The sequence below is a fragment of the Prinia subflava genome, chromosome 14, assembly GCF_021018805.1.
Source record: "Prinia subflava isolate CZ2003 ecotype Zambia chromosome 14, Cam_Psub_1.2, whole genome shotgun sequence".
In the NCBI taxonomy this organism is placed as follows: domain Eukaryota; kingdom Metazoa; phylum Chordata; class Aves; order Passeriformes; family Cisticolidae; genus Prinia; species Prinia subflava.
In genome coordinates, this window is record NC_086260.1 from 15,153,027 (window position 1) to 15,418,517 (window position 265,491).

Genomic DNA, 265,491 nt, shown 5'->3' on the forward strand with positions numbered 1-265,491 from the left:
CACTAAGAGTCAAATTAACTTATTCAGCTGTTAGTGTTTTGATCAAAATGTTAACAAAACCCTGCTAAGAGATCTATTCAGGAGGGCCCTGTAGCTCCCTAGCAGAGTAAAGCCAGAATTCCAGCTTGGTTAGAAACTAGAGTTTTGTGAGACAATTTATATTACCAGTGTTGCCTCAGATGGTGTTTGTGACCCTTAAACATCTCCCTTAACTCCCCCAGTCCCCATAGGTTTTGATTAAAGCTATTCTCACAGTACAATACTTTTTGTATATGAAAAATGCACTCAGAATTACAATACAGTAATTTGGAACAGAGCTAAAAAAGATTCTCAGGTGACAAAGAAGGGGGAAATAGGGAAAACTCACCTTCCCTGAATGGACAGACCTTGTTACTGCAGATCAGGAACCTGCTTCCTAGAACAGCCACTATAATTATGACATCACTTTAACTTTGTTTTATTCCTCTGCATGAGTGACATTACAGTGGAAAGTCTAACATAATGTGCTCATTAACTTTTCCATTCTTTGAAGCAGTAAACTGGCAAACTCAAGTAGAAGTACTTGAAATAAGCTCCATTTGTCTCATTTTTCCTGGGTTATCTGCTCAGCAAAAGAGACAACTTGTTTCCCATGCATGAAGCAATAATTCCATACCAAATACCAACCTGAAATGTTCTTTTCTGTACCTATTTCACCCTCAAGTGGCTCACTCAGTCACAAGAGGCTTTTAGGCAGACAGTGGAGCTGCAGCCATGACTAAGTGACAATAATTAGACCAGACACCTTAAAACCTTGATATTGTTTTTCCCTGGTACCCAAGCTGACACCCCACTGAGATGCTGCCACATTTGCCTCCCTTTATGATACTGCAAAAGGCACAGCTCATCAGAAACAACAACGTTAATGAGATTTCTGTTGGGATTGCAATACCTTTTTCTATTGGGACCATTTGGACACTACTATTTGCCTAATTATTGCTCTCCTAATTAATTCTGCTGGCAGTTGCAGATCTTCAGTTACATAAATACTCTCCTGTGTTTGTTCAATTAAGTGGAAAGATTCCTGTAACCTAATATGTTAACATTAGGATAAAAACAGCTGCATAACCTCCACCCAATACAGAAAATCCTGGAGCACTCTGAAGGAAAAGCCTCTCAAAGCTCCTTAGACCTTTTATTTTTTCCCCTGTAGTTTCTGGTAATTTTCAAAAGTATATTCTAATTTTTTTTTCTGTCCTTCAGAGCTGGTAAAAGTTATTAGACTACCAGTGAGTAAAAAGCAGTGTTTATTTAGAGAGCTACAGGGCAAAGAGCTTTACTACAACTTTACTACACCAAATGAGACCTCTTCAATCTTTAAAGGTTTAAGGAATCAGAGTTGAGTACTCTGCTACATTATCCAGCTCCCACACACAGAGCTGGGAATGACAACAAAAGTTCTGGTGTATTTTGTCTTCCTGGCCTCCATTCCAGTGGGGACAGAGAGAACTCATTTACCCAATTCTTTGGAGGAGCCACTGTCACCCTTGTCTCAGCAAATGAGGCCAAAATCTTCTAATAGGAGACACAGAGAAAAATTGATTTTTCCCAGCAGGAAAAATAATTGAATTGTGCAAAAGGACAAACTCTCTTCAAGTGCCCTCATGGCCCATGGCAGTGTTCCCTGACTGTTCCAGTTCCTGTGCTGACAGCCTCTTGCCATCCCAAGTTTTCCTACCCACCCCTCCCACCTCCAACTTCAAGGTGCTTCAAACTTGCACCTTTTTAAACAATTAGAAGAAATGGAGAAGAACATCTCCAGTAATTCCACGTCGGTGTTTTCTGTGCTGTCAGATGTGTGCACCACAGCCTGTTTGTCAATCACAACCAATGATTGACATTGGAAATTGCCTCTCAGGGCATGAATGCCACGCCAGCAGGCAAACTACAGGCAGAATGAGCTTTTAGGAGAAGACAATCTCAAATTTAGGGATGTATTTAGGACAACCAGAGTGACACAGAGGACAGCTGGAGGCTGTAATTCAGTTATACCATGGATTTGGCATCTAAATGTTCCTATGAAGAAAGACTGCCATTTCAGCAAGGTTAAAGTAGAACAAGTGTTCTAACTCGAGTGGATTTTGACAGTTCTCATGATTACTGCACTTCTAAAACAAACACCTCAGGGCACATGGACAGGCTGCTCCCTTATCACAGACTTATTTAAGTTTCCAGTTGGAAGCCATCAGCTTGCAAAGAGCTCGTTTAGGGGGATTTTAATGAGGTGCTGACATAGAACCCAGTTTTAATACTCAAATGGAGTAACAGCTGATAAGCACCAGCCTCCAAGGCTACATGACACATTAGTTTTTCAGACTATAAACAGGATTATTAAGGGTTACAAAACGGAATTAGACTTTTCATTCTCTGGGACTATAAAATTATTTCACCGTGGATTAGTTCTAGATTTTTCAAACATTATCAATGTTATCAGTTCTATTCAATGCAAGAGCTTCCAGCTGTGTCAGTTAAGAGAGCAATTAATAAAAAATCACGCCAATTAACCAAAGAGCCTCACAAGATAAAGATGACACTAACTTCTTTCCAAAGGACACATCCCAGTTAATACAAAACTCCTGTTTAACTGTTCAGCGATGAAGTGCTTCTTAGGACTGGGCATTCCTGCTTATTTGGAGTTGTACAAAGAGAACTATTCCACAGTAGGTTTGGCATGGATTTGCCATTAATAAATAATATATGTTAAATATTGAACAGGGATACAGCAGGTTATACTCACAACCAAAAAAGAAAGCCTTGGATTTTTATCTCAATAGTTATAAAGCAGGAGAAAACTTTGATAGGAGAAGGATCAGGATCCTTACAACCAGACAGCAGTGAAAACAGATGGTTCAGAGTGTCCTTTGGCCTGTCCTCATCACAAGGATACAATCTTGGTTCCTAAATCCAGTGTAGACACTCCTTTCCCCTACCTAATCTAATCCCTAGTATTCAGGACACCAAGAGAACTTCTCTGCAGAGTTCCTTTACCTTTTAACTCCTGCAACCACATTTTTCCTTTCAGTTCCTCGTGTTTGGAACACAGCAGTTTTCCAGTGCAGTGCAGAGCACAGGCCTGTTGCCCTACAAGCCAACAAGCCTCTCTCCCAGAACATGAACCCTCTCTTGAACCTCTCCCCTTCACCCACATCAGCACAAGATCCTGCAAACACATTTCAGCAGGAATGACAAAACTCAAACTCAGCTGGAAATGTTCAATTAGAAGGCTTGTGGCAAATACCTGTACACTGTATTAAAATATGCACCTTCCTTGCCAGCCTTACCTATCTGCCTGAGGTAGTCTGACTGGTGTACATCTAAATAAAATGAGCTCAACTTGGATTTGATCTCAACTGTTACTTAACTTTTAAGTAACACAGAATCATAGAAGGGTGAGGAACCTTAAAGCCCATCCAGTGCCACCCCTTGCCATGGGCAGGGACACCTTCCACTATCCCAGGCTGCTCCAAGCTCCCAGGGATGGAATGTTCCCACTCCCAGCTTCCCTGGGCAACCTGTGCCAGGGTCTCACCACTCTCACCAGGAAGAATTTTTTTCTAAGATCTAATCTAAAACTCCTCTCTCTCAGTTTGAAGCCATCTCCCCCTGTCCTGTAACTCCAGGCTCTCCTAAAAAGTCTCTCTGCATCTTTCTTGTGGCCTCTCTTCAGGTACTGGAAGGCCTCAGCTCAGTCACCCTGAAGCTTCTCCAGGGTGAAGTACAGTGATTTTGTTTTAAGAGTGGAAGGGTTGAGGGAGGTGGATGTGAGCAGACATTGGTATGTTTTTTCTAATTATATCAGCAGATTTTTTTTTTCTAAAAGCGTATCTTTATTTTTAGAAAATGTTGTCTCCCCAGTACATGCACTGGACATGCAGTCAGTGAATAAATAAGTACCTGGACTTGCTTCATTCACTGCTGAGGCAGAAGAGGCAAGGATCTTCCCTTGTGCTGTAAAATCTCAACCTGAAAACTGCAATTCAGGTACAGTTCTCCTTCCTTAAAGGGAAAAGAAGAAAAATCATTCATGTGATGGTGACCAGGAAGGAGCAGCAGATGGTGACCAGCAATTTGTCTGGGCTAAAACCAGTAGAAGATATTCAGATACATCCTGAATTGCAGCTCCTGCTGTCCCAATCATCAAAATGAAAACGTGCATGTTCCCAGAAGTGCAGTTCTTCTCCAAGCCCAAAATATGTCCTGTCCTACCTCATCTCCTCCAAAGAACAGAGGACAATCAGTGGTTAAAACAAGCATGGGTAAGAATGTGTAGCACTGCTATAAAACAAGCTTTAGCATGGTCTGGTGATAAATTTGCTGGAAAATAAGAGGTAGGAATAGCCCTTGTCCTAAAAGGACTGTAAGGGGTAGATCCAAATCTAAATTAGGAAACAACATTAAGCACGTGAACTTGGCACCTACCTCTCACCCAGGTCCTGCCCCCTCCACCTCAGAGGCAACAGGAGAGCCCCATCTCATCACTCAAACACTCACACAAGTTAGCTCACATCACCAATTTAAATCACAAAGCTGCTCTGGCTCACTTGGCCCGGGGCAGGACACTCACATCATCCCTCTGGACGCCCTGCAACAGGGAGAGGACAGGGGGAAACAAACATCCAATTCCAGCTTTAGGTATCAAATTAACATTTCCATAGCAACCACTGACTTCATCAGCCCGATCTTCAGGGTTGATTTTGTATTTATTAAAGAAAAGAAGCATAAAATGTTAATTTGAGCCTGTTACAAAAGGGAAATAGCCTGTTTCAAGAAACTGCTGGGCTATAAATTAAGAACTATAGCAGATTAACGTGTTTGGTTTTGTGCATTTCTCTGGGGCTATAGATTACTTCATTTCTGTGGGTAAGAAATGAAGATTGAATTTTGTGATCTGTTCAAATACCTCTGCACCTGAAAACTTTCAACAGCTGAATTTTAACTAAAACCTGTAAGAATAATTAAAAAGTAACAATGGATTATCTTTTTAAAAACCCAAACCTGATCAAGTTTGCAAGCATACATTATCCCTCGTTTTTCAAGGTTTGTTATAATTATCCATCAGGAATGTGCTCCATTGAGTTTAAAAATATTGGGAGTTGGACTAGACGACTTCCAGAGGTCCCTTCCAACCATTTTCTCTACAGCTAAAGAAGAGAATTGGTTTCTATTTTGTCCAGCTATTTGCTAATTAAGATACATACTAATGACAACATGTCAACCAAACTTGCATTGTCACATACTTCAATGATCCCCATTAAAACAGGTATCTTACACATTAAATTTTAAAACTCTTCAAGATCATAGAATGTACTAGCAACCCAAGTATTACCAAACTTTACATTCCCAGGACTACAGGAGGTGAGATGAGAGCAAAGCAAACTCTACAGATCAGATTCCATGCCCAGACAATCTCATGAAGGCAGGGAATCCAACTATCACAGCATCAAGTCTTCAGCTGAGTGCTGCCGTTTATATGCAGGTAAAGGAACAAGTCAGAAAGGGCAATGCAAAAAAAGATACAAATGAATTAATTAGCTGATAATTTAGCTGAAACGAGACATCAACAGCAACTGTTAGGTGTTTAGTTTTGCTGTCTTCCCTTTCACACAAAGCAACTTTCAACAACTGATGTATTTTCCTGTATGAAACCTGACTTCAGACAGGATTTCAGGGCAATGATGACTGCTGTGTTCAGAGAGCCAGATCTAGAAAAACGGGTATTCCACAGAATTCCTGAAAGCCTCTGGAGTAAGTGGTTGATGAGCACATCCCTGAAGGCTTTCTGGGACATTTTAAAGCTTTCACATGCTGCAGGAGAGAACCTGGACTGTGAAATGCTCTCGGACAGTATTTGCTATCGCTGTAGAGGGATTACCCTCTGTAAATATTCTCTGTGTGTTCTGAGTGTCAGTGCCTCTTTCGTGGCAGCAGTCGTAAGGCTCAGTGGATCAACATCTATTCCATTTGTGCAATAAGCAGCTGGGATAACCCTTTGTGATTCTGATTGCTTCTCCAACAAGAAGGCTGGCAACCTGCTCATACAGAAGATCTGCTCATTTTCGGTATTTGCACATTTTTGGGGCACTGTTACTTGTGGCTTGTCACCCTGGTCTGGGATGGAAGGATGGGTCCTGTTTATAAAATAAGCTCTTACCAAAACTTAAATGAGGGAGCCCTAGTATGAAATAGTTACAGTACTTGGATAAATGAACAAAATTACAAAACTGACACTATCTTCTCAGAGGCCAGGGCTGGCACCTTTGCTCTTTGTACAGGACAATTTTCACTTTCTAACCTGACAATAATTAAAAAAAAAAAAAAAAAAAGTAGAGGAATAAGATAGAAATCAGGGACTTCAGATTGCAGAGGATGGGTCAGATAATCCTGCTAATTATTTTCTGGAATTAAGCAATATGAAATGCTATTGAGATTAACAGGTCTCTTTTTTCCCTTAACAGCAGAGATTAGGAAATAGTTTAAAAAAAATAAAAAGAGAAACCAAGAAGGGCAGCTGAGCACAAAAGTCCACTGACAGCCTGCAGGAGACTGACACCTCAGTTTTATTTGTGTTCTTAAAATCGCCTCCTGCTGCCAAGGCTACGGAGTTGATGTGCTCTATTTACAGCAGGAGAAGCCAGAGCCCAGGACGATTGCAGCCCTGCCAGGCCTGGAGGGGAAGGCACTGCTTTGTTAGGGGGCATTCCCATGCCCAAATCCTCAGGAAAAGAAGAAAATCACCAATGGCAACAAGGCTGAATAAACACAAAGTACATTTCGGTGGCCAGCTGAAGCGCCCAGAGGAGGCAGGCATGAACCACCCTCACACTCATCCTCAGGAAAGTTTTGTGTCCACGTTTGACAGTTCTTCTCTTGAATGTTGTTTGCTTTGTTAGAAGCTTAAAATAACAGTGCCCAGTGTTGTTATTAAACCCCAAAATAGCACTCTAACAATTGCTTGATTTATTTCCCACTGTCATGTCCCAAGACTTTTATCTTAGGTCAGAACAAAAGAACTCCAGCCTCCTGCCCATGTTAGACAGAGAGAGATTTTGAAAGGCTATAAGGACAACCATTATCTACTGGGAGGTTATTTATGAAGAAGAACAGGAAGTTCAGGGGAGATGGGAAGAAGTCAAATTGCTTTCCAAGAATAAGAAGAAAAGCTTTTTAAAACCAGTATACTTTGCCATTTTATCTTTGCTTGTCTCCCAAGACAAAAGATTTTGCGTTGTGACTATCACAATTGGGTTTGTATCTAGAAAATTAAATGTAATTGTTTTCCAAAATGATAAAGCTGCAAAATCTAACAAACAAACACACACACACATACACACACAAAAAAAATAAAGTATTTGTCAATTCAACTGCAAGATGGATAAAATGGTACCTGCCAGTGTCAGTTGGCTGGTTCTGCCAGGGTGCAAAGGCTCCCAAACCAGCAGGGCATGCTTGAAAGATTCCTGGGGCAGATTCATCACAGTGGAAACGTTTAGCAGGACATGAGCAAATACAGAGATCATCATTTCAGAAATCAGATAAAGGAAACAATTCCTTCAAAGCGCTCTGCTAGGATTTCAGTTCATTACCTACCAGATGAAAAAAATAAAACAGACCTTTAAAATAGACTATCAAACTGTTATAGATGAGCAATGCAAGAGTTGCTCTCACAATTAAGGGATGAATATTATGTGTATGTTAAGATGTGAAAAATGAGGTTCACTTTCTTAGAAAAGTTTTAAAGCTTAATAAAAATAAACAGACAATTAGGAAACAGAAAAGCAAAATGGTATTAACGGGCAGGTGCCTGGTGTACAGACAGAGAGCACACCTTAACTCAGAAAAGCACTCCTTTAAATATACCCGTTTGTTACATATTCAAAAATACCCTTATGCATTATTCAAACATTCCTCTTGAGTTTAGATATTCTCTTGGTTTTGCCCCCCTCCCCAACATGTTCCATTTCACCAAATTAACATTTTGTTACTCTTTGTAGATGAAGTTCTTGGTGGTGCCTCTTGGTCATCTCATGTCCCAATTTCAATAAATTCCTTCTTGGAGCTTTGGTTCACTGCTGTCTTTATCTGGATAATTCAGGAATGTGGGAGGACCCTCTTTATCCTCCAGTTTGGCCAGTTTAGATGTTACAAAAACAATCTTTACTTTTAACACTAGGCTACAAACCCTCCCCCCAAAAAAAGATATACATTCATCACATCACCATTTCTAAATCTGGTTAATAATAAAAGAAACTAGATTAATACAGTAAAACCTTCTCACATTATACATATAGCATTTGCCTTAACATTCACAAAAAGCCAACTTTATAATATGGATTTATAACACGAGAAGCTTTGTAAATGCATGGTTGTGTCACTGTGATATGTCCTCACACCTCAGCAGGTCAGGCTGCTGAGCAGCACACAGGGTTCTGTGTTTAGGAACCTGTCTTGAAAGAGACACCACGTGTGTCTCACCTGGAACTCAGCTGCCAGTGCTGGATTGGGGCTCTGTCACCAAAGCAGACACTGCCTGCCACCACACTGTCAAACAAACTTGAGAGCTGGGCTGGAGATGGAAGGAGGGGTGAACAATTAACAATTTGCCTAGCAAATGAGAATTGAATTTAAACTTTTTTTTGCCTTTTCTTCTGTTCCAAAACACAGAGTAATAGAGAGGAGATTCAGAGATCTTTTTCTTCTATCACATTATTATCCAGTGCCTCCAGCTGTTTGAGATACCTGGAAGGCAGGCCCAGAGTTCAGGTCCCCAGCTTTTGTGACTTGCATTCATTCCTCGACCTCTGCCCATTCCTTAGGGTGCCAGGGTCCTGGCAGTATCCTCACTCCAAGCCCAGCATCCTCACTGACGCCAGCATTAGCCGCTCCTGATTGTGCAGCCACAGCTCGGTACCAGTTGATGCAGCTCTCCAACTCTCCAGTCTCCCTCTGCTCCAGCCTCATTAATCAAAATGGATGTTGGCAAATTGCAGTAAATGCCAATGGAATTTCTTCAGTGCCACCTAAGTCTTCTTAGTGTACATGGAAATTCGGATGTTTCATTCAGCTGCGCTGCGCAACTGACACTGCAACACAGTTTTTCAGAAAGGAAAACAAAATACAGAACCTTTCCTGGCACATACAGGTCACAACTAAATGACTGAGCAGATAATGTTTGCTTTAACCAAGTCCTACTGCACAAACCAGAGTGAAAGATTCAGGACATAACCTTATGTGGGGGAGGGAGGGAAGAGCATATGAAAAATAAAAGCAGAGGAAGTGCCACAAATGCTTCCACTGCACCGAGCATCTCTGCCATTGGCCGGGGGAGCTGCTGCTCCACGAACTCTGCCTGCTCTGCTCCACGGAGTGAGCCCTGCACCCTGTACAACAGGCTGAAGCACAGCAGGGCAACCTATCCCCAGTTATTATCCCTGGTGGCCATCCCCTCTCAAGCTAAGAACAGTAATAAGTTTGTCCAAGATCCTAAAACTCCCTGAAACGGAGCTGTGCGTGGGTGGAAAATTGTAGTCCTCAAGCGTTTCATGCTAAGCCTAGCAAACTTGTGTTCCCTAACTTCTGGTTTCCAAAGCAACAGAACACGGTTCAAATCCCTGCTGCAGTTTTGTCCGATAAAAATCCCTTTCAAGTGCGTCATCATTGTAAGAAGGAAAGCAGGGAAGGTGAGGCAATTTCAAAAGGTACTAAACTGAAGGCAGAAAGTAAATTAAACCTCCTCCTCAAAGAAAACAAGCCTTGGCTTTACAACTAAATTACCTTTATGGGGGTTATTTTAGATTTTTAAATAAGAAAAAAAAGTTTTCCCTTTGTGTGAGACCTGTGTATTAAAATCAGCACAGACAAAACTCTACCTGAATGTCTAAAAGTCTCACTGTCCCAGGAGTAACACTTTGAATTGGAAATCAAAGGTGTGCTCTAGCTGGGGGAAAAGTGCTGCAAAAATACCTGCTGCTTTAAGATATGAAATGGAAAAGCTAACATCCTACCTACCTCTTCAGCTCCTACCGTAATACAAAGCAATGTTGAATTTGGAACAAACCCCAGAAACGTAATAAAATTAACAACTTTAATGTCCTGACAACTGATATGCTGGAGCAAGCCCTGAAGGGCCCATGGGATTCAGTAATACACTTTGATCATAAAAAGGGGTATTAAAGTGAATAATCCTGAATAGTGGGCCAAGCTACTGAGAAAATTCCCCATATATATATATAATTAAAAAGACTGAGTTAATAAAGATGTTGCATTAATTCAGGTCCATCAATAAAACAACTCTAACAGCTTCAGGTGTCATCTTCAAAACCAGCATTAATGTGGAAGTGTTCAGCAGAAAGTCAGACTTAAACAGCCAGCCAGCAGTAAAACTTCATTTCTGTGTGGTGAATAGGAAATTTCTTCTGCAATTACAAAAAGTAACTGGCCAAGAAATCACAAGTCTTTCATCACAGGAGTCACACATGGAAATTACAAGATAAACTTCTTTGGGGAATGGCAACAATACATGAGAGGTAGATAATAATTCCATGTACAAAGAGATTACCAATAAAACTGAACTCTGTAGTTCTGGTTTGAAGAGTATTCTCACTCCTCAGTCACATAACACAGTTTTATTCCAATGCAAAGGCACAGTGAAATGACTGCAGAAGCCAGGCTAGGGCCAGATTTGACTGCTTCCAAGTTTTAGAAGCCTCTTGGGAAGCCCAGACACTTGTTCAGTTTGTGAACCCACTCCAAACTCAGTGTTTCTATTTGGGTACTGTTGTACTCAGTCCAGCTGGATTAAAGCTAACTAGAGAGATGCCTTCTGAGCATAGCAAAGCCATAGCCTCAGGCTCCCTGGACCTGTAGGGAGCATGTCCTCACTCCCGAGCTGAACAGGCTATTTTTGGATTCCACAAAATGGATGTCAGCAGACCTGCTGAAATCAAACGCTGGTTAAAAACAGCACCTTGCTCCTTCACGAGCAGAGATGGCTGGTGATGGCTGCCACAGATCTCCCTAAAATGCAGTCCTGCCCTAGCCAGTTTTGCAAAGGTTCTTCATGCATCAAGCTCTCTGGGGAAGGGCAGAGTGTGCACATGGCAGAGTGACATTAGTTGAGGAAGGAGAAGAAAACAGTATTACATAACAGAGTGCTGGCTTTTGAGTCTGGAAACAACTGGTCTCTAGTTTGGCATTCTTCTGTTGTCACTGTCTTTCACACCCTCCCGTTTACAAGCCTCTTCTGGAAGCACATGGTGGCAGCGTGACACAGCACAGTGCCAGTGCAATGCTCCCTGCAGTGCCAGTGTGGCACACAGCACCAGTGTGACACACTAAACACTGCCAGTGTGACAGAGCTGGGACACAGGACAGGGCGGCGGGTCTCTGTATGCAGCTGCCACGCGCCAGCTGAGGTGTAAAAACCACAGCTGTCGGTGTAAACGAGTCAGGTTTTTATCCTGTGTGCCCGCAGACCTTGGATCCGCACAGCTGGCTGAAAGGCAGCGCATTGCTTTACCCGCAAAATGGTGTGGGCGCGGTGCAGGCGTGTAGGACTGGGACAGCTTGGGCATGAGAAGTCAAAGCTCGATAAGCACACCTCTGTCATAAAAAATGCCAGGAAAGGGCAGAGCGCGAGAGGGGGACGATGTTAAGGACTGTGTTTGCTATAGCCGCCCTGGCTCCTCCCATCCAGCCCGGGCTGCGGAACACAAAGCGCCATGCGCGGGAGCCGGGGCAACCCTGAGGAAACCGGGCATGGCGTGTGCCCGGGGCTGCGACACCTCAGGGAAACCGCCATGGAGCGGGGCTGGGGCTGTGACACCTCAGGGAAACCCGCCATGGAGTGTGCCCGGGGCTGTGACACCTCAGGGAAACCGCCATGGAGGGGAACTGGGGCTGCGACACCTCAGGGAAACCCGCCATGGAGGAGAACTGGGGCTGCGACACCTCAGGGAAACCCGCCATGGAGCGGGGCTGGGGCTGCGACACCTCAGGGAAACCCGCCATGGAGGGGAACTGGGGCTGTGACACCTCAGGGAAACCCGCCATGGAGCGGGGCTGGGGCTGCGACACCTCAGGGAAACCCACCATGGAGGTGAACTGGGGCTGCGACACCTCAGGGAAACCCGCCATGGAGGGGAACTGGGGCTGCGACACCTCAGGGAAACCCACCATGGAGGTGAACTGGGGCTGCGACACCTCAGGGAAACCCACCATGGAGGGGAACTGGGGCTGCGACACCTCAGGGAGACCCGCCATGGAGCGGGGCTGGGGCTGCGACACCTCAGGGAAACCCGCCATGGAGGGGAACTGGGGCTGTGACACCTCAGGAAACCCGCCATGGAGGGGAACTGGGGCTGCGACACCTCAGGGAGACCCGCCATGGAGCGGGGCTGGGGCTGCGACACCTCAGGGAAACCCGCCATGGAGGGGAACTGGGGCTGCGACACCTCAGGGAAACCCGCCATGGCAGCCTCCAGAAGCTTTGATGTACTTGTTTTCTTGGATTAATGCCCATCAGAGATCAGTTTAACATCTTTGCAAACAAGCATGACACACAAGGGTATTTAAAAATTGAGTCTGATCTAATTGTCAAAGATAAAGCCTGTTCCCTCTAAACTTACATCTTCATGGTTGCCAAACAATATGTGAAAACAATACAGAACTTTTCTTACATCTGACTTCAAACATCCGTAATGCAAAATTCATTCTGAAGACAGAAAAAAAGAAAACAATGCAAATAGGATATAGACAATCTTCACAAGGCACAGAGAAGAAAACAAAAACTAGAGAACCTTAGAAAAAATAGTTTTTCTTTATTTTCTCAGTATTTGCTATTTGAACGTATGTTGTCTTACTTTTCTTCTCAAAACAAGTCACTTTACAGCTTTATTGTCTCAGTGGTATATTTCCCCAATCGCTGACTTGCCATTTAAGCTCTGGTTTACCAGAAATACACAAGAAGGGATTCTCCAGGGAAGAGAGTTGCACAAGCCTCTGGATTCCTGACCATTCACCTCTGCCAATACTCACAGAATCTCCTAACACACCTGAGCTTTTCCTGTCTTTTGAGAGAAGGACTTGGATGAAGTCTAGGAAACAGGGCGGGGGAGACCGAAACCTTCCCTTCATACACTTTTCTGGAAGGCCTGCAGGGATCCTACCTTTTTTCAAAACAGAGGTGGTCATGATGCCCTAGGTGCCCCCTCTATTCCAGCAGGACTTCTGTCCACTTCCTCACTTGTCTGTCCCTCCAGTTCCAGGGCCTCAAACCTGCTCTGTAAGGTACTAAACCCCGAAGTCAACTGCAAGTTTTCAGAATAAGGTAGTTTTAGCTTGGCTCTAACTAGGTTTTTCTTGGTCAGGCTTACCATATATTTTGAGAAGGAGAGAAGGGGTAGATAGCACTCAAGAATCCAGCAGAGTCTCACCAGCTTTTTCATCTGGGTTCTTGAAAAACAATGTCCAGCGCTTGCTTGCACTGCACTGTCTTTTTTTGTATTGTGGTGACTGGGACCATCCCGTGGTCAGCCCCAGGATAATTTTGGTGCCAAAGTCCTGTTGCCTGCAAACATCCCACTCATTTTTACACAGCTGGAGCTGATTTCAGCATATTTGCTGAGTGGATTTCATTACTGCTTTCCTTATCATGGCAGTTCTATCAGATGTCTTTATGGCCCCTAAATTCTGCATCCTTTTGCCCACTATCAGTGGGCATCCTTCTTCCCAAGCTTTGTCAGCCTCCCTCTGGGGCTGAGATCAGTGAAACGTGCCCAGCCCTGAGTTTTCAAAAGACAATTCTAGCAACAAGTACTTTTCTAACACCCGGACATCACTTCGAGCTTGCAGGCTGTTATGTGTGTCACATGTTAAACGTCTCTTCTTGTTGATCAGGCTCGAGAGTGTGTAAAGCTGAAGCATTAAAGGAATCCTTTCTTCAGGAAATATGACTCGTCTCACAGTTTGCAAGGGGCCCGCGCACTCCTGAGGGCCAGGCCGTTTCTGGCGCCATTGCAGGGCTTGGGGCGCTCCCTTGTGGGCGAGAGCCGCCATGACAGCGCGGGGGCTGCAGGGCGGGAAGGCGAGGGCGGACGTGAGGGGCGGGGGGGCCCTGCCCAGAGCCGAGCTCCCGCTCCCTCAGCGCATTCCCGCCGCGCTCTCGACCCGGGCAGCAGCTCCTCGGGCTCTGGGAGAAGCGTGCGGCCGCTGCTGGGTCCCGCAGATCCAGCTACTGGACGAGGTTGCAATGCCAGAGCTGCTTTGCGCCGTGGCACGCCCAGGGAAGAGCCGGCTTGGCAGTGCCGACACCTGGGGGAGACCCTGCCATGGCACTGCCAGGGGCCCCCGGCAGAGCCAGGCTGCCAGTGCCCACTGCTGAGGGAAACCTTCCCGAGGCACCACCGGGTCGCTACTGCCCCGGGGCCACCAGCAGGAGCGATGTATGGGAGCTCCAGACAGACCAATAGTGCTTGGTCGTCTCCAATAGATGGAAACAGAGGCACCACGAGATAGCAAAACACTACAAACGCTTGATTTCTATGATAAACGCCAATCACTCGCTTTTTGAAATTTATGAAAATTTAATAAAGAATAAAAAAATTGGTTACAAAAAAATTAATACAAGTTCAAAAAAAGTTTTCAGAGACAGGACAAATAATGAGACACTAAGAGCAAAGAAAAAAAAGGCAGTCCGGACTGTCGTCCCCCCTCCCTCCCAGAAAAAGGCTAGGAAAGAGAAGGGCACTCTTAGGGAGGAATGTCCCCTTTTTGAAGACCAAAATTTCAAAATTATGCAATCTTTATCTTAAGACAGACCCGTTTGCCCAGAGTCCCCCTTCTAATCCTTGGCGTCCAGGAGTTGGGCTTGACCAGGTGGCTCCTGTGGATTCAGGGAGATACGCATCTTTTCTTCTGAAAATTCTAAGCGGGGGTTCTCTTCTTCTTGTTGTAACTGTTATCTCTGTTGAGAAACACCTCCGGGTCTCTCCCTTTTTTTTTTTCTTTTTTTTTTTCTTTTCTTGAGCTAAAGAAAATATCTTACACACAATTCTTTCATTACTAAAACTTAATGTTAAAAACTACATTTACTATATTATTCAAATGTTAATACAGCATATCTTTTCTACCTAGCATATTGCATATAGTAAATATCTGCGTAGAGCCACACACACACAACAAGCCTTTTTCACAATTTCAAACATCAGAGGGAAACCATGAAATTGAAAGGAAAATGAAGGTGTGACAAAAGATACAGAGCATAAAAAGGAAGACTGAAAAGACACTGAATTTTAATCTTTGCGTTAATCTCAACTATAAGAGGAGGAAGCATGATGGTGAAAACACCTATTAAATGTTTGAAAATTAAAAACGGCCACCTTCGTAGAACTGCAAGTATGTTAAACTCTTAATAAGCAGTCAGGTATTCCTTTGTCTAGTACTACCAATTTAAATATGGCATTTGATACAGTTGTCCCTCAAATATGCTATGTAAAGGGAGCTGAGTGCTTAAGATTCCAGGGAAGCCATGAGTTAGTAAAAGTCTGCCATTCTGTAGTACTTCTGTAGTTATTTTGTAGTTAGTAAAAGAAGTCATCATTCTCTGATTGATGCGGATCCCTGGTCCACTCATGCAGGTTTACTGGAAATGGGATATTTAGTAATAGGCTATTGCAGAATACATGCTTTCTCCTAGTAAACTAGTACAAACTCTGCTTCTCTCTTGATTGCTGGGGCCATGTTCCCCTGCCAGGCCTGCCAGCAACAAGTGCCTCGCACTCCCTGCTGCCTTTTGCAAGGGGCGGGTATGTGCCGCCCCTCACAGCTTTTACAGCCCCGTCAGCCAGAGCTGCCAGGCAGTAACCACAGAAGGGGAGGAGAGGACAGGAGAACCAGAAAAGGGTTCAAAACCATACTGGAACAACAAAAGACCATGTCAAAAGAACTGCAAACTCCAACAGAACTTCTCCCCACCACACTCAACAACTCTTCCTCGTGTGCATGAGTCAATCACCACATCTCAATATCGTTGCAGTCTTCCCTTTCTCTTTTCCCACATCTTCATTTTCTTTTCCTTTCAATCCTATGGATTCCCTCTGGTGTTTTAAATCAGGTGTTTGCAGTATTTTGCTGCCTTGTGGTGCCACTGCCTTGATCTATTGAAGATGGCCAAGCAGTGCTGGTTTCTTGGCACATCCCACCTGTGGCTCCTGCTGGTGGCCCCGGGGCAGGAGCAGCTCCATCTGCTGCTGCAGGGCTGGGGGCACTGCTCTGGCCTGGCCTAGGCCTGGGGAGCCCTTGACCTTCTTCCTGCTTGCCCTTAGAGCCTGCAGTCGTGAGCCAGAGTCCAGTGGCCCCAGCCTGACCAGGCAGTCGGGCCTGCAGCCTTCCCGTGGCTGTGCAGAATGCAAGGCCATCCGCCCCAGCCCTGGCAGCCCAGTGCCATCGGGTTTCTTTCCCCAGTCTCGGCTGCCAGACACCAGCAGCCGCAGCAGTGTCCGACGTGCAGCATCGTAGCGGTCTCCCAATCTTCCTTGCCAGACAGCAGCAGCTCCAGCCCGCTGACAAGCACCACGTGTGACAAGAAGCAGGAGGCCTCTGATGCCAGGGAGCCAGGTGAGGCCAAAGCAGCCCTCCCACAGCCTGGCCCAGGGGCTGACAGGGGGGCCAAGTGTGGGGCCCAGAGCAGAGGCAGGAGGTGCTCAGCCATGCCAGGGCTGGGAGCCACTTTCCTCCCCACGTGGGGCCCAGCTGAGCCCAGAGCCCTGGAGTGGCACTGCCTGAACAGCTCCTTTCTGCCTACAAGGCCACCCTCGTTGGCTGCCCTGGGGCCTGGCACTGGACCCTGCACTTGCTGCAGGAATCCTTGCCCTGGTTCTGCGCTGACCAGAGGCTCAGACCCATCTCAGAGCCTCAGTTCCCAAGGGGGCTGTCTCAGGTGGGTGGGGGGGGACCGAGGCCATGGCTGCCCCAATTGTGAGTGCACGATGCTGATGTCAGCATGGCCATTGTGACACGTGTGACCAGGGTCACAAACTGGAAGGTTGGGCTCAGGCCGTGTGTCAGTGCGTCCTGACAACGGGAGGAGAAGGCAGAGCAGGACTGTGGCTGCCCAGAGACCAGAGAGACCCCACACCTCAGGGCTCTGGGCCTGTGCTGCAGGCTCACTGCCTCTCCCTGCCCACACTCAGCGCAGGAACAGCCAGAGGAGACAGCAGTGTTCCTTGACGCGACGACAGGAGGAGAAGGCGGACAGGAGCAGGGTTCACGCAGGGCTCACCAGGGAGTAGTGCCCTCGTGGCTCTGGGCCTGTTCTGCAAATTCCCCTCGTTCTTCTTTCTGCCACACAGAGAGACAACCAGCAGCTGCAGCAGACTGCAGCGTTCCTGCACAGGAACTCAGGCTGACAGCTGCCATGTGTGACAGGAAGGAGGAGGCCCCTGATGCCAGGGAGCCAGGTGAGGCCAAAGCAGCCCTCCCACCCCCTGGGGCCCAGAGCAGAGGCAGGAGATGCTCAGCCATGCCAGGACTGGGAGCCTCCTTCCTCCCCAAGGGGACCCAGCTGGGCCAGAGCCCAACTCTTGGGACACCCGTGCCTGCAATGGGCCCTGCTCTCCAAGGCTGCAGGCCTGGCCATCAGGCAGGCAGGCAGGCAGGGACAGAGCAGCCCTTGGGGCCGATGCTGCAGGCCAAGAGCCCTGCAGAGGTGCTCATGCCCGGTGCCATTGGCTCTGTCCCCTGCAGCATGCATGCTGTGTCACCGCACGGAGGCCGACCCGGACATCTGCGGCAACAAAGTGGAGAAGTTTGGGCTCTGTGCCCACACGTTCTGCCTGGTGAGTGGCACTGGGCACTCCCTGCAGCATTGCAGTGGGCAGTCCCTGCCACTCTCACCTTAGCAGCTCCTCCCCTTCTCTGCAGTTTTTTGCCACTCTGCTTTTTTCGCGAGGCAACAATCGTGTAGGACTTCTGGGCTTTCTGCCTCAAGATATCCAACTTGCAGTCAGGCGGGCAGCACAGAAGGTGAGAGCCTGACAAGAGCAGGGAGATTTGTGCCAGGCGAGGTTTGGCAGTGCTTAGCCCAGACCCCAGGAAAGAAAGGCCGGCCATGCAGCCGCCTGTGGGACAAAGTCTGGCTCCCAGCAGCTCCACAGAGGCTCTGGCACAGGAGCCTCCTCCACCAGGCGCCTCTGTGGGCTCAGACCCAGCAGTGGCCACATCCTGCGCCCTGCCCGGAGCTGTGGGGCTGCCTGGGGGGGCCCCGAGGCCGCTGCTGATGGAGCTGCTTGGCTCTTGGCAGCGCTGCTGTGTCTGCGGCCAGAGCGGGGCCACCATCATGTGCTGCGAGGAAAACTGTGACAGATGGTTCCACCTGCCCTGTGCCAAGGAGGGTGGCTGTGTCACTCAGTACCTCACCCCATACAGGTACCTCCTTTCCACTTCTGGCTACCCCTCTGGAACATTCCAGCATTTCTTACTTTGCCCATCCCTTTGGCCCCAGCTCCTACTGCTCTGAGCACCGTCCAGAGCAGGATGTGCAGCAGACTCCAGAGCCAGACACCAAATGCCCCATCTGCCTGGAGCCTGTGGAGGATAGAAATACCTTCACCACCATGGTGTGCCCAGCGTGCAAAAGGGCCTGGTTCCACAGGGACTGCATCCAGGTAGGAGCCATCCCCTCTGCCCCGGGGCTCAGCAGGTGCTCAGCAGCACCAGGGCCTCGCTCACACTGCTTCTGTTTGCCCTGCAGGGACAGGCCATGCGCGCTGGTGCTTTATTCTTCCAGTGCCCCCTGTGCAGAGATGGTGAGGCATTCGCTGTTGAAATGTTCCTCATTGGGATCCGCATCCCCTTCAGGTTGGTGTCCTTCTGCCTGGCTCACGAGACTGGAGGGTGCAAGTGCTGCGCTGTACCAGGCCCTGCCCTGCACTCCTGACCCTGCCCTGTCCCCTGAGTCTGGGCTTCAGCTTCACACACAAAATAGAAAAGCACTGGAGGAAGAGCAGGGACATCGTGGACCTCCATGAGGGCAGGGCAGCAGACACTCATCAGCATCTCCTTCCTCCATCAGACTGCCAACATGGGAGGACAACGATGCCTTCGCCGACCTAGAAGAGAGGCACAGCTGGTGCAATGCCAGGAAATGCCTTTACCCAGGAGGCAGGGAGCAAGCAGAGGAAGAGGGGTAAGTCAGGAAGCTGCACCTGGGACTCTGTGAGGAACCTGTGTATCCATAAAGGCTCAAAGGAGAAGGAGCCAGAAGAGCTTGGCCAGACAAGCCTGTGCTGGGACACTTGATCTTCAGAGCCATGAACCCATTTGCTTCTCCAGGCCCTGGGAACTGCTCCTGTGTTCCTCCTGTGCTGCTGAAGGCACCCACAGGCGCTGCTCTGGCCTGAGGAACCGCATACACCACTGGGAGTGTGACAGCTGTGCTGGTCACGGCATGGGTATGAGGCAAAGCAGCCAGCTGTCCCTGGGCTGGGGTCAGTGCCCAGCCATTCTTGAAGGGCTGGGGACACTGCTCTGGCCCAGCCTGCCTTGGGCCTGGGGATCCCTTGACATTCCTGCTTGCCCTTACAGTCTCCAGGGTTGTTCCAGAGCTCAATGGCCGTAGCCTGACCAGAGAGCTGGGACTGGAGCCTTCTCATGGCTCTGCACAGTCGCAGGGCAGCAGCCCCAGCTCTGGCAGCCCGGGGCCATCAGGTCTGACTCACCAAATTTTGTCTCCAGAGACCAGAAACCGTCGCAGACACCAACGTGCAGCATTACAGCAGTTGCTGCCATCTTCCTCTCCGGACCCTAGCAGCCTCAGCATGCAGAGTCAAGCAACATCACAGTCATCATTCAGCACATCCCCACACCCTGAGCACAGGGTCCATTCCAGATGTGCTGGGCCCGGCCGCAGGCGAAACCGCTCTCGCCAGCAAGGGAGGACCCCAAATCGACGCGTCAGGTCATGTCCCCGTGACAGGAGAAGCAGGACAGGACCAAGGGCTGAGAGGCCCAGGCGAAGGGGGACAACATCGCGGGCATCCCCCGGACGCAGCCACTCCCGCCAGCAAGGTCAGGCCCTAAGTGCACCTGCCCAGACAAGGAGTCACCATGACAGGAGAAGCAGAACGCGACCAAGGGCTGAGAGGCCCAGGCAAAGGGGGTCATTGTCACAGGCATCCCCCAGACGCAGCCGCTCCCGCCAGCAAGGGCAGCCCCAGAGTCCACCTGGCTGGTCCAGGAGCCGCTCTGACAGGAGCAGGAGGACAACACCAAGGGCTGACAGGCCCAGGCGCAGGGAGACACCCTCAGGGACGTCCCCCAGACGCAGCCGCTCCCCCCACCAGCGTCGGGCCTCGAGCCCATCTGCCCGGTCCAGGCGTCGCCAGGACAGGAGCAGGAGGACAGCAAGTGCTGAGGGGCCCAGGCACAGGGGGACACCGCTGGGGACGTCCCGCAGGGACAGCCGCTCCCGCCAGCCACGTCGGGCCTCAAAGCGGCCCCTGAGCAGCAGGACCTAGAGCTATCTTGGCTTTCTAGTCTGTTTGCTGCCAGAAGTGAAGGTGAGAAAGGTCAATGCAGGCACCTGGAGATCTGCAGGTCTCTGAGAAACCCAGATTAGCTCTTGATGGTAATATTGGCAGGAAAGGAATTGGTGCTAAATACCGTGATTTCTGTTACCATGTATTAAGTGAAAAAGTTAATTAAGGATGTAGCTAATTAAAAAGGACACTCATTCCTGCCTTTAGACTCCAACCTCAGAGGTTTCCCCACTGCTCACCCTTGAAAGTGAACCACTCCTTAGCTTGGATACGTTTAGGGAGACACAAAGAGCCAGGGTGACTCCTAGGGAAGCTGTCCTTGAAAAGGACGTGTGCTGTGTTGCTATCCTCAAACAATCTCATTTCAGTAAAGCCAAAAGGAAGAAGAAAGAAGAGACTGAGACACTGCCTCGAGTGTCTGAAGAAGTCTATTATGATATTGCTGCTGATTTCAAGGACTTGCTTGGACCTTCAAACAACAAACCAGGAAAAAACCCCAGGAAATACCCTGGGACAAAGAGGATGTGCAGGACTCGGCCCCAGATGGTCCATCTGGGACCTTTGCCTGAGAATGACACAGCTCAGGAGTCGAGTTTTTAAGTTTTTAAGTTTGAGCTGCTTTTAGCTTTTCTTTCTTTGGAGACACAGCGGAGCTGTGTGTGTTAATTGGTTCTTTGTTTTGTGCAGAATGCCCAAAGTTATTTTGTAGATCAATAGAACTCAGTGAAGAAAAATAGGGTTAGGAAGACAGATGTAGATTATTGCTTAAGGTGAGTATGTAAAGGTCTGTTCCCTGGTAACTGTGGCTGAAAGCTGAGCATGGGGAGGGAAGTCAGCTATGAATGTGGAAGCAAAATTAATTCAGGACCTCGAGAATTTTGTAACTACCAGGGAACAAAAGCTTTTTTGTATATAGTGTGTATAACTTCATGTTGCAATGTCCAGTCAGGGGACCAACCACATCTCTGTATTTTACAGGTGCAACGACTTAACTTTATGTATAGAAAGTGTTTAGCAGAAACTGTGAATTAGAAATAGCTCCTGATAGTGGATTCAGAAACTTCTATGAATACGTTTGATTTTCATTATTTTCCGGAATGCTGAAGGAAGCATAAGGATGTCAAATGGAAAGGGAAAGCAAACCAATAAACCTTTTACTTATTAGAAGTGTGTGATGTTTGTTCCTTGAAGAAGTGACCAAACAATATTACTTTCAAACTACTTTCAAAGACCTAACAGGAAAAAATATTGGCAAACCCTGTTAGGCAGTGTTTCCAAGCTGGGGCTGATGGTCTCGGGTTCTGGGGAGGCACGGGAAGGCTCCAATCCTGACTGTCTGGCCAGGCTGGGGCCATTGAGCTCTGGCTCATCCCTGGAGGCAGTAAGGGCAAGCAGGAATGCCAGGGGACCCCAGGCCAGAGCAGTGCCCCCGGCCCTCCAGGACTGGATGGGCTCCGCCAAAACCAACCTGGACACGGCCCTCAGCCTGGGGGCACCCGGCTGCTTTCCCTGACAGCCCTGCCCAGAGCAGCAGAGCCGTCACACTCCCGGCTGGTTCTGATGGGTGTCAGGCCTGAGCAGCACCCGTGGGTGCCCTGGGCAGGGCAGGAGCAGCATAGGAGCAGTTGCCAGGGCCTGGGGAGGCACAGGAGTGTCAGCCTCCGTGAGGTGACACAGCATGCATGCTGCAGGGGACAGAGCCAATGGCACCGGGCATGAGCACCTCTGCAGGGCTCTTGGCCTGCAGCATCGGCCCCAAGGGCTGCTCTGTCCCTGCCTGCCTGCTGCCCTGTTGGAAGGCTGGAGTGATGTTGGCTTTCCTGCACTGCTCACGCCTCTCTCCCAGGGCATCACCTTCCCTGACCTCCTGCCCTGTGCCAGCGGGAGGAGCAGATTTCCCTTGGTCACAAACTGGAAGGTTGGGCTCAGGCCGTGTGTCAGTGTGACCTGACAACGGGAGGAGAAGGCAGAGCAGGGCTGCGGCTGCCCAGGGCCCAGAGAGGCCCCACACCTCTGTGCCCCGGCCTGTGCTGCAGGCTCACTGCCTCTCCCTGCCCACAATCAGCGCAGGAACAGCCAGAGCACACAGCAGTGCTGCTCAATGCCACAGGGACAGGAGCAGGGCTCACACAGGGCTCACCAGGGAGCAGGGCCCTCGTGTCCCTGGGCCTGTTCTGCAAACTCCCCACACTCTGTCCCGCACAGAGAGGACCCGCACCTGGAGGAGACTGCAGCGTTCCTGCACAGGGACTCACCACTGGCAGCTGCCGTGTCTGACAGTGTTAGAAACAACTCAGAGCCTGGACAATGAATAAATACAATTGAATTCCAAGCCATTAAAAGTACAAAGCAAGGGGCACTCTCTCTGCTCACCAGAGGCTCAGGCTCACAAAATGGCGTCTCTGGCTTTTATATGCGTGAGTGCCTCGGCCTCATTAATATTCATGAGCAGCCCTTCTGTGTCTTTTCAGCACCTCCCACACTCTGTGGCTTCATCCTTCTCTGTAATCCTGACTCCTCCCGTGCCTTTCATTGCCGGAGCTCTGCTTCTCTCTTGATTGCTGGGGCCATGTTCCCCTGCCAGGCCTGCCAGCAACAAGTGCCTCGCACTCCCTGCTGCCTTTTGCAAGGGGGGGGTATGTGCGGCTCCTCACAGCTTTTACAGCCCCGTCAGCCAGAGCTGCCAGGCAGTAACCACAGAAGGGGAGGAGAGGACAGAAGAGAGAACAGAAAAGGGTTCAAAACCATACTGGAACAACAAAAGACCATGTCAAAAGAACTGCAAACTCCAACAGAACTTCTCCCCACCACACTCAACAACTCTTCCTCGTGTGCATGAGTCAATCACCACATCTCAATATCGTTGCAGTCTTCCCTTTCTCTTTTTCCACATCTTCATTTTCTTTTCCTTTCAATCCTATGGATTCCCTCTGGTGTTTTAAATCAGGTGTTTGCAGTATTTTGCTGCCTTGTGGTGCCAGTGCCTTGATCTATTGAAGATGGCCAAGCAGTGCTGGTTTCTTGGCACATCCCACCTGTGGCTCCTGCTGGTGGCCCCGGGGCAGGAGCAGCTCCATCTGCTGCTGCAGGGCTGGGGGCACTGCTCTGGCGTGGCCTAGGCCTGGGGAGCCCTTGACCTTCTTCCTGCTTGCCCTTAGAGCCTGCAGTCGTGAGCCAGAGTCCAGTGGCCCCAGCCTGACCAGGCAGTCGGGCCTGCAGCCTTCCTGTGGCTGTGCAGAATGCAAGGCCATCCGCCCCAGCCCTGGCAGCCCAGTGCCATCGGGTTTCTTTCCCCAGTCTCGGCTGACAGACACCAGCAGCCGCAGCAGTGTCCAACGTGCAGCATCGTAGCGGTCTCCCAATCTTCCTTGCCAGACAGCAGCAGCTCCAGCCCGCTGACAAGCACCACGTGTGACAAGAAGCAAGGAGGACTCTGATGCCAGGGAGCCAGGTGAGGCCAAAGCAGCCCTCCCACAGCCTGGCCCAGGGGCTGACAGGGGGGCCAAGTGTGGGGCCCAGAGCAGAGGCAGGAGGTTCCCAGCCATGCCAGGCCTGGGAGCCTCTTTCCTCCCCACGTGGCGCCCAGCTGGGCCAGAGCCCTGGAGTGGCACTGCCTGAACAGCTCCTTTCTGCCTACAAGGCCACCCTCGTTGGCTGCCCTGGGGCCTGGCACTGGACCCTGCACTTGCTGCAGGAATCCTTGCCCTGGTTCTGCGCTGACCAGAGGCTCAGACCCATCTCAGAGCCTCAGTTCCCAAGGGAGCTGTCTCAGGTGGGTGGGGGGGGACCGAGGCCATGGCTGCCCCAATTGTGAGTGCACGATGCTGATGTCAGCATGGCCATTGTGACACGTGTGACCAAGGTCACAAACTGGAAGGTTGGGCTCAGGCCGTGTGTCAGTGCGTCCTGACAACGGGAGGAGAAGGCAGAGCAGGACTGTGGCTGCCCAGAGACCAGAGAGACCCCACACCTCAGGGCTCTGGGCCTGTGCTGCAGGCTCACTGCCTCTCCCTGCCCACACTCAGCGCAGGAACAGCCAGAGAAGACAGCAGTGTTCCTTGACGCGACGACAGGAGGAGAAGGCGGACAGGAGCAGGGTTCACCCAGGGCTCACCAGGGAGTAGTGCCCTCGTGGCTCTGGGCCTGTTCTGCAAATTCCCCTCGTTCTTTTTTCTGCCACACAGAGAGACAACCAGCAGCTGCAGCAGACTGCAGCGTTCCTGCACAGGAACTCAGGCTGACAGCTGCCATGTGTGACAGGAAGGAGGAGGCCCCTGATGCCAGGGAGCCAGGTGAGGCCAAAGCAGCCCTCCCACCCCCTGGGGCCCAGAGCAGAGGCAGGAGGTGCTCAGCCATGCCAGGACTGGGAGCCTCCTTCCTCCCCAAGGGGACCCAGCTGGGCCAGAGCCCAACTCTTGGGACACCCGTGCCTGCAGTGGGCCCTGCTCTCCAAGGCTGCAGGCCTGGCCATCAGGCAGGCAGGCAGGCAGGGACAGAGCAGCCCTTGGGGCCGATGCTGCAGGCCAAGAGCCCTGCAGAGGTGCTCATGCCCGGTGCCATTGGCTCTGTCCCCTGCAGCATGCATGCTGTGTCACCGCACGGAGGCCGACCCGGACATCTGCGGCAACAAAGTGGAGAAGTTTGGGCTCTGTGCCCACACGTTCTGCCTGGTGAGTGGCACTGGGCACTCCCTGCAGCATTGCAGTGGGCAGTCCCTGCCACTCTCACCTTAGCAGCTCCTCCCCTTCTCTGCAGTTTTTTGCCACTCTGCTTTTTTCGCGAGGCAACAATCGTGTAGGACTCCTGGGCTTTCTGCCTCAAGATATCCAACTTGCAGTCAGGCGGGCAGCACAGAAGGTGAGAGCCTGACAAGAGCAGGGAGATTTGTGCCAGGCGAGGTTTGGCAGTGCTTAGCCCAGACCCCAGGAAAGAAAGGCCGGCCATGCAGCCGCCTGTGGGACAAAGTCTGGCTCCCAGCAGCTCCACAGAGGCTCTGGCACAGGAGCCTCCTCCACCAGGCGCCTCTGTGGGCTCAGACCCAGCAGTGGCCACATCCTGCGCCCTGCCCGGAGCTGTGGGGCTGCCTGGGGGGGCCCCGAGGCCGCTGCTGATGGAGCTGCTTGGCTCTCGGCAGCACTGCTGTGTCTGCGGCCAGAGCGGGGCCACCATCATGTGCTGCGAGGAAAACTGTGACAGATGGTTCCACCTGCCCTGTGCCAAGGAAGGCGGCTGTGTCACTCAATATATTTCAAATTATAGGTATGTCCTTCCCACTGCCCATCACCCCTAGGGAAGGACCCAGCATTTGTGACCTTGCCCATCCCTTTGGCCCCAGCTCCTACTGCTCTGAGCACCGTCCAGAGCAGGACGTGCAGGAGACTCCAGAGCCAGACACCAAATGCCCCATCTGCCTGGAGCCTGTGGAGGATAGAAATACCTTCACCACCATGGTGTGCCCAGCGTGCAAAAGGGCCTGGTTCCACAGGGACTGCATCCAGGTAGGAGCCATCCCCTCTGCCCCGGGGCTCAGCAGGTGCTCAGCAGCACCAGGGCCTCGCTCACACTGCTTCTGTTTGCCCTGCAGGGACAGGCCATGCGCTCTGGTCTTTTATGCCTCCATTGCCCCCTCTGCAGAGACCTTCAAGAATTTCTTGTACATATGTTCATCATGGGGATCCGCGTCCCCTTCAGGTTGGTGTCCTTCTGCCTGGCTCACGAGACTGGAGGGTGCAAGTGCTGTGCTGTACCAGGCCCTGCCCTGCAGTCCTGACCCTGCCCTGTCCCCTGAGTCTGGGCTTCAGCTTCACACACAAAATGGAAAAGCACTGGAGGAAGAGCAGGGACATCCTGGATCTCCATGAGGGCAGGGCAGCAGACACTCATCAGCATCTCCTTCCTCCATCAGACTGCCAACATGGGAGGACAACGATGCCTTCGCCGACCTAGAAGAGAGGCACAGCTGGTGCAATGCCAGGAAATGCCTTTACCCAGGAGGCAGGGAGCAAGCAGAGGAAGAGGGGTAAGTCAGGAAGCTGCACCTGGGACTCTGTGGGGAACCTGTGTATCCATAAGGGCTCAAAGGAGAAGGAGCCGGAAGAGCTTGGCCAGACAAGCCTGTGCTGGGACACTTGATCTTCAGAGCCATGAACCCATTTGCTTCTCCAGGCCCTGGGAACTGCTCCTATGTTCCTCCTGTGCTGCTGAAGGCACCCACAGGCGCTGCTCTGGCCTGACAGCAAAGAGAACTAGTTGGGAGTGTGACAGCTGTGCTGGTCTTGGCACAGGTATGAGGCCAAGCACCTGGGGGGCTCTGGGCAAGGATCAGTGCCTCTGGTCTGGGGGCACTGCCTGTGGGCTTGGCAGTTCCCACACTGCCTTGACAGAACCTGTCCACTCCCTGAGGGCTGGGGGCACTTTTCTGGCCTGGCCCAGGGGGCCTTGACCTTCCTTCTTCCCCTTAACAGCCCCCAGGGATGTGCCAGAGATCAATGGCTGCAGCCTGGCTGGACAGTCACGACTGGGGCCTTCTCACAGTTCTCCAGAATCAGAGGACGGCAGTTCCAGCTCCTCCAGCCCGGGGCCATCAGGTCTGGCTCCCCAAACTTTGCCTCTAGAGACCCACAGCCGCAGCAGACGCCGACGTGCAGCATCACAGCAGTTGCTGCCATATTCCTCTCGGAAGAGCAGAAGCCGCAGCGCACACAGGGAGGCAACACCAGGGTCAGAAAACCGTAGATCCTCAGACCCTGAGCACAGGGTCCGTTCCAGATGTGCTGGGCCTGACTGCAGGCGAAACCGCTCTCGCCAGCAAGGTCGGGCCCGGTCCCAGTCCCTAAGTGCACCTGCCCAGACAAGGAGTCACCAAGACAGGAGAAGCAGAACACGACCAAGGGCTGAGAGGCCCAGGCAAAGGGGGTCATTGTCACAGGCATCCCCCAGACGCAGCCGCTCCCGCCAGCAAGGGCAGCCCCAGAGTCCATCTGGCCGGTCCAGGAGCCGCTCTGACAGGAGCAGGAGGACAACACCAAGGGCTGACAGGCCCAGGCGCAGGGAGACACCCTCAGGGACGTCCCCCAGACGCAGCCGCTCCCCCCACCAGCGTCGGGCCTCGAGCCCATCTGCCCGGTCCAGGCGTCGCCAGGACAGGAGCAGGAGGACAGCAAGTGCTGAGGGGCCCAGGCACAGGGGGACACCGCTGGGGACGTCCCGCAGGGACAGCCGCTCCCGCCAGCCACGTCGGGCCTCAAAGCGGCCCCTGAGCAGCAGGACCTAGAGCTATCTTGGCTTTCTAGTCTGTTTGCTGCCAGAAGTGAAGGTGAGAAAGGTCAATGCAGGCACCTGGAGATCTGCAGGTCTCTGAGAAACCCAGATTAGCTCTTGATGGTAATATTGGCAGGAAAGGAATTGGTGCTAAATACCGTGATTTCTGTTACCATGTATTAAGTGAAAAAGTCACTTAAGGATGTGGCCAATTAATTAGGACTCTTGTTCCTGCCTTTAGACTCCAACCTCAGAGGTTTCCCCACTGCTCACCCTTGAAAGTGAACCACTCCTTAGCTTGGATACGTTTAGGGAGACACAAAGAGCCAGGGTGGCTCCTAGGGAAGCTGTCCTTGAAAAGGACGTGTGCTGTGTTGCTATCCTCAAACAATCTCATTTCAGTAAAGCCAAAAGGAAGAAGAAAGAAGAGACTGAGACACTGCCTCGAGTGTCTGAAGAAGTCTATTATGATATTGCTGCTGATTTCAAGGACTTGCTTGGACCTTCAAACAACAAACCAGGAAAAAACCCCAGGAAATACCCTGGGACAAAGAGGATGTGCAGGACTCGGCCCCAGATGTCCATCTGGGACCTTTGCCTGAGAATGACACAGCTCAGGAGTCGAGTTTTTAAGTTTTTAAGTTTGAGCTGCTTTTAGCTTTTCTTTCTTTGGAGACACAGCGGAGCTGTGTGTGTTAATTGGTTCTTTGTTTTGTGCAGAATGCCCAAAGTTATTTTGTAGATCAATAGAACTCAGTGAAGAAAAATAGGGTTAGGAAGACAGATGTAGATTATTGCTTAAGGTGAGTATGTAAAGGTCTGTTCCCTGGTAACTGTGGCTGAAAGCTGAGCATGGGGAGGGAAGTCAGCTATGAATGTGGAAGCAAAATTAATTCAGGACCTCGAGAATTTTGTAACTACCAGGGAACAAAAGCTTTTTTGTATATAGTGTGTATAACTTCATGTTGCAATGTCCAGTCAGGGGACCAACCACATCTCTGTATTTTACAGGTGCAACGACTTAACTTTATGTATAGAAAGTGTTTAGCAGAAACTGTGAATTAGAAATAGCTCCTGATAGTGGATTCAGAAACTTCTATGAATACGTTTGATTTTCATTATTTTCCGGAATGCTGAAGGAAGCATAAGGATGTCAAATGGAAAGGGAAAGCAAACCAATAAACCTTTTACTTATTAGAAGTGTGTGATGTTTGTTCCTTGAAGAAGTGACCAAACAATATTACTTTCAAACTACTTTCAAAGACCTAACAGGAAAAAATACTGGCAAACCCTGTTAGGCAGTGTTTCCAAGCTGGGGCTGATGGTCTCAGGTTCTGGGGAGGCACGGGAAGGCTCCAATCCTGACTGTCTGGCCAGGCTGGGGCCATTGAGCTCTGGCTCATCCCTGGAGGCAGTAAGGGCAAGCAGGAATGCCAGGGGACCCCAGGCCAGAGCAGTGCCCCCGGCCCTCCAGGACTGGATGGGCTCCGCCAAAACCAACCTGGACACGGCCCTCAGCCTGGGGGCACCCGGCTGCTTTCCCTGACAGCCCTGCCCAGAGCAGCAGAGCCGTCACACTCCCGGCTGGTTCTGATGGGTGTCAGGCCTGAGCAGCACCCGTGGGTGCCCTGGGCAGGGCAGGAGCAGCACAAAGGCAGTTGCCAGGGCCTGGGGAGGCACAGGAGTGTCAGCCTCCGTGAGGTGACACAGCATGCATGCTGCAGGGGACAGAGCCAATGGCACCGGGCATGAGCCCCTCTGCAGGGCTCTTGGCCTGCAGCATCGGCCCCAAGGGCTGCTCTGTCCCTGCCTGCCTGCTGCCCTGTTGGAAGGCTGGAGTGATGTTGGCTTTCCTGCACTGCTCACGCCTCTCTCCCAAGGCATCACCTTCCCTGACCTCCTGCCCTGTGCCAGCGGGAGGAGCAGATTTCCCTTGGTCACAAACTGGAAGGTTGGGCTCAGGCCGTGTGTCAGTGTGACCTGACAACGGGAGGAGAAGGCAGAGCAGGGCTGCGGCTGCCCAGGGCCCAGAGAGGCCCCACACCTCTGTGCCCCGGGCCTGTGCTGCAGGCTCACTGCCTCTCCCTGCCCACAATCAGCGCAGGAACAGCCAGAGCACACAGCAGTGCTGCTCAATGCCACAGGGACAGGAGCAGGGCTCACCCAGGGCTCACCAGGGAGCAGGGCCCTCGTGTCCCTGGGCCTGTTCTGCAAACTCCCCACACTCTGTCCCGCACAGAGAGGACCCGCACCTGGAGGAGACTGCAGCGTTCCTGCACAGGGACTCACCACTGGCAGCTGCCGTGTCTGACAGTGTTAGAAACAACTCAGAGCCTGGACAATGAATAAATACAATTGAATTCCAAGCCATTAAAAGTACAAAGCAAGGGGCACTCTCTCTGCTCACCAGAGGCTCAGGCTCACAAAATGGCGTCTCTGGCTTTTATATGCGTGAGTGCATTGGCCTCATTGATATTCATGAGCAGCCCTTCTGTGTCTTTTCAGCACCTCCCACACTCTGTGGCTTCATCCTTCTCTGTAATCCTGACTCCTCCCGTGCCTTTCATTGCCGGAGCTCTGCTTCTCTCTTGATTGCTGGGGCCATGTTCCCCTGCCAGGCCTGCCAGCAACAAGTGCCTCGCACTCCCTGCTGCCTTTTGCAAGGGGCGGGTATGTGCGGCTCCTCACAGCTTTTACAGCCCCGTCAGCCAGAGCTGCCAGGCAGTAACCACAGAAGGGGAGGAGAGGACAGAAGAGAGAACAGAAAAGGGTTCAAAACCATACTGGAACAACAAAAGACCATGTCAAAAGAACTGCAAACTCCAACAGAACTTCTCCCCACCACACTCAACAACTCTTCCTCGTGTGCATGAGTCAATCACCACATCTCAATATCGTTGCAGTCTTCCCTTTCTCTTTTCCCACATCTTCATTTTCTTTTCCTTTCAATCCTATGGCTTCCCTCTGGTGTTTTAAATCAGGTGTTTGCAGTATTTTGCTGCCTTGTGGTGCCAGTGCCTTGATCTATTGAAGATGGCCAAGCAGTGCTGGTTTCTTGGCACATCCCACCTGTGGCTCCTGCTGGTGGCCCCGGGGCAGGAGCAGCTCCATCTGCTGCTGCAGGGCTGGGGGCACTGCTCTGGCGTGGCCTAGGCCTGGGGAGCCCTTGACCTTCTTCCTGCTTGCCCTTAGAGCCTGCAGTCGTGAGCCAGAGTCCAGTGGCCCCAGCCTGACCAGGCAGTCGGGCCTGCAGCCTTCCTGTGGCTGTGCAGAATGCAAGGCCATCCGCCCCAGCCCTGGCAGCCCAGTGCCATCGGGTTTCTTTCCCCAGTCTCGGCTGCCAGACACCAGCAGCCGCAGCAGTGTCCAACGTGCAGCATCGTAGCGGTCTCCCAATCTTCCTTGCCAGACAGCAGCAGCTCCAGCCCGCTGACAAGCACCACGTGTGACAAGAAGCAAGGAGGACTCTGATGCCAGGGAGCCAGGTGAGGCCAAAGCAGCCCTCCCACAGCCTGGCCCAGGGGCTGACAGGGGGGCCAAGTGTGGGGCCCAGAGCAGAGGCAGGAGGTTCCCAGCCATGCCAGGCCTGGGAGCCTCTTTCCTCCCCACGTGGCGCCCAGCTGGGCCAGAGCCCTGGAGTGGCACTGCCTGAACAGCTCCTTTCTGCCTACAAGGCCACCCTCGTTGGCTGCCCTGGGGCCTGGCACTGGACCCTGCACTTGCTGCAGGAATCCTTGCCCTGGTTCTGCGCTGACCAGAGGCTCAGACCCATCTCAGAGCCTCAGTTCCCAAGGGGGCTGTCTCAGGGGGGTGGGGGGGGACCGAGGCCATGGCTGCCCCAATTGTGAGTGCACGATGCTGATGTCAGCATGGCCATTGTGACACGTGTGACCAAGGTCACAAACTGGAAGGTTGGGCTCAGGCCGTGTGTCAGTGCGTCCTGACAACAGGAGGAGAAGGCAGAGCAGGACTGTGGCTGCCCAGAGACCAGGGAGACCCCACACCTCAGGGCTCTGGGCCTGTGCTGCAGGCTCACTGCCTCTCCCTGCCCACACTCAGCGCAGGAACAGCCAGAGGAGACAGCAGTGTTCCTTGACGCGACGACAGGAGGAGAAGGCGGACAGGAGCAGGGTTCACCCAGGGCTCACCAGGGAGTAGTGCCCTCGTGGCTCTGGGCCTGTTCTGCAAATTCCCCTCGTTCTTTTTTCTGCCACACAGAGAGACAACCAGCAGCTGCAGCAGACTGCAGCGTTCCTGCACAGGAACTCAGGCTGACAGCTGCCATGTGTGACAGGAAGGAGGAGGCCCCTGATGCCAGGGAGCCAGGTGAGGCCAAAGCAGCCCTCCCACCCCCTGGGGCCCAGAGCAGAGGCAGGAGGTGCTCAGCCATGCCAGGACTGGGAGCCTCCTTCCTCCCCAAGGGGACCCAGCTGGGCCAGAGCCCAACTCTTGGGACACCCGTGCCTGCAGTGGGCCCTGCTCTCCAAGGCTGCAGGCCTGGCCATCAGGCAGGCAGGCAGGCAGGGACAGAGCAGCCCTTGGGGCCGATGCTGCAGGCCAAGAGCCCTGCAGAGGTGCTCATGCCCGGTGCCATTGGCTCTGTCCCCTGCAGCATGCATGCTGTGTCACCGCACGGAGGCCGACCCGGACATCTGCGGCAACAAAGTGGAGAAGTTTGGGCTCTGTGCCCACACGTTCTGCCTGGTGAGTGGCACTGGGCACTCCCTGCAGCATTGCAGTGGGCAGTCCCTGCCACTCTCACCTTAGCAGCTCCTCCCCTTCTCTGCAGTTTTTTGCCACTCTGCTTTTTTCGCGAGGCAACAATCGTGTAGGACTCCTGGGCTTTCTGCCTCAAGATATCCAACTTGCAGTCAGGCGGGCAGCACAGAAGGTGAGAGCCTGACAAGAGCAGGGAGATTTGTGCCAGGCGAGGTTTGGCAGTGCTTAGCCCAGACCCCAGGAAAGAAAGGCCGGCCATGCAGCCGCCTGTGGGACAAAGTCTGGCTCCCAGCAGCTCCACAGAGGCTCTGGCACAGGAGCCTCCTCCACCAGGCGCCTCTGTGGGCTCAGACCCAGCAGTGGCCACATCCTGCGCCCTGCCCGGAGCTGTGGGGCTGCCTGGGGGGGCCCCGAGGCCGCTGCTGATGGAGCTGCTTGGCTCTCGGCAGCGCTGCTGTGTCTGCGGCCAGAGCGGGGCCACCATCATGTGCTGCGAGGAAAACTGTGACAGATGGTTCCACCTGCCCTGTGCCAAGGAAGGCGGCTGTGTCACTCAATATATTTCAAATTATAGGTATGTCCTTCCCACTGCCCATCACCCCTAGGGAAGGACCCAGCATTTGTGACCTTGCCCATCCCTTTGGCCCCAGCTCCTACTGCTCTGAGCACCGTCCAGAGCAGGACGTGCAGGAGACTCCAGAGCCAGACACCAAATGCCCCATCTGCCTGGAGCCTGTGGAGGATAGAAATACCTTCACCACCATGGTGTGCCCAGCGTGCAAAAGGGCCTGGTTCCACAGGGACTGCATCCAGGTAGGAGCCATCCCCTCTGCCCCGGGGCTCAGCAGGTGCTCAGCAGCACCAGGGCCTCGCTCACACTGCTTCTGTTTGCCCTGCAGGGACAGGCCATGCGCTCTGGTCTTTTATGCCTCCATTGCCCCCTCTGCAGAGACCTTCAAGAATTTCTTGTACATATGTTCATCATGGGGATCCGCGTCCCCTTCAGGTTGGTGTCCTTCTGCCTGGCTCACGAGACTGGAGGGTGCAAGTGCTGTGCTGTACCAGGCCCTGCCCTGCAGTCCTGACCCTGCCCTGTCCCCTGAGTCTGGGCTTCAGCTTCACACACAAAATGGAAAAGCACTGGAGGAAGAGCAGGGACATCCTGGATCTCCATGAGGGCAGGGCAGCAGACACTCATCAGCATCTCCTTCCTCCATCAGACTGCCAACATGGGAGGACAACGATGCCTTCGCCGACCTAGAAGAGAGGCACAGCTGGTGCAATGCCAGGAAATGCCTTTACCCAGGAGGCAGGGAGCAAGCAGAGGAAGAGGGGTAAGTCAGGAAGCTGCACCTGGGACTCTGTGGGGAACCTGTGTATCCATAAGGGCTCAAAGGAGAAGGAGCCGGAAGAGCTTGGCCAGACAAGCCTGTGCTGGGACACTTGATCTTCAGAGCCATGAACCCATTTGCTTCTCCAGGCCCTGGGAACTGCTCCTATGTTCCTCCTGTGCTGCTGAAGGCACCCACAGGCGCTGCTCTGGCCTGACAGCAAAGAGAACTAGTTGGGAGTGTGACAGCTGTGCTGGTCTTGGCACAGGTATGAGGCCAAGCACCTGGGGGGCTCTGGGCAAGGATCAGTGCCTCTGGTCTGGGGGCACTGCCTGTGGGCTTGGCAGTTCCCACACTGCCTTGACAGAACCTGTCCACTCCCTGAGGGCTGGGGGCACTTTTCTGGCCTGGCCCAGGGGGCCTTGACCTTCCTTCTTCCCCTTAACAGCCCCCAGGGATGTGCCAGAGATCAATGGCTGCAGCCTGGCTGGACAGTCACGACTGGGGCCTTCTCACAGTTCTCCAGAATCAGAGGACGGCAGTTCCAGCTCCTCCAGCCCGGGGCCATCAGGTCTGGCTCCCCAAACTTTGCCTCTAGAGACCCACAGCCGCAGCAGACGCCGACGTGCAGCATCACAGCAGTTGCTGCCATATTCCTCTCGGAAGAGCAGAAGCCGCAGCGCACACAGGGAGGCAACACCAGGGTCAGAAAACCGTAGATCCTCAGACCCTGAGCACAGGGTCCGTTCCAGATGTGCTGGGCCTGACTGCAGGCGAAACCGCTCTCGCCAGCAAGGTCGGGCCCGGTCCCAGTCCCTAAGTGCACCTGCCCAGACAAGGAGTCACCAAGACAGGAGAAGCAGAACGCGACCAAGGGCTGAGAGGCCCAGGCAAAGGGGGTCATTGTCACAGGCATCCCCCAGACGCAGCCGCTCCCGCCAGCAAGGGCAGCCCCAGAGTCCATCTGGCCGGTCCAGGAGCCGCTCTGACAGGAGCAGGAGGACAACACCAAGGGCTGACAGGCCCAGGCGCAGGGGGACACCCTCAGGGACGTCCCCCAGACGCAGCCGCTCCCCCCACCAGCGTCGGGCCTCGAGCCCATCTGCCCGGTCCAGGCGTCGCCAGGACAGGAGCAGGAGGACAGCAAGTGCTGAGGGGCCCAGGCGCAGGGGGACACCGCTGGGGACGTCCCGCAGGGGCAGCCGCTCCCGCCAGCCACGTCGGGCCTCAAAGCGGCCCCTGAGCAGCAGGACCTAGAGCCATCTTGGCTTTCTAGTCTGTTTGCTGCCAGAAGTGAAGGTGAGAAAGGTCAGTGCAGGCACCTGGAGATCTGCAGGTCTGTCAGAAACCCAGATTAGCTCTTGATGGTAATATTGGCAGGAAAGGAATTGGTGCTAAATACCATGATTTCTGTTACCATGTATTAAGTGAAAAAGTCACTTAAGGATGTGGCCAATTAATTAGGACTCTTGTTCCTGCCTTTAGACTCCAACCTCAGAGGTTTCCCCACTGCTCACCCTTGAAAGTGAACCACTCCTTAGCTTGGATACGTTTAGGGAGACACAAAGAGCCAGGGTGGCTCCTAGGGAAGCTGTCCTTGAAAAGGACGTGTGCTGTGTTGCTATCCTCAAACAATCTCATTTCAGTAAAGCCAAAAGGAAGAAGAAAGAAGAGACTGAGACACTGCCTCGAGTGTCTGAAGAAGTCTATTATGATATTGCTGCTGATTTCAAGGACTTGCTTGGACCTTCAAACAACAAACCAGGAAAAAACCCCAGGAAATACCCTGGGACAAAGAGGATGTGCAGGACTTGGCCCCAGATGTCCATCTGGGACCTTTGCCTGAGAATGACATAGCTCAGGAGTCGAGTTTTTAAGTTTTTAAGTTTGAGCTGCTTTTAGCTTTTTTTTCTTCGGAGACACAGCGGAGCTGTGTGTGTTAATTGGTTCTTTGTTTTGTGCAGAATGCCCAAAGTTATTTTGTAGATCAATAGAACTCAGTGAAGAAAAATAGGGTTAGGAAGACAGATGTAGATTATTGCTTAAGGTGAGTATGTAAAGGTCTGTTCCCTGGTAACTGTGGCTGAAAGCTGAGCATGGGGAGGGAAGTCAGCTATGAATGTGGAAGCAAAATTAATTCAGGACCTCGAGAATTTTGTAACTACCAGGGAACAAAAGCTTTTTTGTATATAGTGTGTATAACTTCATGTTGCAATGTCCAGTCAGGGGACCAACCACATCTCTGTATTTTACAGGTGCAACGACTTAACTTTATGTATAGAAAGTGTTTAGCAGAAACTGTGAATTAGAAATAGCTCCTGATAGTGGATTCAGAAACTTCTATGAATACGTTTGATTTTCATTATTTTCCGGAATGCTGAAGGAAGCATAAGGATGTCAAATGGAAAGGGAAAGCAAACCAATAAACCTTTTACTTATTAGAAGTGTGTGATGTTTGTTCCTTGAAGAAGTGACCAAACAATATTACTTTCAAACTACTTTCAAAGACCTAACAGGAAAAAATATTGGCAAACCCTGTTAGGCAGTGTTTCCAAGCTGGGGCTGATGGTCTCGGGTTCTGGGGAGGCACGGGAAGGCTCCAATCCTGACTGTCTGGCCAGGCTGGGGCCATTGAGCTCTGGCTCATCCCTGGAGGCAGTAAGGGCAAGCAGGAATGCCAGGGGACCCCAGGCCAGAGCAGTGCCCCCGGCCCTCCAGGACTGGATGGGCTCCGCCAAAACCAACCTGGACACTGCCCTCAGCCTGGGGGCACCCGGCTGCTTTCCCTGACAGCCCTGCCCAGAGCAGCAGAGCCGTCACACTCCCGGCTGGTTCTGATGGGTGTCAGGCCTGAGCAGCACCCGTGGGTGCCCTGGGCAGGGCAGGAGCAGCATAGGAGCAGTTGCCAGGGCCTGGGGAGGCACAGGAGTGTCAGCCTCCGTGAGGTGACACAGCATGCATGCTGCAGGGGACAGAGCCAATGGCACCGGGCATGAGCACCTCTGCAGGGCTCTTGGCCTGCAGCATCGGCCCCAAGGGCTGCTCTGTCCCTGCCTGCCTGCTGCCCTGTTGGAAGGCTGGAGTGATGTTGGCTTTCCTGCACTGCTCACGCCTCTCTCCCAAGGCATCACCTTCCCTGACCTCCTGCCCTGTGCCAGCGGGAGGAGCAGATTTCCCTTGGTCACAAACTGGAAGGTTGGGCTCAGGCCGTGTGTCAGTGTGACCTGACAACGGGAGGAGAAGGCAGAGCAGGGCTGCGGCTGCCCAGGGCCCAGAGAGGCCCCACACCTCTGTGCCCTGGCCTGTGCTGCAGGCTCACTGCCTCTCCCTGCCCACAATCAGCGCAGGAACAGCCAGAGCACACAGCAGTGCTGCTCAATGCCACAGGGACAGGAGCAGGGCTCACCCAGGGCTCACCAGGGAGCAGGGCCCGCGTGTCCCTGGGCCTGTTCTGCAAACTCCCCACACTCTCTCCCACACAGAGAGGACCCGCACCTGGAGGAGACTGCAGCGTTCCTGCACAGGGACTCACCACTGGCAGCTGCCGTGTCTGACAGTGTTAGAAACAACTCAGAGCCTGGACAATGAATAAATACAATTGAATTCCAAGCCATTAAAAGTACAAAGCAAGGGGCACTCTCTCTGCTCACCAGAGGCTCAGGCTCACAAAATGGCGTCTCTGGCTTTTATATGCGTGAGTGCCTTGGCCTCATTGATATTCATGAGCAGCCCTTCTGTGTCTTTTCAGCACCTCCCACACTCTGTGGCTTCATCCTTCTCTGTAATCCTGACTCCTCCCGTGCCTTTCATTGCCGGAGCTCTGCTTCTCTCTTGATTGCTGGGGCCATGTTCCCCTGCCAGGCCTGCCAGCAACAAGTGCCTCGCACTCCCTGCTGCCTTTTGCAAGGGGCGGGTATGTGCGGCTCCTCACAGCTTTTACAGCCCCGTCAGCCAGAGCTGCCAGGCAGTAACCACAGAAGGGGAGGAGAGAACAGGAGAACCAGAAAAGGGTTCAAAACCATACTGGAACAACAAAAGACCATGTCAAAAGAACTGCAAAGTCCAACAGAACTTCTCCCCACCACACTCAACAACTCTTCCTCGTGTGCATGAGTCAATCAACACACCTTGATATTGTTGCAGTCTTCCCTTTCTCTTTTCCCACATCTTCATTTTCTTTTCCTTTCAATCCTATGGCTTCCCTCTGGTGTTTTAAATCAGGTGTTTGCAGTATTTTGCTGCCTTGTGGTGCCAGTGCCTTGATCTATTGAAGATGGCCAAGCAGTGCTGGTTTCTTGGCACATCCCACCTGTGGCTCCTGCTGGTGGCCCCGGGGCAGGAGCAGCTCCATCTGCTGCTGCAGGGCTGGGGGCACTGCTCTGGCCTGGCCTAGGCCTGGGGAGCCCTTGACCTTCTTCCTGCTTGCCCTTAGAGCCTGCAGTCGTGAGCCAGAGTTCAGTGGCCCCAGCCTGACCAGGCAGTCGGGCCTGCAGCCTTCCCGTGGCTGTGCAGAATGCAAGGCCATCCGCCCCAGCCCTGGCAGCCCAGTGCCATCGGGTTTCTTTCCCCAGTCTCGGCTGCCAGACACCAGCAGCCGCAGCAGTGTCCGACGTGCAGCATCGTAGCGGTCTCCCAATCTTCCTTGCCAGACAGCAGCAGCTCCAGCCCGCTGACAAGCACCACGTGTGACAAGAAGCAGGAGGCCTCTGATGCCAGGGAGCCAGGTGAGGCCAAAGCAGCCCTCCCACAGCCTGGCCCAGGGGCTGACAGGGGGGCCAAGTGTGGGGCCCAGAGCAGAGGCAGGAGGTGCTCAGCCATGCCAGGGCTGGGAGCCACTTTCCTCCCCACGTGGGGCCCAGCTGAGCCCAGAGCCCTGGAGTGGCACTGCCTGAACAGCTCCTTTCTGCCTACAAGGCCACCCTCGTTGGCTGCCCTGGGGCCTGGCGCTGGACCCTGCACTTGCTGCAGGAATCCTTGCCCTGGTTCTGCGCTGACCAGAGGCTCAGACCCATCTCAGAGCCTCAGTTCCCAAGGGGGCTGTCTCAGGTGGGTGGGGGGGGACCGAGGCCATGGCTGCCCCAATTGTGAGTGCACGATGCTGATGTCAGCATGGCCATTGTGACACGTGTGACCAGGGTCACAAACTGGAAGGTTGGGCTCAGGCCGTGTGTCAGTGCGTCCTGACAACGGGAGGAGAAGGCAGAGCAGGACTGTGGCTGCCCAGAGACCAGAGAGACCCCACACCTCAGGGCTCTGGGCCTGTGCTGCAGGCTCACTGCCTCTCCCTGCCCACACTCAGCGCAGGAACAGCCAGAGGAGACAGCAGTGTTCCTTGACGCGACGACAGGAGGAGAAGGCGGACAGGAGCAGGGTTCACGCAGGGCTCACCAGGGAGTAGTGCCCTCGTGGCTCTGGGCCTGTTCTGCAAATTCCCCTCGTTCTTCTTTCTGCCACACAGAGAGACAACCAGCAGCTGCAGCAGACTGCAGCGTTCCTGCACAGGAACTCAGGCTGACAGCTGCCATGTGTGACAGGAAGGAGGAGGCCCCTGATGCCAGGGAGCCAGGTGAGGCCAAAGCAGCCCTCCCACCCCCTGGGGCCCAGAGCAGAGGCAGGAGATGCTCAGCCATGCCAGGACTGGGAGCCTCCTTCCTCCCCAAGGGGACCCAGCTGGGCCAGAGCCCAACTCTTGGGACACCCGTGCCTGCAATGGGCCCTGCTCTCCAAGGCTGCAGGCCTGGCCATCAGGCAGGCAGGCAGGCAGGGACAGAGCAGCCCTTGGGGCCGATGCTGCAGGCCAAGAGCCCTGCAGAGGTGCTCATGCCCGGTGCCATTGGCTCTGTCCCCTGCAGCATGCATGCTGTGTCACCGCACGGAGGCCGACCCGGACATCTGCGGCAACAAAGTGGAGAAGTTTGGGCTCTGTGCCCACACGTTCTGCCTGGTGAGTGGCACTGGGCACTCCCTGCAGCATTGCAGTGGGCAGTCCCTGCCACTCTCACCTTAGCAGCTCCTCCCCTTCTCTGCAGTTTTTTGCCACTCTGCTTTTTTCGCGAGGCAACAATCGTGTAGGACTTCTGGGCTTTCTGCCTCAAGATATCCAACTTGCAGTCAGGCGGGCAGCACAGAAGGTGAGAGCCTGACAAGAGCAGGGAGATTTGTGCCAGGCGAGGTTTGGCAGTGCTTAGCCCAGACCCCAGGAACGAAAGGCCGGCCATGCAGCCGCCTGTGGGACAAAGTCTGGCTCCCAGCAGCTCCACAGAGGCTCTGGCACAGGAGCCTCCTCCACCAGGCGCCTCTGTGGGCTCAGACCCAGCAGTGGCCACATCCTGCGCCCTGCCCGGAGCTGTGGGGCTGCCTGGGGGGGCCCCGAGGCCGCTGCTGATGGAGCTGCTTGGCTCTCGGCAGCGCTGCTGTGTCTGCGGCCAGAGCGGGGCCACCATCATGTGCTGCGAGGAAAACTGTGACAGATGGTTCCACCTGCCCTGTGCCAAGGAGGGTGGCTGTGTCACTCAGTACCTCACCCCATACAGGTACCTCCTTTCCACTTCTGGCTACCCCTCTGGAACATTCCAGCATTTCTTACTTTGCCCATCCCTTTGGCCCCAGCTCCTACTGCTCTGAGCACCGTCCAGAGCAGGATGTGCAGCAGACTCCAGAGCCAGACACCAAATGCCCCATCTGCCTGGAGCCTGTGGAGGATAGAAATACCTTCACCACCATGGTGTGCCCAGCGTGCAAAAGGGCCTGGTTCCACAGGGACTGCATCCAGGTAGGAGCCATCCCCTCTGCCCCGGGGCTCAGCAGGTGCTCAGCAGCACCAGGGCCTCGCTCACACTGCTTCTGTTTGCCCTGCAGGGACAGGCCATGCGCGCTGGTGCTTTATTCTTCCAGTGCCCCCTGTGCAGAGATGGTGAGGCATTCGCTGTTGAAATGTTCCTCATTGGGATCCGCATCCCCTTCAGGTTGGTGTCCTTCTGCCTGGCTCACGAGACTGGAGGGTGCAAGTGCTGCGCTGTACCAGGCCCTGCCCTGCACTCCTGACCCTGCCCTGTCCCCTGAGTCTGGGCTTCAGCTTCACACACAAAATAGAAAAGCACTGGAGGAAGAGCAGGGACATCGTGGACCTCCATGAGGGCAGGGCAGCAGACACTCATCAGCATCTCCTTCCTCCATCAGACTGCCAACATGGGAGGACAACGATGCCTTCGCCGACCTAGAAGAGAGGCACAGCTGGTGCAATGCCAGGAAATGCCTTTACCCAGGAGGCAGGGAGCAAGCAGAGGAAGAGGGGTAAGTCAGGAAGCTGCACCTGGGACTCTGTGAGGAACCTGTGTATCCATAAAGGCTCAAAGGAGAAGGAGCCAGAAGAGCTTGGCCAGACAAGCCTGTGCTGGGACACTTGATCTTCAGAGCCATGAACCCATTTGCTTCTCCAGGCCCTGGGAACTGCTCCTGTGTTCCTCCTGTGCTGCTGAAGGCACCCACAGGCGCTGCTCTGGCCTGAGGAACCGCATACACCACTGGGAGTGTGACAGCTGTGCTGGTCATGGCATGGGTATGAGGCAGAGCAGCCAGCTGTCCCTGGGCTGGGGTCAGTGCCCAGCCATTCTTGAAGGGCTGGGGACACTGCTCTGGCCCAGCCTGCCTTGGGCCTGGGGATCCCTTGACATTCCTGCTTGCCCTTACAGTCTCCAGGGTTGTTCCAGAGCTCAATGGCCGTAGCCTGACCAGAGAGCTGGGACTGGAGCCTTCTCATGGCTCTGCACAGTCGCAGGGCAGCAGCCCCAGCTCTGGCAGCCCGGGGCCATCAGGTCTGACTCACCAAATTTTGTCTCCAGAGACCAGAAACCGTCGCAGACACCAACGTGCAGCATTACAGCAGTTGCTGCCATCTTCCTCTCCGGACCCTAGCAGCCTCAGCATGCAGAGTCAAGCAACATCACAGTCATCATTCAGCACATCCCCACACCCTGAGCACAGGGTCCATTCCAGATGTGCTGGGCCCGGCCGCAGGCGAAACCGCTCTCGCCAGCAAGGGAGGACCCCAAATCGACGCGTCAGGTCATGTCCCCGTGACAGGAGAAGCAGGACAGGACCAAGGGCTGAGAGGCCCAGGCGAAGGGGGACAACATCGCGGGCATCCCCCGGACGCAGCCACTCCCGCCAGCAAGGTCAGGCCCTAAGTGCACCTGCCCAGACAAGGAGTCACCATGACAGGAGAAGCAGAACGCGACCAAGGGCTGAGAGGCCCAGGCAAAGGGGGTCATTGTCACAGGCATCCCCCAGACGCAGCCGCTCCCGCCAGCAAGGGCAGCCCCAGAGTCCATCTGGCCGGTCCAGGAGCCGCTCTGACAGGAGCAGGAGGACAACACCAAGGGCTGACAGGCCCAGGCGCAGGGGGACACCCTCAGGGACGTCCCCCAGACGCAGCCGCTCCCCCCACCAGCGTCGGGCCTCGAGCCCATCTGCCCGGTCCAGGCGTCGCCAGGACAGGAGCAGGAGGACAGCAAGTGCTGAGGGGCCCAGGCACAGGGGGACACCGCTGGGGACGTCCCGCAGGGACAGCCGCTCCCGCCAGCCACGTCGGGCCTCAAAGCGGCCCCTGAGCAGCAGGACCTAGAGCTATCTTGGCTTTCTAGTCTGTTTGCTGCCAGAAGTGAAGGTGAGAAAGGTCAATGCAGGCACCTGGAGATCTGCAGGTCTCTGAGAAACCCAGATTAGCTCTTGATGGTAATATTGGCAGGAAAGGAATTGGTGCTAAATACCGTGATTTCTGTTACCATGTATTAAGTGAAAAAGTTAATTAAGGATGTAGCTAATTAAAAAGGACACTCATTCCTGCCTTTAGACTCCAACCTCAGAGGTTTCCCCACTGCTCACCCTTGAAAGTGAACCACTCCTTAGCTTGGATACGTTTAGGGAGACACAAAGAGCCAGGGTGACTCCTAGGGAAGCTGTCCTTGAAAAGGACGTGTGCTGTGTTGCTATCCTCAAACAATCTCATTTCAGTAAAGCCAAAAGGAAGAAGAAAGAAGAGACTGAGACACTGCCTCGAGTGTCTGAAGAAGTCTATTATGATATTGCTGCTGATTTCAAGGACTTGCTTGGACCTTCAAACAACAAACCAGGAAAAAACCCCAGGAAATACCCTGGGACAAAGAGGATGTGCAGGACTCGGCCCCAGATGGTCCATCTGGGACCTTTGCCTGAGAATGACACAGCTCAGGAGTCGAGTTTTTAAGTTTTTAAGTTTGAGCTGCTTTTAGCTTTTCTTTCTTTGGAGACACAGCGGAGCTGTGTGTGTTAATTGGTTCTTTGTTTTGTGCAGAATGCCCAAAGTTATTTTGTAGATCAATAGAACTCAGTGAAGAAAAATAGGGTTAGGAAGACAGATGTAGATTATTGCTTAAGGTGAGTATGTAAAGGTCTGTTCCCTGGTAACTGTGGCTGAAAGCTGAGCATGGGGAGGGAAGTCAGCTATGAATGTGGAAGCAAAATTAATTCAGGACCTCGAGAATTTTGTAACTACCAGGGAACAAAAGCTTTTTTGTATATAGTGTGTATAACTTCATGTTGCAATGTCCAGTCAGGGGACCAACCACATCTCTGTATTTTACAGGTGCAACGACTTAACTTTATGTATAGAAAGTGTTTAGCAGAAACTGTGAATTAGAAATAGCTCCTGATAGTGGATTCAGAAACTTCTATGAATACGTTTGATTTTCATTATTTTCCGGAATGCTGAAGGAAGCATAAGGATGTCAAATGGAAAGGGAAAGCAAACCAATAAACCTTTTACTTATTAGAAGTGTGTGATGTTTGTTCCTTGAAGAAGTGACCAAACAATATTACTTTCAAACTACTTTCAAAGACCTAACAGGAAAAAATACTGGCAAACCCTGTTAGGCAGTGTTTCCAAGCTGGGGCTGATGGTCTCAGGTTCTGGGGAGGCACGGGAAGGCTCCAATCCTGACTGTCTGGCCAGGCTGGGGCCATTGAGCTCTGGCTCATCCCTGGAGGCAGTAAGGGCAAGCAGGAATGCCAGGGGACCCCAGGCCAGAGCAGTGCCCCCGGCCCTCCAGGACTGGATGGGCTCCGCCAAAACCAACCTGGACACGGCCCTCAGCCTGGGGGCACCCGGCTGCTTTCCCTGACAGCCCTGCCCAGAGCAGCAGAGCCGTCACACTCCCGGCTGGTTCTGATGGGTGTCAGGCCTGAGCAGCACCCGTGGGTGCCCTGGGCAGGGCAGGAGCAGCATAGGAGCAGTTGCCAGGGCCTGGGGAGGCACAGGAGTGTCAGCCTCCGTGAGGTGACACAGCATGCATGCTGCAGGGGACAGAGCCAATGGCACCGGGCATGAGCACCTCTGCAGGGCTCTTGGCCTGCAGCATCGACCCCAAGGGCTGCTCTGTCCCTGCCTGCCTGCTGCCCTGTTGGAAGGCTGGAGTGATGTTGGCTTTCCTGCACTGCTCACGCCTCTCTCCCAGGGCATCACCTTCCCTGACCTCCTGCCCTGTGCCAGCGGGAGGAGCAGATTTCCCTTGGTCACAAACTGGAAGGTTGGGCTCAGGCCGTGTGTCAGTGTGACCTGACAACGGGAGGAGAAGCCAGAGCAGGGCTGCGGCTGCCCAGGGCCCAGAGAGGCCCCACACCTCTGTGCCCCGGCCTGTGCTGCAGGCTCACTGCCTCTCCCTGCCCACAATCAGCGCAGGAACAGCCAGAGCACACAGCAGTGCTGCTCAATGCCACAGGGACAGGAGCAGGGCTCACACAGGGCTCACCAGGGAGCAGGGCCCTCGTGTCCCTGGGCCTGTTCTGCAAACTCCCCACACTCTGTCCCGCACAGAGAGGACCCGCACCTGGAGGAGACTGCAGCGTTCCTGCACAGGGACTCACCACTGGCAGCTGCCGTGTCTGACAGTGTTAGAAACAACTCAGAGCCTGGACAATGAATAAATACAATTGAATTCCAAGCCATTAAAAGTACAAAGCAAGGGGCACTCTCTCTGCTCACCAGAGGCTCAGGCTCACAAAATGGCGTCTCTGGCTTTTATATGCGTGAGTGCCTCGGCCTCATTAATATTCATGAGCAGCCCTTCTGTGTCTTTTCAGCACCTCCCACACTCTGTGGCTTCATCCTTCTCTGTAATCCTGACTCCTCCCGTGCCTTTCATTGCCGGAGCTCTGCTTCTCTCTTGATTGCTGGGGCCATGTTCCCCTGCCAGGCCTGCCAGCAACAAGTGCCTCGCACTCCCTGCTGCCTTTTGCAAGGGGGGGGTATGTGCGGCTCCTCACAGCTTTTACAGCCCCGTCAGCCAGAGCTGCCAGGCAGTAACCACAGAAGGGGAGGAGAGGACAGAAGAGAGAACAGAAAAGGGTTCAAAACCATACTGGAACAACAAAAGACCATGTCAAAAGAACTGCAAACTCCAACAGAACTTCTCCCCACCACACTCAACAACTCTTCCTCGTGTGCATGAGTCAATCACCACATCTCAATATCGTTGCAGTCTTCCCTTTCTCTTTTTCCACATCTTCATTTTCTTTTCCTTTCAATCCTATGGATTCCCTCTGGTGTTTTAAATCAGGTGTTTGCAGTATTTTGCTGCCTTGTGGTGCCAGTGCCTTGATCTATTGAAGATGGCCAAGCAGTGCTGGTTTCTTGGCACATCCCACCTGTGGCTCCTGCTGGTGGCCCCGGGGCAGGAGCAGCTCCATCTGCTGCTGCAGGGCTGGGGGCACTGCTCTGGCGTGGCCTAGGCCTGGGGAGCCCTTGACCTTCTTCCTGCTTGCCCTTAGAGCCTGCAGTCGTGAGCCAGAGTCCAGTGGCCCCAGCCTGACCAGGCAGTCGGGCCTGCAGCCTTCCTGTGGCTGTGCAGAATGCAAGGCCATCCGCCCCAGCCCTGGCAGCCCAGTGCCATCGGGTTTCTTTCCCCAGTCTCGGCTGACAGACACCAGCAGCCGCAGCAGTGTCCAACGTGCAGCATCGTAGCGGTCTCCCAATCTTCCTTGCCAGACAGCAGCAGCTCCAGCCCGCTGACAAGCACCACGTGTGACAAGAAGCAAGGAGGACTCTGATGCCAGGGAGCCAGGTGAGGCCAAAGCAGCCCTCCCACAGCCTGGCCCAGGGGCTGACAGGGGGGCCAAGTGTGGGGCCCAGAGCAGAGGCAGGAGGTTCCCAGCCATGCCAGGCCTGGGAGCCTCTTTCCTCCCCACGTGGCGCCCAGCTGGGCCAGAGCCCTGGAGTGGCACTGCCTGAACAGCTCCTTTCTGCCTACAAGGCCACCCTCGTTGGCTGCCCTGGGGCCTGGCACTGGACCCTGCACTTGCTGCAGGAATCCTTGCCCTGGTTCTGCGCTGACCAGAGGCTCAGACCCATCTCAGAGCCTCAGTTCCCAAGGGAGCTGTCTCAGGTGGGTGGGGGGGGACCGAGGCCATGGCTGCCCCAATTGTGAGTGCACGATGCTGATGTCAGCATGGCCATTGTGACACGTGTGACCAAGGTCACAAACTGGAAGGTTGGGCTCAGGCCGTGTGTCAGTGCGTCCTGACAACGGGAGGAGAAGGCAGAGCAGGACTGTGGCTGCCCAGAGACCAGAGAGACCCCACACCTCAGGGCTCTGGGCCTGTGCTGCAGGCTCACTGCCTCTCCCTGCCCACACTCAGCGCAGGAACAGCCAGAGAAGACAGCAGTGTTCCTTGACGCGACGACAGGAGGAGAAGGCGGACAGGAGCAGGGTTCACCCAGGGCTCACCAGGGAGTAGTGCCCTCGTGGCTCTGGGCCTGTTCTGCAAATTCCCCTCGTTCTTTTTTCTGCCACACAGAGAGACAACCAGCAGCTGCAGCAGACTGCAGCGTTCCTGCACAGGAACTCAGGCTGACAGCTGCCATGTGTGACAGGAAGGAGGAGGCCCCTGATGCCAGGGAGCCAGGTGAGGCCAAAGCAGCCCTCCCACCCCCTGGGGCCCAGAGCAGAGGCAGGAGGTGCTCAGCCATGCCAGGACTGGGAGCCTCCTTCCTCCCCAAGGGGACCCAGCTGGGCCAGAGCCCAACTCTTGGGACACCCGTGCCTGCAGTGGGCCCTGCTCTCCAAGGCTGCAGGCCTGGCCATCAGGCAGGCAGGCAGGCAGGGACAGAGCAGCCCTTGGGGCCGATGCTGCAGGCCAAGAGCCCTGCAGAGGTGCTCATGCCCGGTGCCATTGGCTCTGTCCCCTGCAGCATGCATGCTGTGTCACCGCACGGAGGCCGACCCGGACATCTGCGGCAACAAAGTGGAGAAGTTTGGGCTCTGTGCCCACACGTTCTGCCTGGTGAGTGGCACTGGGCACTCCCTGCAGCATTGCAGTGGGCAGTCCCTGCCACTCTCACCTTAGCAGCTCCTCCCCTTCTCTGCAGTTTTTTGCCACTCTGCTTTTTTCGCGAGGCAACAATCGTGTAGGACTCCTGGGCTTTCTGCCTCAAGATATCCAACTTGCAGTCAGGCGGGCAGCACAGAAGGTGAGAGCCTGACAAGAGCAGGGAGATTTGTGCCAGGCGAGGTTTGGCAGTGCTTAGCCCAGACCCCAGGAAAGAAAGGCCGGCCATGCAGCCGCCTGTGGGACAAAGTCTGGCTCCCAGCAGCTCCACAGAGGCTCTGGCACAGGAGCCTCCTCCACCAGGCGCCTCTGTGGGCTCAGACCCAGCAGTGGCCACATCCTGCGCCCTGCCCGGAGCTGTGGGGCTGCCTGGGGGGGCCCCGAGGCCGCTGCTGATGGAGCTGCTTGGCTCTCGGCAGCACTGCTGTGTCTGCGGCCAGAGCGGGGCCACCATCATGTGCTGCGAGGAAAACTGTGACAGATGGTTCCACCTGCCCTGTGCCAAGGAAGGCGGCTGTGTCACTCAATATATTTCAAATTATAGGTATGTCCTTCCCACTGCCCATCACCCCTAGGGAAGGACCCAGCATTTGTGACCTTGCCCATCCCTTTGGCCCCAGCTCCTACTGCTCTGAGCACCGTCCAGAGCAGGACGTGCAGGAGACTCCAGAGCCAGACACCAAATGCCCCATCTGCCTGGAGCCTGTGGAGGATAGAAATACCTTCACCACCATGGTGTGCCCAGCGTGCAAAAGGGCCTGGTTCCACAGGGACTGCATCCAGGTAGGAGCCATCCCCTCTGCCCCGGGGCTCAGCAGGTGCTCAGCAGCACCAGGGCCTCGCTCACACTGCTTCTGTTTGCCCTGCAGGGACAGGCCATGCGCTCTGGTCTTTTATGCCTCCATTGCCCCCTCTGCAGAGACCTTCAAGAATTTCTTGTACATATGTTCATCATGGGGATCCGCGTCCCCTTCAGGTTGGTGTCCTTCTGCCTGGCTCACGAGACTGGAGGGTGCAAGTGCTGTGCTGTACCAGGCCCTGCCCTGCAGTCCTGACCCTGCCCTGTCCCCTGAGTCTGGGCTTCAGCTTCACACACAAAATGGAAAAGCACTGGAGGAAGAGCAGGGACATCCTGGATCTCCATGAGGGCAGGGCAGCAGACACTCATCAGCATCTCCTTCCTCCATCAGACTGCCAACATGGGAGGACAACGATGCCTTCGCCGACCTAGAAGAGAGGCACAGCTGGTGCAATGCCAGGAAATGCCTTTACCCAGGAGGCAGGGAGCAAGCAGAGGAAGAGGGGTAAGTCAGGAAGCTGCACCTGGGACTCTGTGGGGAACCTGTGTATCCATAAGGGCTCAAAGGAGAAGGAGCCGGAAGAGCTTGGCCAGACAAGCCTGTGCTGGGACACTTGATCTTCAGAGCCATGAACCCATTTGCTTCTCCAGGCCCTGGGAACTGCTCCTATGTTCCTCCTGTGCTGCTGAAGGCACCCACAGGCGCTGCTCTGGCCTGACAGCAAAGAGAACTAGTTGGGAGTGTGACAGCTGTGCTGGTCTTGGCACAGGTATGAGGCCAAGCACCTGGGGGGCTCTGGGCAAGGATCAGTGCCTCTGGTCTGGGGGCACTGCCTGTGGGCTTGGCAGTTCCCACACTGCCTTGACAGAACCTGTCCACTCCCTGAGGGCTGGGGGCACTTTTCTGGCCTGGCCCAGGGGGCCTTGACCTTCCTTCTTCCCCTTAACAGCCCCCAGGGATGTGCCAGAGATCAATGGCTGCAGCCTGGCTGGACAGTCACGACTGGGGCCTTCTCACAGTTCTCCAGAATCAGAGGACGGCAGTTCCAGCTCCTCCAGCCCGGGGCCATCAGGTCTGGCTCCCCAAACTTTGCCTCTAGAGACCCACAGCCGCAGCAGACGCCGACGTGCAGCATCACAGCAGTTGCTGCCATATTCCTCTCGGAAGAGCAGAAGCCGCAGCGCACACAGGGAGGCAACACCAGGGTCAGAAAACCGTAGATCCTCAGACCCTGAGCACAGGGTCCGTTCCAGATGTGCTGGGCCTGACTGCAGGCGAAACCGCTCTCGCCAGCAAGGTCGGGCCCGGTCCCAGTCCCTAAGTGCACCTGCCCAGACAAGGAGTCACCAAGACAGGAGAAGCAGAACGCGACCAAGGGCTGAGAGGCCCAGGCAAAGGGGGTCATTGTCACAGGCATCCCCCAGACGCAGCCGCTCCCGCCAGCAAGGGCAGCCCCAGAGTCCATCTGGCCGGTCCAGGAGCCGCTCTGACAGGAGCAGGAGGACAACACCAAGGGCTGACAGGCCCAGGCGCAGGGGGACACCCTCAGGGACGTCCCCCAGACGCAGCCGCTCCCCCCACCAGCGTCGGGCCTCGAGCCCATCTGCCCGGTCCAGGCGTCGCCAGGACAGGAGCAGGAGGACAGCAAGTGCTGAGGGGCCCAGGCGCAGGGGGACACCGCTGGGGACGTCCCGCAGGGGCAGCCGCTCCCGCCAGCCACGTCGGGCCTCAAAGCGGCCCCTGAGCAGCAGGACCTAGAGCCATCTTGGCTTTCTAGTCTGTTTGCTGCCAGAAGTGAAGGTGAGAAAGGTCAATGCAGGCACCTGGAGATCTGCAGGTCTCTGAGAAACCCAGATTAGCTCTTGATGGTAATATTGGCAGGAAAGGAATTGGTGCTAAATACCGTGATTTCTGTTACCATGTATTAAGTGAAAAAGTTAATTAAGGATGTAGCTAATTAAAAAGGACACTCATTCCTGCCTTTAGACTCCAACCTCAGAGGTTTCCCCACTGCTCACCCTTGAAAGTGAACCACTCCTTAGCTTGGATACGTTTAGGGAGACACAAAGAGCCAGGGTGACTCCTAGGGAAGCTGTCCTTGAAAAGGACGTGTGCTGTGTTGCTATCCTCAAACAATCTCATTTCAGTAAAGCCAAAAGGAAGAAGAAAGAAGAGACTGAGACACTGCCTCGAGTGTCTGAAGAAGTCTATTATGATATTGCTGCTGATTTCAAGGACTTGCTTGGACCTTCAAACAACAAACCAGGAAAAAACCCCAGGAAATACCCTGGGACAAAGAGGATGTGCAGGACTCGGCCCCAGATGGTCCATCTGGGACCTTTGCCTGAGAATGACACAGCTCAGGAGTCGAGTTTTTAAGTTTTTAAGTTTGAGCTGCTTTTAGCTTTTCTTTCTTTGGAGACACAGCGGAGCTGTGTGTGTTAATTGGTTCTTTGTTTTGTGCAGAATGCCCAAAGTTATTTTGTAGATCAATAGAACTCAGTGAAGAAAAATAGGGTTAGGAAGACAGATGTAGATTATTGCTTAAGGTGAGTATGTAAAGGTCTGTTCCCTGGTAACTGTGGCTGAAAGCTGAGCATGGGGAGGGAAGTCAGCTATGAATGTGGAAGCAAAATTAATTCAGGACCTCGAGAATTTTGTAACTACCAGGGAACAAAAGCTTTTTTGTATATAGTGTGTATAACTTCATGTTGCAATGTCCAGTCAGGGGACCAACCACATCTCTGTATTTTACAGGTGCAACGACTTAACTTTATGTATAGAAAGTGTTTAGCAGAAACTGTGAATTAGAAATAGCTCCTGATAGTGGATTCAGAAACTTCTATGAATACGTTTGATTTTCATTATTTTCCGGAATGCTGAAGGAAGCATAAGGATGTCAAATGGAAAGGGAAAGCAAACCAATAAACCTTTTACTTATTAGAAGTGTGTGATGTTTGTTCCTTGAAGAAGTGACCAAACAATATTACTTTCAAACTACTTTCAAAGACCTAACAGGAAAAAATACTGGCAAACCCTGTTAGGCAGTGTTTCCAAGCTGGGGCTGATGGTCTCAGGTTCTGGGGAGGCACGGGAAGGCTCCAATCCTGACTGTCTGGCCAGGCTGGGGCCATTGAGCTCTGGCTCATCCCTGGAGGCAGTAAGGGCAAGCAGGAATGCCAGGGGACCCCAGGCCAGAGCAGTGCCCCCGGCCCTCCAGGACTGGATGGGCTCCGCCAAAACCAACCTGGACACGGCCCTCAGCCTGGGGGCACCCGGCTGCTTTCCCTGACAGCCCTGCCCAGAGCAGCAGAGCCGTCACACTCCCGGCTGGTTCTGATGGGTGTCAGGCCTGAGCAGCACCCGTGGGTGCCCTGGGCAGGGCAGGAGCAGCACAAAGGCAGTTGCCAGGGCCTGGGGAGGCACAGGAGTGTCAGCCTCCGTGAGGTGACACAGCATGCATGCTGCAGGGGACAGAGCCAATGGCACCGGGCATGAGCCCCTCTGCAGGGCTCTTGGCCTGCAGCATCGGCCCCAAGGGCTGCTCTGTCCCTGCCTGCCTGCTGCCCTGTTGGAAGGCTGGAGTGATGTTGGCTTTCCTGCACTGCTCACGCCTCTCTCCCAAGGCATCACCTTCCCTGACCTCCTGCCCTGTGCCAGCGGGAGGAGCAGATTTCCCTTGGTCACAAACTGGAAGGTTGGGCTCAGGCCGTGTGTCAGTGTGACCTGACAACGGGAGGAGAAGGCAGAGCAGGGCTGCGGCTGCCCAGGGCCCAGAGAGGCCCCACACCTCTGTGCCCCGGCCTGTGCTGCAGGCTCACTGCCTCTCCCTGCCCACAATCAGCGCAGGAACAGCCAGAGCACACAGCAGTGCTGCTCAATGCCACAGGGACAGGAGCAGGGCTCACACAGGGCTCACCAGGGAGCAGGGCCCTCGTGTCCCTGGGCCTGTTCTGCAAACTCCCCACACTCTGTCCCGCACAGAGAGGACCCGCACCTGGAGGAGACTGCAGCGTTCCTGCACAGGGACTCACCACTGGCAGCTGCCGTGTCTGACAGTGTTAGAAACAACTCAGAGCCTGGACAATGAATAAATACAATTGAATTCCAAGCCATTAAAAGTACAAAGCAAGGGGCACTCTCTCTGCTCACCAGAGGCTCAGGCTCACAAAATGGCGTCTCTGGCTTTTATATGCGTGAGTGCATTGGCCTCATTGATATTCATGAGCAGCCCTTCTGTGTCTTTTCAGCACCTCCCACACTCTGTGGCTTCATCCTTCTCTGTAATCCTGACTCCTCCCGTGCCTTTCATTGCCGGAGCTCTGCTTCTCTCTTGATTGCTGGGGCCATGTTCCCCTGCCAGGCCTGCCAGCAACAAGTGCCTCGCACTCCCTGCTGCCTTTTGCAAGGGGCGGGTATGTGCGGCTCCTCACAGCTTTTACAGCCCCGTCAGCCAGAGCTGCCAGGCAGTAACCACAGAAGGGGAGGAGAGGACAGAAGAGAGAACAGAAAAGGGTTCAAAACCATACTGGAACAACAAAAGACCATGTCAAAAGAACTGCAAACTCCAACAGAACTTCTCCCCACCACACTCAACAACTCTTCCTCGTGTGCATGAGTCAATCACCACATCTCAATATCGTTGCAGTCTTCCCTTTCTCTTTTTCCACATCTTCATTTTCTTTTCCTTTCAATCCTATGGCTTCCCTCTGGTGTTTTAAATCAGGTGTTTGCAGTATTTTGCTGCCTTGTGGTGCCAGTGCCTTGATCTATTGAAGATGGCCAAGCAGTGCTGGTTTCTTGGCACATCCCACCTGTGGCTCCTGCTGGTGGCCCCGGGGCAGGAGCAGCTCCATCTGCTGCTGCAGGGCTGGGGGCACTGCTCTGGCGTGGCCTAGGCCTGGGGAGCCCTTGACCTTCTTCCTGCTTGCCCTTAGAGCCTGCAGTCGTGAGCCAGAGTCCAGTGGCCCCAGCCTGACCAGGCAGTCGGGCCTGCAGCCTTCCTGTGGCTGTGCAGAATGCAAGGCCATCCGCCCCAGCCCTGGCAGCCCAGTGCCATCGGGTTTCTTTCCCCAGTCTCGGCTGCCAGACACCAGCAGCCGCAGCAGTGTCCAACGTGCAGCATCGGAGCGGTCTCCCAATCTTCCTTGCCAGACAGCAGCAGCTCCAGCCCGCTGACAAGCACCACGTGTGACAAGAAGCAAGGAGGACTCTGATGCCAGGGAGCCAGGTGAGGCCAAAGCAGCCCTCCCACAGCCTGGCCCAGGGGCTGACAGGGGGGCCAAGTGTGGGGCCCAGAGCAGAGGCAGGAGGTTCCCAGCCATGCCAGGCCTGGGAGCCTCTTTCCTCCCCACGTGGCGCCCAGCTGGGCCAGAGCCCTGGAGTGGCACTGCCTGAACAGCTCCTTTCTGCCTACAAGGCCACCCTCGTTGGCTGCCCTGGGGCCTGGCACTGGACCCTGCACTTGCTGCAGGAATCCTTGCCCTGGTTCTGCGCTGACCAGAGGCTCAGACCCATCTCAGAGCCTCAGTTCCCAAGGGGGCTGTCTCAGGGGGGTGGGGGGGGACCGAGGCCATGGCTGCCCCAATTGTGAGTGCACGATGCTGATGTCAGCATGGCCATTGTGACACGTGTGACCAAGGTCACAAACTGGAAGGTTGGGCTCAGGCCGTGTGTCAGTGCGTCCTGACAACAGGAGGAGAAGGCAGAGCAGGACTGTGGCTGCCCAGAGACCAGGGAGACCCCACACCTCAGGGCTCTGGGCCTGTGCTGCAGGCTCACTGCCTCTCCCTGCCCACACTCAGCGCAGGAACAGCCAGAGGAGACAGCAGTGTTCCTTGACGCGACGACAGGAGGAGAAGGCGGACAGGAGCAGGGTTCACCCAGGGCTCACCAGGGAGTAGTGCCCTCGTGGCTCTGGGCCTGTTCTGCAAATTCCCCTCGTTCTTTTTTCTGCCACACAGAGAGACAACCAGCAGCTGCAGCAGACTGCAGCGTTCCTGCACAGGAACTCAGGCTGACAGCTGCCATGTGTGACAGGAAGGAGGAGGCCCCTGATGCCAGGGAGCCAGGTGAGGCCAAAGCAGCCCTCCCACCCCCTGGGGCCCAGAGCAGAGGCAGGAGGTGCTCAGCCATGCCAGGACTGGGAGCCTCCTTCCTCCCCAAGGGGACCCAGCTGGGCCAGAGCCCAACTCTTGGGACACCCGTGCCTGCAGTGGGCCCTGCTCTCCAAGGCTGCAGGCCTGGCCATCAGGCAGGCAGGCAGGCAGGGACAGAGCAGCCCTTGGGGCCGATGCTGCAGGCCAAGAGCCCTGCAGAGGTGCTCATGCCCGGTGCCATTGGCTCTGTCCCCTGCAGCATGCATGCTGTGTCACCGCACGGAGGCCGACCCGGACATCTGCGGCAACAAAGTGGAGAAGTTTGGGCTCTGTGCCCACACGTTCTGCCTGGTGAGTGGCACTGGGCACTCCCTGCAGCATTGCAGTGGGCAGTCCCTGCCACTCTCACCTTAGCAGCTCCTCCCCTTCTCTGCAGTTTTTTGCCACTCTGCTTTTTTCGCGAGGCAACAATCGTGTAGGACTCCTGGGCTTTCTGCCTCAAGATATCCAACTTGCAGTCAGGCGGGCAGCACAGAAGGTGAGAGCCTGACAAGAGCAGGGAGATTTGTGCCAGGCGAGGTTTGGCAGTGCTTAGCCCAGACCCCAGGAAAGAAAGGCCGGCCATGCAGCCGCCTGTGGGACAAAGTCTGGCTCCCAGCAGCTCCACAGAGGCTCTGGCACAGGAGCCTCCTCCACCAGGCGCCTCTGTGGGCTCAGACCCAGCAGTGGCCACATCCTGCGCCCTGCCCGGAGCTGTGGGGCTGCCTGGGGGGGCCCCGAGGCCGCTGCTGATGGAGCTGCTTGGCTCTCGGCAGCGCTGCTGTGTCTGCGGCCAGAGCGGGGCCACCATCATGTGCTGCGAGGAAAACTGTGACAGATGGTTCCACCTGCCCTGTGCCAAGGAAGGCGGCTGTGTCACTCAATATATTTCAAATTATAGGTATGTCCTTCCCACTGCCCATCACCCCTAGGGAAGGACCCAGCATTTGTGACCTTGCCCATCCCTTTGGCCCCAGCTCCTACTGCTCTGAGCACCGTCCAGAGCAGGACGTGCAGGAGACTCCAGAGCCAGACACCAAATGCCCCATCTGCCTGGAGCCTGTGGAGGATAGAAATACCTTCACCACCATGGTGTGCCCAGCGTGCAAAAGGGCCTGGTTCCACAGGGACTGCATCCAGGTAGGAGCCATCCCCTCTGCCCCGGGGCTCAGCAGGTGCTCAGCAGCACCAGGGCCTCGCTCACACTGCTTCTGTTTGCCCTGCAGGGACAGGCCATGCGCTCTGGTCTTTTATGCCTCCATTGCCCCCTCTGCAGAGACCTTCAAGAATTTCTTGTACATATGTTCATCATGGGGATCCGCGTCCCCTTCAGGTTGGTGTCCTTCTGCCTGGCTCACGAGACTGGAGGGTGCAAGTGCTGTGCTGTACCAGGCCCTGCCCTGCAGTCCTGACCCTGCCCTGTCCCCTGAGTCTGGGCTTCAGCTTCACACACAAAATGGAAAAGCACTGGAGGAAGAGCAGGGACATCCTGGATCTCCATGAGGGCAGGGCAGCAGACACTCATCAGCATCTCCTTCCTCCATCAGACTGCCAACATGGGAGGACAACGATGCCTTCGCCGACCTAGAAGAGAGGCACAGCTGGTGCAATGCCAGGAAATGCCTTTACCCAGGAGGCAGGGAGCAAGCAGAGGAAGAGGGGTAAGTCAGGAAGCTGCACCTGGGACTCTGTGGGGAACCTGTGTATCCATAAGGGCTCAAAGGAGAAGGAGCCGGAAGAGCTTGGCCAGACAAGCCTGTGCTGGGACACTTGATCTTCAGAGCCATGAACCCATTTGCTTCTCCAGGCCCTGGGAACTGCTCCTATGTTCCTCCTGTGCTGCTGAAGGCACCCACAGGCGCTGCTCTGGCCTGACAGCAAAGAGAACTAGTTGGGAGTGTGACAGCTGTGCTGGTCTTGGCACAGGTATGAGGCCAAGCACCTGGGGGGCTCTGGGCAAGGATCAGTGCCTCTGGTCTGGGGGCACTGCCTGTGGGCTTGGCAGTTCCCACACTGCCTTGACAGAACCTGTCCACTCCCTGAGGGCTGGGGGCACTTTTCTGGCCTGGCCCAGGGGGCCTTGACCTTCCTTCTTCCCCTTAACAGCCCCCAGGGATGTGCCAGAGATCAATGGCTGCAGCCTGGCTGGACAGTCACGACTGGGGCCTTCTCACAGTTCTCCAGAATCAGAGGACGGCAGTTCCAGCTCCTCCAGCCCGGGGCCATCAGGTCTGGCTCCCCAAACTTTGCCTCTAGAGACCCACAGCCGCAGCAGACGCCGACGTGCAGCATCACAGCAGTTGCTGCCATATTCCTCTCGGAAGAGCAGAAGCCGCAGCGCACACAGGGAGGCAACACCAGGGTCAGAAAACCGTAGATCCTCAGACCCTGAGCACAGGGTCCGTTCCAGATGTGCTGGGCCTGACTGCAGGCGAAACCGCTCTCGCCAGCAAGGTCGGGCCCGGTCCCAGTCCCTAAGTGCACCTGCCCAGACAAGGAGTCACCAAGACAGGAGAAGCAGAACGCGACCAAGGGCTGAGAGGCCCAGGCAAAGGGGGTCATTGTCACAGGCATCCCCCAGACGCAGCCGCTCCCGCCAGCAAGGGCAGCCCCAGAGTCCATCTGGCCGGTCCAGGAGCCGCTCTGACAGGAGCAGGAGGACAACACCAAGGGCTGACAGGCCCAGGCGCAGGGGGACACCCTCAGGGACGTCCCCCAGACGCAGCCGCTCCCCCCACCAGCGTCGGGCCTCGAGCCCATCTGCCCGGTCCAGGCGTCGCCAGGACAGGAGCAGGAGGACAGCAAGTGCTGAGGGGCCCAGGCGCAGGGGGACACCGCTGGGGACGTCCCGCAGGGGCAGCCGCTCCCGCCAGCCACGTCGGGCCTCAAAGCGGCCCCTGAGCAGCAGGACCTAGAGCCATCTTGGCTTTCTAGTCTGTTTGCTGCCAGAAGTGAAGGTGAGAAAGGTCAGTGCAGGCACCTGGAGATCTGCAGGTCTGTCAGAAACCCAGATTAGCTCTTGATGGTAATATTGGCAGGAAAGGAATTGGTGCTAAATACCATGATTTCTGTTACCATGTATTAAGTGAAAAAGTCACTTAAGGATGTAGCTAATTAAAAAGGACACTCATTCTTGCATTTAGACTCCAACCTCAGAGGTTTCCCCACTGCTCACCCTTGAAAGTGAACCACTCCTTAGCTTGGATACGTTTAGGGAGACACAAAGAGCCAGGGTGGCTCCTAGGGAAGCTGTCCTTGAAAAGGACGTGTGCTGTGTTGCTATCCTCAAACAATCTCATTTCAGTAAAGCCAAAAGGAAGAAGAAAGAAGAGACTGAGACACTGCCTCGAGTGTCTGAAGAAGTCTATTATGATATTGCTGCTGATTTCAAGGACTTGCTTGGACCTTCAAACAACAAACCAGGAAAAAACCCCAGGAAATACCCTGGGACAAAGAGGATGTGCAGGACTTGGCCCCAGATGTCCATCTGGGACCTTTGCCTGAGAATGACATAGCTCAGGAGTCGAGTTTTTAAGTTTTTAAGTTTGAGCTGCTTTTAGCTTTTTTTTCTTCGGAGACACAGCGGAGCTGTGTGTGTTAATTGGTTCTTTGTTTTGTGCAGAATGCTCCAAGTTATTTTGTAGATCAATAGAACTCAGTGAAGAAAAATAGGGTTAGGAAGACAGATGTAGATTATTGCTTAAGGTGAGTATGTAAAGGTCTGTTCCCTGGTAACTGTGGCTGAAAGCTGAGCATGGGGAGGGAAGTCAGCTATGAATGTGGAAGCAAAATTAATTCAGGACCTCGAGAATTTTGTAACTACCAGGGAACAAAAGCTTTTTTGTATATAGTGTGTATAACTTCATGTTGCAATGTCCAGTCAGGGGACCAACCACATCTCTGTATTTTACAGGTGCAACGACTTAACTTTATGTATAGAAAGTGTTTAGCAGAAACTGTGAATTAGAAATAGCTCCTGATAGTGGATTCAGAAACTTCTATGAATACGTTTGATTTTCATTATTTTCCGGAATGCTGAAGGAAGCATAAGGATGTCAAATGGAAAGGGAAAGCAAACCAATAAACCTTTTACTTATTAGAAGTGTGTGATGTTTGTTCCTTGAAGAAGTGACCAAACAATATTACTTTCAAACTACTTTCAAAGACCTAACAGGAAAAAATATTGGCAAACGCTGTTAGGCAGTGTTTCCAAGCTGGGGCTGATGGTCTCGGGTTCTGGGGAGGCACGGGAAGGCTCCAATCCTGACTGTCTGGCCAGGCTGGGGCCATTGAGCTCTGGCTCATCCCTGGAGGCAGTAAGGGCAAGCAGGAATGCCAGGGGACCCCAGGCCAGAGCAGTGCCCCCGGCCCTCCAGGACTGGATGGGCTCCGCCAAAACCAACCTGGACACGGCCCTCAGCCTGGGGGCACCCGGCTGCTTTCCCTGACAGCCCTGCCCAGAGCAGCAGAGCCGTCACACTCCCGGCTGGTTCTGGTTGGTGTCAGGCCTGAGCAGCGCCCCTGGGTGCCCTGGGCAGGGCAGGAGCAGCATAGGAGCAGTTGCCAGGGCCTGGGGAGGCACAGGAGTGTCAGCCTCCGTGAGGTGACACAGCATGCATGCTGCAGGGGACAGAGCCAATGGCACCGGGCATGAGCCCCTCTGCAGGGCTCTTGGCCTGCAGCATCGGCCCCAAGGGCTGCTCTGTCCCTGCCTGCCTGCTGCCCTGTTGGAAGGCTGGAGTGATGTTGGCTTTCCTGCACTGCTCACGCCTCTCTCCCAAGGCATCACCTTCCCTGACCTCCTGCCCTGTGCCAGCGGGAGGAGCAGATTTCCCTTGGTCACAAACTGGAAGGTTGGGCTCAGGCCGTGTGTCAGTGTGACCTGACAACGGGAGGAGAAGGCAGAGCAGGGCTGCGGCTGCCCAGGGCCCAGAGAGGCCCCACACCTCTGTGCCCTGGCCTGTGCTGCAGGCTCACTGCCTCTCCCTGCCCACAATCAGCGCAGGAACAGCCAGAGCACACAGCAGTGCTGCTCAATGCCACAGGGACAGGAGCAGGGCTCACCCAGGGCTCACCAGGGAGCAGGGCCCGCGTGTCCCTGGGCCTGTTCTGCAAACTCCCCACACTCTCTCCCACACAGAGAGGACCCGCACCTGGAGGAGACTGCAGCGTTCCTGCACAGGGACTCACCACTGGCAGCTGCCGTGTCTGACAGTGTTAGAAACAACTCAGAGCCTGGACAATGAATAAATACAATTGAATTCCAAGCCATTAAAAGTACAAAGCAAGGGGCACTCTCTCTGCTCACCAGAGGCTCAGGCTCACAAAATGGCGTCTCTGGCTTTTATATGCGTGAGTGCCTTGGCCTCATTGATATTCATGAGCAGCCCTTCTGTGTCTTTTCAGCACCTCCCACACTCTGTGGCTTCATCCTTCTCTGTAATCCTGACTCCTCCCGTGCCTTTCATTGCCGGAGCTCTGCTTCTCTCTTGATTGCTGGGGCCATGTTCCCCTGCCAGGCCTGCCAGCAACAAGTGCCTCGCACTCCCTGCTGCCTTTTGCAAGGGGCGGGTATGTGCGGCTCCTCACAGCTTTTACAGCCCCGTCAGCCAGAGCTGCCAGGCAGTAACCACAGAAGGGGAGGAGAGGACAGAAGAGAGAACAGAAAAGGGTTCAAAACCATACTGGAACAACAAAAGACCATGTCAAAAGAACTGCAAAGTCCAACAGAACTTCTCCCCACCACACTCAACAACTCTTCCTCGTGTGCATGAGTCAATCAACACACCTTGATATTGTTGCAGTCTTCCCTTTCTCTTTTCCCACATCTTCATTTTCTTTTCCTTTCAATCCTATGGCTTCCCTCTGGTGTTTTAAATCAGGTGTTTGCAGTATTTTGCTGCCTTGTGGTGCCAGTGCCTTGATCTATTGAAGATGGCCAAGCAGTGCTGGTTTCTTGGCACATCCCACCTGTGGCTCCTGCTGGTGGCCCCGGGGCAGGAGCAGCTCCATCTGCTGCTGCAGGGCTGGGGGCACTGCTCTGGCGTGGCCTAGGCCTGGGGAGCCCTTGACCTTCTTCCTGCTTGCCCTTAGAGCCTGCAGTCGTGAGCCAGAGTCCAGTGGCCCCAGCCTGACCAGGCAGTCGGGCCTGCAGCCTTCCTGTGGCTGTGCAGAATGCAAGGCCATCCGCCCCAGCCCTGGCAGCCCAGTGCCATCGGGTTTCTTTCCCCAGTCTCGGCTGCCAGACACCAGCAGCCGCAGCAGTGTCCAACGTGCAGCATCGGAGCGGTCTCCCAATCTTCCTTGCCAGACAGCAGCAGCTCCAGCCCGCTGACAAGCACCACGTGTGACAAGAAGCAAGGAGGCCTCTGATGCCAGGGAGCCAGGTGAGGCCAAAGCAGCCCTCCCACAGCCTGGCCCAGGGGCTGACAGGGGGGCCAAGTGTGGGGCCCAGAGCAGAGGCAGGAGGTGCCCAGCCATGCCAGAGCTGGGAGCCTCCTTCCTCCCCACGTGGGGCCCAGCTGGGCCAGAGCCCTGGAGTGGCACTGCCTGAACAGCTCCTTTCTGCCTACAAGGCCACCCTCGTTGGCTGCCCTGGGGCCTGGCACTGGACCCTGCACTTGCTGCAGGAATCCTTGCCCTGGCTCTGCGCTGACCAGAGGCTCAGACCCATCTCAGAGCCTCAGTTCCCAAGGGGGCTGTCTCAGGTGGGTGGGGGGGGACCGAGGCCATGGCTGCCCCAATTGTGAGTGCACGATGCTGATGTCAGCATGGCCATTGTGACACGTGTGACCAAGGTCACAAACTGGAAGGTTGGGCTCAGGCCGTGTGTCAGTGCGTCCTGACAACGGGAGGAGAAGGCAGAGCAGGACTGTGGCTGCCCAGAGACCAGAGAGACCCCACACCTCAGGGCTCTGGGCCTGTGCTGCAGGCTCACTGCCTCTCCCTGCCCACAGTCAGCGCAGGAACAGCCAGAGGAGACAGCAGTGTTCCTTGACGCGACGACAGGAGGAGAAGGCGGACAGGAGCAGGGTTCACCCAGGGCTCACCAGGGAGTAGTGCCCTCGTGGCTCTGGGCCTGTTCTGCAAATTCCCCTCGTTCTTCTTTCTGCCACACAGAGAGAGCACCAGCAGCTGCAGCAGACTGCAGCGTTCCTGCACAGGAACTCAGGCTGACAGCTGCCATGTGTGACAGGAAGGAGGAGGCCCCTGATGCCAGGGAGCCAGGTTAGGCCAAAGCAGCCCTCCCACCCCCTGGGGCCCAGAGCAGAGGCAGGAGGTGCTCAGCCATGCCAGGGCTGGGAGCCTCCTTCCTCCCCAAGGGGACCCAGCTGGGCCAGAGCCCAACTCTTGGGACACCCGTGCCTGCAGTGGGCCCTGCTCTCCAAGGCTGCAGGCCTGGCCATCAGGCAGGCAGGCAGGCAGGGACAGAGCAGCCCTTGGGGCCGATGCTGCAGGCCAAGAGCCCTGCAGAGGTGCTCATGCCCGGTGCCATTGGCTCTGTCCCCTGCAGCATGCATGCTGTGTCACCGCACGGAGGCCGACCCGGACATCTGCGGCAACAAAGTGGAGAAGTTTGGGCTCTGTGCCCACACGTTCTGCCTGGTGAGTGGCACTGGGCACTCCCTGCAGCATTGCAGTGGGCAGTCCCTGCCACTCTCACCTTAGCAGCTCCTCCCCTTCTCTGCAGTTTTTTGCCACTCTGCTTTTTTCGCGAGGCAACAATCGTGTAGGACTCCTGGGCTTTCTGCCTCAAGATATCCTACTTGCAGTCAGGCGGGCAGCACAGAAGGTGAGAGCCTGACAAGAGCAGGGAGATTTGTGCCAGGCGAGGTTTGGCAGTGCTTAGCCCAGACCCCACCAAAGAAAGGCCGGCCATGCAGCCGCCTGTGGGACAAAGTCTGGCTCCCAGCAGCTCCACAGAGGCTCTGGCACAGGAGCCTCCTCCACCAGGCGCCTCTGTGGGCTCAGACCCAGCAGTGGCCACATCCTGCGCCCTGCCCGGAGCTGTGGGGCTGCCTGGGGGGGCCCCGAGGCCGCTGCTGATGGAGCTGCTTGGCTCTCGGCAGCGCTGCTGTGTCTGCGGCCAGAGCGGGGCCACCATCATGTGCTGCGAGGAAAACTGTGACAGATGGTTCCACCTGCCCTGTGCCAAGGAAGGCGGCTGTGTCACTCAATATATTTCAAATTATAGGTATGTCCTTCCCACTGCCCATCACCCCTGGGGAAGGACCCAGCATTTGTGACCTTGCCCATCCCTTTGGCCCCAGCTCCTACTGCTCTGAGCACCGTCCAGAGCAGGACGTGCAGGAGACTCCAGAGCCAGACACCAAATGCCCCATCTGCCTGGAGCCTGTGGAGGATAGAAAGACCTTCACCACCATGGTGTGCCCAGCGTGCAAAAGGGCCTGGTTCCACAGGGACTGCATCCAGGTAGGAGCCATCCCCTCTGCCCCGGGGCTCAGCAGGTGCTCAGCAGCACCAGGGCCTCGCTCACACTGCTTCTGTTTGCCCTGCAGGGACAGGCCATGCGCTCTGGTCTTTTATGCCTCCATTGCCCCCTCTGCAGAGACCTACAAGAATTTCTTGTACATATGTTCATCATGGGGATCCGCGTCCCCTTCAGGTTGGTGTCCTTCTGCCTGGCTCACGAGACTGGAGGGTGCAAGTGCTGTGCTGTACCAGGCCCTGCCCTGCAGTCCTGACCCTGCCCTGTCCCCTGAGTCTGGGCTTCAGCTTCACACACAAAATGGAAAAGCACTGGAGGAAGAGCAGGGACATCGTGGATCTCCATGAGGGCAGGGCAGCAGACACTCATCAGCATCTCCTTCCTCCATCAGACTGCCAACATGGGAGGACAACGATGCCTTTGCCGACCTAGAAGAGAGGCACAGCTGGTGCAATGCCAGGAAATGCCTTTACCCAGGAGGCAGGGAGCAAGCAGAGGAAGAGGGGTAAGTCAGGAAGCTGCACCTGGGACTCTGTGGGGAACCTGTGTATCCATAAGGGCTCAAAGGAGAAGGAGCCGGAAGAGCTTGGCCAGACAAGCCTGTGCTGGGACACTTGATCTTCAGAGCCATGAACCCATTTGCTTCTCCAGGCCCTGGGAACTGCTCCTATGTTCCTCCTGTGCTGCTGAAGGCACCCACAGGCGCTGCTCTGGCCTGACAGCAAAGAGAACTAGTTGGGAGTGTGACAGCTGTGCTGGTCTTGGCACAGGTATGAGGCCAAGCACCTGGGGGGCTCTGGGCAAGGATCAGTGCCTCTGGTCTGGGGGCACTGCCTGTGGGCTTGGCAGTTCCCACACTGCCTTGACAGAACCTGTCCACTCCCTGAGGGCTGGGGGCACTTTTCTGGCCTGGCCCAGGGGGCCTTGACCTTCCTTCTTCCCCTTAACAGCCCCCAGGGATGTGCCAGAGATCAATGGCTGCAGCCTGGCTGGACAGTCACGACTGGGGCCTTCTCACAGTTCTCCAGAATCAGAGGACGGCAGTTCCAGCTCCTCCAGCCCGGGGCCATCAGGTCTGGCTCCCCAAACTTTGCCTCTAGAGACCCACAGCCGCAGCAGACGCCGACGTGCAGCATCACAGCAGTTGCTGCCATATTCCTCTCGGAAGAGCAGAAGCCGCAGCGCACACAGGGAGGCAACACCAGGGTCAGAAAACCGTAGATCCTCAGACCCTGAGCACAGGGTCCGTTCCAGATGTGCTGGGCCTGACTGCAGGCGAAACCGCTCTCGCCAGCAAGGTCGGGCCCGGTCCCAGTCCCTAAGTGCACCTGCCCAGACAAGGAGTCACCAAGACAGGAGAAGCAGAACGCGACCAAGGGCTGAGAGGCCCAGGCAAAGGGGGTCATTGTCACAGGCATCCCCCAGACGCAGCCGCTCCCGCCAGCAAGGGCAGCCCCAGAGTCCATCTGGCCGGTCCAGGAGCCGCTCTGACAGGAGCAGGAGGACAACACCAAGGGCTGACAGGCCCAGGCGCAGGGAGACACCCTCAGGGACGTCCCCCAGACGCAGCCGCTCCCCCCACCAGCGTCGGGCCTCGAGCCCATCTGCCCGGTCCAGGCGTCGCCAGGACAGGAGCAGGAGGACAGCAAGTGCTGAGGGGCCCAGGCACAGGGGGACACCGCTGGGGACGTCCCGCAGGGGCAGCCGCTCCCGCCAGCCACGTCGGGCCTCAAAGCGGCCCCTGAGCAGCAGGACCTAGAGCCATCTTGGCTTTCTAGTCTGTTTGCTGCCAGAAGTGAAGGTGAGAAAGGTCAGTGCAGGCACCTGGAGATCTGCAGGTCTGTCAGAAACCCAGATTAGCTCTTGATGGTAATATTGGCAGGAAAGGAATTGGTGCTAAATACCATGATTTCTGTTACCATGTATTAAGTGAAAAAGTCACTTAAGGATGTGGCCAATTAATTAGGACTCTTGTTCCTGCCTTTAGACTCCAACCTCAGAGGTTTCCCCACTGCTCACCCTTGAAAGTGAACCACTCCTTAGCTTGGATACGTTTAGGGAGACACAAAGAGCCAGGGTGGCTCCTAGGGAAGCTGTCCTTGAAAAGGACGTGTGCTGTGTTGCTATCCTCAAACAATCTCATTTCAGTAAAGCCAAAAGGAAGAAGAAAGAAGAGACTGAGACACTGCCTCGAGTGTCTGAAGAAGTCTATTATGATATTGCTGCTGATTTCAAGGACTTGCTTGGACCTTCAAACAACAAACCAGGAAAAAACCCCAGGAAATACCCTGGGACAAAGAGGATGTGCAGGACTTGGCCCCAGATGTCCATCTGGGACCTTTGCCTGAGAATGACATAGCTCAGGAGTCGAGTTTTTAAGTTTTTAAGTTTGAGCTGCTTTTAGCTTTTTTTTCTTCAGAGACACAGCGGAGCTGTGTGTGTTAATTGGTTCTTTGTTTTGTGCAGAATGCTCCAAGTTATTTTGTAGATCAATAGAACTCAGTGAAGAAAAATAGGGTTAGGAAGACAGATGTAGATTATTGCTTAAGGTGAGTATGTAAAGGTCTGTTCCCTGGTAACTGTGGCTGAAAGCTGAGCATGGGGAGGGAAGTCAGCTATGAATGTGGAAGCAAAATTAATTCAGGACCTCGAGAATTTTGTAACTACCAGGGAACAAAAGCTTTTTTGTATATAGTGTGTATAACTTCATGTTGCAATGTCCAGTCAGGGGACCAACCACATCTCTGTATTTTACAGGTGCAACGACTTAACTTTATGTATAGAAAGTGTTTAGCAGAAACTGTGAATTAGAAATAGCTCCTGATAGTGGATTCAGAAACTTCTATGAATACGTTTGATTTTCATTATTTTCCGGAATGCTGAAGGAAGCATAAGGATGTCAAATGGAAAGGGAAAGCAAACCAATAAACCTTTTACTTATTAGAAGTGTGTGATGTTTGTTCCTTGAAGAAGTTACCAAACGATATTACTTTCAAACTACTTTCAAAGACCTAACAGGAAAAAATATTGGCAAACCCTGTTAGGCAGTGTTTCCAAGCTGGGGCTGATGGTCTCAGGTTCTGGGGAGGCACGGGAAGGCTCCAATCCTGACTGTCTGGCCAGGCTGGGGCCATTGAGCTCTGGCTCATCCCTGGAGGCAGTAAGGGCAAGCAGGAATGCCAGGGGACCCCAGGCCAGAGCAATGCCCCCGGCCCTCCAGGACTGGATGGGCTCCGCCAAAACCAACCTGGACACGGCCCTCAGCCTGGGGGCACCCGGCTGCTTTCCCTGACAGCCCTGCCCAGAGCAGCAGAGCCGTCACACTCCCGGCTGGTTCTGGTTGGTGTCAGGCCTGAGCAGCACCCGTGGGTGCCCTGGGCAGGGCAGGAGCAGCATAGGAGCAGTTGCCAGGGCCTGGGGAGGCACAGGAGTGTCAGCCTCCGTGAGGTGACACAGCATGCATGCTGCAGGGGACAGAGCCAATGGCACCGGGCATGAGCACCTCTGCAGGGCTCTTGGCCTGCAGCATCGACCCCAAGGGCTGCTCTGTCCCTGCCTGCCTGCCTGCCTGATGGCCAGGCCTGCAGCCTTGGAGAGCAGGGCCCATTGCAGGCACGGGTGTCCCAAGAGTTGGGCTCTGGCCCAGCTGGGTCCCCTTGGGGAGGAAGGAGGCTCCCAGCCCTGGCATGGCTGAGCACCTCCTGCCTCTGCTCTGGGCCCCAGGCTTGGCCCCCCTGTCAGCCCCTGGGCCAGGCTGTGGGAGGGCTGCTTTGGCCTCACCTGGCTCCCTGGCATCAGAGGCCTCCTTGCTTCTTGTCACACGTGGTGCTTGTCAGCGGGCTGGAGCTGCTGCTGTCTGGCAAGGAAGATTGGGAGACCGCTACGATGCTGCACGTTGGACACTGCTGCGGCTGCTGGTGTCTGGCAGCCGAGACTGGGGAAAGAAACCCGATGGCACTGGGCTGCCAGGGCTGGGGCGGATGGCCTTGCATTCTGCACAGCCACAGGAAGGCTGCAGGCCCGACTGCCTGGTCAGGCTGGGGCCACTGGACTCTGGCTCACGACTGCAGGCTCTAAGGGCAAGCAGGAAGAAGGTCAAGGGCTCCCCAGGCCTAGGCCAGGCCAGAGCAGTGCCCCCAGCCCTGCAGCAGCAGATGGAGCTGCTCCTGCCCCGGGGCCACCAGCAGGAGCCACAGGTGGGATGTGCCAAGAAACCAGCACTGCTTGGCCATCTTCAATAGATCAAGGCACTGGCACCACAAGGCAGCAAAATACTGCAAACACCTGATTTAAAACACCAGAGGGAAGCCATAGGATTGAAAGGAAAAGAAAATGAAGATGTGGAAAAAGAGAAAGGGAAGACTGCAACGATATTGAGATGTGGTGATTGACTCATGCACATGAGGAAGAGTTGTTGAGTGTGGCGGGGAGAAGTTCTGTTGGAGTTTGCAGTTCTTTTGACATGGTCTTTTGTTGTTCCAGTATGGTTTTGAACCCTTTTCTGTTCTCTCTTCTGTCCTCTCCTCCCTTTCTGTGGTTACTGCCTGGCAGCTCTGGCTGACGGGGCTGTAAAAGCTGTGAGGAGCCGCACATACCCGCCCCTTGCAAAAGGCAGCAGGGAGTGCGAGGCACTTGTTGCTGACAGGCCTGGCAGGGGAACATGGCCCCAGCAATCAAGAGAGAAGCAGAGCTCCGGCAATGAAAGGCACGGGAGGAGTCAGGATTACAGAGAAGGATGAAGCCACAGAGTGTGGGAGGTGCTGAAAAGACACAGAAGGGCTGCTCATGAATATCAATGAGGCCGAGGCACTCACGCATATAAAAGCCAGAGACGCCATTTTGTGAGCCTGAGCCTCTGGTGAGCAGAGAGAGTGCCCCTTGCTTTGTACTTTTAATGGCTTGGAATTCAATTGTATTTATTCATTGTCCAGGCTCTGAGTTGTTTCTAACACTGTCAGACACGGCAGCTGCCAGTGGTGAGTCCCTGTGCAGGAACGCTGCAGTCTCCTCCAGGTGCGGGTCCTCTCTGTGCGGGACAGAGTGTGGGGAGTTTGCAGAACAGGCCCAGGGACACGCGGGCCCTGCTCCCTGGTGAGCCCTGTGTGAGCCCTGCTCCTGTCCCTGTGGCATTGAGCAGCACTGCTGTGTGCTCTGGCTGTTCCTGCGCTGATTGTGGGCAGGGAGAGGCAGTGAGCCTGCAGCACAGGCCAGGGCACAGAGGTGTGGGGCCTCTCTGGGCCCTGGGCAGCCGCAGCCCTGCTCTGCCTTCTCCTCCCGTTGTCAGGTCACACTGACACACGGCCTGAGCCCAACCTTCCAGTTTGTGACCAAGGGAAATCTGCTCCTCCCGCTGGCACAGGGCAGGAGGTCAGGGAAGGTGATGCCTTGGGAGAGAGGCGTGAGCAGTGCAGGAAAGCCAACATCACTCCAGCCTTCCAACAGGGCAGCAGGCAGGCAGGGACAGAGCAGCCCTTGGGGTCGATGCTGCAGGCCAAGAGCCCTGCAGAGGGGCTCATGCCCGGTGCCATTGGCTCTGTCCCCTGCAGCATGCATGCTGTGTCACCTCACGGAGGCTGACACTCCTGTGCCTCCCCAGGCCCTGGCAACTGCTCCTATGCTGCTCCTGCCCTGCCCAGGGCACCCACGGGTGCTGCTCAGGCCTGACACCCATCAGAACCAGCCGGGAGTGTGACGGCTCTGCTGCTCTGGGCAGGGCTGTCAGGGAAAGCAGCCGGGTGCCCCCAGGCTGAGGGCCGTGTCCAGGTTGGTTTTGGCGGAGCCCATCCAGTCCTGGAGGGCCGGGGGCACTGCTCTGGCCTGGGGTCCCCTGGCATTCCTGCTTGCCCTTACTGCCTCCAGGGATGAGCCAGAGCTCAATGGCCCCAGCCTGGCCAGACAGTCAGGATTGGAGCCTTCCCGTGCCTCCCCAGAACCCGAGACCATCAGCCCCAGCTTGGAAACACTGCCTAACAGGGTTTGCCAGTATTTTTTCCTGTTAGGTCTTTGAAAGTAGTTTGAAAGTAATATTGTTTGGTCACTTCTTCAAGGAACAAACATCACACGCTTCTAATAAGTAAAAGGTTTATTGGTTTGCTTTCCCTTTCCATTTGACATCCTTATGCTTCCTTTAGCATTCCGGAAAATAATGAAAATCAAACGTATTCATAGAAGTTTCTGAATCCACTATCAGGAGCTATTTCTAATTCACAGTTTCTGCTAAACACTTTCTATACATAAAGTTAAGTCGTTGTACCTGTAAAATACAGAGATGTGGTTGGTTCCCTGACTGGACTTTGCAACATGAAGTTATACACACTATATACAAAAAAGCTTTTGTTCCCTGGTAGTTACAAAATTCTCGAGGTCCTGAATTAATTTTGCTTCCACATTCATAGCTGACTTCCCTCCCCATGCTCAGCTTTCAGCCACAGTTACCAGGGAACAGACCTTTACATACTCACCTTAAGCAATAATCTACATCTGTCTTCCTAACCCTATTTTTCTTCACTGAGTTCTATTGATCTACAAAATAACTTTGGGCATTCTGCACAAAACAAAGAACCAATTAACACACACAGCTCCGCTGTGTCTCCAAGGAAAGAAAAGCTAAAAGCAGCTTAAACTTAAAAACTTAAAAACTCGACTCCTGAGCTATGTCATTCTCAGGCAAAGGTCCCAGATGGACATCTGGGGCCAAGTCCTGCACATCCTCTTTGTCCCAGGGTATTTCCTGGGGTTTTTTCCTGGTTTGTTGTTTGAAGGTCCAAGCAAGTCCTTGAAATCAGCAGCAATATCATAATAGACTTCTTCAGACACTCGAGGCAGTGTCTCAGTCTCTTCTTTCTTCTTCCTTTTGGCTTTACTGAAATGAGATTGTTTGAGGATAGCAACACAGCACACGTCCTTTTCAAGGACAGCTTCCCTAGGAGCCACCCTGGCTCTTTGTGTCTCCCTAAACGTATCCAAGCTAAGGAGTGGTTCACTTTCAAGGGTGAGCAGTGGGGAAACCTCTGAGGTTGGAGTCTAAATGCAAGAATGAGTGTCCTTTTTAATTAGCTACATCCTTAATTAACTTTTTCACTTAATACATGGTAACAGAAATCATGGTATTTAGCACCAATTCCTTTCCTGCCAATATTACCATCAAGAGCTAATCTGGGTTTCTGACAGACCTGCAGATCTCCAGGTGCCTGCATTGACCTTTCTCACCTTCACTTCTGGCAGCAAACAGACTAGAAAGCCAAGATGGCTCTAGGTCCTGCTGCTCAGGGGCCGCTTTGAGGCCCGACGTGGCTGGCGGGAGCGGCTGCCCCTGCGGGACGTCCCCAGCGGTGTCCCCCTGCGCCTGGGCCCCTCAGCACTTGCTGTCCTCCTGCTCCTGTCCTGGCGACGCCTGGACCGGGCAGATGGGCTCGAGGCCCGACGCTGGTGGGGGGAGCGGCTGCGTCTGGGGGACGTCCCTGAGGGTGTCTCCCTGCGCCTGGGCCTGTCAGCCCTTGGTGTTGTCCTCCTGCTCCTGTCAGAGCGGCTCCTGGACCGGCCAGATGGACTCTGGGGCTGCCCTTGCTGGCGGGAGCGGCTGCGTCTGGGGGATGCCTGTGACAATGACCCCCTTTGCCTGGGCCTCTCAGCCCTTGGTCGCGTTCTGCTTCTCCTGTCTTGGTGACTCCTTGTCTGGGCAGGTGCACTTAGGGCCTGACCTTGCTGGCGGGAGTGGCTGCGTCCGGGGGATGCCCGCGATGTTGTCCCCCTTCGCCTGGGCCTCTCAGCCCTTGGTCCTGTCCTGCTTCTCCTGTCACGGGGACATGACCTGACGCGTCGATTTGGGGTCCTCCCTTGCTGGCGAGAGCGGTTTCGCCTGCGGCCGGGCCCAGCACATCTGGAATGGACCCTGTGCTCAGGGTGTGGGGATGTGCTGAATGATGACTGTGATGTTGCTTGACTCTGCATGCTGAGGCTGCTAGGGTCCGGAGAGGAAGATGGCAGCAACTGCTGTAATGCTGCACGTTGGTGTCTGCGACGGTTTCTGGTCTCTGGAGACAAAATTTGGTGAGTCAGACCTGATGGCCCCGGGCTGCCAGAGCTGGGGCTGCTGCCCTGCGACTGTGCAGAGCCATGAGAAGGCTCCAGTCCCAACTCTCTGGTCAGGCTACGGCCATTGAGCTCTGGAACAACCCTGGAGACTGTAAGGGCAAGCAGGAATGTCAAGGGATCCCCAGGCCCAAGGCAGGCTGGGCCAGAGCAGTGTCCCCAGCCCTTCAGGAATGGCTGGGCACTGACCCCAGCCCAGGGACAGCTGGCTGCTTTGCCTCATACCCATGCCATGACCAGCACAGCTGTCACACTCCCAGTGGTGTATGCGGTTCCTCAGGCCAGAGCAGCGCCTGTGGGTGCCTTCAGCAGCACAGGAGGAACACAGGAGCAGTTCCCAGGGCCTGGAGAAGCAAATGGGTTCATGGCTCTGAAGATCAAGTGTCCCAGCACAGGCTTGTCTGGCCAAGCTCTTCCGGCTCCTTCTCCTTTGAGCCCTTATGGATACACAGGTTCCCCACAGAGTCCCAGGTGCAGCTTCCTGACTTACCCCTCTTCCTCTGCTTGCTCCCTGCCTCCTGGGTAAAGGCATTTCCTGGCATTGCACCAGCTGTGCCTCTCTTCTAGGTCGGCAAAGGCATCGTTGTCCTCCCATGTTGGCAGTCTGATGGAGGAAGGAGATGCTGATGAGTGTCTGCTGCCCTGCCCTCATGGAGGTCCACGATGTCCCTGCTCTTCCTCCAGTGCTTTTCCATTTTGTGTGTGAAGCTGAAGCCCAGACTCAGGGGACAGGGCAGGGTCAGGACTGCAGGGCAGGGCCTGGTACAGCACAGCACTTGCACCCTCCAGTCTCGTGAGCCAGGCAGAAGGACACCAACCTGAAGGGGATGCGGATCCCCATGAGGAACATTTCAACAGCGAATGCCTCACCATCTCTGCACAGGGGGCACTGGAAGAATAAAGCACCAGCGCGCATGGCCTGTCCCTGCAGGGCAAACAGAAGCAGTGTGAGCGAGGCCCTGGTGCTGCTGAGCACCTGCTGAGCCCCGGGGCAGAGGGGATGGCTCCTACCTGGATGCAGTCCCTGTGGAACCAGGCCCTTTTGCACGCTGGGCACACCATGGTGGTGAAGGTCTTTCTATCCTCCACAGGCTCCAGGCAGATGGGGCATTTGGTGTCTGGCTCTGGAGTCTCCTGCACGTCCTGCTCTGGACGGTGCTCAGAGCAGTAGGAGCTGGGGCCAAAGGGATGGGCAAAGTAAGAAATGCTGGAATGTTCCAGAGGGGTAGCCAGAAGTGGAAAGGAGGTACCTGTATGGGGTGAGGTACTGAGTGACACAGCCACCCTCCTTGGCACAGGGCAGGTGGAACCATCTGTCACAGTTTTCCTCGCAGCACATGATGGTGGCCCCGCTCTGGCCGCAGACACAGCAGCGCTGCCGAGAGCCAAGCAGCTCCATCAGCAGCGGCCTCGGGGCCCCCCCAGGCAGCCCCACAGCTCCGGGCAGGGCGCAGGATGTGGCCACTGCTGGGTCTGAGCCCACAGAGGCGCCTGGTGGAGGAGGCTCCTGTGCCAGAGCCTCTGTGGAGCTGCTGGGAGCCAGACTTTGTCCCACAGGCGGCTGCATGGCCGGCCTTTCTTTGGTGGGGTCTGGGCTAAGCACTGCCAAACCTCGCCTGGCACAAATCTCCCTGCTCTTGTCAGGCTCTCACCTTCTGTGCTGCCCGCCTGACTGCAAGTTGGATATCTTGAGGCAGAAAGCCCAGGAGTCCAACTTGATCACTATCTTGCCGAAAAAGCAGAGTGGCAAAAAACTGCAGAGAAGGGGAGGAGCTGCTAAGGTGAGAGTGGCAGGGACTGCCCACTGCAATGCTGCAGGGAGTGCCCAGTGCCACTCACCAGGCAGAACGTGTGGGCACAGAGCCCAAACTTCTCCAGTTTGTCACCGCAGATGTCCGGGTCGGCCTCCGTGCGGTGACACAGCATGCATGCTGCAGGGGACAGAGCCAATGGCACCGGGCATGAGCACCTCTGCAGGGCTCTTGGCCTGCAGCATCGACCCCAAGGGCTGCTCTGTCCCTGCCTGCCTGCCTGCCTGATGGCCAGGCCTGCAGCCTTGGAGAGCAGGGCCCACTGCAGGCACGGGTGTCCCAAGAGTTGGGCTCTGGCCCAGCTGGGTCCCCTTGGGGAGGAAGGAGGCTCCCAGCCCTGGCATGGCTGAGCACCTCCTGCCTCTGCTCTGGGCCCCAGGGGGTGGGAGGGCTGCTTTGGCCTCACCTGGCTCCCTGGCATCAGGGGCCTCCTCCTTCCTGTCACACATGGCAGCTGTCAGCCTGAGTTCCTGTGCAGGAACGCTGCAGTCTGCTGCAGCTGCTGGTGCTCTCTCTGTGTGGCAGAAAGAAGAACAAGGGGAATTTGCAGAACAGGCCCAGAGCCACGAGGGCACTACTCCCTGGTGAGCCCTGCGTGAACCCTGCTCCTGTCCGCCTTCTCCTCCTGTCGTCGCGTCAAGGAACACTGCTGTCTCCTCTGGCTGTTCCTGCGCTGAGTGTGGGCAGGGAGAGGCAGTGAGCCTGCAGCACAGGCCCAGAGCCCTGAGGTGTGGGGTCTCTCTGGTCTCTGGGCAGCCACAGTCCTGCTCTGCCTTCTCCTCCCGTTGTCAGGACGCACTGACACACGGCCTGAGCCCAACCTTCCAGTTTGTGACCTTGGTCACACGTGTCACAATGGCCATGCTGACATCAGCATCGTGCACTCACAATTGGGGCAGCCATGGCCTCGGTCCCCCCCCACCCCCCTGAGACAGCCCCCTTGGGAACTGAGGCTCTGAGATGGGTCTGAGCCTCTGGTCAGCGCAGAACCAGGGCAAGGATTCCTGCAGCAAGTGCAGGGTCCAGTGCCAGGCCCCAGGGCAGCCAACGAGGGTGGCCTTGTAGGCAGAAAGGAGCTGTTCAGGCAGTGCCATGCCAGGGCTCTGGCCCCTGCCAGGGGAAGTCTCTGCTCCTGCCCCTGGCAGTCGGTTGCCCAGAGAGCTTGTGCAGGGTCTCCTGCACTGGAGAGATTGTAAACCTGCTCTAGGTGAACCAACGTTTTCCTCAAGACCTCTCTAGAGAAAACTAAGATGAACCTCATTTGACACCAGTGCTGATCACCACTGGGAAGAGGAGATAAAGCTGGAGACCACCACAGCTTTCTCCCAGCCTCCATTATCCTGCGATCCTATGAAGCAACAACTTCAACATTTCATATTAAATGGAGAAATGAGTATTAAGGTCCTGAGAAATCTCATCTTTCACACTGACTCAGTGGCAACCTGGAGAATTCAATGGGAGTTTCCTGTGGGCATCTGACTGGAGAGCTTGCAACAGTCCTGGACTCAGATGCAGGAAGATTTTCTCCCCACATTAAAGGAACTTTGCCAGTTTGGTCCATGCTTTCCTACTAGCAAATGCACTGAAAAAATCAAGAACAGAAGCACAAACAGTTCTTGTAGACTTTTCTCCTTCATGTCTTTGCAAACATGCTCCTGGAAAATCAATGATTTCTAGAACAGTCATGGGGATGCCTGGGAAATGAGACAAGGGCTGGCAGGCAGGGAGACCCTGCACCTGCGCGATGCTGGGGCAGCAAGAGTTCATCCTTCTCCTATCTCCATGGGAGAGCCACCTTGGGTGGAAGGCAATGCCTTCACTCAACTCAGAGGGAGGCACAGCTGGTGCAGTGCCAGGGAATGCCTTTACCCAGGAGGCAGGGAGGAGGCAGAGGAAAAGGGCTGAGTTGGGCAGCTGCACCCAGGGCTCTGCACAGAACCTGTGTTTCGACAAGGGCTCAAAGCAGGAGGAGCCAGAAGAGCTTGGCCAGACAATCCTGAGCTAGGGACACTTTGTCCTCAGCACCAGGAACGTGACTGCCTCTCCAGGCCCTGGGCACTGCTCTGGTGCTGCTCTGTCAGGTTACACACTGACACAGAGCTACCTCTCAACCCTGTTCAGCACAGGACAGCAGGACACAGTAAAATGTTGTCTTCAGTACGTGATCTAATTATTAAAAGTCCTGCAAAGAAGCAACTCACATTCAAAGCATGCACACAAAAAAACCCCAAACCCTGATACAAACCTTGAACTGACACAACAAACATTCCTATTCAGAAACACAGGCTAACACTTTGGGCCAGTTTTTTTTTCCCATTACATCTTGACAGGATTTCAGAAGTAACTGTTTGGCAACTTACTCAAAGAACAAACAGGAAAGGCTTCTGATCTCTGAAAGATTTATTGGTTTGCTTTCACTTTCTTTTTGGCATCCTTAATCTTCACCTGTCATTCCAAAAAAAGGTGAAAATCCCACAAAATACTAGGCAACATTTCTGAATTCACAGTTAGTCTCAAAGACTTTCTTTACATGCAGTTAAGGAAGTGGTCCTGTAACATACAGAGATGGAGTGGTTTCCCTGACTGGACATCACCACATCACCTTATACACTCCACTATAGCAGAAGACTTTTGGTGCCTGGTGATTACAAAGCTTCAAGCTCTTCTAGAGGCTTTCCCCTGTTCATGAGGTCCCTCTCTGCTCAACTCTCGAGCCTGTCCACGTCTCCTGAAGGGCAGCCCAGCCTCGTGGTGCATCAGCCCCTGCTCCTGGTTCTGTCCCATCAGCAAATGTGTTGGGGGAGCGCTCCGTCCCTTCAGCCAGGTCACTGGGGAATGAGGCAAACAAGGGCGGCCCCAGCACGGCCTTCTGAGCTCACAGCCCTCTGAGTCTGGGGCTCCACTGTCCACTTCTGTACCCCATTCTCCCTGAGCTGCCTCAGGAGTGTGTGATGGGAGGCAGGGACAAAGGCTGGCTGAAGTCCCGGCTGCCAACAGCCACTGCTCTCCCCTCACAAACGCAGCCAGTCCCTGCAGCAGAGGTGGCTGTCAGATTGCTCAAGCATGGGTTTCCCTTCCTGTTGTTCCACAGGCTTAGAGAGGCCATCCAGGAGGGGCAGTTGTGTCACCTTTGTGGGGATGAAGGCGAGGCTGATGGGCCTGCGGTGTCCTGGCTCCTTCTTGCTGCCCTGTTGGAAGGCTGGAGTGATGTTGGCTTTCCTGCACTGCTCACGCCTCTCTCCCAGGGCATCGCCTTCCCTGACCTCCTGCCCTGTGCCAGCGGGAGGAGCAGATTTCCCTTGGTCACAAACTGGAAGGTTGGGCTCAGGCCGTGTGTCAGTGTGACCTGACAACGGGAGGAGAAGGCAGAGCAGGGCTGCGGCTGCCCAGGGCCCAGAGAGGCCCCACACCTCTGTGCCCCGGGCCTGTGCTGCAGGCTCACTGCCTCTCCCTGCCCACAATCAGCGCAGGAACAGCCAGAGCACACAGCAGTGCTGCTCAGTGCCACAGGGACAGGAGCAGGGCTCACCCAGGGCTCACCAGGGAGCAGGGCCCTCGTGTCCCTGGGCCTGTTCTGCAAACTCCCCACACTCTGTCCCACACAGAGAGGACCCGCACCTGGAGGAGACTGCAGCGTTCCTGCACAGGGACTCACCACTGGCAGCTGCTGTGTCTGACAGTGTTAGAAACAACTCAGAGCCTGGACAATGAATAAATACAATTGAATTCCAAGCCATTAAAAGTACAAAGCAAGGGGCACTCTCTCTGCTCACCAGAGGCTCAGGCTCACAAAATGGCGTGTCTGGCTTTTATATGCGTGAGTGCCTCGGCCTCATTGATATTCATGAGCAGCCCTTCTGTGTCTTTTCAGCACCTCCCACACTCTGTGGCTTCACCCCCTTATGTAAGACACGGGAAAAGCTTCTGATCAGTAAAAGAAAATTTATTGCTTTGCTCTCACTTTTCTTTTGGCATCCTTGTGCTTCTTCCGGCATTCCTGAAAATAGTGAAAATCCAACAAAGTATGAGGAGATGTTTCTGAATTTACTGTTTCTTTCAAACACTTTCTTTACATACAGTTAAGTAGCTGCCCCTCTAACATAACAGAGATTTTTAATGGTTTCCTGACTGGACATCACAATGTGAAGTCATACACACCATTATATTAAAAAACTTCTGTTCCCAGGTAGTTAACAAAGTTTCAGGCTCTTCCCAAGGTCCTGAATGAATTTTGCTTGCACATTCACAGCTTCCTTCCCTCCCCATGCTCAGCTTTCAGTCACAGTTACCTGACGTTACATACTCACCTCAAGCAATAATCTACGTCTTTCCTCCCAACTCTCTTTTTCTTCACTGAGTTCTGCTGATCTACAAAATAACTTTGGGCCCTCTGCACAAAACAAAGAACCAGTTAATAGGGTGAAACACTTCTGATTTTGCTGCTGCTTCTAACAATCATGAACAACACAGCAATAAGGTCAGAAGCTCTATTATTCACATCCTTCCTATTCTCTTGCCCCCTCACCACATGTTGGCTCCAACAGAAATGTTCTGTACTGTAGGCTGGTGTACTAAGAAAAATGAAAGGCAGCAGCAGTTTCCTGAACGTGCTGAAATCCAAACTGCAGTGAAATAGCAGCTGTTTCATTAAAATCAAAATCCCACATCTTCCCCCAGAATTGATGCTGGCTAAGGACTGAGATCTCCGTTCTGTAAATCAGATAGGCTGGAAGACTGCAGTACATTAAGATTATATATATGCCTGAAAGGATCCAAAATTCTAGGTGACCTGTCAAGTGACTATTTTTTGTAAGCTCTGAGAGCCCAGATACCTATTAGGCAATTATCTGAAAGAAAACCCAGAAAGCTGCTCAGCCTTTATTGCACCTGGACTTTCACATGGGATTCTACCACAACTTAGACCACAAGGATGGCAAATTTTGACTGCAAAACATTCATAACCAGACAGCATTTTTTCCCTCTTTACTAAATTCCTGTAAGGGTTTAAAAGAAAAGGAAAAAACCAACCAAACAAACAAAAAACCACAAAAAAAGCCCCCAAACAAACAAAAAACACCACAAAAGGGGGTGGAAAAGTTCTGTTGTACCTCTTAGGCGTTCATCATCTTTGGAGAAGAAGAAGAATCTGGCAGTTTCTGTGCGTGGTAAGGAAAGAAACCTAGAGAAGTACAAAGGGATTTTAGCATCCTAAAAGGTACTGCCAACTTGCATGAACACGAGTTAAAGCTGTAGTGCTTCAGAGAAATGGTATATATTGAAGAGTTTAATTCCACAGTAACCAAATAGAGCCTTCTGTCAAAACCCCCACTTTTTAAAAGAAAACTGACTGGGTCTTTGGCTTTTGGCCAAACTCAGTTTGGGGTTGGTCAAACCAAAACCACCCAGTAGTTTCTTGTGCTCAACTCATCTCTTTCCATATTCAACTTCACATCAAATGGGCTGCCGGCAGTTTTGACTCTGCAGCAGAAGGGTTTTCCAAGATGACTTTCATTGCTCAGAGTGTGCAATGTCAGTTCCCATTTCCTGAGTGCTCCTATTAATACTCCCACAGCATCCAACTACAATAACCAAATAGAAAACAAACAGAAAGGGAACTTGCATTTCTTGGTCATTGTCCATTTCTGATGTCTCAGGCTCATCTTCACCCTCAGAACTGCTGTCTTGGAAACGTGGATCCTCTTGCCACGTGACTTTCACTGGTTTTATTGTTCCAAGTACATAAGGCTCTGCAATAACAGCACCAGAAAAGAAAAAAAGCCAAAACCAGATTATTCCTCTAGTTGACAAAAAAAATTCCACCTTTGAAGTGAAATACTGACACTAGAGAACACAGATTTAAGAAGGACAGAATATTGTCCTCCCAGATTTTCTGAGCTAAATCTCTGCTCGAGTATTTTCCCCTTTGTTCTAGGGATCTCTTACCCATTCAGCTGTTACCTTCTTTGGTGCCCAACTCCTCTGTGTCTCCAAAGAAGGAAAACTTAAAAACAGTCGACTCCTGAGCTGTGTCATTCTCAGGCAAAGGTCCCTGATGGTCATCTGGGGCCGAGTCCTGCACATCCTCTTTGTCCCAGGGTATTTCCTCAGTCTTTTCTGGTTTGTTCTTTGAAGATCCAAACAAGTCCTTGAAATCAGCAGCAATATCATAATAGACTTCTTCAGACACTCGAGGCAGTGTCTCAGTCTCTTCTTTCTTCTTCTTTTTGGCTTTACTGAAATGAGATTGTTTGAGGATAGCAAGGATAGCAAAAATCTATTTGTCTTTTCTATTTGTCCTTGTCTTTTCCAGGACAGCTTCCCTAGGAGCCACCTGGCTCTTTGTGTCTCCCTAAACGTATCCAAGCTAAGGAGTGGTTCACTTTCAAGGGTGAGCAGTGGGGAAACCTCTGAGGTTGGAGTCTAAAGGCAGGAACAGGAGTCCTAATTGATTGGCCCCATCCTGAGGAACTTTTCAGTTAATACATGGTATCACAGAAATCATGGTATTTAGCACAGATTTCTTAGGCTTTTACCACAGACCTGCTAATCTCAAGGTCCCTGCATTGATGTTGCTCACCTAAAGTGAGGTCACAAAATGCCATGCAGAAAACAGATGGACTAGCAAGGAAAGATGACACTACATACTGATTTTAGTGGTCACAATTCATATATAAATATATTATATCTTGATTTTAGCAACCACAGAGAGAACTAAATTCAGATCAGAGCAATCTGCATCGTTTCAAACTTAAGTCTGTTGCTATAACCCTCCTTCCGTGGGAATAAACACCACAATTAGTTACCAAGCTGTAACACTACCTCTCCTTCTCTGTAGCACTTGGTTTCCTTTCAAAAACTGCATGGTCCTCTCTTGTTGGATCGTAACGGAGGGCATTCATATCTCTATAAAAATAGAAAGGAAAAGAAGCACCATTGTACTTTCTAAATACAAACTGAAAGCTACCTAAAGCTTTTATAGTCAGACCAAAATTCACATTGGTTTCTTTACCAAAAAAGCTCCACATTAATCCAAAATATAACTGGCAGTTAGAAAGCAGCCTCTAGTAAGTGTCTGAGTGAAGAAATATGTAAGCAGATGTGGATTTAATCACATTGTGATGTTTCAGATGAAACATGGCCCTCACTTGTGTGTTATGCAGTGAGTTTGCACCTGATAATCTTTTGTGGAGCTACATAAATACAGCCATCCATAAAAACAGGGATATATTTCTTCTAGTACCAAACACGGCATAAATTCAAATAGTCCAGAGGAGCAAAAACCCCAAAACAACACACAAGAACCCTCTGTGCCCATTTTCCAAAATTCAAAGATTTCAGGGTCTTTCAGCTTTCTCCCTAAAAAGCCTTAGCCTTCCTAAACCTTCTTTACTGGTAGTGGATGATTCATACTTGAATTTCTTCCCACTCGAGGCTGTTTTATTTGGCTTGAGCTGCTCCAGGTTGATATTCAGGACGCTTCCCAGTATTTGCAGGTTTTTCTTTTTCTCTGCTGCAAGCTCCTCTTCTTCATCTGCCTTCGGGCTTTTTGTCTCTGCTAAGAGAAAAATAAATACATTTATTTTTCTTTTGTGTTTGCTCTGCTAAGCCTGTAATGTGGGATGCATAACATTTACTACAGTACTAGAAGAGCTCACATCTATGAACACATCCTTCCTTTACCTTGAAGCTACTTCAAGGTTTTCTGCCTTGCACTGTAGAAAACCTTTCATTAGAAATGTCACAGGCATCTATTGAACGGCAAAATCAGAGCATTTATTTAACCCATCCCCTGCCTGCAGCACACAACTGTGCAACCAGATGCTCTACAAGATCCCAGTAAAGCAGGACGGGCTGTAGAAAGGCTCCATGGCTTCCAGGAGCCAGGAAATGATCAGCTTTACCTTCTTCCTCACTGTCACTCTCCAGGAATCGAGCATCCATGCGGAACCTCTCGTCCGTGCCAAAGCGGGACTGCAGCTGCAGGAGCTGAACAAATGAAACACATGCTGTTAAGCACTGGAGAAGAAAAGCATCATTCAGTAACTTTTTTCTTACTGTAACAATGGAAACATACTCCTCACCTTTAGCTTTTGATGCCTTTTCCAGTAATTTCTTTGTATACAAAAATGGCAATGTCAGAGAAACTCCTCCCACTCCCCACCTCACATTATGTCCTTCCTTTAAGGGAATTCTGTTTTAAGTTCATAAAAATCATATTCAGCAAGAATGAAAAGATACAGGTTATGTTTTTCTAAAGTGGTGTTATGGAGACCTAGAGAAAAAATTAATTACAGTGATGGCTTCACTCACTTTTTCACCAGCTTTGCCTTCAAACTGGGGCTTAATTTTGAATCGCTCCTCGTCCGTGTCCTCTTGCTCATCCTCACTGCTATCAAACAGTCTGCCCGAAGGTTTGGGAGCTGCCTTATCCTTAGGTACACAAACAGAAAAGAAGAGAAATGCAGCTGTTCACAGAAGTTTGAGAATGTAAATCAGTACCAACTTTGTTCATGTGCTCTCCAGTTTAGCTGAAAGGCAGATTCCTTGCACAACCAGCTCCCTTCCTGATCAATGTGCTTCAAATCTTTCCTTGTCCACACACCTTCTACAATTCTGCTTTACAGTTAGGACTGTTCAGTTTTACACAGGCAAAATACCCATGCAAAAGGAAACTCGGCTGTTACAAGTTCAGTACAAAAATTCAACTTTCTGATTACATCACACTGATTTTTTCCCAGTAACACTTACTTCTCCATGCTCATTTCCCAGACTTGCATCTTTTTTCAACATCTCATCCACTGCAGCTTCATCTTCCACATCAGAATCGAATATGATGTGTTTGTGCTTTCCTGCTGGCTGCCTGTCCTAGGGAAGAGTCAAACACATCAAATACCTGCTGCACTCAGACATGCCTATCTGAAAGACATTTCCATGACAAAAAAGAGGAATCTGCTATTCCTCTTGCAACTCTACAGGTATTCCAGAGAGGAGGTATGCAGCTTTTTGTATACTCTCAAAAGAAAACTGGCAATGTCATCAGAAATTCCAAATGACGATTTTAAAACATCTCACTCCACATGTATCAATTACCCTCTACCTTGTACTATGGACTATTCAGGTAGAAATTGTAATTACCAGATTTGAAAGAGCTCCTTGAATGAGTTTCTTCTGTAATTCCCTCTCTCTGTGCCTCTCTTCCAGAGCTGCCAGCCTCCTCTGGTTGTCCTGGAGCTGTCTCTCTATTGTACTGGGCTCCTTTGAGGCAGCACCACGAAGACAAAGCTCCTTATCTTCCACAAGGCTTGTGTTCTCATTCTCACCTTTATTACCTTCACATTCTGGAGTTTTTTTGCTTGTATTCCTCTTTAATGTTTTGGAAGGCAGTTTTGGGCTCTTTGGTTGCTGTTTAATGTGTTCCTGGGCTCCTGCAGCGTCACTGTCACTGTCACTGCTCCCACCACCCTGGTCAGTACTGGCAGCAGCTCTGTGCTCTGAATTTCGGTCTCGTAGAGAGTTCACTCCTTTGTTCTTCCCTTGCAGATGAGGCTTGGAACCAGGCTGAAGTCTCTGACCTGCTGAGGAGGCAGCAGCTGACAATTCCTTGTGCTGTTCACCAGACACCTCCTGTCTCTTTTTGCTGCTGGCTTCAGGTGAGCACAAGGAATGGTTCTTTCGCTGATTTTTAGATGACTCCTCCCCACCATAAGATGTACAGTCCTCAAGTCCCAAACTTTCTACAGGCTTCTTCTTTAACCCAGTGCTGTCCTTACTTAACTCTTTTACACAAAGGGACCCCATTCCTCTGAAGGGCTGATATTTCAAATGTGAATTATTTTGACTCTTGGAGCTTTCCTCAACAGCATCCTCCTCCCCTGCTAAAATATCAGCCAGCACATCTTCAGGACAGATGGGGCTTTTTTTAACTGCAGGGTGAGATTTACTGAGTTTTAGTTTATTTACAGACTTATCCTTGGACTGATGAGGACTGTGTTCACTGCCTGACCCCTCTGCAGATGCCTCAGTGCTTTCTGTAGCCAGTGCTTTCAGGTCATCCAAGGTGAGGTGTAAGCAGTAACAGTTCTGCATCATGGACTCGTAATCAGAGCTGATTTCAGACTCCCCCTTCTCAGACTCTGAGCAAGAGCTGTCACCATCACGTGTCTCTGCTGTACTCTGCAAGGCAGCAATTCTGGATTTTTTAACTTTCCCTTTTCTTTCAATATTTTCTTTTAAACTGCATGTTTTCAGTGAGGAGCCATTTACCGAACCTTTTTTTTTTTTAGCTAGTATTTCTTTATTTTTCACCTTCCCCTGTTTAGAGTCTTCTGGAGTTTTACTTTCAGCAATAATTTCATCTGTATCTGCTGAATCATAACCATTATCACACTCCACAGTCTCTTTCTCTTTGTTACTTCCTTTGCTAGCTTTCTTCACGGCATCCAAATTGTTTAAAGACCAGTGGCTATTGTATTTTAATTCAAAATTATCCCCAACAATTTCCAAGTGCTCACTTTCAGTCTCAGCATTTTCAGCTTTCAGTCTTTCTGTCTCTTTCTTCACCATTGCTCTGATCTCCTCTTCAGAATCAATGTCACTATCAGAAACAGTGACATTGTTTTTGGCTGTAACTCCACCAGTACTGCTCTGATTTGATAATAAACCTCTCCCTGGTATTTTCCCATCCATTCTCCTGGCTGCAGGCACTTCCAGCTGCTCCCCAGGTTTGTGTTTTGATCTCTGGCCTGGCTGTGGTGAGTCTGTGTGTTCTGGACGTGCAGAGGACAGAGCTGCTCCCCGCAGGGCGTCGCTGCCCAGCCGCCTCCGCTTCTCCGGGGGTTCCAAATCCAGCGCAGGGAATTCCCGTCGGCGCTCCCTGCTCTCCTCTCCCCCCTCCAGCCTCCAGGTGAGCTGGGACACGGGAGCAGCCTGGGCCTCGTCTGCCTCCAGCCTCCTCAGGTTGTGGCAGTACTTGGAGGGGTCGTATTTCACCACGTTAGTCTGAGTTAAGGATCTGAAAGAGCCCAGCACTTTCAGGAGACTCAGGGCTTTATGAACAGACTGAATCCTTTCTCCTGTCATGACCATAAGCCTTTAAAGCAACTGAGTGCATTATAAAACAACTTATTCCACTCACACACACTCACTGCAGGATTTACTTGGGGATTCAGTTACATTAAGCCTGACAGAGGAGGAAAATTAGGTCTGTCAAGCAACTGTTTTTCCATATGACAAACGAAGGAAGGGAATTGTGTTCAGGGCCAAACAAAAAGGATATTTTATTTTTTTGCTGATTCCTAAGGTGCAGGATAGGCAAGACTCTGCCAAATTTTCCAACGACCCATTTCTAAAAGAAAAGAAAAATAATCAGTGTTAAAAAAACCCCCAGAGAGTGGAAGTAACTCTGGAATAAAACAAATGTTTATTCTTGAATAACAAAAATACTAATAAAGAACCACATGTGACTAATTCTTTGTTTTATTCTCTCTAGTGAGCCCTACCATGCAACTTGGCCAGCCTCCTTCTCAAAAACAAAACAAAACCAAGCAAAACCCTATATTTCAACAATCTACAAATGAAGAGTGATAATAAAGAACTGAATTTCTTTACAAGTGCTGTTTTTAATACAGGGTTTCTAATTTATTAAGAGTGGTGCCTACAAAGACAGGACCACTATTATTTTGCTCTTTTTCCCTTTCTCACAAAAAAAAAAAGAAAAATCCCTACAAACCATTGTGTGCTTAGCAAACACTTTTGAAATCTTTGTACTAAATATAAATTTTGTTGCCTAAATTTACATGTTGAGTTTATTCTTACTTTTGTAAGCATTTGCAGATCCTGATCCTGTCCTGAAGCCCAACCCAGGCACCAGAAGTTAAGTGGTGCACAGGAATCAGTCACACATTCCCTTTGCAAGCCTTTAAGGGTGACACAAGCACATTCCCAATATAAATGAGGAACAAAGCATTTCCTCATTTCTCATGGCAAGAGTGGACAGCATGATCAAGATTATTTGATTATTATTGCAAAGAATGACAGGAGCCTTCTCCATGCCTGCACATGAGGTATTTCCTCAGAGTTCTTTTCACAGCTAGGACTGTCACTCTTAATAATGAAATTTCTTTACATAAAGCATAAATTTGGCATGAATTTAGATGCAATGAGCTTGCTTTTTGCTGTTTTATTTCTCTTACACATCTGCCCCACCATACCTTATGATGTGGCACCTCTGTACCTGGTACTGCTCTCATGTGGAAGTCCACAACTCCTGTCTTTTTCAGCGATTCCAGCAGACACATTTGGTCATTTCTGGGTGGTTTTTCCTTCTGCAGCTTTGCTTCCTCCCTCTCTGTGGCCAGCCTGGAGCAGAAATAACATCCCACATGGAAAAATGTGTGCCAGGTCCAGAGCTGGAGCTGGCAGTGATCCCCTCCCCAGAACAGCAACCACTCACTGCTCAGGTAATTAAAACCCATCACCCTTGAGGGATTAATGATGCAGACCTGTTACAGCATCAAACAAAACCAACAGCCCACAGAGTGTATAAAAAAAGGTTGTTTTAGCAACAACATAAATTTAAAAAGATTGGTTTCTACCTGTGCAAAAAGCTTTCTTTGGCCAACTCAATTTGCAGTGTGCCCCCTTTCCATTTTGTTTTGTTTAAAATTGACATGCCTGCAAAACAGAGATGGGAAATGAGTATTTTTTACATTAGAAAAAAGCACATCCTTGACTAGGCCTCCTTCTGTGACAGCCTGAGGTTCCCTCAGCATGACCTGACTGCTCACTTGGGTTAGGGTTGTATCTGACAGGGCCAATATCCAAATCTCAAACCAGAAGCTTTACATCCAAAACTGAAGTTTTCATTTCAAAAGTGCCTCATGGCAGCATTCCCCAGGGCACATTGCAAAAGCAGCTTTCCATCAGCTCCTCCCCTGGGTTTCAGCTCACATCACTCAATTCCAGCCTTCTCTAGACCTGATGAAAGCATTTGAAGCACATTTCCTGTTCATAAACGGCTCAGAACAAACAAACAGGGTACCCAGAGCAGCTGTGGCTGCCCCATCCCTGGAGGTGTCCCAGGGCAGGCTGGACAGGGCTTGGAGCAACCTGGGATGGGGGAAGGAGTCCCTGCCACGCCAGGGGCTGCAGCGAGACAATCATTAAATTCCCTTCCAAGCCAGGCCATTCTGTGAGCCTCTGAAAGTCACAAATCACCTGCTTCAGGCACAAGGAATCTTTTCAACCTGCTCACAGCAAATTCTGAGAACTTCAGCAGAGCAGCTTCCATAAAACTGCAGCTTAAAGAAAATAAAATGCACTTGGCAAGAGAATGGAAGAGGCTCTGCTGTGATCACAGCTGGATGTGACAGCACGGGGTGAGTTACCAGCAATGTAACTTGGCTCAAAAACAAAAATTTAAAAAAAAAAATACTTACACTTTTTCAGATCTGCATCAGAAATGTTAACACTGATGTAAGCAAAAGTTTTCATAGGATTCCCTGATGAATGAGAAAAATTAAGTTAATTTCTGTGTAGTTTTATAATTTCCTTTAGAGAACTGAAGTGTCTCTAAAGCAAAAATTCCATTTCACGCTCCAAAAAGAACAGCAAGTAACTCTTAAAAGATGAAAGAAAACTGTTACCCTGATCATCTTTTCTGGTAATAATTTCTGCCTCCAAAACACGCCCAAACTTGCCAAATCTTTCTTCCAGCTCAGCCTTGGACACGGTGTGGCCAAGCCCTCCAACATACAAACGTTTGACAACTTGTTCCTTGTCCATGCTGCCAAGTCAGGGTATCACATCCAGAACACGCACTCCGCTCCTCTGCAGGGAGACAGAACAGTTCACGGAAATTAAAGGGATTAGAACAACGAAACGGGCAAATCAGCGCACTAAAAAGCCACGAAGAACCTTACGAGCAGAGCACTCTTTTGATCTGCAGCAGGTAACACGCTCTGTTCCAGCGCAGTGACTGCAAACCCCGCGCTGCTGCAGGAAACCTGGCTTCAGGCGCTGGGGTTTTTTAAAACCCTGAGCCATGTAAATGTATGAGCGAGAATAAGAGCAAATAGCTCTGTACAATATAACCCAAGGGTTCTCTACGGAGGGAACGCGAGCCGCCCACAGCCCAACCCTCCCCTCCCGGGAGATACCGAGGGAGCCCCGGCCTGAGGGAGCCCCCGGCCTGAGGGAGCCCCCCGGCCTGACGAAACCCCCGGCCTGAGGGAGCCCTCCGGCCTGAGGGAGCCCCCCGGCCTGAGGGAGCCCCCCGGCCTGAGGGAGCCCCCCGGCCTGACGAAACCCCCGGCCTGAGGGAATCCCCGGCCCGAGGGAGCCCCCGGCCTGAGGGAGTCCCCCGGCCTGAGGGAGCCCCCCGGCCTGACGAAACCCCCGGCCTGACGAAACCCCCGGCCTGACGAAACCCCCGGCCTGACGAAACCCCCGGCCTGAGGGAATCCCCGGCCCGAGGGAGCCCCCGGCCCGAGGGAGTCCCGGCCTGAGGGAGCCCCCCGGCCCCGCCACCCCGGAGGCGTCCCCGGCCCGGCCTCACCGCCGCCATGTGCGAGCCTCGCAGTGCCACCGCCTTACCTTCCCCCTCACAACTCTTCCCAGCCGTCACTGGGGATAAACAGCGTTCCGCTTCCTTGTGCTGCTGGAGTCTGATCGGCTGCTCGCTTCTGCCGGGTTCCTGTTTCCGGCCGGACAAGTGTGGTGGGAACACGGGGGCTGGGTCCTGTGGCAGCGGACGCTTTGAACTTCACCAACCGGGAAGAGAAGCAGGGGTGTTTTGTGGAAGACGTGAGTAAGAAATTAACGTCAACAAGGGAACAGCCGACAAAGCAAGGCTTTTCCCTGTCATTTATAACAAGAAATTCGGGCGGCTCTGTTGTTCGGCAGGGAGGGGCGGCCGGCGCCCCCCGCTCGGGTAGCAGCAGTGGTAGCGCCCAGGCTCGTGGGTTGGCGCGCGGTTCGAATAGCGCGGGGCGCGCGCTGGCCCTGAGCGCTCCCTTCCTCTCAGCGCCGGCTCCGACCGGCTCCACTCCCCTTCCCCTCAGCACCGGCTCCGACCAGCTCTATTCCCCTTCCCCTCAGCGCCGGCTCCGACCGGCTCCACTCCCCTTCCCCTCAGCGCCGGCTCCGACCGGCTCCACTCCCCTTCCCCTCAGCGCCGGCTCCGACCGGCTCCACTCCCCTTCCCCTCAGCGCCGGCTCCGACCGGCTCTATTCTCCTTCCCCTCAGCACCGGCTCCGACCAGCTCTACTCCCCTTCCCCTCAGCGCCGGCCCCGCCGCTCCGTGCGCTCCCCTCAGCGCCGGCCCCGCCGCTCCGTGCGCTCCCCTCAGCGCCGGCCCCGCCGCTCCGTGCGCTCCCCTCAGCACCAGCCCCCTCCGCTCCTCCCTCACGGCCAGGTGTCGGTGGCTGCCGGCCTTTCCAGGGCTCCCGCCTGCGCTGCTCGGCACCCAGCCGCCCCGGGGCAGCTCTGTCCCCTGCGAGTCCCCTGTCGGCCCCGGCTCCTCGGACGATCTCAGCATCGCCCTGCCAGGTCTGAAGGTCCGCAGGGAAGCAGCGGGCACGGAACGCACCGGTTCGGTTCTCACAAACGCTCCAAAGCCATTCCCGGCTCCTCCTGTGGCAGCATAAAGTCAAATACTCGGGAGTGTAAACAGGCAGGTACGTAGAAATGTGAAATATGTGCCGTTAATGCACAAATACTTATAAATATATACATGTACGATATATAAGGGGAGAAATGTTTGTAAAAGTTTTGTTTTAATTGATTAAAGAGTAGGGGTGTTTTTTCCTAGATATAAAATCTTTGAAATCATAATTAGTGTTTGAGTCTTTTGCAGCCTAATGAAGTCCTTGAGTTTAAATAGCTCTAAGTAGTTTGTCATATTACAGCTGTTAAAAGAGGACCTGGGGTAACGTTCTGGCTGTTGTAATGTTTCTCTTTTTCACACCGTACTCTTTATTATGACCATGACTTTCTTCACTGTATCCAGTTCAAAAAAATCTGGTGATGACTGGGTAATTATTTAATTGTATATACTTCCTTTATTCAGTAAGCAACTTTTTAATGCAAAGCATGCTTTCAATGTTGTTTTCTTATGTGTGTTATAAAGGCACTGTTTTCTATGAAATAAATGAATAAAATCCTTTTACAGGATGATATTAGTGTGGAACTTGCACATAGACTAGGGGTGGTTTAAAAACACACAAAACTAAATGTTGGGGTTTTTCCTGGTCAAAAATATCAGCACATTAGTTTTGAGCTGCATAATATCTTCTACAGACTCCTGGATGTGTTGTAGCTAGGCTGAATGTCAGATTGTTATTTTTCCTGAAAACTGAGGTTGACTTTTTAAATTATTGGTGGAACATCTTTGCAATTTGTGTCTCTTTACCGCTCTTTACTCTAAAGGCAGATTGTGTCAGGAGCAGCTGAGCCCCTTCAGCCCAGGTGATCCATTGGCCAGAGCTGGATTCCCTTTTTGTATTAGATTGCTGTTGGTTTTCACCTGTGGAGCAGCTTCTTGTTCTCTTACAGCAAATGTAAAACAGCTCGATGCACCCCTGGATCAAATCATGACTAATTAAAAAGGTTCTTAAAGCCTTTGACTCTATTGGAGCCCTGATTTAACTTCTGTCTCTGGAGGCTGGGCAGTGCTCTGTATCTTAAAACAATTGCCTGATGTTATATTTGTGTTTTTAAATAATTGGTTCCTTGTTTGTTCCTGAGAAAAATCCTTATTTTGTTTTGTGCAGTAGCAGTGATTCTGAGAAATGGATGAGAGCACTTTTCAAGAGTATGAAGATGAAATCCAGGCCCTGGAAGAAGAAATCAGGCTGTTGACAGAACAGTATGAAGAGATCAGACAAGAATCCACCTTCTTGTCTGATGAGGAGATTCTGCAATCCATGTATGCCTTTCTTCATTTGTTAGATTGTTAGAATTTCTTTGTCAAAATTGTTTGGGAATAAGCTTTTGCTTCTGTGTTAGGACTTTCCTCATGTTAATAAATGTGAACTCTGTGGATAAAATAAGTCACTTAAGTGAGTAAAGGCATCTTAGCTTCCTTTTCTTGCATGTTTTTGCACATTTCTCAAAATGGACACTGCACCTCCAGACTTGGAATAAAAGCTGTGTCTACCTGGAAGTGAAAGAATGAGTTTATGTAAGTTAGAATAGTTTATTGTTTTCAGCAATGTGATCCCACAGAAACTTGACTCCTTGGAAAGTGATTTGGGTCTGAAAGCCATCAGATCCCATTGCCAGTGCAATTTTATTTAAATTTTATTTAATGGTAGTGCTGTACTGCCATGTTATGTCTGGGAATTTTGCCCTTTTGATTTTATTTTTTTTCTTCATTCTAGAAAATCACTCCAAAGAGAAACTCAGGGAGAAACCAAGGGACATGAATCTCTGTCAGACCTGGTAGCTGAGCTTGAAAGTCTAGAAAAAGATCTCTCATTTTTAGCAGAATTTACTGGGTTTCATTTCACAAGTCATTCCAAGAAAACAGTGGAAAAAAGTAAGAAGTTTTGTGCCTTTTGCTGAGCATACTGGTTGCAGTTCATCTAATTCACTGTTAGCGGAAAGACAATTACTTTGAAATACAATAAGATTTATTTCATTCACAAAATAGTTTCTGAGTAAATATTGTCCTTTCCTTAATGGGAAAGTGACAGACTGGCGTTGTCATTTGCATAGGGGGGAAGTGGAGAAGTTGTTGGAGTTTTTTAACATGTTAAACTTCTTTACATGAGGAATGGTAACAGTGGGGACTTTAAATATGACTAAGGGAAAAAATGCAGTAGTCAATGAAGAGAATTGTAACTGATTATTTTGTTAATTTGATTTTGTAACAGCTCAAGACAGGACGGTGCAGAGGTACAGATTGTCAGGGAGGTGTCATTCCCTCTCTTTTCAACTGGAATTCCAGCTCCTTGAAATGCCGGTAAGGGTCGGTGTATGTTTAAAAAAACAAACAACTTCCAAACAAAACTTCAAATGGACAAATGTCAGGGCTTCCTTTTCCAGCTGAACCTTCAACTGTTTAATCTAAGCTTCAGTGGGTTCTTTTGGCTCTTACATCTGGACCCAACTTTGGAATTCTATGTGCACCCAAGCAAGATAGTTCTGAAGGTCAGGCTTAGTATTCACCCACAAAATGATTACCATGGAATTATTTAGGTTGGAAAAGACCTGCAAGATCCAGTGCAGCTGTTAACCCAGTACTGCCAAGGCTCTATCACCTGTCATCTCTGCAGGATGCCCTTGCAGACTGAGGTAAAGCCCTGGGAGCACCTGGTGTCCTTCAGCTCTGCAGGTGCCTCATCCTGAGCCAGCACAGCTCTCATTCTGTAGTCACAGACTTTACTCTGGAAATGGGAAGATGCCCAATGTTACCTCTCTGGAAGAAACTGAGGAAAAGCTAAAACACTGCAGACTTCAGCAGCTCTCTTTGTTGGTCTGGATTTTCTTTTCCTTTGGTTGTATTTGTGTGTGCTTGGTTAATGTGAGTAGTCTTTGCAGCACTGGCACGAGTTATACACCAATGACTGCAGATTTTCTGGGAGGGAGCTCTTCTGTAAGACTGTTCTTAGCACAGAGTTTAAGATGTTAACAGAGGAAAAAGTTTCTGTCCTAATTTGCAATAGTTGTACTTTGTAATGGTATTTCTAACATCAGGAAAACTTGATTTTTCAGCTCAGCTTTTAAGTTGTTGGGGTTGTTTTGTTTTCATTTAATGAGATGGAACTGAGAGTGAACAGTAAAGATGTCCTTCCTATTCTTTAGAAAAGCCGTATTACAAATTTGGGAATCCAATATTTCGGTAGCTACACATGGATTTTATCCTTTGAAACTGCAAGAGTTCAGTTCAATGAGCAACCTCTGAAGTCCATTTGTGACTTGAAACTTGCGGTCTTCATGATGCCTCTTTACATTTGCTTGTAATAAACTGCACTTAGAATGTTTCTCTCTGCTGCATCTGCAGCGTGATGCCATTTTCTGGTGTCAGTGGGGCTCCGGGGAGTTACAGACTGTTGAATTTACTGCCGATGGTGTTTATTGGTGCTTGCAGCCACTTCACCACTGAGCGGCAGCACTGGGCTGCCTAATGCCAGAACTTTGGGCTACTCTGAATGCTGATGATAGGGAATACCAGGTGTGTGTGTACTTTAAAACCCTCACTTCGGCTGTAAAAGCGTCACTTTGAGTTAATTTTTGCGTGGATTTTTTTATTTGCTGGAAGTACATCGTATCCAAAATACCTGTGCTGAAATTAGCATGGACAAAGTGCAATTATAACCAGTTTCACCTGTCTTGGGGAGTAAAAAAACAACACCTTGACACCTGTCAAGGTGGCAGCTGTTTCTGGGAAGTGCCCAGCAGGTAACAGGTCTGTTGGAGTGCAGCAGAAGATCAGGAATAGTTTTTCCCACTGTTAACTGTAGCTATTTATTCTAATAGTGAAGTCACAATAGGGTTAACTCAGCTCCATGGTATTAGGAGAGGACATGAGCTTGAAAATCAGCCAAAACAAGTCTAAGCCTTTTGGGAAAGCAATCATTTAAAAGAAGTTTCTTTCTTGCCCGGAGCTTTCCTTTTAGATATTTTTATTTGGCCCCACCATGGCATTTTGGCAGGTTAGTTAACCCCCACTGGCACAGCAGTCCCTTCAGAAGAGGTGACATGTTAGCTTGTGGCTGCTGACAGCTTCTCCACAACTCCATCCCCCTATTGAACCTTGTGCTCTGAACATGAAATGATTTTTCCTGATGTTATTGAGCCCATCCACGAATCTCTGTAGTGCCTTGCTTTGCTTTTCCCATCTTTAGTGATGGCAGTGGAGGCACTGCTGATTCGTGTGTGCAGTCCTCTCCTGATATTCCCATCTGCTTGTAGTGACTTGGTATAAGAAGTTTAAATGAGGCATTTCCTATGCTCTTCAAACCATGATTTTAAGCTTTTTCATTCACTTTTATCTAATCCATTACTTTGGTGTGTTCAAGAATGCCTAGGAAAGAGAACTTCTTTTGTGGCTTCATTTCTACTCTGACCAACTTTTCTCGTTCTTTAATAGCTTATTAGTTAATTTAGAATAATTTTATTATCTTGCACATATTTCTGAGTAACAGTGATTGTTAAAAAGGAAAATACTTTGAGACAAAACTGTAGGGTTTAAAATTAAAAAAAACAGCCCCAAACTAACAGATAAAATCTTATCTGTGAATTTTCTGGTAGATGTGGCAGCTAAAGGCTGTGTTGGGAAATTAGAAGATTCTTAAAGAAGTGGGATTGATGTGAAAGGAAGTAATGAACCTTCCTTTAGACATATATATATTCTTTATGCTTACAAACTCAGGTATTATTCCAAAAGCCTTGTGAATAACAGTGCTCTTGAAATGAAAGGAACTGTTCACACACACAAACTGTAATTTAAAAAATGCTACTTTTAAGGATTACAGTACTTAGCAGCATTTTTATCTACTTTTTTTCTATTTTTCTATGCAAATAAGCACATTTTTCTCCTCACCAGAGAAGTTTCTAAAATACTTTGTTGTCACTTCTCCAATCTAGAACAATGAGAAAGTGTCTGCTGTTGTTAGTGATCTCAGCATTGTCATGGACTCCCTAGAAGATTCAAATGTGAGCAAGTTTGTGTCAAGGTAAGATGGGATTTTTTTGCTCAAGGCAGGTTATTGTGTGGGATATGAGATACTAAATGCAGTGCTGGGTTTTCATGTGAATTGCTGGCAGCAGTGTCTTTGTGTGATGTGTCCTTGGCCAACCCAAACACTTCCCATCCCTATTGTATCCTGGAGAGAAGATAAAAGGCATCTGATTTTTAACATCTGGAGGGACCATCACAAATACAACTTTACAGAGCCAGGTTTTGGATTATAGAGAGTTTGAGCTGTTTGAAGATTAAGGTAACATAGTAATCTCAGCTGTTGCATTTTAATTAACATAATTGTTCCTCAGATGTGTTTGTGTGGGTAATGCCTGCAGGGCACACCCACAACCTCTCTCCAGTATTTGCCTGTTTCTGATTCTCAGCTCTCAATTCCATTTCCCATGTTGGCATCAGGATTTATTTCACTGATATCTTAAAAATATATAATTTAAAAACATGGAATAGTGTATTTGTACAGTGGCTTAAGAAAATTAACATACTAAAACTTAAATGTATGAATGCTGGTTTTTATTATTTTCTGGAGTATGCCAACTTCTTGTGGTAACATGATGAGTAAGTGATTAAATTATTTATTTGCAGTATTGCACAGAATTCTGCTAGCAAACTGTTCTGAGAACAAATCTTTATCATTGAGTAGTTGATTTAATTATTTCTTAATTTTTTTTTTCTTTTGTTTTCTATTATTTTTTGGTCTTGGGGAGGGAGAGGAAGGGCCGACAGATGGGTGGACAGAGATGTCTATTGAGTTACCTCAGGCTTCAGTACTCTCTGCTGAAAACTGATTTTTTTATTTAAAGGCTTTGAGATTTCCATATAAATTTACTGAAGCTTGTGGTGTAACTGGAAAGAACAGTTGACTGCTCTCAAGAAGTGGGATTTAGAAGAGGAAATTGCCCTGTTTTATTCATGAGTATTTTATGACAGCAGAAGTGTTTTGGAACTTAATAGTCACACTGGAAAGCAATGTGTTGAAGTAGTGGCAGACTTTATTTCATCCTGGCTGGAGCACTGCTGTCTTGTCCCTGCCTCTTCTCCTTTTTCACCTTGTGCCAGTACTCATAAACAAACACAAGTTTTCATCAATGACAGAAGATGCAACAAAGCAAGCAGCTCTTTCTCCTGAGCCTCCCTTTGCACGTGCCTCCTGTTGGCCTTGTGTCTCTAGATACCCCTGCAGCCACGTGGCCAACAGGATCAGTGGGGTCAGTGGGTTGAAAATGACTTTTTTTTTGACAACCCAACCTTGTTCCCCCACACCACCTTCAAATTTCATTTTTCCTGTGTGCTTGTGTGTGCTGCCAGTGCGAGGCCGTGGGCCTGTGCCTGGGCTGGGGCTGGCAGTGCCTGCCTGAGAGCAGCCCCTGCTCCATTGCCTCAGCCTGTGCTCTCCCTCCAGGGCCTGGCTTCTCAATCCCCTTGTTGGGCTGCTCCTCATCTTTCCAAGCTGTAATCTCCTCATGTTCAGGTTCAGACTTTTCCCGTTGTTCTTTAGTCTGCTCCTGGAATTCCTACCCCTTCCTGCCTTTTCCCTCCATTCCTGACTAGCTGGATCTGGTCTCCTGTTTGTTCATTTTTCAGTCTCCCTACCAGTTTATCTTCTTTTGCTTCCTTGGCCCACTCTTGCCAAATCCATTGTCTGGTTCTGTTCTGTTTTGTCTCCTGGCTGGGATTTTTTTCCTCCTCAGTTTTCTAATTTTTTTTTGGCTTTGTTTTTTTCATAATATTTGTCAGAAAATGATCTTTAAGAGCAGCAGAGTTAAAAACTTGGCATTCAGTTCCTGCTTTGGAAGAAAATAGGAGAATGCTAGAACACTTGAGCAATATCTTTTTGAGTGAAGCAAAATTAAGCAGCCTGCAGGTACTGCTGCAAGATACAAATGGTACAGCTGCATATAAGAACTGTACATTTTTTAAAAGTGGCTATATGTTTATATAATTTCTTAATTTTTTTGTGACAATAATAGATGTATGAAAGTGTAATCACAATATTCAGTTATCTTTTTTTTTGGATTTCACTTGTGTCCCCTTTGTACCAGTTATCATTTATGTTACATTTGACTTCTGTTGAGAACCACATCATCTAAAAACTCTTGTCAGTCCTTTTTCCTTTTTTTGTCTTGACACCTCATTAATTGTTGGGGGAGTTAACCCTTGCACAGGTTACTTAGGCAAATACAGATTTTTTTAAGCAGTATGAAAGTTGTTCTTACTTTTTACTGATTACTTAGAACCTATAAACCAGAGTGCATTGTATTAAATGCTGCATGGGCAAGGTCTCTTGCAAATGAAGAGAAGCAGAAATTCTACCCCCAGCTTTGAGTCATGTTTTAGTTTTCTTTGCTAATGTAGAAAGTCTTGCATTCTGTAGCGAGTTAAAATAGATTTTCTCCCTTAAAATAGACAAAGGAACACGTTAAAGGAGGCTTAGGTACTCTTACAACAATTTAATTTCTTTTCTATTTCTGTGTTTTGATATTTTGTGCAAGTGAAAGGGTGTTTGGATGAAGAGCCCATGATTTTAGCCTGACAGAGTTATTCTCTGCCTGAATATCATTTCAGCTGGTTTTGGATGACTTTTCTGTGACATGGATGTTGGCATTGGAGACAGGTGTTTTCTGCTCCAAGTGGATTTTTGTAACGTTAAATTCTTTCAAAATAAAGAAGAGACTTGAATTTTACCATCCACTCTCTTACTGCCTTTTATGCCATATTCTCTTGGTATTTTGGCATTTGGTGTGGTTGACTTCAGCAGGAGGAATTAGACTAATTTGGGCTAATTAGGAATTACTGTTTATGGGTAGATTGGATGCTGTGAGAGCTCACTGACCTGGTGCTCTTATTCCAAAGGAGTCTCCTGCTCCTTTGCCAATATGGATTTACATACAGCTGTTCTTGCCAACAGATTCCCTCTTTCTAAACACTGAGTTCAGTTTTGTATCTTGAATTTACACAGTGCTATGTGGGGAAAGTACATCCTCAGATGTATTGGTTGACTAACTGCTACATCTGAAACTGGTTTGTTGAACTTCTACTCAAAACCTTTTCCTTCTTTTGATGATCTAGCCTTAAAATTTTTCATCTGCTCCATCACCTTAAAATGATTTTGAGGCAAAAAAAGAAGAAATTAACTAAAAACAATGCTGAAACAAGGTCATAGTGTTTGTGATAGTATTTTAGATAGCATAAACATGGTTATTTATAAAAATTGCCAAGTTTTATTGCCAAGAATTTCAAGTGTGTAGTTCTGTAACAGTGCAGTTTGTGTGGAATCTGTTCTCCAGACATGGAGAGGTGGGCAGTTGTCACCAAGGGTCCACAGCTCCTGTAGAATGTGTAGACTTTGACATGTACAATTCAGAATTGAGGTTAAAAACAGCTCCCAGACCAAATGAGCTGTTGTAAATCAGTGTGTCCGTGTCCTTCCAGGGACTCACTTTTCCCAGTGCTGCCAGCATTTTTTTCATCTTGGCCCAATTTTGTTGGCAGCTGTGACTGCTGTGGTAACTTCCTTTCATGATGCTGTTCTTTCCAGGCTAGGATAAAACTTGTTTGGCTTTTCTTTCACATTTTCAATATCTGAATGACCTTAATGTATTTTTTTCCCAGTTTCTTTGTGTAACATGTTAAGGTTTGCTGTTCCTGTATATGAAATAGAGCTGGATTGGAGGCACAGCTCTCCCTGGGAAGGCTGAACTGACTTGGTAATCCCCTGCTGCAGCCATTCTGCCTCAAGTCTCTGCTCTCAGCTGTTCTGAAAATCCAAAATGAATAGCTAATCTCAAACAGAAAGAATGTTTAAAGTAAAATTTACATTAGAATTTAAATACTCCAACTTCCTGAAATATTCCCAAATATCGGTCAGGTGTCTTCCTCAGTCAGGGTTTTGTAAACTTGTAAAATCCTGTATTAGTAACCATAATAAATATTTGTACTTCCAAAACAGTGCTTGCCAGGTGTGTTTCAATGATGATTAACACTCTGTGGCTTCATATCAACAATGACACGAATCCTTTCACCCTTATGGTTAAATAATCACATTACTTCAGGTAGTCTGACTTGTGGTTTTGTGGAGTTTTGTACCCTTTGCATTCTGGCTGCATTTGTGTAGTGAAAACAGCACACCCTTGATGAGCCTTTATTTCCTCCTTTCCCCAACAACCCTGAATGTGTTGGCTGCCTGACAGTTTGCACCTTCTATTGTCTCTTTTCCTTTCTCCATCCTGATCCTTACTAGAAATTTGAAATAGAAATGTTTGTATCTACCTTTCCCTCCCACTCTCCCCCCAGCATAAGAAGGAACATCATGGACCTGTTGGAGCAGGTCTAGAGGAGAGTGAGGAAGATCTTCTGAAGGCTGGAGCCCCTCTGCTCTGGAGACAAAATCACATCAAGATTTAACAAATCTACCAAAATTTTTGGTTTAGATGCCCTGTGTGATCAGGCTGATTTCCTACTGAAGCTGCAAGGGTAATCTTGAAAAGCTGAGTGCCATGTGGGCAGTGGCAGCAAACGTGTCATGTAGATTTAGTTGGTTAGGACAAAGATTTTGGGAATGTTTCAAGTTAGTGATGCAGTTTGGGAACTCTTACCATTCTGCAGGTTCAGGTTTTACTGTGCAACATCTTAGAATTTATTTAGAAAGCTAGTTGAACGAGAATAAAATCAAACCGAGATTTTGCAGGTGACTACTTTGTTCCCACATTTTACACATAAGATTAACACTCAAAACAGTGGTTTAGGAATGTGTTCTTCAACCTCTTTTTCAATCATTACACTGCAGCTTTTTTTTCAGCTTTGTCATTCTTATTTTGGGTGAGTTCTACTTGATATTCAAACAATACTAATCTTTTTTTTAAAGTGGGCATTTTAGGCTATGGAATTGATACATCTGATTAGGGCTGGGTTAAACAATATATTTTTGTTTTATAGCACTGAAGAACATGGAGATCTTCTAACATTTTTCAGAAGCATTTCAACCTATGCTGAGTGGTTTGAACATCGCAAACGCACCTTCCTGCATTTCAAGGTAGTGTCCATCAAGCCTTTGTTTATTTGTACAACATTTATTGCTTTAAGATGTTTATTGAGACAGAGCATTGAAGCTGGAACCGGCTGTCTTTAGCAGAATATGGGATCTTAATTTTGTATGTGGTGGTGAAGAGAATATGAGCTAAAAATTGGTGCTGTGTTCAAGGGGCCATTGAGCAGCAATTGTTCTGTTCCTCATGGGTGGAGGAAAAGAAGACTGCCCTTCTGTGAAGGAGTAAGACAGTTTGCTTTGGTATTATATTTTATTTTGATTAAAAAAAAAAAAAGGAGAAATTAAAAGAAAATAATACTTGTAGTCTTTGGCATGTAAATGTTGGTTTTGAAGGATTAGATCTGTTTCTCTTGAAGATATGTCAGCATGTGTTTGGGCAACAGCACTTGCAGTTCTTTGCTTGTATGGGAAATAAACTGTTCCTCCCTCCTAACTGGAACAGAGTATTTGAGCTTAGTTTTAAATTATCAGTGTTGGCTTGCTTGTTTTGGCTTTGTGCTGGTTTTAAGATAAACAACTAATCCTTGGAGTAAAAATACTACAGTCTTAGGGACACAAAATGTCTTACATGATCCTTTATGTATAGCTGCTTAATTGTTTGTGGTTTCTTGGCTGAGTTTTATGTGCCTCAAGAATTTACTGTCATTAAACTCAACACAATCGTTACTTTTCAGCTGTAGTATCAAGTGGGAACTGCATCATTTCCTATTTTTTCAGTCTTTTAGGCCTTTGAGTTCTGTGACAGATTAATCAATTTCTATTATCCAATCAACTAGAATAGAAAAGAGAGTTCTATTTTCTGATAATACAGAAAAAGTCCTCAGCTGAGCAATAAACTGGGCATTTCCTAATCCTGCTGTCTTTTGTGTAAGGGCTTTTCTTTAATCCCTCCATAGAAAAGGTAGAGCACCAAGAGCTTTAGGGCTTTGGGGTTGTCTTTTCCAGCTTCACTTGATGCTTTCTGATTGTGGTTTCTGGGACAGTGATTTGTAAATACTCCTCATTTAAAAACATAATAAAAGAAAAAATAGAAGAGAGATAGGTTAGGAGACAATTTTCACATTGTTGTGTTATAAGCCATTTTTAAAAGTATTTATTAAGATGTTGAGTATAAACAATGAAACTATCCATTAATTGCTGAAAGATGTGTGAAGACAATTCACTGAAGACATTACAAGTTTGTCAGTATTACAAATGTTCTTTCTCAAGGTAATTTTATTTCCATGGTCAAAGACAAGGATGAAGGCAAACCAATTTGGGAGAATCCTTACCTGACTGTGTGCTTGTGAAGAGTATTTTAGCTTTCTTATTTTGGTTAGCATTGCTAATCATTTCATTTCAAAACAGAAGAGTTTCTCAGGTAAGAGAATTGATAAAAGAGTTCAAAGATCAAATCTGACAATTCAAATAGATTGCTAAGGAGAATGTGGATTTGTAATTTAATGGTTTTAGTAATTTGTGGGAAAGCAATTAGACATATGTTGTTAATATATGCATAAAACCAACTCAAGAGTCTATCCTGTTAATATTCACACTTAGACAATATCAAAAATGAGTCTCTAATCTTTGTATTTTTTTCCCTACCTGTTCTCTAGACTCCCCTGTCTTGGAGAGAAAACTGTTGTGGGGGGAGTCTTGGGTTTATAGCTTTTCTGTTAATCTGTTTATTTTAAAAAGAAAATTGCCAATGCTTTTATGTAGAAATGAAGTAGTTTCTGATCCTTTTCTCAGAGTGTGATGTAAAAACACCAAAGGTAGTTTATTTTTTCTTTCCTGTTTTGGTACTTGAGAAGAAAGGGATAAGGTAGAAATGGATGAGTACTTCGAGTAATATTGAACATTTTGAGGTGAATGACAATTCAAGATCAATTCAAAATAGGTTTTGAAGGAGCAAATGATGTGTTCCTCAAGTATTCTGTCTGGCAGGTCTTGCTATTGTCACAATAAATACGTCTGTAAAATGGATTTACATCTGCAAAAAACCTTAGTCTGCGGTGAGGCTGAACAATGAAACGGGCAAGAAGAGCAGGTTGTTGAAGCTGATAGTGATAAACAAGAACAAAAATTCAAGTTTTATTGGAAATACAGAACAGAAATGAGTTACAGGAAAAAACAGAACCGTTTACATTCAGCTTGATATTAGTACTGGTCACACAAATAGGAGGTGTAAACGCTCCCTGCTGAAGCCTCTCTCACTTGATGGTTTTGATTAACTTGCTGTGAATGGGGAAAGTGAAGTAAAACACATCAGAGAACTTAGTGCCTGCATGAGGCATTCAGAAGGTACCACGTGTCTGCTTTGGTTTGCTCATTAATTAGTATTAATTAGCATTACTGATGATAATTAGTACATTTCAAAAATATACACAACATTTTAATGTAAAATTTATTGGGTGGTAGTGGGTAGGTCTTAGAATGTTTACATGTGTGTATATATTACAAAAATATGCATTTATTTGTGTATACACATTTTTGGTGGTATATACTCATCCTGTTAATACTGGGAAGAGTTTTAGTAGCAATGATTTGTGATGAGAAGATCAGAGGCTGCTGCTTATGTAACATTATTACATTTACAACTGTGTTTTTTCCATCTTAGGTGTTTATCACAAGAGACATGAGAGAATTGATGGGTTTAATTTTTTCCAGATACAAATTTGGCTTGACATTAGAATGTATTTTTACATTCATTGGAGTTGTTTTTTACATTTTGCCGAAAACCTGGGAACATCAAAGTTTTATGATTTATGTGGAAAAATGAAAACCAAATGTTGCTGCCAGACTTGGTTTTGTTCTCAATTAAGATAATGGAATTTCCTTTTTGTTACACCAAATAACTTAAAATGGAAAATATTGGGAGTTGCTGTATTTGTTGGATAATGGGTTCAGTGCAAAAATATGTGTTCAGAATTAAGTGGGCATTAATTCCCCAAGGCACAAGCACTAACAAATCAAGGCTTAGCTAAATAAGATAAATAAAACTAATACAAAATATCTTGTAAAATTAGTATTCTAGATGTAGTGATACATCATCATGCATTTGATGCTTAACTATTTCTACGAATTAGGAATCTACACTAGCTTCAAAATTAGTACAAAGTTGATGTGGTAATAGTAACTAGCACACCTTTGGCATTCATTTGTCTGGAGGCTTTACATCTGTAACAGTGTTTGAGGGGAGAAACTGGAGTGGACAGTTGTGGAATTACACATTGTGCCCTTGATCAGTGATGGCCAGTTTAGATTAACTGGGTACCAAGGCCTGTACATGTTGATTTGTGGTCTTAATACACTGCACAGGTTCAAGCAATGCTTGAAGTCACCTCTGATTTCAGATCAGTGATGGAATCAACTTTTCTTTCTAATTTAAAAATCTGCTTTGATTTTTCCCTGATGATCAGATTGTTGTGGAAGGGTATTTCTCTTTCTTTGCTCTGACATCTACATTAAATCATAGTTATTTACAAGTAAACACATGAATTCAGCTCTGCTCTTGGCTATATTGTCACATCTCCTGCCAGGAGAAGCTGTGGAACCAGGGCTTGGTCTACATCATTAGTTAATAACTCAGACACTTGAGTCCATTCTGCTGTACACAGACTGTTGTTTTAAAATGGGAAGCTGGTGTTGCAAAAACAGCTCTTGTGAGAACAGCTCAGCAAAACATATATATTTCATTTAAAAGTACATTGTGTAAAAATAAAACACATGTTATTTTTGAAGCAAAATAGTAGAAGGAAATCTAAAACATCTTTGCAGAGTTCCAGTTGCTGTGTTGCTTGGCGTACTAAACCTAAATAGGAGTTATTCTCATCTACCACAAATCAAATTTTTAAGGAAACATTAATGAATTTAAGCTTTGAGAAGTTCTGTTTCTGAACATAACTCTTTCATATGCATCTTCATCCAATACATCTTTGAAGGTCAACTGAAAAGATTTCACTGCAGATTAAAAGAGCGGGATTGGAATTCAAAAGTATTTTTCCTTTTTAGCTTGGTCAAAGAAAATCTTGGATTTATCTGAAAGTAGAATGTGGTGATTGTTCTGAGTGCTGGTAAAGAATGAGAACAAGCAGCTCTGTGTGATTTTACCTAAAGAGTATGTAGTGAAATAAAAGCTGAGTTGGTGGGTGTGCATATGTGTATATTTTTACGCTTTCATTAACAGAAAAGATTCTGGCAGCACGAGGGATACTGTAACTACTGAAGTGTGACAAGTTTGAAATGGTGATTTCAGAGCAGAACCGTGCAAGGTAGCACAAGGCGCTGGGTCTGCAGGGAGAAGAGCATTAGTAAGGGAGAGGCTATGGACTTGTAAACAGAGGAGAAGTGATCCTCGTTGCCATGCCTGGTCTGGCACGTGCAGGACAGGAGCAGGGCTAGTAGTAGGTGCCCACGGGCAGCATCCTCAGGCAGGAGAAGGCGTTGGCGTGCTTGCCCAGCACGATGGGGTTGCCCTCCATGCGGATCTCGTCCATGCGCGTGCGGATGTAGCGCGTGTTGTTGGACTTGCAGAACGTGTCGTCCGTGATGCTGGTGATGTTGTTGTACTGCAAACCAGAACATTTTTATGAGTAAATACACGCATTATTGATAAACGATCACAGCTTCTTTTTGCCACTTCCTATCCCTGCTGTGCAGAAGCCAGTAATAAATGCTTGCATGGGAATTGGCAGCTTCTGAACTTGTGGATGGTTGTGGCCATTCACATTGGTATGGTAAATTGTTTTATTCAGAGGTGCAGTGGGAAGCTGTAGTGGGAACTGTTTTAAAATAGAACAAGTTGGATTTGAAGTGTGCAGTTGCTGAGGTGTTTCCTTAGAGAACGTTAAGGAAATCCTTTGGGAATACCTGAAGGTGGAGAATGCGCAGACTCTCCGGTAAGTTCAGGGGAACAGATTCCAGTGCGTTGTGTCCTAAGTAGAGGTAGGCCAAATTTGTGAGCTTCTGTCAAACAGAAAGAGAGGTTACTGGTATTAATTGAGGCTAAGTAACTTCTCCCTGTTAAAGACATTAGTAATTTTTCCTGCTCACGTAGCCTGTAAACAGATGTAACAAAAGCCATTCTTTAGCTGTGAATGTTGAATTCTATTATACCAAGAAATTCATAGAACAGACCTTCTATGTTTGGGAAATTTCAGCGTCAGCATGTTCGTTATAAAAGATGAAAACACTATAAAGTACTATATATATATATATATAGTTTTTTAGTATTTCTGTAGTCCTCAGACTGTACTTGAGCCATCAATTTTTGAATATTTTTTTCTTTACATGTTAGAGAGAAAGCAAGCAAGTGAGAGATTTTACAGAAAATTCTACCTGGAGGACATGAGAGAGTGAGTGTACAAATGACAGATATTCCTTAAGACTGCCTCAAAAGCAAAGCAAAAGCTGGAGAGTTTGTTTAAAAGGTTACATAAAAATAGTTTGGTGGCAGCCTGAATAGTCTGGTTACTAGTTTTGTTTACTTTGGTTACTTAAATTATTGGGTTTTTCCTTACCTTGAAAGCATTTGCTTTGATACCTCTGCTTTTGATTCTGTTTTGGTTTGCATTAAATGTTGTTAGTTTGGGAGGTAGAACAGGAAGTTTTACAAGTCGATTTTCAGCAAGAGAAAGTTCTTCCAACAGCAGAAGCTTTGAAAAGGCTCCATCTTCTATTTCTTCGATCCTATTTCCACTAAAATCAATTCTTCTCAAGGTAGCTTTACACAAAAGAAATGAAAATTTAAGTATTGACTTTACAATTACATGCCATGTGAAATGTGTATGCGATATATGCTGAATGTTATATGTTGGCTGCAGCATCTAAATTGTGATCTACAAATGCAAATACTATTAAAATATGGATAAAATTGACATCTATATTTTTTCCTGGTCTTCAATTGAAAAAATAAAAAAGGGAGATATTCTAGAGCCTTCTTTTTGTCTTAAAGATACCATGATTTCAGCTGTTCACGGAATTGTCATGCCCAGTAGTGAGATAGCTGGCAGAGCTGTCCCTGGAGCATTTGAAGGAAAGATAATGCCTGGTCATTTAAGAGTGCCTGGGATGCAGAGCTGAATTTTATTTTTACCAACCTGCTCTTTGCCTGATTGTTTGGGAGTACTAAGACGTTTACAGGGCCCAGAATGCGTTTCCATTTTGCCTTTCCATTTCATGCTCCAAAGCAGAGATGGGAACGGGGGAGTCACTTACTGATGTCGGCGAAGTCGGAGGCCGCGATCCTCTTGATCTTGTTGAAGCGCGCGTAGAGGTACGCGGTCTCCTTGGGCAGCGGCGGCACGGCCTCGATGTCGATCTCCTCGCAGTACACCGAGCCGCTCAGGCACACGCACAGCAGGCACGTGGGCAGGTCTGCCAGCCAGGGGTGCACACAGTTACAGCTCACTCAGCCCAGCCTGCCTTACTCAAAACGCTTTTCTCTACTGGCTTTGAGATTTCCCATTGTTAGGTTTTTAAAAAATTCTGTTTGCATCAAGTTCAGATACGATTTAATGTTCTCAACTATCACCGTGGAGGCTCAACCAGGAAAAACAGACTGGGGACACAGATCTGGGTGCAACAACAGCAGCAGGGTAGAAGCCTGCCCTTAGTTTATTTTTCCATTATATATCTGTGGCAAGGTGACCATGGATTGGAGAAGGGTATCGCCACCTCTCCATCACATTGGCCCAGGAGGCTGTCATTTAACCTCCCCTTCTCTTAGAGAAAGTATTCATAACATTGCCAATATTTACAAAACATAGTCCTGTGTTTACAATTCACCAGCGTGAGAAACTGCACATTTCTCCTTTAATATGAATGCTCAGCAAACCAGGAAAATTCATGGCAACACTCAACTATTTTCGTTTTTTTTGTTCTTGTGCGTAACTTCCCTGTGTGTAACCTCTGTTCTTACCTGAGCATGTGCAATGCCATTAATCAGCCTGAATTCAGTTTAAATCTGAATTCAGCATGGTGAATGTAACACCTGCAAGTTTGTGACCATGTTAAATATCACATTTGGAATCAAACCCACAAGGAGATTGGCATTTGGTGCTGTGAGTGCATTGGGAGCATTTCTGGTAGGTCACGCGATATCCTGTGTTATTCCTAGCTACTACTTTGTCTAAACCTCCTGATAAAATCTCCAGCAATTATGTTTATATATTATATATGGTTTAGATTGGAAGGAACATGAAAGGTCAGCTCATTCCAAACCCTGCCACAGACCAACGCCTTCCACTAGACCAGGTTGCTCAGAATCCTGGTGGACTATTTCTATCAGTTTTATACCAAGATTTTTACAGGGGTTGTTTTAAGCAGAGGGAGAAACTTTTCGTAATGTAGTTTGAGACATTTGTGGCTCGTCCTGTTCCTCATGGACAAGTAAAGTATTGGTAACTTCTGCTTTGCTCTAATCTTTTGTGCAGCAATTTTTAAGTACATATAATGAATGTGGCTTTGAATCCAGTTTTGTCACCACTGCTGTGTCTTGTGCTGTGTTTTCTGTATTTTGAGAGTTTTGGTTGGCTCCCACCCTGGAGTGAGTGCAGTGCAGACAGCAGGGGTCATTCCATGGGGTAGTTGTCACTACACAGCAAAACAGGACCTTCTACAACCAGTGAGGAGTTACAAAAGCAGCTGGTCCATACTGGGAAGCCAACCCAGTACAGGTAACAGCAATTCTTTTTCTTACAGCAGCACTGCAGGGAATAAAATGAAGGTTTAGAGGTTTAGCTTTGTGAATGTCATCATTTTTAGGCTGCAGAGTTCCACGCCGTTTGGTATGTTTTTATTTAGTGGCTTGTTTTCATATGTTTGTGTATGAAATGGAAAATGTCAATGTTGTCACTGTTAAAAAGGCAATAGGTTTTATTCTCATCTGTCTAGAAGCTCTGATGTTCTTGGAGACTTGCTCAGGTTTTGATGGGGGCTTGTTGACAGGTGCTGTTGGGCAATCATTAACCTGGAATGAGCACTTTGGTGGAGATTGACAGTCCACTGGTCTTGCTGAATCATCAGTTATTTTTGGAAGCTTAGATCACAAACACACAAAATAAGTGTCTCTTTTTCTCCCTGTTCTGTTTGGCAGAGAAACTTTATCCTTTCATGGGTAGAGAGCATTTGAGCTTGTTAGGAGAAATCTGGACAATGTCCCCAGAGCCTGTAGGAAGCTTTGGCAAGTGAAGAATGTTCCTGAGTATGTTAAACATTGACCTCCATGATCATCAGATGTAAACTTTGAGAAAAGCCAATTGTTCAAATAAGTCTGTTGAAGTAATTTAAGCACGTCGTATTTCATCATCGCTTGTTTAAACTGTGGGACTGACTGGGGGGTTATTTTGTTTTTCTTTGCTTTCTTGTCTAACTTACTTGACTTGGGCACATCTCAATGGCAAATATGACTGGGCAAGTCTGTGGAGATGCTTACAAGCTGTGCTTTGTGTATTCAGAGTTTACTTGAGGATCTTTTAAATTTTTCAGCCTGATCCATAAGAAGTTAGAAGGTTTTCCAGAGCGGATATGAAATATATTCAAAAATGAAAATATTAATTCTGTGAATTTAAAGCCTTTGTCATCCTCTGCACATTAGATTTGTATATTAAAATATATTCTTTTGGATATCTTAAGACATCACAATATTCATATCAGTTAACTTACTTGTGTCCTTTGTTGGTGGGACATCGAGTTGGCTGTCATCGCTTTGCAGCATTAGGGAGGTGTCAAGAGAAACGTTTGCTCCATCCTTTGTGCAAGAACAATTGTTATTTTAGAACACAAACTGCAGACAAAAAGCCACAGAGCATTACAAGGATCTGAAATGTCATCTTTTAAAGTGAGCTTCCTACAAAATACCTCCTTATAGCACTTCATTTTTAAAATGTTCTTAAAGGTTGGATGACAAGTGTGATGTATTGTTAATTTTACACATGAGCTATTCACTTTGAAAGGCAAGAAGGGAAGGTGCTGCCAGTGCTCTTTAGAAAACTCAAGTTCTTCAGGAGAGGACAGTAGACACAAAATAGAAATAGAAAATATAGTCTGTGTGCTGGGAAGGAATATGTAAGTGGTGGGTATTTACAAACAGTAGAGTTTTGAAGATTTCACATATAATGCAAAATGCAATAGGAGTCTTGTGAGTATAAGTTGTATTTTGTTGTTGTTTTACCCAAATAAGCTCAGCAAAATGACTGAGATGTCCTTGCATTTAAAGCTATTCAGAATTCCTCCTGGAGATAGAAATTGGATCTTTTCAGCTGCAGGACAACTTAGTTTATCAACACATTCCTTACAGGTACTGGCTGAAATTGAGTCATTTGTTTCCATGATCTGCATGTAAGTAAGTCTGTTTTAAGGTGTGGGCTGCTAACAGAAAGGGCCTCTTGTGATGCAGGGAACAGTGGTCAGGTTTCATTGGATACTGAAGGAATTTTAGAGAATTACCTATTATTACTGTATTTACAGTATAGATACAGTAATACAGACTTCTTCTGTGATTGGCATACATTAAAGTTAAGGGGATATCAATTCGACTGTGGTAGTTGTTTTTGGCTTGCATCATTCATTTGGGTTTGAGGTTGGTTTTCTTTTGTGGGGAATATTTGTAGGACAGAACAAGCCAATATGTTTTTTGGTGTGCCTGGCTATTGGAAACACATGCAGGAAAGAACATTGTGAGATGTGGAAGATGTTTTGCTTTAAACATGCTTAAGGACCAGGCCCTGGCAGGAGCAAAGTGCTCTGTTGGAGCTGTTTGCACAGTGGGAATGCTGACAAATGAACCCCTTTTAGTTTTCTTCATCCCCTCACTCTCCCTCCCTTCAGGCACACAGGTAGTTCATGTGCAAGTGCAGTGTGCAGGTGAGAGCTTTCAAGCTCCTTCTGATACTGTGTTTTATTTGGTATTTAGTTGCTTGCATATACTTTACTGTGGGAATTTTTTTGTTCTGCAAAACAAACCACTCAGGCTTGACATAAAGCCTGAGAAACAAATATCTTGGCCAGCCTCTGTCATTTTGACCCCTTTTTAGCCTATGAATCATCAGTCCCTTGGCTCTTCCCTGCATCTGCCTCTCCAGGCTCTGGTTTGGGCTAGCTTGGTTTATCCCAGTGAAGTTTTAGGTTCTCAGTTTGGAAGTTTTAGGCCCTCAGCAGGGTTCTGACAGCAGTTTGGCTGTGCAGGGTGGAGGGAAGCTCAGGGTGTCAGCTCACCAGCTGCACTCCAGCAAACTGCACATCTGACAGAAGCTTTCTGCAGGAGTTAGCTCACAAAGACAGGTTTATGAGGCACATGAAGAGAGGACCTCGAGGTATCTGTGCCAGGAGAGGCTTCTGAGTGCATGGACTGCTCATGGAACAAGTGGGCTAACATGGCTGCAGCTGGTTTGGCTCCTGAGGGACATTTAATAACATTAAAAAAGCACAGCTTGTCTGTCCCAGGTGAAGATTTCTAGCAGAGTCTCCTACGTGAGCCATCAAAGTAGTCTCTGATGGGACTCCTCAGCAGAATGCAATGTATTCCTAATCTCTGCCAGTAGGAAATGTCACAAAAATTTAAATTGGTAATGTGCAGAATACCATTAAATTCCTAGAATTAAAAAGTATTTGCTGATCAGCCATAAAAAATCCTAACTATGGAGTATCAGTGCAGACAATTGTTTGGATTATAACCACAAGTTCATTACTTGCATATGTCAGGAATGCACTGAAGGAATATTGGCCTACTCACATACTTAAATTCCACCTGCCTCTTGCACTTTACTGGAAATAATGACACATCAACACTTTACATCCAAATACTCCAACCATCTTCAAATTTCGACAAAATAATTTATTCATCTTATAACACAAAGGTTTGGTAGTTTATAGTCAATGAAATGAGTTAGTCCACATGTGAGACACATCTAATTGAGTGGTTCTGTTCTCTAGTGGAAATCAAGATTTTGTGGTTTAAATTTCTCAGATTTTATTCAAGACTGGTGTGGCTATGATTTCAAATAATCTTAGTAATAAATTTCTTCTGATGTTTTTAGTAGAAGTCTTTTTTCTAACTGTGAGTTCACACATACAGTAAGGAGTTAAATTTGTATGCAAGATAGATTTCTGACTGGGCATGCCTGAGGAAACGTTTGGCATGCATTTCAGTTCCAGTTAACACTTGGACTGTCTGGGAAGTAAAATTGGTGCAATAAATGAACAGAAGATCTGTTTGTGCACCCCATGATTTAAACTGGGAACACTGACACTTGTGTCAATGCAGTTGTTGCACATAAGGAGCTCATTTATTATTTTGTAATGAAAACATGTCAATGGAGAACTGAGCTGATGGAAATAATGACTGACTACATTCTTAGAATTATCCTAAGCACAACTGTTGGCCTTCAGAAGTCCTGCAGCTTAAAGCACTGCCAGGAGCACTTTGATTTGTGTGTGGCACATCTGTTGGCACCATTTCCACGTAGGTAAACTCCTTGTTCCTTTACTGAAGCAGCAGCAATCTTCTGTAAGCAATTTATTAATAAGTGTCCTCTGATGCTGTGCCTAGCTGGTTAAAGTTATCAGGTTTAGTATCTTTTAAAAACTTACTTCTGAGTGGATATTTAAGAGTCATTTATATAGTCCCTTTTTCATGGGTTTATGAAAACATGTTATTTCATCACCGTGGCAGATGTCACATTTTAAAATACCTTAGACATTTTTTTGCTGTAAATACTAGCTTATTGTTCTAGTCAACTGTGGAAAGCTGTAATTTAAGTAGAATTGGGAAATATTAAAAAGGTATATGAAAGTGATTTTTTTTTTGTATTTGGACTGCAATTTTTTACTTACTGTCTTTTGCTGTTTTATTTTTCTTGCTTATCAGACTAAGTTATTGTAACGAGTGCAATTAATATGAATGAAAACCTCCTTAAGTTTTTCATACTGGGCTGTTACCGCTTGGTTTGGATCTTTGGTATTTTCCTTGGAAACTCCTCTTGGGACAATTGCTGCTGGTTTTTCTCCCTGGTCAGTGTTGTACCTCCTCTGTTGGTGTCTGCTGAGGTCTGAATGGGGCTGTGAGGTTTGTAACTGTCCCTGGGGGCTGAGCTTGTGGCACTTCCCTCAATTCTCCCCTGGCTTTGTGTGGTCTGCTTTAGTATTGAAATCCAGTGGCAGGAATGTGGAGCACCCAACAAAAATACTCTGTTTGGAGATGCTGGTGAGTGCAGTGGGATGTAGGGGATAATCTCTTTATTAAGAGTCTCAAAGTGTTAATGTGTGACTCCTCCAGCTCTGGACATTCTATAGAAGTTCAGGACTGCTGAACTGTTGAGCTGTAAAACCCAAACCACCCAGCCCTGAAACACTGAGGCAAGAAACTTGATCGTCTGGCAAGTCAAAAGAGGAAATGCAGTTTATACTGGCAGGTTATGTTCAGTAAAAAGGGGGATCCAATTATTACTTTGATAGTAAAAAAAAATAAAATCACTTTCCTTGTTTTTAAGCAGACTCACTGAGTTAATACAACATAGCTAGTTAATATATCCTGTTTGTGAAACTTATGATTGCAAGCACATAAGAACAGCAGAGCTAAAATGATGCTTTAACCTTGTTTGTGCAAGCCTGCCTTGTCTGGCTTACTCAGACTGTAGCAAGGGTAGTATTTTTGTGGTTTGAGTTTGAGTGGCTTTCCCTGTGTCTGAACCCATTGTATGTTTCCCTGTTATTTTAGGATTTTTCCATAAAACTCACATGCATGCACATAACACCTTTTTCACATAATGCTTATTTTAGTTAAAAAATATTAAAAGGAAAAAAAATAAAATACCTTTCTTATGTCCTTGGATTGCATTTCATGATCTTGTGTCAGGCTTCCCATGGAAACATCTGTATCATACTCATAAAACTGGAGTGATTCTTGCTGTAGAGGTGGTGCTGGATTTACCAAAGGTACAAACACAAACAGAAAAAAAGCAGCCTGCAAAGTCTCCATTCCTGCCCAGAACAATGTGTGCAGCTTTCAGTGAGCTGGTGAAGATCTGCTCGTGCCTGGACTCTGGAGAACACTTTCTTTGGGGCTGGAAATGAAAATGCAATCCGTCAAAACAATATTTAAAGCCTAGAGGACTTGTTGGCAGTAGTTTCTAACACATAAGGAATATGGAACAACTTTTAACTCTTGATATCCTTTAATTAGACTAACTTTATTAAACCTGTTCTTAACATGTGGAGAAACTGGGAATAATAAACTTTTTCCAGCTAATAAGGACAATATTCTCTTAATTGCATTTGCTTGTTTGCCAGTTTGTTGTTTTTGTTAAAAGCAAGACGATTTTGTTAATATTAAATATCTGGCACGTATGTAGATGAACTACTTAAAATATGTGAGGTTCAAATGCATTTTCCTTTATTGTCAAAATGAGGATTTTCAAACCTAAATGCTCTATAACAATAGCCTCTCATCTTTCACTTTACATTTGAGACTAAATAAGAGAAGATAACTTAATACCCTCAGAATATTATACAGGTTGGGCACTTTTCAGGCAGGAAGGGGGAAGGGGCTGCAAACATGATCTTTGAGACATTACAAATAAGCATGCAATATTTTAAAAAATAAATCTTTGCACAGCATTTTTCTCTTCTTTACTGTAGTTTTATTTAAGCTCTAAGTTAATCTGCTTTTAGGAAAAAATCTACCTACCTTTTTAACAGATTCCAAGCTCTTCAGTGAAGAAACCAGATCTCCTTATCTATAGTTACTCTGTTGTCAATGTATTTTAGGTTCAAGTTATGCATTACATCCAGATTGTTGAAATGAATACTCTCTCAAAGTTTGACAGTCTGAGGAGTGCTTTCCATGGGGTAAAAACGCTTTGCCAGCATTCTCTCCCAGGGTGAGAGGTAATATCCTGGAGCAGGGGGTTGTACTTTGCAAAACACTTGCAAATGCTAAGCCTGTGTAGCTCATCCTACTTCTGGTGTTCCTTGTTGAAATGGCAGCTTTCTGCTTTGTGGGGATTTGCTCTTTTTATTTTCTAAGGCTTTTTCTGTAAATCCAATATTAATTGTGCAGACTGGAGGTCTCGAATAAGGCATGTGTTATCCATTTTGTGAAATGTTTCAGCCTGGAGACAAAGCAGCTGCTTTCTGAGACAGAGGTAGAGCCAAAACACACGTCCGTTGTATTAGTCACATTTTGTGAATAGTAAAATGTTTTATTACAGGTTTTGTATGTTTAGAGAAGTTTCACCTACCTGGGAAATGGAAACTTTTCAGTCTAAAGAGTTCTGGAAAAATATTGTTTGGAATATTGTTTGTGTTGAGATTTTTAGACAATCGATGTCTAAATGCCTCATTAATGAACTTATTAGACAGTGTATTGGAAAATGGGTTTCACAAATAATATTTGCTTTGAATAAAGTTCTGTTTCAGGTCTATAGATAACTCAGTGGACGCTGTCCAGGTGTAGAATTTCCATCTGACTTATGAGCAGCCGTTTTCTGGATTTGGGATGCATTTCTTCCTCCCCCATCCTTTTCCTCATTATGAAATTTTGGCAGTCAGCACAAATGGGAGACAGATGACCAACTTTGAAAGTTTATAGAGTAGCTTTCTCAAGTCTTTAAAAAGTATGTAGCAATAAAATCTAGTGGGAATATATCCAGATTTACATTTCTCTTTTATTGTCATACCTTTTTTCTCCTTTTCTTTTTTTTGTTTCCTAGAGTAATACTTGTGATAAACTGTGGAACTTTTGGTTAAGTTTTCCTTTAAATTCTGCCTTGTTTAGCAGCCAAATGTCTGTAGGAAATCTGCAGAGTGACTACAGCCAGTTGCTGTCTAAAATCCTTTTGGGTTTACAATACTACCAGTTTCTGAACTCATTTGGATTTTATAAAAATGTTTATAGCTTAGTTCATATGCAGATTTAACAATGTGATAGTTTGGACTTGAAGCTTGCTCTGGGATAATGCTGGGATGGTAAAATGGAGATGTGAAGGGAAGAGAGTCAGCAATAATAGAAATTGGGCCCTGAATCCCCTTGGATGCTCTGCTGAAACAATGAGGCCCCCAGGAGTTTGGAAGTGGTGGAATTGCAGTGTCAGAACCATCTCAGCCTCCCTCGTGCCCTGGTGCATGTGTGGGAAGCAGTGACACAGCTCTGCTTCGTGCTCACCCTTTCCTGCTGCCACCCTCTGCCAAACAGCCACGGTCGGATTTCCTCTGTCTCTGGGGCATCCAAATGTTCCCAGCGCTTGAATGTAATCAAAGGATGAAAAAAAGGGAAAAAAACTACTAAGTACTGAAGCTGAAAGCAAGATATAAAAAATACCTAAATGTATTTGTTATAGTCTTAGGATAATGTATTTTGTAAGTACTGAAATCCTAGATTTCACAGCTACATAGAATGTCTTAGGAATAGCTTCATATTTTCCTTACATATGACAGCTTTAAAAAATGAGGGAAAACTACTAGGTAAATGAGACCTTGAAAATGTAGGAAGTCTTCAAGGAAACACTTGTTTGTTTTGATCTGCAAGAGAAGAAGAGGCTCTGAGTTTTTAGACAACATCAGGTACTGCTTCTGCACAAAACATGAGAAGTCTGTTCACCAGGGTTACAAGATTTCAGCTGTGTGCTTATCACAAAAAGGTTGTTGTGTGTGTAGTCACTGCAACAGAGACCCCTCTCGAAGGTCATGAATACTTCCTTACAAATACATTCAAAAAGGGAGATGTTAAGTAGTTTATTTGGCATGATGTCATCAAGGAGTGGCTTACAGCACCAAATAAAGTAGAAACTTTGTCCCATAGTTTGTCTGCATTGTCATGAAAGAAAAAAATATATGAGCAAGTAATGTCAGATAAAACCAGTTTTTGTCTGAACACGTCCCAGATGCTCAGGTCAGCACAAGGATGGGGATGGTATGAATGGCTGCCAGCATGGAAGGGGAGTATTGCTTCCTTCAACTGCTTTATTCCTGCTCAGAGTGACTAAAATAACCACAGCATCTAAGTCATGTGAGATGAAATATGTGGTTCATATGCACTGGCAGTAGGGGAGCTCACAGGAAATACCCTGGCAAGCAGGGAGTGCTTTCTAGGCACTGTTAGTGCTTGGAAATTGGATGTATAAGTGTCTGTTGCTTGCACTCTCCTTACAAGGACTGATGTACTTGGAAAGGGATTTCTTTTCTGGAAACCTAAACCTGCTGTGCTGTTAACTCGTTGAGCTCCAGTTTTTGAAGAGGGCCTTGATAATGTGTGGTGTGTTTTTTGATTTCCCTATGATACCTCATTTGCACTGACTGATTTCCCCACAAAATACTTTCAGCTGCTCTGTTAGGCATTTAAAAAGGTTATTTTTCCTAATTTCGTTGACATGGAACAGTGGCTTAAATTTGAACAGTAGTCATTTCCGTGTAATTTTGTAAGGATATGAAGTGTAGCTGAAAGTGTAAATGAACCACAAGATTTCTTTTCTTGTAGAGGACAGAACCCAAGCCAGATTAATCACCTTGGATTCTGGTCTCTGGATTCTGCTGTCAGAAAAACCTAGCCTTAGGTGAAAAGGGTTGCACACAGAGTAGGTGTAAAATGTTGCCCAGGGTTGTCTTCTGTCATGTTAAAAAATGAAGAATAAAGAGCTTTTAGGAGAGAACATGTGAGAAGCTGGATGGGTATGGATGGCAGAGGTAGGAAAACATAAGAGAGCAAGACAGAAATGAGGGTAACTATCCAAACTATTCATGTTGCTGACTAAATCTTCAGCATCTGGGAAAGAATCTGGTATTTAGTTTATGTCTCAATACAGATGGGGGTAGACTTTCCTCTGTGCAAGCCAGGCTGGAAATGACTTCTCCAAGATGCCTGTAGGAATTACATCGGGGCAGGGGCTGGCACTGCCTGTGTAAAGACTTGTGCTTATACAACAGGAGCCTGAACACTGGAAAAAGAAAAACGGGGAGGAAAAACCACAGGGCCTTACGTCTGTGGTGCAGGGGTTAATGAGGCTATGAGGGAGCACCAGGGAGAGTCCTGTAAAGCTGCTATCAAGATATTCCTTGTGAAATAAACCAAAGCTGAGATTGTTTTTAATCATTCAGGTTTGTTCTATATTTAGAGAAAGTGTATGTTGCAGCTGCTTAAAGACCTTGGCTTTCATCTCGTATCATAGTCTCTAAAGGATGATATTTTGTCGTTTCTGAGTTTTACTGTTTATAAGTACTATGGATTATTTATTGCTCAGCTGACCCTTGCTTCTGGTGGGTGCTGGGAATCACTTACACAGAATACTCCATGTCAGTGCCTTCTCTTGGCCAGGCATCTGTGTGGGACAGAATGAGATGAGGACAAATTAGGAAAGCTTTTAAAGATTCCTGGGCATTTACAGACCTGGGCACAATGCTGGGTTTTCTCTTGTGTGTGGTATTTCTGGTTCATTTGGAAGGTAACGTGTTGGGGGTTCCTTGGCATAACTCTAGTGTGGAATGTGATTTAAACACCTCACAGTGTTGACCAGCTGTTCTGGACTGGAGTCATTACAATGGCAAAGGTTTTATAGAGGAAAAGACAGTTCTTGTACCAGCCTGATAACATGGACATAATAATCTGCAAGCAGTGAGAGATTTACTGTTAAAGAGGGCAAAAGCATTAAGTGATCTTAGAGTTGAACTCTGTGGTTTTATTTTTATTTTCTCCTTTTGTAACCTAAAAGAAGTAACTTCTGGGAATGGTTTTCTACACAAGTTCTATTTTCTAAAAAACAGGCCTTTTCTGCTTGATGTTTGTGAGCAATTAATTCTACTTTCTAAAACTACTTTTATCTCTTTGCTGCTGCATAAATATGTGATGTGAAACTTCTCAGATTCCTTCACTCCCTTCTGCTTTTTGTTGAGGTCCTGACAGAGGTTGTAAAAGTAGTTCTAGGGTAGTTTAATGGCAGTAAGGATGGTGAGGTTGCATTTATTCATTTAAATGTATCCCAGAGGGAGGAGGGAGCAATCTCCTGGTTTCTTCCCTGGTTTGAGAACTGAAGGTGGTGCTATAGAAAAGTCATTGTGTGAAGCAAAGTCAATTCCAACTCAGCATCCTTGAGGGATGGAGGAGGGTTCAGAGGTGGTATTGAATGGAAAATAAATGTCACCATGTCCTAGAGAGAAGATGTAGAACATTCTTCAAGATTCAGAATCACTAAAGAAGTACCCGAAATGAAATAGTTATGCATAAACAGCTCCAGATTTGTTTTAAAAGTTGCAACTATTTCCAAGGCTCAGTGCATTAAATTAATTTAGGTCATTGTTAGGGCCACCAGCTGCAAAATGGAGACAGCTGAAAAATGACCTGGTGATTGTATGAACATTCTTCCATGTGTTTCTGGTTTATAATCAGAATTTTTTAAGGCTGAAGATACTGCCTTTATTTCTTGCATTTCGGGAAAAGAAAAACCCCATTTATCAGTTAATGTGTTTTAAATTCATAAAGCACATTGCAAAAATCATGCACAATATTAAACAGAACTCAAACTAAGGTTAACAAATACAAATGATAACCAGAGTGAGAGTTCTATTTACCCAGACCCCTCTGTCAAACACATGTTCTCTTGAACTTTGCTATGTGACATCAGTTACATCCTGAAACAAAAGCCAACCTACTGCAATATATTACAATTTCTTAGAATTCCTTCCAGAATTGGCATTAATTCCTTATGACAATCCCATCATTTGTTGAGCTGTTACTCTGTCCACAGGGACATTTGAGTCAGGGCTCCAAGATTCATTGGCCTTATCCATATTTTATTTCAGTGTTCCAGGCATCTGTTCCTTGTGCTGTTCACAGCATCTGCTTTACTCTGTGTCCATGGCTCATCTTCACATTTATCTCTTTTCCTTGTGTTGTACTTTTAGAACAGGGAAAGGTTGATTTCTTTTTTCTCTGTAGATGATGAATTAATACAAAGAGTTACAAGATTTTGCCTTTATTTATTTTCCTTTAAAATTAATAAGGTTATTAGAAATATAAATTTGGGGCAAAACAGTTCAAAACATTAAAAATATTTGTGGAATTCCATAAGTTGCAACAGTGTTTACGCAAATTGGCTTGTAGCTGATTAGTTCATACTCTTGCAGCAGTACTGGAAAAAGATTGTGGAATCTCTTCAATGTGTATTTTTTTGGTTAAAAATAATAGTATGCTCCCCTTTCCTGCTTTTCAGGTAGGAAAAAGCCAATGCTTATAGCTCACAACGATCAGGTTGGGCAACAAAGAAGGAAATGGATTTGTCTTGTAAAAGTGGAATGTGCATATGTTAAACTAAGTCAGAAAACATGAACTGTAAAACATCTGTTTTCTATAAAGGAGCTTCTGTCCTCATGCACATAACTTTTATAATCAGAGTACCAAAGCAAAGTGTAGAAAATATTTATCAGGAAAAAGCAAAATATATTCCCACTTTTTTGGGCTAAAGGAAGACATATAGACAGTTGGATTAAACTACTGTTATTTCTCTTTCTTTTGGTTTTTTAGTAACTTCTTGTGGCTGGCACTTTACCTGCATTGCTCATGGAGATGCAGAGTTAAAACCCAGATCAGGCATTGTTTCTGTATTTTCTGACTGTGCTGTAAACAAACTTATTAAGCTATTTGATTGTTAGGTTTTGCTGTTACTGATGAAATAAATAGCATGTTTAGTTCTTTGTTTATGAACCTATCTCCTCCTTTAAAAACACTGTATAATCTGAAAGTAAGTACCAGAGCAAACATGAAGCAGGTATGTTTTACACTGTACCAAGGCAGTGAGGAGCAGCAGCAGCACGGTTCAGGATAGTGAGAACACGAAAGTGGGTGTGGAGTTAATAATAATAATAAAGGTTTGTGTGCAATATCCTGTGTCCAGCAATGCCCATAAACAAATGCCTTGGGAAGAATATACAGACATGAGAATATATTCTCTATACCTAGAATATAGAGACTGAGAATAGGACCTTATGATCCTTGCCTCTATCCTTTCTGCCAGTGTTCTTCCATTCTCCAGCTGTTTTCAGCACTTTTGTACCCTCTGTGTTCTGTTTTGCCACCTTTGATGGGTCTCTTCCCTGGAACACAATTGCTGTTCCTGGCTTTTCTGCACACCGTGTCTAAGCTTGCTGCTGCCTCCTCTGTGTCCTCAGGTACCTGGGACACGTGAGCATCATCTGATGGCTCCTTCCCTTGTGCTGGAGCAGTGATCCCCAGCCCCTTGCTGTCAGTGCAGCTCATCATTTCGTGGGTATCTTCTGTATCCCCCCTCAGCCATTCCTCTGCTGAGCCCTCCTGCATCCTGTGTTGTTGGTATAGCTGATTTATTAAAATATGAATATCGATCTAATATCAATATCCAACTGTGATGGACAAAAGACTCTCTAACAGTTCAAGTTAGAAAGTGGGATAGCTTCCTAATGCGCACTGCCAAGATCACAGGTAATTACAAAGCCTTTTATTTACAAAAATGTTGAATACACAAAATACAAATGCATATTCATACCCCTGTCACTTCCTCTTCTCCGCTTTGTATGCTAATTGACACAAAGGCTATTAAGCATGCGGAGTTTGTTCCCTGAAATGGGTCAGGGGTCCTTTTGTGAGGAGTGGTCACCAAAAGGAGGAAGTAAAACGAGTCTTCCTCGTTCTAAACTTCCAACCTTTTCACTGCAGATGTGATTAATGGCTAGTAGAACTACCTGTTTCCTGTTTTCCAGGACTATTTCAGTGGGTTTCTGGAAACAGGAGGTCTTGTGTTGTATTGATTAGTTTCTCTGTTTGACAAGCAATGAGTTATTAAATCCGGGGTAGCTTATCTTAAATCTGGTTTCTTCTAACCATCCTCTAACTTTTAACTGATTTCAGCAAAGCTTATCTATTCATTTCAGCTAAATCAGGAACATCTATTGTTAACTGCAACCTTGGCTTTTCTCAAAGTTTCAAAATTAGTGTCTCATAGCTGCCATTTCTTACCTTTGCTGACCTTGCTCTGATCCTTTTCCAATCATGCCCTCTGTAATTACACCAGCTACCTGAGGCTTTGGAAATCAATACTGCATTTAATGTCTGCGTGAGCCACAGATTTATGGCAGTGTCTTGGTGTCTCTTGTTTTCCATTTGTCTCTAGTTACTCTCTACATTTGATTTTCCTTTTTATGACTCCTGGGTGCTGAGGCAGTGTTTTCACTGCACACACCTATGGCTACTGCAGCACTCCTGAGCCTTGCTGCTGAGTGATGGTGGTGAGGTCATCCCTCATGAGTTTTAATGTGGGACTGAGATCATCATTTCCAGGGACATCACTTCTCATTTAGCACTGATGAGCTCCATTGGCTCTTTTAGCATCCTGAGGGCTTTTGCAGCCATTCCTTAGCAACACTGAGCAGTCATTGTTGGCGTCCTTCTTCTCAGCCTGGTTTGTCTATCTCTTGCTAACATTTTAAATGGAATAAATTCCAGCACAGGCCCTTTGCAAAGTTCCACCAGCGGGATCCCCTCCATAATAAGAACACTTATTCTTAGGCTGTTTCTCATATTTTGATTTTTTTGGTTGTGATGTTGCCTTTTAATCTGTGGCAACTTAATTTCCTTAAAAACCTTCAGGATTTTTTGTAGGCTGTTTGGACCAGGATTTCCCTTTTCCACAACTTTCATGATTCCCTCAGAGAACTCCAAGGTATTGGCAAGGCAAAAACATCATGACAGGCAGTCCCCTGTATTACCAGAGCAAATTGCACTCAGATAGATTATCCATTAATCCAGTACTTTATTGTCAATTCTCATTTCTCTAAGGCTAACAAGTCTTGAGTTCCCTGTCCACTGTAAAAGCCCTTCTGGAATAAGTGTCCTATATCCTACAGATGATATTATAATATTAATTGAAAAAAAGTGAGATACAATAGTTCTGCTTGTAATACAAATTTCATGTTCCATCTGCATGAGTCAAGTGTAATAAGACAGCTCTGAAGTTTGCAATAATTTCCAGTTTGACTTTGAGAAATTCATATAACACCAATATTTTGACTTCTACTTTAAAACTAAAGCTAAGCTTTGTTTCATAAATGTCTTTAAAAAGCAGAAAGTTTTTGATAAAAGATGTAATATTCATACTATAGCTGGATAGTGTTCTTTTATTTTTAAAGCTGAGCAAGCCTTTCAAAAGAGCCTCTTATTTTAGTTTTGCATTTTGTGCACCATTCACTTAAAATCTGAAATAGCTGAAAGGTTCCCGAAGGTTAATATACTACATGTATATATTAATAAAGCAATGAAGTTCTAGATATATCTAAATTCTTGCATATAAATGATACTGAGTACTTAAATGAAGGGATGAATACATGCATGTGTTTCTTATTCAGAAGCCCAGAGGTGTTTGAGGGTGATAAATGTTAATAATTTTTTTTTAAAAAAGAGCAGACAAATTCTGTAGCATTGTGAATTTGTGGGGTGACCATAAAATAATTTGCTATGAATACTGGATCTGTTCAGAATGCAGGTAAGAAAAAGGGGAAGGAGAGAGGAACAGATTTCTTGAGTTAGTTGGCTGAAGATCCACAAGTTAATAATAATAGAATAAATTTTGTACCCACAAATTCTTATAACCATTCTTAAAGACTCTATATATTCTTATAGTTTATATTCATAGCTTTACAATAAATCTCTTTCTCTTAAAAAGAAGTCATTAAGTATTTTAATTTTCTTGATATTTCATTTGATACATAAGAAACCATAAATATGAAGATGGGATTAAAAAAAATAATTGGAATTTTAAGAGAAGAAATGAAACCTGCTTAACTTCTCAAATGCTAATAGAAATCTGATTATGTTGTACTTTTAAGTGTAGGACAACTAAAAAGACTACATAAAATTATGCAAAGCTGGTATTGATGTATTGAACTATCAGTTGCAGACATTTCATTTTGCTGTTGAAAACATGGCTTTTTTTCCCTCACAGCTAGTAAATCTCTATCAGGGAAAAAAATGCTGAAAAATAAAGAAATTATTTTTAAAAGGCAGTAAAGTGCTCTACAGTGCTATCTTTCCTTGTAGTTATCTGGATCTGTTTCTAGGCATAAGATATGACAAAAATTTGCATAGCTCAAAGTTTTCTTCAGTTTACTTAAAGCAACATTGATTCTATTTTGAAGCAGAATACAGCTAATGGGTATTAGCTGTGCAGAGGGATAGCCTGAATTAATAGTTAAAAAAAACCTGCCATGCTTTTCTTTGTTCCTGTTCTACTTGATGAATAATTCTAAATGCAAAGATGACATTTCTATGTGTCTTCTAAAATAGCATGGGCTGGAGCACAGGGAAAGTATAAATGCTGATGGTTCAGCTGTGTTAATGCACATGCTTTTCCCTAGAACCCAGCAGCTTGGAGAAAGATTCTTTATTGCCTGTGTTAGTGATAAGCTAAAATCTCCTTTGAAAGATTGTGGTAGTTAAAGAACAGCCAAAGAAGTGAATATTATAATACAGCTTGTCAGGACAGTTGAAACATAAAATGGGGAAGGTTTGAAGCTCCATATTTGTGATGTCCTCATCCAATTAGAAATTGGAGGAAATATCTGTATTTCTGGGAGATGTGGAGGAACTTTGTTGGAAGTATTTTTTAATCTCAGTCTCTTGTCCTTTACTCTGGTGGATTTTTGGCCTTCATCCCTTGTTCCTATTGAGTTATGACACTGATTTGTATTTCAGTCATTTTGCAATTGGATCACTTTAGAACAGAGAAGCTTTTCAGGTCAGTTTTCTTTCACTTCAGCTCTCACCCAAAGGTGAGCCCATCATTAACCCGGGTTATGTGTCAGACCTTTATCTAATGCTCTTTGATCCTCGTATTGTTCTTGACTACACCAATAATAGGACATTTACCTACTTTAAATTCCTATCTCCACTTTATAGATGCATCTTGACTATCCCAAACCTCCCACTTGTTCTAAGATAGCTGTGAATAACCCAGACTAATGAAATATTTCTGTATGTACTTCTTAACCATGATTACTTCAGTGATAGTAAGGATGAAAATAGCTGTCCTCAGCTTCATGATCTTCTTCAGTTTCTTGATTGAGCGTTTCCTGATTGTCTTCTGCCTCCTGGAGCTCCTCTGCTGTTAGGAACCGCCGGAACACCGGCGTTCTGAGCTGGGAGGGCCTGCTGCCACTGACATTCTGCTCTCCATAATAAATGGTTCTGATGAGGGGGAAGCAGAAGAAGGCGTAGCTGCTGATGGGGCTCGTCAGCTTGTTCTGGTCCACCCGGATGTAGGTTAACTGCTTGATGTGCAGTGGGTCCAGAGCTGGACACATCACAGTAACATTGATGTCTGCAAGAGAGTGGAAAATATTAATGAAAGTGCAGGACGTGGTTATGTTTTAGATGTATTGCAAAAGTGAAACTCACGTTTTGAAATTTAAAATGGAAAATGTTTTTATGATGTACAGTAATATAACCTTTCTCTATGTTTTAAATCAGTTTTGTAAATGACAATGGTACCATTTTGAGGGCTTGCAAAATATAAGGTTAGTAAGGAATTTGTAATTACTGTTCGATGTGAATGAGATGTTTTCATAATTCCTTTTTTCTGTATGTTTTTATCAGTTGCCAAATCAGAAACAATTTTCAAAAATATTTTAGCTGTTACGTGAAAAACTGGTATTAACTTTTACAAAGAGCTGTGAACTAGGGGAAGGCTTCAAAAATTAAATCCTCTCTAGTTTCAAATTGGTCTCAAATGACTGAGGATGTATTTATATTGCATCCTAAAGAATATAGATTATATTCTCCCCACACTCCCCCCATGACCAATATCAAAACCCACTAAGCTTATTGTTTTTTACAAAGTTTAACCATCAACCTACTTTCAATTTCATTGTCTTCAATGTACAAATGCTGCAAACTTCTTGGAATATAGAACACTTGTTTTAGTTTGTTATGTCCAAGATGAAGTTCTAGAAGATTGGGTAGATTAAAGGTGTCGTGTGGAATGTTCTGCAGGTTATTGTGGGACATTCTTAGGGCAATGATTTGGGGAAGTCTGTTGAAATAGTTTTCTGGAATATGAGAAATGGAGTTATTTTCAAGAGAAAGATGCTGAAGTGATGGTGGTAGGTCAGGAGGCATTGTCTGTAATTTGTTGTTGCCTAAGTTGAGCTGCATTAAATTGTTCATGTTTGAAAAGGGTTTTTCTTTGAATACCGAGTCATCAAGTAAGTTATTGCAAAGGTCAAGCATGGTCATGTTGGGCAATCCTTCCAATGCATTTCCAGGTAAGCGGGAAATTTTATTGAAACCAAGGAGGAGTCTCTCTAGAGAGCTGGGCAGAGGGGATGGAAATTCTTCTAATTCATTGTGTTGCAAATGAAGTTGAACTAGGTTTGAAAGTTTGGCAAAAACACCGTGGTCAATCATATGGAATTTAATATTGTTGTAGCTGAGGTTGATTTCCCTGACGAAGGTAGCATTAGTGAATGGTCCTGCAGGCACGGCTTCGATGTTGTTGTTCTGCAAATAAAGTTGTTGGACATGACTGGGGATGTTTGGAATTGTCTTGAGTTTCCGGTGGTCACAGTACATGGACAAGGGAAAAGCTGGTGGACAGAAGCATTCTTTGGCACACTCCACTGGAAAAGGAAAACGAGGAGCTTCAACTTGCGTGTTTGGGTTAAAATAATATGGGAGTTGTTCTGGCTCCCCACCATATTCATCCTCAAAATCGTAGTCTTCATACTGACAAGAGACCAAAGCAGCCCACAGGAGGATCAATTGGTAGCTCAGAATCCCCATATTGGAATTTAAATGTTGTGACCTGTTGATGAGAAGAAACATTAGGTTTGAGATGGTTATAAAGTAAACAGCACAGAAGTTTTAAAGCAGCAATATATAATGAAGTAAGTAGAATAATGCTTTTTTTTGGCAACACTGTCTGACATTACTAGGAAACCTAAATTTTGATCTGTACCTGCCATGTAAAAAACATAAATTTACTGTCCTTGAAGTAAACAGAGGTTTTCTGGTCTGGCTTCAGACAAGGAACAGCTTTCCACCTGTGCTGTGCCTGGTACTGAAGGGTACCAAAACAGGATTGCTTCTCTAAAGAGAACATTGAAGTAGATTACGTGGAAATATCGTATATTATGTAAAATAAAAATTTATGTGGCTTTGCAAATGGTATGTTCTGTGGCATTTTGTGTTGTTTTTCAATTTTCCACAAAACATTACTGACTTAGTACTGTGTTAATGATGACATAATGTGATTTTTCTGTTCCTATCATTTATCTAAAGCCAGTGCAATTCAACCATCGTGCACTGCACATGGTGTAAAATCTTTAGTGGTAAGTTTTCTTCATAGTCTTCTTCTGCTTCTGTAATGATATGTTCTTTATAGATGTGAATTAATTTACCTTCCAAATACCCTTCTGAGGTGAAATCCTGATCCTGTGAAAGGCAAATAATTTTTCAGCTCTAATTTCTGATGCTCAAAGCCAGTCTAACATTTTTGAGTATTTTATGCAGTCAAAGGAGCTTTTTTGTTTGGCAGAATGAGAGTTGTGAATCATGTCAAGCTGTTCAATTTAAGCAGCAATGAGTCAAAATGTTACATTGCAGGTCAAACCACAGAAGTCATGGAAAAACTTAAGAGACTTTGCTCAGTATAGTACAAGAATCATGAAGCAGAGAGAGAAAAGCAGTTATTCTCTTTTTTTCTCATATATGTTTCATACCCAAGGGACTCTTTGTCAATATTTGTTTACTGACCCTCAGTAACAAAAGAGATGACACAAGTGGTTATTTCTGATGATTCCTAGTGGTGGTTACCTAATGTGTGATGTATTCTATGAACTGAACAGGGAAGAGAGAATTCTAAGGAGAGAAGCAGTAACAAACTCTTGGAATTTGGTGCCTCCTTGTCCTCGTGCTGTGTGACAGAGCCTGAGTGTGGCAGTGGCTGGGTGTCACCGTGGGGCATTGCCCAACCTGCAGATCTGACTTCACATTTGAATGTAGCCAAGTTTCCTAACTGATGGAGACCTTAAAACCAGGTTGGACTGGAGTCAGGAACCCACTCCAGGTGGGTCCTTAGCAAAGCCAGGGATTCCATATCCCTGCAGCATTGTGAGATGTCTGAGCTAATTAAGCAATTAGCAGAGACACAGAGCAGCCTTGCACTGCAGCGCTGCATAAATGCAGAGAAGCAATTCTGTGCTTCAGGAGGAATTCACAGGGTTTCGCATTTCAGGCAGTGTTTATCAGGATATATTCCAATCAGTCCTGTTGGTGTCTATCTAAAATCTGTTTCTGACTCCTCGACTGCCTTCTGGTTTTGTGTCTGTCCCCCTTGCCTATTTCGTGGTCTTTGTTTCTTTTGATTCCTCCTTCTTCAGCTGCAGTCCAGAACTTGAGCTTCACCTTCTCTCAGCACTTCTACTCCTTGTCACAAAACTTCCAATTAATAATTTTTGTCCTCGGTGCCACAATTATCCTTAAAAACCGTGAGGGACAAGTCAGGAAAGTCTTCTCACCTTAAGGCCTTTATGGGATTGATCTACTTGCCATGTGGACAATGTGAAGAGATTCTCATCATGTCTGATGAAATGATGAATAAGAAGTAATATATACCCAAGTCTCCCACAGATTTATGGAGAGAGGGGAGCTGGTTTTGGGGAGACATTCTGATACTTTGGCTGTAGCTGAGTATCTTACTATGGAATTGTAACTGTCCTGCCAGCCTTGCAGGTTGTGTCTCAAAACACTGACACCTCTCCATGAAATAGTTCTGAGAATTTAACTAGCTTTAAAACACTCACGTCAGGTGAAACTTGGTAACGGGAAATGCAGCTCAGATGCACACAATATGAGAAAACACATAATTACAAAGTTGAGAAACAATAGAAAGTCTTAAAAGCTTGATTCTGTACCATCTTAATGAAGTCAGAGCTCAGTAACTGTATTTGTAAGCAGTTTACTGAAAGCTAAATATTATATAACATACGTGAATCACTCTTCACTGAAAAATAACACAATCAGTTCATTTTATTCCTCTTTACCAAGAAAACTTACTCTTTGGAAGTCTGAGAAGTTCCTCGTAGAGGGCAGCAAGTTCTTGTGCTGGTGAAATCATCTGAGACTCAGCCTAGCCCAGCTGGAGGAACAAAAGATCTGCCTAAGCCATATTTTGTGGTAAGGAGCCTTGTGGGAAGGCAACACAAAATAACAGCCTTGGCCCCTCTTCTGATTTGCCAGTAAAATGAAAAAAACTGCTTTGTGCCACATCATCACTTGCTGTAGATGCTGTGTCATAAGGCTGTGAAGCAATTTCTCCTTTTGTTCAAATCACTTCAGTATAATTGGCAGGATTCTTTCAGTTACCAACTCCCATTAAAAAAAAAAAAAAAAGAATAAGGCTTCACAAATGATTACAGAGGTTATTAGTTCATAGTGCGGGTCCAGCTGCAGTGATTCAGTTCTGCAAAGGGTTTGTCCTCTGAGGATGAAGTTAAGAAAGAGTAAAAAATTAACCTTACCAAAATCAAGGGGAAGCATGTGCTCTAAATAAGCTCCTGTAACCATCTTCCTGATTTTTCCCCCCACAATGTCCGTGTCCTGTCTCCTTCCTGCTAAGGATTTGTTCTGTACAGTGCTCTCGGTGTGGAGGGGTTAAAGTTCAGCATTCACAGTAACTTTCCAACATCTTTGTTTGCTGAGTTGTATAGAGAGAGCATAAATCTTGTGAGAAGGGTAAGTATGACATGAAACATAAACCATTTTACTGAAGAAGAATCTTTATCTTGGATTTTTAGGGGAATTGAAGAAAGAAGGTATAGTTATCTCCTTTAATGCTTAATATCTGTGATACACACAAAAAATGGAGAAAATGGACAATTTTTTTTGTGAAGTGGTTTAAGTGTATGATTTATCCAAAGCAGTTAATTGTGCTTTTGTCTTGGTAAAAGAATTGCTTTATTTCAAATTGTGTTAACAAGGAAGAATTTGGTTCTTGAAAATTCTTCTTAAAAAGCGTCTTAGAAGTATCACAGTCTTTTAAAAAATGCAGTAGTAAATTTACTTTTTTTTCCTTTGAGCTTCATAGAGCTGATGATTTGCTCAACCTTTTCAAGTTTCTTCTCTAATATTGAGGATAAGAATATGTTTAAGAAGATAAATCATACATAATTCTAACATTTGCAGTACAAAGAAAAGCGCCAGAAGTCATGACCAAGGTGATACTGTAGGAGTTGGCAATACTGGAAATAAACTGAAGCAGTCATGTATTTATGTAGGGAATGCAGAATACAAGGGAGAGGTTGAAAGAGAGAAATTACAACTCCATAATCCTCCATAAACAGTTGAATAGCTACATTGTACCACTAAATCAAACCCAGTAATTATTTTTTAAAAATAATTAATAGAATACATACACAGTGAGAGATGAAAAAAGCCCCACCAAGTTTGTAAAGACCACTTAGTAAAATGTAACTGGCTGCTACAGAGTTTGGGTATTTTTTAAGCACAAGACAAAGAACATGGCACATATTTTTGGAAGCTTTGTTCTAGTAACAATTGTAAGTAAAACATACATAAAACTATTTTATCTAAAGATAAAAATTAGAATTCCAATTTCATACCAGATATTTCTCTATTGTTTTCAACTATTGATTGTGTCCCAAAGTCTCATAAGCTCTTGGGAGATCTAAAATCTCACAGTGAATTTAAAAATCCATGGTGGCAGGACAGAAAAGTCTGTCCTTTGAAAAATAGTGGTAAATCTCTTGATTTGAAGCCTATTGAGCTGCAGAGGCTGAGGCAGCTCTAGCCATGGAACATGTTAACACTCGGTTCCTGTTTTGTTGCAAGAGCTGTTTGGGAGACAGACAAGTTTATACTTTGTGATCTTGGTCAAATTGTGTGGTTTGATCTTCATTTTCATTTGTGGTGCTGCAGGAATTTCCTTACAAGGCAGATAATGAGGGGATTAAATTTAGCATCCTTCATGTAAGGCTTCTTATTTCAAAGGCTGTGAAAATTTATTGAATTTTCAGCATGTTTTGTTCTTCAGTTTTAAGAATGCTTTGGCAGGGTTTATTTTTAATGTTGTTTTGTGGGTTTTTTTGTCATTTTATTTATGCAGTTGTGATATACAAAGTGGGATGTATGTCAAGCTAGAAGTCTGAGTTCACTTCAAGCAGATTTATTTTCTTTAGCCAAACTTGATTGGACCCTTTTCATCAATTAAAATCTTTGGAATTTCACCATCTCTATTAACTGCATTCAACTTATGAGAATTGTCAGCTTTTTCAGGTTTTTTTTCCTGAGCTGAAGGCACAAGAAAAGCTTCTCTATTCTTTTATGAATTTAGGGGGGTTTAGCTAGTTGAGTATGGGCTACTGAACACATTTTAAAGTTTCCAAATTTTGGTCAAAATATTCATGGGATAAGGTAGAAAAGATCACCAGTGGCCTTGAGGTGAATGGGACTGCCTCTGATAATAAGAAGGTATAAATTACTTTAAATTACTTGGTCTTTTCCTTGTATTCAGTCTTACTGTAAAAGATTCTTGGGTTTCTTTGTGTTTGGTGGGTTTTTCTTGGTGAGTTCTTTTTTCCTTTCCTTCCAAAATTTCTAGTTGTCCATATGAAGTATAAAGAAAAAAAAAAAGTGCATTTTTTTAATAGAGGCTTCAGGGAACTCAAATGAAGCCAAGCTGGGGAAGTTAGACCTGAGGATTGTGTTGGAAGTGTGATCTTCATAGAATTGCACAGGTCCTGGGTGAAGGTCTGGCTCTGCTATCAGATGTCTGAAAAAAGGCCTCAAGCTCAAAATTTCAAAACCCTCAGTTGACAGCTTTGAAGGAGTTCTGTTCTAGATAAGAGTTGATGTTTGTTCCTGTGAGTGAGGGCACAGTAGAAAAGGGAGTGCACAGTCCAACATAACAAGGAACTGTGGAAGTTGTAATTTGGTTCCTCGTGGAGCCTGTGGGTAGGAAACAGCTGTAGGCAGAGTCATCGAGGCTGAGCTGCTCTGCCAAGTTCAATTATAGGCACAGAAGCTCTTGGCATCCCAATTTTCAGGCCTTAGCAGCCAGCCCAGCTGCCAGCAGCCACCTGCAGCCTCTGTGAACTCCATGTGTGAGCTGCAAAGTGCTTCTTACCTGTGCTGGCCTTTGGCAGGGCTGATTGAATACTGGGACTGTAGTGGCTGCTGGATTCATTCATCCTGTCTTTCTGCAATGTAGAGCTCAGGGAACCGAGATGCTCAAGGTCTGCTTCCTGCAGAGCCTCCAGCCCCAGCCCTCACAGATTTTAGTGGTGTTCTGCTCTTCCTGGAGTGGAAAGTCATTCCAGGAGCGTGTCCCTGTGGGAACGTGTGTTTTTAAAGATTATGGAAAAGGGGCCATCAAATCGTATCAACAGAGATGAGACAAGGCCTAATCTGTTTAAACAAGCAAAGCAGGACAGAGCTGTGCCCTGTGTGGGGCTTTCTGCTGCCTCTGCCCTGAACCTTGCTGTGTGGTCCCTATTTATTTCCCATTTAGTAGGTGGTATTTTGAGATCAAAACTCTGGCAATCCACATCTTGTGCAGCCTGTTTTCAGTGTTTTGCTTTGTTTTGCTAAGAGCTCCTGGGAAGACCATGTTGAGCAACTGAAAACAGTTGAGTTTATTGACCTTGTGGCATGGGAATTAATATAACCTCGTAGGAAATTGAGTAACTTCTACTAATGAACAGGAATACACAGAATTTTCAGTGCTGAGTTCACTAGAAACATTTATGCATCTAGCAGCAATACCTTAGGAAGATCTGATCTCATTAAATCATTGGTTACACTTCTGCATGAACAGGTGCAAGGAACAATTGGCCCTGCAAGGGAAAAGTGTCAAGTTTCCTGGCAAGTTCAAATTTAAAATATGTGAGGGGTTTTGTATGACAATATCAATTTATGGTAGTGGATAATTGACTTCAAAGGACTGACAGAAGAGGAGGGATGTAACATTTTTCTGAATATAATGCTGTGTTAGAAATCTCAGAAGGATTTAATACTTGGTTGGGAGAGGTTACATTTTGTTAAAATAGATGGATTTTACTTTCTAAATACTCCTCATCATGTGGTGTTTCTACTAACACAGTAACAAGTAGTCATAAACAATTTACACTGGAATAATAAAACAAGTCGAAAACTGATGTAAGCAATATTATCTGTAGCAAATAGTGTCTGGTTACACTAAAATGCCCTGAATTGCATGAAATTATAAATCTCTGCTGAGGAGGGTCACTGTTGTCAGCTGGCACTTGTGGTTTTAGTCATTTAATAGCTTGTTTAACAAATATGCTTTGCGTTATACTCTGTTTTTATACAGCCTGCTTTGGTTGTTCCAAGCTAGATGACTTTGGGCTGTGTTTTCCTCCCATGTGGAGTTCTGGGAAGAGTTGTCTGGTTTTGCAACCACTGTTTACTGGTGCAGGTATATTCATTTCCTTGAGGCAGCATTAGCAGTTGGACCTCAGACTTTAACAGAGTCTTTAGTTTGGCTGATTTGTGTCTTATATAAATGATCACAGTATATGACAGGTGTCTTGCACTCACTAATAAATACTGTAAATAAAAGTGTTTTGGAAGGGAGGAGAGTGAGGAAGGTAATGGAGCTGTGTCTATTCCAAAGCAGGCACTTCTCATTCATTTTGAGCAGAACTACTGACTTTAGTGCCCTAAACTGGTAGATCTCTAAAAGACATTACATGAATTCTACCCTAATAATTTAAATTAATACCTTATTCATTAGCTTGTTTCATTCATTTATAGCTAAGGACTTCCTGCAATTTTGGTTAAAGAATTAGAAAATGTGCTTGCAGCTTCAGATTGTTCTCAGGTTTGTATCCAATCTGAAAATCATGTTTATAAGCTTTTTTAGGCACTTCCAGGTAAGGATAAAGAGTAGTTGTCTAAGTTGTTTGCCAAAGCATTCCTGAGTGGTCATGAATAGGAAAATGTTTCGCATTAGCAGAAACTTCCCCTTGTACGTGATGGAAAGTGCTTCCTATTTACTCTTTTGAATGTGTTTAAGAATGATGGTCTTTGATTTTACAATGACTGCAGAATGTGTTTCTTTTCTTAAATACCTATTGCTCTATAAATATTCAAACACGTAAAACTGTCCAGCCTGGTGGCGCAGAGGATTTTGCCAGGCAGCCTCTCAGCTCTCTCTTACAGTCTGGAAACTGAACATAATCCTTAAAATTATTCTTAATTTTTATTATCCCTTCTTTCTTAAAGAGAATAAATCCTCTCCTTTTAGCACAAACGTTGTAATGCTGGCACCGCATTGCCTTTGTGGCCTGCAGTGCAGTTCTTTTGCAGCCAGAATCTGTGACTTGGAAGCTTTCACAGAAACACTAGGTGTTACACACCATTCTGTACCCTGGCATATTGTCCTATAAAGAAAGATAGAATCCCTCTACTCTTTATTTCCTTCAGTTACTCTATTTTTGTCTCCATTTTGCTTGGCCTTTTTTTAATATTAATGCTCCTTTGGAAGTGATGCTTGTGCCTGACATATAAAATAAATGTGTTTTTTCATTTATGGGAGTTAATCAAATCAAAAGGGTTTCTCTGTGGTTTGAATAATTTGTGTGAATAATTTGAATAACAGCTCCTGGCAGATCCTGGGGGGGTTTTATTTTGATCCAGTCCCTCTGGCTGGAAATTGTTTTTTATGTTACCTGTTGTGGGAGCCTTAAAAGGCGTCACTGTGGGGACTTGAGCAAGGCTCACACTTAAAGCAGCACTCAGAGAACACAGAACGGGGAAAGCCCATCCAGTGCCACCCCCTGCTAGGGCAGGGACACCTTCCACTATCCCAGGCTGCTTCAACCCTAGTCCAGCCTGGCAGCCACAGCTTCTCTTTCCGTGTCATTAAGGAGGAAAAGTTGATCTGGGCATTAAAGACTTTCCATGGTAATCTGGCAGGAGTGTCCTTGTTCTGTCTTGCTTCTGACACCTTCTCTTGCCTTGTCCTATTGCCTTGTGAAGAGTGGAGTAAATGCCTAAAGCTGTTTGTAGCCAAAATATAAGCATCCATAACGTTTCTGTTTTTTAAAAAAAAAATCAATTATTAAAATAATAACTGGATCTTATGAAGGAGATGGCATGAAATTGGTGCTGTGAGTGATTAAACTTGAACAGAACTGAGCTGGTAGTAGTAGCTGCCTTTAAAAATGTCAGTTTTAATACAAGACAGCTGTCCAGATCTCCCTTCACATCTTTGCCAAACTCAGCTTACTGCTGAAACTTCTAAATAAATCTGTGTGTTGTGAAAACAGCCCCAGAACAGGGGCTGGGGTCGTGGTTTGGAACTGCTAATGACTGAACTAGGTCTGGGTTTAGCCACGGTGAAGTGTTTGAGTGGAAAGGTGATTTTAGAAGGACAGAACAGTGACTTTATGAAGCAGTTCCCCCTCTGACAGATGTGTTTTCCATGCTCACATTTTCTCCTCGGGTTCCTGTGCATTCTGATTTTGGGAGGGAACTGTTCAAGTGGGAAGCATACATTACCCTCTCTGTCCTAAGCAGTATGAATCCATAAAACACAGTGTTGCTAAGGCAAAGCATTCCTAAAACAGGAGTAATAAAATATTGCCTTACACGTGTGTGCTCCAATGGAACGCGCTCAAGGAAAACAGCACCAAGAGTTTTGTAGTTGGTTTATGGTAAGAAACATTTTATATTTTTAAAATACTCACTTTGCTTGTGGCTTTATCGTAAATAACAATACAGGGATTTTATAAGGGGTAACTACTTTTTTTCCTCCATCTATTAGAGGGAAGCATTAGGAAGGATATTGAAGATTTGGGTTAGATCAGACTTAGTTTCTACTTTTCTGAAATAAAAGATGATGGATTTGTAAATGCTAATTGTTAACTGTGGTCCTGACAGGAAAAACAAGGGATCTCTTGGCATGCTGGTTAAGAAAGGGCTTTTGGGGTCTGGCTATGATAATGGTGGTGAGGTTTGAAGTGTTTTCTTCAGTGTATGGCATCATACAGATTTTATCTTCGTATCAAACATCTCAAACTTACAGGCCACTGTACAGGAGCATAGTTTGTCAGGGAGATCAGTAATTACCCAGGTTAGGTAGGTGTTTGCATGGAAAATAGCTTCTAAAAGTACCCTGATTCTTTAATCTCAAAGTCCATCCTGTTACACGATGGTTCTGCTGATTTGTATTAAAGGACAGCGTTATGCAGCCAGGGAATGTGGGGGTAAAATATTTACTTTTGTACTGGCATTTAGTTTTGCTGTATTTCTGAAAGCTGTCTGGCTTTCTTCTGCTATGTGAGTCATTTTTTTAAATGGAGTTAAATCAAAAGTATTTTTCCGTGTAAAATCTAGTATCTGAGGAAATATAAGATATCAGTAATATTTACAAGAGGGTAACATCTAAATGGAAATTGACTGTATTAGCTTAAAATATACATGAAAAATATGCACTCCAGAAAGTCAAGTAAGCTTTCCTGAAGTTATTAATTTTTAGTATTAGTCACTAATTTTTTCTTAAGCAAGTAATAGTTAAGCTGCATCACAGTATTGCTGCTGGAGAAATGAGGATAGACAGTTGCTGTTATTATTGTTGCAGAATACTCGATTATTCTGTCACCTTCTGAACCTGAGCATCTTCTCACAAGGTTGATACAAAAGTGATTTCTTCATGTTAAAAATTAGGCCTTTTTACTGATTTGTGGCTCCCTCATTCCCTATTCCTTGTTTCACCCTGGAGAGTGGAAAGAAGATAAAAGAAGATAGAGCTCGATAGAAGGATAATAATGGTGTCTGGGTGTTCTTGGTGGCCTAAATAAGATAGAAATTTTTGGCAAATAGTATCTTTTAGAATGGCAGGCCATTTTTCTTTTCCACAAATGAGTTAAGGTGTTCTGTGAAGAGTGTTTGTGAAAGAAAAATATTTTCATTGGTCTTTATGTCTAAACAGCTTTTGGAAATAACACTGTCTGAAGAATTAAGAGGCAAGTTCATCCTTGTGTCTGTGACTTGCTCCCTCTCTGTCCCTCTGGAAGTTTTCCATCCTCTGGCAGCCTGTCAGCTCGAGATTTTTTCCATTCTTAACAGAGACTGTAACTCTGTAATTGTTCCTGCAAATGTAATTGTGAAGAGAAACTTCATTTCAGTGTTGCTGCCTGACTCTGATAGGAACCTTTGTGCAGGTGATGGGCACCACAGGTGGAATGAGCTGGGGGTGTGAATCCCTTCTCCTGGGCTCTCTGTGTGTGGTCACTCTGGTGCATCCAGGCTGGTTCAATTCCCTGCTGCTGCACAGGGAGCTTGGGGCAGGGCTGGGCTGCCTGTGGGAATGTGAGATTCTAATCCAAACGAGTGCCCAGCGCTGCTGTGCCAGAAACCTCATCGCTGTCACATCTCCCCTGGGCAGGGATTGAGACAGGAAAACCTGGCTCTGTGGGGTTCCCACTGCAGCCCCGTGGTTAAATCCAGAGCCTGGCTGGTCACTTGGGTAGGAATGTTCATATTTTATACAAAAAACTGCAGCAGGGCTGTCTGTTGGCAGCATGTTCCATGGAGCCAATCTTCTACTGCCTTACATTGGCTTTGAGAAACATCCCAACTTGCTTCAAAATATTGATTAATTTTGGAAGTCTCTTAAATATGGTGTAAGTCTTTGTTTTTGTTTATTTCATATATAACCATGTCTTCCATCTCATGTGATTCATTGAGCATGGAGGGTAATTCTTGCATTTATCTCAGCAGATAATTTAGGCTGTGGTATGTGATACGTGGCATTTGGAATTCGAGTCAGATTCTCATTTACTCCAGAACTTTTCCATATGTTTCCTATTAGCAGCTTTGTTCTCAAATCTCTAGTCTCCCCAGAAAGGAGGGAAAAAATCCCAATGCAAGCCCAAGAAGCAATGTTAAATTCTAAACACAAAGGATGAAAAAAAATACCCTTCAGAACACCATTTCATTATTTTTAGTTTAGTACTGCTTTTATTATCAGGCTGCTGTTAAATTCTGATCAAAATGAAATGAAAATATTCATGTTTATTTTCTGGTGTGGTGTACCATAGTTCTCCTGGATAAATAGTGCGATATTTTAACTGCCAATTGAATGAATATGGAATGAGTATCTTCAAGAGTTAACAGCAATTGCTTTTTAGGACATGGGTAAATGCTTTTTGAAATTGCATTAGATTATTCTAAAATTGCTTAACAGTGAACTCATATCAGATTTTCTATGCACAACCTGGTTTAGGTAGCTGAGAGATTTTGCTGCTTTAGCAAACAGACTTGAAGGGTTAAAAATTTGCACATCTTAGTTTATATTTTTCAGCTGCTCTGGTCTGAGTCATTTCACTCACTTTTGGGAAATGCAGGTGCAGGAATTCCTAATGGGATACACACGAAACATTTTGGAAATTTCCATTATGTTTAAAATAGCCTAACTTTCCCTCCTTGATTTTTTAAAAGAAAAGAACCTTTTATCTTTCTCACTTATTTCACTCGGTATCTTTTAATCCTTATTATCAATTACAACCAATTTTGACACAGGCTAGAGAGAAATATTTGGGTACTCGTTATTAACAGCAGCTGGGCAGAGGGAAGTGCTCCAGAGAGGTCCTTCAAGGGAAGGGACAGTTCCAAATCCTGCTGAGGAGCAGCTGCGAGGCAGGAGAGGACCGAGCTGTGGGTGACCCCTTTGGTGGCACAGAGGTGTTGAGGTGTGAGGTGGAGTCTCAGGGTTGTAGTTTTCCTGAGATTCTCCTTGGGGTTGCTGTTCCCCAAGGTGCTCAGGGTTCCCCCAAGGTTGCTGTTCCCTGGGAGTTTCCTCTGGGTTGCTGTTCCCAGAGGTGATCAGGTTTTCAGTCTTCTCTTTGCCCTGGGTGTTTCACACCGAAGCCAGAGACAACAAGCGGAGTCCAGCAGTTCGTGTTATCAAGGCTGTTTATTCTTAATTATCTCTCAGTTCTTGTCCAGCTTTGCAAGGCGTCCCCAGCAAAGCAGGACACGCGGGGGACTGGACGGGTCAGAGAGCCCCACACCTTATGTGCAGTACCCCTGACCCAACCACTGTCCGAGACGTATTTTTTATTTACAAAATTTTACCAATGCCTACTACCTATACTAACATGTCAGTTCTACTCTAAGCCAATCTCTAAAACCCAACTCAGCACAAGATGGGGGAAGAGAGCAAGAACAAGGAGCACAGAGGCCACTCCCCAATTCCTCCATCTTGCCTCTTCAGCCCCATATACTAAGAATTCTAATTTCTATATTTATATTCTATAATAAACTATCCACTACTAATTCTAAATTCTTAGGATTTGTGATTCTTCCTGCATGTGAGTGTTCACTCCCATGGACAGGGATCAGAGGCAGTGTCCTCCTGGGACCTGTGTGGGTCTAACTGACCCCCCTGTACAGACCCCAGACCCCCCTGTACAGTCTCCAAACCCTCCAGGGCGGCCAGAGGAATATCCTGGACTCCAACAGTGGAGAGCACCTGAGCCTTGCACGACTCAAATCCGTAGGAATCCAGGCTTCTGGAGCTTCTTAGCTCTGGAAATAACGCAGTGACAGCAGCACTGGGAATGAAGAGTTTTCCTTATCCCTTCAAAGCAGCCCGGGATACTCTGAGCCATCCTTCCCCAAGGACACTTTGCTGGCTCACGTTCACTTTGTCCACCAGGACTCACAGATCCTTTCCTGCCAAGCTGCTCTCCAGATCAGCCACCAGGGCATGGGGTTATCCCTCACCAGGTACAACACTTTGGGCTTCCCTCAGCTGAACTGCACAGGCTCCTGCTGGCCATTTCTCCAGCAGCTTAACCCCAGAGAGAGCCATCAGCCACCAGAACTTGGGAGGGTGAGCTGCCCTGTGATCCAGATGGGAACAGAGCTGACCCTGGGGTGCACAGGCAGCTCCTGACTCCTCCAGGAGTTCACTGCGTGGCCTCCCCTCGCGGCCTTCCAGCCCCTGTTCAGTCCAGCTCACTGTCTGCTCATCCAGCCCAAACTTCACTGTGCTTTTAGCAATTTGCAACTCTTTGTTCTTAAGATCAGGCAGTGAGATCCAAATAGCTGTGCTCTTTCTCTGTCCATCTATCCTCCTCTGCTTCCAGACACTTCCAGCCAGTTTGTCTGATTCACTGAATTCCTGCAGGTTTCATCCTGGACAGAGCAGGAAGGCAATATTAATACTGAAAAACCAAATAAACTAAGCACTTCTTCACCTTGTTTAACTCAGTCTAGCAGCAGGAGAAAGCACCTGGATCATATGAAAGAAAAAAAGTTTTATTGAAGGTATGTTTTGGTTTACATTGTGTATATTTGTCACAGCTGATGGTGGAAGTTAAAATAATGATTTAGTAGAGTCTTATATTCTTTAAACTTTTTGTATCTTATTAAGTTTGCTGCTCTTTGTCTACTAATGCTGCAGTATTCTTTGTATTGCTGTATTTGAATTAAGCAGGTTGATATTGGGAAAAGAGGTGGGGAGAAGACTTGGAAAAATGAGACTATTTCACCCCTTGGTAATTTCATGGTGGTGAGCAGGACACAGAACACAGGGTTCAGCAGCACTCAAGCAGTACTTTAGTACTCAAACAGGCCCCTCTGCTTCATCATCTTTGTGACGTTTACTGGGCTCTTCCTGTGCTCTCAGAGTCTTTGCCATTTATCTTTAGAATTTTTCCTTTTATTTGTAGCAACACGCTGCCACCCTCTGGTGAAATTTGTTACTTGTTGTGTAGGGACCTGGCAGATTTTCAGAAAAGAGAAGCCCTTCTGAAGTTTGAGACTCTTAGATGGAATAAATATTATTTTTTTTATTAGACAAACGAAGAAACTTGTACAAGGAATAATTAATGAGAAGCCCCTTCAGTGGGTTTATATCAAGCTTCTCTTTCTCCCTTTTCCTTTTTCTGTGACATTTGTAAAGAATGTAAAGGTGGAGTTGATTTCCAGACAGATTTTCTTCTCATCTGCCGATACTGAAATGCCTTGTTCTGTGAAAAGATCACTGAACATCAGTGTGTTATCATCAGTTAATTACTATTCTGTTAATTGCAATACTGTCCATCTTCAGAAACAATTGCTGAAACTGCATAAGGTGCATTTTATATCATAAAGTTTGTGTGCTGCTGACATATCCACCTGGGTCTGTGTTAAAGCATGCTAAAGGTGAAAGGTGTGGAAATTATTAATTATTGTTGCCACAAATGCCAGCTGAAGAATATAATCTGAAAATAGTGGAGGGTCACTGAGCATGTTTTTTCTCTTAAGTGACACATATCCTATCAGTTTGAGGTGATCTAGGAAATTACTGCTTTTCTCTAAAAATAAAACCTACAGGAAATGGTGAGAATGAACCATTTGATACTTCCCTGCTATAATGCAAAATTGTCAGTGTAGTTTAAGTCACAGATGAAGTTTTTTAAACTTCTGAGCTGGATGAATTTGCCCAGAGGATGGGGCAAACCTAAGCAGTTGATAAAATTGTTTGGAGATTATTCATTAAGAGTGAGGGTAGAGGGAGTTTCTTCTGTGAGTGTTCTATGCATCCATGGGTGCTGACTGGAGAAAGTTTTTCAGACTGGGTGCATTGCCAGAGGAAAGAGTGAGAAGGCAAGAGAGTTTTCAGTGCTCTAAAGGACAAGATCATGACTCTATGGTCTTCTACCTCTTAGGACTTTAATATATTTTTACAAAGCTTTCCCATTATAGTAGGACTTCAATATCAGACTTAAAATTTGGTGGAACTCTTACACAAGCACCTGTTTTCATAGATTTAGAGAGCACAGGATGTGGTTCCCATTGTCCACTGCATTAACCCCAATTAGATAAGGAATTATTTGCATTCTTTGTGGTGTTTCCTTTTAAACCTTACTGTGAATTAGTTAGAATAATGTACTACACAACACTGTGAGTTTGTTCTTTCAGTCAAGCTACAGAATTGGAATCAGCTTTTCTGCTGGTGCTGACATGGGTGAATGATCTAACTGGTATAGCAGGATTGTTTATGGATGCATATAAACCACTGATTCAGAGAAATGCCATGATTTTTGTTATCTCTTGTATTTACTAACATTGCGTGGGGTTATGAGTTGTTTATGGTACTGTAAGGCAGGGGAGTCTGTCCTGGAGGGAATGTTGGTATTTCCTAGGAAATGCACTCCTTGGAAACATCTTCAGAAGGCAGGAATAGAAAGATGCTTGGTCATCAACAGATTGCAAGTTTGTGTTCTGTTTAGTCTTTCGTTTTTATTCTGCTTTGAAGTGTGTTATGGAACTTCTATTTGTAAACATTGTTCTTCAGTCAGTAAAAGCCTCCCCTGGTCTGCTCTGCCTCCTCTCTTCACATGTTTATGTCTCAGCAGCAGAGGGGTGCTAAATATTAATATTAAATTAATATTAAAATAAATATTAATGTAAAAATATTAACTACTAGGAGACCAAGCAGATGAGAAGAGCTCAGCTGTTGGACTTGATCCTTATGGTGTAGTGCACTTAGGAAGGCTGAGAGATTGGGAACTGATTGAGTTCTTTGTGGTATTTCCTTCTACGAGTCTGTCATTTCCCAAAGGCTTGGATTTTAACTCTGTGCAAAGCACCAGTGACAAATGGCCTGGAAGCTCTGGAGACTTGAAAAAGGAGCACTAGAGGAGGTGTCTAGAGAAGAGTCACAAAGGTGCTTGGTTATAATGTCGGAACATTTTGACAAGAGCTGCCCTGTAAGAAAATACACACATGCAGGTATTCTGTATGTTTATTTAATTTATTTTGAATCCCAATAGCAAATATACCCTAAATAGATATCTAAAATATCCATTTGATACAGTACTGTCAGTGTTGAGAGTTCTGTGTGCTGCCCTGCACAGGGAGGGCAGGGCAGGCGAGTTCCAGCTGCTTTTCCGGAATTGGAAGGAGCGATCCTTAACCCGTGTGATGTCAAATATAAAGAGGAAAAGAATAAAGTGAAAAACACGATTACAGTTGTTATAGATAAAAGAAAAACGTTTGTGCTGGCCTAAAGGGAGTTTAATAGTCATTCCTATTAAGCTTGAAGCATATGATAAATCTTGAATCCTACTTTTAATGTTCAGACTGCATCCAATTTTGTCAATGGCAAAACACTGAAGGACATTTTCCTCTTCAAGTTGCAAGGAAAAATTACCAACACCTTTTAAAGACTTTTTGTCTGTTCTTGATAAGAAACTTGCCTTTATCTCATTTAAAAGATTGTAAGAATATATTCTAACTTAGAGACAACTATGTGACAATATTGTAGCTTTTTAATTGCATTTCTGCTCATTATCAAAAATGGCACAAGAGATTTCCCTTGAAGTCTGGTAATTTTTGGTTTTGCAACTTTTCTTACAACACTTTCTGGGAGAGAAGCTAGGTCTCTTTTTCCTAACTGTGGGAAAAGTCACTTCCCACATGATTTTTAGGATTTGTTTGAAAGAAAGAGCATGTCCAAACAATGTGATTTAAGGAAGGCATTTAACATCTGTAATAGGAAACATCAAATACAGTTTCCAGTTCCACTTCTAAGAGTCCTTCTGTAAGATATAAAGACTTTTGTTTAAATTATTCAAATGTAGGTTGAACATTGTCAAATAATACAATGGATCCTACTTAACATACTGTTTCTAATTAATTACCTCTGAAAGTAGCAAATACTTTGTAAACGGTTAAATAGCGTAAAATCAGCATATTTCTGCAAATTTCAAGTATTGTAAAACTGATTTGGACAAGTTGCTTTTTGAAACAACCAGCTTGGGTGTCACTTGAGGAAATTCCCAAGTTGAACACTGTTCCTGGCTAAAATGCAGCGGAAGGTGGAAGGCTGCACCTCCCAGTACTTGACAGGGTTGTTGAAGAGGCTGATGCCGCTGTACAGCGCTTTCTTCTTCCGCCGTCCTGTCGGGCAGAAATCGTTCACTCCCAGCTTGGCGATGTGGTTGGAGTGAAGGAAGACAACCTGCAGCAACAGGAGCAGAAAAATACAGGACAGGAATGAAAATGGGAAAAATATTCCTTAGGTGGCACGTAGGTGACTGAGGTTTGCTACAACATCGCTTCCATGCAGACCTTAAGAGGAACAGGAGCTGAAAATTTGTGTTAAATCTTTAACAAAAGTCTGCCTCCTGCTGCAGTCTCTCCCACAAAGGAAAGTCATGTGGCATTTTGTCAGTGTGCTTTTAGAATTGGACTCTATTCTTAGGGAACTTGGTTCTAAACTGCAATTTTATATTCTCTTGTAGTAAGAATTATAATGATGCAATATTATGTTCTCATTTTTTGGAAACATTTTTTTGAGTGTAGCATTGTGTTGTCCTTTTTTTCCTTTCCTAGGAAGTGCTCCTGCAGTTTCATTTTATTTCTTTAATGAACCTTTATGATTTCAGGCTCTCCTATTAGGAGAGTCATGGCAATATATATGTGTCAGTTAATTATGCTTTTTGATTGTGCCCTAATCAGTGTGACAGAGGAAAGCCAAACAGCTCAGAACCCTCAAGAGCTGTCTGATAAATTCAGTGTATGACCTGCAGGTATCTCAGTTCGGGTAGTCCAGGGGGAACCTTCTTCAGCTTGTTTCTTTCCAGGTGGATTTCACGTATGCTTGGGATGTTGGCAAAACTTCCATTTTCCACTTCTTTGATTTTATTGTTGCCAAGGCCTAGCCTAGAAATAGTACAAGGAACATTTAATTAAAGACTAATTGAGATTTACAACAGCATTGAAGAGCTTTTTGGTTGTTTTTTTTTTTAAGATTGAAATACACAGCAGTAAACACAGGGGGAGAGAAGAACTGGGGAAGATGATGAAATCTTACCTTTGATAAGAAAAAAATCACCATTTATCTAACATAATTTAAACTTCACCTAAGGAAGATTGGCTCACAGCTGTTATCAGTTATCTGATGCAAGCACTTGTTCAGTTTTGCATACAGCTTTTGTAATTATAGTAGAAAGTGTTTAAATTATAAACATCGAGCTGCTTGTGAAATACATTGTATTTTACAAAGCAGTACAGCTGCAAAGTGTAGTCACTGTAATAAGTTCTAATAAATAGCCAAATGGCAAGTCTTGTCTAGAAAAGTGTTTTTAATGTATAGCTTATTTTTTAAATGTAAAAGTTTTTTACAAAGCAGGACTACCTTCTTTCCTGTTTCCAGATTTTCCTTGTATTTTTTTGCTATAAGGCTTTAGCCTGCCTTACTCAGCAAATAATTCAGAAGCTGGAGCCATAGGCTATTTGGAATTGCTCTTTGTGCCCATCCTGCCATTCCCTTTTTCTCCCTTCTTTCATGACTAATTCAGTGCTGCTCAGCCGTGTTTTCAGAGTTCCTAACTGAGCTTTACAGAGAGAACTTCCCTCTCTCCTATTTCAGTGATCCATTCCTCAGAAACACACGGTTTTCTTTAAACCTCATTGCATTTGAAAGCACTTACCAAATTGTTTACCAGCTGCTGTATTTTTGAGAATAAATTAGTAAGACTTAGAAGAACTTAGGATGGTTATATTTTGTTCTTATCCTACTTTTCTGTTGCAGACTGTTGGCAAAACATGTAATACCAAGACTAATGTGTGGTTGGGTTTTAAAGTTTAGTCTTATTTAGAGCAATTCTTACTAAAACACCTAGAATTTTTATTCTCTTTTCTCCCATTAACAAGAGAAGTAGCAAATAAGATTTCTTGCTGGGTATGACATTTCAACAAATAAAGGGATTCAGCCTGGGAATTTTACCTTTGGAGGTCTTTGTATCGGTTAAAATCCTCAAGTTCAATTCCTGTGATCTTATTGTCATCTAAGTGAAGCTCCAGAAGACTGGAGGGCAAACCTGATGGAAAAAAATGCACAGTGTGAAAAAACCAAATCGACTTATTTTTGTTGGAACATTCATTGTGTTCCAAAAGGATTCTTTCCCTTGTGTTTAGAATTGGGTGAAGAATCTTGGGGAGGTTGTCTGCATCAAAGAAATTGGTGTTACATATAAGCAGGTTAATGAAAAAAAACCACCAATATAATTTGGTTTAAAATAACTTAAAAAAAGCTAAGCTGTGGAAGGCCATATGCTAATTAAGATGTATAAGAGTTCCAAACTTTGGTTGTTTTTCTGGCTTCCTTTATAACAACTCTCATGGTTACTTTGTCACAGATGTTAATCCTGTGTTTTGTGCATTTATCTTAAGAGTCTGTAGTCAAAGCCTGTGGAACCAGGGAGGGGTTTTTGAAAATCTGTCACTTTTTCCCACATGATGTAGCAGTTGTGCTGTCCCAGCCCCTAGGATGTGACTGCGAGGAAAGCTTTTGGACTACTCAAAGAACAACTGTGGTATTTGATAGCTCCTTCCCATGCCAGAACATTTTCTCTTGCTTTTCCAAAACTCCCAAATCCAGAGTGCTGGTGAATGGACCAGGAGGTGGCGAACCCACAGCATCCTCTTAGTGAGGGCGAGGGAAGCTCATCCCAGCCTGGCTTTGTTGCTGCTGCTGGGCTCAGTTTTTTCCCAGTTTTTGTGTGGATGGCACCGGCACGGAGCGATTCCGCTGCCGCGGATCCGGAGGGATGCGCTGCTTCCCCGCCTGTCTCTACTCCCCTTGGAGCAAGTTTGGTTTGTTTATTTGGTCCAGTTTGATTCCAGCTGGCATTTCTGGGTGCCTGAGTGACAATATCCAGAGGGAAGGCCACCGCCTGTCCACTGCACATTTTTAGTATCTTTTACGAGCTACGGTTTTTTAAACCTTTGTGCCATTTGCAGAGAGAAACATCTACAAAGTCAGTTTGCATTTGTGGCGAACGAGTTCACAATGAAATCTGGTTTATTTATGTGTCTGACACCACATTTTGGACCTCGTGCTGTGGGACCTTATAGGAGGTTTCTCTATAACAAAGACAAAATTAGAATCATTTCATGTTGGAGGTTTTTTGTGCTGAGTGACTGGAGCTGATACTGGATTGTTTTGGGGTTTGTGTTAGGAAGTGTTACCATAGGCAGACAGAGGCTTTCTGATCTTCAAGTTATCTGAACAATTAGGGTGAGTTTTGATTTATTTTGATTATTGTTTGGGGTTTTTTTTGTGTTTTTTCCTTCTGTATATCTGTATGTACACATATACATACATATATATGCATACAGGAAAAGATTAATAAGAAACAAGTTTTTATCTGAATGATCACAAATAAATACAGGGGCCAATATTTAGTTTCCCTGTGAGTTAAAGCATAGAACACAGTGTTTTGCTTTGTTTTCTTTCCTTTTTCTATTGGCTGGTAGTTCTGAGTGGTTGAAAATCATGAGAATTTGGTTCAATACCACACTGACCTGCAGAAAAAGCAGGTGGAGGGTTGTACTGAACTCCTTTATGCTGCATTTGTGTGTGTGGAGGTCAGTGATTTGTCAAATTAGTGTTTTAATTTATGTTTATCTCCAAATTCCAAAGTTGGGGATTTTTTATATGAAAAAATTATTTGATTTTGTAGTGTGTTCTGGTGAATGTAATTAAATATTAAAATTAAATTTTACTTAGCAAAACTACATTGAACATAGTATTTGATGTACAGTATGACTTGAAATATTAAAAATTAAATTTAGAAATTTTGGAGTTAAATTTTAAATCCGTAAGGGAAGTGGGATTTCTGCATCCCTTATGATCCTGATCAAATATTGGGGAGTTTATCCTTTCTCTGTGAGGATATTTGGGAAGCTGATGTGTGAAAGATGGGAAGTGACATCAAATTTTGAATTTCTTTGGGTTGTTCCTCTTGGGACAAGTGTGTGACAGGGAGCCCGTGTGCACTAATTGTGATTTTGTATTTGTGCATGAACTCTTCTGGGATGGGGAACTGGATCCTGAGTTCAAAAAGAAAAGGGAGGAGGTGGTTTGGTAGTAATGAGAATACAAAACTATTTATGAATTTAGTAATCCTTCAGATGTTAAAGCATTTTATTAAGGGGTATCCTGGTATAAGTAAATTAGAAAAGGGCAGGCATACCTACCTTTGGGAATTGAAGTTAACTTTGCCTCTGCAATTCGTATGTGGTAGATATTTACCCCTTCGAAAGCCCCTGGCTCTATTCCATCATTGTTCAGAGGATTGGCACTCATTTCTGCCCAAGGGGGGAAAAGAAAAGCATTTATGGCATAGGAAGTTTGTGTAGACTAAGTTATAAAGAGCTGACTTAAATTTATTTATGATTTCTGATATTCTAAGCACTCATTAATGTTTAAATTTTTTTGTTCTGAGGGGTGTCACAGCTCACAGTGAATCAAGGCAGTGTTATTTGACTTGTGGGATTATCCAAAACTTGACCTTTGTACCAACTTCACATAGAAACTGAATTTTGGAAAGTATTCCCACAGCATGGATACCTCTTTAAGAGGAAACTGTGCCTTGGGAAATGTTTGACTGGAAATTATTTATAATATGCTCCATTTTTGGTAAAGACATTTTCTGTTCTACTTAATTAGACTTACCTAAAACATGTAGAGACTTCATTCCTTTAAATACATCCTTGGGGATTTTCTTAACCTTATTGGCATGAATCCTGAGCTCTGCCAGTGTTCTGGGAAGATTTGTTGGGATCTCTGTCAGTTGGTTGTGGGACAAATAGAGGCGTCGTAGCCTCTTTGTGGATTGAAAGGCTTTGGGATGGATCTTGTATATTTTATTGTTGTTCAAAGCCAGTGCCTGTGAGAGATGGAAAGAGCAATAGAAATCTTGCTTTATCCAGGACTGTCATGACTCTGAATTCGAAGTTATGGATTTGATATGCAATTCAGCAATTAAGTATTTAAAGTATTTTGTTTTTCCATCCTACCCAAACCTTAGCACTTTGTAGATGCTTTGGGCATTTCAGTTGATTGTGAAAAACAAAGAACAACCTGAAAGCTGCAGCAATAATCAGAAGGTAGAGCTGGCATGGTGCCAATGGATGATGAGAATTGGTAAAACAATATGTTTGTATTCAGATATTTTGTGGGATTATATACTTGGTTGCTATTGTTCCTTAATGCAGACAAATTCTCAAAACTCAGAATCTTATCTTTCATTTCAACATAATGTTGCAAAATAAAAGTGAAGTTTTTAATGTGAGTTTCTTACATGTTAGTATCTGTATAGGACACATGAATTTATATTTTATTTGTCATTTCGAGTTCCTTTGAATTTCAGTCTTCTGTACAGTACACGAGTCTTTTTCCTCATTGTTATGAGTCATCAGAGAACTTGTAATGAGTTACTACAGACAACAAAATACAAAATACAATCTGAAATGATTTTGCATATCAAATCACATCTCTGTGTTTCCATACTTAAACTATTCATTTCTGTTCCTTTTTATTTCTTGGAGTCACCTCCTCTCAGGAATTATGTGGGGGGGGGGAAGAAAAAGTAAATCAAACAAGAATTATTTTTTTCCCAGAAAAAAATTAAGTTTGCTCAAGGAAATAAACAGGAAATGCTCCTTCCTAATCCAAGTTGCCATCTGTGCCTTTGCTGAGCAGACTCCAGGGCTGAGCCAAGTTGTACAAAGTAAACTTTGCTCTCAGTGAAAATGTTCAGCCTTGCCACAAATGAACAGAGGAGAAAAAGCAAAGCAGCTCCGTGTCCTCAGCTGTCACATAATTCAGTGGTGACTCTGGTCTATGATGTGGTGATTGCTGATGGATTCCAGTGGCTTTCCCAGTCGTTAGGAGATAAGAGACTCTTAGATCTTTTACACAGAATATAAATCACAGTTTATGCCTTTACCCTTTGCTTGCTGCTCTGCACCCGGACACAAGACCAGAGAATAGGAGATGTTCCATTGCCAACTCTGAATTTATATAGTTCCTGGTTTTTCTGCCCTGTCTAAGGCCATAGTAATTAACAACCTCATTCATAAACTCTTATATCTGGTAAATTTTCAGGTTTTGCTCAGAAGCCAAATATGACTGAAAGGATTTGTTTTATAGAATCACAGAATCGTTTTGGGTTGGCAGGGACCTTAAAACCCATCCAGTGCCAACCACTGCCAGGGCAGGGGCACCTTCCACTGTCCCAGGCTGCTCCCAGCCCTGTCCAGCCTGGCCTTGGGCACTGCCAGGATCCAGGGGCAGCCACAGCTGCTCTGGGCACCTGTGCCAGGGCCTGCCCACCCTCACAGGGAGGAGTTTATTCCTAATGTGCCAGGAATGGTCCTTATGTTAGTTTGTGTGTCTCATGTCTTTCTAATGGAGCATAGCATGTAATTAATTTGCTATAAATTATGGAACAGATTTGGGGTTTAGAGTGAAAATTTTTAAATGGTCAGCATTTGTTAGTGGAACCAGATCTAGATGCTGGATCTAGGGTGACATCCAATAGAAACAAATATTCTAAAGCAGATTTAATCTACTTCCCAGTCCTCTGAGATTCTCATTTCCTTTCATCATAGAAAGGGATTATTGTGTACTATAAACATCTAGATTTATCAGTTGCCAGTGATATTTGTTTCAAAGCCCATCTCTACATGCATAACTGAGCATGGTAACAAATGAGGAGTAAAGCCCCTGACTTTTCCAGTAATTCAGCATTTCTCTGTTCAGGTCAGTTGGATTTGTAGCCTTGGTTTCAGTGCTGTATGGGTTAGCTGTGTGTTCTGTTCTTTTGAAAATACCCTCAGAAAGTATCACTGCAGTTCTCCTGTGAGATTAAATTCTTTCTGCTGTTTTCCAGCTCAGCAGATAAAAAGGATCACTTGCCTTGCAGACTTTAAAATGTAGGGAATGTTTCTGTGCATGCTAAGAACTGAAAAGTCTTGAGAATCTTTTTGGTTAGATGTATATGTTATGTTTTCTGGATGTTGTAGAAAGTAGTTCTTACTGCTCAAAGGTATTTGCTTCTTACTATGTGGGAGCACTCAAATATGCAGCCATTAGATTATTTTTATCTATTATTGGAGAAGCAAATACCATTTGTATTTTTAAAGTATCTAAACATTTCAGATTGCTATCTAAGATTTCAACCTTGGGAAATAGCAAGCTTACATAGAGTGATGTGAGTCCTTGCAGATCGTTTTCCTTGACCTCTTTGATTTTGTTGTTTTGAAGGTCAATCATACGAGTATCTGGCGGGATATTGCGAGGAATTGATGTCAAACCTACATATGTGACATAAAGAGAAACATTATGTGCTGTATGTAAGTCCAGAGAAATCAACTGCCAAACATCAAAGCACAATGAGATTGTTGATGAATATGGTGGGGAAGAAAATATGAGCAGCCATAAAGCAAAGGGTAGAAGGGAATTTTTGATAGTGGGGAAAACTAATGATGTAAGAATGTACCACAAACGTGCATAGTTTCAGGAGGAATTGCTTCTGCCCTGACCATGAAAGCTAAATCAGGACTCTGCCTCTGTGAAATAATCCTCAGAGCAGAGGTTGTCCTATAGAGCAACTCTTTAGTCCCTGGAGAAAGGATCCCTCAGGAATCCGGGGCGGTGATTCCCTGCTGAGGAACAGGGCTGTGGATTCAGGGCTCTCTGCTCAGAGCTCCTTTGTACCTCTGCTCTGCCCCATCCATGGAACTGGGGCAGCTGCTGGGGTTCATTCAGGTCATGGTGGGGCTCAGAATCCTGTTCTTGGTGTGGGCAAAGGAGGCCAGCACTTGAGTGCTAGTACAGGAAATCATTAACATAAATCAGTCCCAGAAATCATTAACATCAATCAGTCCCAGTAGCAGTAATCCCCCAACCCAGTTTGCTCTTCAGTTACAAACCCACTGCAGCTCAGGCCATCTGAGATCCTGAAACAGCAGAAAAGACTCAACAGGGACAGTAACTTACTTTTGAGTGGAAGTGCTGATGCATGAAATGCTAAATGCTGTCCAATTTATTAACAGTTATTTATTAATTGACAGATTGCAGTTATCTAAAGATGAAGTCTATTAATGTGGGATTTTTCTATGTGTAAGCCCAAGTAAAGCAGTTTGAAATCTGCAGACCAATACATTAACCACAGTTTGCTGCTGTCAGCAAAAGTTTTTGATTCTTTAATGATAACAACAGATTTTCAAAACCCCAGCAGTTAATGTATGGACAATGTTTCTAAGACATGAGGAGTCCAGGATGAAGTTTAGGAAGGTGGCAGGGCAGTGATGAGAACAAATGTCATTGTCACTGTGCTAGTGCTGGGAGCACAGTCCTTGGATTGCCTTGAATAATAGGAAAACTTCAGTGAGCACTTATTCAAATTGGCACAATTAATTATGAATTCACTTTTAGGGACTGGGATGTACCTGCAGCACTGACAGGAGCACATTTGCCTTTGGCTAAACTGTTACCAGGGGTGCTCACTTTGAGCTGAAGGAATAGTTTACATCCCATTTACGTGCCACATTCATCCTTTAAAAGACAAATCCCCCAGAGGAGAATCCAATGGAGAACAGACACACAAACATTCATTCTTACCTAGGTCAGAGCAATGGACAACTCTCATGTAGCACTGGCAGCCAAAGGGGCACGTTGGGAACAGATCAAAGGGAATGAATGGTAGAATGGGTTCTGTGGTTGGAAATAGAGAATTGTCATCATCGTCGTCGTCATCGTCTTCCATATCTTGGAGCATTGTATTCTTTAGTGTAAAATATGAAGGACCAGTGAGAGATTTGGCAGAGCACAAAGCCAAGAAGAGGAGGAGTGTGTATTCTTTCATATCTTCTTAATCAGAAGAACCAATCTTGGAAAGTGAACAAATGAACAAAAAAATAAACACCAGAATCCATAAACAGGGAAAAAAGTAGTCTGTTGTGAATATTGAGGCTTAAATTAGTATAGGAAGGATGAAGAATATAAAAATAATCTTTTAAATATAAATTAATACTACAAAATTACACATAATATTAACTTAAATTCATTCGGCATTAATGTAATATCAAAGTATTTTAGTTTCATTTATAAATAATATCATCATTTGCTTCAAGCTTTGAAGTGGAATTTTGTAGTAAACTTGACCAGAGCTTGGAATATGATTTATTTTTTGTTCTCAATGAAAAAAATATTTTTAGTGGGATATATTGGGATGTGTGCATTGCTTATAAAATTGGGAAGTATTTGATTAGCAGTGCATAAAATGCACTCAGCGGGGTACTTGCTAAACACTTGGTATTCCACTCCCTAAACGTTTGAATTAAACTCTTCCTAGTCTAATCTGAAGTTTTCAGTCCTGACAACAGCTTTTCCCACATTCTAGTCATTTATGATTGCCATTGATAGAAATTCACCTCTGCATGCAAACACATCTCACAGAATTGTAGAATCCCAGAACACTTTGGGTTGGAAGGCACCTTAAAAATCATCTGATTCCACCCCTGCCATGGCAGGGACACCTCCCACTGTCCCAGGCTGCTCCAAGCCCTGTCCAGCCTGGCCTTGGGCACTGCCAGGGATCCAGGGGCAGCCACAGCTGCTCTGGGCACCCTGTGCCAGGGCCTGCCCACCCTCACCAGGAGGAATTTCTTCCCAATATCCAATCTAAACCTATTCCCTGCCAGTGTGAAGCCATTCCCCCTTGTCCTGTCATTCCAGGCTTGTGAAAGTCCCTCTGTCTTTCTTCCTGGCTTCTTCAGGCATGGGAAGGCCACAATTCGGTCACCCCAAAACTTCTCTTTTCCAGGCTGAACAAACCCAATTCTCTCTTGACTTTTGTTTGAGGAGGGCTCTTTTCTCTGAGGAGGACTTGCATGTTAGAAATCCATGTCAGTGGAAATCAGTGACTTAAATTACATCCAGAAAAAAAACCCTGAAATCTGGTAGTTCTGTGTGTGAATTTTTCAATAAACATAGGTTGGGGCTTTTCTGTTTGGTGGGGTTTTTTTCCCTTGCTCCTACAAAACTAGGTGCAGAGGAGAATGGAGATAATAAGAATTGCCACAGGACGCAACAAACTCTGAGAAAATGTTGTAGATTCAGCTCAACATTGTTTCCCTCCAAAGCCCAATTCCAGAAGTCACCAAAAATGTGTTCCGCAAACCAAGAGGGGCTGCAGGAAATTTTGTTGTGCATGTCCTGTTTATAAACGTGTTTCTATTTAGATTATCATAGGCCTCTTTAAGGAAATACTAAATGTGTCTCAATTTTTGTTTGATCACCTGATTAAATGCTTGCTGATCTGTTTGGAGATGAAAAATGCCTTTATGTAGGCATGTTGTCATTGGTGCTCCACTGCAGGAAAAGGAGTGCTCTGGTTTGTACTGGGGTTTGACTTGGCTTATTAAAAATGAGGCTTTGTTTGTACCACTTCTTTCTGTGCAAAGTCATTTTGGTGTTTCTTGGAGGGGGTTCATAACAGCATTAAATGCAAATACCCTGCATACCTTGCTGCTCCTGTGTCTGTTTAAGTTTAAAAAGAAGAAAGCTAACAGTGTTCAGACAACATAAAAAGAATGCAGTGACTTCTTTCCCCCAAATATATGCCTGAAATCAGAATCACAAAGTACTTTATGTCTTGTAGGTAAACAACATATAGCTGAATTTCATTTCCCATAATATTTCAGTTGCACACCCATTCGGGTAGGGCATGTATTTTTACTGATGTAACAGTGTCTTGAAAGAATCTTCACATGTATTTTTCCCATGTATTTTCCTTTGTGCTCAAAATAATATTCTCTTGCAATGCTTCTAGAAAGAATTTTGTGGTTTTTGCAATCCCTTACAATGTCTGTCCTCGAAAGACTCTTTGAATATAAACAGTGCTGGGAAGAAGGTGTGGAACCTCTGTTTGGTTTTTTGGAGATAATTGTTGTCATCTCTGGCTCTGCACCTTTGGAATATTAGGCCTTTGCTGTCTTCTATTTCAGCTTCAGGAAAAGACCAAAATCCCCACTGTTTCAGTCACACCATCAATTAGGAGATGAGGAGTTGGAAGCCTTTCAGACTTCAAGTTCTCCTTCTTCTTGGACAAGTGGTTCAATGTCTGGGCTGTCACACATGGGCTCTCTGTTCTTCCCTGGCAGTTCAGGCTCCAAGTGATAAAATGCCCTGCTGTTTATCCAGTGGTGAGACACTATTTCCATATGTAGGATAAAGTGTGGTGATGTTTTGGGACATAGGCTTTCCAAGTCCCTGCTGACTTCCATTTGTGAGAGGCACTGGCTGTGTAGTTTCACTGGATCTAAAAGATAAACTTGCATGTATGTTCCTAGAATGTTCTTTTGGATGTAGTGCTAGGAAGTTCTCTTATGAAACAACTTAAAAATCTGTTCCCACACTTGCATCTGTAGCAAATGGATTGCATATTTCCTTTCACACAGCCAAAAATTAGGATTTCAAAGGATTAAGAATTGAGGCTGTGATTGGAGTAGTGGCCAATTTGAATTCTTGAAGAACATGTGTTGCTCACAAAGTTCTAGAAAAGTGGTGTTGAAATGTGTCACTGATGACATATGTTGGTTCTCTGAGTTGAATCTCTTGAAAACTAGTCCCTTTATGTAAGGAAATCTGAGTGGTGATTTTTTTATTTTAAAGCAAAAAGTCCTTGCTTCATCTTCCCATTTTGCCCTTAGGAAATCATTATTAGCTTTGTAGTTAGGAATGATCATCAGGCTTGACTCAAGGTTTACAAAAAATGCCAATGAATGGATCCTAAAGAACTGAGTTTTATGAAGGTGTGGGGATGGTTCTTTCCTGCCTTAGGTTTTGAATTTCCCAGTAAATAGATACTGATATGACTGTAAAAGTGCTCTGACTCTGCAGCTCTTCTCAAAGAACTTACACAAACTTTCTGCATGCCTAAACTTCAAGAATAAGAGAATTAAAAGAAAGCCTAAAATCTGTGATCCTAGTCATCTTTTTGAAAATACTTCTATGAGGATTTTATGAAATGCTGTTTCAGAAGGTGTAGGCACAGCTGTGCCAATGGTCCCCTGCTCCACCTGAGCCTGGCTGTGCTCAGGGGCTCCCTGCCAGATCTCTGGCACCAGCTCTGCCTCTCAGGCTGTTCACTGAGCTGATTGAACTCACTACACCAGCACAAAATTCATGTGAACAACAAAAACCCATCACATTCTTCTCAAGTGAAGAAACTGAGTCAGCTTGAAGTACCAGAACCAGCACAAAAGAACGGGTAGAACAGCCTCGTGTACAGGGCTGGAACATTAAATGGAAAGAGAAGGAAGGAGGAGCCGTGGGGGAGCCATTCCTGACATATTCCAGCTGTTAGACAGGCTGAAGTGCTCTGTTAAACAATCCCCTGAGCAGCTGGCTGTCACTTGGACAAAGCCTGGCTTTGTCCATTCTTGTTTTAACAGAGCAGAACATTGAGAATGAGCCGGACAAAGCTCCATTCAAGCTCCATTGGACCTCCTGTATGTCAATCCTTATCCTTCAGCACAAAAAGCTTCTGAGCAGCACCTTCTCCCTGGAACACCAGCCACCCCAAGGTGAGGTGACAATGTGGAGAGTGCACTTCACGTGGAGAGATCTCTGAGGTGCTTTCCTGAGGTGTGTAACTGTCCAAAAATCACTGCACTGGGACACATTTATCCTCACTAATGTGGTCATCCATACCCAAACTCATATTGCTGAACAGCACATGGAACACAGGCTCTTCTTATGCTATTAGTTATAAATTATTGAATACACTGATGTCACAGTATAATTTGATTAAAACCCCTAAGATTTCATGTGCAAAATTCCTGTATTTCTGTGATGTGAAAATTCTAAACATGAGTTACGGGAAGAAAATCCCTTTCAGTGAGAACAGAAGTTGTGTTGTTAGCGTGGGATTAGTGCATAAAGAGACCCAACAATAAATAATTCTGAATTGCTTGGCAGCTGCAAACCAGTCCAGCATCATGGACTTTGATGCCTTATCAGTTATGATGCTAAAGGACTTAATACATAAAGGTTTTAAATCTTTAAAAGACTGTAAATTATATTTAGAAATCTCTTCTGTTACCAGTGGACAGAGACAAATTTCCCACGGCATTTTTTCTGAAAAGGAAATGTTTAAATGACCCGGTGGTGGTCTTTGCAGAGGCAGAGAAAAGTCCCTGTGTTCATTAATACAAATCATTGCTCTGTGCACAGATTTTGTCCAAAGAAAGGCAAGACCATAACTGTTTTGAAATCCATATTTAAAAATAGTTCTGCTTCTATTAGTCATTGTCCCATTCCATAAATAAAAGCAGTTTAACTCTTTATCTACTCCATTGATTTACTTAAATTGCTGAAGAAAGACAGGAGGAAGGTTTTTTGTTAGTGAGATTACTGTGGAGATGTCTGTTGGCAGAAAAAGTCCAATGTTGAGGCTGAGCAGTTCTAATTAAGAGGAATGTTTTCAAAATAAGCTGTGTTTACAGAGTATTTACTTTTCATGGAGAGCTGCTTGACTCTTGTTACTGAATGATCTATGAGCATTTTTAGGCTGTAGCTCATCCACAGTTCATTCTTTCCTGGGTTGTTTTTAATTACTTTGCTGAGATGTACTTAAAAAACCCCACCAACCTGAACACCAAATTACAGAAAATGAACGCTGAGTTGTTGCTGTAAGAGCTGCTGGTATTGTAGAGTAGATTTTCATAGATGGTTATAACTGAGAAAAAGTGTTATGGTCAGTTGTAACATTTTTCTGACAAGTCTTTGAAAGTTAAATAATTCACTATAGCTCAATTTGTTTTTCAGCTCACATGTAGTAAACACAGAAGCATTTCAGCTGCAAGTAAATTTTCAAATGCTCTATTTAAAAAGTGGCATTTCTGATTATTAATTATCTGATATGATTAATCTGCACATAGTGACTGACAACCTTAACTCTTTGCTGCTGTTTATATAAAATAGATATTCAAACTGGACATACCTTGCAGGTTTGGAGGTTCTTCCAGAAGCACTGGGATAATCCACCTAAGGTCCTTATGTCCAGTTATTTCATGTTACAAAAAAAAAAAAAAAAATTAGGAAAAAGGAAGTTAGAGTGAGTTCTGTGAAATGAAAAGCACATATAAAGAAAAAGTCCACTTCCAAGCTCCTTGATCCTCCTGGCACCGGGGGTGATACCAGAGTAAAGTGCTGCTTCAGATTAGCCCATCTTAGTACTGAAGGATGATATTAAGGCGACTTGTTACCACTCAGATGTTTTTCATCACTGCCTGTATTAGAGCCAAAACTTCTGGCTTAACTCTAGACGTCTAGTGGAAGACTTTATAAAACCTGTAGTTTAATAATAGTTGACATCAGGCCATTGGAAGTACAGTGAGGTCCATTTCAGGTCATTCCTGCTGTGGAATTCCACTTATTTATGATTTCACTAGCCATTATTTTTTAAAAAGTGTGACTTGAATAAAAATTTAAAACTTCAGCCAGTGGCAGAGAATAAACCAGTAGCCTGCAGTGACCTGCAGGCTGCCAAACCTTTCTAAAGTTAGAAAATTAGGACTTTATTGTGTAGCTGTGTATAAATTTTAGCTCTGCTTTCAGGAAGCAGCAATCTGACTGGGGACTGTGGTTCAAGAATGTAAACTGTAGATCAGATTTTTAATCAGTATAGCTAATTTCTGTCTCTTGTGTGTGGGAAATAAAGCATATCTATTAATGAAAACAGAGACAATATTTGCAGTATTCTGTGATTGAAGCTGTGGGTTTAAAACCAAGTCTTTGAGAATGTGCCCTGTTACAGAGTTTGTACTGACGAGCACATCACAATATTTAGAGACTGGGTTATTATTTGTTTACCTTTCATGGGCCTCTGTTTATGTAAACTTCAAAAATGTTTAATTAATAGAGTTTACCTAAAGCAAGTTTCATAGTCAGGGAAGCAGTTTGTGTCTTTAAATTTACAGTACATTGTCCCCAGTTCCATGCATATCTGACTTCATCTGTTTCTTTAATTAGCTCCTTTCTATGTCAAAAGTCTGGTCTTGCTTTGCAAAAAAAAAAAAAAAAAAGCCTGGAAATTTTACTTGGGATTTTTTATTATTATTATACATGTAGTGTACTGTTTGCAAAATGCCTGAACAAGTTGCATAATAGTTATTTTGTCTGCAGTTACTTTCTTAAGGAAAAAAAAAAGATTCTGTGCCAAAAATTAAAACTTTAGTGCTGTGATATCAACGAAGACAAGACTTGTGTTACCTGCAGCATCGCTTTTGATGTGTTCCAGTTCCAGCAGCACTGATGGATGGTGATAAAGAGCCTCCCTATCACTTTTCCCAAGGAATAAAATTACAGTTTCAAAAGCAATCCCATTCCCACAGAAAAATCTGAAGGATGATCTTAAGCTTTTTTGAAATCTCAAATTGCATATATCGGCATTCCCTTGCCTGCTTGTAGAAACCAAAGCTTCCTAAGCAAACACTCCCCTGTGTTTTGAATAGCTTGGTTTGGATAGGTTTACTTGAGGAAATTAGTATTAAATTGCTGTTACAAAAAACCCTCCAACATTTTCTTGGCTGTTTAATAGAAGAGAGCAGGGCCTGAGGGTTGTGATATAAATGTGCTGGTTTCTGTTTTCACTTCGTTCAGTAGCAAAGTGTTGAATCAGCAGTTTCAGCTCACCCTGCTTTTGCAGCAAACTGTTCTTGAGGTTTACTAACATCTCAATTTTGGATGAATGCTCAGGGGTTTTATTGTTATTTTCTCTTTTTAGTGGGTTCTGGTGGTAGGAACACATTTCTACGTGTATAAAGTTTGTCATGGCCAATTACATAATGAAGACAACACATTAGGTGGTAGTATCTGGAAAAATACAACATTCTTACCTTAAAGTGGATTATCAATCGATTTGTCCAGTATAGAATATCAGTGGGGCAGAAAGAAATACCACTCACAAGCTGTTCTTGTAATGCAACTGCATAATATCTCAAGACAGATCCAGTATTTTGAGATTAATATAATTGCAATCTAGGGTAAAATGCCCAGAAATCACCTTTTCTCAGGTCTCTTGAATTCTCAGTTCTGAACTTCAGGTGTTACTCTTGACAGCAGGACATAAAACTCAACCAGTGGTTCTCCATCCTCTCTATGAGCCTGTTCTTTTAAACATTTGCAGCACATTTTCCATGTCTCAAGTTTTTAATGCATGAATTTGGGGCTTAATGAAGAGAGATAATCTCAAATAGTCTGATGGTATTTAATTTGCAAGCAAATGTTGGTATATTTGCCATAGAAAGATAATGTGTTTAAATAACTAATAGATTTTATAAGGTCAGACTGTTTGCTCAGAACTTTTCAGTGATTTCTCTTTCCACCAATGAGACAATTGGTTGAAAATTGGAATTCTGTCTTGCCTTAAAATACTTATGTAATGTTTGTGAGTAATGGAGATTGATTTTTGAGCAAAGGGTAGTATATCCAACACATATGTGGTTCTGAATACTGTCTCACTGTGGTGAAATCTGCAGATGAGAAAGGATTTGGATGGTGTTCTATATTTGGAATTATCAGTGATAAAAAATCAAAGGTAGCAGTTTTATTTTCTTGAAAATGACTGTATTTTATATTACTTGATATGTCTGAGAGAACAAACATACGCTGCCATATGTGGCTGATGCTTCCATTGCAATCTCTGTTTTAAGCCAGCCTTGTATACATTTGTTATTCTGAAGCAAACTGAGTACTTTCTCATTTTCTAGCACTGTTTATAAATGTGGTTTACATAATGTGATGAATCTAACATCAACTGCACAAAGCTGCCTTGGAGCCTGCCCATCACATTTTAATAACATGACATATTCCTTTCGTGCTCACAACCGGTCCATGTGCAGTGTGGTCACATATTTTGGTTTTAGCTAAATTTTGGCTCCTCTCAGGCTGGACTACACCATTTAACCAGCTGAGTATACAAAATCTGCCCTACAGCTTCTTCTAGTTCCGTTTGATTCTTCAGTATCTATATATAAATATATTAATTTTTTTTATTATTATCAAGCATAAATCATCTTTTGCTTGTTAATAGTTTTTAGCATGTTTTTGGCAGCTGACTTTAAAATTGCATCAAAATACAGTTTCCTTTGCAGTCCAAGTCCTCAGTCCCTGATGTTTGTTAGCAACACAGCAATATTGCAGGGCGGGTCAGAAGTTGCAATATTGAGAGCTTGTGTACAAAAAGAGCCATAAAGTCAAGTGTACGTGTCCAGACACCCATGGGATTGTCAGGCTCATCGTGGATTTCATGGATGCAAGGATGGGGTGACCTGGAATGACTGGAGAGGCAGAACATCACCTGAGGGGTTTTTCATCCTTGCAGACAGTTTCTGTTGCCTCTGGAGCATCACTTCACTTTGTTCTGTCTGAGGTTACAGATTAATACAATTTCCTCACTGTGGGAGTGACAATTTCAGAGGCTTCCACCTGGCTTATTCCCACCTTGGTGCTCCTCTCCTTGGTCCTGTGGAAAGGTTTGTGCACCACACTGAGTCAGGAAACTGCTTTTCCTGATCATTGAAGGTCTTAAAGTTACTTTTGGTGTCTGTACATACCAATTGTCAGTCATGCTGCCCTCAGGTTTGGATAATGTGACATGGCATTTTTATGGAATATGGGTATTTATCTGCCTTAGAGACATTGTAAACACCAAACATTCTTTCATGGAAAATCAAACAGTAGTTAAAATCAAAAACTCTGCTACCACTGCCAAACTACTGAATCACTCCAACAATAAGTTCTAAAGGAAAATTTTCTGTTCCAGAATACAAGCTGGAACAATATTTCCTAATAGAGTATCAAGCATTTACTCTGCCAAAGTTCAACAATGCCTTAAAAAAAACCCCAACTCTTCATCACCTGCAAATACTGAATTTCCCCCATTTTCCCTTTTGTTTTACCAAAGGGGATGAATAATATGCACTGTAAATGAGTTCATGTTCTTAGACAGCCTTTGGGTAGATTCCTATTGTTCAGAACATGAAGGCAACACTTAAAACTGGTGATTGTCATCAAGTTCCAGTGAGTTGTTAGTTTTAAGAAAAAAGAAATGTGGCCATCTAGTTCAGAAAAAATATTTAAAGCATGTTAGGGTGAAAAGATAGTAAGTACTATTTAATCTGGAATTCATTTTCCCTAACTTTACTTATCAACAAAAGTAATTTATATTAATTAAAAAATCCAAAGGCCCAAAAGAAGATGACTTCAACTCAGTTTGTGACTGAGTGTTAGAAGTGGAAGCAGTGAATATCACATTCCTGAGACAGTAATTAACTACAATTGCTCTTCTTTGTCTAATGAGGAACCTGGGTCTGTAAATGTTTGCATGTACTTTGAGCACATCTGGTTTGTAGATGGAAAAAGTAACAAGGTCTCTAGGAAGATCTCCAAACTCAATTTGTTTGCAAGTTTTGAAACACAAATTTTCACTTTGGAATAGCAGGAATGAAAACATTTCTTTCGTTGCTAATCATTAGTATCATTACTAATAATTAGGGTATACTCTGATTCAAGAAATGATTTCCCTGTCATATTAATTAACTCAGCCTGTGTTCAGATGTGTGTTTTTATCCGTGGGAATTTTCTGGGAGGGCCTCATTTGTTTCTCATCAACACAAAAGCAGTAAATCTGTCATGCAGGGTTGGGTCTTGTTCTAAGAACTCCCAAGAAATTCGGAGCCTTCTAAAAAAGTCTGGTTTACTTTTAGCTAATGACTGCTGCTACAGTTTTAGTATTACTTTCTCATAATTATGTTACTTTTAAATTGTAGGTACTATGTAATCTGTATTAGGTTCCAGTGAGCATTTTTAAAAAGGCAATTCAATTTGCTTTAATCACTTCTATACCATAAAATATTTTGTTGGTTTTTAGCATTGCTTTTTCCCCCTTTCAGCTGTAGGGGAAAATCACAAGTCCTAACACTTTTAATTAATGAAAAATTAAAAACATAGGAAGATAAAGACTTAAATTAAGCCAGAAGACCATGGGGAAACTAGCAGAGAAGGGTTGTCAGCCAGATGTCCTAATAGATTATTTCCAAAGGTCTTTGTTTGCAAATGCAAGACTGTGTTAGTTAAGAAGGTCGGTGCCATGGATGGGTTTGCACTGCTTTTTGTCAGAGACAGAAATCCACAGGATGACAGAAGCTCCTTTTACCACTCAGTGGAAATATTTATGTAAATTGAAAGAAAACATCTGTCATAATTGCATATTAACTTGTGGTATGGAAAGGGAGATCTTTTTTGTAGAACAATTTGTAAAGCAGAGGGTATTATTTTCTTCTTGTATTCTAGAAAGGATGATTTCCATTTGGTTTTACCACAGCAGAACAAAGGAGCCTTGACTTCAGAAAGTAACTTACAAATGAATAACTTTTATTTTGTTTAACAAGCAAATTATATCTTAATTTCATAGAATCATAGAATGGTTTGGGCTGTAAAGGATCTTAAAGATCATCCAGTCCCAACCCCCTGCCACAGGCATTTCTCAGCATTTAATTCATATTGTAACTATATTTTTTGCTTCATGGGTATTAGAATTTCTATATTTTCCATGGATAAGATGTATATCTCCTCACATAAAACCAGAGGCTGTTCTTTGCTCAGGTTGGAAAGAAATTAAATTCAGCTAAAATGGGAATTAATCACTGTTTCTGTCATTTAAGGTTTTACCAGAGGCTCTCAAAATAGCCTTCAAAATAAATACAGAATACAGGCAATGCAGATTAACTTCAACCCATATGTTGTCAAGAAAGAGAGAAATTATTTTGATACTTCCAATGGTAAAACTAGACCAACACTAAAGAAATCAGTGGGTGGCACATTCAAAACAGAAGGAAACACTCCATGAAACATTTATAGTTCAGCTATGGAAATGTGCAGGAAAGTGAAGTGGATTTTAATGTTTCATATAGATCCAGAAGTGGTCAGTTTAATTGAAAGAGGAAAAGTCTTGCTTCCTGAGTTCTCTGCAATGAGAGCCAAAGTGAGCTGGAAAAAAAAAGGGAGAAGGAGTTTTCCCTGGAAGACTTGTAGAGAATAACCTGAGTAAATCCAGAACCATCCTGCATCAGAGGGAAGCCATAGATGGATGTTTATAGAGAACTGTCAGTGCAAAGGGGTTGAGAACCACAAAATGTTCCAGGGGCTGTCATTCCCTGTCAGTTTTTAAGGAGCAGAATTTGTGAGGCCAGAGGATGTAAGGTAATGGCATAGCCAGCTTTCAGGGGTTTGGAGAAAATGCTGTGAAAAAAATAAGTACATTTTAATCCTTTTTCCTAATTTTAATCCTTTAAAAACACCATTACATAACTCACTTAGAAGATTCTTGTCTTTGTTGATAGTGTTGTTGAAGATCTAGTATTTCCACAGCTGTGTTCAGTATTAGTCCTTTGAGAAAAAGATGTGTCTTGTGGAAAAAATAAGTCAGCTTTTATGCATGACTATCATATGAAGAATTCTCACAGAGAAACATAGATTTTTTTTCAGTAATATTGCATGGAACACCTACAGGTTTCTGTGTATGTATTCATAATACTGCACACTTGGAATGAAAAGTCTTTTCACTGAATTAACAGAACTACTGCAAAGTACTTTGTAGGAAACTGTGTTATGAGCTGGTCTGAATAATTTACTTTATCAAAGATACATTAATATAAATAACAGCCTAAAACAGAAGTAATGAATCAGAAGTTTGCATTCAATAACTGTGTGGAAATCTGCATCCTGTACAAAGAATTAAACACCAAACAAATGGAAATTCTACCAAACTACAGTGATTGTTTACTCGGTGGCTGTAGGAAGTTCCTTACATAGCAGACTATTAGAGAAGACATTGCAAGGTAAATTATTTTTATGATAAACCTTTTAAATAATCCAACTCTGAATCCTTGAATTTACTTTAATCCTTGGGGAAAAGGCTATTTACTGAATGGAGCCAGAATGGCTCAACCAGACTGGAGGAATATTGTTTGGGGGGATCCTCTCAACCCTTGAGTATTTGTTCCCTTGTAGAGACTACAGAAAATGTTTGTGTCCACTGTGGCTGGCAAAGCCCTGGCAGGAATCTCTCTGGCCTTTATGGATAGTGAACTCTGTACCTCCCAAACACCAGGTGATTTTTGAGTCCAGCCTAACTGTTATTGGACCCTAACATAAATAAGAAGGCATTTCCCCCAACTGCTTTGCTCCTAATAGCCAGAATAGTTTTTTGCATCATTTATGCTATTGTAGAAAAGAAAGGAATGTTTATGGAGGAAGCTGCAGTCTGGGGAAGAGACACTGTTCCTTTTTCTTGATGTTAATATGGTCTTCAAATGAGTTGTAATGCACAACATTTCCCAAGCTGAAAAAATTGCAGTTTCTGAATACAGAGCTTTGAAGTCAATGTCCCCAGATAAACCTTATTACCCTATAGAACTCCCAGTAATAAGTAAAAATTGCTGATTTTAGTCACCAGGACAGTTGATTTTGGTGGCAGCACTCTGGATTCCCATAGAGAGGCATCAATGAAGAACAGACCTGTAGGAAATACAGATCAAACTCTGCTGCTGGTTTTAGTGAGGGACTGAAATGGGATGGTTTGTCATGTAACAACACTGAGCTACTGGGCCATGGCAAGAGGTGAAGTTGCCCCCAGCCCATCTGTGTGTCTGTTCAAATGAGATTCCCCTTTGTATTCTATATTATTATTATTATTATTATTATTATTATTATTATTATTATTATTATTATTATTATTATTATTATTATTCCCCCTTATTATCCTGTATTACCCTGCAACACCCCACTGTGGGAATTTTTACCAGATGTGGCTGCAGAGCAGAGGCAGTCGTGAGCTGCTCCACGAGCTCCAGAGCAATGACCAGACTGTGTGGTGGGAAACTTCAGGGACTGTTCACAGGCTGATAAAGTCAGTGGATACAGAAATGTGGAGGATTCTGCCCAGCAGGAGTTAGGCAGCATGAGGAGGGATAAGGCTGGGCTCTCTGGGAAATGCAGAACTGTCCCCAGCTTTGGCAGTGACATTTTGACACAGAAAGGGCATTGCTGTTCCTGGGCCTCCTTTGCTTCCACTGTCCTTGAAGCAAAGTAAAGCTGTGGGTTTGGACAGATATTTCATTTAATTTCCAGAATAACCCTGAGGTAGTTTGGCTTTTTCTGCCATTCCCACAGGGATGGCTGGAGCTGTGTCAGGGGAGGTTCAGGCTGGATATCAGGAGGGTGGGTGCTGGGGCACTGCCCAGGCTCCCCGGGGATTGGTCACGGCCTCAAGGCTGCCAGAGCTCCAGGAATGCTTGGACAACACCCCCAGGCACAGGGTGGGATTGTTGGGGTGTCTGCAGGGCCATGGGTTGGATCAGTGATCCCCATGGATCCCTTCCCTCTCAGAATATTCTGGGATCTCTTAAGGCTGATCAAACATTATCCAGTTGAGAGAAGCACAATTACTGCATGAAAAAGTTCACACCACAGAGGTGATGAATCTGTTGGTTCATTTTTGCTTTACTAACAGGAGTATTTCAGTATCATAAAAGGGGTGATAATTTATCCTTAACTGGTTCCTGTGTGGTCAGAATGTTCTGTGCAGCACTCGCCTCTGTAAGTTCATTCAGAGACACACAATAGTGCAGAATGTGTTCTCAAAGGTAATTTAGCAGCCCGGGTAATTTAACTCTTGTACCATGTAGAATTGGAGATTTTTATTTAGAGTTCTGCTTGATGTTCTCTCTTCACCTATTAAAGTTAAAAGGAAAGAACAGTGCTGTGTCTTTATGGGTCTGTCCTGATGGAGTTTTAATGTAGAACAGGGTGTCTGTTAGTGAGTAACATTGCATCTGTAATGAGACTTTGTAACCTGGTTATTGGGAACATTAAACACTGTATTTCCATTGAATTTCATTATAGCACTTGTAACAAAATTGTTCAAATTATGCTTGCAGGATTTGAGTGCAGCTGCTTGGTACCTGAATCGCTATAAAACTTAGGAGTAGGATGTTAATTTACTGGGAAAGTAAAAAGCTAGGTTCATTCTGATCATATGATTGTTTCTTAATGTGGAAAAGGAGATCTGTTTAATACATTTTAGAGGTTTTTAAGTGACGTCTTCGCTACTTTTAGATGGAAAAAGTGTTCCAACATTCTTCCACAATACTTTGGGGCCTTGAGGCTGAACAGAAGTTGTTGACATCTTTAAATCAGAGCTCTTATTTCACGTCTGCTGTTTTTTCCCTATTTAAAATGATCTTCATTGTGCCAAGAATAGTAAAATTAAAGCCTTGAAATAGAGTTTGGGATCCAGTGGTAATTACCTATAAGAGAGGGGTCATGTTACTAAAGATGCAGTAAAAGCAGGAAGCTCTTTTGTTCATTAGGAAACAGAAATGTGTGTCTGCTGAGCAAGTCCAACATATTGTTATAAATATTTTTGCATGGATCTTTGTACCTTTTTCACTTTACAAGAAGACAGCGAGACTCTTACGCAGGGCTTCTTCCAAATGAGAGCTGGTTACACAGTTCACTAAACCTTTAAATGCTTCCTGCAGCCAAAACCAACTTGAAAGGAAATCTCTTCAAAAGCATTCACTGTTTCCAAAGGGTTGGCTTTACCTCCATGGTTGGGTTGTTCTACAAGGTGGTTGTGGTGTCGTTCTGACCCCTTAGAGCATTGATGTGACCTGAAGTTTGGTCTTCCAAAACCTGATCCATGGCTTCAGCGAGCAGAGGTGGTGTAGAAGTTGTAACAGATGTTGGTACCTCCAGTTCTTTGTTGTTTTGACATTGGTTGGTTGGTTGAGGCTGTAAATCCACAGCAGATCCCTAGGGTTACACGTCCAGCTAAGGAGAGATTCTGAAAGGTTCCTGAGGAACCTTCCAGAACACCAGAAATTGTATTGGTCTGCAAACCACGGTCAACAGACTTGTTCTCTGCAAACTGCTTCATCCAGGAAGTTATCAGAGTTATTGTGTGAAATTATTTTGGTAGTATTTACTTGTAATTTTACTATTTTCCTGTCTGTAGACTTGTCTGAAAATTGTATACATTGGAATATAAACACAGTACTTAAATTAGAAATGTTTTCTCAGGAGAGGTTCCATCCGTTAACACTGGTATTACCACACGACACAAATGATAAACTGTTTATTTTCTTGCTGTGGTGTAACTATTTATAAAGCTGTGACTTGAGAGATCTTAGAAGTTCATTGATTTCTTTCAGTAAACGCACACATTTTTGGTAGAGAAATATAAATGTTCTGATAGTTATTTTGTTTTAGCATGCTGAGGGGTTTTTGTGGTAAGAGAAACATTATGGATGTTTCAGAATCAAAATTCAGAGATTACACCAACCACTGTAGTGTTACTGGAATAGTGAATTAACTGAATGAAATTCACTTTGTCATGGGCAAATAGAAAGCAAGTGGTCACACAGCAACTCCTTTTTGGGGCAAAGTTGAGTGATTTGTAGCTTTGTTGCAAAGGGATATCTATTAAATTGAAATGTAAAATAGAAAAGAGTAGATAGTCTGAACTCAACATTTTTGGGGTCTCAGAGATTCTAATAGCCTCAACATGTGGGCATTAATAATGAAAATCCCATTTTGTGAGGTATTTGATGCCTTTATTTTTCTGAGGTTTTGTGTGGCGTTTGTTGGGTTTTTTTCCCAAGAAAGCTCTTTTACCTTGGTTAGAGGAAACATTGCCTCTAATTGTTCCTTCAAATTCAGAAAGCTACCCAAGCTTCCATGGAAACAACATTATTTTGTTGGAGACCTTTGCAGTTTTTATTATTCCAGAAGTGCCTGTCCCTGGTTCAGGCAGATCCTCAAAGTTCTGTCATCGTTTACTCAGTAAAAATGATGATGTCCTTTATACCTTTTGTATTAATTTGGTGATAACCACAGGATTTCTTCTGCTACATTTGAATTTATAATGAGGTTTAGCAAGTCTTGTCAGTATTGTTATATATATATATCTATATATATATAATTTCATAAGTCTGAGTCTGATGGTACTTAGCAGAATTATTATTCCATTCTCAATCCAATGGCCTTCTCAAACTATATTAGTTTCCAATGTAAGCCTGCAAAAATTATTTGCTCAAATATATTTTAGAGAATAAAGTAGCTATAGCGGTTTTGTGTTGAGCTGTCCTTGGATATTTTTATCGTACTGGTGGCCAAAGATTCTGAACTTTTCCCATGTTTTTCTTCATCAAGAATTCTCAGGTCACTGTGTCCTAGAGTCACAGCTGTAAAATGGTGACAATCCCATTGACTTTGTTTATAGAATTCTTTCAAGCTCACTGTTTAGAAGTGATGAGAGTTTTGTAAGAAAGCCCATTCCACTTCCAGTGTAATTGGTAATCTTGCAGAGTGGGTTTGAGCTGCTTCCATCTGACATATGGAAATGTTGTGCAGGTTTAATTGCCCGTGTATTTCTGAAGAGAGCACGCGTCTGTTTGTTGCATACCCTTCATCCCTTGGCTTCTTTCTCCTGCTTTGTCTTCTCCCTGTGCTACTGTTGAGTTCCATTTCAAACACATTGTTCCTTCAGTCTCTGCCTCACCACTGGGGCATTGCATTGGCATTTTAACATTCGAACTTTAGATCTCCTTCCATTGCTGAGAGCTTCTTGTAGGAACAATTTCCACAGTGCAATGTCAGGCAAGTTTGATACTCATTGTATTAAACCCCCAAAGGATAATCTTAGTTAAATTACTTGCATAAAAGTCACTTCTATGGTATCCTAATAGTGAAAAAGCACATCTTGGAGAAAAAATACATTCGTGGTCACAATAAATCTTGATTTCTCTGTATTTTACTGGTGTTATCCCCTGCAAATCCAGTGGAGAGTGTCTTGCAGGTCCTATAAGTCTGAATGTTTGATAAGAGAAGAACTCTACTTGAATGAAAATACTGGCAGCAATAGGTGGTGTTTTGCTGAAATTTATTATAAGACTACACATCCTGTACAGTATAAAAATCTAACAAACTAACTATGGTACAAATGAATGGAACCTACTACTGTGACTTCAAAAATAATATTTAAAAATTAAAATATGCTTTGTTTAAAAAAAAAAGCATCTAGGAAGAAATTAATTGCTCATTCCTCTAGGTCATCAGAATCTGTATTTGAATACAGGAACTTTTTAGGGTCATTTAAAACAAACAATTTAACTTTTTTCTTAAAGTTTCACTTGGAAGAGAGCTTAACACTGCAAAATGTTTGGTAGAAAATCCAGTCCTGTGTGTGTTTTAAAACATTTAATTCCTACATTGCTTGAACATTCATAGCTTAAGGACTTTCTATCTTTTATGTACAATTTTTACAGTTGATGACCCACTTAACATGTTTAAATTCAGTTAATCAAATAAGGCAGGACCCAGCTGAGGGTTTAGTTATATTCTTAAATCCTGAAATCTCATCTTATAGAGGATGTGCCTGGGGGCCCAGTTTGACCTGTTGTGTTTAAGTAGAACTGTGTTAAAAGAAATAAAATAGATGTCATAATCTTAAACTTTTACATTTAACGGTTTTATAATGAAACAATATGAAGAAACACACTGCTACCTTCCTTCAGTATATAATATACAGCATCATATTTATGGTAGTAGGAAGAGTTTAAATCAGAAATAAGCAGACCAGTGAGTAGAGAGAATAAATAAAGCTGCATTTCTAGAGATGGGGGTTGCAATGCAGAACTGGGGGAGTTTATTTGGTCTTCTGTGGTTTAAGAACAACACTGCAGTAGGATCTTATGCAGGAAAATGAGTGTGGGGAGAGCTGCCTGGTGTTGATGTAGTTGTTTTCAAGGTGAACGTGTTCCAGGCGGGAATCTTCGCTCTCCTCCTCGCTGTGCTCGTGCTCGTCCTCGTGGCTGGGCTGAGTCCTGCAGATGCGCTCTGGGGGCACCGTCCTGTGGCACGGGGAGGAATCATGTTAGAATTGTTCCAGATAACTCTTAACTTCATCGTTTATTTTAGAGTTGCTGTCTATTCAGATATTTGAAAATGTTAACTTAATCAGTTCATTGAATTTCCTCAATTACGTATTTACTGAGGACTTTCAAAAGCCATTCTTGTTAACATTCTCTCCTTGCACTGTTTTCCCATTTATATCATATACTGAGTTGTCCTGAGGAAAGTATTGCCACGTGTTGCTGAATGAAAGCTTTGTCTGACACATGGGAATTCTCTCTTTGTCATCCTTTGCCTTAAAAACAGCACAGAGGGCCTGGGTCGCACACGTGGCTCCACAGCTGGGCTGGTGGAACCTGCTCACTATGGGATTCCACTGCTGACTCCTCCCATTATTTTATTAGCACTTTGGGCTCTCTCCAGCAGCAGAAAAGTTTGTGATAGCTGGTGATGAGCATTTCCAGTAACTGTGAGGAAGGGTGAAGTCTCACTTTTATCATATTGAGAAATACTGCAGAAGAAAACTCAGGATTCAGCTCCTCCTTCAGACTTTTTTTAACAAATATTTCCTTAAAAACAACAAATTCCTAAAGCAAAGCGTATCTTATCTATTTTAATGTAATTAATATAACAAAGAGCTTGGGAAGTACCTTATTTTATTGTTGTTCAGCCTTAGAAAGCGTAGTTTTCTCATTTCATCAATCCCAAAGGGTACAGCCTTGAGTTCATTGTGGTCCAGAAAGAGCTCCCTGAGGGAGTGGAAAGCCCCAAAGAACGACACGGGGTCGATGCCGTCGTCGGTGAGTTTGTTAAAGGACAGGTACAGGTACTCCAGCCCCGGCCTCATGTGGCCAAACACATAGCCTGGGATTCTTTCAATCTGATTTCCTATAAGTACCAGATGGAGTAAAGATTTTGGCAGATAGGAGGGGACATGATACAGCTTATTATAAGAGAGATCGATTGACTCCAAGTTCCTGCATTAAAGAAGAAAAGAAAAAAAAGGCTGAAACCCCTCTGAGCTCCTGCCTTGGCTCTGCTTCCTGGCATTACCAGGGAATGAAATTTCCAGGGGAAATTTATTTCTGTTAATGGGGCAGAATGCGTTTTATGGAACATGGTCATGCATAATTACTCTGGGAATAGAAAGAATTAAGTCATGAATTACCAATCAAGCACAATGATTTTGTTGATGGGAAGAGATCTTCAGTAATGAGGATGGGAGGGGACTGAACAGGGGAATCCCAACAGACCAATTTGGGATTGCTGCAGTAATGGGTTACACTGAGGAACTGGAATAACCTTGGGATTTCAGTCATTATCCCATTAACAGGGAGTTCTGAGCTTTGCTCTGAAGCCCGTTTGAGATGGAATTGTGTAAATGAATCAGTCCCGTGTGCTTCACTTCCAGGGATGGGAGATGCTGTCAGCAGTAACAGTGTGGTTGTTCCCAGCTTAAGGAATTTACAGGTTCAGGAATCCAGGGACACAGTGCAGCTGCCAGGTACCCTGCTCAACTCGGTGAATTATTTAGCAGGAAATTCAAAAGCTCTCTCATCTTTCACTATTTACATTTTCACTGCTCACTCTGCTTATATTCTAGTCTTAGACAATGCAGCTGCACGGTCCTCCCTTCACATTATTTACTTTTATAATTTTTAATCCAATGGGAAATAAAGCTAGGACAGTATTAAATTATTTTTAAATTACCTGTGAGTTAATTATGTATCAATACTAAATTGCTGTATAATTGTATATAGTATTATTTATAATTAATGTTCATTTCTGAATGGGCAGTCAGGAAAACATATTGACTTTTATGTTAATATGGTACAGATTTGAGATAAAAGATCTTTCTATTTGACAGCTGAGTATCTTCCAGATTATACAATTAGGCAAAGGAAATTTAGAAAAATTAGCAAAGGAAAACAAATCGAACCATAATTACAACTCTAACTTAAAAGTAATGAAGTGCAAATATTTATTTCATTATCTGACTCACTAAAAACAGAGAAAAATATAATAAATGTATTTTACATGTCTGGTACTTACTCCTGATTTATCCAAGCCAAAGGTGCTATCCTGTGCTCTTCTAATTTGTTGTGCTTTAGCCCGATGATGTTGATGTTTCTGGTATGGTTAAAGCAAATTTCTGACACTTCTTCAATTTGATTATGTTCAAGATACAACTCCTGTAAATGCATTTGGGAAGAAAATCTGTGAGATCAGAATAGGCTGGATTTTCCCATTGCAAATTCCAAATGGAGCAATTCCCTGTCCCCTGTTTTACCTGGTCTGTTTGTTAATTCTGAATCTGACCAGAGTCACTTTGTAGCTGGAGTGGCACCTCCAGAAACACAATTTTTCAAAGCAATTGTTTTGTTTCCTCATTTGTGAGAATACAGATTGCTTTGAAAGGGAAAACTGAAGGACTTGCATCTTTTGGGATGTTTGTTGGGGGGTTGTTGTTGTTAGTATTTGTTTTGGTTGTTTTGTTTTCTTTTTACCTCAAGAGTGTCAGGAAGACCTTGTGGGATAATTCTAAATTTATTTCTTCCCAGTCGCAAATAAGAAAGACTTTTCAAAGGATAAAAGGCCAAAGGACTGACATTTGCTTCACTAAGTTGATTTCCTTCTAATTCCAGAGTGACCAAGTTCTTTAAATCTAAGGAGAAAAAGTTCAATTTCAGTTAATTAATGCCATCTTACATCTTGTTAAAATAAACGTTCATAATTCAACAGTCTTAAACATTACCCAGATCAGTTCACAGCAATGAAAAAAGAAAATGAACTGATTTTATTATCTCATAATCATGGAATTATATTGTTTATAAGTTGGTAGAGCTTTAGAGATTGACCACAGCTTTATTTACATTTTCGTCTCCCAGTCCAAATGGAAAGAGCAGCAGCTGATCCAGTTTAGATGGGACCCTTTTAGCAGGAGAGGAAAGGAAGCAAAAAAAAGTTCATCAAATTCTGTCATGGATGTGCCTTTCTTTTTTCTTTCTCTTTTTTTTTCTATCAGCCTGTGTTTATACTGGCTTTAAATGATCATGGTTGACTCCAATTATATTCTGCCTTATTTTTCATGGACATCAAATTCTGTTCACTTCCATGCAATTTAAAATAACTAAAATGGTTTCACCACCCACAAAGCCATCAGGTTAAAGGTGGAGATAGGAGGTGTCTTCAACATGTTTCAAATTCACCTCAATGACCTTAAATATAAACTGCTTTGGGAGAGCAGCAGTTGCATAAGGGAAAATATAATTTTAAAATACCTTGTCATGCAAATCTTTCAGCTTTTGTTGCCTTTTGAAAATATGGCACTTTAAAGCTAGTGATTATTTTTCTGTGTCAAATCAGGTGCATTTGGTTCAACACTGAGCTTTTCAATTTGATTTTTAGCTCTTCATATGATGGGTATTAGCTTTTAAAATACCTTTTAAGCCGTCTTCATCAATGGCATGAAGTTGGTTGTCATTTATTTTTATTTCTTCCAAAGTTGATGGCAATTCAGAGGGAATAAGCACCAGCATATTTCCATCCAAATACAAACGTTTCAGCTTTTTCAGGATCTTATCCCAGGGAGGAAGAGCACTTAGATTATCAAGGTGCAAAATATGCAGTTAAATACACAGTTAAGATTTTCTTACAAAATGTGTGTTTAAGGTTTTTCAGTAGCAGTGCAGTAGTACCCAGTGTTTTGAATTAAAAAGTGTTGGTTTTCTCCTGTCAGTGTAATTAATGGGTTACTTGGTGCTAAATATTAACAAAAATGTGAGTTAATGTCGTGTGTAACTGGAAGAGCTTCCTCACTGCCCTGCTGCAGTTCCCCAGGATCACTGTTTGCATCCCTGCTGCTCTGGGAATTGTGGAAGTGTTGCCTCACTGCCCTGTGCACTATTTAGGACTTAAAAGTACATTTCTAAGCACTTAGAAATTATGTGCTTATCCTCTTCATTTGTGAGCAAACTGATTATTTGCTGTAAGTCTGCAAATTTACTCAGGCAGAAAGATTGCTACATTCAGTAACTGAGGATTTTTATGCTTAAACCAGCTTTAAAAATGGTATGAAAAATTATCATATCTTAATTTTAATTCTTGATTATGGTGAGCGATTTCTGAAAGTAGCTATTGAATTATACAATGCTTACTTATGCAAGGTGCAAAGTGGTTTAGAGCCATAAACTGAAAAGCAAAAAAACATTCTTTTTAAGCAGTAATTATTGAGAGGGTAGCAGAAGAGTTAGGCTTTCTTACTTTGAATGCTTTGGGACCTATGCCAGGAGAGGTAATGTTATTTTTACTCAGATCAATCCATTCCAAATTAGGTACCCCATTGAATGCTTCATCTGAGATAGTAGTGATGCTGTTTCCTGGGACAAAAGGCAAGAAAAAAAGTTAAGAGTTATGAAATACAGTCTGCACCTGAGGTGTGTAATATTGAACCTAGAAAATATACTACAAAAATACCATTATGGACAGTAATTTTGTATAGATATATTCATCTTAGTATTGAAGTGCTGGCATGCAAATCTAATGTTTTTCATTTCTTGTTTTAAAGGCTTAGCTGTAAGATTAGTTATAAAACTTTTCTGTGTGAAGGAATGAGGAAGCATTGACAGTGCTGCTGACTGCATTTGAGGGTGGATGATGTTACAGAGGTCATGCAAAGTAGGCCCGTTAATTACCTGTAAGGTCTAAACTCGTTAGGTCTGGATCTGAGATGGGAGGTATTTGTGTGAGTTTGGCATTAATGCAGCTTACTGTGGTGTCCGAGGTGGAACATCCAGATGGCAGGGGAGGAGCTTCTATGGGTGGGACAGGAATTGGGAAAAGAGCTGGAATTCTGAAAGCACCATCATCATCTTCATCACTTTCATAGAGCACATCTCCTGCAGCTCCCAGTCCGGGGACAGGCAGCCTCTGTCTGCGGCGCCCTTTGTGCCTCTGGCGGTTCTTTTTGCCTTTCCTTTTCTTTGCCCTTTTTTTGTGACCCTCCTTCTCTCTAATCTCTGTCACTTCTGTTGGAAGCAGCTCGTGCTTTTCCATCTGAGTTCGTGCTGATGGCAGAACATTGCTGGTGCCGAGGTCCTTGGGGTCTGGGGAATCACCAGACAACTCACTGGTGTCATCCAGTGAAATTATACTGGAGTCCAGTGGGGAGGCTGATGAGCAAAAACCAACACAAAAGAGTCTGATGAAACTAAAATATTAGTAAGCACTGTTTCCCACATACAGTAAAAAATTGTGACCCTAGAATATTATTCCTCTCTTGGAATACGATTCGAAGAATAAGAATGTGGTCTTAAATTGCTGCTTGAGAAAAGAGACACTGGACTGAGAAATGATTGAGGCAACCATACAGAACAGTTTGTACACAGCTACCATTCCTGACAACTCCAGACAAAATGGTGGAAAAATTAATGTAGCCTTCATTATCTTCCTTTTTGACTTATTATTAGTTACAGGGTTTGTGTTGATGGAGGTGTCTAAAGAGGAAAAATGTGTCTGGGAGTGGGAGGTAATTTAGAAAGAATTCACAAAGGTCAAGACTTTGTCCTCCTCCAGAAGGGACTGTCAGGGGAGGAGCTGGCTGCAGGTGGGGATGTCACCAGGGAAATGCATTAACTCTATTACCAAAAGGCAGTTTTTACTTCCATAATAGGACAGTTCTAGTAAAAGGAGTTTAAATGTCTCAGTCAGCATGACTTTTACAGTTCTACAGTGAATTCCTGTAATGTCTCATCTCAAGGTGTCACATGCATATACACACGAGGAATAAATACTCCTTACAGTAGGAGACTGAGTTCAGTACTTTGCAGATGTAAAATATTGGGAGTGTGGGAAGGAAAGGAAGAAAATCACATCTCATATTTATCTCCTTCATTCCTTTTCTTTTTGACAGTACATATTTTATTTAAATTATGGTGAAAAACCAAGATTGTAGTTCTGTGAATCTCCTGTGAATTGACTTTCTTCTCTTGATTTACATCAAATTACTGCATGTTTTTGCACTCCTAACAAAGATTTACCACTCAATGTCTAATACATCAATCATGGCCAGTAGTTATTGATTGATCCTCTGTAAATGGAAGTGGGCTAGAAAGCATTAGTAGATGTTATTTCTTTGTACATTTACAAAGTTCTGTAAAGGTTGGGGGGAAGCAGAAAGGGGAAGTAAAAAAGAAATACAATTATCTTTACTACTGCATACTTAGCATCATCTTTTCTTTAAGTGTATCCAACTCATCTAACAGAGAACTCTGAGAAACCAAGGTCAGCTTGAGTAGAAACTCTGCAGAGCTGCTTTTCTCCTGGAATTCAGGATAACGTGTACCTTGTGACTCTTGGGATCATTAAATGCAGTTAACGTTTAAGATTTTAAAGGAGGCAGTTTCAGAACAGTAAATCCGTGGTGTCCCATACCGGTCTCAGAGCACACTGGGCAGCATTCTCCTGCAGGGATGACGGTCTGGGGACATTCCAGAGGGGGACACATGGCTGTGTCACAGATCACCTCTCCCTTGGAGCACAGACAGGTGACACAGGGCTTGGGGGACCACACGGCTCTGTCGAACATGATCATCCCGTTGGCTGTGCACTGCCCCTTCTTCCCTAGGAACAGAAAAACTGGGTTCAAACAGCGTAAAATAAACCAACAGTGTTCATTTAAAACCTTGGAAAGAAGCACTGCTATTTTGTTCTCATTTTGAAAATATGTAAAATACACCCTATTCAAAGGGTCTTATCATTATTCCTTACTTTTCCTAGCTGCGTTTTCTTCAGCTTGTTAGTAATCTCCAGTTATGCAAAGCTTGAATACTTTTTCCAGACCTTTTTCTATTCCTCTCTTGTGCAATATTAGAAAATATTCTTTTCTAATATCTTGCACATTAAATGAGAAAGTTTTATTAAGGCCCTGCAGAACTGTGAGGGTAACAATATTCAGTTATAGTGACAGTTCATGGGCTTGGTGGAAGTAAGTCCTTTGTGGGATCACTGATGAGATGGAAAAATCTCCACTTCCCTGTAAATTGCTTTATCTGAAAAAAAAAACCAAAAACCCCTCTTTGCTAGAAAGCAGCAATCTAGAACAACTTGTACTGTGAACTACTCTGCCTCTCGAGTTTCTGGACATGTACATATAAAAGACTGAGATCTCCAAGGGTACCAGTTGAAATTTTCAAAAGGAAATGTAATTTTGTAAGCTCTAGTCAGATATTCAGTAGACAAATGATTTGGGGAGCACAGAGACTTGGGAAGGAAACTAATCCCAGTCTCCCTTTCCTTCCAGTGGTGGAGTTCACCTCAGCAGAACCTTCCCTGGGCGGTTCTCATCCAGACTCCAGGACAAACATTGCACTTTGGCACGATGCGTTTTTATTTTTGTCTTTTGAGAGAAGGAAAACCAAGGCTGGGATTCCTCATCCCGTGCAAATATTCCGATTTTTGCATGTACCTCTAAATCTTGTTGAGAAGCTGAACTCCTTCACACCTTTCCTTTTCCTCTTTCTAACCAACCTAAGAATGCATTGCTGAAGTGTTGTTTTGAGATGAAAACTCATTTCCAAGTTAACTTTGTACTTCCCTGCATATAAAGAAAAAGAAATTTCCTCTTTTCCTTTCAGTTTGACTTCCTCCTTCAGATGAAAATTAATATGGTGGAAAAAAAATCTTCTCTCACCTGAATCTGCATGCCAAGAGACTTTCACCTGTGGTGCACAAATTGTCTTTGGAGGAGTTCTTTGCAGGGTTTGTTTTCCCACACTCTGTGCCTGGGTGTTCAGTTTTAGGAAGAGTATTCAGGATGGCTTCTAAATAACCTTGTAAGACTATTGGGAATATTTGGTTTGAAATGCCTCTGGGATTAATATTTGCCTCAAAATGAGGCAATTTGCAAAGTCTTTCAAGTAGGACTACTTCATAAAGGTTCTCCCTTTGTCCTTCTGCTTAAAGACCACTGGATATCAATCTGTTTTCTACTAAAAATTAATTATTAGAATCATCTAGTTTGGATGATCCTCTGTATTCCATATATTTTAAAAAATTCTTTCGATTGCTCTTAGGACTGAAAAGGCAAGAAATTAACAGTTTTGAGTAGCTGCATCTTATTTTTCAAAGGTCTGGGACATCTCTATCATTTCAGCTGGGTAAAGTTGTGCTCTAAGCAACTCCAACCATGTCAAGTGGAGGAGGAGAGCAGATGGGGCCAGGCCAGGTGTTAGTTGGCTTTAAGTCCCAGGTATCTGCAATCAGCTGTTTGGTGGATCCTGACTTGGGGTTATGTGCTTGCCAGTACACCACAATATTTCTTTTCAATAATCTCCAAAAGAAACACAAAAAGAATCCTGCCCTTTCTCATGTTACACAATAAAACACTGGCTGATCCAGAGGAGCAAAATGTGGCCTGAGAAGGAAATTCCTCTGTACTACCAGAATTTCTTTTGTTTTAGCTACTAGGCTGTATCAGAAATCAAAGTGCAAATGTTGTCTGAATAAGCTTAAAGATATGAGTTCTCAGGCTTGGCCTCTGAAGGCTTTTTAACAAATGATCCTTTTTTTCTGTGTACATGAGAGTTGCATAAAAGGAGGAACAGTGTGTGTTCACACAGGAGCAGTGTGTGCTCAAAGCAGGTTTTACCCATTGCAGAACTGCTGTGTGGCACTGTTGGGATTCCCAGAACCCCAGTGAGACACAAAAAGGCTGTGCTGGGATGCTCCTCAAACTTCCTGAGTCACCTCAGCTTGGTGTGAGCAGGGAGAAGTGAGGGTGAGAGAGATCAGGAATGGGGCAGCACTGAGCACACCCTACTCTGCTCTGCCTCATGGACAATGCAAATCATCTCATGTGTGGCCAACTGTTTGATTTAATTTAAATATTCACGTGATTCTATTCTGGAGGAATTAGGTATGTCTGCTTACTGTTAAACCTCCATTTAGCTATTAATTTTCATCCTGCATACATCTGTAAATTTGGGTGGTTGGGGTTTTTTTAGCCTACTAAGAGCAAAACAAGTAGCTAAGAGAATGGAAATTAATGTTTGGATTGCATTTTCTTCTATTCTGAAGCATGATTAATAATACTGTTCTATTATTTAATAGGCTCTGATTTTTCCAAATCTGACATTAACTTGAAAAAATTTTGAACTTTAAAAGCTAGACTGAAAAATACCTTGTGGTTCCAGTGTTTGGCAGACGAGCATAGGACTTTTAACCTTTGGAAATATGGTGTAAATTCAGCGTGGAGTTCCAAATAAAATGAGTTCAGTGGTTTTAGCTCAGCTTTTGGATGCAAGTCCAGATAGAAAGAAACAAGTGGGGGGAGGAAGGGGAAGAGCTGTGCATTATTTCAGCATGACTGATGGTCCTGACAGAAGCTCTGGAATATCTTACATGAAGTGCATGCTACTTATGTGGTATTTTCCTCTGTTTAATTTAACAAATATTTTAAAATTAAAGATTTGACATTAGTAATATGTATAATATTGTAATACACACTGGACATGCCAGAGTTTTGCTAGTTTTCTTATTCAAACCCATTACTTTCAAATATTTTGTTTGAAATGGGTCAGCCTTTCTGAAGTAAGGACTCACAACAAACAGTAATTGTGGACAAAATGTGGCTGGTTTGTGTTTGGCCATTGGAGACCTCTTAACTCAGTGGTCACATCTGTTGTGTGACCCACTGAAAAGCTTCAATTCCTGCTTGTCAAAATAGCTTATTACCATTTTATATAGAATATGGTAATTAGGACATTCCTCTTTTTTCACATAAAATGCATTAAACTGCATATGAAGATTTTACTTAGCGTATGATCTCTTGATGGAGGAATAGAAATATCTGTATCTATAAAATGCATATTACTACAGCAATGTGAAAACCTCTGGATCACCAAAAGGCAAGTTTTATATTAATCAGACTCTTGAACTTCTATTAAATAAATCTGGATTCTCAATATAGATGGAGCATAAGAGTGATCATGTGTTTAATAAGTAGGATTTTTTCTCTTTTAACTCAGTTTTCCATCATAAGGGTCTTATTTATAGTGCCACTTCCATATTGCAGCTACAACAAGCGTTATTATTTACAAAATCAAGAATTATTCCTGAAAGTTTGCGTGGATAGTTTGCTTTTCAAAAATGCAACCCATAAAGTAAAAACAAAAACTTGAATCTATTTTAATTAACACTGCTCTTACTGGTGTTGAGGCCTCAGTGAAATGTGAATTAACTTAGGAGATATATTGAGTAATAAATTCTTCAGAATGGCTTTCAGACTTGCTACATTGGAAGTTATGAAAATATCCAACGTATTTTTTGTTAGTTAAGATAAAAAAAGAAAAAAAGCAGAAACCTCACAGGAAATATTGCTGTTGCCTGGCAAAGCAGGGCTCTGTCAGAAAGCCTCACAATGCCAAGCACAGAATGGCTGTGGAGGGCCATAGGTGTGAGTGGGACTGAGCGGAAATAAAGCTCACATGAGTTTTTGTGTGTGAAATGAAGAGCCAGCCCTGCACGGAGCAGAGGGGCTCAGTTCTCACCTGGCAGGACACTGTAGGAGCTCTCGTGTTCCCCCAGCCCCAGCAGGGAGTCAAACACGCCCAGCTCGCTGTCCCCCATGTCGATGAGGGGGATCCTGCGCAGCGCCCTGTGCCGCATCCTCCTCCGGTGCCTGCGGCCAGCACCGCCCTCAGCCGGGCAGGAATCGGGGCACAGCGAGAGCAGCAGGAACCAACAGAGCAGGGACGGGGCCTGCATGGCCCACACAGCGTCCTGGAACGGCAAAAAAGGGAATTCAGGGACTGGAGAGCTTTTGGGACCGTGTCAGTCACACACCGCACTGTGCACGTGGAACAGATTGTGGGTCAATAAAACCAAGGTTCCCCTTGCAATGAAATTACCCTCTGAGAGCTACAGTGACCAATCTGAATTTAGTGATTCTCAACAAACAGGTGCTGGTTTGGGGCTGTGGCTGCATTTCAAGAGGTGATTTAGATTGCAGTGCCAGCAGGCATTGGCAGTCCAGCAGCTCTTGCTGCTTCCAGCAAGGGACTTCTCAAGAGTTCTGTCAAGTGTGTCTTCCTTATTTTTTATTTCTTCCAGAGTGTTGTAACTTCTGAGTGTGGGAATGGCAAAGTAACAGAAAAACACCCAGTTCATCTGTGATGTGCTGCCCCAAATGCTTTTGGGTTGGCATTTCTGTGCAAGGTGTTTTTTCACTGTAAGTGAAGAGTTGTTTTTCCATCCATCTCTGGCCATCCTCTCCTCTATCAGGATCTGCTTGATTCTGCAGAGGAGACCTTCGGGAAGTTTGTGCTATTTGTGACTGCTTTTCTAGTGGAAGTTTTTATTAAGTGTAGGCTCTAGTGAAGTCATTCTAGATTGGGTTGTGTTCTGCATTTACATACTAAAAAATTCAAAATAATTGACTCTTCTCATGCTTGTGACAGAAGAATTACATTTGCTGTCACCAATAGGTGGCATTCCAAAACAGAGCAGCCAGGAAGGACACCCAGGAGTGGATTGCTGTGCCACTGTGGAAATAAGACCCTGTACACCCAGGGTCATCAATGATTTGTCAGAGCTCTGTTGCATAATTCTTTCCAAAAGGAAATGCTGCTGTCCCGTGGCCTGTTTTAACTGAGACAGCAGAGACAGGAGACTTTTGTGTTCTTGGGAGAGTGAGAATCAGTGAAAGGCTTGGAGCTCTTGGGCTTTGAGGCCAAGACAAGGCTTAGAGCATGGCCATGGTTTTCCTCTGAGGAAGTTCTGGGGGGATTAAAAAATGCTTTATCTTAATGTTCTGGCTTTACATGTCATCATTCACTTTGCAGTTCACCTTACTATAATTATATTCTGTAAATATTGGACAGTATTATTTCAGGAACTTGAACTGTGGCTTTGCCTGAATTAGATTTTGTTAAAAAGCTTGTTCATCTTGGTATTTTCTGATTTATAGAATAGGTCAAGTTTTTGGTACAAGTTGCCTAACTGTTCTTGAACATAAGGCAGGTGATTGATTGCATGTTTTTCATGCTTTCCATATCATAATTCTCATATATTTTTATTCTCATGTTTTAAAATGGAAAGTTGGCAGTAAATAAGAGTATGCATTTTACTTATTTTTAATATTATTATTTCTGTGTTCAACTCTTTTAATTTTAAAACGTTATTGCAAATTTAGTTATTAATTTGCAGAATTTGAAGTTAATGTTTTTAGTTTTATATGAAGAGAAGTTGAGATGAAAGTGTCTCACACAAATCCTCACAGCATCTCCTGGAATGGCAGGTTTTGAAATGAATCCAAACTTTACTTTGCTGCTTTCTGCCCCTCAGAAATCACTTATTCCAAAACGCTGTATATATTCTATATCTTTTTATTTACAGCAATTACTGTTAACACCTCAGACAGATGCAGAAGCTTGCTGCACTGAAAATCCCTGTTCTTGTTGAGAAAACGTCCCAGAACAAATGAGGCAAACAAAGCCTTTGGTGTCTGCCTTGTGTGTGATGAGAAGCTGTAAAATCACCCAGGAATCTTCTGTTCCACAAGCTGGGCTGAACCACACCGAGAGCCCTCAGGGAAAACTGGATGCACAAAGGAAAGGCTTGGCCACGTGTGTTTGTTCTGTCAGGTTTCTGACAAATTAATTATGGTCATTTTTCTGGGATGCTCTGTAATAACACCACGGCTCTGCAGTTACAATGCTGCCACATTACACTTGGGCTTTTTTAACATTTAACCATCTCTTCCTGTCACCAGAGACACATAATGGCATGACTGAAATACTTCTCCATTCTCCATTTCTTTTTAAAAGTCAGGGATAATATAGAATGAATCATATTACATTAACTGGACAAATGTTAATGTACATGCAGTAATGTTTTGCTAGGAACTTAAAGAGTAAAATTCTGTAGTAAAGCAAATTATTTTAAAGTGAAACTTGGTTTCATAAAGTACATTATAAATACAAACTTTTAAAAATCAGAAACAAAACAACAGAAAACACACCACACCCCCCAAAAAATGTATAAACTAATCCTGTTCATATATGTGAGTTTATATGCTATTTTTTTAAGTCTTCAGCAGTGAAAGCTTAATATTGCTGCTTTCAACCAAACTGTGTTCTTTGCATGGAAAACACTGGGTAACTGAGTTTCTTTTCTTGGCTCAGTTAACAAATGCTGCCTCACGTTTTAAGGCCCAAATTGTGAAAGGCCTTGGGTGCTTTGGGCCTTTCCTGCCCATGTCTGGGATCCTCAGGTTACCTGTGAGGAGGTTGTATTTTATATAGGGCCAGCCAACTTTGAATTTGGGGAAAATACAGCCTAATCAATTTATCACTTTCATAGTAAATCATTGCACAGTAAAATAAAATCAGAGATAGCCAGTGTAATGCAATTATTAACCATTTGTGTTGCCTGATAGTCTCAACATGGCTGCATTCATTTTGCACATAAATATTTAGATCAGGCACAGTAGTGAAAGCATCTTTATTACCTTTACTTTTACTTTGTAATGTGTTCAGTAATTTGTACCTTTATCTTCAGTACCTGCCATTTTGCTATTATGTTAATGGAAATAGTTAATTTTTAAAGGAGAGACCCTTTAGAAATATCAGAGTATCAGAATTTATTAAATAACCGATCTTTATCCATTCAGTCAAAATTCAAACACATTTCTAAGATGTCAGCTTGATTTCCTGACACACAGGGGTTAAAGTGCTTTACCAAGGTTTTTCACTCTCTCTTTTTTAAATGCATTGCACAGAAATGAGTTACCATATGAAATTTATCCGTAGCAGCCAGACCAGTTGCACTTTGTGTTAGTTTTAGTTGGATGTGCGTGGCAAACATTCAGACAGAACAAAAAGCAGCCCGAGTATTGCATGCTTCATCTAGAAAAGCAGTTCTGTTCAGTATTGCTAAATACAGCCCACAATATTTCATTTCAAATACTACAGATTTGCAAAGTTAACATGAAGTTTAAGCCATTCAACACCATGCTTTAAGCAGTAATTTAAAATGTAAACATTTTACCTTGTAATCTAACCTAACAGCAGATTCTGCTTGCTGTCATTTAGTCTCCCGCTGCAAATGAAACCAAATCTCAGGGAAATCTTTAAAACAAACCCAGAAACTGTAGGGATTGTTGAAACATGTGAGATGATTCCTTAGTTAAGTCTGAAATATCTTCTTTCCCCGGGGAGCCGGGGCTGAGCTCTGTGTGCAGAGCCTCAGCTTTGTGCTGGTGCTTCAGCACTGAACCTCGCCCGGGCAGTGAGCAGCAGCACAATGCTCCGGTCCCGAGGCTGACAAGGCACAGCTGGAAATCCTTCTCCAGCCCTTACACTCACATAAGGAACAAGGAAATGCAGTGTTTTCAAAAGAAACAAAAAAATGTGTATTTTATTCAGTGCTGTGTTAGAAGTTTTGTTTCCAGGTGGCATGAGTTTAATGTAGATTTATTTAAAATTATAACATCTAATACACTTTGGCAGATGTAGCCTTAACACAAAAACATTTATTAAAATTAGAACTTCTTTTTTTTTCAATTTATGTTTTCCTATTCCCCTCCTGCATTTAAAGCCTGTCATCTATAAGCAGCAAGCATTTTTGTTGAAGTTTTAGCATGGAAAGTTTTTCTTTTGTCCGTTTACAGCGATGATTTCACTGCAAGTTGTAGCTTACACATGGAAAACAAAACGACCGAAGCACTTCCCTGCATTTTTTCCTCTTTGTAAGACTAATTACATCCTGAAACATGATCCTGAGGATCAGCTCTGCAGAAGCTGCAGGGAAGTTGGTGCTGCAGGGAGGAGAAGGGAGGGAATTTAGGGTACATTACCACGAGTCCTGAGCGTGCCAGCAGAGCCTTTTCCGCATCCCCGGATTGATGGGAGGGGTCTGCTGAGCTTCAAAATGACAAATTCACCTGGGACACCGAGCTGTCTGTGCTCTGCTGACATTAAACATCCATCGTTTGCTTGAGCTCACTCTCTGAGGAGTATTTGGACAGATAGTCATGGAATGGTGGAACCATTGAGTTAACCATAATTGTTAACTGGTGCGTGGTGGAGAGATACTGGGAGGACACATTGTCCCTTAAAATAGGCATTCAGTTCCTGCTGTGCTCTGCTCTGCAAAGGCAAGAGAAGAAAAACTGAACTTTGGTAATTTATCTGGAGCTGTTTGAAGGGAATGGAGACAGTCACTTAACAAATGGAGTGAAAAATCTGGATGGGAGGAACTTTAAAGTTTATGGGACAACTTGCAGGATCCCAGGTTGCTCCAAGCCCTGTCCAGCCTGGCCCTGGGCACTGCCAGGGATCCAGGGCCACCCACAGCTGCTCTGGGCACCTGTGCCAGGGCCTGCCCACCCTCCCAGGGAAGAATTTCTTCCCAGTCTCATCTATCCCTGCCCTCCTCCAGCTTAAGGCCTTTCCCCTTGTCCTGTTGCTCCAGGCCTTGCTCCCAGTCCCTCTCCAGCTCTCCAAGAGCCCCTTGAGGCACTGGGAAGGGCTCTGAGGTGTCCCCAAAGCCTTCTCTTCTCCAGGCTGAACCCCAAATCTGTCAACCTCTCCTCCTCAGTGAGATGCACATTCAGACACACCCTGAGATCCCTCAGTCAGCTGAGAGGATTTAGGATTTTCATTGTCTGTCTGTGAGGCCCTTGCTTATCTCCTCAACTTTTATTAAAGAAGTAGTAAAGACAGCCTGAGGGATCTGCAAAGACACTGATCCCTCTTGGTGAAAAAGGCATTGCACCTTCCTGCAGTGAGCAGTGACACTTGAAAATTGTAGGACCTGGTAAAGAGTGACCCGTGGCTGCCTGGTATCAAAAAGGTTTAGGATTTTTAATTGGAAAAAAAAGGTGTCTGAGAATGGACAACATCACCTGCTGCCTTTCAATAAGATTTAAATCTGTGTAAGATTAATAACTTGATTTGCTTTAATATTGTTATTTACACTAAAATTTTCCACATAAACTTGCCTGTCATAATAACTAAAGAAAAAATGCTGTATTTTCTGCTAAAAGTTCAGACTGGCATGGCAAATGATTTCAGACATACACAGTTGAGGTGGTTTCTGTGTGAGTGCAAACGCTCTGTGTCCTCAGGGATCTCACACTGCCTGTTTTTATGGGAATAGATCATCCAACAGAGCAATCTCTGCCTCATCTGCAGGTCATGTTCTGCCTGTCCATCCCACAGCCAGTTGCTGGAATGAGTTTGCAGTGGGAATGTTTTAGTCTGTTAGGATGCCTCAATGTGGAATTGTGTCCTTTGAGGAGAGAAGAGGCGGACTAAACAGCAGTGACTAATTATTAGAATAACTTTAATTGTTTTATATATTGGGACAAACTGCCGCTGTCAGGTTGTGTCTTGAGCAAGAGCCATAGGGTGTGAGAAATCGCTGTGGAAGGCTGGAGCCTCTGGCATGGATTCTTCTCTTTTCCTCTGACAATAAGAGCTGTTAGTCAGTGTACAGTCATAGTGTTGTTGTTTTCCTTTTTATCAATTTTGCTTCTTTCTATAGGAGGTAATGGAGGGAGGAAAAGCATTCACCACTGTGCCCTGCTCTAAACCTCAGAGAAGGTCAAATTAATGTATAAGTTAACATAACAGAATCTGTGATGCTGAGAAGGGCTTGTAGATTTTCATCTTTTTTGTGAAAGGCCACTTAAATACAGGGAGAAGGTGAAACAGGAGGAATAACTTCTGTTTCTCAAAAGCCTTCAGGGTGCCTGCACTGTAATCCTTTTGTCATCAAAGAAAGCCAGCAGGCTGAGGGGTTAGGAGGATACCTTGAAAATGAAAATCGTTAAGCCAACTTAAGAAGAGTAGAAAGTATAAAGAGTACAGAGCATAGAGAGAAGAGTTGAAATAATTCAACTGTGGTCACATGTTTGTGGTCACAGCATACAGAGACCGTGGAACTCAGTTCTGTGTTGTACCTTTTAGAAATGGCATCTTTTACCTGCAGAATAACCACACCAAGCAGGACAGGAGCAGGAGCAGCCTTCACTGAGCAGTGCAGGGCAGGTGTAGCCTGGTTTAGCAGAGCAGAGGAAATCCCGTGTTCCCTTCAGGCAGGCTCTGATAATTTCCAATATTGCTGGAATTACCTCCTGTAATTACCTTTCCTATCCGTGTGTTCAGGAGCTCAGGTCAGTGAGTCCAGCCTGTTGCAGGGAGCAGGGCAAGGCTGAGGCCAGGACAGGGCTTTGTCCTGCTGCTGTTGAGAGGCAGCAAGGGCAGAGGCAGCTCCTCTTGGCTGCCCCTGTCTCATGATTTGCTTTACCTTCTGTTCCTTTATCCCCTTTCCTCCCCTTTCATCCTCACAAGCTCTTTTCCCAGCCATTTCAGAATATGCAGCCTGCCAAGGTTTACAGCTTCCCTACTGACTCCATTTTGCAGACTTACACCTTTATTTAATAATTACAGTCTAGTTGTCCTGTCCTTTTTCCTTGAACATTAAAGGAAACCTGAGACTCCCCATCCTCCCTTTCTAACTCTGCAATATTCTGCCTTTGCCTGGTTCAGGGCACCACAGAGCACCTGCTCATCCAGAATTTTCCTTTTATCTCTCTCCTGAAACCCTGTGTGGCTTCTCCCTCGTGATGCCACAGGTGAGCAGTAGCCACATGCAGGCCTCTGGTAATTTTATGTGCTTGCAAAATATCCATTTCCTTGGGGGAACCCCAAACCTCTGTACCTGTTACCACATCTCACCTGGCACCAAGAGTACATTCTATAGCTCTAAATGTTCCACAGTCATCCTTATTTTTAACAGCTTTCTCTCACATTATATCATTATTAATTTTACTTACGCCTCCTGGCTTGCTGTGTTATTTACAGAAGGGCCATGTTGAAGTTGGAGCTGTTATTTAATTAAAACACTGATCAGAATATAATTTCTATGAGCCAAAAAAATGCATCCACATTCAGGAATGTGAGGTTATTTCTGCTTTGTTCGGGAACTGGAAGGAAAAGAGACAATACTGAAAAAGACAGCAGTGGTTTTTTAACCTTCCAACGAAATATAAGAACAGAACAACATTTTTAAATTGCTTTACTCTTAGTTGTCATGATGAATCCATGCAGTTGCTGGCTGGTTTTGATCACAGACAAAGATGGAATCCTAAACTCTGCAGTTACTCATGTGGTTTGCTTTTTTTAAAATCAAACACGCAAGTTTATAGTTGGAAAAAAGTAGCAATGGGCAAAAAAATTTATAACTGTTAAAGTCAGCACAAAACATGAGATGGAGAATTTGGGATTGGCAGTACACTGCATTTCTGAAACCTGTACCAGTTACTGCATTCCTTGTGTAATCAGTGGTCTTGGATATCCTTATGGAAAAAAAAATCTCAGAAAAGACAAAATACTACTGGTAAACCTTGAGATGTTAAACACAAATTTTCCTCATGTATTTAAAAATATTAACAATACACTGCAAAAAGCATGGGGTATGTTGTTAGTTGGGAATAAACGTAAAATTGCAGTGGGAGATGTGTGTGGCTGGGATCTATTTACATTTTTAAAAGCTTCATTTTCAGCTGTAGCTGCATCCCAATTCCAGTTCTTTACTGCAGTGAACAGAATATTGATGTTAATTGGTATAACTTTCTGAGGACACTAATTATTGCCACAACTCGTTACCTCTTGGTTAGGTTTTTCTTTGATCCTACAGCATCAGTTTTAATTTGTGGTATGTGGTACATTATTTCTAAAATGGCAATGACCAGAGTAATTCAGAGTAATTTGTAAAGCCTTTCTTCAGAGCTACCTGAGATTTAAGTTTGCCCATATTGCCTCTGTGTTCATCAGTGAAGGAATTCAGTGCAATTTTTATTATTTCATTACCCAGAGCTGTTCCCTGTGGTGTTCCAAAGCAAGCTGCCTACCTTGAAAAACACAGCTTTGAAGCCCTGGCCACTGTAAGGAATCCTGGAAGATTCCCCCTGTCCTGCTGCCTTTCTGTCACATAATATCACTTTTTTGGGGTGTTCAGGTGGTGTCTTGGGCAGGGTTTTTCCAGCTGTTTGCTGAATCATGTTTTTCCAAAATACTCAATTCAGCACATCCTGTGAAACAGCACAAAGAGCTCAGCTTGGGGCTTGGTGTCTCTCCTGTGCCAGGATTGAGCATTGTTACTCATCAATAGAACTGGGAGGTTTCCAGCTTTTTCCTAAAATAATTGTGTTTTGCAGCACTTGTTCAGTTTCTAGCATGAGCCATAAGGCTCCTGTAGGTTTTCATTGCTTCTCATACCCAGTTCCCTTTCTTCCAAAGGCAGCTGCATCCCACCAGAGCAAAGGGACAGCATTTCTCTTAAATAAAGATGGGGCTGTAGTGAACAGATAGAAAATTCTGTGGTTTAAATAACTAGATCTAGAAATATATCATTTGTACATAGGAAATACCAAAAAAATGAAATATAAAAAACTCTGCATTTAAAATATATTAACTATAGAAAACAAGAGCATGTAATTATTCTAATGGTCTTTCTCTATTTGTTTGCCCCATCTGGTTTCCATTTTCTTGGTCATGCTTGGTTGCACTTTCCATTTCCGTATAAAACACTGTGTACTTCTCTAAAAAGTGACTGTATTTTTTTTAAGCTTCTCTTGTGCACCGTTCCCATCTCAGGCTGTATGAGAACTGACATGTGAAAATTCAGCTTGATCTTAGATAAAACTGGTGGTTTAGATGCCATCAGGAGGCTGGGGTGGGTTCTGTGACTTGCTGCTGATGTCCCTGTTGTCTGGAGCCTCAGATGTTTTCCCTTGGTTTGAAATTGAAGCAGGAATTAATAACAGGATGCCTCTCCACTGAGAGACTGTCTCAGGAAGGAGATGGAAACTGAGGACACAAATATTTTGAAGCATTTTAGTCAAAATGAAGGCTTTGTTGGCAGCTGGGACAAGAAGACACTTTGAGGACAATAACAAAGTTTGCTTGTGGTTTCCTCCTAGATTTAAAAATTGGTTGTCTTTGCCTCTTGATTCATGTTTTTCCCATTACAAACAGTAGCATCAAATGGTTTGTTTGGGTGAATTAATGGACAATGGCAAAAATTATTTGTACAGCAGTTCTGCAGCTACCAGTGAGAGTCTGAAGGGGCAGAATGGCAGGATAGATGTGTGTGTATGTACAGATATCTAATTTTTAAATTAATACCATATTGGTATTTTTTATTGTCACCTTTCTAGAGATTTATAATTCCACAATGCACAAAATTCAGAATTGACTACAAGCTGAAAACACCCATGAAGTGATTAATTATGTTTGCTTTATGATCTGACTGGTATTTGTGGCCAAACTTTGGTAACTCCAAACAAACAGGAGTTGTGGATCTCCTCATACTCCAGCACAGTCCCCCCTATGTCATCTTCCAGGAGGGAAATGTTAAAAACAAAAACAAAAATATGTCTGAACAGATTATGTTTTTCTGGATGGCTCTGTATGGTTTATAAACATTGTCTTGTTGAAGGAGAACATTGGCGTGGTTTGGGTCTTTCCCAGGATCTGACAGACTTTGCCAATTTACATTTTTATTACGATTCCTCTCTGTTCTTCACATTAAATGCTGTGTGCTCTTTCCTTTGGGAACTGCAGGAATCATCAAATGACTGGAGAACAAGAGGAGTTATTTCTGAAACACTGAGTTTTGTTTTCATGACACAAGATGAGAAGTTTGGGGCTGGGGACAGAGAATCCAAATCCCAGCTTCCCCTTGGACTGTGGAAATGCTTGCACAGGCTGTGATATCAGTGATCCCTGTGGGTCCCTTCCAACTCCAGATATTCTATTTTTCTGTGATTTATTTGCTACTTTTTCTGTATTTCCTGGCCTTGACTTCTATTACGCAACAGGAATTGTCCAAGGTGGAATAAACTGGTTTTGTTTCAGCAGGTTGGGATGTTTTATAAGGTCCATTCACAGCAAGTACTTTGGTAACTGAATATTCTGGTATTTTTGTTTCATGGGAATGAGCAGAAAAGATCCTGTGAGTTAATAAGGATTGAACTGTTAGACAATAATTCTGAATTCATAGGGATATGCTAGAGATCAGAAATGTGATTTTGGAGGTCTAGGAGCTGTACAGCTACAATTGGAATTATTTTAAGAGGTTTTAGGAGGCACAAATATGTGCATGGTCTAGACAGTGCTACTTCTGCGCTGGCAGGGGCAGCTGCAAGAAATGCTAATGCAGGAACTGGGTCCAAAACTGGGAGAGGGAAAAATAGGAGAAGCCAAAGGTGAAGAATATGCTGGAGGCCTCAGATGTTAGAGCTCAGTGTGTTTGGGAAGAGTCATCCAGAGGTCTTTCTACAGTGGAAAAATTAATATTGAAGCAATCCAGAACTCCATTTTAAATAACATTATGGTGACTTTTTCCATGGCATTGTCTGTATATCCCTTATAGTTCCTGCTGTGGATTCAGCCTGGCTTTGGGAATGGAGCCTGAGTGTTACAGCCTCATCTTTTCATATGAGCTGGGGGTAACTCCATGTTTGAATCCTGGGAATGGAAATCCTCCTTTTGTCTTGAACTGGTTTTACTCCAGAGGTTTGAGGGCTCCTTCCTCGGATCCATCTCTGAAAGGCTGGGCAAGGTTGGCACTCCAGGATCCGGGCTGCAGCGGGCATTATTGCCCAGCTGGTGGGACAAATCTCCTGCTTAGTACCCAAGGAAAACTTTAAACATTCACCACATTTGTACACAGGAATGTTTGGGTCACTTTACTTCCTTCGAGCTTTAAAAACACAGGAGAGCTGATTGCTTGGGAAACTGCAGAAGGGAGAAGAGAAAGTTTTCGTATTAACAACTTTGCTTTCAACTGGGCTTCTACCAAAACACAACATATTGTTACCAGCAGTTTTGAAATGTTTCTACAAGGCCAGCAATTGAAATTCAAATTATGAAATGCCTCAAGTTTGCATTGGAAGTGAGTGACTTGCACTGGCAGCTGCTGTTGGTATCAGCAGTGCTCTTTGTGTTGTTGCAGTACCTAAGCAATGAAACAAATATTTATCCACACGCATCACGCAACATTCCTGGGCACTGCAACTTTGGCCTTTATAAACCAAATAAGGTGGAGCAGGAGGAGATGTTTTTGCCTGGCAGCTGCCTGTGATTTCTCCTTCTGCATACACTAAAGAATTCTCCTTGCTGCCCTAAATTCTTTTCTGCTCGCCAGGACACAGATATTTGAGTCAAAATCCAGTTTGTTGTGAGAGACTTGGTCAAAAGTACAGCACAGTTTGCACACATACAGTGCTACAGGTTTCCAGTTTTGCTTCTATTTTGTTTTTTGGGAAGGTTTTGCAGCTTTCCTGTGGGAGTGGTTGGGTAGATCAAAGATTGAGGATGGCTGACCAATTTTGCAAGCCCGTTATTTACCAGTGGATTGACAACTTCACGCTCTCACACGTACAATAATTACAGATTGATGAATCTCTTCTTGCAGATGTTTGTGTGTTCTCAAGAGTATTTCCTGTGCCCCTCTTGTTTGTGCTAAGGATGTGTTTGGAAATGTAAAATGTGTTGTTGACAGCCAGATCTAAAGGGCTGTATTTGGATAGGACATGAAAAAAGAATTCATGGGGTTTAAAGCTTTCAAGGGCTTTTCAGCTGGACCCGCTCCTGCTCTTGTTGATAGCAACAGGCACTTCAGCCCTGCATGTTAATATTCCTTTTCACATGAGCAGCTGATAATTGTAAATAACCAGACAAATGAAAGCTACTGGGTGGCAAATTTCTGTGGAGTCTGTCCCAAATGTAATGCTTTGAGGAATCACTGAAAGAGGGTGGGTGTCTTGTGGGAAAGGTTTCAGTGTACCTACAGTGTGTGTTTCATAGAAAATACAGATCTATAGGTAAAGCTTCACTTTTTACCTAAGGCAGGTGTTAAAGCTTTCTGTAAAGCTCAGGAAGAATAACAGAAACACTGCAGAGGTGTTTGTGAAAGGATGCACATGGACATAGCTGTGTGTGCTTAAAAACTCTTTTTATCACACTTTTTTAAAAGTAAATGTCTAACCTGGAGCTCATTTAGATGAACTAGATGTTTTTCATTGTGTCCAATCGTTTATTTTTTTAATTAATCTGCCTACTCGGGGAAAAAAGTAACACAGCACTAGAGCCAAGTAATTAACTAAATTCAGATGCTTTTATTTAGATGACATTTAAATTGTGCTGTCTGGATGGGCTTGATAATGTAAACTGTACAAAAGCAAGTTGGGCCACATTTGATAATCAACTTTTCTGTGGTATTTCAAGTCCAAGTTGCTTTATGCAATTCTGGATCCTTTTATTAAGACATCAAAAAGGCTTAGAGGTAATCTTGCAGCAAATTTTATACAGAAAAGAAATTAGCGATCTATGAGGTATCTTGCTTCTGTTATAATGGAAGAAAACATAAACTTGGCTTAATTTCTCTCCTAAAAATGCCTTTCCTGCAGTCTACTTCCTTCAGATTATTGAGAATTTGGCTCACAGTTCTTTCTTCCTGAATTGTTGATACTTCATGCTGCTCTGCAATATGACATCTTTTTTCCTTCTATAATTTTTCATCTCTGTATTGTCCTTGGCTGCTGATCATCTCTTGCTAAATTAGACATCTCTGCTGCCTTCCACACAGGGCAGTTTGTAAAGTTTATCACCAAGGAATATTTAATTATTCCTAGCTGCAGAGGGAGGGCAGGGGACTCCAAATGCACCACAATGAAGGCAAATATGTCAGTGAAGTTGTGGAGGAAGAACAGGAGTGCTGAGCTCTGCTGGTATTTTATAATTTTCTGGGTATTTCCACCAAAATAAATGTCAGGGGCAGTGCCAGTGCTCTCCCCCAACATCCCAAAGAGTTCCCGTGCCCTGGGCTTGGGGCTGGGCCAGTCCCTGTGCCAGGGGTGGCTCCACAGCCAGCTCATTTTAAAAGGTGAATAAAATGCCAAAAAAGCCCAAGAATTTTAAGCTAGAAAAATGTGGGGCTGAAAACATTCATAAGCTAGTGGAGATCTTTTACCTCAACAATTTTAAAGAGAAATAGTGGGGAGAAGGTTTGTCTCTTACCCACAAGAAAAAAGTGAAGAAAAAGCATCTGCAGCCTCTGTGTTCCCTGTTTATGATCTACCCCTTCCTGTTCTTCCTGAGGTTTCATGTTCATTTTGTGATATATGCCAATAACTCGCTTCTTGAAATTTATGAAAATTTAATAAAGAATAAAAATTGGTTACAAAAAAATTAATACAATAATAAAAGTTTAAAAAGTTTTCAGAGACAGGACAAATAATGAGGCAATAAGAGCAAAGAAAGGTAGCCCGGGTCTACCGTCCCCTCTCCTCTCAGACAAAAGCTGCGAGAAAGAAGGGCCCCGTTAGAGAGAAGCATCTCTATTTTTGAGGACAAACTTTGATGATTATGCATACTTTATCTAAGAAAAGCCCGTTTGCCAAGAGCCTTTTGCAAAACCCCTGGCGTCTTGGAGTCTGGCTTAACCAGGTGGCTTTGTGGATTCAAGGAGATATACAATGGTCTCGCTTGACCAGGGTAGATTCAAGGAGATATGCACGGTCTGGAGTGACCAGGGTGGTTTCAAGGAGATATGTATCTTTCCCTCTGAAACATCCAAGAGGGGTTTTTAGTATGGCTTGTTGTAATTGTTCTCTCTGTGTAGAAACCTCTGGGTTATCTTCTCTTTGCTCTTGAGCTAAGGACAATACCTTACACACAATTCTTACTTAGATTCAATGTTAAAAACTACATTTACTACATTATTTAAATGTTAATATTGCATAACTTTTCTACCTAGCATATTACATATAGTAAATATCTGCGTAGAGCCACACACCCAATATGCCTTTTTCACAATTTGATTCTATTTCTCCTCACAAAAATAAACCTCCAGTATGTATTTTAATTTAGTCCCAGTCTGCTGGAATTAAGTTGCAGATAAACACACGGTTGCCATATGACAAAGTGATATTGAAAGGAAATGAGACACAGAATTTTGTGTACTCAGGCCTTGGTTATGCTGGGTTGGCTCTTCTGTAGACCTACAGCCTAGATCCAATTAGGAAAATACAAAAATGATGGAAAATTGCTGGTCACATTGTGAGCATAGTGACAAACGGAATCATGTAGAATCATGGCTGAGTCAGGCACGAAAAATAATAATGTTATGGAAATATGGAAGGAGGAAAATAAGTGGCAATGGAAATAGAGCAGAGGCCAAAAAAGAGAAGCTGTAATCAAGGGAAGAGAGAAGGAAGGAAAAAAGGAAAGAGAGAAAGAAAGAAAGAAAGAGAGAGAGAGAGAGAAAGAAGAGCGAAAGAGAGAGAAAGAGAGAGAGAGAGAAAGAAGAGAGAGAAAGAAGAGAGAAAGAGAGAGAGAGAAAGAGAAAGAAAGAGAGACAAAGAAAGAGAAAGAGAGACAAAGAAAAAGAGAAAGAAAGAGAAAGAGAGAGAGAAAGAAGAGAAAGAGAGAGAGAAAGAAGAGAAAGAAGAGAAAGAGAGAGAGAAAGAGAAAAAGAAAGAAAGAGAGAAAGAGAAAGAAAGAAAAGGAAAGAAAGAAAGAACAAAGCAGAGGGATTTCACTGGAATGAGCAAAGGCCACTGGCCTTGGGGCTGTGGTTTCAGGTTCTTGTGCACAGCACTGAGCGATGTGCAGAGGCAGCTGCAGGATTGAATCTTGGCAAAGGGGTCAGTGACTCACATCACAGATCTGGGCTGGTAAAAGGGCAGGTCTGGAACCAGGTGGATGCAGAGCACTTTTTATCCAAGTAACCAAAGCTGTGCCCGTGCTGCTGGAGGGAGCCACGTGTGTCCTGAGCTTGGGAGAGGCTCTGGTGAATGTTGGCAGGGATTTCCCCTGTCCAGGGTGGCATTCAGACTGGTTTTTAGAGAATCCCAGGATGGCTGGGGTTGGAAGGGACCTTTAAGGATCATCTCATCCCACTGTCCCAGGTTGCTCCCAGCCCCATCCAGCCCAGCCTTGGACATTTCCAGGGATGAGGCAGCCACAGCTGCTCTGGGCACCCTGTGCCAGGGCTCCATCACCCTCACAGGGAGCAATTCCTTCCCAATGTCCCACCTAGCCCTGCTTTCTGTCAGTGGGAATCCATTCCCTGTTCTCCTGTCACTGCTTGCCACTGTCAGATTTTCTTATAGGCCCTCAAATCTGCTCCCAAATTCTCCTTTCCTCTTGTACAAAGTGGGACTTGCATGCTGGTTGTGTCACTTGTGATTTTAATTTTAAAAGCAGGGGACTGAGCATGGGGGGGTGGGACTGCCACGGGGACAAAACCACTTGATCATTTTACCAAAACCACTTGATCATTTTACCAAAACCACTTGATCATTTTACCAAAACCACTTTGTGCTCGTGCTCTTCTCGTCCTCGGTTCCACTGGCGCCGGGGGTTTGGGTGATTGGCATCACAGGCATCACCAGCAGCACTGGTTTGCTTGAGGAACTTTCCCTCAAGAGGGGAAGATGGGAGCTGTATTTATTCTGAGACTTAATTACGAGTGGTGAAGCTTCATAAATCCGTTCTGAACATACAGTGTTTCTATGGGGTGTAATTTAGTTGAAGGGTGAAAGTGCATTATTATCTGTTCTTGGTCACAGTTCCTTTAGTTGCACAAAATGAGAAACTTCCACTTTCTAAATGTGCCTTTATTGCTTTAGTGAAATTCATTTTAAAAATTACTAGTGTTATGTCAGTGTTGGGATTTGAAGTCTTGGTGCTCCCAACCCTGTGTGATTTCAGTGGGTGATAACGTGGCCTCAGCTGGGCAAACCATACAGAGAAATCACCCAAATCAGAGCCCAGACGGAGCCTCCTGAGAGATTTAGAAACTGCTTCTCCCTGTAGAGGAGCTTGTGGCACCATAACTCTTTATGTGCATCCTTCTTCCAGAACAGCAAGCTCAGAATTAGCAGTCAAAGGGAGCTGTTGTTCCAGCTGGGAGCTGTCATGTGTTTTCTTGCTAAGTGGGACAGAAGCAAATTTATCTGCTTTTATCTGGCATCTCCCTTGCCAGGTTTGCTTTGCGTTTGTAGCCACAGCTCTTAAGACAAACACATTTATTACATTTTCCTTAGCAGAGATTCTGTGCGTAAAAAATTGCAGTGCAGCTTTAAACAGCTGCAGAATAATATATTCTGTTGAGAAATAGCTGCTGGAGGTGTGTTCCCTGGGATGTGTGTGTGTAAGATCTGTCATGGGAGCAGGGGAAAGCTGCGCACTCCATCAGCACCGTCCCGTTGTGGGTTGGGACTGTTCCTGTTGGAGACAAAAGCTCCCAGAAGATTCCCTGCTCGCACTCCTGAAGGAGCTGGAAAAACGATTTCCGTCTAGGAGTAATAATAGCTGGGGCTTTTGGTTTTGATCAGAAGCTGACATTTAAAAGTCATCTGAGGAAAGATGTTTCTTGATTAAAGTCAGGTTTAGCTTAGTGCAGTTGTAGCTGATCCTTCCCATCTGTCACGTCCTTGATGGGATCTTTCCCGTGCCTTGGGCCTGGTTTACAAGATCCCTCAGGAGTTCCTGACTTTCCCAGGAGACCTTTCAGTGGCTCAGCTCATTCTGTTACTCTGCTTTTATTGCTCAGCTTTTCCTCAAGGAACACATGGAAAGTTGCTCAGCTTTCCATGCTCAGCAGAGAAGATGAGGTGGTAGCGTGCTCCCCCAGAGAGTTTGGAGTTGGGGATCTGTCCGTGCTCACCCTGCCCCACACTGTAACTGTGGCATTCACAGGTTTTCTGTGTGGAATAGCAGAGGCAGACTGTGACTGCATTTCCAGAGCTCATTCCTGGAGCTGTCCATGTTTAGGGTTGCTGCTGGTGCTGGGTGTGGCAGCTTTGCCCCCCTGGGTGTTGGTGGAAGGTGGAACAGCAGCCAGGACCCTCACACAGGTCTGGGCTGCCTCCAGCACTGCCAAGGGCTTGGCTTACAGCAGACAGGGATGGAGGTATTTGTGGTTTGGCTTTTTGTGTGTTTTGTGGATAGCTAAAACATGACCTTTCCTGCTGCAAGGCTGGATTTTAGCCCAAATCCTGTGAATTTCACACAGGATTGGCCTCGCCCAGCATTCAGGTTGGTTGTCAGAGCCCGGCCATGAGGGAAGGCAGAGAAGGGCCCTGGCTGTGTCCAGATCTCAGTGGGGCTCTCCCCCAGGTACAGGGCAGCTTTTCCACAGGAAAACTCCACTGGGGTTTGCTTGAGCTGCTCTGGCTTCCACAGAACAGAAACAGTCCCCAGCCTGGGGGGAACGGGTCAGTCATGGCAGCTGCACAGAGCTCCTGGGACAACTCAGGAGCATTTCATGTTCTGGCAACTGTAGCTCTTACCTGCTTGCTCTGATCTCTTTTCTCTGGTGATTCCCAAATGTCTGGGTGTGGGCAGATGAGGTGTGAGGTGGTTTAGCTGTGGGATACTCGGGATCCCTTGTAAATGATGCACGAGCTGAGTTCCAGGTGGAAGCTCATCCTGCATTTCCAGTATCTGCAGTGTGGAGCTAAAGGATCGCTCGATCCTCCCAGGCAAGGAGAGGCTCCTAAGGGAAATCAGCCATGGGTTATTAAGGAGGAAAGCCTGGAAAACTCATTTTGTTATCAGAGGGGCATAATCCCACAGGGAGTAAAGCTGGAAGAGGATCCCTGCCGTGCTGGATGAGTGACCTTTGTTCGGCCACACTTCCAACACTGTGACTGCCCTGCTCAGTGTCCTTCCTCCTGTGTCTGTGTTCCCAGGATAGATCGTGGTTGTTATCCTCACAGTAAATACAGTGCTGGATAGAAATTAAAATGAGCAAATTCCATGTGTTTTATGTCATTTGGCATCCTGCACAGCCCCCTTCAGTTTGTCAGAAATTCCTAAACCAGAGCAAGGTCACATCTGGTAGCAATTTTGCTCTGCCAGATGAGGCGTAATCCCATAAAAGCAAACTCATTTTCTCCAGTGCTGCTCGAAGCCGAGCTCTCCTGCTCCTTTTCCATAAGACCTGCTGCATGTACTGGGAGCTCTGTGGAATGATTCAGGCTGGGAGACTTTTCACACTTTATAAACTGCAAGGTTTGGAACACAGCTTTGTGTCCAGCACACGAGGCAGGACAGGCAGGGCACAGCCCTGCAGCCTGTGGCTCCGTGCTGTTTCCTTTTCTGGCACCACGTCCTTCCAGGATCCTGTACCTTGGTGCTGGGTGTGCATCCCCTCATTCCTGGGTGACCTGGCACCTGCAGGATCCCTACAGATCTATGAGTTCTTCCATGTGCTTTTAAAATAGCTCTGAAGTTCTGGGGCTTTCACAAGACACATCAGACTAACAAAGTAATGGAGCAACATCAACCTTTGCACATTGTAGCAACTGAAAATAATTCCCAGAGACATGGAATTTTAATAGGAGCAAGTATTTTAATGTGGGATCATGTTGCTGTTGTCCCATATTTTGCTAACATTGATTATTTTGGTCTCTCATTGCTTTAATTACTCTTTCAAAGTCTTGTGTGGAGCTGCTCAAACCAGAGTGTGCCAGTGATGTGTTGTCACTCACAGAGGCAGGGGGTGACATGCTGATGTATCATAAGGTGTTAGTAAATCTAATTAACAAACTTAGTTAAAATAAAAATGTTCTTTCAAGGTTTCCTGGGTTTTATGTAAGGATCTCTAAAGAAAAAGGAAACCAACAGGTCAGAATGTCAGAGGGTGAATATTGTTACTCCTAACTTAGTGCAGTCCACTGTGCCTGGGGAGCAGTAGGTAGGAGCCACCTTATCTGCCGTGATTTTTATGAACCAACTGAACCTTTTTGTTCACAGACCAAGTATCCTGACATCGTGACCCTTCCAGAAGGAGTGCTGGGAGATTTTCTGATTCTGAGGAGCCCCAAAGCCTCTGGGTAAGGCAATAAATGCATTTCTGTGTTGGCACAGGCAGGACAGCAGCCTCGTGCTGCAGCTCTGGGTCCTTCTGTGGCAGGAGGTGCAGGGATCCCATCCCAGCAAAGCCCAGTTCCTTGGTGCCTTGGCATTAAAGAACAGAGAGAAAAAGGCATTTACTGTGCAACAGGAGCAAAGCGTCTGGGGCTATGCTTTTCCATTGATTTAGAAGGAAATCAGTTAGATGAAGGGATTATCACCTACCAGGCACAGGGGATTTGTTTGGCCTCCCTGTGAGAGATGTTCCAGTACATTTGGGATTTTCAGCAGAGGAAAAAAATCCTTACAGTTAAATGGAAGATGATGTAACTATCACTGCCAGGAGTTCTGTAAGGGCCATGAAAAGTAACTATTCTGTGATAGGATCAGACCTTGCATTAACGTGCTTTAATTTACATGGAAATAAGGCACAGCACCTTCATTGTGTTTGTGTATAGAACAAGCAAACAAACCCTAACAGGTGATGCTGCTTCATTCAGCCAAAGTTGCCATTTAAAACTAAATGCTTTAACTCAGGGGTGCAGGAATTAATTGTTTTATCCATCCCAGAGAGGGAAGAACTTGCTGTATTTTAGTTTCTTCTCTGGTGCCAGGTGCCAATTCCATTACCCTCATTCCCTCTCACCCTTAGTTATGAAACACAGGAATATTAAAGTCATTTCGGTGCCCTGGTAGAAAAGAGCCTGGCATAGAAATTTGTTTGCAAAATCCCAGAACAAGCTGTGCACAAATTCCCAAAGGATTTGTAAAACTGAGGTGGCAAAAGGCTGACAAATGACATTGGAAGGAAACTCTTAGAGTCCTGATGGGTTGAAGAGCACTGAGAAAGGGACCTTCCTCCTCCCAGTGACTCCCTGAGCAGAGCAGCTTTGGATTAGGAAAGCCTTACCTCAGTAAGGGCTTGAGGGAACAAAGGGAGCTGTAAAGCAGCAGCTCTGCTGTGGATGTTGTTCTGCTCCTGCCTCACCATGCCCTTGAGAGGGTGCAGGGATCTCATCCCACTGTCAAAGCTGGAAATCGTGACTGCCCTTGCACACCCACCAGCACTATTCCTGAAGAAGTAATGATGTTGTTAAGCTTTATTATTATTTTATTTTTATTACAAGCAAAGAACTGCAGTAATGTAAGCCTTGGACAGATGTCTACCTGCCATTAGTTCAAAAAGGCCATGAATAGCAGGGTAGGCCTTACTCCAAACCCAGCACATCACCATTCATGCAAACACTTCTGAAACGAGTTTCCTGTTCTCAGCACCTGATCCTGAGTGTAGGTATCACACGAGGGGTGGAGCCAGGGAATACTCAGTGCTCTCCTTTGCTTTCCTCTCACTTTTACTGCTCTGTGCAAATCTGGATGTAGCCAGAGCCTTTCCTGTCATTGGATTGATGTGTTCCTGGGTTCTGAATTCAGAGATGGTTCACTGCATTACACGAGGTGAATTTTGTTGCAGAGCACGAGGTTGAGCCTTGTGACCGCTGCACTTTCTGCTTTGAAGGAACCTCAAAGACAGCACCTGGTTAACCTGGTCTGCCTTTCCTGTGCGCCTGGTACAGGTTTGAACTGATGATTGTCTGGAAGATCCATCTGGATGAAGAAGGGACCACTACGCCTGTCCTGGACCTGCTGCCCAAAGTCCCCAAGCAAGGTAACCCCAGTGGCTGCAGGGGCTGTCCTGAGCTCCCAGAGCCCAGCCAGGCAAACCAAGGGCCCACAAACCCTGCGTGGGTGCAGGAATGCTGCTGCCCCTGCCCTCAGCCTGCTGCAGCCCTGCTGAGTAACAGCCCCGCTGAGTAACAGCCCCGCTGAGTAACAGCCCCGCTGAGTAACAGCCCCGCTGAGTAACAGCCCCGCTGAGTAACAGCCCCGCTGAGTAACAGCCCCGCTGAGTAACAGCCCCGCTGAGTAACAGCCCCGCTGAGTAACAGCCCTGCTGTGTTTGTGTGCAGTTGTGGAGCAGAGGGTGGCGCCTGGGGAGAGCCTCCCCGGCTGCTTCCGGAGCCTGCTCCGCCTCCTGGGCATCGAGGCCGCCATCGAGAACCTGATCACGGTGCTGGGCTCAGGGCACTGAATGCCAGCACTACTGACACCAGGTAGCAATTTCAAAAGGAGTTTAATTAAGGTATTGTGTTACACGGTCTATAATTTTATTGAATATAAACATTAAGTTATTTTCCATTTAGAAACCATACTCATAAAACATGCTATCTGTACAATTATGGCACGTTATATATAAATTGTCATGACATGAAAATAAATACAGCCATTTAAATACAAAAATGCCAAATAAAATAGTTACATGTACAGAGAGATTTCATTATAAATTTATCTTTCTGAATCATGAATGTACCAGAGTGGTTTATCTTCTTAACATTTTCTAGATACTTGGAAATCGTTAAAAGATCATGCACTGTCAAAATCAAGTCCATAAAAATCCATTTCATTTCACAGCTCTGTAAAAGTACAGTGATTTTAAAATGACAAGAGAACAGTAAGAGACTCCTAGAACAAAGAGTTAAACAGCTTTCTCATTAAATTAGGGTGGAAGAAGACAATTTGAAGATTTCAAAGACATACAATGCTAAAAAACCCAAAGATAACTGGATGAAGTAACTTTGTTCCACAATGTGAGTGTTGAGACAGTTAATCTGACCCAGAGAGGCCCATGGGAACAGGTGAGCAGGCACCTCCTGCCCACTGCAGCCCTTCCTGTCTTTCCTGACTTCCAGGAGGAAATTCTGTAACACATTGCCACAGCCTCCCCTTTCACACATCCATCCCTGAAGAAACAAACCAGATCAGCCCCTCGTGTTGCCTCTCCCTTGCCTTCCAGCAGGTGTGCCATGAGCCCATGGGAGCTCACGGTGTTTGCAGGAGCTCCTGCCCTGCACTGCACCAAACCAGACTGATGGGACTGGAGGCCAGGGACTGCTCAGGGGGGAGCAGCAGTGCCTGGAGCCAGGAGCCCAAAGCAGCAGCTCTGGGCTCTCATGGAGGAGGAGGAGCCCCAGGGCAGCACAGCCACTCACCCCATGCAGCAACAGGGAAAGAGGAGAAATCTGAACCAAAGCCACAGAATGTTTCTGATGCCATCAATGCAATAATGCACTGTCTGCCCACTGCAATGGGCTCCCACCGTTCTGTAGGTCAGGAGAAAGTGTCAGGCTGGAGCCAGCTGAACACAGACTGGCTTTGATGAATGGCAGCTCTGTCGTGGTAGGTAAGGCAGGTTCATTTCAGGTTTGGAATCCAGTGCACAGGCAAAATTCATTCCTCCTTCTCCACTGGCGTGGAACTGGTTGAGCTGGTTTTGTGTAACCTCTAATTCCATTTATCTTTAGCTCCCTCTTCCTTGCCTGAAAACAAAACTGTTTGCTCAGCACAGACACTGCTGTGTGCATATGAAATGTGTGTAAAGTTACAGCATAAAAACCTGGAAACCTCCCAGCTGTGCAGGGTCCTGCCTTTCTCCTCTAATAGCTGGAGGGTCTCTGGATTTGTGAGTAGCTCTCTCCCTCCAGGTGTTCTTTGGGAGGAAGGGGCTGTTCTGCTCTCAGCTGCCAGGTCCTTGCACTGCTGCAGTCTCACACCTCAGGCCCTGCCCCAGAAGGGCTCCTGGCTCTGGATGCCAGCACAGGGGCACTGCTGGCTCTGTGTTTCACCTTTCTGGAGTTGTACCAAGGTACAGGGGCATCCCATTTCTGAATGTCAGGTAAAGTGGAACAATTCAAATGTTACAATACAAATCTGTTTTTAGGAGGTAAGCTACATGACCCTAAACACTGTTACTGGTAAGCACAGGCTCTGTCCAGGTAAGAGGTGTTCACTGGGGCTGGAGGAGCATCTCTGCACCTCTCAGGGGTGTAACCCTCGAGGGAAAAGGAGCTGTAGATTTTATCATTGTACCCTCAGGTTTGGCCACACCCTTCAGTTCCAGCTCAGGATCTTCCCCAAGGATGATTTTACTGCAGCACCTGCCCAGCCTTCAGCTGCAGGGGAGAAAATGGGATTCTGTCACCTTTCTCCTGTGTCACTTAAAGCTGCTCCTGCTCTGCAGTGTGTGGGGCATCAGTGGAATAGTGCCAGTGTTTGAAATGATCTGTAAAACTCAGAACATGTTATTCTTATAGCTCAATTTAAATGAGGCAAGAGGAAGCTGTGGTTTCACCTCCAATAGCAGCATAGACAATAAAAACCAGCATGGCAGGTGAGCTAAGCCCAACTATCATAAGTTAAACTCAGGGCTGCTTACCTTAACCCCTTGCACTGTGTTTCAGAAGCTTTAGGTAGCTACAAGGTGCTCACACAACCTCTGGAGGCAGCCTGGTGTTCCCAGTCCATGCATTAGCACTCCAATGTTTGCAGTGCCAGGGCAGTTCCACAGATCAGCCACTGCACGGTTGCATTTGCAGTGGATTAATGCTAAAGTGTTGTATAGGGTTGCCAGAGCATTCCCTCCTTTAGTAGGGATGAGGGAGACTCAAAGCACAGGCTCCAAGGCAATTCTCTTGTTAGTAATTAGGCTTTACATGTTAGTGCAATAGTTCAGGAAACCTTTAATTCTGTGCTCTTTCAATTCTAAGGAAGTGGACTTCTTGTATTAATTTGATATGTCCTCTAGTTCCAAGGTATGGCACATTACCTGTTCTGTCACATTAAATACATTCATTAAGGTTATCTAGCAAACGGGGGGCTTAGTGCCATCCCAGCTCTCTGAGAAGGCATTACCCTTTAAAAATCATTTCATAAAGCAAAAACATTCACAGCTGAAAAATGCACTGAACACAAAAGAAAAGAAAAAAAAATCACCATAACTGTATTCCAATAACCTTTCACTTTCTCATATGTTTGAATAAAAATAACCTTAGGGAATGGTTACACTTTATGGAGAACTAATGTGCAGTCCTCGTGCTCCTTGAAGAGGTTGGACATGACTGGGTCCTCTTTGGCCTGTACGTTCTTCAGGTAGTAGTTGACAATTTCCCCATCCAGTTTGTACTGGTGGGGGATGCTCTCATAGGGCTTCAGGTCCAGGTCCAGCACAGAAACAGAGAAAGTGAATCTGGATTTGGATGTCAGTACCACAGGTCTTTGCTCAGAGCTGGAAAATAAAACCACATTTCACATCTGAGTCACTGAAAGCAGTATTTTTAATTTATGTGTCCCTTTACACAAGTGACTCTAATGTTTATCTTAGAACTTCTGTGGGAGCCCAAGAAAATAAACTGCAGCTAATGAAGCACTTAGGAAACTCCAGCTCCAGCTTTACCATTCCTGGTGGGATCTTGCTGGCACCTCTTCCTTTCATTTTCCTTTCAGCTTCCACAGAGCTGAACTCAAACTCTCACTTACTGTATTTAGTAAATCTAAGCTGTTTCTAGGTGGTGCATACAAAGCTACAGCCTTATTAACCAACAAAGGCAGGAAAGGGACTGCAACTCCTACTTGGGTTCAAGGTAATAAAACATTTAGGATGCTGTCCAAGCATGCTGAGGGATGGAGGGGCTCTGAAGGCAGCCCTTGCACAAGGCCATCACTAACACTTCACTGGAGAACTGCAGCACAAATGCACAGAACAGCATTCTCTAAAAATAAAAGGGCTCCGTGAGGCAAAGCCCTCTGCAGAAGAACAGATTAGCACTGCTGGCACAAGGCAAAAGGGGCAATATTGTGGCACAGCCTCCTGCCTGACAGCCAAAGCTGTCACCTCTTGATCATTGCCTGGGTTTTATTCTAACCAGGCCATTAAAGGCAACTCAGCTTGAAACGTCTCTCCTATGAAGGCAGAAAAATTGTACCTAGTTAAAACTATCCAGAACTACTATGAACAGTCAATTCAAAGGTTAAGAAGGGAATAAATACAAAACTTAGATCCTTTTGATCAACATAAAACTCTTTAGAAAGAGACATAGGTCATAAATGTACATAAATTACAACTGTACTAAAATGCTCACAGCCAAATATTTGGACACACCACCCCCCCTACACATTTTTAAAGTGATTGAATTGCCTGAACAGTACAAAGATCCTAAATTTCTGAACAACTGGTGCCATTAAAAGCAGGTACAGGCAGCTCTTACCATTCATCTTGCAGGCAGGTGGAAAGGGCAATCATGATGGAGCAGTCTTTAGCAGTCATTGCTATTCTGTACTGCTGCACCTGCACAAGAGAGAATAACACACATTTCCTCTTGGATTGGTGTTCACCCGAGTAAAGCATCCTGGTCCCTACCAAAAGCAGCACTGCATTTGTGTGTTGGCACTTTGAGAGCTGGACTTTCTCTCTGTAACAGAAGGCTGGCAGGAGCAGGTGCTTCTGCAGCATCCTGTGTAACAATCATGTTCATTTCCTACAGATCACATTCCTAAAGGCCAAACAGCATCAGCTTCCTCAGTTCATTTGCTTTGCTTTATTTGCTTTTTAGAGAAAGCAAATAAACACTTATTTTTTTCTCAGGAACTTGTTTTTAACTGCTTCTGCTCTAAAGATGCACCCTGCCAAATGAAGAACTTCTAACTGTGCAGTGCTGCCTCCATCCAGCCCTTCCAGTGAGACACGGGACAATCCACCCTGACACACAAACAGCCTCAGAAGTTGAGCAGTACCTTTGTTAATGCAAATGCCACTGTGCCATCGTCTTCCAGGGAAAGGTCCAGCAGCTTCTCGTAAAACGCTTCATTGTAGGGTCCATCTATCTGCAATGTACTTCTAAATAAATGTTAAAAGAAGATTTACAGACAGCCAAAATGAGGTGCTGCTTTTCAGTGTGATCTTTCCTCAGCAGCCCGGACGCTCAGATTAGAACAACCCAACAATAACTGAGAAACCTGTCCAAGTATTAACCCACTGTAACCAACATCCCAACAGTCCCTGATATTCTCAGATCACTCAAGAGTTGCTGTGCTTAGGATCTGGGTTGTGTGGGGTTTTATAAACATGAATCATTCTCAGTCCACTGCCATCTCTATCACTGCAAAACTATGGGGTTTTTGCAAAAAACTGGGTAAGTTTCAAATCGTAGCAGTCTGCAGGAGCTCCAGAAGCCTTGCTGAAGATGCATATATAAGAAATATATCAGAATATATTGATATCTGTTTTTATATGTATATTATTTTGTACATAAAAAGTACAAACTGGAGGCCAAGGCATGTCTGACAGGGCCTGCTCCAACACCATGTGCTGATGGGAGGTGTCCTGGGCTCCTTCCTTCCCCCACAGATGAAAGAACACATTCTCCAGAGTCTGTTTGCTGTGTAACTGCACAAGCAGCAGCAGCTCCTGAGTGAAGCCAGAGTGCCCTCGTGTGAGCACGGGAGAGGAACAGCACCCCACTGGAGACTGCTTAGAGTAATTATTATTACAGTAATGAGCCTTATTTGAGGAAAAAACCCACAGCAGCTTGCATTCACCACAGCAGAACATCATTATCCCTGCAGGTACTGGGGACAGGAGAAACCACCCATTCCACCGCACCTTTCTGCAAATACACAACCACCAGCACTAAGAGAGCATTCTCCTCTCTCAGCCCTTTGTGAACTTTCCATAATAATTACTTAAAAATTGAGGGCAGAGTGACCAACATCAGCTGGAAGTTCAGTCAGGAATTCAGAGGATGCACTGCCATGAAGGAAGGTTGTACAACAGAACAGAAAGTGTGCACAGAGCCAATCCTGCCTGCAGGCCTGGAAAGAAAAGCCATCGAGCCTTACCTCTCTTCAGGAAACTCCTCCAAGTACTGTTCAACTCTACTGTACAAAGGATAGAGTCCTTCAATATCCAGCATGTCGAGCATCTGAGCCTGAAGGGTTTTATAAAGGAGACAACCCCTCGGTAAACCAGAGCTTTCCAATTTATGTTTACCTAGAAGAAAATGCATTTTAAAATAAGGCAGGCACAAATCTTAGCTTCAATTTGCCATTACATGTGCTTAGGAGTCCAAATACTTTTAGTCCAATCACAGGTAGAGGAAAAACTCAGAAAACAAAACTGCAAGGTGCAGGTACTGAGCTGCACATTTAAACAGCTCACCTTGGACTGCAGAATAAAACATCTGGTATTCAACTCACAAACTACCTTAAAAAACAACCAAAATACACCCACATCCACTGCAATGTACTCATTTTGAGTGCACCAGAGAAATTTCTCATCTGAGTTTGAAGCCACCACAAATTCACTTTGAACAGTATCAACTGCTGACAGAAAGTAACTCAGCATTTCAGCTGTGGGGTCTTTTTTATACAGTATCAACAACTGTATTTGCTGTAATTTCTCTAAGATAGCTCTTTCTCCAGCACTACAACAAACCATGGGCAGTAAAAAAGGCTTTCCTCAAAAGCAGAGTAAGAAATGTGCTATTTGTGTAATTAGAATAACTGGCAGCATCTTGAATAATTAGAGCTTTACAGAACTTATGCACTGAGGAATTAACATAATTTACAATTTTCCAGCTCTCACTTCCCATTCCTTTTTTCTCTGGTATTCAGACCTCTCTTTACCAGGAGAAGAGCAGCTGAAGAAAAGAACAAGAGCTGTGCCCTGGTGAGGGCTGACAGGAGGAGCAGGGAAAGGCAAAGGACAGGGGTAATAAACCAACCAAAGCAGCCCAACTTCATCACATACAACATAAAACTCCACTCATCTGGAATACCTCTGATTGTTATCAGCTCAAACTGCTATTTTCTTCCATTTTTTCTCTATCACTTCCTGAATTTATTTTTACCCCTGTCATCAGATAAGTGCTGTAAGTGCTCACCACAACATGACATTATATTAACAATTATCTGGCAGCTGCACAGCTCAGAACTCTTTTAAATGCACCAGAATCCCCCTGTTTCCACTCTCATATTAGTATTTATAACCAAGAGACAAAGATCTGAGTTGTTTCACCAGACAAGGCTCTGAGAAAGCTGCTCTGGTGGGAAGTGTTCCAGGGCTAGGGGGCCTGCTGAGATCCCTTCCAACCCACACCATTCTGGGATTCCACGGACACCAAACTAGGGACAGTTTTTACAATATTGTCCCTTACCATTTCTTACGAGCTCCTTATTAAAAGCACTTGCTTCACAGTAGCTTCTCCCTTGTGAAATGGGAACTGTCTTCATGTCACCTGCCCTGCAGGAGTCGGTGCTACTCAACAGCGCCGTGGTGATCACGTGGATTAATTCCTTAACAATTGTCCTTGTGCAGTGGGGGCCGCTGACCAGCCCGTTGGAAGGGAAAAAGAAAGGTTTTAAGTGACGAGCGAGTTCGTTCCAGTCAGAGACACAGTCCTGGTCATCCTTACAGCCATAAATTAGTTCCCCGTTCTGCAACAAGGAGAAAAAGAAGCCTTTAGGCACGGCAGGAAATCAGGTTATTGATACTGAGCTACTCAGAGCATCAGGTTCAATATTTCAAGCACAGAAAAGTGTTACTACCTTCACAATCTGCATACAGACACACAACATCCCCAGTCTCTTTGAGATTTGTGCTCTTAAGTCTAATCAGAACAACCTCTGAATGAAAACCAAAACCACCGTTTAAATCAAGTGCTACTTTCCCAACTAAATGACCTGTGAGGAATCAGAACAATGCAGGTCAATGATACTTGGCACATTTTCCTATGATTTCTTTCTGAAAAATACCACGAGTGAAAGAGTGAAACTCCCTTCTTTCACCAGCCCAGACTGGCAAGGGGAGGCTGTGAAAGGGGACAGGTGTGATGGCTTCCTGTACTAGTACAAAAAGGGGGCAGCTCTTAGAAGTGTGATTCCAATAGTTGATTTAATATTGGAAATCAATCGAAAGAATCTTGTTTCCTAAGAATTAATCCGAAGATCTCCACAAGCCATCAGTTACTGCTTCATATTTTTCCTACATGAGTGTCATGGAATGCCCCTTCCTTCCTCAGTGAGGCCAGCTGTGCCTTGGGCCTGTGTCAGTGCTCTAACAGGAATTTAAAACGAATTTGCAGCAACATGCCAAGCTCTCCATCTTCTTACTGAAGTAGCACAAAGTTTTAAAACTTTGGTCACCTTATGAGTCCTTTTCTATTAATTGTTCTCAGTGATTCTTTCCCAATAATTCATTCCCCAGGGAATGGTCGTGGCCTCAAGGCTGCCAGAGCTTCAGGAGCATTTGGAAAATGCTCTCAGCCACAGGGTGGGGTTGTTGGGGTGTCCTGTGCAGGGCCAGGAGTTGGACTCAGACAATCCCCAGGGGTCCTTCTAACTCTGGATATTCTGAGTTTGTCAGTTCTGGGAAATTATTATTTCTCTGTCCTCGCCTGAAATGTAACTAACTTAGAACTTCACCATTTCCCTCTCTTGCTGGAGTCCAACAGTGATGATCTGATTAGGCAGGTTTGAAGGAAGATCTTGATTGTTTACATGCTCAAGTCAAATCGTTTAAAATCCAAAGCAAAAAAAAGCAAGCAGAGATTTAACTGTTTACCTTAAATATTTTCAAGTTGTTCTGTGCCTCCTGTAATAAGCTCTTCAAAGCAAAGTGCATTCTTTGTTTATTTCTAGGGAGAACAAAAGAAAGCCAAGAATGTTTTATTCTTTGGAGGCTCACACCTGGCACATGCCCTGAGCACGTTACTCACACCGAGGTCACTGCAAAGGCACAGTGAACTGCAGGTCTGAGTACATAAACTACTCCTGGGTGCAATGGTTGCTGCAAAAGGCAGCTCTGATTGCTGAGATAGGTGTAAAGGGGGAGACAGCACCAGATACAATCACTGTAAAGGTCCAGACAAGCCAGCATTGATCAGAATACCTCAATGAAAGGCAACGTAATCCAAACAAGAAATCTGCAATGCTGAAATTTTTTTTTTTGAGGAGGGGGAGTGGCAAAACCACAGAACCCTTACCCTGAGAAGAGATCCAATGGGCAATATTTACTTGGTCGCTTCCATTTTCCATTGGCTACCTGTGGAAAAGCCAGAGCACTGCTGTTACCCACTGCACCTGGAACAGCCAGGTGTGTGGCACTGACAGCCTGCCTCCAAGGTCAGGGCCTTTAAACCACTTTGAACACAAAATTCACCACCACCGTGGGTGTTCCCAGTCATTTTTAACTCGAGTCACTCAAACTGCATTCACGAGGGAAAAATGTCACAAGGGAAAACGTCACATCAGATCCCAGGGAGGCACAGTCACAGCACCGCAGAGGCACAGCAGACACGAGGCCATGAACTCTGCCTGTGACGTGCTGTTTGTTGGAAGTCACAGGGTGCCCCTGGTGAGCTGATCTGGGAAGGAAGTTCCACATCAGCACTGACCCAATCCCAGCGTTCACAGTCCCCAAAGGCTGATGTTGTATTTGTTTGCTTCCAGCTTCCCACAGAACGTGTTCCAGCTCTCACTAAACATTCACGCCCAGCGACTCACTCAGCTGGGTATCCTCCTACCAGCTTTAGTCACATCAGAGATTTGAGCAAGTTTCAACAGGAACAGCAAATAAAGCACAGTGCAGCCAAAGGAAAGCAGGGCAACTTAATAATTACCTTTAGATGCTGATGCATACAGTAACGACACACCTTGTGCTTTATCTCCTGTGAAACGTGGCTGGAAAAAGGGATGAAGCCACACTTTGGCTAAAACAAACAAAAGAAGATCGTAAATACAAATGTCTCTCTCTACAGAAATATAAAGGCACACGATATGCACATCTTTCCAGTTAAAGGAAAATTTTTAAAAATTATAAAAAACCTCCAGCAATTAAAAGCTGAATTACTCCCTGTTATTTTAAAAAATAAAGACATGCAAAACTGCTGTGGCCTACAGAAAAGCCTAGTAACACCTGGGAATTTCCCATGTTTCACAAGACTGGGAACTGGCAGAGGGAGGAGGCTGTTTCCTCCTGCGGGTCCCAGTGAAAGCTCTGCCTTCCCCCCGCTGCATTCCTTGGGCGCTGCTGGGGCAGTGTGTGGGTGAGGAATGCGAGCACGCCCCTCTCCCGGCTCTGCCCCTGCACACCTTGATCTCGATGCACAGGATGGGCCGGTGCTCGGCGAAGCGGAACGTCTGCAGCCGCGTCAGGTTGGGAAGGCACATGGCGTACCCGCTCAGCGTGTCCATGTCCTTGTCACAGCGACACTCTGCGGCACAGGGGACAAACACCAGCAGGGACATCAGCTCCGGGGTGTGTGTGCGCTCCGGAGCCGTCCCGGTCACCAGGCGGGGACAGGACACACACAGGGGACAAACACCAGCAGGGACATCAGCTCCGGGCTGTCTGTGCACCCCGGAGCCGTCCCGGTCACCAGGCGGGGACAGGACACACACACAGGGGACAAACACCAGCAGGGACATCAGCTCCGGGGTGTGTGTGCACCCCGGAGCCGTCCCGGTCACCAGGCGGGGACAGGACACACACAGGGGACAAACACCAGCAGGGACATCAGCTCCGGGGTGTGTGTGCGCTCCGGAGCCGTCCCGGTCACCAGGCGGGGACAGGACACACACAGGGGACAAACACCAGCAGGGACATCAGCTCCGGGCTGTCTGTGCGCTCCGGAGCCGTCCCGGTCACCAGGCGGGGACAGGACACACACACAGGGGACAAACACCAGCAGGGACATCAGCTCCGGGGTGTGTGTGCGCTCCGGAGCCGTCCCGGTCACCAGGCGGGGACAGGACACACACACAGGGGACAAACACCAGCAGGGACATCAGCTCCGGGGTGTCTGTGCGCTCCGGAGCCGTCCCGGTCACCAGGCGAGGACAGGACACACACAGGACACACACACAGTTATCAGCTTTAGCCCATTGTGCACTCAGGGTTGCCCTCCCCATTATGGACGCCTGGTTTGAGTTTCCTCAAAGCTGCCCCAGACACACGGAGTGTCCAAGAGCTGCTCCCAGCTCCTCCCAAGAGAGGTGAGGCCACAAACGGCACGGACATGGATTGACCACAACAGGGCAAGTGACTCATTCGTGTATTTATTCAAAGTTGTGATCTCCCCTTTGCTTGCTCTGCATGACCTCCCCTCTCTCAGCTGAGTCAAAAGGATCTGAAAACTGCCAGGAATATCATAACCATGAGAGGCATTCTGCATAAAACCCCTCTGGACAGCCTCTCTCTCTCCACGTGCATCCTTTGGGACACAGAAGGGTCTGTGAGATCGGAGTTCAGAGCTAACAAAAGCTCACACCCCCAGATTTTCAAGTACCTGTTCCTAAACAGACACACGCTCCTGTTACAGTGTCCACTGCTAAGAAAAATGCACACTCTGAAAAATATACTGCAATAGAAAAAATGAATCTGAGAAAGCAAAGCTTCAGGCACCAGCCTGTCATGCCATACTGCTTCACCAGGATGAGCAAGAAGCCTTCTGTCTTCAAGAAAATGTTGAGGTTTGTTTTCTTTTTCCAAATTTAAGCAAAAGTACATCCTTCACACCTTCACAGCTGAAAGCCACTTGCCAAACCAGAAAGGAACAGAAATCTGAAGTATTAGAGAAGCTCCTTTGCATGTTACACAGGCTTCTGTGAAGGGTAACATTGAAAAAAATACCTCGAGGTTTTAAAAAAAATCCTGTTAAAAATGGAAACTGAGATTCACTGTTGTGAATCACCTGGATGCTTCCCCACAACCACATTTCAATCCCCAGCAGCTGTGGACTCACCAAGTTGAATTTTGAGAAATAAAACTAAATTCTCTCCTTTATTTCCACCAGAGTATCACTGATTTTCTGACTTTAATTAGACACTATTAACCTTCCTCTCTGGATCCTGGCACTGTGGAACTGCTTCTCCAACAGGTGAGGAGGAATCATCAATGGAGTGTCCTGTGCTCACTGTATGCAAATTATTTCTTTTTTTCCCAGCATTAAAGGCATTGAAGCACTTGACTACAGTACTTTGATTTAACACCATTTATCTTCAAGGAGTTTTGCTAAAGCAGGAGTTTCTGGCCATTCACAAGAACTTTTGGGAACCTAAGACACCACAGGGCCAATCTCTTTGCCCATTTTAGAGCTATCACATACTACTTTTAATTCCAGAACACAGCCCATTTTTTCCACAACAAATTTTCACCTTATCATTGCCTAAATATTAAAGCTTCCTTATATTCTGTAATGTGATGCTTTTTGTACTTTAGAACAAAGAAAAATGCTTTACAGCTTGAGGCAGCCCCTGTGTAATCCCATCCCTGGCACTTACCTGGCCTCTCTGGCTGGATTTTCAAACAGAGCTGTCTTACAAAGTCTAAAGGCAGTTGAATAATTTCCTATTGGGGAAAAAAAAAGAAAACATTTTAATGCAAAAATTAGTACAGCTTGGGAGTCTTGAAAAGGAACAGCAAAGTTCAGTGGGTTACACCAAGTACACTGAAGAACAAAGCAGCTTCTCCCTCTGATTCACTGTACCTGCAATCACATGCAGCACCTGTTCCTCTATAAAAACCAGGACGAATTTAAATAAATGAATGACAAAGAGCATTTTCAATGCAAATTTAATGTGTGTGAAGGAACCTGCATCATTTTGTCCTTCCCACAAATGAAGAAGTCCCATGTCTCACATCCCACCCTTCCACGGCAGAACTGTGTAACTCAAGTTCCAGGTGGAGCTGTGACTTTTATCTGATGTTCAGTAAACAAGATCTGGCTGCTCTGAAGAACAGAGCAAGGGAAAAGGGAAAAGGTGATCTCTGACTGCACGGAAACATCAACAATTTAATGAACCAGGTTTCTCCCTTTGTTTTGCAGTTAGTGTAAAAATCTCTCTCACACACACCTCTTGTCTAAGGCAGAGCAAAGAAATGGCCACACTCTTCACCACTGGCTTGAACTCCTCAAACCACTGAGCACAACCCCATCACCTCATCAGCACAGAGCAGGATCCCTGTTTGCTTCCAAATGCCTCTTGTGTGTGTCTTGCAAACCCTGATCGTTCCTTTCACTGGCACTCAGTGTTTCCCCAAACATTGAAGTGTTTGCAATGCCTAAGGTGTTTATTTTAAAAACAAATCATTTACCCCATGGTGAACATAGTTCTCCCCAAAGAACTGCTTCATCACATGTTTTCCAAAGTCTACGATGTTTTGCAGATGGTGTAGTATTTCCTCTGGAGTCTGGAAAACAGAAATACAGTAATTGAACTCCAAAATAATAATAACAACGCTCCAGAACACACATATCCTGGTTAGTGATTTAACAAATAACTTAATTGCTGAGCTTGGCAGGTCAGCGCACACTGAAGTCAAACAAACACATCAAACGTGCTAAATTTGTTTCCCTACTGGTGCCTCTGGGGCTGGAACAAACAGAAAATGGTCAGAAAAGATGATTCTTCTTTGGTTTCAGGGCAAAAAAGAGAAAGTGACAAAGGTGGAAGAAGGGGAATTGCTCAAGACCTACTCTGACCATTATTCTCAAACAGCTCAGAGAACTCCAGCAGTCCAAAGAGGTGCCTGGAGTGTTACAAACACATCACAGATATTGGGAAGAGAATGGCTGCAAAGGCTGAGCCACACTGCAAACCTCGGCATGAAGGGATACAGAACTGGCCATCAGTCCCAAATCCTGCCCCAGACAGGGAAAAATCCTGCTCTAGGTGATATCTGTGTGATATTCTGTGATTTCATAAGGAAACACCAAGGTCTTCTACAAGACAGGATGCCAAAAGCTGAAGGGAAGCAGGACAGGGACAACTGCAGAGTCAGACCCCGCTCACTGAGAGGGGAGCAAAGGAGCTTTACAGAAACATTGTCCCATTCCAGCACACTCTGCCTCTCTGCAAGGTGTTTTATTGTTACAACAGGCAACCTCAAAGCTGCTCTGTCCTTGTGTAACACACACACACCCACTCAAAACCTCATAACAAGATTAAGTGGTGGAAAAGAAAGTGTGACAATTGGGTACATGTTAGCAAATCACAGAAGAAAAACAAGAGCAGGAGAGAAAATATAAACAGAGCAGAGTAAATGAAAAGAAAATACTGGAGGACAACAGCCAGCCACTGACATAGCCTAGAGAAAGGAGGAAAGATCACATCCACTAATCACAAATGACAACACAACCCCTTGTTTAACTTGTACAGGTCCTGAATGGTGAGAAGGAACATTACATCATCCCACCAGGAACAGAAATCTCTGCTAATTCCCATTTACAGATGGTACTGACCTGGTTTGCTGACATACACAGCACCCACAGGTTTGTGTTTGGTTTGGTTGGGGTTTTTTAACATATATACACAGACTCAGACTGAGAAATAAGCATTTCATTAAAATTTACTGCTGCCACTTCTACTACATAGAAAGACTCCCCAGTTAAAAAAATCAATACAGCTATAAAATTATAAATCAAGCTTAAATCATCTTTTAAGAGCAAGTATATTTGCTATATCTAAATAAAACAAACAAACAAGCAACTAACAGGCTACTTGAGCATCACTTTTTAACATCAAAAACCACTAAGATGAAAAGCCTTTGAAGGACCCATCATTACTTCCAGCTCATTCACCAAAACTCAAATAGGCTTTATACAATTTTTTTTATTTATTTCATATACTAAAATAGCAATATGCAATCAAAAGCACTCCATGGGGCCTGACACTTGACTATCTATTCAAGCTGTGCAAGCAGTGCAGTTACATTACTGAGTATTTGTCAATCATAACAATGAGGTTACAATTCACAATACCACCTTGTTCAATTCCTGGATTACCTAATCCCAAATTCATAATTAAACAGATAATTAAAAACACTAAGCAGCATCCAGAGTTCTTTACCTTTCCCAAAGGAGTTAAACAGAAGAGACTGAGACCTATTTGCTCACATCTGAATTTCAGTGTGTGCATTACTAGAAAATATTTTGCTTGAACTGCTTCCTTCAGCATTGTTTACCTTGGATGACCTGTGATGTCATGCACAGACAGAACACTTCAGAGCCTAAATCATTTTGCTTAAGTCAGGAATACAGATTGCTCCTATTAAAAAACAAAACATTTTCCCTGTCATTGTTGCTATGTGCAAGTTCATCCCACATCTCTGACTCTCTGGGATTTGTTTACTGATCTGATGATAAAATATTTATTCTGTTCTGCTCCAAAAAGAAAAAAATGGGCCTTTAAAAAAATCAATCACCAGAATAAGTAAATATATTCAAATTCCAAACCCTTCTATGTAGAGGGAATCGTGTACCACCAAGTCCACACACTGCCAGTGCAAGGCAGATGCAGAGCACTGGAGCCAGCTCTCCCCAGGATGCAGCACTGGAATGGGAATGCCCAGCCCCAGTGCTGTGGTGGCAACTGAAAAGTCACTGCCTGCCTTCCTTTGTGGCTTTCTCATACTTTGTCAATTTTTAAAAACAATGGCTATGCAACCAATCTCTTTGAACTTAAAAAAAATTAAAAAGGAAAAGGGGCAGGCACTCAGTGTTCTGGTTTCTTAAATAAACTGCAACAGACTGGCTTTTTACATAAAGTTGTGGTCTGGTCCTCTCCTGCTATACTAAAAATTGAGATAAGCACTGTTTCCTTTCTTGAGATGCACTGGACTCGTCACTGTTCTTGTTAACATTAAACTTTATTATCTTGGGTTACCACGGAAGTACAAGAGACATTTTTTGAATCCTACCAATATAAGCAGCTCAAAAATCCACTTGAATCCTACTTGGGTTTTACCAGACCTTTTTTCAAATTAAATAGTAGCAGAAAGACCATCAAATAACTGATACATATGCTGTGTTCACTAATTTTGCCTTCCTCTACTTTGGCAGCTTCTCCCTTGTTAAACTGAATGCTTTTTCCATTCAGCCTTGGTTTTTTTTTCCTAAAAAGAAGCACACAGCAGTTCTCAGCAGAGCCCCAGTGCTTTTTGTGTTTCCCTCACCAGAACCACCTGTCCCTGTGCCCCACCAGGCTGAGGTTCAGGAGTTGCTGTACCTCAAGCCATGGCTATGTTTATGCTCCTCCTTTGGGTTTTGATCAGTTTTTATCCCTGTTAAAATAAATCTAAAGTAACTCACTTCAGCTCCCTCTCGAGCAGAAAAACTGAAGTGTACCATCAAAGCAACTGGAAGATTGTGTCCTGCCACGTTCTTTTTGTAAGAGACAGAACACTGAAATCACTCACTGACAGAGCATTCTGTGAACACTTCACGTGTTTGTTCATGGCTTTTGAGCTCCTGAACAGGTGGCCAACAGCAGACTTTGACCAGGACATCAGATCTGTGTGGCTCCTGTTCTGTTCCACCAGGAAAACCCTTCCTTCCTCAGCATCCCTGGGCTCCACAGGTGGATATGGGACATTCCCAGAGCAGCCTCACAGCCTGCCCCACACAGAGCCCCTGGTTTGAGCTCTCACATCAGCCTGGTTACACAAGACAGCCTCGGATTTCCTCCTGTTGCCAAAGCCCTGAAGCACAGGCACATTTCAAAACGCATCTGCTCTCACTGCTGCCAGTCACAGCCCTGTCACAGGGTTCTGGTTTCTCCTCACACTGGCTATTGGCTTACCCAAGGGCATTCAGCAACAGCACATGTTTAAATCTTACCTTATTCTGGTTGGGGGGGGACTTGAGGAACCGCAGCACCACACAGCGCTGGAGGAAAATACGAAAGAATAGAGTTAATTAACATTTATGAACAGCACAATTGTCTGATTCCCCAATCTACTTCTCTGAAAAAATAAGGGGAGGGGGGGAAAAAAAGAAAAAAAAAAGAAAAGAGGAAAAAAAAAAGAAAAAAAAAAGAAAAGGAAAAAAAAAGAAAAGAAAAAAAAAACACAGAAAAGCACATTTTCAATGGTTATTTCACTTGAAATCAAACACGCCAGCTGAAATCAAACACAGCAAGGTCTGCTGCCAGCTCTGCCATTGGTTTAACGAGTGCCACTCCAGCCACCAAGGGCACCAGGGAAATGCTCCCTTGGCTCACAGCACTGCTCTGAAAACCTGGGAAAGCTCTCATGGAACCACCAACACCCACACCCCGGCATTTGTGCACCAAAGCTCCCCAAAAGAGACACAGGGCCTACCCCACCTTTCAATATTAGCACAGCATTACAAATTATTAAGGAGAATCTTATCAGTTACCAGCAGCAGGTACACAGCTGGACTTTAAACTAACCCTGCTACTTATAAACTGCTGCAGGGTCAGTGCATAACACAGGAACAAATACGGCAGGTTTCCAAATGTTTTACCTTAAAACCATAGGAAAAACTCACTAGTTTTTGTCATTTTTACAAATTTTATCAGTTCTGTAACAGTTGAGAAAGGTTGAGACTTCACATATTAAAATCAAAGTCTGGCACGGTGTTAAGAAACCTGTTAAAAGGCAACACACAGCACTGCCTCTGGTCTGCCCAAATATCTGACCCTAGAGATATTTACTTCCACTGAGGTGGTTCAGCCTGTTCAGGTACAATGGGGATTGTACCTGGCACCACAGAAGGCTGAGATAAACAGCTTTTTTCCAGAGTTATCTCTCAGCCACTCTGTCTCCATTTGGGCCTTTCCAAGACACAACAAAAAGTATTACATTCCATTTAAAGCACTGCCACATAAGTACACCCAGATCCTCTGACAAAGACAACGCAGACAAAATGTCCCAGTTGCACCTCAGGTTTATGGAATCCAAGCTTTTTCCCTTCCAAATTATTTGTCATTAAAAAAATTCATATAGCATGACAGCACCAGATCTATTCCATATTTCAGAGCTGAAAGCTGTTTCTGCACAGGCTGAGAGAGAGAGCTGCAGATATCTTTAATTACTAACAGGGAGAGAAAGAGGAAACAAATAAAAGTAATGACAACGTGCCATCCAAAACAATAACAAAACTAGGTGCAGGTTCAGACATTGCCACTGAAACCCAGACAAGGCCCCTTCCAGATGTGAAAAGTCTCACGCCGCCATAAATCCCATCTGGAAAACACTCTCACACAAAAAGACACTTTGCTGTTAATTTGATTTGTCCTCGAAGATGAGTGTCCCAACATCAAATGAGACACCCCCAGAGAGGTCACCTGGATTTGACAAGAGCCCTGGTGACACTTCCTCTCACCATGCCCCACACATGGGTGACAGCTCTGTGTGCAGACTGTGTTACTCTTACAGTGCCTCAACCACTTGGATCTCCTGCTTTAATTATTCATAAGTAAGTGGATCAGTGATGGAGTGATCTGATTATCACTTCTAATCCCTTCAGAAACATGATTCCGTAATCTTTCAAGGCTAGAGGAGGTATTTATCTTTTAATCAGTTCCCAGCCAAGATTCCAGCCAGTGCTCTGGAAAATCTGATTTGCTCTCACAGGAATCAGGACAGTATTTGATCATCAGCAAGTCATTTCTGATTTGGCAAAATGACCAAAATTACATATGGCAAGAGAAGAAAGTGTTGCTGGTCTAAATATGTCAAAAGGAAACACGGCACTGTTCAAACAAAACTTCACAGATGCACTTAAACCAGCCAGCCCACACTACATTTTAGTAGGACTATTAGAGGATTAGAGGAAATAAAAAAACAAAAAAACCAAAACCAACAAACCAAACAAAAACCCACCCCAAAACCAAACTTAAAAGAAAATCTCAAAACACTTTTTTCCTATTTTGAGGCAAGTTACCAGCTAGATCCATCCCTCTGTGCATTTCAGTGCCAGCTCCACAGCACCAGGGTTAACCCATCAGATGTCACAGATGCCAACTGCTTCAAAAGTGTCACCACCAAAAATACTGGCCCAAATTTTTCATGCTATTGCATTTCTGATTCACTTGGCTGATTCTTTACTTGGAAATATTGTGGGTGGTTGTTGCCATGAGTTTTTTTGCCAGTTATCTTAAAATGCCTTCAATTTTATTTTATATTTACAGACTGAACATCAAATATGTGCCATACCTATCAGCATGTAGGAGAATGGCCCAGATCCCAAAAGGAATGGATCTCTGAAGGGGTTGTCACTACTCCTTTGCACTTTGAGAATCAGATCAACCAGACCCTAATGCTGCCCAAATTTCCTTCTCCACAAGTGGAGAGGCTTACAGAGGTGCCCAGCACCACTTCCATCAAGGCACTGTCACCATCAGAGAATTTGGTTAGCTGGGTAACAGTCCCAGAGAGATAAAAAGAGGAAAAAAGCAGGCTGCAAGCCTGCAAGAAGGGGAAAAAAAGAATCTGCATGGATGTAGACAAATGTAACACATAAAACATTAAAAGGCTTCATATCTTTTGATGTAAGATAAGTTAGAAAAATAATTATTTCAAAAGAAGAATTCTCTACAATTATTTTTAAACCCTGCATATGTTCGGTCTCCATTTAGTGACAAAAGACTAAAAATAACCAACCCATCAGAACATCACATACAACTGCTCTTACTCTCAAATAAGGAATTTAAGGACAACGCTCACATGAGAGCAGAGCAGCTTGACAGCAGAAAACAATGTTTTTAGTGCTCCAGGACCAGACTAGGGTTACAACAACAACCATTTCCAATTGTTATGGAAATCTGAAACAAACACTGGCAACAAGGATACCAAACCTGCATCTCTGAGCACACATCCACCAGCTCTGATGTAACCAGAGGGGCTCGGAGAGCTCCATCCCAAGCCACAGCATTTGCAGTCTGCAGTTTACAGCCCCACCGAGAAAGGCAAACGCTTCTTTAGCACCTCATCACCAAACAAATGTTTGGGTTAGAGCAGAACCGAGTTAGGGATTGCCACTAAGGAGAGAAGGAGCTGTGAAAATGCTCACAATCGGTGGCATCACAGAACCAGCGGGATGTGCACACACAGCTCTTGTCCTCATGTGTCCTGGGAAAAAACAGTGGCCTGGGCTCGGTCCCTAACGCTTACCTCTGAGAATTTTTATTCTCCGCAGCAGTTACTACAGCTATTTTATTAATCTTACTAAAATTCGAAAAATAAAGTAATCCCTGGTAGCTCGGCCAAAATATGAGTGGCATCAATCCAGGTACTTTGGATTAGGCAGTGGCATTATGAAACCAGGATAAAAGCTTACATTTGTTTTTTTACAAAGAAACAAATGGTGTTTGATATTGACCTTATTCTATGACCTCACTGTCATAAAATGCAGGCCTTCTGAACTGGAGAGTTTTTAGAAGTTAAACACAACTGGGGCAAATGTATAATCTTGATATTCCCCTTCAGGGAACAACCTCGTTTGCATCACCGAGATTTTTTTCAGGGCTCTTGCTACATTAGTAACAAAAATCTAGATAAGAGTTGGTGGCAGCGAAAGAAATAGGAAAAAATTAAATTAGTTCAACTGCTGGTAAAATTGCTTCGACATACAGAAGGATGTGCATTTTCCCTCTGGTCTTACTACCTCTGCTAATGCGAGTTTAAAATAAGTTTCTGTACAAAAATACAACGAATCAGCCTGTCCAAACACAACGCCTGGGAAACATCAGCTTCTCCTTTTCCAAATCAGCAGGTTCACGTCACTTGTTATTACTCTATTATTATTCAAGCAGCACACATTAACTGCTTTTGTCTGGAGGCAAAGCACTGCTCTGACATCTCCATCTCGCCGATTCCCAGCTTGTGCTCACACATACAACATCCACTGGTAGAGAACAGGACTCTGTTAAAAAGAAGCAACTTTTTAACTCCCAAAAGGAACTGCACCCCCTTCCCACACCCATCACTGCCCTCAGCCCACGCCACCCCATAAATTCTGCCATCTAAACACTCACCAGTATTTTTGCAGGTACTATCTGTAATTTTACATGACAAAGTTACCTATCTGTTGCTTAAAAAGGCACACAATACAGAAACTGAGTAAGAAAATCCATCTTTCTTTTAAAGTTGTGCATATAAAAGTCACATGTTTCCTATTATAAACATGGGGTGAAACACTCTCAAAAACTGGTAACAAATCATCTCTAAATTCTTACTCTGCTATTTTTTGCAACTAATTTCACACACCACCGCCAACCACTGCCAAAGGAGAGGAAGATACAAAGTCAAATACTTTTAGAGAAAATAGTGTCTGTAAAGGCTCTGAAATTCTCTATAACTGGTTAATTAATTCACTGTTTTGCTGACCTCGAAGAGCTACCAAGAACTTCTCAAACACAGCTCTCTAAGGATGCCAGAGCCACCACTGATTATTCTGTGTTACCTGATCATTGTGGGCTTGCAACAACCTACAGCAATGACACTCCAGAAAGTACATTCTAATTTTCAGTCCAAGGGAGGGAGACAAAGTGAACACAGTGACATAAAAATACTGGTTATTGACAGTTCCAAGGGAACAACAACATGAACTGTGGAATTGTTTAGCTGATATTAAACTATTCCTGCAGTAGCACACTGCAGCTGCACGCAGTGTTTCTCAATGAACAAAAATTATTTTGACTTTTTTATTTCAAATCTACATCCCACAACCCCTTCAATTCCAATTCTAGTTTGAGGGATTTGAATAGAAAACAATGGTTTTCTATTCAGAAAATGCAACTTCTGGGAAGGAGAAAAATGGACAAAGAAGAGTTATCTTCACATCTCAGAAAAGACAAGGACAGGGAGAATTCCCCCTTCTGAGAAATGACAGAACTCAGTGGAAACCTGCCCACCACACTGCCCAGGCACTTCAGCCAGTGCTTACCTTCATGACACTCAACACATGGAAGACATTTTTAAATGACATTTTTAAAGGTCTCCTCATCCAAAGTCAGTGTCTGTGCAATGTGAGGTAAATAAGAGATGGAAACAAACCAAGTACTAGAAAATTCTGCAGCTTTTAAGTGAAATATACTGGTTATATCATACACAATTGTTTTCCAAATAATTTTTGTTCTACGCAAGGTGGGTAAGATCACACAAAACAAAGTGAGGAAAGCTACATTTCCTGCCAGTGTGGAGGAAGTTTAGCAATTGCTCACACATAGTGCAAAGAAGCATTCAGAAATTGGAACAATACTCTTTTATTTAGCACAGGAGTCCTTGAAGAACAATGGTTTTATTTCTTAACATGAATAAAGGATTTCGAAGGCACAGCATCTGGCTTGACACCATTCAATACGGCAAACCATTATTTGAAAGCAAACCCTCCATACTTGTTTTCTTTAGCACACAGCTCACAGCTTGCATCAGACTTCAGGTGCTCTTTCCAATTTTTTTTTCTGCTTGGTTATGATCTCGATTCCCATGAGATTCCCTCAGGTTTCATTTTATAGCCAAGCTTCTATAGCCTTGCAATAACAGATGGTACCAATTCTGAGAGAATTTAATGACTGCATTCTGCAAGACTGCAAAGGAAATGTCTGCCCTTCAGCCAGAGCAGCTAATCAGAGTACCTGAAATGATATCAAGTGATACACCCACTGGTCCGAGGTGGAAACACACACCAGAGAGAGAGCAGGATGAATAAACCCATTGAATAAACCCAGCGTGCATTAGCACTGCCTGGGTAGCACATGGCCCTGACGTCCTTGCTGTGAAATAAGGAAAAACTGGTCCTTAACATTTAAAAGCATATCAAATACCTCATCCATCTGTAAACAGGTGAGTTGTACCAATCAGAACACAAAAACACATCCTAAGCTTCTTCCCTTTAAGCTGCCCTACAGCCCTCTCTCTCAGCACCGTGCACTTGCCAGCATGAAGCTGCCAAGTCATCTGATGTTATGTTGGGGAAAGCAGGCGTTCCAGGAAATTGTTAATGGGGGGAGGAAATAAAGAGTCAAAACAGTAAGAGGGATTAGAAGGAAGTTAAATAATTAAACTGACAGAACAAGTGAATATTTCTCAGCATCCAGAACGAGTCAGCCAGAAGCAGCCTTGTGCTCATGCAGAATCCAGTGACTCTGTTCTTCCCAGAGTAAAAGCAGCTCAGGGAGGAGAGTCCAAGGAGGTCAGAACACCTCCCTGACACTTTATTCCATGACAGAGAAATCCCCCAAGCAAAAGGCCCAGGCCCTGAGAAGCTGGGAGGGAGGAAGAACAGAAAGAGTGAATACAGCAGGCTCTTAGACTGAGCCTCCTGCACAGCTTTGGGTCAGCCAGGCTGCTTCATCCAACCCAACCAACCCACGGCCACTGTCAGATACAGGAGCAGCACAGGAAAGGCACAGAAACTGCACCACAAACACTCCTAACACACACAAATAAAACCTTTTTAAGACAAAAGCTTGAGATCAACTGCAAAAGGAACTCATTCGAGTTTGAGCTAGCACTGAACCCAACCAGCTTAAAACCAGGATCATTTTTAATCGAGGCTAATGACCTCCTGAGCTTGACTGCAAAGCTGGGATTTGTTTTACACTCTCACTGCATATCGCCTTCAGCATTCTCAAAAGTCACTCAAAAAAGAAAAAAACAGACCCAAAGTAGGGTTTGAATTTCCAAAGAAGGTCACCAAAAGACAAGTCTGCTCCAACACTCATTATCAGCAAAAGATAGCACCTCTGAAACAAGTATTGTGCAGGGAGGAGAGAGGTGCTGCTGCTGCAGTTAAATGATTCCTGCCATGTGGGATTAGTGTTAGACCACAGAGCTTCTGTCTCCCAGCTCCAGCCACACACAGGCCGTGCTTTCCCATCTGCAGCTACAAAACTCAAGGCACTCATATAAGAAAAGTTTTAATTGTTGTCTTTCTGCTCTCCCTCCCCTCTACATTCAGCCCTGATACCCAGTGCCACCTTCCCTTTCACATCCTGGCAGACACTGAACTGCTCTGCATTCACAGCATCCTTTCAGTGCTGAAACCAGTAAACAAGAAAATTTTAAATTTAACTACTGGTACAACATGGAACTGAAATCTTGATAAAGAATTAAAATTCCTTGATGTTGACTCAACCTAATAACTTGGGGGAAGTGTGTGTCAATAAAAAGCTTCATAGCTTATTCACAGAATTGGAAGTACTTCCAACTTTTAATTCTTTGTTTATAGTAAAACCTTTGTGGATTGTACTCAAGCTAGTCCAATTAGTTATGGCACCCACAGTCACAGTGGTACCTGTTTAACCAAAGAAATAAACGCAAACAAATACAAAACTGTTTTTCCATCCACTGACCATAGATGTGTATCTAAATATCAATTAGCCAAGGTCAGTGCAAGGAATCCTACAGTTTAATCCAGGTGTCACAAAGGTTCCCAAATTCCAACTCAAACTGGTGATTGCCCTCTACAAACTTCACTGTTGTTCACAGCAAGACAGGCATCTTCCTCCTGTTTCACTCCTGACACACCCTGATCACATTCTTGGCTTTTTCAGCTGGTTCTCATAGCTGCTTCAGTCAGTTTGGGCACAAGCTCCTCTACTTGTTTATAGTAAGTAAATAAAATTTTAAAAAATCAAAAGGAATGACTAAGAAAGAAGGAGGATTACCTTCAGTCATCAAGCTGTCTTCCTGTGCTTTTGTGTAAGCAGGCAAAAGGTGCAGGTGTGGGGGTTTTGTTAAACAATGTTTAGAGATAGACACTGCTGAGATATGCACACACCCCAAAAAAAAACAATGTGGAGAAGCCAGGTCAAAGAAATGCCCTATGAAATTTAAAAAAACACCACACACAAAAACAAACAGAAGAGGCAGAAAATTCCACAGAAACAGACACAAAACTCCTCCCTACATTACATGATTCTCAAATCCATCAGAAATAAGAATTAGCACAGGTTTGTAATGTAAATGGAAGAATCTCATCAAGGAAACAAAAATGTTTAAGATCAAGTCTTACCAAAAATATGCCTTTCACATTAGTCAAAATAAAATTCATCAACAGTTGCATTTTACCTTTTCTGGTAATATCTTTCTGTAAAAGAACCAAAAGACCAGAATGTGGCTATATTTTAAATCAGAGCAATATTAAGAGAAGGCCATTAATAATAATCTATTGTATTTATAACCACAAGAACAGCTAACTGAAGATTCTTTAATAAGGACTCAGCAGCCTGTTCTATATTTTCATTAAATCAAGACATTCATAGATATTAATGAAAAAAAAAATCAGAACACAGCCGAACAGAAAACAGAACACAACTGAAAAAAAAATTGCTTTATAGTCGGGGACCTGGAATTTCTCAGGAACAACTTGGAATTTTGGGGGATGTCAGTACTTACACAAACTTTAATAGCACAAAACAGATTCAGGCAACTCCACGAAGTAAAACAACAGAAGAAACAGGCCACACAAGTTTTGGGACTTGTACAAAATGACATCATCAGAAAAAGCACCTTAAGAAGATCCTCTCAACAAGACAGAAATTAATGCTCAGCATCATCCCTTTCTGCCAAACAAGACCAGAGGAAAGCTGCAGATAATTAAGGCAGTTCTACCAGAAGCTTTCTACTCTTTCAGCAACACCCTTCTGCTTAAACATACAACCCTGTCCTCTCCTCAAGTGAGTTTATTGCAACAGAACCGAACTTGTCATTATTGCTATAAACAAAACAACTAACCAGCCACAGGAAAACTATGTGATAATGCAAAGGCATTATGAGCAACAATTATCTCCCCTGATTTGACACAAAGCCCCTTCTCATAGAGTTATTTCAGAATCCCTCTCCCTCCCAAGCAGCCATCACAATGCGAGTGCCAGCAGAAGCAGCCTCAGACTCAGTGAAAACAGAGAAAAAAGTGAAAATTGCTGCTAAAACACAAAGTACCCCCTCCCCTGCACCTCTGCTCCCTGCAGTCCCCTGTGCAGTCAGCACAAGGATTGGGAAGGATAAAAGCAGCACTGGGACATCCTCCATCTCTACCACAGGTCTTGAAGGGAAAATAAACATCACAGGGAAGAGAGATATTATTGTTTACTACAGGCACTGCTTTTGAGAATCTTCTGTGAGCTTGGTGACCTGGCTTGACTCCCTCATCCAGACTCCTCAGCCGTACTTCACTTCTCCATCTCCCTTCCTTTCCCTGTTCCTGCTTGTAAGCCCACAGATGCTCTGGAGATGGTTTATGCATTTACTAAAGTCCTGTACCAAAACCCAAAGATATCTGCTGGAGCTGCAAACATTCCAAGATATTAAGTGGGTGAGCACTAACAATCCAGGCGTCTGAAGCCATAAACCACAACCTTTTGCCAGCACATGCCAAGGTTGTTCTAGACCATCTCACCAAATAAAAACCAAGCTGGGAAAAAAAAAACCCCTCCTATTTTCCACTTCCCCATATTCACCCTGAAACACAGGTTGAATGTTCAAATGTATTTCAAAATGAGGCTTTTGGTTACCACAATATGTCAACACACAAGAAGTAAAACAGAGGCCAGGAGGAATGTACGCTCCATGTCATAAAGCAACTTCTGCAGACTACAAGCACATGTTTCAACAGCAGAAGGAAATCCAAGTTATTATTCCTAGAGCTGCTTACACTATTGCTACAAACATCTGCTGAAGCCTTTTGAAATGAAGTGTTAAGTGTCCCATAAGAGCAAACAACTGATTAAAGTGCAGAACTCCAAAGGAGGATTTCCAGTTCACTTCTAAAAAGTTAAGGAGCTGTGCTGCAGAAAGACACAACAGCTTACCAGGAGATAACTGTTCTGCAGCAGCTCCTCTGAACCCTCTCTATGCTCATGAGTAGGAAGAGGAGGGAAAGCACTGCTTAGCTCTCCTTCTGAAGCCAAATTTGAAGCAGAAGGAGCAACTCTCCACTAAAAACTCCTGGAAAAAGAAACCTCCTTTCTAAACCACCTGGTTTGGCTGTGATGGTGCTTGGCTGGGGATTTGTGGAGCTGTATCTGCATCTGTCCTGCAGCACAAATGTCTCACCAACACCTCAGAGCTCCCAGCTGTATTTCACACTAGAATGATGAGTAGGAAAGTTGTCTGATCATTCCAGCACTTCAGCAGACTGCAAGACTTCACAAAGGCCTTTCAACCACAATTCCGTTTCAATTTGGATTAATTCATTCACAGCTTCAATAAAAACCAAAAGGAAAAGCTTGATCACAAGAGACATTTGTAGCATAGTTCTGTACATCCCTGGAACTTTAGATTCTCCAGAACTGAAAGTTTAAAAAGTCATGAAAGCAGAAGTTTGAGTGCTCATCAAGCAACCAAGCACAGAGCTCTGGTGATAACAATGGGAACTGGAAATGCTCGGCAGGCATTCCATCTTTATTCACCACATCACTGTCTAAATGCTGCCAAACTAATTAAAGTAACTCTATAAAACCACCACTGTAAGAAGAGACGTGGTGAGTAGCCCATGCCATGCCTTGGGAGCCTTATCCAGCACTGGAGGGATAAGGAACAGAGATGCACTTGCAGTGATTTCAGCACACAGCGAGAGTCCTGCCACTGTTACATCCTGCAGGATTAATAACCAGCGAGAGGAAAAAGCCCAGCAAGCACTGACAGCACTTTCATGGAAACAACGGAGCACATTCCATAGGGTGCCAGCATCCACTGGCAGACAAAGCTTTGTCTGGACACACTGGGAGAGAGGCTGTGTCGCCTGTGTCCAGCGCTTATCAGCTCACTGCCAGCAGAGCTCTTTGTTGGGCATGTGATTTTTCCATGACCAACTTTTTAATTTGCTACTGTACTGGATTAACAATGCGTTACATTCATGTCTTAAAGGGCAACCTGCAGGGAATGGAGCAAGCCCAGGACATAAGCAGAGCCTCAAACACAGGGGAGCACCGTGTGATGACACAGGCCTTGCAGCCCTTCCTGTCCATCCCCAGGAACAGGAACAGGAGTGTCCAGCCAGGCTGCCCACCCCAGCCCACACGCCCTGGGTGCTGCACACACGGCCTTGCACAGGGCTGCTATCAGTGCTCCAAGGAGCAGAGAGCAGTTCAAACACAACACCCCAGACCTCATTCGTGAGAGGCAAAGCAGCTCATGCCCTCCTCTCCAGAAAAACAGAGATTCGCTTTTGTGTTGTAGTTTAAAAAATAAAACTTCTCAAATTTTCCAAAAGCAAGGAAGAGACTCAGAGAGGTAGGGAGCAGCTTTCTCTCCACATTTCAAAACACCACTGCACAGCAGAACATGGAAACAACAAGCACATGCACAGTTCCAGTCTGGCCTCTCACCTGTACCTGAGCATCCCTTCACGTCCCTCCCACCCCCACCAAACCCCGACCCCTTCCTCTGGAACTGATCCACACAAAATGTGAACTGGGAAGCCACAGAATGAAACTGGGACACTCAGAATGTCTTAGCTGTGCTGCTGATCCTTCACACAAACCTGAGAATAACTTAACACCAGATCACGAGAACGATGATTAATGGTGCAAGCATGTCCTGTTCGTAAGAGGCACAAAGTTACAATTAACATTTAAATAGTATTTATAGGTTTCAAGTTTACCAGACTTTGCCATCAGTAGACACAAAGATCTAAACTGTAAGCTTTAGTGTTTCAAAGTTGTCTATAGAGGTAAAATTGTATCTATTTCACTTTCATTCGATCTTAAAAGTTTTAGCATCTTGTTAAAAACAGAACTGGCACGCTCAGCAGCTATTCTGAATCACTGGCTGACTTCCTCACTTTCCACATCTTTAAAGATAATCACAATTACATCACTAATAATCCATTATTTATCCCCGATTCCCGTCATCCAGTGACTGAGTAGTTTCTACACTGCCTTTTTCAAAGCTAAAATGTAACAGGAAACAAAATCATTCACGTTCTTCTTGCACCAAAAATAGCTTTTAAATGGTTTTTGATATAAAGAAAAAGAAGGGGAAAAAGCTAGAGCCACAGAAGTGCCCCTCCTAAAGCCTGGAGAGCACCACAAGATTTTTAGCATTTTCTCATGTTTGTTTTTTGTTAATATTTTACAACTAATTCATACTTATCATACAAAAAACAGACATTAAAATAATACAATATTTTCAGTCATTCATTTAGACATAATTTGAGAAAATTCTTCTCAAGATTCAATTCTTGTTATAGATCTTTTCCTACAAAAATCCTACATTTCATCATTCTGGCTTCGCTGAGTTTTGATCTATGAATCATCAAGAACGTTCTGTGGCAAATCCATACCAGCTTTTAAACTGAAATACGAATACATCTTTAAAGCACAAAAACAGCCACTTTTAAAGAAAAGGAATAAACTCCTTTAAAGGGCATATATCCCAATATATTAAGTAAATAATGCACACGCAGGGAGGGCACGAATACACTGTCAGCATAAACTGACACAGGATCTGTTTGATGGGATTCAACTTTGTTTAATCTTTACTGCTTTAACTACTGCTGAATCTATTTGTTTGGGATTTTTAAATAAAATACTATTCTACTGCTTTAACTACTACTTTAGTTACTGCTGAAGCTATTTTACTGTAATTTTTTAATAAAATACACCTCCGTCCCCCGTGCCCTCGCCCCCACCCAAAATAACCCCAAACAAACAAAAAGGAGGAAAAAAAAATCAACAAAAATCGGACCAACAGGTAGATGGGAGAACGGGGATGAATTGACCGTGGAGGTCACATCGCACCCGTTTCTGTGGCAAAGCCAAAAACCTAAATTAGAGCCGTGAGCCCGGCCCAGCACTGCAGCGAGTGCTCAAACTCCTCACAGAGCCAGAGTCGGTGTCAAAGCGAAAAAGACACCTTCAGCATTTCGCTTTCTCCTGTCACATCACCCACACCGGAACGATGATGGAAAAGGTGAATTTTTCGCACTTTTCCTCACAGCTCCCATCTCCAGGCGGCAGCTGCCCGGCCATGGGCTGCTCTCCCTGCCATCCGCACTGGCCGTGACGGCGGACCCGGGAAACGCCCGCTCATCCTCCCCACGGGACGGGCCCGATCTCCCCGACACACAAAACTCCTCCGGGAGAGAAAGCAGCGAGGGCGGGCGGCGGGGCCGAGCGGCCGCTCCCGCCGAGCCGCCCCCCTCACCCGGGCCCGGGTTGGAGCTCCCCCGTACCTGGCAGTGTGAGACGACGAGGCTCTGGTTGCCTTCCCCGTGGTACTTCCATTCATTCTCATCCATCTTCTCCACTTCCATGCCCGGCCCGGGCCGCGCGGAGGGCAGAGATGCCGCCGGCCCCGCCGCCTCACGCCGCCACCATCGCGGCTGCGCCGCCCGCCCTCAGCCGCGGGAAGTCCCGCCCGCCGCGCCGCCATCTTGGAGCCGGGCAGCGCCGCCGCCGCCATGGCGGGGCCGGGCAGCGCTGCTGAGGGCGGCGGGAGCCCTCAGGCGCCGCCCGGGCACAACCGGCGGCCAAAAAGCGTCTCCTGCCTCCGGGGAGGGCCGCTCAAAGGAGGGGATGGTCCCGCTCTGCTCTGCAATGGCCTCGTCTGCAGTCCAGTGTGGAGTTTTGGGCACGACACTATATAAAAAAAAAGGAATTAAGCTGTTAGAGAGCATCCAAAGGAGGCCATAAGGATGCAGAAGGATCGGGAGGGGAGCCTTATGAGGAGCAGCTGGGGGCACTTGGTTTGTTCAGCTTGGAGAAAAGGAGACTGAGGAGAGAGCTCATCTCTGTCAGGAACCCTCCCAGAGCGGGGCCGGGCCCTGGACAGGCTCCCCTCGGTCACAGCCCCAGGGATGACAGAGCTCCAGGGGAGTTTGGACAATCTCTCAGGGCCAGGGTGGGATTTTGGGGTGTCCAGGAGTTGGACTCTGATCCCGATGGGTCCCTTCCACGTCGCTGTGTTCTGCGCTGTGGGGAGCCCGTGTAACATCCTCGCTGTGTGGAACTTGAGTTCACAGCAGAGGCTCTGAGCATAGTCCAGCACCCAAAATAGGCGAGGTTTTGATCCATCTGGGATTGCGTTTCACAGAATCAATTAGGCTGGAAAAGACCTCCAAGACCATCAAGTCCAAATTACAACCAGTCACCACCCTGTAAACCCGACACTAAATGCCACATCCAGTCTTTCTTTAAGCACCTCCAGTCGCTCCCAGTGACTCCACCATCCACCTGGGCAGTCCCTTCCAATGTCTTCTCAGCTACAGTTTCCAGCTACACTGTTTTGAATTTTATGGATATTTTCTCTTGCAGTCCAGTGTCTGTTTAATTAGCCTTGTGCTCCATACACCAGGTCATTCAAACACCCAATGTTACAAGCAGAAAGATGAACATATGTGTAACATTCCTAAAAAATCAAACATTAAGCCGTTTTCCCAAGTACAAATGTGCACATACATGATTTACGATAAATAAAAAACAATCTAAAGATCAAAACTCCCTATCACAAGCACAGGATTAAATTCCAGAACCATTAATGTAGTAATTTTTATGACTATGAGTTTTGACCACAAGCAGTGAAACTTACTCTTCAATGACCATTTTAAAGCAATCCCTAAACTCTCTCTGAAATTCCCCCTTTCCTTTCCTGCTTCCTCACAAGGCTCTTCATGACAGGGGCCAGGCTGGCACAAAAGGAGGTAATTAACACTCAGAAACTTTCCTCTGTATAATGAACATTTGTATAATTTGGATAGTACCTAAACTTGACTCTCTACTGCAGCCTTTCAAAAGAAAGTCAGAGCAAAGTAAACTGTGCCTTTTTTATGGAGAGAGAAAATGCACCTAGAAGGCTGAAAATAAAACTTACATAAATCTGCAATGAGTCATTGAAATTTTTTTAATGTGTGTGGTGTAACTTGAAAACATTATCCATAACATAATTTCACTTTAAAAATGGGGGTTAAACAAAATATGTGCTCAAACTAATTGATAATCACTTTTCCTTTTTTAGTATACTATAGATGCCTACATGAAAAAGGAATTCTTGCTCCTTTGGCCATTTGATAAAGATGAAAATAATGACAATTATTTCTTTAAGGCAGGTTTCTGTCATCTGTGTTTGCAAAGTTTCCTATGCTATATTACTAGAAATGCATATCTAAAATACGAGAATTAACCATACTATTCTGACTTTTAAGAGTGTTATAAAGAAGTTTCACTCAGGACTGTTAGACTGTGGTATTTATGATACTTCCATTAAAAAATAACTGTACTTCAGGAAAATAGTAGTACACTTATTAGGCTTACATTGAGAAATATATAGGGAAATAATACCAATGTATTGTCTTGCAATGGCAAAACTAATTTGTCTCAATTTTAAAAGGGACTCTAGCATAGCACGTTCTTCTATAGTTCTGAAAAATGCACACCTACAGGGTTAAAAATAAAATGGAGGTTTGAGTAAACAGCACTAAGGACACGCAGTTTTAATTCTCCTTCTCTAGCAGGGCACCTTTTCCTCCAGCATTCCAAGGTGCAGAACTACCACTTGGGCAATTTGAGTGGTGCTCTGGAAATACACTGGTGAAACTTAAACCTGGAGGGACAAAAGCCTGTTTAACATCTGGTATTTCTCCCTGCGTTATCAGCTCTTATTACCCATTTCAGGCATTATCTACAACAGGCTTGGACTGAAGTATCAGAGGCTTTGGTGCCATTAATGACGTTCAGGGATTGCTGAACTGGAGTTCCCCTGTCAGGGGGTGTAACTACAGCTGGTGTGGACAGAACCTGGATGAGTTTTAATTAGGGGCCTTGAGCTCTGCCAGCAGAGAGCTCAGTGACCTGCAAAATGCACCTGGGGATCTCAGCAGATGGCCAGGTATCCTGTGTGTACAGGAAACATATTTCAGTGTCTAAATAAAGGAGTTTAAAACTGCAGCAAGAATGCATAATATCAGAGTACCTTCAGTTCTCCAGCCCCCACTTCATCCCCTCAGCAGTTCTTGTTTTGATGTCACGTGAAGGAGTTGGAAGAGCACCCCAGGCCTGAAATCTCTTTTCCTCAGAGTGCTGTAACTGAATTGTGCTTTATGGCACAATCCCTGTTCCTCAGGGTACTTTGGTAGTAGGAAGCCATCAACACTGGACTCTCTCATTTGCCATCTTTTGCAGTTTGTAAATTCACCAGGGAATGAGGATGAAATTGTGTCCACAGTTCACTTATTCACTTTGAGGAGGAAAAAAAAAGTATCAGGCAAGTATTTAATGTTAACGTTCTTTGCTATAAAAAGTTCATTAAATCGACTGAGTGGGAAAAAAAGCATTACCTGAGACTCATGATAAAATTGGGTGCCAATAATACAAAGGCCTTGTAAGCTTATGAGAAGGATTTTTGCTATAATAGGTACATCTTAGTTCTCCTGGTTCCTAAAATGAAAGACTTCTATATAAAAGAAAGGATATTTTGTTCTTTATGAAAAGAGTAATCATGGCACAAAAGATTCTATCCTGTGACCTAGAAACATCTGCCTGGAGAAATCAGGTTTAAAAATCACAAATTCAAGGCAACGAGTCCAAAAATATTAAATGGCCTTGATAATACCACAGCGAAATTGTGCTACAAAATACTATTACTGTGTGTTTTAAACTACTACACTATTTTCAGTTTCAAAAGATAGAATTATGTTTAAATAGGACTGAGTTTCTTTTATTATTTTATTTCTTTTATACTCAGACTAGCAGAAACGGAATATACTTACGTAACTCACATCATTCGAATTTTCAAGCTCTGGTTTTTTCCTCATATCAGGATAACACAACTGCTCCTTGCCACTGTTATTTCTTGAATCCCTAGTTTTTCTACATAATTTCACACACACTATAAGTGCAGGAAATTTCGTGCTCTGTCATTTCATATCTCACACTGACTGAGAATCACTGACCCTAAAAAGGAAAAAAGATTGGAATAGGACTGGAGTGTGTCATTGGTGGCTTTTTAGAAAGCATATGTGTTGCTTTAAATCACAATAAAATATTGTAGAAATAAAGGAAGTCATGTGTTCAGGAATAAGGCTGTAAATAACACGGTGACTTTACGTAAATAAAGATAAAGCCACGTCTATGTTGTTAGCAGGTAAGAGCTTGCACAAACTTCCCACAGATATGGATAAACAGACATTATAACTACCAAGAACTTTAATTGCTGCACACAGTCTGAGGGAGTTATAAACACAGCATAAAGAACTCAGTACTGTAAATCTAACTCCAAAGAATTTGCAGGACAGACATTTTTTACACATAGACAATTAAAAAACATTTCCTGTACACAGGAGGCCTCTATTGAAAAGAAAAACAACTATTTACCAGTGGGACATGACCCAAAATACAAACAAATGAAAAACAGTGTTCTGGTGATTTTCTTTTGATTGATAGGAGAATATATATAGAAAAGAAGATAAACTGTAGGATGTCGTTAAAGCAAAGGACTGTGGTGAAATCCTACTAGCTTTGACAGGGTATCCAGGCAGAAAGGAACAAGATCAACCCCATTCAAGCACCTCCTTAAAGTCTGTTCTTACAGCCCCTAATCTGCGGGCAAGGGAGGAAAGATGAAGGGATAAAGAGCTTTTAGGTCTTGCCTTGTACTAAAGGACAAACCAGCAATTAAAAACCAAAATACTCTTTCCATAAAGAGGGGAAAGCAGAGCAGTTCTGTAGCCTGGGCAGAACTCACTTGCTCACCACCAAACACCTCTTGGTCCCTGGGAAAACACTTCATTGTGTCCTGTCACAAATACACCCCAGCCTTGTGCCCAGCCCTTGGAGCTGTTAATGGTTAAAGGACAGCGTTCAGCTTCTTTTTGACTCAAGTGAACCTGTGTGAACCTCTTCAAACAGGGAAAGGACACATAGATTACCCTGGTTTTCAGCCAAACCACCATAATCTGGCAATACTTCCACAGGAAACCTTGGAACCTTCCCCATTAGAACTTTTAGTCCACTGAGTACAAGGTCTGCTGAAGATAAATTGCTAATTGGCGTAAAATGGTCACATGTTAACATTTCAGTTTATACCCAGGAACTGTAATAGATGGGAAACACCAAACAGCAATGTATAGACTGGTACAGACACACTGTGTGTCAGTGTCTTTTGTACTTACTGAGAAATTCAGATTTATGTTCCTTGGCACAGCTATCGAATACTTTCACTGACAGAGATCCTTCAATTCATACCTGCTACATTTTATTGACTGTAGTGTTAATAATTTTGGAGTGATCTCAGTATGCAAATGGCATCATAAAATTTAATGTTCCCCCTTACCAGCTCCCTTGAAGAACCCAATTTACTGGAATTGTTGTGATTGATATCAATAAGGAGAACTGATAAATAGCAAATCTCAAATTCTAAGCCTCACATTATCTGTCATCTTCAATACATAAACACAATGCAATGCATTTCCCAAGCAGAGACAGCAATATAAACATTATGGAATCTCAAAAGGGGGATCTTGTTCTCCATTCCAAATCTGGCCATATATTCCCATGTCTCTCTCACACATTGCCCTTGACACACAGACACCCATGAGTCACCTTAGAGCAGATTATTCATCAAATGAATGGTCGAGTTTTCTCTGGTGGGATTTTTTTTTCCCCAAAAAATGGTTTAGTTGACTCAGCAGAGCAGCGTGACACACAGCACAGCCACACGAGTCACTGGAGGAGGGATGGGAACACATCCCACGGCGTCGGGGAGCGCAGGATTTGCCACTCTGCTGCCAGCTCCCTCTCAGAGCACGTTAAGCTGATTATGAAACTGCACTTTGAGCAGCTCAGAACCTCCTGGCAGGGCAAACACACCGGGCCCTTCCAAGGAAAGGAGAAAACACAGAAGGAACTGATAGCGCTGGGTGTGCTCTGGAAAAGCAGCAGAGAGCACAGTGAGGAAATGTTTTAGGAGAGAGAATTATGGCTCATTCAGCAGTGCAGGAGCTGTTACTGGCAGGGGGGTTTGGGTTGTTTTTTCCTTTCTCCCCCAGAAAACCACATCCATTTGAGTTCTCCCGTGCCCTCACTGCTCCATCTACCCAGGTTATAAAAGAGAATTGAAGAAACTGCGTCATCAGAGGATCAGTGATAAAATATTCCACTAAACTTTATTGATTTTAAACAGCTATTTCAAAGGTGACAATCTACAACTCTCTTGATTAAGGTGGAACAAAGTGGATACTTAACAAGTGATTATGAGACCTCTCTGACTGATCATCTGCCAAAACCAAGTGCAATATCCATCGCAATAAAAAACTTTATGATGGTGTCTCACTTGTATACTTATTATTCATATTTATGCTTCTGTTTCATGTCACAACTTTCCAGCAGATTTCCAGGAAAAAGAAAAATCCAAGTTGCTTGGAAAAGAAGAACTATTCCTAACAGTGACAGAAGGATAAATATACTGCAATATATATATATACACATACACACACAGAGAACTCTCAAGCTTTTTTGCAAGGAATTAAATTTAAGATGATTGAGTGAGCACAAATTCTAGATTAAGTTCTACATTTACTAAAACAGAATCAGGCCCAAAAAGCAGTGAAGCCCCTTCTCACCCCAAACTTGGCACCTTGGAAGATACAAATCCATCTGAATTTATAGATTAAAAAGATATTCTTTGATGATCCACTTGATAGCTGGTTCTGAACCTAAGAATTTGTGGAAAAAAAAAAGGCGGGGAGGCATTTACATTTACCAAATCATACCTGGAGACAGGCATTTAATTGCAGTTACAGGTTCCCAGGGGTTTAGTGTTGCAAAATAGATAAAATAGGAAACAGCCTCATCTGCTGGTTTAAGGAGACACTCTCAGGTGCATTTCTTTTTTTTTCCTCTCCATGTACATCTGCCAGACCTCATAGAATAAAATCTATAGGATTGAAATTTGGGGTTGTTTGCTTCTTTTTCAGTAGCAAAGCCATTTTCACACTCTCCTCATATGATTGGGAGATCCCAGGTAACTCAGAGAAAGGAGCAGCTCTGAATCTCCTTTCTGGCTCCTGGTTGTTAATACAGACAATCTCCATATTATATATATATTATATAATAAATTATATATATATTATATATATATTATATTATATTATATATATTATAGAATATATTTTATATATATATATATATATATATATCTAAAGAGATAGCTCAAATGCTTCCTATTATTTAAGTTCCTTATAATTTTGCTGAAGCTTCACAGTGCTCCTAAATCAGCTATTCCATGGCACTATTTGTTTGAAACAGCAATGTTTAAAGAACATTTTTGCTGTTGAGTTTTATCTTGTTCGTTTAAAAAGTTAATTTTATAAAAAACCCCACAACTTCTGAAATAAAATTATTGAAAAACATGCTGATTTATCTTACTAAATTTATTATTTAAAAGCTTTAGCATTGAAACAATAAGGAAGAAATTAATGGGAAACAATATGGGATAATAGGTCACCCTGAGCTTAAGGATGTATTTTTTTGCTTTTTAGTCTCAATGCATGAGAAGAGGTTCAAAGCCAACAGAAAATAACAAAAGGAAAACTTAAAATAGGAGTTTAAAAGAGGATTACAGATGGCAGTTGTAAAGATGCAGTCAAAAAGCAGAAGAAAGGAAGACAGAAGCAAATAATACAAGAAGGGTACAGAATATCAAAGGTCCTGAGCCTGAACTGTTATTTTTTAAGCAAATTGCATTTCAGAGTTTAGTCCTAGAACATAATTTATCACGATGTAAAAATCAGGCCATAAATATTCTTTATCAAGGACACAGCACTAAACCAAAATTGCATAAAGAGGCTTTAGAGGAGATTAGATTCACATAGACTCAATGGGAGAAAATGCCATTTCAGAATAACCCACGTTATCTGCCAAAATCTGGCTCACCAGAAATTGCTCACAGCAATTACTCAAGAAAAGGAGCAGCCTCACCACAGCTTACCTGTTCTCTGTACAGTTATACAGATATTATCCTTCCTGGACAAGTCAGTGCCCCTGAGAGGTGGAAAAAACGTTTATTGGAAGATCCTTGTACAAGGATCACTCTGTGATTGTTCAGAGTAAGGGACAATCACACAGATTTTATCCTCTAAGCTTTTAGCCTTCCCCCAAATGCATTTTCTTCCATTCTGTGAACATTTCCCAAAGGCCCTGCTGAATTTTGAGAAAAGCCTGATGGTGCATGATACAAAGTGAATTGTCCTTTCCTGCTACCAAAATTTCAGGCCCACTCCTTCACATTACTGCCAACTTAAATACCCATTTGATTTCACAGATATTTTTGGTTTTAACTCTTCCAGAAACAAACTAGAATATTTAGTTCTAACAAATATTCACCTTTAGCAAAAATAACCACTCTTCTGCCACCAATTTTCTAAAACAATCATTCCAAACAAGATGTCTAAAGTAAAGGAAGTGATACTGATAAGTCATTTCAATTAAAACAAATGCACAGGAACCCTTTTATATAATTCATATATGAGTTTTATATAATGAGTTTATTTAATACATGAGAGAAAGAGCACTGACTTACTGCTTTATTTGGTTTTATATGGAGTTGGCCACAAAGACACCAAGTGGACATAAAAATATAAAAAATAGTCTCTTTTCCAAAAAGCATAAACAAAGATGCAAATAGCAGGTCCATAAATAAACCACGAGGGTAGAAAAATAAATTCCCCCAAGACTCTTAATCATTAAAAAGCTCAGCCTTGTCTTTTTATAAAGAGGGCAACTACCTGCAGATTTTGCATACGAGGTTTTCAGTTCCTCTGTTTTCCTGCAGCACAGTGAAATGTTTGTCAGAGCACAGGACATTAAAATTACAGCCTGTAAATGGTCACCTGCCTTTCACAGCCTCTCTTGGGTGTCCCATTCCTCTGAAACAGGGAAAACACTCCACAGCTACTGAAAAACCCTGGCGGAATGAGGTGAGAGCCATCACTGATGTGGAACACGTAGGAAAGAAGAATATTGGAAAAAACTAGAGAACAATTTGGCTGCATCCACATGAATTCTGTTGTGAAAATAGTGCTTACAAATTTAGGGGGAGCAGGAGGAAGGATAAATAGCACTCAGTGATTTTCAAACAGAAAGAAACAAATGCCACTTAAAGACATCAGCATATACTCAGGGGAAAAAGAGTTTAAAAATGCAAATTAGGCATGAAACAGGACACAACAGTATAAATGAAGAATGCTTACTGATGTCACAGTTTAACAATATATTTTAGGGCTACTACTTCATTGGCAGTTTTAAACAAGGATAAAGCCAGCTGTAAATAGGCATAAAGCTGAGGTGCTGAAAATGGAACTCCAGGTTTTATTTGTTTAATTATGTGCCTGAAGCAGTGGAAATAATTCATCACAGCAACATGTTAAATATTTAGTTTACAAGCAGTTACCCACACTGGGAAATAGGTTATAAAAAGAACAATAAGCCAGCACTGTCACCCCCCAAAAAAATTCCAGTCTTCAGAAATACTGAAGTAACCACCAAAGAAAAAAACCTGCTGTAAAATTGCAAGTATTCTAAAACTGACTAGCAGAAGGTATATGAAAAAAAAGAAAAAGGAAGTCAGTAGTATTTAAGATCCCATCTGATATGCTGAATATGCTACAGGTAATTTTTTCCAAAAGCATAATTGTTTGCCCCTGCATAGTTAACAAAGCTGATACCAGATCTCAATATTCCAAATCACAGTTCCCTGTGAAGTGGGACAGATAATTCTCTTTGCAAAAGGAGTTTCCAGGCCAGTTAAAATACTGCTGCCAGATAGAACAGACACAAAAGGCTCACTGCAATCCAGTGTTACACTGGCCAGTCTGGTAAAAAACAGGGGCTGTAATAAGGCTGCAAAGAAATGTTCATGGAAGTGCTGGATTCAGCTTCCCTTTTCATACAGTGCTGGTTACTGGCCCAATTCATTGTCAGGATGTGGTGTGGTGTCTGCCAACAAACAAACATTCATTTCTCTTCATGTCGATGCAAATGTTTAACAAATCTAATGAGAAAAGGTTGTGTGAAAGATTCTGGAAGGGAAGCAGAGAAGGTGAAAGGACAATAAGCACTGTTTGTATGTACTTTTCTGCTGATTTCTGGTCACAAACTGAGAGAGGCCACTCTGGATCACAGCTAAAATGAAGCCCTTTGGGGATGTTCAGTGTCCAGTGTTTTAGAGCACATTTAGAAAAAGAATCAAGATTAAAGGTTTGTGGAAAGAAAAGGAAATATTTTAGAAGTCACACACACAGCTTCCCTGAATACACCATCAAGCCAGATGGTGCACACGTACAGTTCTGACACAACACAGATGAATTATTTTGCTTTCTGCTGAGGTGACTCACAGAGGAGCTCAGGTTTCAGCTACAATTAAATCTTCATTTGGTCCTTTAGCAACTGGAAGCAGCTCCCATGAATCTAACACGGGGCTCAGTTAAACAGTGCAAGTGCCTCAAGTGTTCATCCAGCCAAAAGGCTTTTAGTGCTAAACACAGGAGGAATTCCACTGACTCCTACAGAAGCAACAACTTAAAAAGTGGAGCACTGAGTCTTTGAAAAAGGCCTGTCAGGGACATGAGCTAAACATCAGTGAGAGGACTAATGACAAAATCAAGTGTTGCATAAATATCACAGTTCCTGACTCTGAATTAATTTTGTTCAGCAAAACCTCCATCCATCAAAATACCTAATTCCCATCAAATGTTCAGCACTTCTACTAAATTCAAGTACATATTTAATTACTCTTAACTGATGACTTAGCATGCACACATCAACCACTTCAAAAATCAGCTCACAAGCCACATCAAAATATGCAATGGTTTCAGTATCAGCCTATCACACTGTGAGGCAAAAAGAACAAAACAACCCTCTCCCAACACATTTGTGCATCTTTTTGCTATCCAAAGGAAAAATTCATTTCCAAAACTCTTGCAACATCCCTTAACATGCAGTCAGGAGAGGTGGGATCTCTGGTATATACAGAAAAAAACCCAGCACACTTCCCAGAAGAGAGAATTTGTGTGAGTAATACATTATTTTGAGCCCTAATAAATTATCTCATCATACACATTATGAGAATTTTGTTTCCATTTATTCTTGATAATCCAAATTCACAGAGTAAAATAAGGCAAGTCTAAGGGGTCACCTTTTGTAGTAATCCATTCTAAGAATATATAAAAGCCAAAGCATTGTAGTAGTTTATGTTCTTTTCTATCACTCCTACATGTGTCTTTATGCAAATTTAACCCTCAGGTTGCACAATTGCAACAGAAACATTCACAGAAAGTTGTTTTGATGTTAATGATGCTGTATAAATAATATGTAAGGGACTAGTGTAAAGTGTTGACTGCATATTCCTATCATAGATATGTACAGTTATTAAAGAAGAATTCAATATAAAAATGCAGAACACTAAGAATTCTCATTAGTATTTTAATCACCTATATGCACATGCAAAATAGAGTTTAGGTCTTGCAGGTAATGTAATTTCTAAGTATTTGTAAATATTTATAAATAACAGGCAAGTTCCTTTCCCTCCTCAAGAGTCCCAGTGGAGGAAAGCAAGTTCCATCGTGGCACTCAGTGTGAAATGGAGTTCAGCAGTTTGAGGATACAACAATCTTTCTTCTATGCTGCATTCTCTTCTGACTACCCAAAATGCTGCAGCAACCAGGGCACAGACAGATCATGAAATATTTTCTGGCAGAACCCACCTTTTAACCTTTCCTTTCTTGTGTGTTTCTTCATTTTTCCATTCATGCAGCAGAAACTCCTGGGAGTTACGCAAGCAGTGTCAGTCATCTGAGACCAAAGTCACTAATTGATCTTGAAATGATCAATCTTAGCTCAATTTTCATGACTGGGCTCTTGCCTCATCCCAAACATCATCCTGCAGCAACAACAGCTCTACAGTAAAAACTGTTATATCAAATCACTACTACTCAACTACAAATAAAGTGAAGAGAATTGATCCTCTAAAAAGTTCATATTGAAATGTGCTGCATCACAGCTTCTACAAGGACTGAATTTACTTTTATATATGCATTTTTCTTTTAAAAACATGTTTTGTTTCAGAGATGAGCTTTCATACTTGGCATATCTCCAGGGTTACAAACTTATTTCTCTAAGATGGGTATTTATTTAGCACTAGAGGTTTGCTTGAAACATTATGAAACATTTTGGTGATTTAATAATTCTTCTTCCTACACCGTTTTGAAGTTATTTTATCAAGAGAAGTATTTGCAGCTTTGTCTCTCAGACTTAAGACTGATTTGCTGTTTAGGTTAGCTCAACAGACATTTATTGTCTTTTCCAGCTTCTATTTCTTTGGATTTTTAAGAACCACTGTGAAAAATAACTGATATTACATAACAGCTAACGAGGCAATGCAAATCTCACCATCAATAATTCAGAGCCCAGTAGTTTAAAGCAATGATAATACCAAGGTGGCCATGAATCACAATTTAATTTGCCCTCTCGTTGCCTCCTGACACTTTCTAGACATTGATGGTCCTGCTGATTGCAAAAAAAGGGGCAATAGAATCTCCAAAACAGATAAAAGATCCTTGCATGCAATTCCATCTCAAAATACACTGTCCACCAGAGTTACCCAAATTACAGGCTAAAATTGACAGTTTACTTCTCACTGAATATTTTACATAGCCCTCTAACAGAAAGCAAAATATCACTTGTTATTACTGGAATAAATCCACTACCAAGAAAGAAAATCATGAAAATAAATAAGCCTATTACTCCTATAGCACATATATAACTAAGAGTGACTCTGGAACCATGAGAAAGATAATTTATAAAAAGTATCAACCTTATTAGTCAGGAAGCAACACACCTCTATTACCCAAGAATACAAATCTTCTCACTCTGCCATGGCAACGTGGATCAGCCTGGAGAATCACAGAGAGCCAGAGTGAGGGCTGAGAGCTGCTACACTGAGACAACGTGAGGCAGAAATTAAGATTAGATCCACATTCTAAGCCATAATTAAAGAAAACCAAAGTGAAACAAAAAAGTCAACATATGCAGATTACTGCAAAGTTAAAAAAAATCTGAAGGAAGCTAAAAAAGTGAGAGAAAATCCATGGTTCAAATAGCTAAGAAAATCAGTTATACAAAGGTAAAGACCTTTTAAGATACCTCAACACTTAAATGAATTCCAGTTCTGAAAAAAGGAAGATGGTAAAATTAATAAAGTGATCAGCAAAAAGCTGGAAGCAATCAGTAAATGCCTACCTGTATTTAGTCATGTGGGTAACTTTGTACTGCATGAGGATAATGAGATAATGGAAATATGACTAGATCAGGTAATATAAAAATAAAAAAAAATAGGATTTCATAAGGAAAAACTTAACCACAAAGTCTAGAAAATACCCAAGAGAACTGCCTTAGGATATCAGTGGGATCTCTATGTCTATTTCCAGTGCATATGAGAACAAATAGAAAATTTCTCTAGAGTAATTGTCCCAATGTAAAAACATCCACTAATAATTGCAGGAGACTTACAAGACTTTTAATCATCGGTTAAATGTAAAAAGGAGTGTAATTCATCAGGTACTAATTCACCTCATAATAAGAGTGTAATTCAAAGGAGAACAATATCATTAATGCAAATCAACCCAGCTGTACAGAAAGGTACTAAACAAACCTGGGATTTGTCCTTTGTGTGAGCAACCATTATTCACTTTTTTACCAGGCACGTCACCTAAAACATGTGGCATTCTAGACAAAATAACAGTGAAGAACTCATTACAGGAATTAAAAATGAGTTAAGTGGAAGACCTCATGTTTTCAGCAATTCTGTCAGGACTTCTGCATTGTTCTCAGTGAAGTGAAGCTCACAGCACTGTCAGAGGAACAGAGAGATCCCCATGAGTTGGTTCACTGCACTCATTCCCTGGGAACACATTCTCAGGCACATATTAAAAATGGAATAAGTGTTGGCAGAAAGCATGTACGTAAATCCCTGTTAAAAGAAAATTATTTATGCTCAAACTTTTAAAACCTAATCTTTTTAATGCTTTAAATATGAAAAACAGGCTTAATTTGATGGCAATATAAAGTGCTGCACACTGAAAAGCCTTTCATCTTGAGGATAAGGAAATAAGGACACCAATGGTTAGAAACCAAACATCCCAAATTTCATACTTTAATTTACCTAGCTCTAGAGGTAATAGAATCTGAAACAAGTACAGACAATGCCCTTATCTCTTGAAGTTCTCATAGCAAAACCATTCAGCTCTGGGCTCTTAGGTGCTAACGAGTCAGGGGGGTGATACACAATAACTGCAGTACAAAGGGCTCAGGCTATGAACGAGAAGGACCTTCTGTCCCACGTGGATTTTACCACTCAGACAAATGTTATGTAATTACTGTGGCAGCAAGGCAATGTTTTGGAGAAAAGGCAAATGCACGGGGGTTTTCCCCTCTTTAGTCATCCAGCAGTTGACCCATCCTCATCCAAGCAAGCATGTACTGATTCTTTTCCATGTATTTTTACTTCAAGGGGGCCAGCATGCATTAATCCTTCCTGCAGAATCCAAACCAGCCTGTTGCAAGTCGTGACTGATGAGATGTGGTCAGGCTTGTGTGACAAATACCTATTTTTAAAGATGTTAAGATTCTGCCTTGTTTGTTGCAACAGCAGAACACAAAACTCATCACCTCCCAGGGAAAACACAAAGTTGATTTTTCTTTACCTCCTCCAAATAACTGCCTCCCTGCTTACTACCAACCCCTCCATTCCCTCAGAGCAGCTTTTGTGCTGTCAGTACATCTTTGACATTTTTTAAAGCAAAGGAATGCAGTTCTAGATGGCACAGATATCACAGTGTGTTTACGTGCAGATCAAGTGTTTTCTTTGCTCCAGTGGGTTTTGTTCAACTCCCCCGGTCTCCCCCACCTGTTTGTCTGCAGAGTGACTTCAGCACTCTGCCAGTAGCTTTGAAACATATGAAACTTAACCTGCATTAAACTGCCCATTCACTGATAGATATCAAACCTACAGAGAGCACAGGATCCTGGAGATGTGTATTATATAACATCTGAAACACCCCATGGCTTAGGGGAGGGTTAATAAAAGCAGCAGAACCCGTCATGGCTGGATTAACCAAGGCTTTCTCTCTAGGCCAGAACAGAACATCTGAAGAACCTGCTGTACCCTCCTTCACCTCAAAGCACACCCAGAAATCACATCTTGTCTCCCAAATCATCTTCAATTCCACTTCAAGTGTTCCCTGCTATGGAAAACCTCCTGTTAGGCTGAAGACTTCATACCTGTCTTTTCCAGAGGGCTGTTAATATAATGTGCAGCAAGGCCAATTACCTTTCAAATGGAATTTAATCAAAGAAGGCACCTCACCCTTAGCAGATTTAAAGTTATTCTGTTCAATTACTGACAAATGTGTCAAATACAACCCTTAGAGGCCCTAAGGAAATAGGATTACCCACACTGAATATTCATCAGAGAAGAAAAGGAAAATGTTACTGCCTCCTCAAGAGAATAAAACAACGTCATGAGAACCGATTTCCAATCTTATCTAATGAAGAGGCAATTTGCCACCAGACCTTTAACACTCATTTGTTAAAGTTACCCAGAAACTTATTTATTGGAGTGATAGGCTAGAAACACACAATCAATTTATACTGAGTTTTAATTACTAAGAAAGTTGCTCTATGCATTTCCTCCAGATTAAACAAATACCACTGAACAAGCCTGCCTCCGAGATAATAAGCAAACAGCAAGAAGCAAGCCACGGCTTTTTCTAAGGCAAACAAAGAAAAAAAACCTCTTTGTGAGCTAGAGTTCTGCCCTTTCCAGTTTGCCCAGACTTGCCCCTTCCCTGGCTGTATGTTCTACCATGTTATTGACACAGCACAAGGAGGGTTTTTTTCCTGACATACACCAGACAAAGCTCCCTTTCATCAAGTGTTCAACCGTGCTCCAGCACCAGGCTGCAGAAATCAGCAATGCCAGGCAGCCTTCTATGGCTGAATCAGAAACCAGGGCTTCTCAGAACAGGAATCACAACATCTGTAAATTAAATCCTTTAGTGGGATGGCAACACTAAGAATATTCACATAAACCAGCAACAAAAAGTTTTGTTATTACATCAAATCTGCAGTATTTGACACCTTCAGTAAAACTTGTACTCAACTGGTGTTAGAGACCCTGACAAAAATAAGGAACTCAAAGCCAGAAACAGCAGGATTTACCTTCCAGAAAAGACAAGGTAGTTACAGCATTGATGATCATCTTCACTCCAGCTTCCTACTTTGCAGTTTTAAACCTAAACTCCATTTCCTTATAAACTCAAGGTTGTTGGTTTTTTTTTAACAGATCAGGTATTAGAAGAGAACCTTTGCTTCCATTCAGTGCCAAAAAACCCACCCAGCTCTACACAGATTATTCAGCCGAAAACAGGTAGCCAGCAAGCTTTCCCAAAACTGAGTGTTTTGTTGTGATCTGAAACAAAGATGGATGCTCACCACTACACCTCTTTAACTAGAAAGCTTTCTGTAATTATTAGAAACGGATAGAATAAGCTTTGAGGGCAATGTTAAAAGCCTGGGGGGAAAAAGCCAAAAAAAACCCCCAAAACAAACAAAACAAAACAAATTAAAAAAAAAAAAAAAAAAAAAAAAAAAAAAAAAAAAAAAAAAAACCCACAAAAAACCCCACAAAAAACCAAAAAAGAACAGAAAACAAAAAACCAAAACCAGTCAGAGGCATCTTAAGCAAGTCTTTATTCTTCTACTCCCATAACAAGACAACAGTTCCCCACTTCTTTTTGCTAAAATAATGGGGTGTGATGGAATACAGCCCTCAAATAAATGCATGCTTTGAAAAAGGAAAAGTAAAATTATTTCTGTGATTTGTGCCTCACAGTCAAACTTGAATGACCCTGAGAGAAGTCTGTGCAGACAAATCACTGGAAAGATTTATGTGCAGCTTTTTAGATCTGTTTCCCACCCCCCTTTTGTGTTATTGCTCTGCAAACTGCAGATTATTTTTTTTTTAGCAAGTACTAATTTTGACTAAAACCCATCATAGAGAGTGCTACAATATTGCTTTTTATTACAAATAGGCAAAACTTTTTCGAAAATATAAATGTGTAAAACAATCCACCGACTGTACAGTGCATTTACAGGACACAACCCAGGAAGGAACATGCAGTGTAAAGAACTGCTTCATACATTTAGCCCTTGGCCACGAAGAACTTGGCAGTATTACCACTTTAATGACTATAGGGTGAAAAAAAAATAGCTAAAAACAAAAAAGCTCAGTTACATCTAACTTGACCACGAGGCTGGGATACATACAACATCGTACAGCGAAGAGTTGTTTTTAACCAGAAACCGTCATCATGTTGTAACTCTTGGAAGGGCTGGATCTGCCGATTCTCCACTCCTGCTTGCAGCTGGTCCTGCTCTCCAGCTGTTTGGGCACCTTCCCCCCGGGCTGGGGGCTTTCGTACAGCACACAGATAGAGCCGTCCTCACCTATGCGATAGGACACTTCGAAGGGGTCGACCCACAGCGTCAATTCGCTGGGCAAGAGCTGGAAGAGCCTCTCGTGGCTCAGTCCGATCATCCCCGCCGCTTTTCCTATCAAGGGGTCCATCTTATGGTTGATCCTGATGCAGCGGTAGCCGGAGCCCTTGGAGGGCACCAGGGGGAACCAGTGGTGCCTGTAGTGCTCTGCGGGAGGGAACAAAGAGGAGCTTCTGAGAGGGGCTGTGCGGGGACCCCGCGGGGTGCGGAGGGATGGAGGGGACGGGAGGAGGGGACGGAAAGAGGGGATGGAAAGAAGGGACGGGAAGAGGGGATCCCCCGGCACTCACCGTGCATCGCCTCCTGCAGGCACTCGCGGAAGCACCGCAGCTGCTCCTCGCCGACGCCGCCGGCCGCCCGCAGGAGGCGGGTGACGAACGCGGCCGCCGTGGAGATCTCGGTCCTCATGTCCGCCCCGGCGCCGCTGCCAGCGCCGCCCGGCCCGGCCGGGGGCGGCTCCGCGCAGCAGCCGCACGGCGCGGGCGGGACGGGGCGGGTTTGTTGTGCCGGCGGCGGGGCTGGAGCGGCGCGGACGCACGGACAGGCGGACACACGGACAGGCGGACACACGGACGGCCCGGCCCGCCGGGCAGCGCTCCGTGGCAGCGGCCGGACGCGGCCCCGCCCGGCGCGGCGCTCATTCACCCCAACGGAAATAACGGGAGAAACGCGCGGCCGCGCTCGCAGCCCCGCTCTGCCCTCGCCTCATCCCCGCCCCGGCCGGCTCCGCTCATCCCACACCGGCCTCATCGCCAGCGGGGTTCCAGGCAGACATCCCCGTTATCCTGCCTTGCTCCCTTTCCCCCCTCGTTTCTCAGGACCCAATACAGGCACAGACTAAAACCCGACCCCATCTCGGACACGCAGCTCCGAGGTCATCCTTGGAGCGTGGGATTTCCTTTCCCTCTACCACCAAATGACAAAACTCTTGGCATTTGTCCCAAACCCAGACCACTCCTCTCCTAAACAACTCTCAGGTCTGGATCAAGACGCTATTTTGTTAGAATAAATTTTCACTGGAGTCCCATTTGCATTTCAGTACCTCATACTTCAAGGATTAAGCTAAAAAATTTATTCTCTGCTGGACTGATTCAGTCATTCCCTTATTTCAGTTTTGATTTATTCAGTGTTTTGAGAATCAGAACACAAAACACATCCATGTCCAGCTTCATTGAAATAAGGGCCAAAGAAACAGCACTTGCATTGGAGATATGGAATTCTTGCTAGCATTTATAATAAACATACCATTAGCAGCACTAAGAACTGTCCTAATCCACATGTAAGCTATTAAACTTAATTATGCTAAAAAGCTCCCCCCTTCCACAAGGTGTGCACCCTAATGAATAAATGCACAAATTCCCAGTTATCCCAGTGATTTTACTCTTAAGTCAGTCAGACAAGATACTGCCAAAGCCAGGACAGACATTAAAGGCCCTGATTTTAACTTGCCTGTGAGAAACTAAAGTAATGGTAAGAGTAGAAAGCAAATGAAAGGTAGCTAAAAGTATTGCAAGAGTCAAATGGCATTGCTAAAACTGCTCACATGGATTGAGGTCTGACACCTGGACCCATTAGTCCTAAATGGAATATTCAAATGAAACAAGAAATTCTGGCATAAAAATCAAAAATGCCACACTTGCAGGTAGTGCTAAAGTCACACTTTGATTTCTTGTGTTCTCCTCAGGGAGTTCCAGATTTGAGACTCAATATAAGCAAGACACAGAAAGATGCAAAATCAGAAGATATGTAACTGTTTGACTTTCACCCCCCTGCCCAAAAATGGCTCTACAGGCAGCTGTATTTAAAGCTAATTCTAAATCTCAGACTTACTTTGTTGTTATTCTGATCCCCTGCAAGTCATTTTCTGTTTAGCAGGAACACCTGGAATAGAGGAAAACAGAGTATCTTGGTTTATCTTGTTAAAAATAAAGTTTGTGCAAGTGTTCTACCATCCTATTTTTTCTTCAACTTCAGCTAGAGGAAGAGGAGAAAGTAAAACTGAAGGTATATCACTCAAACAGAATACTGTTATTTAAAAGCAGCAATAAAAAAATATCTAGCACAATCCTATTAATTTATTAAACAACAACCCCCCACAAAAAAACCACACACAAAACAAACAAACAAAAACAACCTAAAATCCCCAAACCCCAGAATTAAGAACAAGTAATGTCTGAATCAAGTTAGACTCAGTTTTAGATTACTTAAATTAAGCTCTCAATACATGTCTCTACAAACATAAGTAGTGGAAACAGTGCACTAGAAATTGCCAGGAGAAGTTTTAAACTAAACAAGCAGTTTTGGTTTTACTCCATTTGCTCAAAGCACCTCTCTCTAAACATAAAGAAATAAAACCATTCTTAAAAGCAAGAAGTAACTTTTCTTTATGGCTAGGCTACAAAGGCAAACATCATGTTATCATTCCCCCTAGAGGGAGAAAAGCAATAATTCCACACATAAATAATGGTACTTTCAGCGTTTTGAACATCAGACCCATCCACAATTTCTCCGGTTTGGGACATAATTTAACTTAAAATAAACAACTTCTTGGAAAAACAAAAATAAAGCCTTCAAGCAGCACCTCAAAACTGAAGTGGAACAAGAGCAGCTTCCCTGTGAGACTGCAGCTTTTCTGTGCACCTGAGCTGCAGATTCCAATGGGATCAGCTGGAACAAGGACCCTCAATGACCCTCGGGGTTTCTGTGGCCCCACTGCCTCCTCACAGGCCACTGGTGCAGTGCAGGGAATAAAGAAAATTACCCTCTAATGTAATTTCCCTGCACGTAATGGGAAATAGCGAGATGAACAAGAGGAATCAGAGTTCTCTGACAGTATTGGAAATGTGTCACACTAACACAGTGGTTTTCACTTAAGAGACCATTAAGGGATTTGTAAACTGATTTATGGGAATGAAGATAATTAATAAGTCTGTTTTTTAAAATGTGCTGCAAGACTATGGTCTAGTATCCTCTTAAAACGTTTATCAACATAGCTGTGACCACACACCCACCTGAGTTATACAGAGCTGCAAACTCTATTTTTGAGTCCACCCTTAAAAACAGGCAAAATATGATTACAAAAGCAAGTTAATGCCAGTAAGTTAACAGTGTGGGTTTACACAGAATATTTGCAAATACTGCACTTCCCTGACGCTTTTAGAAGTCCCAATTTATCAAGGGCAGTCAGTCGTGCCTGAGGCCGGCAGTGCCACGGCCGCACAGGACGGGTCCCAGCCGCCCTCCAGCTGCGGTGTGACGTCATCGTGCCAGGTGTGAAATCAGCGGGACAACCCTCGCCGTGACGTCACCGCTCAGAGTCAGACGTCATCGCTCGAAGCCTGACGTCATCGCTCGAAGCCTGACGTCATCGCTCGAAGCCTGACGTCATCGCCCTCCCCTCACACCGCGGAGAGCGTTCCCGCCTCCCTCCCGCCCAATCAGCGAAGCGCTTGCGTGCGGGCCGCCCGCGGCCAATGGTGGGGGCTCTTACAGCCGGCTCCGAAGGCGCCGCCACTCCATTGGCTGCGGCTGGCGGTGACCGGCGGGCGCGCGCGGGGGCGTGGCCGAGGCGGCCCCGCGCCGTGTGGGTGCCGCGGGCGGCGGTCCCGCCATGGCGGCGCTGCCCGGGCCGCGCAAGCGGAGCGGCCCCGCGCTCTGCGGGGAGAGCGGCGCTGCGGCCGCCCCGCCGGAGCTCCGCAACGGCCTTCCCCCGCACAAGCGCCCCAAGAGCGCCGTGACCGGGATGGTGGACCCCTTCGGGGACAGTGATGAATTCACGGCGGACGACCTGGAGCAGATCGACCTGCTGGCCTCGCAGGCGCTGTCGCAGGACCCGCCCGCGGGACACGCGTGGGGAGCCCCGGAGCTGGCCCGGGGCGGGCGGCAAGGTCGGTGTGTCCCGGCGGCTGCCCCTCACTGCCCCGCTGCTGCGAAAGGGTTCGGTGTCCCTTTGGGAACCGCAGAATGGCCTGGGTTGGCAGGACATTAAAGCCCATCCAGTACCACCCCCTGCCACTGGCAGGGACATCTTCCACTGTCCCAGGGTGCTCCAAACCCCGTCCAGCCTGGCCTGGGACACTGCCAGGGATCCAGGGGCAGCCACAGCTGCTCTGGGCAGCCTGTGCCAGGGTCTCCCCACCTCACAGGGAAGAATTTCTTCCTAATATCTCACCTAAATCTCCGTCAGCGTGAAGCCCCTCCCTCTCGTCCCGTTACTACAGGCTCTTGTGAATAGACTTGCTCCAGATTTCTTGTAATTTCCCTTAAGGGAATTGCTCCTGGCTGTTCCCCAGCACCCCACGGTGGTACCCCCGGTGTAAGAGGATGTTTGGGATTCAGAGGAATAACGAGGATAACAATCCCTGCTGGAACACTGCACCAGGAGCCCTGCCTGGTGTGTGTGTGTGTGGTAATGCCAGCCTGGGACGAGGGTGCTGCATGTTAAACCTGCCAAATTAAAAAACCCACGAGTTTCCTAAACTTTCAACATGCAGTAGGTATCATATTCTGGTAGCATGTTGGCTTTCAGATTTTTTTTCTCTCTTAATTTCCACTAATAAATGCATAGCATGCCTTGTATTAACAGCTGACTTTCAGGTTTACTTTGAAAGAATCAAAAGCAGGGGTTTCTTCACAGTGAAGCTTATAGAGCTTGAATAATCTAAGTATGTTTTAGCAACCCTGACATTTGTCATCTCACCAGGTAAGTTTTCAATGAACCCTTGTTTGTGCACTAACTAAAGTTATCTCAGGAGAAATGCTTGCTTTTGCTGTGGGTCATCCTGCTGGTTTAAGAGATGAGATGATCTTTAAGGTCCTTTTCTGTGATTAGAAATTTGAAGGGGCAGGGGTTCTTCTGTTTTAAGAACTGATGCACAAGCACTAGCAAAGTTCCTGTGGTGGTTAGATGAGACAGTTTACCTGTTTGTCATGACAGTAAAATACTAAGATATTCAGATGTATGCAATGACAAATAACAAAACCTCGGTGTTGAGTCACCAGTGATGGACATTCATCATCTGTGCTTCAGATTTTGGCTTTTCCCTGCAGCAGGAAGCAGAGCAGAAGATGGTCTGATGAGAGAAGCATTCCAGTTGGAAGTGCTGCAGACACAGCATGAAGAAGTCAAACAGAAGGTTGGCACTATCCTCCCCTCTCCTCTAAATATCACACTTTTGATAGGAATAACTGAAAGGTGGGATAAATCCATTCCCATCAATTCTCATCAATTCCCATTCTCATCAAGGGGATCAATAATCTTTGTAATCCAGGAGTGTGTTAAAATCATTACACTAGAAACAGCTCTAGTAAACTAAAGAGTGAGAGCAGTATTTTATTTCTTGGTCATTTCAAATTAGCAAATACTAATTTTTCAGTTTTATTTGTTTCCTATGAAGTAATTTATGGAAAGATACTCTGTTTCCCTTTCTCCCTTCTCTGTATCTTTCCCAGCTCTATTTTTTATGAGCTTTATCAGGGAATCTCCTACCTGTATACCATATTAAATCATAATTTTACACTTGTAGAGGAGTGTCTTTCTGATCTCTTCTTCTTGCTTTTCTGAGTAACTTCTTTATTATCCCTCCAAAGTTTTGTCTCTCAGTGATGGTGGCTGCTCAGGAAGTATCAATGTCATGAAGAGACTTTTTGCAGGTTGTACCTTGTCTTAGAGTGCTTGTTGGCTATCCTGATGGATGCAGTAATATAATTAAATTATCACTGTTATAATCAAAACAATGAATAAATTACTGCTGTGTGTGACTAGAACACTTAAAAAAACCAAAAAAAACCCCATCAAAAAACCAAAACGTAATTGCAGAGAAGGATGGCCTTGTCATTTTTAATGATTTTAAAGAAAACAATAGCTGAGCCTGATTTAATCAAAGAAAGATTAGAGGCAACATGTGTAGAATTTCTGAGCTGTGTTACCAGGAGCATTTTTTCTCCCTAAAAATTATAAATACACCAAATTTTCAACCACATACTGATGCAAATACATACTTTTGGCTATACCCATCCTTTAATGGAATTCCTCTGCTTGCAGCTGAAAGAAATGCAGGATGACATTCTCACCAAAAATGGAGAAATTAAAATTCTGCGTGACTCAATGCAGCAGATGGAGTATGCTATGGAGGAACAGAAAAGATCATACCTGCTACTGGAACAGCAAAAATCTCAGATTTTAACTGAAAAAGAAAAAGAGTTCTCCAAAAAGGTTTGTAAATATGTCAGTTACCATGCAGAAGCTGATTTATGACTTAATTATGTCACTGATCATTTAGTCAAAGGAAGAACATTTGTGTGAAATTTCCACAGTGCTTGCTTTTATTTCCTTACCTAGAATAAAACATTTCTAAGAACTCATTGAGAGTTTTCCCCTGCCAAATGAAGGAATGAAATTCAGGTGGCAGAGGTTTTCATTTACTTACTGCTTTCTCGAAGCCATCCCGAGCACATTGCAATTGGAATGTACTTTAGAGTGGGAAGAAGTGACAGAACTTTGTGGCTCTGATCAGGTTGCTGTTCCTGTTGCAGTCATCTCTGTGCCAGCCCTGGAGAGGACAGTGGCTGCTTTTGTCCAGTGCTCCTCACTGGAGCACTTGCTCTGTCTTAGCCACTCACAAGAGCTGCTTGCCTGAACTCCTGGCACTTGGTTCTCAGTGTTAATTGGATTAAGGTCCCTAAAAATTGGAGATCTTGTGCCTTGCTGAGTTCACAGTAAGCAGATGGGGATCTCCAGCTCTCGTGGTAACTCAGCTGCTCTGCACTTGCACCAATTCTAAACTGGTAACAGTAAACCTGTCCTGAACTCCTCTTTCAGTTACAGTCCTTGCACTCCGAGCTGCAGTTCAAGGATGCAGAAATGAATGAGTTAAGAACACGACTTCAGAACTGTGAAAGAAATAAACACCTTTCTCAGGCAGTTCCAACAACAAGGTAGGAGGATTGGAAAGTGAATTTGTGTTCATTTTTGCAATACATGTGTTTAAATTATTGAAGACACTTTATTCAAGTAACTCTTAGCTCTGTTGTCTTTAAAAAATACAACAAAAAAGTCTGATGACATCTATAGAATTTGTTAAAAAAGAGCCTTGTGTCTGTGACAGAAATTCAGAGAGTTTATAGTGAATTATCTTTAAAACATCAGTGCAAAGAAAATAGTTGTTTAATAAAATAATTACAAAAGAAATACTGATTCATCTTTTTATCTTAGCCCTAAAAAGAATCATGTGGTACAAGGAGAAGGATGTTCTCCACAGCCAGGAAGAAGATCTTTTCCTACAAAGGAATCCTTCAATGCTGAAATGTCCAGTATGCAATTGGGTTCTTCAGGAAATCTGATGGGCCTCACTACTTCAGTCAAAGAAGGTAAACCCATGTACAGCTTGCAACATTTTTAGCTACATGTGAACATTCTACATTAGAGAAGGATTTTGTGACCAAACAGCTGCAGTCAGTTCACAGTTATTTGTTTTATTTCAGTTTTGCTTGGTTTTTTTCCACTTTATACCAACTGGAGTTAAATAGCCATGACTGAAATTTGCATGAAGATCATTTTAATTCAGATGTCAAGGTGTCAAAGATGAAGTGGCCAATGACTGCAATAAAAAACTTTATTGTGTGATGAACTAAAACATCCAAATTGTTCATCTGTCTTTTCTCATTGCATAAAGAATAGGAAATAATTTGCCTATTTCTTGGTCTGCTAGTCAGCTAATGCATTTTTTTTGTGTATTCTTGTTCTAGCTTGTTGGATTGGATTTTAAAGGGTACATATTTAGCCATATTGAAAAAAGCAATTGAAACAATATACTCATTTCCCCTTTTATATGTAAGGCAATCATTCTCACAAAATTGTATCTTGAAATTCATTGAGTAAAGCTTAGGAAATTAATATATGCATATATTTGAAGAGTGCTATAATGTGAAAAAAATAGTGATTTTTTTATAGCAATGGGAAATAATAAATGTGAACATCATCAACTAATCCTTACTTGAAGAGTGATGAAAAATCTGAGATGTTGCTGTCAGTTACACTGACATTCTAAAAATATGGGCAGTAGGAACTCCAGCAAAAAAGAAAAATGCAGCAGCCTGAAAGCATTGGTGTTGCTGTTGTTTGTTATGGTAACAGCACTCAATATGCCCATTTGAAAAAACATTTTTTCCTGAACTCTGCAAGGCTTTGGGCCTTGATTTGCTTGGTAATTGTGACATATAGAGATGATTAAAATGTCATCTAGCACTGTGGCTGTGTGCAGTTCTGTGTTCTCCCAATCCCTGGTTGTTTCAGACAGGAAGATAACCCACCCTGAAGTTTCAGCCCTGAAGCAGCACAAAGCAACAGGAAAAAACCGCTCCTACAACTCTGTCCCCAAACGGAATACACAAGGTAACATCATCCTGGTAATGCAGAAATAAAACCAGGGGAAATGTACCTTAAAAAAGAACCAAAACACCATAAAGCATTTCTAACAGTCAGCTCCAAGAGTTCCTTAGGGTACTATCTTAGTTACAGCTGGCAGTGGAATGGTGTCACATAATTCCAGTATCTGGAGGGCAAGTCACAGCTGGAATATGTGATCACTTGGCTCAAGCTGTTTTGCTAATATGGGATCATAATTAAAATACCTCTAAATATCACTTGGTTTACATTTAAATACCTTAAATTCATTATTCTGAAAATCATCCTCCTGTTAAGAAAAAACGATTCATAATGAAAAAAACATTTTGAGGTTGCACACACTCTAAATAAGGCTGATCTTCTGAAAATACTGATTTTTTGGTGGTGGTGGTGATGGCAAATCTACTCCAAAGAAAATTCTCTATCCTTCCAGGCTCTTTCTTGCTGAATGCACTGATGAAGCAGCCCATTGTCCCTGGGTCATTTCTTGGGCTCTGCCACCTTCTCAGTAGCAACTCTGAGCCTCTGCCTGGAGCTGTGTTGCCACCCAACTCATTGGATGCGTAAGTTTTATTTTCTTTGTTAAACTCTGTGCATGTTCAGTACAGTGGTGTTCTCTGCCCTAAGAAACACTTGGTCATGCAGGACAGCTCATTCCCTGTGGTAAATCATGCTCTGCTTAGGCCATTTAGTGCAAAATTTGGAATATTATTCTGGATCTTTTGTTATCACGGATACTAAACACTGGAACATCACTAAAAAATAAATGAGGTTAATTACCTGTTAGGGGAAGGCACAGAACTAAACCTGGAAGTAGCTGTTAGCAGCTTGCATTGCAATGAAAGAAGCACAGAAAGATGATCATGAGTTAAGGGGGAAGAAAATGCTAAAGATGTGATTAAAAGTTGGTTTTATATCTTCAAAATAGAAACTGTGTTCGATTTGTAACGTGCAATTTGTGTGCAACTTTCCAAGATATATTTCCTGGTAAAGCATTTTAAATATGAAGATGGGATGTGAATTATAATTGCATTTCACCTTACAGAATTAAGACTGTAGCTTCTGAAATACCCTTGCTTTTCAGATAAGTTATTTTATTAGGAATGAAACCTAGAATGCTTTGAAATGGCTCTTCCATGCAGGTATCAAGGAGTAGCATGATGTTTTCTCCCTTTTTTTCCTATTTTGGAAACAGACCTCTCTCTGTACTCTGGCCTATTATTCAATTTTCAATATGGATAATTCAGATTTCAACTCTGTTCTCTGCCTTTTTTTGTGAAGCATTTTCCTTTCACTTCTATTTGGACAGGAAGCCCACACAACTCCCCAGCAGCAGGACAACTCAAGAAGGACTCGCTCCTCTTTTATCCCTGCAAGAAGCTCAAAAACTGGCAATAACAGGACTGAACCTGATTGCTCTGGATGAAGGATTATGTGAGGGAGGCCCAGCAGAAGGCCAGGGAGGGCTCCTGCCCCTCCCACAGGGCAGGATCCGAGGTGCTGTGCATCTCCTGCCCTTGGTGGAGCACCACCTGGAGGCCTTCTGCCGAGCAGAGCAGCTTGGGGACACACCAGGGAACGGAGCCTGTGGGACCCACCCTGCTGCTGCTTCCAGAGCCAGCACAAACACGGTGTCAAGCAAGGAGGACTTCAGGTTGTCCCTTGAAGAAACTGCTCTTGTGTCACTGGGGATCCTTTATTATTTGGTGTTCTACAGCTGGGATGTTGTCCACACCTTGCTGTCTGCTGAAATGGAGAAAGGTTCTGCTGCTGGAGATGAACAGGTTTCCAAGATGGACAAAAATGCCTTGTGTGACAATCAGTGTGACAATAAAGAAGAGAGCAGGACACAAGGAGAACTGCCTGCCCCACAGGATCCTCCCAATACTGATGGAGCTCAACATTCTTTGTTTAAAAAGCTGCTTCAGATTTTAGCTTTTTCTGCTGCAAGGGGCTCCCAGAGTGACAATATCCTGAGGCAAAGCCTAAAGGTTTTGGTGAAATTAGCTGAAAATTCAACTATGGACTTGTTAATAAAGTAAGTCAGTAATAGCTTCAAAATTATTTTAGAGTCTACTGTTCAACAGTTTTCATTCTCTGTTGAAACTTATCTGGGCAGCTTCCAGCAGAAGTTCTGCTATGTACAAGAGAAATCACCTCTCACATCACATCTCAGAAGCAGCTGAGGATCTTTCTACTGCCTTTGCTGTTAATGAGTGTAATAATCATCCCTGATCAGTAACAAGGTTTGCTGATGATGTTCATATGAAGCAGATGCTGTTGCCTCATTGAAAGTGAAGAAGCTTTATAACATTAATTTTGAGGTTTTTGTGATTGCTGGGAGGTGCATAAGGAAGGAAAGCACAGAATCTCATTCTGGCCAGTAAAACTGCCAGTGTGAACTGCAGAGTGACTGCCAAAGTAATGATGTTTTTTAGCATACTTCGTATTTATGACAGATAATTTGACATGGGCTATGTTCTGAACAGCTGAAAAGGCACAAATTATGACTCTATCTACAAAAAATGGTGTATTTTCAGTTTGTAACTGCACTTCCCTTTGCTAACTGCATTCTGCTCTGAAGTTTCCAGCACTGCCTGAGTAGCCAGACCCTGCAGCGCTGCCTGTGCCCCGAGAGCCCTGTGCCTGCTGTGCTCCTGACTGTGAGACTCCTGTGTGCTCTTGCCCAGCACCACCTCTTGGCTGCTCAGCTCTGTTCTCATTCAGGTAAAAGGCTGCAGGACACAGAGAACTTTATCATGACTGAAAGTAATAAAACAGGCCTTGCTCCGAGGTGCTGAAAGGCAAAAAGCCTGCTATGGAACCTGAAAACTTATTTTCTACTTAATGATTTAGGGAGTATTTATCCTGTGGTATCTGTCTACTAGCAGTGCCTTTGATAGCCATTTCAAAATCCCTTTCTAGATTGTGTATTTAAGGTTGATGAGGAAAAAGGGGCTTTTGAGGAGTTTTGAAGTTAAATTTATCTGTGCTCATGGCACTGTTTAGAGATTCCAGTCTGCATGACAAATGATCTCTGTTCAGTTCCTTATGAATCACCAGGATTACCTCAAAGGCAAATATATATATTTGGTAAAATACATATATATATTTGGAAGTTGGTAAAATACGAATTTCCTCAGCACTGCTGAAGTTGTGGGAAATAAAACAAGAAGCTTAAAATAAAAACCATGAGTCCTAGGATAGAACTCAAAATGTTTCCTTGCCTGAAAGAATTAATTTTTGTCACAAACAAGTGGCTGGTTGGAAAAAGAACAAAGTTCTCTCTGTTTCAGACACCTGCCTTCTCCTTGCACTCTACATGTATATAACTTCAAGACCAGATAAATCAGCATCTGAAATGCTTTGGCTGCAGCTGGAGCAAGAGGTAAGAGCTGAGTGCCCATGTGCTCTTACCTTCTCCTTCCAGCTGGGGGAGTGGGAGGAGCAGGACAGTGTTCAAATTGAAAACGAGTTCTTTCTCTAGCTGAAATACAAAACTTCAAGTGTGGGCTTGCAGTAAGGGGTTACAGTGATTTTTGAAAGGACTTGCTTGAAACTGAATCAGTCCTTGAAGAGAGCATTGGTCATAAGAGTCTTTGAAGTCACTGAAAAAACAAGGAAAATCCTAGGATGGCTGCAGATTTCAGCACTAAGCTTTATTTTGTTTTTAGGGCAATAGAAGAGTAAAAAGAAGCAAGATTTGTCTTTCATTTTGATTGCATTTATTACATTTAAACGGCATTCTGTAGTGATTTAGGATTTATATTCCTTGCATTCAATGGAAATGATAACTTGCTTTTTAACAGTCATGGTTACATACAGAAGGAACAGCTTTTCAACCTCATCTGTGTTGTTTGTAGAGACAGAAGTGACTTGTTTGAGGTTCTATTTGCTCGACTTCCCTCATTTTAAAGAATTTTGAACCCTTTTTGGAACCCTTTCCATTACCCCTACCTGCACTGTTACATTAAGTGTAAACATATTATTTGTCTGCAGTGAATTAAAGGCCACTGACCTTGTCAGCCTTGCTCATCAGAAAGTTGAGAAGGTTTCTGTGCAAAGCAAATTCTGTTTGTAAAGTGTCACAGAGAAAAAAAACCTAGTACAACTTTGAGGGTAAAAAACATCAGCTGTAAGGATAAAAAAAAATCCCCCAAGAATATTTGAAAGTAGCAATAAATGATCCTAACTCAGCCCTGACTCTAACCCAGGCTGTGTTTGTAACAGACAGTCAGGCTCCTGACACTCTGCACGTGGTGCTCCAGAGCAGCAGTTTTATTTCCTGGCACAGACTGTCAGTGCAACCTCGAGGTACGTTCACCACACTCCCCCACTTTAACCTCTGACAACTCCAGGTACTCCATGCTGAAATTGCTTTCTACCTTTATTTTTTTTTGCTGTAGAGAAACAGAAGTGTCCTGTACTTTAGAGGATGCCACCTTCTAGGAAGCTTGCTTTGACTTGCTAGAAAATATCCTGAAATTTGAAAGTTTGAAGAGATTAAGCAGTAAAGTTCATATTGAAATAAGTTCTCTGCTCCTGTATTTTTGCTTTGTGTACTGAGGCACTGCTTTTCCTCTTGCAGGTGGTTAAGGCACTAATTGTGATGTTGCACAGACAGTGGATGAAGATTAGAAGATCTGAGGCCAGCCTGGGTGCACATAAAGAACAAGTTGTTCAGTTTTTACGGGATGCTGTTTTACTCTTGCACAGCCTGTCTCAGAAAGATAAACTGTTCCATGAACATTGTTTGGAAGTTCTCCATCAATATGACCAAGCCATGCCAGGCATAAGAGCCATTCTCAAAAAGACTCAAAAACTGAGTGCCTCTGAAGGTAAAAATCAGTCAAATGTTGGCTTTTTTCCATGTTGCAGAAGTAAAAATTTCACTTCTGTCTCTTTTCTATTTTAACAAGTACCACAGCTGGTTGTTGCTCAGGCCTCTGGAGGCAGTGTAGATTGGGTATTAGGAAGAAATTCTTCCCTGTGAGGGTGCAGAGGCCCTGGCACAGGTGCCCAGAGCAGCTGTGGCTGCCCCTGGATCCCTGGAAGTGTCCAAGGCTGGATGGGGCTGGGAGCACCCTGGGATAGTGGAAGGCGTCCCTAAAAAAGGCATTAAAGAAAAGAAGGGAGAAGTTTGTGTGACAAAACAGAAATCTAAACACCTGTTTGCATGGAACCTTCAAAAATTGTATTTGCTGTACTGTTCTACCATCAGTGTGTTCTAAAGTGCAAATACCAGCTCTAATTATGCTGTATGAAGCAGGGAAAAATCTTCCTTTTAAACATTATTATTTTTTGTTGCAGAGCTGCTTTTGGATGAATTGTATCCTCCTGAATCAGAAGACCAAGGAACAGACTCTAGCTAGCCAACAGCAAAGATCTGTCCTTCCATATCTGAATCATCACTGCCAATGTAAATGTGAACTTTGAATCATCCTTTAAGTGATAATCTTGGGTTGCATTCAAACACAGCACAACTAAGGCACGTTTCTTTGTTGTAATTATTTCAATGCTATTTAAATGTAGCTGAAAGCAAAGGAATTTTGATGAGAATGATACTGCTGTGCAAACCCATTCAATGGCTTGTGATTGGTTCTGGTTCTGAATTCCATCCTGTATGAAACTGCTGTGAATGGAATGGAAATTTCTCTCAATTCTCCATTTTACTGTAACTACAGTTGAATTTATGATGCTGAATGTGCCGAGGTGTTTGGCATCACTGCATTCATATGAAAGCCTTTTGAACACACTTGTTTCTTTTGTAGCTGTATCACTTCCAGAATTTTTATACTGTTGATATTAGTAAACAGTTTACAATCATTTTAAAAACCCTTCTAGAAATAACTTTAGAGTTGGCAGTTCACTACAGAGCTTTGAATTTTTTGCTGAGGATTGATCACCTGAGCTCACTCAATTTCATGAATCTGCTGAAAGTGTCATTGCTGAAATGCCAAAAAAAAATACTAGAACTTACATTTTACAGTTCCCCTTAAAAGAGTAAAGATGGTATTGTTGAGGAATGCATCCTGGGCAACAGAGGGATATTTAAATGTGTGCAGAGTGACTGGGTTTTGGTCATAGTGAAGAAGAAGCAGCATCTCATTCCTAGGATTCAGCACCAAAGACTGGAGGAAGAGCTGCTGCCCCACCCTTTGCAGTGTGCATGATCCTCACTCACTGTCACCCTGAGCCTTAGACCCTAAAATGGGAGTGTGAGTGTTATTAAAATGAACCCACAGGTGTGTGTTTTCAGATGGGAGAGCTTTTTTCAGTTTTCAACAGGGACTTGGTTAAGAATGAGCCTGGATCCAGGAACCAGGAGGACAAGAGACTGTACGAGAGTGGGAATGAAGCCTTTGGAAAATTGGGAGACATTCTGTTCTCTGGTCATGCCCATAGAGGCTGTGACCTGCCCTGCAGCAAAACTCAGCAGTGTGCTCAGCAAGCTCCTGGCTTAGCTCTTGCTTTCAAAGAGAACTTTCCTAGAAATGCCTGTGCAGGAAGAACTGGGATAATAATTCAGCATCTCCCGAGGGCCAAAGCTCCTTCCTGGCCCCAGCCTGGGCTCAGCAGCTGCACCAGGCAGGGCCAGGTGGTTTCTGTGAAGCACAAGCTGCCATCTGCTCCTCTCAGTAACAGGTTTCAAGTCCCCTGTAGCACCTGGAGAAGTGCTGTGTTCCTGCTGAATGCACCAAGGAAGGATGCACAGGCACAGAGCAGCAAAGCCTTCCAAGTCTGTGCCTGCATGGTCACAACCCTGGAACTGTCACTAGGCCCTGGACAAGACAAGCTGCAGATGTTGGTGTGTCAAAAAACATGTCTATGTAAAATAAATAAATCAGCAAATATACAAAGCAAACACCACGGCCCCCCAAAACAAACAAAAAACAGGAACAACCCCCACTAAATATTTCCTGATCTTCAGGATTAGTGAGAAGAGCTGGAAAAGTGCATGTAAAAGTCCTTTTCTTCCTCAAAACCAAAATAAACTAAGATAATTCCTTAAGAACAGCCCAGTGAGAAGGAGCTGTGATAAAGCACAATCTGGCCATGAGCCTGCTGTGAGGGGCAAGCTTAGAGCTGTCCTAACAAAGATATGACAGTCACAGTACCCAATATCCCAAAATGCAGTGATGTGCCATCACTCTTCAACTGTTCTCACCACTCAATTTCTCTAAACAATTTGAGTTTATAGAGATAGGAGATATTTAACCCATTTGGGTGAACAGGCCAAATGAACTGTTAAAGGCTTTGGACAAAAAACAGTTCTCTAAGGAATCCCAAACTGTTGGAGCAATCCAGTTATAAAAAGCTGTTTAAAAAAATTCCTGGCTTCATCTAAAGGGTGTGTATATGGCAGCTTGGAAAAAGGGAGAAGTGGATTATTGCTAAACTTTATATAAACAAATGAGTTATCTGTGGAAAAACTGGTAGGAGAACTCCTAACTGTTCCCTTCTGGCTCTGCATGCCTTCCCATCCACCCCCTCTAACAGACAACATGCAAACATGGATATCTACATTCTCAGAGTTCCCTCCCAACTCTGGACTTTACAGTAGTACAACCCAGGCTCCAAACACCAGTGTTGGGGGTTAGATTTCTTTCTTTTTTCCTTATAGATTTTTTTTTTTCGCATAAATTGCTAGGAAATTAACTGCTGGGTATTTATGGGTACTTAAAACAAGTGTCCATAGTAGGGAGAGGAGTGTAGCACCTGGCTGCACTTCTTTTATCTTTGGAATTTCTCTCGGAGGGGGAAGATACTGCGGGTTTGGGGGCAGGTAAAGGACGGGGCTGGGGCTGCTGCTCTCTCTCGCTCTTGGCATGGGAAGGAGCAGGGCCGAGCTGTCGCTGACTGCGGGGAGAATTCACTGTCACCACCGGAGCCCCGTCCTAGGGACCTTCCACCATCTGCTCGTGTGCCCGGGGATCCTGAGCTCGCTTTTCCTGCGCTGCTGGAGCGGGGCCGGCGCTGCCCCGGCGCTGCTCTGGGTCTGTGCTGCGCTGGAGCCCCGCAGCCCCTGCGGGACCGCCCGCAGCTCCGGCTGCCACCGGAGCGTCTGACACAGCTCAGCCCTGCCCGGGATTCCTGCTCATCCCAGCCCGGGATTCCTGCCCATCCCAGCCCGGGATTCCTGCTCAGCCCAGCCCGGGATTCCTGCTCAGCCCAGCCCGGGATTCCTGCTCAGCCCCAGCCCGGGATTCCTGCTCAGCCCCAGCCCGGGATTCCTGCTCAGCCCCAGCCCGGGATTCCTGCTCAGCCCCAGCCCGGGATTCCTGCTCAGCCCAGGCAGGGATTCCTGCTCATCCCAGCCCGGGATTCCTGCTCAGCCCCGGCCCGGGATTCCTGCTCAGCCCCGGCCCGGGATTCCTGCCCATCCCTGCCCTTCCAGCTCGGTGCTCCTCAGTCCTGCAGGGGCACCGGGATCAGACTGCCCCGGGCATTGGGAAGCAAAGCCTCTCCTCCATCCCTTCCCCTCCCGGCCGAGGTTCCTAGTTCTGTTTTGTTAATGCCATAGTTACTTTGTTTGCCTTGTTATACATAATAGTAAAGAACTGTTCTTCCTATCCTCATATATTTGCCCGAGAGCTTAGTCCTAAAACAAGGACTTAGTCCTAAAGCCTGTCAGTACAATAGTTGCTCAAAGGCTAACCTGCTCTTGAGAATATCCAGAGGAAATAGCCACTTTATTTTCATATATGGTCAGAATGTAGTAACCAGTGCCTGTAGAGTGTCCCAACAGAGGTAACACAAACAGTAATGTTTTAGCCTCTGCATTAATCATGTTGTAAGTTGGTGTTTTAAGATTTGTTTTCTTCTTTACAGCACAGCTGAGCTGCAATCCCTGTCCTGCAGTCTGTAAAGGACATCCTACCTGATCCTAGGGGCAAGGCACCATTGGAGAGTGAACCACAAATCCCCTTGCAGGAGCAAGAAGTGTTAGAATGAAAAGGCTGCAGCAGCTGATTTAGAAGTTAGTTTGACTGCAGTAAGGGAAATGGGATATCAGAGGTTGTTTTATAATGTCTAACTGGCCCTGAGGGGGGCTGCTTTTGCAGAGGAGACAACTCCATCAGTGCAGGAGCCTGAGCTCTGGAAAGGATAAAGTAACATTTTCTTCAGCTTTCTCTCACCTCTGACAGGTTTAACTTGTGCACTTTTTCCCCTCCTATACAGCTCACTGAAATGCTGTAAATAAGGTTCCTGTGGTACAGGCTGCAAAAACAACTAGATGAGGTCAAATAATAACCAGAGAGAAAAAAACAGGCTCCAAACCACTGGCTAGATCAAATCTGGTGAGTTATTACAAGTGGTGAGATATGATACTGAGTTTCCATACTTGGAAAAAATAAAACAGGCAAGAACTGCTTGTTTGGCAATAATTGCTGAAGTTTTTCCCTCCTGTGTGTCCAGCTCTTCCCACACAGCCCTGCCATCAGTTTTAAATGCATGCCAAGGTTTGTTCTGAAAAAATTCACACTACCACAGACAACTGCTGATTAAATATTATGAAAACATAAGCAGCAATATTCCTCACCCAACCCTGGGCTCTCAGCTTTTCACTTCAGCAGTTTGCTCTCCTGTAAGAACATTTGCTGCAATAAAGGGTGAAGGTACCTTTGAAAGCCTATGTGCTCCTTAAGGGAATCTGCAGGTTTTAATGAAAACCCAGGTTGTGCTCCTCAGCCCTGTGTGCAGAGGGGGGAAGGCACACAGCTCTCCTCTGAGCATTTCTCTGCCTGTCACTTCTCAAATTCAGGTTTGCACAGGTGCACCTGCTAAAAGGCACGGGAAAAGAGAAACAGATGAACGAAAAAAGCAGTGCCAACAAAATCACCACAAATAACTGCAATTTCTTGGTGTCATTTCTAGCC

At 44.9% G+C, this 265,491-nt stretch overlaps 16 protein-coding genes across 25 annotated transcripts; 8 read left to right on the plus strand and 8 right to left on the minus strand.

The window, feature by feature from the left end:
• The first annotated feature begins 24,365 nt into the window (after positions 1-24,365).
• LOC134558268 (PHD finger protein 7-like) lies at positions 24,366-32,662 on the plus strand. The gene is made up of 12 exons (XM_063411948.1): positions 24,366-24,380; positions 25,007-25,240; positions 25,326-25,427; positions 25,705-25,829; positions 25,906-26,068; positions 26,155-26,261; positions 26,476-26,589; positions 26,736-26,854; positions 27,035-27,382; positions 32,049-32,156; positions 32,443-32,534; positions 32,648-32,662. The coding sequence occupies exons 1-12, from the start codon at positions 24,366-24,368 to the stop codon at positions 32,660-32,662; spliced, it is 1,542 nt and encodes a 513-aa protein (XP_063268018.1).
• Positions 32,663-32,715: 53 nt separating this feature from the next.
• Positions 32,716-39,952, plus strand: LOC134558269 (PHD finger protein 7-like). Its single transcript, XM_063411949.1, has 10 exons — positions 32,716-33,123; positions 33,200-33,362; positions 33,449-33,555; positions 33,770-33,883; positions 34,030-34,148; positions 34,329-34,676; positions 38,452-38,604; positions 39,339-39,446; positions 39,733-39,824; positions 39,938-39,952. Exons 1-10 carry the CDS (start codon positions 32,807-32,809, stop codon positions 39,950-39,952), a joined length of 1,536 nt encoding a protein of 511 aa, XP_063268019.1. The 5' UTR covers positions 32,716-32,806.
• A 144-nt stretch (positions 39,953-40,096) lies between these two features.
• LOC134558270 (PHD finger protein 7-like) lies at positions 40,097-41,794 on the plus strand. The gene is made up of 5 exons (XM_063411950.1): positions 40,097-40,413; positions 40,490-40,652; positions 40,739-40,845; positions 41,060-41,173; positions 41,722-41,794. The coding sequence occupies exons 1-5, from the start codon at positions 40,097-40,099 to the stop codon at positions 41,792-41,794; spliced, it is 774 nt and encodes a 257-aa protein (XP_063268020.1).
• A 4,525-nt stretch (positions 41,795-46,319) lies between these two features.
• On the plus strand, positions 46,320-54,616 carry LOC134558271 (PHD finger protein 7-like). Its single transcript, XM_063411952.1, has 12 exons — positions 46,320-46,334; positions 46,961-47,194; positions 47,280-47,381; positions 47,659-47,783; positions 47,860-48,022; positions 48,109-48,215; positions 48,430-48,543; positions 48,690-48,808; positions 48,989-49,336; positions 54,003-54,110; positions 54,397-54,488; positions 54,602-54,616. Exons 1-12 carry the CDS (start codon positions 46,320-46,322, stop codon positions 54,614-54,616), a joined length of 1,542 nt encoding a protein of 513 aa, XP_063268022.1.
• Positions 54,617-54,669: 53 nt separating this feature from the next.
• On the plus strand, positions 54,670-61,909 carry LOC134558272 (PHD finger protein 7-like). The gene is made up of 9 exons (XM_063411953.1): positions 54,670-55,077; positions 55,154-55,316; positions 55,403-55,509; positions 55,724-55,837; positions 55,984-56,102; positions 56,283-56,630; positions 61,296-61,403; positions 61,690-61,781; positions 61,895-61,909. The coding sequence occupies exons 1-9, from the start codon at positions 54,761-54,763 to the stop codon at positions 61,907-61,909; spliced, it is 1,383 nt and encodes a 460-aa protein (XP_063268023.1). The 5' UTR covers positions 54,670-54,760.
• Positions 61,910-62,053: 144 nt separating this feature from the next.
• LOC134558273 (PHD finger protein 7-like) lies at positions 62,054-64,281 on the plus strand. Its single transcript, XM_063411954.1, has 7 exons — positions 62,054-62,370; positions 62,447-62,609; positions 62,696-62,802; positions 63,017-63,130; positions 63,277-63,395; positions 63,576-63,923; positions 64,211-64,281. The coding sequence occupies exons 1-7, from the start codon at positions 62,054-62,056 to the stop codon at positions 64,279-64,281; spliced, it is 1,239 nt and encodes a 412-aa protein (XP_063268024.1).
• Positions 64,282-69,781: 5,500 nt separating this feature from the next.
• Positions 69,782-72,368, minus strand: LOC134558248 (PHD finger protein 7-like). Its single transcript, XM_063411912.1, has 4 exons — positions 71,967-72,368; positions 71,728-71,890; positions 71,535-71,641; positions 69,782-71,320 (listed from the first exon to the last, which is right to left on the minus strand). The coding sequence occupies exons 1-4, from the start codon at positions 72,281-72,283 to the stop codon at positions 71,203-71,205; spliced, it is 705 nt and encodes a 234-aa protein (XP_063267982.1). The 5' UTR covers positions 72,284-72,368; the 3' UTR covers positions 69,782-71,202.
• A 4,081-nt stretch (positions 72,369-76,449) lies between these two features.
• On the minus strand, positions 76,450-87,129 carry NOL8 (nucleolar protein 8). 2 transcript variants are annotated; one of them, XM_063411672.1, is made up of 17 exons: positions 87,082-87,129; positions 86,171-86,354; positions 85,964-86,026; positions 85,121-85,199; positions 84,737-84,884; positions 83,803-83,871; positions 81,663-83,519; positions 81,276-81,392; positions 80,838-80,957; positions 80,429-80,513; positions 79,938-80,079; positions 79,347-79,430; positions 78,486-78,760; positions 78,148-78,274; positions 77,636-77,706; positions 76,835-76,917; positions 76,450-76,524 (listed from the first exon to the last, which is right to left on the minus strand). In XM_063411672.1, the coding sequence occupies exons 2-17, from the start codon at positions 86,307-86,309 to the stop codon at positions 76,471-76,473; spliced, it is 3,513 nt and encodes a 1,170-aa protein (XP_063267742.1). In that variant the 5' UTR covers positions 86,310-86,354; positions 87,082-87,129; the 3' UTR covers positions 76,450-76,470. The 2 variants fall into 2 exon arrangements, with proteins under 2 accessions (XP_063267742.1, XP_063267741.1); XM_063411671.1 differs by having other exon boundaries at positions 79,938-80,082.
• Positions 87,130-87,244: 115 nt separating this feature from the next.
• CENPP (centromere protein P) lies at positions 87,245-204,619 on the plus strand. Of its 5 annotated transcripts, none has more exons than XM_063411859.1 (10): positions 87,245-87,329; positions 87,941-88,202; positions 89,298-89,452; positions 89,907-90,064; positions 90,402-90,490; positions 93,118-93,206; positions 98,165-98,261; positions 197,923-198,002; positions 199,596-199,687; positions 199,989-200,463. In XM_063411859.1, the coding sequence occupies exons 3-10, from the start codon at positions 89,316-89,318 to the stop codon at positions 200,108-200,110; spliced, it is 864 nt and encodes a 287-aa protein (XP_063267929.1). In that variant the 5' UTR covers positions 87,245-87,329; positions 87,941-88,202; positions 89,298-89,315; the 3' UTR covers positions 200,111-200,463. The 5 variants fall into 5 exon arrangements, 4 of the variants coding, with proteins under 4 accessions (XP_063267929.1, XP_063267931.1, XP_063267930.1 ...); XR_010082318.1 differs by lacking the exon at positions 87,245-87,329 and adding an exon at positions 204,497-204,619 and having other exon boundaries at positions 87,872-88,202; positions 199,989-200,161; XM_063411861.1 differs by lacking the exon at positions 87,245-87,329 and adding an exon at positions 204,497-204,594 and having other exon boundaries at positions 87,872-88,202; positions 199,989-200,132.
• On the minus strand, positions 100,320-112,226 carry OGN (osteoglycin). Its single transcript, XM_063411858.1, has 7 exons — positions 111,943-112,226; positions 111,070-111,319; positions 106,923-107,007; positions 104,475-104,633; positions 103,778-103,980; positions 103,128-103,223; positions 100,320-102,826 (listed from the first exon to the last, which is right to left on the minus strand). The coding sequence occupies exons 2-7, from the start codon at positions 111,232-111,234 to the stop codon at positions 102,656-102,658; spliced, it is 879 nt and encodes a 292-aa protein (XP_063267928.1). The 5' UTR covers positions 111,235-111,319; positions 111,943-112,226; the 3' UTR covers positions 100,320-102,655.
• OMD (osteomodulin) lies at positions 118,727-126,898 on the minus strand. The gene is made up of 3 exons (XM_063411823.1): positions 126,322-126,898; positions 123,123-124,069; positions 118,727-122,587 (listed from the first exon to the last, which is right to left on the minus strand). Exons 2-3 carry the CDS (start codon positions 124,045-124,047, stop codon positions 122,268-122,270), a joined length of 1,245 nt encoding a protein of 414 aa, XP_063267893.1. The 5' UTR covers positions 124,048-124,069; positions 126,322-126,898; the 3' UTR covers positions 118,727-122,267.
• ASPN (asporin) lies at positions 140,038-155,524 on the minus strand. The gene is made up of 8 exons (XM_063411706.1): positions 155,109-155,524; positions 149,723-149,990; positions 148,301-148,413; positions 145,769-145,982; positions 145,291-145,401; positions 143,036-143,129; positions 141,831-141,969; positions 140,038-141,265 (listed from the first exon to the last, which is right to left on the minus strand). Exons 2-8 carry the CDS (start codon positions 149,964-149,966, stop codon positions 141,068-141,070), a joined length of 1,113 nt encoding a protein of 370 aa, XP_063267776.1. The 5' UTR covers positions 149,967-149,990; positions 155,109-155,524; the 3' UTR covers positions 140,038-141,067.
• On the minus strand, positions 167,098-183,088 carry ECM2 (extracellular matrix protein 2). Of its 2 annotated transcripts, none has more exons than XM_063411855.1 (10): positions 182,940-183,088; positions 178,633-178,864; positions 174,518-174,706; positions 172,780-173,256; positions 172,349-172,464; positions 171,528-171,663; positions 170,593-170,750; positions 170,138-170,277; positions 168,736-169,062; positions 167,098-168,084 (listed from the first exon to the last, which is right to left on the minus strand). In XM_063411855.1, the coding sequence occupies exons 2-10, from the start codon at positions 178,847-178,849 to the stop codon at positions 167,880-167,882; spliced, it is 1,965 nt and encodes a 654-aa protein (XP_063267925.1). In that variant the 5' UTR covers positions 178,850-178,864; positions 182,940-183,088; the 3' UTR covers positions 167,098-167,879. The 2 variants fall into 2 exon arrangements, with proteins under 2 accessions (XP_063267925.1, XP_063267924.1); XM_063411854.1 differs by lacking the exon at positions 182,940-183,088 and adding an exon at positions 182,132-182,392.
• Positions 200,136-230,025, minus strand: IPPK (inositol-pentakisphosphate 2-kinase). Of its 2 annotated transcripts, none has more exons than XM_063411856.1 (13): positions 229,836-230,025; positions 216,528-216,575; positions 213,005-213,100; positions 212,191-212,257; positions 210,001-210,122; positions 209,529-209,618; positions 208,893-208,951; positions 208,472-208,544; positions 207,066-207,345; positions 205,750-205,900; positions 204,646-204,748; positions 204,120-204,199; positions 200,136-203,140 (listed from the first exon to the last, which is right to left on the minus strand). In XM_063411856.1, the coding sequence occupies exons 1-13, from the start codon at positions 229,914-229,916 to the stop codon at positions 202,915-202,917; spliced, it is 1,476 nt and encodes a 491-aa protein (XP_063267926.1). In that variant the 5' UTR covers positions 229,917-230,025; the 3' UTR covers positions 200,136-202,914. The 2 variants fall into 2 exon arrangements, with proteins under 2 accessions (XP_063267926.1, XP_063267927.1); XM_063411857.1 differs by lacking the exon at positions 229,836-230,025 and adding an exon at positions 229,589-229,670.
• Positions 230,026-246,375: 16,350 nt separating this feature from the next.
• LOC134558119 (protein BTG1-like) lies at positions 246,376-247,865 on the minus strand. Its single transcript, XM_063411681.1, has 2 exons — positions 247,497-247,865; positions 246,376-247,353 (listed from the first exon to the last, which is right to left on the minus strand). Exons 1-2 carry the CDS (start codon positions 247,612-247,614, stop codon positions 247,001-247,003), a joined length of 471 nt encoding a protein of 156 aa, XP_063267751.1. The 5' UTR covers positions 247,615-247,865; the 3' UTR covers positions 246,376-247,000.
• A 2,887-nt stretch (positions 247,866-250,752) lies between these two features.
• Positions 250,753-261,856, plus strand: ATRIP (ATR interacting protein). 3 transcript variants are annotated; one of them, XM_063411222.1, is made up of 13 exons: positions 250,753-251,093; positions 252,256-252,341; positions 253,250-253,420; positions 254,027-254,142; positions 254,420-254,574; positions 255,500-255,598; positions 256,044-256,173; positions 256,920-257,648; positions 258,195-258,337; positions 258,907-258,998; positions 259,841-259,924; positions 260,199-260,448; positions 260,921-261,856. In XM_063411222.1, the coding sequence occupies exons 1-13, from the start codon at positions 250,817-250,819 to the stop codon at positions 260,980-260,982; spliced, it is 2,394 nt and encodes a 797-aa protein (XP_063267292.1). In that variant the 5' UTR covers positions 250,753-250,816; the 3' UTR covers positions 260,983-261,856. The 3 variants fall into 3 exon arrangements, with proteins under 3 accessions (XP_063267292.1, XP_063267293.1, XP_063267294.1); XM_063411223.1 differs by having other exon boundaries at positions 252,259-252,341; XM_063411224.1 differs by having other exon boundaries at positions 250,958-251,093; positions 252,236-252,341.
• Positions 261,857-265,491: the final 3,635 nt, after the last annotated feature.

What these genes read in the sequence shown, in the direction of transcription:
- LOC134558268 (XM_063411948.1), top strand. An exon ending in GAGCAAGCAGAGGAAGAGGG is followed by an intron (nt 26,590 to 26,735) that starts GTAAGTCAGGAA and finishes TTGCTTCTCCAG; the next exon opens with GCCCTGGGAACTGCTCCTAT. An exon ending in CCCTGATGCCAGGGAGCCAG is followed by an intron (nt 32,157 to 32,442) that starts GTGAGGCCAAAG and finishes TGTCCCCTGCAG; the next exon opens with CATGCATGCTGTGTCACCGC.
- LOC134558269 (XM_063411949.1), top strand. Translation starts at nt 32,807, where the DNA reads ATGCAGCCGCCTGTGGGACAAAGTCTGGCTCCCAGCAGCTCCACAGAG. An exon ending in GGGATCCGCGTCCCCTTCAG is followed by an intron (nt 33,556 to 33,769) that starts GTTGGTGTCCTT and finishes TTCCTCCATCAG; the next exon opens with ACTGCCAACATGGGAGGACA. An exon ending in CTCTGATGCCAGGGAGCCAG is followed by an intron (nt 38,605 to 39,338) that starts GTGAGGCCAAAG and finishes TCTGCCACACAG; the next exon opens with AGAGACAACCAGCAGCTGCA.
- LOC134558270 (XM_063411950.1), top strand. Translation starts at nt 40,097, where the DNA reads ATGCAGCCGCCTGTGGGACAAAGTCTGGCTCCCAGCAGCTCCACAGAG. An exon ending in TCCACAGGGACTGCATCCAG is followed by an intron (nt 40,653 to 40,738) that starts GTAGGAGCCATC and finishes TTTGCCCTGCAG; the next exon opens with GGACAGGCCATGCGCGCTGG. An exon ending in GGGATCCGCATCCCCTTCAG is followed by an intron (nt 40,846 to 41,059) that starts GTTGGTGTCCTT and finishes TTCCTCCATCAG; the next exon opens with ACTGCCAACATGGGAGGACA.
- LOC134558271 (XM_063411952.1), top strand. An exon ending in GTGCCCACACGTTCTGCCTG is followed by an intron (nt 47,195 to 47,279) that starts GTGAGTGGCACT and finishes CCTTCTCTGCAG; the next exon opens with TTTTTTGCCACTCTGCTTTT. An exon ending in TCAGGCGGGCAGCACAGAAG is followed by an intron (nt 47,382 to 47,658) that starts GTGAGAGCCTGA and finishes GGCTCTCGGCAG; the next exon opens with CACTGCTGTGTCTGCGGCCA.
- LOC134558272 (XM_063411953.1), top strand. Translation starts at nt 54,761, where the DNA reads ATGCAGCCGCCTGTGGGACAAAGTCTGGCTCCCAGCAGCTCCACAGAG. An exon ending in CAATATATTTCAAATTATAG is followed by an intron (nt 55,078 to 55,153) that starts GTATGTCCTTCC and finishes CTTTGGCCCCAG; the next exon opens with CTCCTACTGCTCTGAGCACC. An exon ending in TCCACAGGGACTGCATCCAG is followed by an intron (nt 55,317 to 55,402) that starts GTAGGAGCCATC and finishes TTTGCCCTGCAG; the next exon opens with GGACAGGCCATGCGCTCTGG.
- LOC134558273 (XM_063411954.1), top strand. Translation starts at nt 62,054, where the DNA reads ATGCAGCCGCCTGTGGGACAAAGTCTGGCTCCCAGCAGCTCCACAGAG. An exon ending in TCCACAGGGACTGCATCCAG is followed by an intron (nt 62,610 to 62,695) that starts GTAGGAGCCATC and finishes TTTGCCCTGCAG; the next exon opens with GGACAGGCCATGCGCTCTGG. An exon ending in GGGATCCGCGTCCCCTTCAG is followed by an intron (nt 62,803 to 63,016) that starts GTTGGTGTCCTT and finishes TTCCTCCATCAG; the next exon opens with ACTGCCAACATGGGAGGACA.
- LOC134558248 (XM_063411912.1), bottom strand. Translation starts at nt 72,283, where the DNA reads ATGCAGCCGCCTGTGGGACAAAGTCTGGCTCCCAGCAGCTCCACAGAG. An exon ending in CAGTACCTCACCCCATACAG is followed by an intron (nt 71,891 to 71,966) that starts GTACCTCCTTTC and finishes CTTTGGCCCCAG; the next exon opens with CTCCTACTGCTCTGAGCACC. An exon ending in TCCACAGGGACTGCATCCAG is followed by an intron (nt 71,642 to 71,727) that starts GTAGGAGCCATC and finishes TTTGCCCTGCAG; the next exon opens with GGACAGGCCATGCGCGCTGG.
- NOL8 (XM_063411671.1), bottom strand. Translation starts at nt 86,309, where the DNA reads ATGGACAAGGAACAAGTTGTCAAACGTTTGTATGTTGGAGGGCTTGGC. An exon ending in TACCAGAAAAGATGATCAGG is followed by an intron (nt 86,027 to 86,170) that starts GTAACAGTTTTC and finishes CTCATTCATCAG; the next exon opens with GGAATCCTATGAAAACTTTT. An exon ending in AAAGAAAGCTTTTTGCACAG is followed by an intron (nt 84,885 to 85,120) that starts GTAGAAACCAAT and finishes TTTCTGCTCCAG; the next exon opens with GCTGGCCACAGAGAGGGAGG.
- CENPP (XM_063411859.1), top strand. Translation starts at nt 89,316, where the DNA reads ATGGATGAGAGCACTTTTCAAGAGTATGAAGATGAAATCCAGGCCCTG. An exon ending in CAAGAAAACAGTGGAAAAAA is followed by an intron (nt 90,065 to 90,401) that starts GTAAGAAGTTTT and finishes ATTTTGTAACAG; the next exon opens with CTCAAGACAGGACGGTGCAG. An exon ending in GCACCTTCCTGCATTTCAAG is followed by an intron (nt 98,262 to 197,922) that starts GTAGTGTCCATC and finishes TTTTGTTCACAG; the next exon opens with ACCAAGTATCCTGACATCGT.
- OGN (XM_063411858.1), bottom strand. Translation starts at nt 111,234, where the DNA reads ATGGAGACTTTGCAGGCTGCTTTTTTTCTGTTTGTGTTTGTACCTTTG. An exon ending in CCCACCAACAAAGGACACAA is followed by an intron (nt 104,634 to 106,922) that starts GTAAGTTAACTG and finishes CCTGGCTGGCAG; the next exon opens with ACCTGCCCACGTGCCTGCTG. An exon ending in TGCGCATTCTCCACCTTCAG is followed by an intron (nt 102,827 to 103,127) that starts GTATTCCCAAAG and finishes TCTGGTTTGCAG; the next exon opens with TACAACAACATCACCAGCAT.
- OMD (XM_063411823.1), bottom strand. Translation starts at nt 124,047, where the DNA reads ATGGGGATTCTGAGCTACCAATTGATCCTCCTGTGGGCTGCTTTGGTC. An exon ending in TGAAGACAATGAAATTGAAA is followed by an intron (nt 122,588 to 123,122) that starts GTAGGTTGATGG and finishes ACTCTCTTGCAG; the next exon opens with ACATCAATGTTACTGTGATG.
- ASPN (XM_063411706.1), bottom strand. Translation starts at nt 149,966, where the DNA reads ATGAAAGAATACACACTCCTCCTCTTCTTGGCTTTGTGCTCTGCCAAA. An exon ending in GAAGTCTCTACATGTTTTAG is followed by an intron (nt 145,402 to 145,768) that starts GTAAGTCTAATT and finishes CCCCTTGGGCAG; the next exon opens with AAATGAGTGCCAATCCTCTG. An exon ending in CGATACAAAGACCTCCAAAG is followed by an intron (nt 141,970 to 143,035) that starts GTAAAATTCCCA and finishes TACTATTTCTAG; the next exon opens with GCTAGGCCTTGGCAACAATA.
- ECM2 (XM_063411855.1), bottom strand. Translation starts at nt 178,849, where the DNA reads ATGCAGGCCCCGTCCCTGCTCTGTTGGTTCCTGCTGCTCTCGCTGTGC. An exon ending in TAGGTCCCAAAGCATTCAAA is followed by an intron (nt 171,664 to 172,348) that starts GTAAGAAAGCCT and finishes CCCTGGGATAAG; the next exon opens with ATCCTGAAAAAGCTGAAACG. An exon ending in GTCTTCCTGACACTCTTGAG is followed by an intron (nt 170,278 to 170,592) that starts GTAAAAAGAAAA and finishes ATGCATTTACAG; the next exon opens with GAGTTGTATCTTGAACATAA.
- IPPK (XM_063411856.1), bottom strand. Translation starts at nt 229,916, where the DNA reads ATGGAAGTGGAGAAGATGGATGAGAATGAATGGAAGTACCACGGGGAA. An exon ending in CCCCCCCCAACCAGAATAAG is followed by an intron (nt 213,101 to 216,527) that starts GTAAGATTTAAA and finishes TCTGTTTTCCAG; the next exon opens with ACTCCAGAGGAAATACTACA. An exon ending in TAAGGAGCTCGTAAGAAATG is followed by an intron (nt 205,901 to 207,065) that starts GTAAGGGACAAT and finishes ATTTTCTTCTAG; the next exon opens with GTAAACATAAATTGGAAAGC.
- LOC134558119 (XM_063411681.1), bottom strand. Translation starts at nt 247,614, where the DNA reads ATGAGGACCGAGATCTCCACGGCGGCCGCGTTCGTCACCCGCCTCCTG. An exon ending in CCTGCAGGAGGCGATGCACG is followed by an intron (nt 247,354 to 247,496) that starts GTGAGTGCCGGG and finishes TCCCTCCCGCAG; the next exon opens with AGCACTACAGGCACCACTGG.
- ATRIP (XM_063411222.1), top strand. Translation starts at nt 250,817, where the DNA reads ATGGCGGCGCTGCCCGGGCCGCGCAAGCGGAGCGGCCCCGCGCTCTGC. An exon ending in AAAAAGAGTTCTCCAAAAAG is followed by an intron (nt 253,421 to 254,026) that starts GTTTGTAAATAT and finishes CTCCTCTTTCAG; the next exon opens with TTACAGTCCTTGCACTCCGA. An exon ending in AAAACTGAGTGCCTCTGAAG is followed by an intron (nt 260,449 to 260,920) that starts GTAAAAATCAGT and finishes TTTTTGTTGCAG; the next exon opens with AGCTGCTTTTGGATGAATTG.